This window comes from Siphateles boraxobius, unplaced genomic scaffold (genome assembly GCF_051911475.1).
Source record: "Siphateles boraxobius isolate OS27281-9 unplaced genomic scaffold, OSU_SipBor_1 84, whole genome shotgun sequence".
NCBI classification, from domain to species: domain Eukaryota; kingdom Metazoa; phylum Chordata; class Actinopteri; order Cypriniformes; family Leuciscidae; genus Siphateles; species Siphateles boraxobius.
Window position 1 is genome coordinate 1,432,829 of NW_027509213.1, and position 288,358 is coordinate 1,721,186.

Sequence of the window (288,358 nt, forward strand, 5' to 3'; positions counted from 1 at the left end):
CATTTGAGACCTTGCTACTTTCATCAACCCAAACCCTGACATAGCCTACATTTGTTACAATGGTTTATCTTTGTTAATGTTAGTTAATAAATATACAGTCGTTCGTGTTAGTTCACGGTGCATTAACTAATGTTATCACATACAACTTTTGATTATAAGATGTAAAGATTAATAAATGGTGTAGAAGTGTTGTTCACTCTTAGTTCATGTTAACTAAAGTAGTTTACTAATGTTAACTAATCAAATCTTATTGTAAAGTGTTACCAAACTTGTGAGATAAAAAGTCGCAATTACCTTTTTTATGTTTTTTTTCTAAGCTTCCATAGCATAGAGCTCGTCTCTACGAGCTGATATTCATATTTACCGTCTCTTTTCCGTCTCTCTAAGATTATCTAATCAGACTCGGCAGTCGTCCTCATCTCAGGAGGAAATCGAGCTCCCGAAAGATCTGATGGAAGACTGGAACACCATGGAGGTTTGTGTCGACTGCAAGAAGTTCATCTCCGACATTATCGCCTCCGGCAAGCACAGCCTCTCTCTGGCCAACAAGCGTGCGCGCTTGAAACGCAAGACTCAGTCCTTCAGCATGGCATCTGAGAAGGGCGCAGAATACCGGCCGTCGGAGAGAACGATCAATGAGGTTTAGCCGTGTGTCATCCTGTTGTAGTATTATAGATTAGAACTGGTCAAGCGAGAGATCAGTCTGTCAGCCTTGTTGTACAGAGACAATAAACTCTTATGGATGTGTAGCAGTTCTTCCACACGTGGGCCGTTTTCTATTCTGTGCTGTAATCAATGAACTTTATGACTCATTAGGCCTTTTCGCGATTGAAATAGACCCTGGATCGCAATCCTGGGTTATCTTATTTCCCGTTTCACGATGAATTTTCACGTATAGTGAATTTTTCTGGGCGAAATCCAGACATTTCAATCGGAATTCACGCGATTGTATGGAAGCTCATTTCCCCTACATAAGATTAAAAAAGTAATTCTTTGGTAAATCATAATTATGACTAAAAGTCATAATTTTTAGATTAAAAAGTCAAAATGATGATGTCATAATTATGAGAGAGAAAGTTGAAATTATGACATGTCCAAAATATGACATACTAAATCGGAATTGACATTTATTATGACATATTAAGTCAAAATTATGACATACCAAATTAAATTGACACTAAATCGAAATTATGACACATTTATGATGTAGCCTACTACGTTTATTTAATTATGACATAAAAAAGGTCGAAATAATGGCATAAAAGTAATAATAATGGCAGAAAGCAACGGCTGTTTCGCTACTAATTTTAAAGTTCTGTGCGACTGCCACGGGGACTAAATGCGACAATCGTATGCGAATATCAGAGATAGTGGAAAGGCGGTTATTACCGCATTTTTCACCTCCAAGAGTTTGGCCAAAGCTGCTTTAAGGCAAGCCTCAAAGGTTAGCAAACAAAGCATAAAGCTGCTGTACGCAGGGAAGGAGACCAGAGGCCTTTTTTCTACGTTGAATAAACTGCTTTTGTGGGAAAACAGCTTATCATTTAATGAAGTGACAGCCAATCGGCTAGTCTTCTACATGTTTACCATTAAACATTTGATTAAACAATCAAATTAAGCATTTTGGGCCATATTTACCAAACAGAGCAAAGTAGCATGAATGCACAATCCCATAAAAGCGATGGGAGTGTGAAGTTCAGCGCTTGATCTACTGACGACACACACATTAAAGAACACAGACACAGCCGGATCATTTCCATAATGACCAACACAATCTACCAAGAGCAGCGCAAATTAGAGTCTGGTTTAAGACGGACTTTTATGTGTGGTAAATAATGACGCAAAAGTTAATAGCAGGGGTTAGAATGGCGATAACGCCAGGTTAAGTATGGAAGCCCATTTCTATTACATAAAAAATGCCTTGGTAAATCGTAATTATGACATAAAGTCATAACTATGACATGCAAAGGGTAATTATGACAAAACATCAAAATTAAGAAAGAAAAAACTAGAATCAGGACATTATGCCCTGGTTTCACAGACCAGGCTTAAGTCTAGTCCCAGACTAAAATGAACGTTTGATCTGTTTTAACTGATATAAACTTCCACTTGCACTTAAAATATGTCAGTGTCATTGTTTTGTCTCAATATGCACACCAGTAATGTTTTTTCTAAGGCATGTTTACAAAAGATACTTAAATGTTGTAATCAAACTAAGGCTTAATCTAAACCCTGTCTGTGAAACCAGGCCAAAACGTCAAAATTATGACTTAAAAAAATCATATTTATGACTAAGTATGTTATAATTGTCTTTTTGTCTCACGAGTGTTGTAATTAAGATTTTTTTTGTGTGGCAGAAATGGGCTTCCATAGTTAATGCTGCCTTCTCCTCCTATCGGAATTATCGTAAATACGAGTTTCTTAATTAAAAATTGGACATGAACGGCCTCTCAAGTCGTATACCCAAGTTCCCGAGTTGGCCGTGCCATAAACTTTAAACATGGAGGAGGGGAGAACGATGGCCCCTGTGACTGCTATTCTTTATCAGTTTTTTCCACAACAGCTATATCACTTTGTTTTGTCGTTAAAAAGTAATGCATATTTATGCAAATGAATAATCATTTGAAGCGTGTGTTTTATAGGCTACACAGTGTGTGTAAATAGCCTGTGTTTGACAGAAATTCCTAATCTAGATAGTGCAGTGACTGTTATATGGCTGTCAATGAATGGGATGCCACATATCATTTTGAATTTATTTAGATTTTCCCAATAAATAGGCTGGAGTAAACCTGGTGTCCTTTGTATATTGTTCACAATATGACCAGGAACATCCATTAAGAAAGTGAAAAGAGTCAGTTTTGAGTTCATATTGACTGTAATGTATAAAGGTCTAAAATCTTTTGTGTGTGTCTCGTTTATGGACGTTTAAACCGATAAGCACAAATACGTCACTCAACACAAGCTGAAAATCAATTGGGATCCTATTAGAAACACCATGAGATATTGTTTTCTATTCGTGACTTTTGTATATGTTGGCGGTGTGTATATATTTGTACAGGTTATGTTACTCATATCCCGGTGATTTGACTGTAAATGATCCGTATGTTGATTGACTTTGAGTGTTTCAAGATAAATCTACTCCTGCAAGTCGTATGCGCCATTTTATTTATTGGCAGGCATGATGAGGTCAGTCTGGGTTTATAAACATTAAGAGTTGCATTTATTTTTACATAATTTATGCTTTATATGTCAGGTAATATTTTGGGGTGTACAGTACAGCTTTTAATCGTCATTTAGAGAGATATTTTGATTAGTTTATCATGATGATGATGATAAAGGTAGAAAAATCTCATTCCGAAACTGTAATGATTTAAATAGATTTCCCCAAGCATTCAGACAGAGAAATATTTCATTTCCTATGATCTGGGTCAAAGGTCAATGCAAGCTTAAATCATTCCCCATTTAAATCTGATCTGTCAATCACATGTGAGAAACACGTTTTGGGGTCAAATATTATTTACAGTCAGTTTCTTTTTGAGAACTATTTACCAAGACATCATCTTTAAAAGAGCTTTTTTTATCTCCTTTTTATTATCTGAGGATTTGTGTTTTTATATTTGGACCAGCTGATACATCGGATCTTACTTTTTTGATAAGTTTATTTCTTCCACTGTTGTGGTAAAATAAAGAATACAGAGTTGCAGAATGTTTTATAATATGCATTCATTTGATGTTTTCAATATAACCTTGTCCTCTTTGTTTTTTTGTTTTGTTTTTAAATCATCTGATAATGTAACAATCAGTGTTTAATTTTATAGAAAAATCTAACTTGTACCTGGTAAATCATTGAAGCAAGATCTTGTAAAGTTGCCTTTTTCCTTCAATAATCCAGTATGAAATGAGAGACTGATATGAGTGTGCATGAGTGCTGAGACAGCCGTGTGGGGATGGTGTTTGTTTTATTCATTCGCTGTGAAGTATCTCTTGATTCCCTCTTTAAAGCAATTCATTTGCCTTATAAACACTGCCTTTTTAAGCATTGCAATACCGTCAAGTCAATTTAATATACAGTCCAAAAACATGTGTCTGTTTGCAGTAAAACTGCTCATGCATTTTAACATCTGCACAAATGCTGTAGATTTTGGAGTGTCATTGAATTCATAAAAACTAGGAACATGTACAGTAAATAAATGTGTAAAAAAAAACAGATGCAATGTGCTTGCATGAGAAACAGTCCACATGGTACTTTGATCTATGACTGTCATTTTTTTCATTTTTTTCTCAGATGATCACCAGAATAAAAAGATACAATCATAATTGGGGTGTGAATTTTACTCATAAGAAATTATATGTGAAGCATCTGCTTTATACAAAATACATCACAACATTCTATTTAGTTTTATGTAGATTTTTCCCTTCATTAGATTCTCTTTTATGTCATAGTCATTTTTCCTGTATACAATTATTACTTACTTCGGTTGATTTGGATGTGAAATATGATCTGCACATGACACCTAAAATCATCATACTTTACAATATTTATACCAGTAGTACATGATGAGACAAAGAAACACTGTTGAAATATAAATGTAATTCATAAGATAAGAAGCTTTCAGTTTTAGAATGTTTATTATGCTTTTATTTTTTATCAATTGCTTAGTTTTTATAGTAAAATATTAAGTCAAAATATTCTTGTGCTGTTTTTACTCGGGGAATCCTTCCCAGCGTCCCTGTAAAAAATGTCATAATTATGATGAACAAATTGACCGATTCAAATCAAACATGTTGCTTCACTAAATCATAAACAAATCAGTCTACAGACTGGAAACCAAACCGTTTCTATTCCATTCAGAGGAGCAAGACAATGTTATGTTTGGATGTGTCTTCATTTCATACAATCACAACCTGAGACATCTGTATATCTGCATTATCAAACAGACTCATTAGGCACTAGAATATCACTAACCTGCACAATACTGATGGAAATCACACTGGCAAATACATAATACCAGGAAAATATTCAAAATGAACAACGGCTTGGAAATACATAACATTTGAGTACTTTGGAAACAGAGATGCAGCTCTATAAAGGCTTGATCCAGTTGAAAATGACACGTGTTGCAGCATGTTAGGGTCTTCATCTGCTCCAACGCTCGACGTTTACATGCAGACAAACAGACGGAACTAGATCAAGTCTGCCATTTGATTTAATGTGCATTTAATTACAATGAAAGTCCCTCGTTAGACTGTGGCACTGTGATTGTGTTCGACAGCAGCGACTCTCCCACAAACTCTCATGTCAAGGAATCACCTCAGCGTTTACCGCCGGACGGGCACTTTTAACCCCTTCAGGCTGGGGGATTTTCTTTGATTTACTTTTAACCTGCAAGAAAAGAATATCAGCCTATAAAGACGCACTTCATTCTGATATAAGATGCATGATAGATGAAGATAAAAGGTCCAGCTCATCTTTATATAACCCAACATCAAAAGAAAGAAATAAGAACTTTTGCATGAAGTAAAAGACAATTAAGTAAAACTAATCCATATGAATTGAGCGATTTAGTCAAAATTTTCTGAAAAGACACGATAGCTTTATATGATGAATAGATTGAATTTAGGCTTTTATTCACCTATAAACGTTCATTAACACACATTAGTTGTGGTAAACGGAAGCTCAAGCGTGTTCACTTGATGTGTGAGGTTCGTTCTCATGTTACTCAGCACGTTTGAACCAATGATTATGAACTTTTTGAAGCATCAAAGTGGTAGTTGCGTAACTGTCAATGGAGGCACTAAAATCTCTCAGATTTCATCAAAAAGATCTTCATTTATGTTCTTAAGATGAATGAAAGCCTTACGGGTTTTGAACGACATGAGGATGAGTAATTAATGACAGAATTTTCACTTTTTGTGTGAACTGTCCCTTTAAGAACTATATATTTTTTGATGATGACGGTGAATATAACGTGATGAGTGTTGAGCTCCTGACCTCGTCTCTGTGTGCCGGTCTCCTCTGGGTGCTGTCGGTGAGCGTGGCGCGTCTGCCACACTGTGTGCCGGTGTTCACCAGCTTCTTCTCTTTGGCAGAAGAGCCTCTGGTCCCCGTCATGGGCTTCTCTTCCCTTTGAGCTTTACAGCAACAACAGCACAGAAGTTCTTCATATGAATGTGCACCATTGGATCTCAAATTGTTTAACTCTAAAGGCTCCCAAGCCGTAGTATTGGTTTTCAATAGTAGTGGCCATAGGTGATATCTTTATTAAAAATGCATAGAAGAAGAAAAAAAGCTGGGACTTTTAAACAACCAAGGACTTTAGACTGTGTAACGTGTTCATAATTTATTTGTATGACAGCCTGGCCAAAAATTATGTTGGCACAATTTGGCATGTTTCATTGCATTATCATAAATATAATAATTAACTGTTTACCAAATATTTAACAAATGTAAAAATTGTCAATAATTTAATTTATGCTGTCAATTTTCCTAGGCGGGACATCCTTTTTGGAAACTTCTGTAGTTTCTGTAGCCTAGTTTAAAAAAATAATAATAACAATAATTTAAATAAAATTAAAAATACTTAAATTTCAGGATTCTAGAAGTTTACTCAGGGTTCCCAATCTATTTAACCAATAAATTTACATGGCTCTTTTTCCAGTAAATATATATATATATATATATATATGTACTCACAATTTCTACCCAATAAAATATTTTAGAGATTGTCATAACTAGTAAAATATGTATTCATGATAAACATGCCTATGAAGTTTTAAGATTTTATTCATTTACATGCCTTAAATTAATACATGAAAGTGGGAATTAAAAGGAAACAGTGACAACCAAAATAAGAAACACCATGATTTTTGTTGTTGTTGTTTTAATGCTTGTTTTGTCTTATATTTAAATCATTTGAGGTCTCGAGGCCCAGTGAGAACCACTGATGTACACAACCAGACACACGTTTGGACTGAATTGAACTTTTTTTTTTCTAAAAGCTTCAGTTTTGAATGCTTGAAATTATAACTAATAACAAATTACCACATACCACATGTTCATTAACTATTGGATTTGGACACTATTAGCCTACGGTAAATATTTGTTAGGTAGGCCTATATTCTATATTTATATTAGTTTTGTGTGTATTGTACATTATGGGCCTCCGTGAGGGTGTCAGATTACCATATACAGTAAGATTCAACGAATATGAATGATATTTTATATTTTCATGAAAGGCACAATATCACTAGTCGTTCCTATATTATCTATATTATATCTGTTTTTAATAAAGACGATCGTGACTGACCTGATCCGGCTGCTGCTGCTGCTGCTGCTGCTGTTGCTGTTTTCTCATTCTCGCTCGCGCTCTCACCGGTCCCGTTACCGGCAGCTGCCCGTTGCGTCTCCGTGTCCGTGCTCGTCGTGAGCCACGTCGACTCGGTGTCTCTGCTCTCGTAATACCGGGGTTCGATCGCGGCGGATCTGCTTCCCCCGCAGCCCATCGAGCCCGTGATCATCCTCACACACACGAGCACAGATCTGCAGCTGCAGGCATTCTCGCGCGGGGATCAGCACATCTGCGGACGGAGACGCACGCGGCGATGTTGCGCGTCATCTTGAACACGCATTCATACACGGGCGCGTGTGATTTCAGCACTTATTAACAGACAAGACTGAAAGCTACTAGTAATTGAATATTATTATATTATATATTTAGGCTATAACTGGATCTTTATTAAATGACGTGATGCGATTCAATGCGTATAAGTAAATCACCCATTCTTGTCAGCTATTGATTCTGGTTTTATTTAAGTTTTACTTTTAGCCTATATAGCCTATCGCAGATTTTATTAGGCTTTTTCGTTTTTAAAGTCCCCATGAAATCAAAATTGAATTTTTTGGGGGGGCTTTTAGTATGAATATGTTAGCCTACTGTTATAGGCTATATAGCCTGTGTGCTCCAGAAATCTAAAAATTCTCTTTTATCTAGAAGATATAAGCATTCAAACTTACAGTCTTTCACTTCCACCATATGGATCAATGATTTTAATGACATCACTTTAGCTTCTCATCAGATTTTCTGTCCAATCAAATACTACAATCTGAAAATCCGTTCTACATTATACTTAAAGCTACATTATGAACGCTGAAGCTGCGGCTAAATTCGGTCACTTGTTCAGATATTTACTATCTTCTGGAATGGTGCACGCAGTGCTCTATGGACCTGATTCACATCAGCGCCATCTTTGATTTTTAATGGGAATGAAAGCGACGCTGTTAGGGACAGACATGCATCTCTTCAATGGTAGGTAGGTAGCCCACTGTTACACTGAACAAAATTATAAACGCAACACTTTTGTTTTTGCCCCTTGTTTTTCTATGTACACAAAAGGCATATTTCTAGGTATATTGTTCACAAATCTGTCTAAATCTGTGTTAGTGAGCACTTCTCCTTTGCCGAGATAATCCATCCACCTCACAGGTGTGGCATATAAAGATGCTGATTAGACAGCATGATTATTGCACAGGTGTGCCTTAGGCTGGCCACAATAAAAGGCCACTCTAAAATGTGCACTGCTCTGAGTAAGGTCTATTGGGGATAGGGAACGATTCAGAAATTGTAATGCTTTCCATTGGGATGAATGAAGTCTGGTTTCACGTTATGCCGAGTTCACACTGCACGATTTTCAAAGTTGTCGGGTCACTGTTCTTTTCACACTGCACGACTATCTGAGGTAACATTCAGTTGCTGCTGTGTGCACACTGCACGATGGATCGGCAACAGGGGGTTTCACATGGCATGACTTTACAAAAGAAAGAATCGCTGACAACTTCTGTAGTTCGCAAACTACGTTTCACAACTAAACAAGCGAGAAGTGATAGAAAATAACCCAAATAACGGAAACAAGTTCTCGCGTGAGACTGAAATTGTTATTAAATATGATAGCCTGCAAGAAGATTTGTGATCCAAATTGTTTGTGGCTGCGCTGATTTGCAGCGAAAAGTAGAAGAAAAAAAAAACAGATTATGCAGGAGGAAATGGTTGGGGAGACGATGGGAGCAAGGATTGTGTGTTCTGCAAAGAGAGTTGGAGGTAAATAAATCATTTTGCAATGTGCTGCTGTTGCTGCTGGTCTAGCAATTTTTTTGTGCTTTGTTTCTGTTTGATATAATTGTAAATATATCCATTAAAATAGTGATATTCTGGTCTATAACTCCTCCTCGAACATCCCGCTGTCCTGTATCTTGCTTTCTCATTGGCTGTTGGTCATCGCGTATTTGACAATTCACACTGCGTGATTGTCACTCACGTGCACCAATTTGCCTATGATTTCGGGCATTTGTCGGCGATCTCACAAAAGCTGTCGGCAAGCGAAAATTGGGCCTAAAATCGTTCCGTGTGAATTCAGCATTAGTGTCACGTGAACCGCCACAGAACGCACACGGTCTGCTCCGGACCAGAGACAAGATAGTACAGAACTGATCATGCGCGAGTCGGCGCAGACCAGAGAACGTATTAGACCCATAGACTGTAAAAAAAGATGGACGACGCCCCTTCGCTCTCTTCCATTGGCGAGAAGTGAAGCCGCCATTGTCCCGATATGGCGCTGACATCTTGGGACTTGAGTCTGCGCAGTTGCTATTTCGGGACCAGACATGCGCAGTAGTAAGCAGGAAGTAAAGCCGCGAAATCAACGTCCCGCTCTGGTCCCGCCCTCACTCTCGCTGAATCAATCGCAAGCACGCGCCTCTGCTGCAGAACAACCCAGTATGTCGGGGTGAAATAATTAATTATAGAAATTTAGATATTAAATTTAAAGCTCCAATCTCCTCAGCCCTCCAAAGATCCCGAAAAAAAAGTCCGCTGTTGCTTCAGTGACTACTTTGCTCAGAGAACCTGTCAATCACAGCTGTCAATCATGACGCCTAAGCGCCGTTTTTATAGCATCAAATAACTAACTAAAAACAAACTTATTTTAAAAACAAACACTTGAAATTACATCAGCGTGATGAAAACTACAGTAACTGACAGAAACTATCTTTGGATAAAGATATGTGAAGTGAAATTTAATTGTTTAGTTGGTCTCACGTCCCATTGAATAACATGGGGAGGCGGGGTTTATGAGCTATATTAGGACCGGTCACCGGGGGGCAATCGAGACTTTTCAGGGCTTGTGCGGCACGCTTGATCAGACCCATTTAAATACTGCACATAAAATATAGACTGCTAAAATTTAAAGCGATAGGGCGATTAGAAGGAGAAAAGGTTAGAGATTATGAGGAAACTGTGGCGTTACCAAGCTCTACGGTTCTCTGGTCGAGCTGTGATTTTTTACAGTCTATGGCTGTGATATAAACTAAATGCTATTGCCTATTGGCTATTTAAAAAAGGGGAGGAGCTGTTCGGTCCCGCCCTGTTTTCCTGTTTCAGTGGAAATTATGTCAACACACTGAATAACTCTGCTTGTTTCAAGGCACTTCAGTGGGCCTCTAACAAATTTTCTTAATATTCATTTCACTTATTATTCAAATTTGCAGATATGCACAGTGTCTTCTGCTAACTTGTTGGTGTTGAGCGACGGTTGCTTGCGTAAAATACTTGCGTGCGTAAATCATAATGAAGGATTTCATTTACTACTGTGCGCGTAAATCACAAACCACATACTGGTGAGTAAATACTGACAGAACATTCATTTCTGGGTCATCGACTTTAAAATATTTCTCTTGCAAAGCATTATTTCTTTTTATTTATGGATATTTTTATTTTAAAGTCATTATTATCTTTAATTAAAGGAAGTTTTTTTCTAACTTTATTTTTCAAGTATACCTTTTATACTTTAAAAAAGAAGAAAGTCTCTCACCCCAACTTGCATTATTAAAATGTTCATTCAAAATCTAACTTACAAGAATCTAATTGAAGTGCAAATGGCCTTCTTTCCTGCATTTATTTGAGCATTTTACTGTATATATAAATTTACTAGGTAAATGTGCTTCAATAACAAAAACCAGTACACATTTTATGTACTTATATTAATTTTATATTTTGGTTCCATGACAATAATTTTGCACATATAACTCTTTAAAACACCAAATGTACATAACATCACATTTATATTGCATCTTTGTAACATTTTTTCACTCATTTTGTTTGTTTAAATGGACCACTGGTACATTTGAAAGAATAAAGGTTAAAAACACAGTTGTCCACACACAATCTATCACTAACATTAGATGTAACTACTACAGCTCACAAAAAATTAGTGGAATGACTTAAAATCCATAATTTCATTCACCAGCACATATGATAACAAAATGACATTCTTTAAAAAAAAATGTAAACAACGTACTAGGGGCGGCAGATATAGATACTCTCCTGCCGTCGTTGATGAACAGCAATGAGAAGTATCTCTGAATATGAATGAGCATGCATGACAGGGTGACTAGAACGAGAGTTCAGCAATATACAGTTTCTTTAACTTAGATTTATTCACAGAGACAAAAAGAGGGGCACATGATTGAGTATGATTCTTCTATTTGAAGTCCAGCAGGTTGCAGTCGATTTTGTAGTACACGTAGGGATAATATTCTTGCTGGCTGAGGTTCAAGCCAGGGATGTCCATGGCAGATTGCTGGAACAGGAAAAAGACAACTTATTTAAAGTTACCATGAAATGTTTTTTATGGAACATTGCAGTATTTGCTGTAAGTCATTTATCTGTTCATCATTATTTTTTTTTCTATTCGCGTGCCTTCAAAATCTTTAATTTAATTAACTTCCTCTCCCTCTTGCAGCAACATCTCTTCTCTGATGACGTGTTTAATGGCGTGAGGGCGGGACAACCAGTCACATGAGATTGAATAATAGCAAACCACAATTCTCCATGATAAAAATAAAGTCCCGCCCTACATTTTTTCTTGTTCCAGAAACTGTTTTACTCAGATATACGTCACAATAGGGAACAAAATACTAATCGCAAATATAACCGACTTTAAACAGGCCACACACACTTTTTCAGTGTCTTTATGTTACAGTGTCCTATTAATTACCTAAACTATGTCAGCCTGCCTGCCTAATTTATGCCACCAGAGTTTGATAATGAACCGAAAATATCTTAAAACTTCTCATAACAACATAAATGATATCTAACATTGTTTTGCGCCTTTGCTTTGGCAAAGTATCTGTCAAACGAACTAAAATCAAAAGCGTGATATGCTCATGCTCATGCGATAAGTTCATGATCTGGTGTTTTCTGCATCTCAGAAAGGCTCAGTTCACAATGAATGGATGCAGGGGTGCAAAACTCAGTTCCTGATGGGCCACAGCCCTGCAGAGTTTAGTTCAACCCCACTCCAACACACAGAACTGTAGTTTTCAAATTAGCCTGAAGGACTTGATTGGCTGGATCAGGTGCTTTTAATTAGGGTAGCTTTAAGCAGAGCTGTGGCCCTCCAGGAACTGAGTTTTGCACCCCTGCCCTAGAGGGAACGAGGTCTCACAAAATCCTGTGGAAACTACTGATGTTATCAATATGGAAATAACCTATGCATTTTTTTTACTTTTGAAATGCTACTGTTGTGCAAAAATGCTGTAAATGCCACAAAACCTAAAATCATTTCTTATATTATTTAAACCACACATCACAAAAACACAGCCTAGGGCCAACAGTAAACTTACGTCAATAATAGCAGCTGCGCTGCTGTCCAAGTGCTTATAAAGATCGTACAGAACTTCCCTCAGTTTCTTCATGTTCTTCTTGTTGGGCTGTAGCAGCATTGCTTGGAAGTTCACTGGCAATCCATATCTGTTTATTTAGAATAAATAATAATAAAATGTAGTTTTAAGTCTAGCTTTCACTGTCCCATTCTTTAAAAACAGCCTCTTTGTAATGCTATATTGTGAGAGATTTACAAAAATAAAAACCTGATGTGAAAAATGCTCTTTTTGGACTGGATAGGAGGTTGTACATTTTGAAAGTTAAAGTTGGCTTAATACAATGAACTCTTATTTCAAAAGAAAATTTGAGAATAATTTGATTCCTCCAGGTATGTGCTCTATAAGGCTGCGTGTCCACCAAAGCGTTTTTAGCCAGCTGAAAACGCTAGGCGCTCTGCTGAAAACGCTTGAGAGCGTTTTGGCGGCGCAGCATTTTTATTTCATTTGAGACACTTTGCTTGTTATGATACGGAACATATTTTGTTTCTGTGTTGATTCTATATTAAAATGTCGATACAATGTAACGTATTTTCTCTGGCTCTTGTTTTAAAAATTATTTTGTTCCGTTATTATGCTTCTCGTTGTCATCTGTTGAAATTGAACAAGCAGAAAGTGGCAGTTGGTCGGGTGTGATATTTGTCCCGCCCCTCCTCCACTGTGATTGGACGGTTGGGTAAAAAGTGACAGTGATGAGCGCTGCGTTTTACCCAAAGTTGAACATTCTTCAACTCTCGGCGACCAGTAAAAAAACGCCGAACGCTCAGCGCTTGAGCGTTAAATACACGCTCAGCACCTCGTTATGGTCATGGTGTTTAAAAAACGCGGCGCTCCCATTGAAAACAACTGGAAAAATACGCCAGCCACGTAAAAAAACGCTTTGGTGGACACACGGCCTAAGAACCCGATGAGATATTTGGTTGTCTCTACCTCAACACTGATTCCACAAAGACCCTCAGAGCCTTAATATGGATCCAAGCAATAAAAGCCTCACTGAAGTTCACCTTCAGCCATCGAACAAGTGGACCCTGCAGAGGACAAATGTATGAAAGTTCAAAAAATAACCAAAACTGATGTAGTTCCATGCCAGTTGCTTTGAGGATCCATCTAGCCGATACATACAAACTGCTTTTTCTTGTCAGTTGAGAGTCTGGTCATCTCCTCTTTATCAGCTTTCATTTCTTCCTCGTTGTACTGGAAGTCACGAACCGTGAACCTGCAAAGCAGACACTGGGATGACTAAGGCATTAAGATCCCTAAACTGGACATTTTCTCCGACATCTAAACGGTGTGATTCATGACCGCACGGTGGAGCTAAAATTGCCTGTTTACTTGTTTTCTCTGGCCTTGTGTCTGAAGTCGTCGATGGCCTTTCTGAAGAGTGTGACGGAAAACAGGCCGCTGTCATGATCCTCAAAAAGCAAACTGCCAGAAAGAAAATAACACTAATATTTAGTGTTGTGTAGCAAGGAGAACTTTAAATTTCCTAGTCATATTTCACTCAAAATCACAAAAGAATAAAATTTTGCATGAAGAAAATTCACAAAAATTTTAATTGATACATTATGGTAGTAACTGTTAGCCTGTTATTCATTTATACTCATTTTAATACAAAATTACATCAGTAATAGTAAAACAATTGCTTTAATCACAAAAATGACAATTACCAGTGAGACACCCATAATATTTTTTTTTATTTTACACTACAGACAGATGGAAAATTATATCTGTTTGTTCTGCTGCATTAATAATTATTAATTTTAAGTATATAAGTATTAGGATAATTTGTCTAGTTAAGTCCTAAACATGTTTTCCTCAAGCCTCAGACACATATTGATTATGTATAATCAAATATATATAATATTTTAGTCATATGAAATTCAAAAAACCTTTTGTATATAAGGTTTTCCAAAATCCCAATATAATATCTGTAGTTGTTCAAAGAAACACCTTTTTAAAAATGCACCATATTAAAACTATTAAAATAAATAATTTGATTATCTAAAGTCAAAACACAACATGGTCTTATTACTTGATACATTTTCCTTCATTTCTATTTTGTGACTAGGTGCATGATCCCTTTGACACACAAGACACTTCCCGGGAAATAAAAGTAAGTTACTGACAGAATTGTTGCAAGTTGCTTACTTTGTAGACCGTGGCACCACCATTTCCGAAAGAGTTTCGTAAGTGCGCTGCCAGTCGGTATAATTTGTTCTGAAGGGTTAGAAAATAAGCTGTCAGCATGAGAAAAATTCAACAAAATAGGTTTGTTTGCATCCACAAAGAGGCTATTTGATTTGTAATATGTCACTTACTTTGGTACCACCACCAGCATAGTAATGAGGTACTCGGAGTCCAGTACAAAATCATCTTTCTTGACAATATCAGCCAAACTCCTGGTCAGCAAGCTTCCTCTGGTGAGAACACAAATATCACACTGGTTCATTAGAAAATGCTTTCCAAAAAGCATGACTTTATATGTCTTTCCTTAAATATGTGCTTTTCTTAAAGGAATAGTTCACCCTAACATACAAATTATGACTTCTTTGACTACTTTCTTGAAGTCTGTCAGTATAAACTGTTGTCTGGAGATATTCATAAAAAACAAAGTTTTTTTCAGGCAATCATTTTCAATTTATTTATTGTAAGTTGCATTGTATATTTTGAAATACAGTTAATATCAATGCATCTAAACAAATAAAAGGTTTCTAAATGTCTAATAAAATAAAACCAAAATAATGCTTGTGAAATAAACCCCCTAAAAATAAGAGTTAATCTGAAACGTCTGAATTTACTCACGCGTTTTTCCTCTCTAGATTCTGCAAGTTTCCCTTTAGGTTGTTGTAGGCTGATGCTCGAGCCTTCAGGTCATTGTCAATCTGTGAGACTTGCTGTTGAACAGCAGGGGGAAAGAGGTTCATTTAAAACAGCATCTGAGGTGTCATTCAAGCACCAGAAGCCCCAATCATAACAGAAAGACTCCATATCAATAATATATGTTAAATGGATAGTTCACCCAAAAATGAAAATTCTGTCAATATTTACTCTCCCTCATGTTGTTCCAACCTCGTAAGACCTTCGTTCATCTTCGGAACACGAATTAAGATATTTTTGATTAAATCTGAGAGCTGGATCACTCCTCCATAGGCTTCTAAGGGATTGACACTTGCCAGCCCCGAAAAGTTATTAAAGACATTGTTAAAATAGTCCAAGTGTCTACAGTGGCTCAATCTTAAGTTTATCAAGCGACGAGAATACTTTTTGTGCGCAAAAACAAACAAAAATAATGACTTTATTTCAACTATTCATTTCCTTCTCTGTGGGCCTCGAGTGAGTTCACTAGTGTAATAGCGTAAGCTACTGTGTACACGACCAGCGTCGGCCAATAGTGAGCCTACGTGTGACGTACAACAACAGAAGCTTTCGCTATTACACTATTGAACTGACTCGAGGCCCACAGAAAAGGAAATGAATAGTTGAAATAAAGTCATTATTTTTGTTTGTTTTTGCGCACAAAAAGTATTCTCGTCGCTTGATAAACTTAAGATTGAGCCACTGTAGTCACTTGGACTATTTTAATGATGTCTTTAATAACTTTTCGGGGAACAAGTGTCAATCCCTTAGAAGCCTATGGAGGAGTGATCCAGCTCTCAGATTTAATCAAAAATATCTTAATTCGTGTTCCGAAGATGAACGAAGGTCTTACGAGGTTGGAATAACATGAGGTAGAGTAAATACTGACATAATTTTCATTATTGGGTGAACTATCCCTTTAAATAGGGCTGAGAGGTATCAAATATTCAAAATAGATTCCCAGCAAATTATAAAAAATTAAGCAACATCGTAATGAAATGTTGCAGTGACTTTAATTTCACTGTAAGCAATCAGTGGTCAACGAAGGGTCATTCTGGATTTTAGTCCTATAATTCACATAGAAATTATTGGATCAGATCACTTGCCTTGGATACAATCTCAGAAATGTTCTTCAAGGATTGTTTGATAGGGTACTTGGCCATGTCCCACTGGAATCTTGTGACGTAGGTGATCAGATCGACTAAAACACAGCATGGAAAACAAGAATAAATTCAACAAAACCAGCAACAGTGTAAGATCCCATTTCATGCCACAGATACCAGTGATTCTTACCTCCGTTTGCCAGGAGGTTCTCCTGGACTTTATCTCGACTGTCCTCCAACACATCGGCCATGTACTGAGCCACCTTCTTCACCACACTGTGAACGGCATCAAAAGACATCACAGCTCTCTGAAAACTCTCTCCAATTCTCCAAGATTGGAGATGGTCCAGGTCAGGAACCAGAATTCATCAAAACATCACATTTATCACATGATTCAGAAACACTGAGGTGTCCAAGAAGCACAGTTACATTTAGTAAAATGACTAGTTTCAGGTAGTAAAATTACTTTGGAAGACATCACATAAAAGGTCTTTTTGAAGAAGTGAGAACATTATGGCCTCTATAGATTTAAATAACTATTATAAATATTGTCTGGTGTGCAGTAGACATACTGCATAACAACAGTGCATAGTTTGTGCATAGAACACAAGCTCAAATCCCCCTGTTATGTGAAAATTATATTGATAAACAGGAGTAATATAAGGTTATATTTATAAAAATAGAATCTCACATCTACAGATAAGCCATAAATCATGTAATTTAAATATGATTTTGGAAAGAGAATGTAGCGCATCACCAAACTCTTAATAAATAATTTTAAGCAGATGCCACGATAACCTCACCTCTATATGAGATTCACCACACCAAAGTAAAGAAAGAAACACACGCTTTTACAGACACAAGGTGTTTTGACATTGAGCATTGATATATTATTACTAGAAAGAAAGAAAAAAACTTTACCTCTCAACAAAAGAGTCCAACTTGGCCAGCTCATCAGACAGCCCCACGAGGACATCTAATGTCCCGACCTGCAGCGTTTAGAGAAGAGAAACAGAGACACTTTGATCCCCATCCAGTATAATGAAGCAATACAAACAAAGCCATGCTGGATTTGATCAGAGACAGCAGGAGCTTAGAGTGGCGCCACCTCTGTTCTCATCCTGTCAGGCGGAAACTCACTGGTCAAGACGACACAGGGCAGCAGGGTCACTTGACACTGGGAAATAGGATTGAGACTTTTGAAATGCCTTTAAAAGGCTGATTTTTGTTATCAATCAGAGAAACCTTGCATGCAGATTGACATATGAAGATTTCTGTGAACATTTACACAGAAGTAAATGATGCAAAGTAAACAAATTGTTGTATTAATAGTTTTGAAATGTACAAATGAAAACAACAGCATAATATATATATATATATATATATATATATATATATATGTAACACGTATATATTAGGGCTGTCAAACGATTCAAATTTTTTAATCAAATTAATTACATAAAGTGGCGATTAATTACCGTAATCGCAAATTTGGCTGAATAAATTACCCCCAAAAGATCAAATCATTAAAATCATTATTGTGTTAAATGAGAAAAGCATCATATAGTCATTACAAAAAGTAGCTTTAGATAATATTGGACACTTATTACAGGAGGTGTAACTATGTATTAGTGTTTTATTTTTACTTATTTCTATTTTAATTTCTTTTTTTTTAATGTAGTGTCTTGCTGGAAATGTAACTTTTATGTGTAAAGTACAGTAATGTATATCTGGTTTCTGGGTACCTTGTAATGTCTGTTTTGCATTTAGATTGACTCTTGTCTGACACTTTTGTGTATTTCTGTATGGGAGAAGAGAGCGATGTGTTCTCTCGTTGGGGTGGGAAATAACTGTGACGAATTGGAAAAGTGGTGTTCTGTTAAATGTCTTGTATAATCAAAAATAATAAACACATTGTTTAAAAAAAAAGTAGCTTTAGGAATAAATATGTAATATTTCATAGATTTTTTATTACACACAACCTTTTAGGCTACAACGGCTTTTAGGCTATATAAATGTAAATATTTTAGAATCAATCAGCTGTGAAAAAGCTGATCAGCTGTGTAAAAAAAGAAATGAGTAATACCAGAGCTCAAAAGGCTACTTCACTCGGACTGTAAAAAGAGGAAGAGGAAAAGAATATGACCTTGAGATCAGGAATGTTGAACTTGTTGTTAGTGGACAGATTGTTGGTGCGAGTTGTGGCCGTCATTAGTTTGTCCCATGTCTGCTGGCAGGTTTTCTCTCCAGGAGCCGAAATCAACCAGAACTCTGTCATGGCTGCTGAGGAACAAGTAATGAAGAGTCTAAAGCAGAAAGACGTAGACAGGCATTAATAAACATCGAAATGTACAAACTTCACACTGCAGTACCAACTCTAACAAAGATATTTAAAGTAGTGCTTTACAAACATTCAAATAAATAAATCAAGAAAATGCAACAATACTTAGATTATTAATACCTTAACAATAGATACAATTTATTTTCAGAAACACTAGGATTTTATACATTTACATTTTTCATTTAATATTTGGTTTTCTATTAATAGGTTATTTTTTTATTTTTTTTTTGAAATTATTGTGTAGAGATTTCTGGCATGGATGTCAATTTGTATGAATTACTGAATTCATGTGAAATAAATAAAAATTACTTTGTGTGAATTAAAAGATTTAAATTAAACTTTTTGCTGATATCACTAAAAAGACCCAAACAGAAAACATTATTTACAATAACTTGGCAGACAATTTTTCAAGCAATATCTTCCTGACTAAATACATGAGTAGACCATACCTATATGTGTGTGTGTGTGTGTGTATATATATATATATATATATATATATATATATATATACACATATATCTTGATTATAGACATTTTCATTACTTTAAAAAAATGTGATTTACAAGCCTGAAAAACCAATCCTTATGTAAATCACGATTAAAAAATTCCATGATATTGCCAGATTTTCCATGACAGTGAGACCCTGACTTAGAGAACTTAAAATATACACTTCCACTTCACATTTATATAATTTTGAACCTGAAAATATCAATTTTGAATATAAAAAGTAATCATGGTATTTGATGGGGACTTTCAAATAATGGGAACAATGTATTTTGAGTGTCAGAACGAGAAAATAATAATTTTTGACATCATGGGCAGCCTGAAATTATTGACTCATTTCCTCAAAATGAATGAGGGACACTTGACAGTCACGAGTTGAAGCGGAGGCCCATCAGACCGACCTTGAATCTAATGAATGGACACTGTGATTAGAGTAATAATCTCATCTGATCTGTCTCACTAGAGTCACTATCAGGTGTCAGATAATCATAATCATAATCATCATCATCAGTAGCAGGCTGCCGATGGATCAAACCATCACAGTGTAAACACGCAGTATTTCATACACATATTATAAGAGAACTGAACAAATACACACAAATCGACACTGCGACACATTTGAGATGTATATAATATCAAGTGACAATCTGAAAACACATTACTAGTTAATTTTAAAGCATATATAAACACAAGATCAACCTCAGGCAGCTCTAATCCACACTAGCAAATACAGCTAAAGCTGCAGACGTTTCAACACGATCACACAAACAGCGGTCTTCTCGTTTCTTCAGCGGTCTTACCTGATTTCAACGTGAATGTGATGACACGACGATTATTTGGTAATTTTAACTAAATAATTTCCAAAGAATCAGTCTTAGGATTTGATATTCATAATGACACCACAGTGTTTCCAAAGGCTTCACTCACGGTCAGCTGATCTACTGCTGTTATCTGAGCATGCGCAGCCTCACGCAACAGCGACACCTGGAGTTCTGGAGTAATTATGACAGCTTCTTTTTCACCTAAATAAAAAACTTTATATACTTGAGTACACTATATTCTGGGCCACCGATTTACAGGAATATATTAAGCTAATTGAACAAGAAGATGAAACATAATACTGGTAGGTTAACGGTAAGTCGCTTAGTTAAATTAAAAGAAACGTCCTCACACTTTCAACTGCTTTTCCCCAGCTAATTTCTTAAGGTGTAGGCTAAATATTTGTGTGAAATATGTAAATATTTTGTCACATGTGGTTTGGCGCTGCAAATACGACCAGTGGTCCTTTTTTCTCTCGGTAGTGTCTCAGGTTCTTACATTACGGACATTGCCGTTTATTGCTCTGTTCACGACTGCAGTCTTCATGTCTCCTGCTGCAGGACTATGGCATGTTCACACAGATGATCAGGGACCTGGGCATCTTTCTCCTGGTTCTTGTCAGAGTTAGTAGAAAGGTCTCTTTAATGTTTAAAGGCCAGCTGAAGTGCTTTGAAACATGCAGCATTATTCAATGTATTGACATAATTTCCACTGAAACATTAAGGGCGGGACATATTGAACAGCTCCGCCCCTTTAAAAAAATAGATAATCGCGTTTTGTTTATATCACAGCTATAATGGCCTATACCATGAAGGCGGTTTACGTGCCTAGCCAGGTATGTTTCAGTTTAGTTTGCGTCAACCCTGGGTTTTAGGGACCATGAAAGTGATTTGGCTTTTAGTAGTGTTCATCGCCATAGTAACTTATGCTCCACGGCTAACCTGGTCCGGGGCAGGTTATGTTCCAGGTAAGAGGTTGCAAACTGAACTTGGACCAATCAGCTGTGAGCAAAGTGACACATGCCTGATGCGATAAAGTCACTTCAGTCCCCCTGTTTCTACTCCAAATTAAAGGTCACTACATAGCAAATGATTTTTAAAGACAAAATCGTCTGGTTTTTAGTGATGCTTATTTAGAATAATAAATGTGTATGATTTAGATATTATTTAATTACTATAACCTTAATCAATCACAGATGTACAATTTTAGTTCATCAATTATTATTACGCAGTTTAAATGAATAAATATATAAAGGTATTATAAATACACTTTAGCATCAATTAAATTAAATTAAAGCAGCTTAAATGTTCAATTCTCTCTATACCTTTATCAGCTGTATAAAATAACTTCACAACTTTTACTTGCACTGATATACAGTAGCGAGACTTTTTCTTTTAGTTGTCCTTTCTCATAGACAGCTGTTTTTTTCTTGCTGTGTAAATTTGTTTAAATTCTTACTATTTTAATACTTTTATTTAATCAGTTTGCGCTGCTTCTCTCACAAGAAATTAATCTCAGTTTCACTCTTTCTCAGCATGTGATTGGCTGTTCGCTACTGATGTCACACTGAAACTCCTAAACTCAGGATCAAAGCCTGAGTTGACAGAGAAAGTTGATGATCAGCATCATGGTACCAACAAAGCCTGGTTGGATTGGTTTGGATTTGTCAACTTGAAACTAATCCTGTTACCCTGAGTTTGTTCAACTACCATCATGGTACAGGCCCCAGAAACGTTAAGCTCATTAAAGCCGCAGTTGCGGCAGGTTCGTGAATGAATCAAAATGAACATGAATCCAGTTTTCAGGGGCACGGGAAGATGTTTTAGGTAAGGGGTGCTGTGTTTTTTTGGGGGTTTTTTGGGTCACCACTTTTGAAAAAGAAACATTATCAAGTCTATAAAACTCAAAACTCTGCGAATCACAACAAGCGTATCGGTGAGAACACTCATTAAAACAGCTTGCACACACCTGAACTTGACTGCACATCACATTTTTGACATTATTGATACTGCTTTCAATTCTTAATGCAACTGACCTGTCTACCGGACATAAAATAAGCCTTTAAATAAATGGGTTATTGGGCTGTTAACACTGTCATATACAATAAAAGAGCCTGCACAGCGACCGGAAATAGAAATCAATATCAATTAATTTCTATTCAAACTAGTGCTTACCTTACAACACTGACGGTGGAGTTGCGCTAAGGAGTAGAGCGGCTGCAAATTATTATATATATTTTTTGAACGTTTGCGGACGAATTCTTTCTACGCACACTCTATATGACGTCACACTATGCACGTATGTTTTAAAAAACATAATTTAACATATAAATAGTCCTATTTAAAGTGTTTATTACACATAAATTACTAAATACTTAAAATGAATAAATGTAAATGAACAAAATGTAATTTGCGTTACGTTTACAATCCTGTGAAAACAGGGGGGTGCTGCAGCACACACTGAACCCCCAATTCCCGTGCCCCTGTCCAGACTTCTTCGCCCCAATAGAAAGCATATTTACACTGTCTGAATCGTTCTCTGTCCCCTATATAGTGCGTTATGTGCCATTTGTCATGTAGAAGCTTAAGCCGCAGCTTCAGCATCTATTTATAATGTAGGGGGCGGGGCTTCATATTCTAGAGAGCATTTGATTGGACAGAAAATCTGATGAGAAGCTGAAGTGCAGAGTGATGTCATCAAAATCATTGATATATATTGGCACAAGTGATAGACTGTAAGTTTTGAATATATCTTCTAAATGCAAATTCTGTCATTGTTTTGGAGCAGACTAGCTTAGATAACAGTAATGCTAATATTCATACTAAAAGCAAAAAAAAAAAAAAAAATCAATTTTGATTTCATGGGGACATTAAAATCATTGGAACTGTGACTTTAATTGTCTACCGCCTCTAAGCTGTTAGTATTGTTCCAGAGGTGCATGTGCGAAAATTGTTTATGATTCATTGAACAAGCATGAAAAACATTGCTTAAACCCTTCAAATTAGGATATGTGAAGCTTATTTAAGATATACTTTTTTTAGGTTATACACCAGAATCCTCATCCAAATAATATTGCCCATTATCATTAATAATCTTGCACACCTTTATGATTCAATGGCCTCTGAATTTGCTGATTTTCCCTGGATGTTATTGGCAGGAATGCCCAGTCAGCAGGCCCAAAGAGGGAGGCACAGCATTCTTTTTTTGGATAGGAGTCCCTCTTCCTGGCAGCGGGTGTCCCCCACCCTGAGTTCGAGGAAAAGCCCACAAAGGGATATGTTTATGGAGTTCAGTAGGTCTGGGGTGCATTGTTTGGGATACAATGCCGGGACTGACTGGAGCCAAACCCCCAGATCAAACGCCAGGGTGGGCTGCCCACTGACTGGCCGGCGGCCAGGCGATAGGGACATGTCTGGGCACGTGTGCTCTAATCAGTCACCCGCCCGCCAGTCCGAGTGCTTGGGGAATAAGGAACATTGCTTGTTTAGTCTCTAGGGATGTCCAGCCCAGATATGGGTTCCAATTTGTCCCAAGCTTTTTGTTATAACCCTCGCATCCATTTCCTTAGTTTCCAACTTTCCAACATATGCACGAAACATGCAGATACACAATTTGGGGAACACAAAAGGATAGCGAGGTGATTGAGAAAGGATTTAAAAAAATATTAGGCCCTCTGGGGCTTCGATCAGAACATTTTGTCATTAAAAGCTCCAGAAAGTCCGATTCTGTCATTATTTACTAATTCACTAACCTTTATCTTTTGCATATAATCTGCTAGTCTGTCAATTTACAATATGACAACAAAAAACCCACCATGTACCTATATCAAAAATATGATGCATGCACAATAAGTCTTCTGAAGTCATGTTATATTTTTTGTGAGGAACATACCAAATTTAAGGTCGTTGTTTGTTGAAAATAGTCCCATTTTGCTGCAGTTTTCAAGTCTAATTCTTTGTATTTCAACTGAATGGAGTTTGATTATTTATAATTTAATTAAACTGAAGTTCTTTTTGTCAGCATAAAGTTGAATATTTATTGCACTTTTGAGGTCAAGGAAAAGTGAGTTCCTTTGGGTGCTGTATAGTGGGTGGAGAGATGAAAGGTGACAGATAGTGATGGAAAACAAAAGATAAGCTCTATTGTTTTTGTTATAAACTCGCTGTCTGGCTTTTTACCTCACTGGCAATGGCCTTCAAATGTTTTAACACATAAACATGGTGTTTAAACAAATGTAGCAAAGCAATAAAACAATTTCCACTGACTTGCAATCTTCAACAACTATAACTGATGTTGCAACTCTACAACTTTATATGTTTCATATTTTGGGCTTCATAATTACTGTTTGAATGTATCTTAACCCTGTAAAGCCTGACATATAAAAATAAAAAATAAAATGGAGAAGTTTATAGACCTTCTAAACTATTTTTTCTTATTCTTTTTGTTGTGCATACATTTTTTTGTATGAGCATCAAAAATATGCAGTTTGGGGCAGATGCTGATACTAATGATACTGATAGAAATTCTGATGGCTTGTAATAACAGACTACTTACATAAAATGCATATAAAAATCAGTCGCCACTCTATATCTCCCAATAATGTCTAATAGTAAGATGATAATTAAATGCTTAGTTTTATGATTAAAGCTCTGTAGTTTTAAAATATATAATGCATTGCAATGCAATGAGTGAGAGATGAACAAATAACCATTCCTCAAAAGCCTGATAGATTATGATACTCACATTTGAACATGATTTTTCAAAAAAAACAAAAAAAAAATGATGCATGGATAATCAAGTAAACCTAATTTGAATTTGTTTCAGTTCAGCAAGTGATCATCTATAAATATTACTATAAAAGTGAAGGATATTCCGTGGTTTAAAAAAGTGTGAAAACCAGCCCCGCTCTCTCGCATGATAGATTGTTGACATTTCAGTCACCTAATGGTGCAAATCGCTTTCACTGGAAAATTGCACAATTTTATTGTTACAAGAAGAAATCTTCTTTGTTTTCTCCTATCAGATGTAGTTTATTGGAGAGTTCCTTTATATTGTATTTGAGGCAGCATTATAAGCCCTTAAAGCTCAGGAGAATTCCAGTAGCTTGTTATTGCAGATGGCAGTCGAACCACATGTCCTTCCTTCAGCAAGCATACAGAGGCAAATTACTATTATACCAAGAACAATAGTTATCAAACACCGCCGTGTTCTCCAAGACTCTTTCGATGTTATGTTAGATTAGATGCCATGCGCTCATTTATAGTCTAGGGGGAGAAGGCACAAAACTCGGAACTGCTTTTCTGTGCTCCAAAAGAGAAACTTTCACTCACAAGTGTAGCAGTCCAAGCGACATTGACGTGAGAAAAACAAACAGAGCTATTGTGAAGCTCGATTGGCTCATTTGACATTCTGATGAAACTATTTTTGGTAAAGACTCAGCAATCGGAGAAAAGGGAACTATGCGCACAAATGAGGAATTTCTGTCTGTAACATATTGGCACATCAATCTTTAAGTTGTGGTTTAGAATGACAACCCAGACGTAAAATACTCTCAGGCTGCTAATGTTGGGTGTGTGTGTTGCAACTTGCAAATATTGATACAATTTATTTCTTTTCAACATCTTATTATGAAAATGCAAAGGGTGACTCTTTATGTTTCTAAATGAAGAAAAAAAATTATAATAATAATATAGTGCTGTCAAATCGATTAATCGCGATTAATCACATCTAACATAAAGTTTGTGTTTATATAATATATGTATATATATTATTATATTTTTACATGTATATTTGTGTGTGTCCTACATGTACACACATATAAAGTATTTATGCATACAATATATACAGTGTGTGTGTGTGTGTGTGTTTGTGTGTTTGTGTGTGTGTGTGTGTGTGTGTGTGTGTGTGTGTGTGTGTGTGTGTGTGTGTGTGTGTGTGTGTGTGTGTGTGTGTGTGTGTGTGTGTGTGTGTGTGTGTGTGTGTGTGTGTGTGTGTGTGTGTATGGTAACACTTTACAATAAGGTTCATTAGTTAACATTAGTTAACTACCTTAGTTAACATGAACTAAGAATGAACAATACTTCTACAGCATTTATTAATCTTAGTTAATATTAATTTCAACATTTACTAATACGTTTTTACAATCAAAGGTTGTATTTGTTAAAATTAGTAAATGCACTGTGAACTTACATGAACAAACACTGAACAGGTTTATTTTTATTAACTAATATTAACAAAGATTAATACATACTGTAACAAATGTATTGCTCATTGTTAGTTCATGTTAGTTAATACATTAACTTATGTTAACTAATGAACCTTATTGTAAAGTGTTATCATATATATATAAATATATATATATATACATACATAGCCCCTATTTTTTGCATAATGACACTAAATTGTACAACTGACTGTATAACTGATAGCTTCATCACAATGCAATAATTTCAAATAAAATCTATATTTTATGTCAATTTCTTAATTTGGAAAGTAATGTAAAGTATTTTTCACATTGATGTTAATACTTTAATGTTATTAAAGTAAAAAAGTTATTTACAGTGTTTCAAAGGTACTCTTTCAGAAGTCAACATCTTCATCAAGAAGTCATTAGGTTGAGCATTTACCCTGGAGAATGTGGTGAATCATAACTTAGAAAAGTCTGAATATTTGACCATGAAAACCTCGAGCCACAGAGAGAGAGAGAGAGAGAGAGAGAGAGAGAGAGAGAGAGAGAGAGAGAGAGAGAGAGAGAGAGAGAGAGAGAGAGGTAAACACGCCTCCCTCTATATACTGTGGATGAAAGTGTTGACACTTAATTTGATCAGAGACATGGACACTGAAGCAGCAGCTCATCAATAAAAAGCAAGATACTGTAGATAGAGGACATTCTATCAGTCTAGACATTAACACAGAGTACAATAAAGTTAGGATTATTTATTATGTTTTATCCGGAATCACGCTATAAAAGTGCAAAATGGACAATGTTCTGACAGGAATTTTGTAGCCAAGATGATGAAGGCACTTTGGGCATTCAGGTATGAGATGGCACATTTCTTATAGCCTCCTTTTCATCAGTATCAATACATTTAATAAAAATAGATATAATCGCACTGTTCATTTGGATAATTTTTTGTATAAATGCAAAGTTAAAAATAGTCAAACTGGTCAATATTGGAAGGCATATACTATTTGCTTTATATTATTGAATGCACTGTACTATAGAAAGTTATGAAAAATAGTACAAATATGAAAAGTTCATTATGCACATTCTATCATTTACAACTGTTCACCACAGATTCTGTTTGTTACTGTTTATGCTTGTATGCATACACTTAATGTGTAAAAAGCATCAACAAATTATCAATAATTTAAGTACAGTGTCAATATACTTCAATTGTTGCATGATTATTTATTTGTGTGGATTTTTTCTGTATATTCTGAACTGTTTAAATTGTGACTGGTTGCTTTTGCACTGTTGGCTCCCTTCATGTGATTTATGTAATAATTTAAACGTAAACAAAAAAAGAATTAGCTAAAACTAAGCGATTTCTTTAGGAAACTAGTTATATTTTAGTGTAGGTTCATTAGTCTAAGTGTACATATACGTTTGTTGTTTATTTGTGACTGGCTGTCTGCATATTATCCCTTAGGCTACACTTAGGCTATCAGCTGCACTTGCATATAGATGGTCTCAAAGCGAAAAGAAAAGCTACAAAACTCCTGTTTTGATTCCATGGAGTCTGTCAGAATCCCGCTCCGTTCACGCACTTCATCAAATTATTTAAACAAGAGCCCCGCCTCTTTCACAACTTTTCTTCCCCTTCACTCGCCTCATTATGTTATTCAAACAGAAGCTCCACCCCCTTTTCACGCAACGCAAACAATAGCCCTCCTCTTTCATGTGCTTCACCACCTAATTAACATAAGAGCCCCGCCTCCTCCCTGCCTTCACCACTTCATTTAAATTATAGCCCCGCCTCCTTCACGCGCTTCATTCCTCGGTCCGACATCATTCAACGGCTTTAGCTAACGTAAAACGTGCTCCACAGTCCACACGGTCCGCTACTCACTGTATTACACAGATATATGGCTCAAAACATTAGCGTTATCTCTCGTATCGGTGCTTTTGTTACTTTGTGAAAATTTCGCCCAAAAGGAAAAAACGGTTCACCTCAAATGCCCTCGAATTCTCCCAGGTAAGTAGCTCTGGGTTTCATAAGCTAACATGTGTCTGCTAGCCTCTTGTATGTAACGTTATTTGACTAAGGACAGGTGGAGTTGTTTATAAACACTTAACTGTTTTCAGTCTGAATTAACGTGTTATGTTATAACGTTTTTAAGATAAATAACGTACGACTTTAATACCAGTAGCTGCTATATGGCTAATTGACGGTTAGCAATAAAAAAGCCTTTAGTTTAAACCTGGTATCTTCTGGTGAATACTCAAAAGTAAACACTCATGGTATCATTATTTTTGTATTATTAATAAAACAAACATATTTTGCTAAAAGCTAGACAGCCATGTGATATGATAAGCGTTTTGTATTAAATCGGCGAAAAATACTTGTGGAATTGGCGCCTCATTCATTTCCGGATGTCTTATTTTGATGGTCATTGTATTCATGATTTATATTTATTTTATTGATTGCTTTTATATTCTTTGTGTTGATTGAACGTCAGCTAACCTTCTGGCATGAACAAACGTTATTCCAGTAATATTAATAGAATTTTCATTCAAAGTTGGTATTTATTAATGTTCTCAAAACTTTAGCACAAAAACGTAATTTATACGTTCTTCATGAAACGTTTTTTTTTCCTGAAGCATTTCGCTTGGACTTCTAATTTATATATTTTTTTATCTTTTTCCAAACTGGAGAACATTAAAAAGTAACATTCTCATAATGTTTAAAAAATGATACAAATGATTTGAACATTCAGAAATAACGTTTTCATAACTTAATGGGAATATATTTTTGTTAGCTGGGAATCGTCTTATTTTTGTTTTTTGATTCTCCACCCATACAGCTTATAAACGTTTCACTCCTGTCATAATCCTAATTAAATTGTTAGTTCACACAAAAATGAAAATTATCCCATAGTTTACTCGCCCTCAAGCCATCCTAGGTGTATATGACTTTCTTCTTTCAGCCAAACACAGTCAGTTATGTTAAAAAATATCCTGGCTCTTCCAAGCTTTATAATGGGAGTGAATGGTACCTTGTTTTTTGAAGCCCAAAAAATACGACTCCAGGGGGTTAAGTCCTTTTAAAGTGAAACCATGCGTTTTTGTTAAAAAAAATCCATATTTATAACTTGATTTTTTATTTATTTTTTATCAATTATTTTTGTAATTGTTTATTTTCTGCATGTGATTATCTTTAAATAAATAATTCAATATTAATTCCTACTTTATATGTACTATATAGCTCTATTTTGACACGTATATTCTTGCAGGTGTTCGTGAACTACGAGAATAACTTAGGGACTTCTGTCTACCGTGAGCAGTTTGATTTCAACGCGGAGCCTCCTTGGGATCCTAGCTGATACCTGGAGAGGTCGCCCTCTGACCTGTCCCTGTAGGTTCACATCGCTGTAACCTCACTTATGGTGTTTTATAGGGCTGCACGATATTAAAGAAAAATGCGATATTAAATAATCCGATATTCGATATGCAATGCAATAATGCTTAAAGTGTGTGAAATAAACTTAATTGTCTTTAAAATTATATAACCTACATATGCGTTTCACATTCTTTTTGTGACAAGAAAACATCCCTTTAACTTCTGAAAGTGAACAGCAGTGCTTTACTGTAGCATAAGAAGTGTTATTTTAATATCAGAGTAAACCACGGGGTTTCAGGTTATCCTACATTAGGTTTATTTAACAACAGAAACTGAATAATCAAATGTAAAAATAAAACACTGCTTAGTTTTTTACTGTATGAATTAAATGTGTATATATACTGATTCTAACCGTACGTTCACACCGCCGCCGACTTGAGCGGCAAAGACGCTTGTCAAAAAGTACGGGGAAGCTCTTTGACGCTTTGGTCGCTCTGACGTAGCAGGGAGAAGAGAAGTATCACAACATGAAATGTCACATGAGATTGGTGTTTTTGCATTCCACTTCACTGCTTTTCTATTTAACTATGTAAACGCGCTAGACTGTGTGCTCGAGCTTTGTGTCTTTTGCCGCGTCTCGCGCATGTCACAGCGTTTAAAAAAAACGCGTCATTCAAGTTAAAATAAGTTCAACTTTAAGAACAAAAATGTAAACTATCCCAGCTATTTGATCCCATGCCTCGTTCTTTTGTAACTGGTCCCTATAAGCAAACAACGTCATATCATAAATGATAGGAAACCCAGCAACGACGATTATTAGCTTCTCCTCCATTTCATCTGAACTAATGTTTTGGTAGGAACGAAAGTTTACATCGTGTGTTTCTCCGGAATCAGCCAGCGCGGAGGACGTCTATATTCCGATTGGTTGCTGGCTTTTGCCGCTGAACCGCGTCATAGCTCATTACCATAAAGTTGAGCTACTTTCAACTTTCTGATTGATGCTCAAAACGCGACGCCGATGGATTTGAGAGAAGCCAGCTTCCATTTGAAAATGAATGACTTCCGGTAGCTTTGGAAGCTCAAGTCGGAGGCGATGTGAACGTACAGTTAAAGCTACAAAAGTTATTCAACCAAGAACAACGAGTGATTTTCTCTTATTGAGTCTTTTGTTCATGCGATATGCATATTCCAATATATATATTTGCGATATTTCGATAAAATTTCTATATATTGTGCAGTCCTAGTGTTTTACCATAACTTGCATATGCTTCAAGTGCAACAGGAAGTTCTGATTTTGGTCATACTGCCCACCTATTCTTCAAAGCAGTTGCAATTTAGTCTTTAGCTGTTTTTAGACCTGCTTTGAGAATGGATTGCAAGGGTCAAGGGAAGTCAGTGACTTTTTCCGATCGATCTCCACTGTAGGAGTCTTTCTGCTTTGCCGTCAAACATGATATTGTGACATTGAATGTTTCAAAGCCAAGTTTATATAACAGAATAAAATGCTGCAATTCACAGTTGGGGTCCCTGAGCACCAACAGCACGTCAAGTCATTGTTCAACACATTGATGCTAGATGTTCTTTAAAGATTTTATTTTTTGTCCATCTTGTGTTGCAGTGGATATCGCTAGGACCCAAGAGCTCTGAGGGGTCTCATAAATAGGTGACCTGCTTTATGCCAGTCAGAACATCAGATTACGGATGAGTATGAAGGGAACTCTGAATGAACTCCACTATTCTGTTGAGCTGCTGGAAGAAAGCGCAGCTCTCAGAGATGTGATCGATAAACACATTCATGATCAAACACTTGTAAGTATACCATTCTGCTGTGTTGTTGTTTCAATTATTGTGCATTTTTTGTACTGAGCATTGATGTATGTTGGTCTTCTTTAGGCACTGAAGAGTGCATTTTTTGTTGCTGACCTTGGAGTGATTGTGCGGCAGCAAATTCGCTGGAGAACTAAAATGGACCAGATTCGGCCTTTCTACACGGTCAAGACCAACAGCTGCCCTGTGGTTGTTGAAATCCTGGCTGCTCTTGGAACAGGCTTTGTTTGTTCAAACAAGGTGAACATAAAGTATAAAATATGTCTCATCCCTCGCTAAAACTAGTGTCCTAAAATAAGGCTTACTTTTTTTGTGTCTGTTTGAAAGCTATTTTTAACATGTATTAATATTTTTTAAAATAATATTATAACCTTCATCTGTTTTGTCTTCTGTGCTTGTCTCTCAGCATGAGATGGACTTGGTGAAGGTCTTTGGCGTCCCGTCTCAGGACATCATTCTCGGCGGCACGTGTAAACAGCTTTCCCATATCAAATACTCAGCCAAACATAACATCCCCCTCCTGGTTTGCGATAATGAGGTGGAGTTGAGGAAGATCGCACGCTGCCATCCCAAAGCAAAGTGAGTGGACTAGGCTTGTCGCTATGCAAACATTTGCAGTAAATTGTCACAATTCTCAGACAATATCCATGCAGTAGGGTTGGGAATATTTAGGCACCTCACGATCCGATTCTGGTAATCATTATCTGATTCTAAAACAATTAATCTACATTTTTTTTCATGCACTGCTTAGTTGAGGGTTTGTTCTGTTTGGCTTTTCATAATGTCATTTCAGACTAGTGAAAAGAAAACATCCAAAATGCACTTTTAAATGTTTATTTTATTGCGCCTTATTTATTTGCATCTGTAGATTTCAATGACAATAAGTATCTTCAAAGCGGTAAGTTTGTTCTTGTGTCAGAAATCCCCACTTCAGCAGCTTTACATACACCAGGGTTTTACAGAGGGGTTTGTTCTTAATATAAAATTTGCCTGATTTATAGAACTTTTAATTCTGAAAAACAAATTTTAGGGGGGGGGGGGGGATTCTTGCTGTTGACAGTAATTTTTGATTTATGGAAGAGAGATCCAAAATTCCCTCTGAAAACATCCTTTTACTCTAATCTAATGTATCAACAAAATGAAACTATTTTTAATCTGGTTTTATCCAATGTTCAAGTTTCTGTTCTGGAAACAAATGCAAATGAATGCATATTTAATTAAACAATGCATCATTTTCATATTTAAACGACATTTTAGAAAAATTGTACAACAAGTTACTTTTTTACTCTTTTCATATGTGGTGCCTTGCCTACTGATTTTGCATATTTGTTTTGTGTTATGTAATTATAGTTACTTAATAAAATAATGTTAAGAATTATTAACAAGTTAGATATAGCTTTAAAACATAAAAGTTAAAAAGGGGAACAAAGAAAAATTACAAGCAATGAAGAAAAAGTGCATTCCAGATAAGGACTGTTAGGGATTTTTCTCAGCATTATTGCGGTTTACATATTACTGGTGATCTCATAGACAGCAGCAAGTCTAATAGGCTGCATTCACAGTAATGCGCAGGGTTTTTTAGCACTAACCTTCATCTTGAACTTGCTTTCTGCCACAGGGTGTTACTGCTGTTGACGTCAGAGAGCTGTTGTGAGAGAGCGGAGATGGCCATACCGTTCGGCTCCACGCTGAAGGACTGCAGACACCTGCTGGAGAGTGCCAGAGAGCTCAACCTGCACGTTACCGGAGTCAAGTGAGTCTGTCTTCAGTGTGGAGAGGATATTTACAGAGCCCCTAAAGGGACATGGTGATGGGAAAAAATATGGGCGGCATATCAAGTTTGTACAACATGTTGATATATTTTTTATAAACAATATAGAATGGCAATACCTGTCATATGGATATGCAATAATTTTTTTTTGAGCAAATCTGAAAAATTGCGCAGAAAGTGCATAATCCAATTTGTAATAAACATGAGACATGCTTTATATTAAGGGCTTCAAAATAACTTCTACGATATAATTAACACGTAGTTTAATGTAGCTTGCTCTGACAGATAGACTGCTTGTGCTGTTTAATGTGTTGGAGATGTGATGTTTTCCTCAGTGCATAACTTATATTTCACAGTTTGATTCTCCATCTGTAAAAGTCATGCAAATGTTTCAATTTTGCTGTCAGTAGTGGATGAGCCTATGATAAACAGACAGTGTGACTAAAATGTACATTTTGTTAAAATATATGTTTTTGGATATTAAAAGCACAGTATGTAACAGTAAATCACCACTAGAGGTCACTTATTCTTAAGGCGTAGCTTGATGTCTCTATTAGTGAGTGTGGCTTTGGACACAAAACATAGCATAACCTTTAGTATGAACAATGTTTATAGCACAACATTGGGCAGGATGTGAATTTTTATTAATTTATATTTAATAAATAGACAAAAATGTGAGTCTTTTTCAGCCAAAAAATATAAGATGCGATTTATTTATTTATTTATTTATTTCCTTATTGCCCAGTCCACTTTCATGCCATGTGACCATTAACTGGCTAATAAAAAAGTGGGAACTCCTGCATTAGATATTAAAGCAAGTGTGTAATCAAATGACGATAGAGTTTTTCTCAGAACTATTTTTCGGCTCTGAGCCATGCAGTTTTGCCAAGGGCATTTATAAAGGAAGGAAATGAGGTAGGTTTTGATTTCATGCTGTTGGTTCATGCTTTGCTCACAGATTCAACATTCCCAGTTGTTGTCAGGATGCACAAGCGTTCTCTCGTGCTGTGTCTGATGCCCGCTGTGTCTTTGATATGGGGGTGAGTCAACGCTCATGGATCAAATTTTGATTTGATTGTTCCTTTTGTGCCATGAGTTTCCCTCCTGAATCAAGAGGGAATGATCTTTATTAATCTAAATGTCACTCGCTGCAGACTGCATAAGTATTTATTTCCCGCATGATAATGTGTTATAAATGAATTTGATCTTAGGAGGAGCTAGGCTTTGAGATGAATATTCTGGACATTGGAGCGGGCTTTGATGGAAGTGAAGCACAGTTAGACAAGGTAATGTATTCTGCTTTAAATTTGTAAGAGATTTTTTTGCATTTATGAATGCTTTCCCCCTGAGCTTCTAATGTTTTTGTGTGCAGGTTCACCAGACGCTTAAACCCATGCTGGACATGTATTTTCCTCCCTCGACCAGCTTGTCGATCATCGCCGAACCCGGAGCTTATTATGTGTCATCTGCTTTCACGCTGGCCGTGAATATAATCGCTAAGGAAACAGTGGCTCGGGATTGCAGCGGTCAACCACACAGTGAGTACAATGTTCATGTCAGATATTCATGATATATTGTAGCTTTGTAGCTTTTAAATTGAGATAAATATTGGATCATCAAAAAGATATGTAAATGCTTGGTAACTGTTTACTGTTTATCTACGTCGGACACATAACTGTAATTAAAATTATTAGCCTTTGGCTTGACTACGTTATCAAACAGCTAATAATGTGTTGCTAATGTTATACAAACCATGTTCCCATTCGCCATTTCAGAGTCAGCTGCCTTCGAAAAATCAGCATCCTTGCAAACGTTTAGAAAAACTTAGAACGTCAGTGGAGAAAGGCATATAGTCCTCTTCATACATCATAACATTGTAAGAGACATCATATACATAATCTACCCGCTATATTGCTAAATGTACCTGTTTTTTCTCCGGGATCACCTGGCTTTCCTTAAGACCCCCCTGCTTCACAGCAGTTAATGATATGCTGAAGCCTGCCCGCACGTCAACGCTTGGTTACAGCATGTTTGTGACGCAGAGATCGGGCGATTTCAGACTGTTGTTTTGAGACTGTCTTTGGTCACTGCAGTTTTAAAGAGAAAATTCTCAGCAATGGTGTTGACTTATGAATTTGCACATGGTTTGTTTTAAAGCATATTAAAAACACCACATATAATAACACCACATATAAACAACATTGACAGGGGGACTTTAAATATGTCTAATAGGTGATACATTGATCATCGGGTGTTTATTAAACTCTTTCAGAACTACTGTCAGCAAACGATGAGCCAGAGTTTCTCTACTACATGAATGATGGCGTTTATGGGTCATTTGCCAGGAAGCTGCTGTGTGAAGATTTAATATCGATGCCTTCGGCACACAAGGTAAATATTTTTCAGTTTTTTCTAAAGAATGTGACATTGCATATGCCTAATGCATAAACATGTACGGATCAAGTTTTTATATATATATATATATATATATATATATATATATATATATATATATATATATATATATATAATTTTGTGTTTGTAACAGCATGGAAAAAACTACATTTCATACATGCAGTCAGTGACTTCAGTACACATTTTTTTTGTGGGGGAGAGACTTTAAAATCATTTCTTTGAACATCCTCTTTTGTCATTGACCCAATCACAAGCCATTGTTGTTTAAATCTATTGATGCGGTTAAAGCTGATATTGATAATATACTGTTTTCTCAGGAGATGAGCGCAGAAGAGCCACTGTTCTCCTGCAGTCTGTGGGGTCCGTCTGCTGATGATCTGGATCAGGTGGTGGAGCGATGTCTGCTGCCCGAGCTCAGTGTAGGAGACTGGCTGCTTTTCAGCAACGCAGGGGCCAACAGTCTGGGGGCCGCATTCACTAACAGAGATGAACACAAACCGCTCGTCTTCTACAGCATCTCCGAATACGACTGGTATGGAGTGAATGTTTGTGTCTTGGTTTCAAAGCTGGTGCATTTATGTTGATTTTTAAACTACTTGTTTTTCTTTGCAGGCAAGAGATTCGTAATTGTGGCGTCAGTTTGGACACAGGGATGAAGAACTTCTCTCTTGGACCATGTTGCCTACGATCATGCATGTCTGAGGCAGCCATTTCTACCCCAGCTTAACAATAAGCCACTTATTAATGTCATTGTTTTGTAAAGATTGACTTTAAGCGCTTAAGAACCTGAACTCTTCTCAAAAGCTTCAGATGCTTCTAGGACCAGAGCTGAAGAAGTGTTATTGACCAGAATAACTTCATAGCCATCAGAACTGATGGATATACAGCAAATAGTTAGGATTCGCTTTAACAAATGGGCCAGTTAGCGTTTACAGATTTACTTAATTAATTTTAAGTTTTATAAATATATACAAATTGATTGCATATATTTCTTCTAAGTGAATCAATCATGAACCCAAAAGGGGGGAAGTTATTTATTAAACCTCAAGTCTAGTTTCATGACATCATCAGATGCTTTTCAAGAAATGTGCACCTGTTTTTGTTATTTGTATTAAGAATGTGATGTTTTAAACTGGATCATCGTGATCTTCGTCCTATTTGAACTGTTGCAGTAATAGTGCAGCAGAGCAATGTGTTTTAAAAGTGTTTTTTGTGGACTTTGTAAATTGTTGTAATCTTACGCCCAGAATGCACCTTGTGCAAGTGTGCAAATGCCAAGCGTCTTGTACAGTTGTACATATTTGTATGTGTTGCATTGCGGTGACAAGCAAGTTACTGCATTTTAAGGAAAGAAGATGTGTGCAGTGCAGTAAGAAATTCATAGTGTTATGAACTGTAGATGCATTTTGTAATGTAATATTGCACAAAATTGAGATTTCATAGCTAGAAGGATCTTTCGGGTCCGAGTTGTCGCTTTTCTAAGCTATAGTATACGAGCATCAGATGCAGCTCGGATCTCAAGCATTGTCTCAGTATTACATGTGTTCTGTCCAGGACGTCTCTGCTTTTGTCTCGGAAAGTGTTGTAGATGGTTGGAGCAAGTGGTGCTGGTTGAAATGAGAGGAAGCTGTGTTGCTCTTTACTTGCAAGATCCAGGCGAGCGCTGTGGTTTCTTACCCTCTTTTGTCAACAGATGAAAAGGAATTTGATATGTGAAATGTGTTTGTTTAGTTTTCGGTGTCAGAGCATCAATTATAGACTGTTTGGCGTTTACAGCATTTACCATGTACAGATTTGCTGTCAATAAAATGGCATTAAGTGGCCTTGTTGAATCATTTTATGTTCCCTTTACTGTAAAAGTTCACTTTTGAACTTGAGTTTAGATAAACTTAGGTTAGTGATCATCTGCTTTTTTTACGCTTCTGAGTTACATTTGTTGCAATGTATATTACAAAATCCGGTTTCAGCACACAAATGAGATTTGCAAATTGGTATTTTCGTCATACTAATGAAAATACTGTTTAAAAAAGGCTTTCATTTATTTCTATTTTGCAAAAAAAAAACAATCCAATTTCATGGCAGTGCATTTAAATGCGGGCAAATAAAAGTAACACTTTATTGCAAAGTCCCATTAGTAAATGCATTAACTGAAAATACATTTGTTGCAGTGTTTAATCGTTAATATTAGTTAATAAAAATACAACTGTTCATGTTGGCTCAAGTGTGCAATGTAGTGAACAAATGTAACCTTTAAAGAGTTACTAAACAAACAAGCACGAGATTAAACTGCAAAAGTTGAGACAAAACCTTTAAAAGTTTTTAAAGAATATTAGAATGATTTCTGAAGGATCATGTAAGACTCAAGTAATTATGCTGAAAATTCAGCTTTCATCACAGGAATAATTTTGAAATATATTCACATAGAAAACACCGGTATTTTAAATTGTAGTATTACTGATTTTACTGTATTTTTGAACAAATAAATGCACCCTTGGTGGGCAGAAGAGACGACTTTCAAAAGCATAAAAGAATCCTAATTATTCCAACTTTTGAATGGTTGTGTGTGTGTGTGTGTGTGTATAATAAACGATTTAAAAAAAAAAAACTAGTACAGATACACAAGGACGTCTCCTTGTTTCGGTCTGTCAGCTCTCAGTCTTGGGCGCCAGCGGCTGCAGGGTTCGACAGAGCCCGCTGATGTTGTTAAGATGGCAAACCTCTTTCTGCCACACTGGTGTTCTCCTGGCTGTTAGATGGCGGCGTGTGTGTTTTGCCAGGTGGTCGCTGCGCACAAAGCGAATGTGGCATACGGGGCAGGCAAACCGCTTCTCTCCCGTGTGTGTGCGGCGATGACGTGAAAGTTCATCAGATCTGGCAAAACGCCTCAAGCAGCCGTCCCAGCAGCACCGGAACGGCTTCTCACCTGGAGGACAAGAAAAGTGCAGGAAACACAACTTTGACAATTGAGAAGCACTGATCTAAATCATGCAAGCCTATATATATATATATATATATATAGGCTTAAATTTTATATGCAACTCATATACACAAAAAATGTACATCTTATATTTATGTATGACTGACAGATGTGCATCTCATTAAGTTTGTTAAAACTCTGTATTCCAAACTTCTAGAAATAATACATACAATTTAAATACATACAGTATTGTCCAAAAGTGATGTCCGGAGAGGATATTTGTTTTTAAATGACCCTTAAAGTTCAATTAAACCATCAAAATATGAAAATATTTTTATTTTATTTTAAATATGAGTGAATAGCAAAACACTAAACTTGAAATCTGTCAAAGTGGAAGTTTTACTTTGCAAAAAAAAAAAAAAAAAAAGCATACATTGACTCGTCTCAAAAGCATCTCTGGCTGTGCATAAGAAACATTGGGTGTGCCACATTTATTGTCAAATTAATGTGCAAAAAAACTCGGACCCGGCTTATCACTAACTTTACACAATAGACTGGGCTGATGTGTAAAACTGGCTTGACACATAAACATAATACTAGGCCTACAGTATATAAAATATAACTCAGGGTTCAACATAAAGGCTTTACATGTGCTTGTCCTTCGAACAAGTAAATCAGCCATTCTCTTGTCCAAGTAAAAATCCAGAAATCGGTTTAAACGTATGCTTCATCTTTCATTTTAAATTGTTAGATTTGATCAATAAATTCAATTGAAATAATAAGACACTATGCTGTTACCAATCAAATTAATTAATTTACACTGAAAAATTACAACTGCATTAAATAATGTTACGAGATTGTTTTAAATATTTTTTGAAGATCAAAAAATATGATATTGGAAAGAATTATAGCCTACTTTTAAACACGAAACTAAACCACCAGTAGGGGGCGGCAGGTGACTATCTTAATGAGTGAGTTATTGAGTCATTTATTCAAATGATTCGTTCAAGGAATCGTTAAGGAATGAGGCAGTTGTCATTGAATTGGGTCATTGAATCTTTGACTCAATCGATTCATTCAAAGCGCTGAATCATTCATTAATGCAGTTGTGCTATGTTTGTTTGGAACTATTTTCGCTGCTCAAATAGAACAAAAACAGTCAATATTGTGTCTAAAATGTAAGTGACTTGATATTAATTACTTGTTTATTGAACTGTCATATGAAATCAGTGTCATATTTTCAATCGTGATGGTATTCAGCACTCGTGGTAACTGTGATGTTGCTTAACTGTATCATATCATATGTTATAAATATGAAAACTCCACATTAATTTTGTAACCGCTCTATGTTCATTAAGTTTCTTTGTGTGAACTGCGCTCATTGTTTCTATTTCTCCTCATGAGGCGCGAGCCTCAACAGCAGTCAGCGGTTGTTTGCGGATTGGTTGACAGTCCGAATGTCGGCAGAATTTTTTTAACGATAATAATTTAAAAATTAAAATACATTTTAAATGTACAAATATTTTAGCTAAACAACAATAGTCCAAGTTTAGGAAACGTTTTTATTAAAACTTTAAAAAAGAATTCTGCATCTATTTTAGGTGTGCCAGCTGCCACTGCCAGGCCAGATTGACTACAACTATCAATTATTAATATTTCATGGATCTCTCTTGTTTATGCATGCATTCATAGTTTCTTTGTATGACAGCTTGGCAAAAATTGATCGGCACAATTTGGCATGTTTCATTGCGTTATCACAAATAAAACAACCGACTCCAAGCACAGCTTTAATAATATTTGATTAAAAGGTGAAGGGTCATATTTTCTAGGCCGGACATCACTATTGGCCACTATTGAAATTGAATTTAGGCAAGTGCTGAAGAAGCGTAATTCTCTCTACCTGTGTGTGTCCTCAGGTGTGCTTTCAGGTGGGAGCTTTTGAAGTATGTTTTCCCACAGTGCGGGTGAGTGCAGACATAGTCGCGAGTCCGTGCCGGAGCGGATTCAGATGCGGGTCTGTTTGTGGATGAGTTGTGGACAGGCGCGGGAGCGATGGCGGGAAACTTCAGCCCACATGAAGGTGTTTGTTTAGGGGGCAGAATTACCACGACTGAACCTTTGGCCATCAGACCGGCCACAAAAACCACAGGCGCTTGACAAACGTTTGCCGAACCAGGAAAAGATTGAGAGAGTGGAAGCGTCTGGAAGACTGAAAATGATGGCATGCTTCCAGAAGAAGAATCGGACACCATTGCAGCAGGGGCTGATGGGGGATCAGATCTGAGAGGCTGGAGGTTTATTGCGGAGTCACTGGCGCTGTGACTCTGTGCATCTGACGTGTGGCGGATCACACTGATGGCTTGAGATCTGGTGACCCCTGACCCGTGGTGTTGGTCACAGTCAGGACTGTACGGTGGAGTCATGCACGACACCGCCTGAAATAAAATATTACTTTACTAATACAAATGATTGGCCAGATTACCGTCCTTACTCGTAAAAAATAAAGTTTCTTTATTGGCATTGAAGGTTTCATGAAGAACCTTTAACATTCATAAAAGTTTTCCATTCCACAAAAACTGCTTTATAGTGGAGGAAGTTTCTTTAGATGAAAACCCCCTGTGGTGAAAATCAAGTTTTTAATGTTGTTTATATGTCTGTATGGTGTTTTTAATATTCTTTAAGACAAACCATGTGCAAATTCATAAGTCAACTCACCATTGCTGAATATTTTCTCGTTAAAACTACAGTGAATAAAAGACAGTCTCAAAAACACGGTTTGAAATCGCTGGTGTTTCTGACGTCACAAACTACCTTGTAACCAATCAGATCAACGTGTGATCGTCATGAGTGGATCTCTGAGCTGCTGTGAGTGAGTGGAGGTGGGGCTCATTTGCATATTCATAGAACCACGTATACTAAATGAGGCAAGGGTGTAGAGTTACATTCAAGCTATTTTAAGGCATGAATAATTTTTTCCCAAGGACAAAATCGCTTAAATATGTAATTTTGCTGATCAAAGATGAGTTTAAAGGGATACAATTAGTGACTACTGGGGGACTTTAAATGTTCTTCACACTAAGAACTCTTCATTGAAAGGTTCTTTGTAGAACCCAAAATGGCTCTTCTCTACAAAAAAATAATATTTTTATTATTTAAATTTATTTATTATTTTATTTAAAATAAAATATTTTTAAGAATATATATTGACAGGCTGATTTTCCATTTAGCATGCAGTTTAACTTTTTGAGTAAATCTCACAAAAACACATTCAGGTCATATTGTGCCATTATTATATATAATCAATATATTATAATTTTCCATTATTTGTGCCATCAAGTACAACATGAATTACTGTAATCTTTTAAATGTTGTACTTTTGCTTTTGGTCATTTCAGTCAGAATCTCATTATTACTGACATGCAGTCCTTTTTTCTCCGGTCTGCCTTATAACTGTAATACAATCAGATATTAAATTATTTTACATTATTTTTATTTTATTATTCTGAATATTTTGTGTCTGAGTCTGTACATCACACGAGTATAAAGAAATAATTATACAGAAAAAAACGAACTAAGATCATTTCTTTTTTGCATGACTTCACAAAATAGAACTACCAAATTTAATACTTTATTACATATTACAATATTCTTTATATAATCATTTTTAAAGTTTTATTTTTTCTTAAAGTCCCCCAGTAGTCAATTCACGAGTTCACACTTGCATGTAATGAAGTGGAGTAAAGGTTATGCGTATTTGCGTGCTGTCCGGGGGAGGGGTACGAACCCAGAGTACTCCCCCGTTGTTGTAAGAGTAGTTAGGACTAGAAGTGAGGAGACGGGGTGTTGGAGGGATGCTGTTAAACTGTCAACGAATGGAGGTAAGTCTGCTGTATATATACACCTCTTGTTTTGGTAAGTGGTTGATTAACTGCCTGCGCTCCTCTTGTGTTAATTTAGGTTAATTATCTGAACGTGCTCCTCCCGAACTTTGTTAATAAAACATCTTTCATTTTATCTTTGATCACCAAAATGACCTTGAAAAATGTTCTTCATGCCTTAAAATAGCTTGAATGTAACTCGACACTCTTGAGCCCCGCCTCCACTCACTCACAGCAGCTCATTGATCTGATTGGTTACAAGGTAGTTTGTGATGTCAGAAACACCAGCGATTTCAAATGGTGTTTTTGAGACTGTCTTTGGTTCACTGCAGAATAATAAATACTCAGAAATGCTGTTGACTTGTGCATTTGCACATGTTTTTTCTTAAAGCATCCTAAAAACACCACATAGACATAAACAACATTAAAAGCTTGATTTTCACCCTTTAAAATCAATGTAATCAATTTTATTATCAATTTTAAAAAATATTATATGCAATACAAAAATATACATACATTACAGTTTAAATAATAATACAGTAATGATTTGGAGATTTGCATAAGATTTTTGTGTTGTAGTATTGATAATTGTGGGAGTTAAATATGCATTATTTTTTATTAAAATAAAATTTTTCTGTGTGATACTGGGTTGAAATATGACCTGGATCTGTCTGTGAGCTTCACCTCTGTCTCACTCACAAAGGACGACTGGTGTAAATCAGCAGTGACTGAACACACTGAATCCTCACAGGCATCAGAGGAAGGCGTCAAGGGCCGAAATTCCCTCTTCCGGACATTTCCGGACTCCCAGTCAATGTTCATGGATATCAGGGCCTCCACAGCTTCTGAATGTCTCCTGTCTGTGTCTGTACATGTCACATGCTGCTAGATGTGAAAGTGTATGGAAGAAAAGATCATGACTATAATTATATAAAAGAGATTATAATTCCTGCCTGCAATTGAGAATTTGCATAACTTCACAAAGTAGCTCAAATGTAATACTTAATACTTTATTAATAATAATGTTTTATTTTTAATATTTCTTTAAAAATCAAGGTATTTTTATAATCATCAATTGAATTGATTCAATTCCTTCCCTTCAATGTAGCCTACATCAACTATTAATATTTGCTAATGGCTTTTATTCTAAATTAGCATTTTATAAACATAAATAAACGAATTAAATAAATATAATACAAATCAAACAAAAAGAAAGCATTAGCCAATATCTGCATCTCGGGCAAGTATGAAGTTAAACAGATTATTGATAAACTGCAGAAAGAATTAAAATTCTTAAACATAGATAGTTTACTTACAATTTCAGATAGTGATGACATACTGATGCTGTATTATATCTCTCGTTTATTATTGTGACTGAACACTTATGTCTCATTATGATAAATACTGTCACCGTTTCTTGAGCTTAGATTCATTCACATATTTCAGAAAACCGAGTAGGGGCCATGTGGGCGTGGTTTCATCTCCAGCCAATCATCGACAAAGGTGCGCTGAGCGTTAGCCAATGAGGAGAGAGTGTCGGTGCGTGATCAGTGTGTGATCCGCGCAGTGTGTGCGGGTGATACACAGACAGACGGTCAGCTGTTCTTCCAGATATACAAACTGATATATCCCTGCTGTACCTGATTCATATTACTCTCATGTTTAATTCACGCTTAGGAAAGCGAGCCCTAAAAGGTGTTATTTTCTTCATTGAACTGTGTAATATCTTCCATTAAATCATCGTTATTTAACTAATGCTAAAGAAATTAGTGTTTCTCCATTAAAGGGATAGTTTACCCACAAATGAAAATTCTGTCATCATTTACTCACCCTTGTGTTGTTCCAAACCTGTATGAGTTTCTTTCTTCTGCTGAATACAAAAGAAGATATTTTGAAGAATGTTGGTAACCAAACATTTTCTGGTCCCCATCAACTTTTGGGTGAACTATCCCTTTAAAACCTTTGCATTTAGTCTCCCTGTTCTTGAATATTTGGTTAGCCAACGTCCTTGTTTTAGTAAGCTGTTATATAACAGTTACCCAACAGTCCAAAGCGTAACATATACCAACAATCTATCAGGGATGCTGGTTTATTCTCTCTGCTGAAGCACATTCTGCACAAAATATATTCCTGATAACATTTTATAATGGTGTTAAATGACACCGGCTTCCCTCTCCAGCATTAACGGTTCATCTGAGGCCTAAATTACTGGATTGAACCTTGCCCTAGATTTGTATGAGTTCTTGTAAATCTTCTGGAGCATTCGGACTGAGGCCAAATACGCTTTTGCTCATGTAGTTTACTCAACGGCATAAATGCTGATCTGTAGGGAATGCGTCACAGACAGAGTTATTTTGGTGACTTCTCAGTTGGTGATCATATTACTACACATGTGACCACACAAACAAGCTTAAGCAAAGTGTGCAGATATTAATAAGTATTAAAGTCATCATGAAATCAAAATGGACCATTCTTATTTTTTATGGAATACAGCAGGATTTATTATAAATGATTTATCTGTGCACATCTTTTTTTATTATTATTAATGTGACTTGTAATCTTGAAACAAAATAACGTCCCCTCCCTCTCTGTGATGATGTGTTTACTGGCGCGAGGGCGGAGCAACCTGTCACTTATGAGATCCACCAATAGCAAACCATCACAACCATCCAATCAATTCCCCATTGACAAAACCAGGTCCTGCTTTACATTTGTTCATGTTCAAGTAGCAGTGTCACTTAAGCCCTGTTTACACCTGGTATTAAGATGTGTTTTGGTCGATCGGATCACGAGGGAGACACATACCCGTTTACACCTGGTGTTTTAATCCGTCTCTTTTATCCACTTTCAACCACTTCTATCCTGATTTCTTCGAGTGGAGGGTCTATGGGCGGGTAAAATTATGGGTTTTTCAGATCTTTTGATCTAATGGGCAAAATAAGCTCGTGCAATTCACATAAAAATGCACTGAAGACCACAGAAAAACATTCGGCGCATCAGCTTTCCTTTCTGATCTGACAGTCACAAGACCAGCTGAAAGCTGTGAGTGTGTGTTAGAAATGGTTAGAGAACATTGTGCATCTTTCGTCTTCAAACCAAACTTGGATCTTCAGCCGACAAAGTTTTAATCCCGTCTGGCTAGAGCTCTTCTCATAATGTTTACTCATTAGGTCAATAGGTGAAGAGTCTTTTTGTGGCTGTTTGAACCGGTTTGAACACATTCGACCACATGAGCGTTTACACTACGACAGCAATCTGGTCTAATGCGTTTTCAACTACCTCTGGAAGTGATCAAAAGTGGACAAGCTCTAAACGTTTTAGACCCCATTTAGTGGATCAATCAAATATTAGACCGCAGATGGAGCGACTGACCAATCAGGATTGGAGGAGCATATTTCATCCTGAAGCTGCTCACTATTTTTAGCCCACTGAATTTTTCCTGTTAGCAGATTCTCATCCGAGCACAAAGTGCACTAAACTCAGGCAACGTGATTCCCAGTATAGCATGTGGCGTGTTTGCACAAAGTCACTTTTTAACTCACTAAACAAAGTTTTGGTTAAAAATAACATCAGACTGTACCTGTCTGCATTGATTGTCCTTGAGTGTTGATGTAATTGAAGATAAACTGACACAGATATTTAAAGTCATTATCCTAAATGAAACCAGATATCTTCATTATACCAATAACCAACAATGTGTTAATGAACAAGATAATAGTCCAGATAACAAATACAATATATTTGACAAAATGTATGTATCAGTCAGTGCCTGCTTGTATAATGAATGATACACTTTAGAATATATATTTTGCACAGAAAACAGACCTCTTTAAAAGACACTTTGTATATCTATATAACAAAAAACATAAAAATCATTATATTTGTTTTATAGAACGAGACCAAAGATTATTTTTTATTGGTCATAATTTCATTCTAAATAAATCAGAGATAAAACGCTGACTATATGGAGGGTGAGGGTAAGATGAGACAGCATTTTCTTTAGTTGTCCTGTATTTGAGGTGAAATAAAATAGAGAATTACAGTAATACTATGTAGGTGAAAGTGATTTAGAAGGAAAACGCTGGCACCTGCTGGACGTTACATGATATATTTACCCTTTACAGCTTTACAAATTATGTTTTGGTGCTTTGCTATTAAAATAATTATTCAGAGATTTTGAATTACTAGCTATGCATTTACCCGCTCAGTCTCACTTTGCAGAATATTTGTGACAAAAAGTCTAAGACACTAATGAAAATATAGATTGCCCTTTTTCCATTAAAAATAATAATAAAGCATTGCTCTTTTTTTAGCTTATACCATGTTCTGCTCTAGTTCCTATGTGATATTAATATTAGAACAGAAAGGTGTTACAGAAAGTCATAACATCTACATTAAGAAGGTTCAACTGACCTTTAATGTAGGCCATCACAATTTTCATTACCAGCTAAAATCTCTTTAGAGCCCATCTTATTATTTTAAGCATTAGGTGATTTATCAGTATGCCAAGATACATTACCAGCAGTAATAAAGTAAATTTCTAAGCCAATTTTTTTCGCCCGGCAGAATGTCAGTTTTATTTGACTTTTATTTTAGTTAACTTTTGACATTTAATTCAATGTAAATATGATTTATTTGCTTTGCACACCTCTGAAGTTACAGGTGAAAAAGTTGAGTGTGTTTGTAAGTGAGGTGGGCATGGCAGCTTTATTCCTATGGGTGCACACTGCACACACACGCACACACACACGCACACACACACACACACACACACACACACACACACACACACACACACACACACACACACACACACACACACACACACACACACACACACACACTTCTTTGGTTGTCCATCGAGATCCGATGATGACGTCCACGCCTTTAACGGTGAGATCTTTGATGACTAAACAGTCCTACAAGCCCTAAAGCTCTAGGACCCACAAGCTCTATTGCAGGTGGGGCATATGTATGTGATGGTGGTAGTGGTCACATTGGCAGCTATGGCTGCCTTTCACATGCCCCAACCACTGCAGTTGGCGCTGTGTAATAATGGCCTCAATACTTCTGCAGTTCGTCTTTTTAAGTATTTCAGTGTGAGGTACCTGATTACGCCAGGTAATTCCCAGAATGCGCTGAAGGCTGCTTATTTGGAATCGCTCTAAGGACTTGATGTGACGGCAGTAGGTTACCCATGCTTCACAGCTATAGAGGAGGGTGGTGACACAGACCGCTTGGTATACGGTGACCTTTGTGGAGGGATGAAGGTTCTTAGTATGAAAGACTCTGCATCGGAGTCTCCCAAAGGCAGCTGATGCCTGTTTACACACACACACACACACGCGCGCATGCACACACACACAGACTTACTTATCTAAATGGGCACATTTCTAGATGTAATGGTTTTTATACTGTAAAAACTGTAACCCTACCCATCACAGAAACATTTCTGCATTTTACATTTTCAAAAAACATCACTTAGTTTAATTTATAAGCTGTTTCCCTCATGGGGACCAAAAAATGTCCCCACAAGGACAAGGATTTCGGATATTACCATCTTTGTTGGGGGACATTTTGTCCCCATAATGTCAACAGGGTACAGGGTATACCTGAACCACTCACAAACACACACATTTTTTTTCACTATATTACTGAGGACATTGGATATACTTCCATTGACTTCCATATCAGCTTTATTATATTTTCTTTGGCCTAACCCAAACCTTAAACCTACCATCACAGAAACACGTGCAAAACACTAGATTTAAATAAAAACATGGCCGATTCATGAGCCTTTTAACAGGGGAGGACCAGTAAAATGTCCTCACAAGTCGGTTTTCATAATAGTTCACTATATAAGTGAGGACATTTGGCCCTCACATGTAACGTTATAGCAACAAACACACACACGCTGTCAAAAATGTCGACTTTTACAACATCGACTTTGCAACTCGTAAATATAACTCAGTATGCCATAACTCCGCAATTATGATTTACAAAAGAATGATTTTGTTTCGTATGACACGGAAACGAGCTTCCATAGATAACACGGCAATAAACGTGAAATTATTTACTACAATGACTCAGATCACTCGACGCCAACACAATGACAACACATGGGAAATAAACCCTTAACCCCGCCCCTGTTCCTTGTCTTTATCCCTCTCAGCCAATCTACTTCCCCAACACATGCTTACTCTCAACCAATCAGCGTCGCCGTTACACGCGCATCCTTTCCAACAGACCCAAAGAAGCTTAAACAGAGTTAAGATGGCGGCATGTGGATGAGGAGGTTGTATATTTCAGCTCTTCGGTTGCTTTTGGCGAAGAAAACACATTCTCAAACCTAACCCATAAAGAAAAGAAAAAATCCCCCCACATATTAATTTACCCGGGACCGTGTCCATGACGTCCATTCACTTCGTGGTTCACCCGTTACCCGGGACCGAAGACCAGCTAAATGACAGGTATTTATAAGAAAGAAGCGGTTAACAATCAGTATTTACCCTTGAATGAGGTGAAAGGGTTTTCAAAAAGTGTTAATAAAATATATAGAGTATTTTAGGGCTGTTGCAAACGCTCAAGGTTGGGCATTTGGGTCTAAAAATAACGAGGCCCGGCTGACTGGAGACACAATGCGGGTTGGGGGATGGGGAGGTGAAAAGAGAGGGAACTGCGATAAATTCATACTTTTACATCTCAAATAAAGACTTTTATTTCTAATTTACGGTTTATTTATTAGGTTTAACTTAAGTTTTGTATGATACGCCGAGAAAATGTGAACAGAATTGGCGAATAAAATCCTCTCAGATTAGCCGGTTAGCCTTTAGCACTCCGCGAGCTCATCTGTTTAATTAATTTATCCTCATAAATTTGTTGGAAATTATGTCACAATCACTGTTTTGACGTTTACCCGTATGGATTGTTTCATATCCAGGGTTGGATTGGTGAACAGTTCGTAATGACAGTTGCCTATAAACGCGAAGACACGATGTTTTCTGCTGAAGATGGTCTCTAGATAAAGATTTGCAATGTTTTGTGTTACGTTTTAATAGAGCTTGCAGAATTTATTTCTTTGTCATGAATCGTAAAATGTAAAAACCTTATTCCGAAAGCTTACGTGTAACGTCACTGATAGATACTGTTTGTTTTACACTTGAAATTATATAAAGGAACAAATTTTAGTCAACTTGACTAGTCTGAATTATTCCATGCAGTTGGTCATGGAGGTGATTGCTATGGCTGATGACAGCTACATGAGGAACCCATGTGTTCAGCGGATGGCCAGTGTAGCACTGAAGGCATCTTTGGACAAAATGGGTGTTGGGATTCTGCTGTTTAATGATGTTTTAAAGCTGTGTGTATTGGGGTTTTCCCTCTGCAAGTCTCCAAGCATTCCACTTTAGTAAACTACTAACATTACCCGAGCAAAGATCCCTTAAAATGCTTTTGTTCTCAGTTTTGGAAATGTATAGCCTAATTGGCAGTCTCCTATCAGGCGTCCCATCAAATATAGGGTTATATAGCTAAACGAGTACTGCAAGTGTTTAAATATAAATTATTCCCTTTTGAAACTATATTAAAAACATGAGACTTTACACACACATATTTGTGTGTGCATTATGAATATTTTATATATATAATTTGTATAGTAACATTACTATCACAACTAGTAATTACTTTAATGGGCTTATTGTTTGTTTACTTAAATTAATTCAGGATGTTAGCTAACTGCATGTTTTGTATTAACTTTGAACTGTACATTTCTGAAATATGGACATTACTTGGACACAATCTCCTCTGATGACAGATAACTCTAAATCAGTGTTTCCCAAACACTGTGTGTGCCATAACAAGTTGTCTGGTGAGCTGTAGAAAATGATACAATTCTTAAAAAATAAATGCTATAAATTAGAATATATCATCGCTGTTGGCTGAAACCGCTTATCTCTAAATCTTGTCATTTTTGTTTTATAAAATTAATGCTATTGGTTATCTTTATGTCTGTATATGGGTTTTACAAATGTTTAACCAATACAAAAGCATTTAAAAGGGGTTCGGACCAAACCTCATAACTCCTTTGGCGTCTCAAACTGTCAGTCAAACTTTATAACTCCCGCCGCTTTATTGTGAATGAAGCACAATTTGAAAACTATCTCTGCTTTTTTGCAATGCAAGTGTAAATAAAGAACTGATGCTTGAGTATGTAGAGTGTTTTCTTCACTTAAGAACCACTATGTCCATAAAGGCTAATGTCTTTTTGTACTTGAATACGGATAATAGACTTAGTCTGGTATTTGTCATCTAGTTGAAGCAAATATAGCCTACTGTTTTAAATATCCTTTGTGCATAGCGCTTCATCTTTTGTATAATGACATTTTGATTATAAGATTTCAACAACAAGAAAACCGAGCACCCATATAGCTACAATAAACTTTAGTCTATATCCTGTAAGTTGATTAAAATGCAATGCGATGCACTTACTGCTTCAGATGCGGCTGTTCCAGTGACAATGTATAGCCATTCTGTCATTCGCTGGTCAAAAACCTTGTGACTCCATTTGAGCTTAATTTTCATAAAATGTTAGGCTAATGATGACATGTTTAATATAATAATGTTTAATATAAAAAATATACTATGCGTTGCTGTGGCTTTTGAGTATACTAATTATTTTGGGGTGCTGTTTTTATATATATATATATATATATATATATATGTTCATTGGTGTCATTTTTAGGCAATTGATAGTCACGATATTAAAGAATAGTAAGCGTGTTTTTGTTAGTGCATGGAAATGTCACATTTAGAATTTAAAATGTTGTGAACACTTGTTTCATGCTGACTTTGTGGAACAAATGGTAATCATGTCCAACAAAGGGAAAACATGCATTTTATCAAGACTAAATGCAATTGAGCCATTTTGTTAGTAAACTTAGCACACTAGTACATATTATCATCTTGCTTTTCTCGTTACTGTGTGTAGATTGTGGTGTTCTTTACTATCTGTGATTCCTCCAGACCGGATGTAAACTTGCACTAGTCATTAACGTTTCAGCTTGTATGCGGACACTTTCATCCTTCATTCTTCACTGATATGTCCTGCAATAATGAGCTGTGACGTGAAGGCTTTTCTGCTGCACAGCACTGACAGGAAACGACGGACCTTTCTGCACACGTGTCCCCTTCAAGCTAGATTCAGCATGATCTCTGTAGCTGCTGCGAAGGAATATTCTGTTGCAGTATCTGTATTAGTCTATGTAGCTGATGTTGGGCTTTTAGTCTGTATCGGAAAGTACAATGCATTGCAAAGCTTGCAAGCCAGAGGCTGTGTATGCATGTGTTATTGTTGCTTTGGCAATATTATATGTAAAACAATCATGCCAATAAAGTGCTTTAAGACCCATTTTTTTCCAGAGTATTTCCCTTACAGCATAATAAAGGGCTCCAGACTAACATTTTAGAGCAGTAGCGTTGTTGCCCCTAAGTTCTACAGATGGTGATGTCATCTTTGTTTAATCATAAAGGTAATGTAAAAGAAGAACTCTTTACTTGTTTACTGTGTAATTCAGCAACAATTTGAAGAAAAGTCATTTATTTTCTTGACTTTGAGGATGTTGGAGGTGGAGATTTATAGCCTTTTCTCACAGCACTTGATATAATTAAACTCATCAATTTGATGACGGATCCAGAACGGTTCAAACTACAAACAGCAGAGACAACTGGAGAATCATTCGTTGTAAAATGCAAGAGACTTCATTCAGACTTCGGAGTGGCTACAGAAAAAGAGACTGCAACAAGGATAAATATCTGAAGGGCATTAAATGTAGTCACGCAACGCTGATGTTGTTAACATTAACAATTTGAGAACAAAGTATAATTTGGACTGCTTGACGTGATATAAGCGATCGTTATATTTAATCAGCGCAATTTACTGCAATGCTTTTTTCCCCTTAGTTGGTCAGAACAAAAGTGGATGTTACTTGTTCAGAGGACATTTTCCAGTGAAAACTCTCATGTTGGTCATACTTCCAAAAAGTAGAATCTTGGATTGCCAATGGGAGTATCCACACCGGCGCGGCGACTGACCGCCGCACATTCTCCTCAAAACATTGGATTCATCCGTGCCGTGCCGAAGCATAATTCCGCGAATAACTGCAATTGCAGATTTCGAACAGAGATAATGACAAAGAATAAAAGATACAGAATGCAGGTTTAAACTTAGTTTTACAAATCATCACAATAAAAATAACATTAAAATTTGATAATATTTATAGCTTTGAGGTGCTGGAAGCAGTTTTTTTTTTAACATTAGACTATTTCTGCCACAATACCATGGTTACAGTTAGCATTGCTACATTAAATCCATGGTGAATGTTGGTGACTTGTGGGCTGAAAAGCCTTCTATAACTTGCTCGTTCATGGCACACTGCTCACTGTTTCAATGTCAGTGCTGTTTGATCTGATATCTGTGGTTTATTACAGAATTCTGAGCCGAATATGAATGCTTTCCACTAAATCTGGCTGAGATGCTATTAATTCTACGGCAAATGAACGGTGCTGTGTAGTAACAGTGACGCGTGCTAGAGAACGGCCCACGAGTACCTGTTCCGAGCTCGTGTTACGCTGTCTAGTATTGCTCCAAACTGCTAAACGGTCTATGAAGCGCAGCTCAAACGAGTAGTGCGGTTTTGTTTCACTTTCGTTAGGTTGGATGTTTCTTATATGCAAAATAAAATGCAACGTTTATCGATTGGGCAACGTGATGGTGGCACCAGTGCAACCTCTAACAAAATTTGGTCTCACCGGCAGGAAAAAAGGTTGCAAAATGCAACCATTTGGTTGCAGTCTGGAGCCCTGTAAAATGATCTATGCATTGTGGGAAAATATTTGGCTAAAAACGTTTTTTGGCTTTTTTTTCTGAGAAAGTTTTTTTTTTTTTTTTTCAGGACGAGCTGTTTAATGTATTTCAGGACTACTTGTTTTCATATTGAATTGATTTACTGAGACCAAACATACAGAGGGATATGCTCAGTGGTTTGTAGTGATTGTATTGTAATTAGAGGATCTGAAGACCTCACCGATAGTTTTAGATGATTGTATGAAATAATTTGACTGTGCAATTTAGAAAACAACCATTAAGCTTTTTTCACCATTTTCAAAACATATCATTCTTTGAGTTTAATGGATGTTGTAAATGGGTTCAGTAGTTCCTCCATCACTTATCATTGTTTAGATGATGCTGTAGTCATGTTGCTGTACCAATGTTTTTGGTATGTACTGTAGCATTACAATTTTACTGCTGTTTTGATACGCTTTTTGTCCAAGAAGAGCTTGGAATGATAAAGTTGGCCAATATCTGAGAAAAATCTTTTTTCCTCAGCCAATTTGGACCAGGTTGCAAATCTGCTCTTTCTTCATTTGTCTCGGTCTGCTGCGCATCTGCATTTACTCATATGAAAGCTGCAGCACAACATGCGGCCTTACAAGTATGTTATGTCCACAGTGCACTTATACCAAAGGTTTCCTTGCTGAAATTGTTTGCATTTGTTTTTGTGTGATTGTTTGGAGTGGGCCTAAACATCTCTTTAGAGCCATTAATGAAATTAAATTCATTAATGCATTAATGAAACTTGAAACGTTTTTTTTTTGATGAAGAGAAGATTTCCAGTGGCGCCTTTGTTCATTGACTTTTTTCCCCTTTCACTATTGCGGCTTGATCGACTTATTGTCTTACATTTTATTATTATCAGTTTTATATTTGTTGTATCCTTATAAACTTCAGATTGGGCCTGCTTTCTCTTTTAAGGCATGATTATTTATAAAGGATGTATTGGCTGCTTGTATTTGCACAAATATGCTGTTTTTAAACCTGTTGAGCTTTAAAGGAGCATCTTAAAGAGTCAAATAATTTGTAATTTGCTGATAAATTTTAAGATCATATTATCTGAAAACATTACAAATATTTAGGCTACATGTTTATTACAAATTATGAGACGAGCTATGACTTAGGAGTAGGGTCAATCGGCCTGAGATCGGTATCGGCCGATAATCACATTTTATGACTCGATCGGTACTCATTAAACTTGGCCAATCTCTCAAACCGATCACAATTTGATGACGTCAACCAGGGCTCCAGACTAACTTTTTTCACCTCCGTCCTGGAACCGTCCTGAAAAACAATTTGAACCATCCTAAAGTGAATGTCAACCGTCCCAAAATAAAAATGTTGATCTACTGTATATTTAGTCAAAACAATTCAGATGACTAAAATATAATGGGTTTAGTTCAATTGTAATGCATTCATTTAGAATGTCTCTAAAATTCCGGAGAAAATATCTATTAACCTGTTAATATGAATGATTTTAAAGTTTGAACATGCAAGATACAGATTTAACTTCTGTTACTTAAAAAAATATCTTAAAATTAAATAAAACCACTTTTCCTAAAGTAGAACAGTCTTCTTTTCAATGAATGATTTATGCATTCTTTATAACTACTTGCATACATCATTCTTTATTATATCAAGCAGCAGACATATTTATTTGTATGAATTAAATATAGTGAATCCTTATTAAAGCTATTAACGAGCAGTGAATGCTTTTCTCTTTCCAATCCAATTGCACTGATGCACATCCGATAGACTCACAACTGTTTAAGACATAACCAACATAGTTTACGTGAATACTCTCCAAAACGGACATTTCGACATAATGTTGTGTGTATTTGTCCATTCAGACACAAAAGAGAGCTCAATTCAGTACTCGCGCGCTGTATAGGTGTCTATGTGCATGGCTGGACGCTTCGGGTCGGGTGTGTGCACACAGAAACCCGTACCGAATAGAGATCTTTATTTGCATCGTCACTCTTATTCAGATCTATATGTCTGCTCTACTCATTCTCCCAGACGTTTACATTTTTAACGTTTCATGAGACATGCAGCGCATGTACAAATGTGCGCATCTACCACACACGCAGGACATCAGTTCTGACTGGATCGCTTCCCAAATCGTCACTATCTAACATTTTTGTCTAGTTTTTATTAGAATTTTGTCATAGTTTTTGTCATTCAAAACTAGTTTTTATTTAGTTACTGTCTCGTTTTCGTCTGTGAAAAAATGTTGTTGATGAAAATAATGAAAATAAACGAAATTAACACTGCACCAATAACAGGGACTGTCCCCAGAAAACGTGAAAGTCTGGTCACCCTAAATGAGACTGACTAAGAAAAAAGACCACAAATATATTGAAATCTAAATGTATGCTTTAGCTAATATACGCACACATAGCCGGGGTAGCGCTAACTTACTAACGTTAGCTAGCTAACGTTAGTAAGTTAGTAGCAAGCAGTTAGCAGCAAGCAGTTAGCAGACTGTTTCTATCCAATGATGGAGATGAAGGGCCGTCTTGGTGCTCGATCTGTTTTACCTTACCGTTGTTTAACCAGCGCAACATATTTGCGATGTCATTAAGCCATTTGATAGATGTACCGCGGAACAAATCTCCGGGTGAGTAGCCGGCCAGTGATAGTAACTATAGTAACAGCATGAAGACGCGCTCCCTTGTAGTCAGCACTTGGTCAGTTTATTTTGGCATTTTCTAAGTAAGTTTGCCTAATAGGCTAGTAATAAATGAACACGCATACAAAAATGTCTTTCGTCCTGTAGGCGTCCTGGAGAATATTTCTGTTCGTCCTAAACACATTTTCTATCGTCCCCAGGACGATAGGACGCCGTTAGTCTCGAGCCCTGACGTCAACACATGAGGAGGTACATGATGCGTGGGGACTTAAATGATTTGGCACCGCAGTAATGTCATTGCCGGTGTGTAATTACTATGATGTTTTGAAAAATTTGCTATTTGCCGTGTGTGTTACAAAGAAATCTCACGTGGAGGAGCATTGTCCAAAACATTTAATACGACAATCTTGATTCGGCACTTAAGGACGAGCCACCACGAGACGCATGGCAAATACAATAAACGGGCAACTGCAAAAAAGGCAGTACGAGTCTACCTTAGTGCTCCATCGATGAGTGTTGATGGTGAGCGGCTATTTACAGCCGCACACGTTGGATGAAAAGAGGAATAGACTGTCTTCCCAAAATGCAAAAACTAAGAAAAACTAATATTTATAAAAAATAAGTTAATCCTCTGTCTTATTTATTAAATCCAGGAAATTGGTTGATGAAACCGTTGATTTAACTTAAGTTACAATTTATACAAAATGAAATTCACTTTAAGAATGGCTTTCTTCAAAACTTAATTAAGTGGTCAAAATCATGTCTGACTCACTCCAAATGTCTCTCGATATATTGGGCATCTTATGATTCTATCTTACCCATCTCATGCGGTTCCCTTTTCATATAATCAACATGATGAAATAAAAAAATAACATTATATTATTTAAACATAAATATGAAACGTACGTTTCATTTAAGTTATATTTAAGCGTCACACCGACCTGCTTTTCTCACGTGTGTGGCCTATACATGCACGTGTGCGTACATGTGGGGGAGGGGTGCGATTTTATTATTATTATTATTTTTTTAATCGAATAATACCCAGCAATCTTCGAATATTTTTTATGCTTAATGCCCATCCCTACTGATGAGTTGAATCAAACTACTCCAATTTGTTCTTTTAGGAGTTTAAATGTTTTTTTTTTTAATTAATTTTGTCCTGCTCCGACTTGTATTGGACAATGTTTTAGTTACATCAGACTTCTCCATTTTAGGAGATTAAATGTTTATTTTTTTGTCCTCAAGTTTACTATTGGACAATGTTTCAATAAAAATTGTGGGCTGCATCAGACTGCTCGATTTTCTCCATTTTGTTTGTATTTATCTTTGTCTTATATTAAGTATATTAAGCATCGGGATCGGTATCTGCGGATCACCATAACCAAAAATCCTGATCGGAGCATCCCTACTTAGGAGTCATTTGTTTTTGAACTTAAACTAGGCCTCCCGTTTTATTTGAATCTCCGGTATTCTGATGTATTCAGTGAACTATCCAGTTTTTGAAATTGCTTTTCCAAATGTATTATGCAAATATATTAAACATGACCGTGCAGAACAATGGTTTCCCTTTTCTAACATAATTTCTTGCTTTGTAAAGTGAAGGGTAAAATAAGGCCACTTAATTCCTCTGACCATAGCCATAATCTGTTTCTCAGTTTTTCTTCCATCTCGTTTGGTTTTCTTTTCAACCATAATATTCAATCCTCCAAAGGTTTTGGCCAGTTTCAGTTCAGAGCTTTTGGCTGTTGCTCATTTGGGGTGAAACATTATTATTTTAGCCATTTTCTGTGGACACTGAGTCTTTATCGCATGCCTTTGTGTCTTACAGGCTCCGTGAAGTGTCTGAAAAGCTCAATAAATACAACTGTAACAGGTATGTTTTGCCAAGTATTTACATTTTAAGCCCAGTGGTTTTACAATTCTTTCCACATCAATGAAGTATTGAGTTTTGTAAAAACACTTGGCTAACGTTTCTCTGTCCACACGGCAGTCATCCACACCTTATTCCGTTGGAGCAGGCCAAACTTAAGCAGTGTGTGGTTGGACCAAATCATGCTGGATTTCTCCTTGAGGTAACATTTACTATGCAGCACTGTTATTTATATCATTTATAGCTTTAGGCTTTTTCCTTATTTTAAAGGAACAATTTACTCCAAATATGAATATTATACCAATTGCTTGTACTCATGTTGCTCCAAATCAGTCTGCTTATTGTTTATTTTTTTTCATAAAACTCAAGTTCACACTAACCATGTTTGTCAAGCTTTACTGCTTTTTTTGCTTCATTCCATTGAAGGAAAATTGGAATGTTGGAACGAAACAAGGCTGAATAAATAATGACTATTTGTGTCTGATCAGCACAGAGCAATGTGGAAAATAATATACTTTTTTGTTTCAGGATGGACGTATCTGCAGGATAAGCTTTGCTGTCCAGCCCGACCGACTGGAGCTCGGGAAGCCTGATGGCAATGATGGGTGAGAAAAGAATACCTGTCAGACACATGGAAAATGCATGTTTGAGCTGGCATGCAAAATAACTAAATTAGATCTGTCCCTTCCGGTTATGATTGCTCTGGATTTATTTTGACCTATTAAGTTTGTTTTTATTCGGTTTTAAGTATGCTAACTTTTCAACCCACCTCATATGTTTAGATTAAAGGTTGTGTTGTAGGCTTTGGTTTGAAAATGTTTATTTTTTATGATGTTAGTGTAGCATGAATGCACTAACACTATATACGATGCAGTTATTATCCCAGACATTAAGTATTTTATAGTTGCATGGTGAAAATGCTTTTGTATTATTAGGGCTGTAGCGATAAACTAATCTCACGATTTGATACACGATATTCGGCTAACGATACGATTCGATATAATTCGATCCACTTACATCATTTTCTGAAAGATTTAAAGGGGACAGAGTGATTTTGGTAACATCGTGTGAGTGTTCCATTTACTTGGATTAAATTATTTGAACTGAAAACTAAATACTTGATTTACACAATATATGTCTCTGACTGGACAAGTTTAAGTTATTCATTCAAGAGCTGTGAGTGATTTTCTCTGCCTTTTGTTGTTTGATTCACATTAATGGCTCAATCGTCAGCAGGTTTATTAGACGCTGCCCCTTTAAGACCGAGTGCAGATCTAATAGGTGACTGATGCACCATCATTTTCTCCTAACTATTTAAGTCCATTTAAGACATAAACTGTTTAAATGAATAAACTGTGTTTCAGTGAATCTCAGAGCTGGTCATTTTTATATTATGTATATTTGATAGTTTAGATGCGCACATGAAGCCCAAAGTTAAGTAGCCTATACTTTTCTTGTCTCGTTGCAGTCCATTTCGGAGCGCGCGCCGCCTTGTGAACAGCGTCTCTTACGCAGATGTTTGTGCTTTTAATAGCTCTTTTAATGATTAAACGCGTCCGCAATTTAGCAACAGTAGTGACTGCATTTTACAACAATCACCGATCGTGCTGATTCTGACGGTACGTTTGGGTTTTAGGAAGAAATGACAGCGCATCGCTGTGAAGGGAAGGAATTTGCTCTAGACATAATGCAGTTAGTTTGGTTTCATCTCAAATATTTTCTTTTTATAATTTCTGAAAGCCGAAATCTAAAATAAAATTATAATATTATCCCAGATCTAAAGTGTAACCACGTTTGAATGTTTAGTTCTGTCCTCATTGTCAGTCATTAAGCAGGGCTGTCGTGTTGTTCGCACTGTGGCTCCGCGTGAGAGATCGCGCTCTCTCTTCTGGACTGCGAATAGCAAAATTGCATCACAGACAAATGGTTTAATATTATTATATATAGAACTGGCTGGCGAGATAAACATGTTCAAGATTACGTCTTTATATCAATAATAAATAGTAGCCTACGTGTATTTTCTATTTTCTCCAGTAGGCTACCGACAGTAGAACCGAAAACGACCGAGCTTTAAAGCGAATAGGGGTAAACACAGGGGGGATTCGAATGGGACTTATGTATCGATACTCGCGGCTTAAAAAATCGATACTTTCTTGGGAAAAAAAATATCGATTTATATCGCAGAATCGATAAAATTGCTCAGCCTTATGTATTATAATGAATAATATTCTTATTAATGACGGGGTGTGAAATTTAGGCTTTTGTGGTTTAGATGGAAGTAACATAGCATTTAAAACACTTTAGTGAAAAACTAAACAGCAAAACAGCTTGTTACGAACATTACGGCAGCTTTGCTGTCCGCTGCCCATTGCAGTGATGTTTTGTTTGAACTAAGCAGGTGGGCTAGTGTTTCTTTTCCTGTTGTTTTTTGTGATTGAAGCTATGTCGCACCAGTGCAAATCCCCTTTTGTGAACTGCAAGCAATCCACAGTGTTTGTATATGACAAATATTTAGCGGGCATGATGGCACATGATTTAGGGGAAATTTTTTAGCAGTTCCCTGCCAGCCTTTCCTACCGCTCTTGCCTGAGGAATGAGCTGCAGTCAGTTCTGATTCCCAAGGGTGTTGCCATGTTAGTCGCCCCACAGTAGAAAAGGGCTGATTGGCTCGTAGGCCTGGGGTCTCCAGGCTCTGTGATGGTCCCACATGTGGCACTATAGGTTTGTAACTGATCTCCCATCTTTTGTTTCCAGTTCAAAGTTGAGCAGTGTCTCAGGGGCAGGAAGGAGCTCCAGGCCAGGCAGGACTAGTGATCCGCCCTGGTTCCTGTCTGGTTCTGACACACTGGGCAGACTGGCAGGCAACACCCTTGGGTAAGTTGTGGCAGGGCTATCAGAAATGCAGCCATCAGGTAATGTTGGCAGCCTCACATGCGGTGGTGCCTTTGGTTATAAGAAATCTGTTTTAAGATGATTTTGCTTTGTTTTGTTTGCATGCAGTAAAAGTCTCCTGAAAATATTCACACTACAAGCCCATTTCCAGAAATATTTGTTTTTTATATGCGAGACTCTAAATTACTAAGGGAAAATTAAACTGCTTGTAGAGCTGGGCAATATAGCACAATTGTAATAAAATTAACAAAATTCAATCGGATATTTTTCAACTTTTTTACTATACATTTTATAATTTACATATACGTGTGTGTTTTTGTAATGAAACACAAAATGGTATAATTTTGTAATAGCAACATGTTGTTTTGCTAAAACATTTAAATTTGAAAAATTATCTTTTGAGTCCCCATTCGAATTAATTTTGAACTGATTCACATAATTAAGCTTCAACTATCCCTTTTTTTAATACAATGGTTTAATCAGAGATACTATTTAAAAACATCAGTCCTAATGCTCTCATATTCACGAGACAAGGAATGTAAAACTAGTCCCTAAACATGGTCCTTTGGAGTTCAATATCACTCAGGGAGTATCTTGTTGGCTGTATACTGATCCTGATTGTTGGTGTGCCTGACAGAAGCCGCTGGAGTTCAGGAGTAAATGGTGGCAGCAGTGGCGGCGGGGGCAGTGGTGGCGGAGGCTCAGGAGGAGGCAGTGGTGGCGGAGGGGGCGGTGGAGGAGGTGCTGGAGGAGGCGGATCTTCAGGCCGGTCCTCCACAGCAGCCCGAGATTCACGCAGACAGACCCGCGTGATCCGCACTGGCAGAGATCGAGGCTCCGGCCTGCTGGGCAGTCAGCCACAGCCGGTAATACCAGCCTCTGTCATCCCAGAGGAGCTCATCTCTCAGGTAAACTCTTGCTTCAGGAGGCCCGTTCATTAATTTTGACGACTTAAGCTGGATGTGCTTACCATGGGTCTATTTAGTAACTTAAATGTAATTTTTGCATAAATCCCTAAAACCCTTTTTTTTTTAAACACTAAACAGCCATTTATTTTCAACTGAGAAACAATAGACGTTTATTTTTAGTAAAACAACCAGGGCTGCAACCAAATATTATTATTCTACTTAATTGGATAATACAGCCTTTTTATTGGAAAATCATTTAACACATATAAATGCTTGCTAAACATTGTGTGTAAAGGTTTGAAATATAAATACTACAATATAAGTTTCATATAGCTTTTCACATTAATAAAATCTTAGAGAAGCATAAATTATAAAAATATATTTATTTCAAACCTTTACACAGTTTAGCATGCGTTTATATTTAATGTTACACACACACACACACACACACACACACACACACACACACACACACACACACACACACACACACACACACACACACACACACACACACACACACACACACACACACACACACACACACACACACACACATATAGGGGTTATGTGACCTGGGAAATTTCGTAATCGATTGCCTTCTCTAACCAGGCCCAAGTGGTTCTTCAGGGAAAGTCCAGAAGTGTCATTATTCGAGAGCTGCAGCGCACAAACCTTGATGTGAACTTGGCTGTAAACAACCTGCTGAGCAGAGATGATGAGGATGGAGATGATGGAGATGACACGGCCAGCGAGTCCTACTTACCTGGAGGTAAACAGGGACTGTATATGAGCCACATTTAAGACTGTGACATTTTCACCTCTTAACAAACAACAATACCTTTGACATTGACAATACTTTTCATACTTCTACAGAAGACTTGATGTCCCTTCTAGACGCGGATATTCACTCCGCCCATCCTAGCGTGATCATTGATGCAGACGCCATGTTCTCTGAGGATATCAGCTACTTTGGCTACCCCTCTTTCCGACGCTCTTCCTTGTCTCGTCTCGGCTCCTCACGAGGTAAAGGCCAAAACGCAGTCATGCTTGCATACACTCCGATGTCATTCAGCAATATTTGTGGAACTGCTTGTGCCACAACCATTTGTTATTTGTAAATGTTGTAGTTTAATATATAAAGTTACTACTCGCAACACATTCATGCAGATATGAAACCTAAGAGGAAGGTGCTATTGATTTTCTTTTTTACAACAAAAAATTATCCATATGCGAAAACAGCTTTACATTATGAGACACTTGAATCCCAAACAAAACACTAGAAATCATTATAAAACTGACATTGCAGACTTTAAATTTTGATGGGCATCAGATTGATTCTATTGTGACTAGTCAAGTTGTATTGATAAAACTTGAAGCTAAAATACTGAACTTAATAACACTGCTTAATAAGTTTAGGGCATGTCCCACTCTATTTTACATTACTCGAATCATGTCTAAAAAACACAGACCGCATATAACTTAACCAAATTATGTTAAAAAAATGTTTTCATAAACCAGCATTCATGGCTATCAAATACTTCAAGATGCCTTGCTGCATGTTTGTGTTGTGTGTGAGTGTCTGTGCTTTGAGAGAGTGTCCAATTGTCCTGCATGGTCATAGTCGTCGTTTCCCCTAATGAGCCCTCTGCGAAAGGCCCTGCAGTGCACACAGTCACCAATAAGACCCTGCAGTTTATACCCATACATCTCAGCAAATGCTGGACACCCGTCAGCAAGATTTTTCCGCTGCTAATGCAACCCAGCAGCTGACAAAGCCATTTATTACTCAGTATAGTGTCTATATGTAGCCCAATCATTTTTAAAATAGGGACCATCACCTAAATGGTCATGGATCCTTTTCACCAGCGGTGTCATTTACGGCACAATGGTCAGTTGTTTCTGGTGGTTGGTGTCACAGAAGTACAGCAGAATAAATTTTTATTACATATAATAGTCACTATCTAATTTGTTTGAATTCTCACTATTCCGAGGGTCTTTCCCAGAGAGTGGCTTACTGTTATCCCACTGGTGTGACCCTATTGCATACCAGTTCTCCTTCTCCCCTTAGAGAGAGACTCTGAACTGCTCCGCGAGCGGGAGTCGGTCCTGAGGCTGCGAGAGAGGAGGTGGCTTGATGGAGCCTCATTCGATGCGGAGCGTGGCTCCACCAGCCGCGAGGGAGAACCGAGCCTTGACAAGAAGAGCGTGCCGCTGCAGAGCCCTGTCACTCTGGGGGAAGAGCTCCAGTGGTGGCCTGATAAGGTGGGCCTTTAACCCTTTACTGTCCTAGATTGCCAGACGTTCCATAACTATGGTGCATTTCAAGTTGTGATGTATATAACAGAAAATTTCAACAAAAATGAAAGGTTTCATTAACTCAACCTCATGTAGTTTCAGACCTTTTTGACTTTATTCTGTAAAATATAAAAGCTATTTTGAAGTATGTTGGTAACCGAACAGTTGTAGGACCCATTGATTTCCATTAAGTAAGCAAAAGGTCAATGGAAACCAAAACTGTTACCAACTTTCTTTTGTGTTCAGCAGATGAAAGCACTGCATAAAGGTTTGGAACAACATAAGGCTAGTAAATGACGACAGCATTTTCATAATGTATGGTTGTACTATTCCTTTAAGGGTCAATTGTTCTGGTTCAATGGTTATTAACATGTTTTCAGTTTCTGCATTTAGTTTCTTTTATTTAGTTTATTTATTTTTGTGGAGCCTAAGTCTTATTAAAAGGCTGAAATATTTCTTTCTATTTTTCCAATTCTATTTATTTATTTTAAAAGAAATTAAGCAAACTGGTCAGCCTGTTCGAGTCGGTCACAGTGGGTTTTTTGTTCTTAAATATCATATTTGACCTTTTATGACATTTCAAGATTAGTTCAGATTCACATGTCAAATGATATAACTTGTTAAATTACTTTTAGTTGAAAGTGATTTCTTTTTTAATATTTTGAATTAGTTTTTATTTTAATTTAAAAGTTTTAGTAATTTTTTTAACTACGTCTGTGTAGTTCTTTTTAGTTATTTCAGTTTTAGTTATTTTAGTACTTCAAGTTAAACTAATTGAAAATGAGAAATGTTGCCTTAGCAACTTGCTAAAATAAAACATTTGAAAAAATATTTTATTTTAAGTAATGATGATTCTATTCAAGTAACAAATGGTTGTTATTTTTAGTTAACAACCTTAATCACAACTTTTTAGTGGTATAAGCATTTTTCAGAAACCAATTTAAGATTGCATTTTCTAAGAACTTGCAGGGATGCAAACAGCACGCTTTTCGGCGCCTCACGCTTTTTTCACGTCGGTTTGGGTGACTTGGGTCTGAGACTGAGAGGGTCTTATTATAATTTCACAAAGTCATCTGAAACCATTCCATAGCTTAATGTGAGGGACAGAAGTCTATTTACATCATTAAATGAAAGTTTACGGGAACTCGTTTTCCCTCTGCGGCTGTCAATTATTCTCCATTCAGTATTCAAACTGCGCGCGCGCCTCGTCCGGTAACAGCAGGATGCACGGTAGGCTTGGGCAGTATCCAAATTTTGATACCGTCAAACCTCCTCCCTATTTTACCGGGGTATACGGTATTACTGTGACTAATTAAAAATTATGACATAAGGCTCAGACAGCGTCACCAAACTGTTGGCTTGTGCCTACACCGTTCAGAAACTGAATACCAGATCGGGCAAAAAAAAACCAAAACAAAAATCAAGGCCAACCCGTGCACGTTGTGTCTGATCCCGGCTGATGGCATTAAATGTAATTATGAGCTGGAGCCCTATTTAGACTCGACTATTTTTAATACGTGGGCCGTTATAATATGGTGGCGCCAAATAATTTTTTAACCCAGGTGCTGAGGGGGTGGTAGATATAAATACTATTTATATATGAGCAAAAATGGGACACTTAATATTTAATTATTTTAATTATGACAATTAAAGTATTAATTTTTATTAATTAATTTAAATTAAATTAACAATCAACAAGTGCATTTGTAAATCCGGTGACCCGCGTCCATTGATTTTTATTAATACAACTTTTCTGTCAGTGCTGCAAAGATTAAAGCAGAACTAAGTAACTTTTTTACCTTAACCGAACAGCTTTGGAGATATTTTAATGTTTATATTACTGATTTCGTGTTGAACGGTGGTCGTCTCGCACCCCCCTGGTGCCTGTGAGCCACAAAACCACCCTTGCAACTTTAGGCCGCCGACCTCAGTGTTAGGAAGTATCGTGTGACATCAGGTCTCGCGAGGTAACAAATTGCTTTACGGCACTGCACGCGTACACGCACCCATCCAGGATACGGCTAGCTATAAGAACAACTATCGTCCCATGGCCAAGCTGGCATATAAGAAGCAGAAAGCTAGAAAAGCATTGTCGGAGGAACAGAGAAAGAGGAAATGGCAGACTGACCGAGCGAGGAATCAGACACGAGTAAACATCGAAACTGCGTTCGCAGAATGGCGAAAAAAAACAAAGTAAAGCGCGGTCGGAAGAGTCTAGAAAAAGGAAACGAGAATCTGACAGCACGAGGAACCGGACAAGAGTCCCACTCGCTCAGGCTTTCACTGTTAAAGTTGATTCCTGCGATTATCATGAGAACAGTTGTCAATATCTCACATAATTATCAGGACATAAATAAGCCTACATGTTGTAAATAGTATAAATCAGCGCATTTTGCAAACTATTATGATAAATTGCAATAATCATGTCTAACAACATCATAACGGACATTGTTATGAAATCAGGGCTCTCAAGTGTCACGCATTGAGCGTGACAGTCACTCATTTCGGTCTTTTGTCACGCTCTCTGCCACACATTGTATTTCTCACGCTGAAAAACTATTTGTAATATATTTAATATGCCAAAACTCTGGCCGCGCCGCTCTCACTGTGGAACCGGCAGAAATCAAGTGCGTCTCCTCTGGTGTTGTTCGTCGAGCTACACAATAGCCAATCAGAAAATAGCACTATTGTATCTGGGTAAGATTTAACGCAACAACCAATGACAAAAATGTAACTGTCGGCTGGATGTCACTCTTGCCTGTCTTCAAAACTTGAGAGCCCTGCGAAATAATGCGACGTACATGATACACTTTATTGGTGTCATCTGGCATTTAGGCTCAGGTAAGCTTAACGCAGTAGGCAACTTTATTATTATGAAGTGCAGTTGCCGTGAGTGCACATACGCTCTGCGTGAGTGGTGTTTACGACAGTAACGTTAAATACAAGTACTCTACAGCAACTCTAGGCATCGCTGTTTGACAAAAACAGAAATCCTGCATAGTGCCGCTTTAAGTTGACGCCATCTCCTAGTGAACGCGCATATATAGAGAGAAATGCAAATCATGGATTACATAATCAGAAGGTATAGATTAGCCTTTTTCTTTTTGTTTTGAATTGTTTCGTTTAAAGAAATTGACGATTGATATCTCCGTAGTGAACGCGCCTATAGAGAGAAATGCACATCCTGGATTAATCAGAGAGTATGCTGCCTATATTTCTTTTCCTTTTGAATTGTTTCGTTTAGAGAAATTGACGAATCGCCATCTCCATAGTGAACGATAGAGAGAAATGCACATCATGGATTACATAATCAGAGAGTAGGCTAGCCTATTTCTTTTAATTTTGAATAGTTTCGTTTAATGAATTTGATGATCGCCATTTCCGTATGAACGCGCATAGAGAGAAATGCACATCATGGATTAAATAATCAGCGAGTGGCCTATTTCTTTTCGTTTTGAATTGTTTCGTTTAATGAAATTTCAAGCTTTATTTAGATATAGGCCTATCTGTCATGTCTGTGAGACATACACTGAGTTTCGGTTAATTTATGATGAGATTTCAATTCAAGTGACCGCGGCGGGACAGCGCACGATCATGCCATGATTATGTTATCTGCTATATTTGATTCTTATTTATTAAATCCAGGCAATTGGTTGATAAAAAAATTATTAAAATTAAGATACAATTTATACAAAACGAAATTCACTTTAAAGAAAGGCCTTTTACAAAATGAAACTTAATTAAGTGGTCAATGTCTGACTCCCGATGCATCCCATCTTACTCGTGCTGTTCAGTTTTCATTATCAACGTAAAAAAAAATTACATTATAATATTTTAACAAATATAAACTAATGCGCTTATTTAATGAACTCGGGGCAAAATGCATCCTCGCAGCAGTGAGTGGGTGGTTGTTTCGGAGATGCGACATTAGGTTAGAGGTGTTTCCATCTCTCGTGGTCACCTTTTTTATTGCAACATTTACAAATTGCCTCGTCAGTATTTACCGACTCTCCCTTCTCTCTCTCTCTCTCTTTCTCCTCCACACTGTCACTTGATAACAAATACATAAGCATTTTAGGCATTGAATAAATTGTTTATATATTATATATAAGTGCCGGTAATGACGGTATTGAAACTGATACCGTTGCTATTTTAAGACCCCATGGTATACGATATTACCGTTATACCGCCCAACCCTAATGCACAGTAAAACTCTCTCCAATATGATATATTCACATTATAGTGCTTGATCTGTAGATAAAAGGCTGTGGATTTGCATAAAATTACTTTATTTTGTGTATTTGTATATTATGTTTGTTGCTGTTTTTAAACGACTCGCTACCGTGCCTGTTAGCACAAGGACTATGAATCGGCATCAAACGCACAATAACTGGAATTTAAATCTGTGAAGAAACAAATGATCAATAAGCTGTTGGACAGATAAACACTAGGATTTGTGCGCTCGACATTTCTTCGTTTTGTGCCGTGAACTTTTAAATGCGCACTTGTGCAGCGCAGTGCTGCACACTGTGACTCCATGTTGCTTTGAGCACATCATTCTGCACTCGCGATGCGCATACGCGCTTTGTGCACTCTGTTTTGAAGCGTTCATGGTTTTGCGCATTGAAAGATTATTAAAAGTCTATATTTTTTTTATACCTATCCTGCACAATACATTTAAAATAAGTATAATTTAATTGTATATTATTTCTGTGTAGTGTATTATAGGCTATATAAATATATACACTTCTGAATTCTTGACATTCATATATAAATATAAAATTGTGAAATGTATGATTGCATGATTACCAATAGTAATTTGTTTTTATTAACATGTTTAGTTTTTATAAAATTACTGTGCAGATTTTTTCAAGAATTACTTTTTGCTGCTGATTTATACACTCATTAAGTTTAATACAAATACCAGTGCTGTCAGTTAAACGCGTTATTCACAGCATTAACGCAAACCCGTTTTAACGGCGTCATTTTTTTATCGCGAGATTAACGCTCTTTTTGGCCTAGCAAACTTTGTAGTTTTTTTCACATGCTGTTGCATGCAACATCACACCGGATAGCTAGACCGTAAACAAAACAACAGGTACGCCGCACACACTTGTTTGGGCTTACGCGTCGGCCAAAGAGTAGTAGGACCATATTAGCCATTCTCTGAGTAGGCTAACGTTACGTTTTGAGAGGATTGCGCGAGACGCCGATCTAGAGACGTGCACTCTCAACGCCATAGAGTGCAGCGCGGGGCTAGATTTGATGGCAGAGTGCGAGCGCGGGCGGTAATGCACACACTCTGTGTGCGGGTACGGGAGAATAAAACGATTCGCGGGACTCCCGCAAACTAGAAATTAATATATTTTTATTCATATGTTGCAGAAAAGCAACAAGAACAACTAAAAAAATAGAAACGATTTACAGGCCAGAGTTTCTTTTTATAACATGTTTGCAGCGTTGAGTGATGTAGCCAATCACAGACATATGTGTTGATTTCTTGAACGCAATGGCCAATCAGATGCATTTAAAATAGACTCCCCCCACCGCTCAAAACTGACTTTTTGTTCAGTGCTGAATTCTGTATGCTGGCAAATCCTCTAATTATAACAAACAAAGTGTATATATTATGAAAGATTCAATGTGCAGTCAGCTTCATTGATAATAACACAGATGTGTGAGATTGCGATGAACTGATGTCAGCTTTTTAGGAATTTTTAAGGGAGGGCACTTTGCGCGCATTCAGTCATGCCAAACCATGCATGCAGTAGGCTGCTTGCTTTTGTGTTATAACAGTGGTTTGTGTGTTAATGCTTTAATAACAAATAATGTATCAGGAGCATTTATGCTGATGTGTATGGTAGCGACACGTAGGTGAAAGTATTTGGAGGTAGCCTACAAAAAAAAGTCTATTTGCCAGCGGGAGCGGGACAAAAATGTTGCGGGCGGGAGAAAGTAACATAGAAAGTAGTTAAGAACGTCAGTTATAACGACCCACGTATTAAAAAATGGTCGGGTTTAAATCTGGCTCGGGCTCATAATTACAGTTTATGTGTCGGGCTGGGCTGGGCTCGGACACAATGTGCACGGCCGCGGGTCGGGCTTGATTTTTTGGGCCCGATCGAAGCTCTACAATGGATGACTTCAGACAGAAGCACATGGATACCACAGCTAAGAACAAACTTACTGCTGATCCACTTTTCCATGTTGATAAGAGCATTAAAAGTAGAAAAAATAATGGGACAAATAGAAATCAAGGGATATTAAGAATAGATAAAAATGTGTGATTAATCGCGAGTTAACTATGGCATTAATGCGATTAATCGCGATTAAATATTTGAATCGTTTGACAGCACTAAAAAATACATAAAACATTTATGTAATATTTAAAGGTGTTAACTGTAATCTTACACTGCAAAATGATAACTTACAAAGGATTAAATTCATCACAATTATGGATGTTTGCTGCGGGGCGAGGGCTTCGATAACCTCTCTCTTTTTTGACCATACATGTGTTTGCATCCCTGAACTTGGCATGAGCATTTTAAACTAGATTTTTAAAAATTTTATTTTTTATAATCTTGCACATCCTTATTTGACTCTTCAATTTAATGGCCAGCCTGCTTGGATAACACTTTAGATTATTAGTCTCCAATTTCCTGGGATTCATTTAGTTATTAATAAATAATTTATTTGTATAGTTGCTGAGTTCTATATCCTTGGTTGTGTGATCCCTTAGGACTACGTAACAAAGTTTGTCAGCATTGGGGCTTTGTACTCGGAACTGATCGCCGTCAGTACCAAAGGAGAACTCTACCAGTGGAAGTGGAATGAGCCTGAACCTTACAGAAATGCACAAGTAAGATTCGCAATGCATATCAGACTAGATTGAACTGACCTCAGTTGATCAATGATGCTGTTGTGTTTTTAGACCTGCTTTAAGGCAGAATAGGGGTGTGGGATATTGACACAATTATATCTATTTTCTGGGAATTTATCTAACGATACTTAAATTATATTTTGCTGAGTGTTTTATTGTGTTGGTACTTTTGGCAGGTTTAGGACTGCTGTGGACAGCTGACTCCTAAAGTTTTTGGTTAGTTAACAGCAGTGAAAGAAATTACCTTTTTTAATAAGTTTAAATTTATTTTTACCTTTTAGAAAGCCATTTTTTATGACCTAATTAAAAGTATGCATCACATTTCAAAATTCTTACACTTAATAAATAAATTCAATTAGAATAATACACAAAATATGGGTGTTACCATTCAAATGAAATCACTACTACAAAATTCATCTTTGCAATGCAGAAGATACACAGAATCTGCATCTGAAGTGGCATTTAGATGCATTTACACATACGACACATATATATCTTAGACTATATATATTGCACACCCCTACAGCAGAATTCTGCTTGCATCATTGATTATTACTTTTCTGTTTATTACTGTAAAGCTGCTTTGAAACAATCTGGATCGTACAAAGCGCAGTGTTTCCGCTACACCAAAAATCATCCCGCCCCGGCTTCAGCTTCTCAGTGAGGTCCGATATTGTGCATACTATTGTGTTATTGTTAAGCCCCACTAAAGGCATAAAAAACATTGTAAAGCACCATAAGGTTTTCGTGCACTATATTCTAAGACTTCTAAAGTCATTCGATAGCATAATGCGAGGTAAAAATGAATATTTAAGTCATTAAGTTAAAGTTAATGGAAACTCATCTCTCCTCAATCATTCTCCATTCAGCATTCAAACAGCGCATCGCGTTCGGTTACGACAGTAACACGATGACACTCTCTTCAAGATCAATGTTCCCATTATTATACTTTATTTGTAGATAAAGGTCTATGGTTTTCATAAAATGGCTATTTTGCTGGAGTTTATGGTGCTTTCTAAATCATTTTCCTTTCTCCCGGGTGTCTGTTAGATTACAGCACTGGAGTAGAGAGCACTATGAATTGTTTTCATGTGCACTGTAGCTGAAATTTAGAACTGTTAATAGAAAAGGCTCAATAAACTGTTGCATATATATGATACACTAAGTCTTTTGTGCTCTCATAGAATCCTTCTATACATCACCCCCGTGTCCCTTTCCTTGGCTTGACCAATGAAAAGATCACCCACCTGTCTGCCAACAGTATCCGAGCCACTGTGGCCACCGAGAATAACAAGGTAAGACGACATTGTGATATCACTTTACAATAAGGTTCCCTTTGTTAACATTAGTTAACTACAATAGTTAACATGAACTAACAATGAAAATTCTTCTAAAGCATTTATTAATCTTAGTTAATGTTAATTTCATAATTTCCTAAAACTATTGAAATCTAAGTTTGTATCTGTTAATATTTAATGGACATGAAGTAACATATTAATAAATACTATAATTAATGTATTGCTCATTGTTTATGTTAAGTAATGCATTGACATTAACTAATGGACCTTATTGTAAAGTGTTACTGACATTTTATGAGAGTGGGTGAGAAGAAAATCATATGACAAAAGCTGGAAGATTACAGTAAGATTGGGTCACACTTTATTTTACTTTGTTTGTTACACTTGTAGTTACTATAGTAATAACTATAAATTATGCACAATTACATGCAAATACCCGTAAATCAAACTTAACTCTATAATAAGCTCAAGTAGTTAATTAATATTACTTGGTACTTAAATCTGTAATTGTAACAAGGATACATTAAAATAAAGTGTAACCTAAGATTGTGCTAGAGCCGGTTGCAAAAATCAATGACGCACAGTCTCGTACCAAAAATGTCCTCAGACCTCATATTTCCATTAACCAATCTGTATTGTGTAGGTGGCGACATGGGTGGATGAAACTCTGAGCACTGTTGCTGCTAAACTAGAACATGGAGCACAAACGTTCCCAGAGCTGCAGGGAGAGCGCATTGTCTCTCTGCACTGCTGTGCCCTGTATACCTGCGCTCAGCTGGAGAGCAGCCTTTACTGGTGGTGAGTTTACAGCAGGGGTGTCCAAACCTTTTTTTAAAGGGGGCCAGATTCGATGTTGTGGACACGCCTGGGGGCTGGATAATTATTTCTAAATAAAAAAATACTAAATAAAAATACAAGAAATATATATTTTTTATTTTTCACTATAAAATTAAAAAATGCGTTTAAGAAAAATAGCAAATATATTAGTTTAGTATAAATATATAGATAAAAAAACATTAATTTTTTACATTGCAACTGTAATATTTATTCATGGATGTCTTAATTTCTTTATTTTCAAACATTGCTTCTCATTTCAAGTTTGGGTAGGTGGTTGACACGTGTTCCCAAATGCATGTTAAAGTGACTCAAACTCAAGAGTAGATGCAGAGATGATGCAGAGCATTTAATCCGAAGTTAGCCACTTTGAGAGGCTGCAAACAACGGCGAATGAGCTGCTCGCGTGTGAAAACAGTGCCACACTTCACTCTGAAAAACACAGTGCATATATTTATTTCATATAAATGGCAGCCTTCGAGATTTGATAATTACACAAACCATATCGTGTAGCCCTGGTTTGAGCTACTGTGCTTGTTATCTGTGAATAAATTCTGAATTTCTTTTTCCTCCAGGGGTGTTGTGCCTTTTAGTCAGCGAAAAAAGATGCTAGAAAAGGCCAGAGCCAAGAACAAGAAGCCAAAGTCTAGTGCAGGCATCTCTTCTATACCCAACATCACAGTAGGAACTCAGGTGAGGAACATGTTTTGGGGGAGGGCAGAAATGTACTTTATTTGTAGAAATCAGTTTTTTATAATTGCCATATTAAATGTATCTGTATCATCTTTTGTTAAATCCTTGTATGTATTTATTTAAGCAATCAATCAATCAATCAAAATACTATAGGCTGTTACTAATGACTTTTGGTGTTGTTGATATCATTTTATCTTTACACTGCAAAGCTGGCACAGACCATGCATCTGAGATAGGGCTGAACTATTAATTACATTTGCGATAATATTGCAGTATGATAAAACAAGTTTGTTTTTTTTAACCGCAAATGCTACGATTTGCACTCTTTCTTCGCTTAGGTGTGTCTGAGGAATAACCCTCTATATCACGCTGGTGCCGTGGCCTTCTCCGTGAACGCGGGGATCCCTAAAGTGGGCGTCCTGCTGGAGTCCGTGTGGAACATGAACGACAGCTGCCGCTTCCAGCTCCGCTCACCCGAGAGCCTGAAAAACATGGAGAAGAACACCAAGACACAGGAGACTAAGTAAGATGGCTGTTTTTCTATGGCCATACACTTGCACCGAGGTATTTATGCTAAAAATAAGATGCTGATGAGTGTGCTTGTTCTTGTCGTCAGGACTGAGAGTAAGCCAGAGCTGGTGAAGACGGAAATGGGCCCTCCGCCCTCACCAGCGTCCACATGCAGTGACACTTCCTCCATCGCTAGCAGTGCTTCTCTGCCCTATAGTATGTACACTGAATCGCGGGCCCAAAAACTACCCTGTGCATTTCTACTACCATTTTGCTAATTTTTCTTTAATATAAGTGTTCTAGTCATAGCTTGACAATAATGATGGCCCGGAATTAGTAATTAATGAAATGGTCACCCTCCCAATTAGGCGTGTGCTGCATTTTTGGTGATTTGGTTTGTCTGCATGTATTATAACATGCATGTTTCGCTTTACTCTCGTGGCCTTTCTCACATCTTTTTTTTTTTTTTTTGTAGTTTAAGGACAATTTGGTTTTCATAATATTTATTCAGACTAGTAAAAAAACTTGCAGAATACATTTTTAAGTGTTTATTTTATTGCACTCCTTTTGCTCCTGTAGATTTCAATTGCAGTACGTATCTTTTACGTTTTCTTTTCCTGCACTGAGTCTCTGAAATCGCCACTTCAGCAGCTTTACATACAGCAAACTTTATGGTTTTATTCTTATCTGTATTCTCAAGGTTTTTTTTTTACTGCAGGGTGTTTATATATCCTTCACCTGCTTTTATACATTTTATTCCTAAAACATGGTGAAAATTTATTTTTCTGACAGTATTTTCTGGAGTGATTTAAAAAGTGATATCAAAAATCTCTTGTTATAAACGTTAACTCTAAAACAAAATGAAACGGGAGTTTTGAACTTCGCCTAATCCAGGCATTATTTTTGATTTCTGTTCAGTAAGACTAAAGTGTATGCAAATTACTGCATATTTCTTTGGATAATGTGTAATTTACATAATTAAACATGCCATTTCAGAAAACTTGTTATATATATATATATATATATATTGCAATTCTTAATGTAATCAATCCACTGGGAAAGCTTTGTGATATCTATTAGTTATTTTTTTTACCCTATTCACCAGTGGTGGCTTGCCGAAATAGAGTTTCAGCTTACAGCTGACTTTAACTAGAGCCGTTTAAACATTCATGGCTGATCTTTTGTGAGATGCCAAAAGATACTAAGATGCGGCTGCAGTGTTGTCTCTGCTGACTGATTACCCGCTGTGCTACAGAGCGAAGGCGCTCAACACCGGCTCCAAAAGAAGAGGAGAAGGTGAATGAGGAGCAGTGGCCTCTACGAGAGGTCGTTTTCGTGGAGGACGTTAAAAACGTCCCCGTGGGAAAGGTGGGTGCAGGCGTACACGTCGGCCAGCTTGATCCAGTGGAGACATAACTACAAGCGAATTATATTTCTCCACTGTGCTTAATTATCTTCATTTTTTGCAATGCATAACCTTTTCATGTAATAAGAATTTCCAATTATAATAGATGACTTTATATAAGCATACTGTGTTTTTCTTGACACTTGATGTTCCTGTCTGTTTTATCTCTGGTCTGTGCTTTGCTATTACACCTCATTTGCAACAGTTCTCTCTTTTGAACTCAAGGTGCTAAAAGTCGATGGTGCATATGTTGCTGTGAAATTTCCAGGGACGTCGAGCAGCGTGAGCAGCCAGAGCGCAGCTCCCACTGACTCTGACCCCTCCTCACTGCTGCAAGACTGTCGACTGCTCAGAATAGATGAGCTACAGGTAAACTCACACTTGCAGCTGTAAAAGTACACTCATTTGCAGTGCAAAAAGCATTGGTGGATAATTCAAAATGCCATTTTGATGGATGAATTGACAATTTTAGGCCTAAATTATTGTTGTCAAAATGCTCTCAGGCTGTGAATTGTCATTTTTAATGTTGCAAATGTTAAATTTGGCTATATCAAATTTTGAATGTCAAGGGACCCTAAATATTTCTAGGTGAGGGACCACCATCCTAAAATATAAAGGCATTTGTATGTTTTGTAGATTATTTTATATACAACATACTGTTTGAGATATTTAAATATACTTTTATACTATCATTGTACTAAAGCAAATTGTTAAAGTATTATCTGGAAAATATTTTGTTGACCGCGTATGTGAGATACTTGTTTTCTCTTTTCACAGAACTGTTTAATTGTTCATGTAATTTATTTTTTCTTAATGTACATTTTTGGTCAATAGTTTAAAATAATCACAATAAAAATCATGATGTCTTACTAGTCTTTAGAAAGCAGAATTAAATGGTTATATTGGTAAACGATAAAGAATTCATTGTGTTAAGCGTGTGTTATATGTATTTGAATATATTATATTATATTAAAATTATATATATTACAAAATATATTTTAAGTGCCTGGACCCCAGTTTGAAAACCTTTGGTCTGTATAGATATTGAAATATGATAACAAACTGAATTTTTAACTGGGAGACTTTTGTTCCCCTTTTGAACAGGTTGTTAAAACTGGTGGAACACCAAAAGTTCCAGACTGTTTTCAGCGCACACTTAAAAAACTTTGTATCCCAGAAAAAGCAGAAATTTTAGCTGTGAATGTTGACTCCAAAGGTGACTACTGTTTTCAGATTTATCAGACTTCATTTTGTTGTGAATTTGCCCTGTCATTGACGGCTCTAATGTCTTGGTTCCTGCAGGAGTTCATGCTGTGTTGAAAACAGGCAGCTGGGTACGGTACTGTGTCTTTGACTTAGCCACCGGCAAAGCCGAGCAGGAGAATCACTTCCCTACCAGTAACCTGGCCTTTCTCGGCCAGAGTGAGCGTAATGTGGCCATCTTCACTGCTGGCCAGGTGAGACCATTACACAGCCTGATATGTTTCATACACCTGAGGAGACTTTCCATTTCTCTTTGCCTGTTTTAACTTTCTCATGTTTCCATATCCTCAGGAGAGTCCCATCATTTTGAGGGATGGTAACGGCACCATTTATCCCATGGCTAAAGACTGTATGGGTGGAATACGTGACCCTGATTGGCTAGACTTGCCGCCTATTGCCAGTCTAGGCATGGGAGTTCACTCGCTTGCCAACCTTCCCACTAACTCCACAATCAAAAAGAAGGCAGCCATCATCATCATGGCTGTGGAGGTATACTACACCGGCCTGTTAAAGATTAGACATTACTCATTTATAAAAATTGAAACATTATTTAGAAACAAGTGCACAAAAAACTTCAGGGGTGCATCCAAAATGTATCAAATAATTGGTTCTCCTTGAGAAATTTACAAGCAAAATTAATTTTTTAACACAAAGTAAACGTAAATGATTTTTACATTTCTGTTTCAAACTGTATATATTGAATTATGAAATTATATGTATTTTAAATATTAAATTAAATGCCAGATACAGTTTTGAGTAACCAAAACACAAATAATAATCAGAATGAAAAGTTCTGCATAATGAAGGACTTTAAATTATGAGCAATCCCAAAATACACAAAGATGTTTTGAAATTTACTACTTCCAGCTGTTCTTTCAAAAAAGATGTGGGAGTTAAAAAAATCACTTTTACAACTTGCATTATATAATGTCCTTTTGAAGTTTAACAATATTAAGCCCTAATTAAAACTAAAGATATTTAAGACTTATGACCTTGGCTAATCAGAAAGATTTCCGGTTAATATATTGTTTGCTTTTTGCGTTTTAGAAGCAGACGCTGATGCAGCACGTGCTGCGCTGTGATTACGAGGCGTGCAGGCAATACCTGATCAGTCTGGAGCAAGCAATGCTGCTGGAGCAGAACCCACACGCTCTGGATGTTCTGCTGAGCCACCGCTGTGACGGCAACCGCAACGTCCTCCACGCCTGCGTCTCCGTCTGCTTCCCCGTCAGCAACAAGGAAACCAAGGAGGAGGAAGGTTAGCTTGCACTTTTATAGTGTTATTTTAGTATAATTTATATATTATATACTTTATTAATCGTTAAAGGATAACAGTCTCGATATGATATCTTATTCCTTAATGACATCGATTCGGCTGTGTCCATTGAACCTTTGACAAGTACGATCACACCGAACATTCAGAACTGCGTTCACTCTGCCACTGACCCACAGATATGAAACGGCTTCAAACAACCACACAGGATCATTATTTCTGTGTTACAGTAATTCAAATTATACCAGAAGTACTGGGATACGGTAACGACCAAAATAGAGAGAGAAAAAAATAGAAATACTTTCACCTTTTGAAAATAATTATTTATTGAATAAATCATTTGAGGTAATGAAACAAATGAAGTCTTTAGGAATGAGTCATTGAATCATTCATTAAAACCGATTAGTACCCCCCCCCCCTAATTTCTAAAATAACATTTTGTTTGAACCTTTGGTAAATTACATGTAATTCTTTAATATGTTGGTATTATTTCAAGTAAAGAAAATGTTTTTTTTTCTAGTTTAACAATTTTTACTTTTTTTTACTTTTTTTTATTAATAACTTAAAATCATTTTTTATTAATTATTTATTTTAATTGATGACAATCACTATAATTGGGAGCTTTATAGATAATTTGTAGTTTTCTGAGATGAGAAGCGAGGCTGCACATTAGGGTTTGGAACACAGCTGATGTTAGATGGTTATGAAACCCAGCCTGAGATGACTTCATTGATGTACGATGTGTTTCAGAAGCAGAGCGGTCTGAAAGGAACACGTTCGCTGAGAGGCTGTCTGCGGTTGAGGCCATTGCCAATGCCATTTCAGTGGTATCCAGCAACAGCTCCGGGAACCGCACAGGGTCATCCAGCAGCCGGGGGTCAGTATTCAGATTCACTGGGATACAGAAAAGCATTTCACCCCCCCCCCAAAAAACAAAAACAAAAATGCTCTTAAATTTTACACAAACTCAAAAGATTTTTGGTGAAAATTAAGAATGGAGCCGAACCACATGGAAATGCATAAATTACAGTTGTTACACAGGATCTATATTACTTAATTATATTACATTTACATTCATGCATTTGCCAGACACTTTTAACCATAGCCGCTTTTTAACATTTGTATTCAAGAAGGGTTTCAATGGGTCCTTAACCTTTAATTGAATTAAACTGAATTAAACAAATGTGAGGACAATAAATCATATCTTAAATGGTATAGCAAAAGTCATAATTATAATTTTAAGAGCTCTTAAATTTAAGGCATAAATCAATTGTATATCGAATGAAACATGTCTTGAGTATTTTAAACTTAGTTGTGAACATGTTCAATTAAATAGAATCTTGAGATATTTTGAGATTGAATGGGTTTTCTCTTTATGGATATACAGTATTCATTTTATTTGTGCCTTAAAGTAACACTATGCAGTTTTTCAACCTTCATAATATATTTCCAAGACCATTGTGATGGTACATCGACTTAAATGACACGTCTGCCATAGCCTGACGTGGTCTGTATCGCTTTTACTGGCACCATGTAACTTCGGGTTTCGGGTAGTAACCGGAGCAAAAAGAACTACAAAATTCGACTGCTTTACGGCATACATAGTTTTTCTTCGTTTGTGATGTCTTTCATAAAATCATGCCTCATACTCTACCTTGTCTCTGGCCATTGTTGATTCCAAAGCTGGATAAACAGCGAGCGTGCGCGTGCGACAGTAGGCTGCGGTAGGCTAAATTATTTACGACAGCGGTAATGGACAATTACGCATCCAACCTGTAGGGCGACCGCAGAGGAAAAGTTCCTTGGTGTTGCTTTAAAAAGATTTTAAAGTCTTATATTTATTTTAAAACTGCAGAAAGCCTGTCAAAGTATACACTTTATCAGTTAATGTATTCACAGGGAATCAAACCCATGAGCTTATTAGCATTGCAAGCGCAAGGCTATATTGTTTGTACAATATCGACTAGGGATGGGCATTCGATTAAATTTTCTTAGTCGATCGTCGGGAGAATTAACGATCGACTATCGTTAATCATTAATATTTTTATATTCAAATTCATTATTTATTTTTATATTATATACTTTTTATAAATTAAAAATGCAATGAAAATACAAAAATATAGCGCGTTTTTCCTCGATTGGATCTTTATTACAAGATGATCAACTTGTGGCAGTAAAACTGGACGTTCGGTTAGGCTAAACTTGAAGATATATGCGCTGCGGTGCTCGAAAGCAACGGAACCTGCAGCTGCGAGTTTGCGTTCTTAAACAGAGACCCTCGTTTGTTCCAAAATAATAAATAATAAAAAAAATCATGTTAAACAATAACTTAACCAAAAACATAATAATACTTAGATCTGACAGGTTTTGTCAAAATGTAACTCAGAACTATCCAAGAACGGAGTCGAGAAAGAGAGTGAGAAAGATTAGCCTACCTACTGTAACAATCAATTCGGCTAGGCTACTTAACAAAGCCTCATAAAAAATAACTAGTAACTCACATACAACTTCTACACCAGTCTACTGATTTTTGTTGAGAAAGATAAGCATGTTGATGACATGATCTGAGGTCAGACGCGACCGCAACCTGACCGTCAAGCCTCGTTTACACTTTCGCCTGGCTCTGCAGCGCGAGTCTCCACAGACTGCGCGCGCACCTCCCCAAACAGACGAGGCGTTTATACTCGACGCGCTCGCCTGTGAAACACCGAATACCGCAATGACGTCATTTTTGCCGCGCTCACCTTCGCGCTCGTGCGGACGCGTCGAGTGTAAACAAGGCTTCAGTCCAGCCGCTGAAAACACCCGCTCTGAGGGGGCTGACGTTGCCGGGATGCACAGGTACCTCCGCGCTAACTTGACCAGCCCGGGGAACACGTTCACTTTCCACTCACACTACGCAACGCAGCAGCATTAGTTTAATGATAATCGATAACAAATTAACGTGATCGACGAAATTCTTAATGATCAATAATCGATCGTCGATTAATCATGCCCATCCCTAATATCGACAACCAAATGTAAAAAACTCAAGTCTTTTCACTTTTGATTTTATTCTCGTTTCTCTAGCTTGCGCTTGAGAGAGATGATGAGGCGCTCCCTCCGCGCTGCAGGTTTAGGCCGCCATGAATCTGGCCCTTCCTCCAGCGACCACCAAGACCCGGTTTCACCCCCTATTGCGCCTCCCAGCTGGGTACCAGACCCTCCACCAATGGATCCTGGTAAGTTCAGCAGTTCTTGGGCCGTAACAGATATATTGCATGCATGCTATAGCCTGATGTCTTACAAAACCATTTTCTCCGCTAGATGGTGACATTGATTTCATCTTGGCCCCTGCAGTGGGCTCCCTTACCACTGCTTCCACAGGCACCAACCAGGGACCCAGCACTTCCACCATCCCAGGTACGTGAACCGCTTTCCATAGGACTCTCTACAGCAGTGGTTCTCAGCTGTTTTTGCTCCAGGACCTAGATTTTGCTTTGGACATCAAGTGGTGTCCCAATCAGACAGTGTTAAGGGCTGTTCACTCCAAGAGAGATAACTATATTAGCTTCCACACTAATGGATGGTGTTCTTCTGCTTCTCAGTGCGTTTGTTGTCTGCCACTTTGAATGCTTGAGGCTTTTAAAGCAGGATGGGTTCTGATTGGCTGTTAAAGTTTTTCATCTTTCAATAGCTGGGAAAAATCATTCCGAAAGTGATTTATATGTTGTAGTTGTGGTGTGAACTCTGAATATTTTTTTTACATTTAGATTAAACAAAAACAAAAAAATTATATATATATATATATATATATATATATATATATATATATATATATATATATATATATATATATATCTATCAGTTAATGTATATTTTATTTCATGTATCAAAATGGTTTTAGATAACATATTAATAACCCTGATACTGAGATTCAGAATAGACCTGCAAACCTTTTTTGGGTCAAGATCCATCCATTCGAGAACCACTGCTCTTTTTCAAGTTTTCAATCTCTCTTGTGTCTTCTGAAGGACCTTCATCTGAACCATCAGTAGTGGAGTCTAAAGACCGTAAGGCCAACGCTCACCTGATACTGAAGCTAATGTGTGACAGCGTCGTCCTGCGACCTCATTTAAGAGAGCTGCTCTCTGCCAAGTAAGTGGCCCTGCCGCAGCTCTAAATGATAGCCAATCTCTTTTTAGCTGTCTTTGAGTGTTTGTATTGCTGTTGTTTGGTAGGGATGCTCGTGGAATGACTCCATTCATGTTGGCGGTGAGTGGGAGAGCTTACCCAGCAGCCATTACTGTTTTAGAAGCAGCACAAAAAATAGCCAAAGGTAAGTACATCGATGCAGTTCAACTAAATTAGATGTGTGTTTCAAAACATTCAGAGACCTTTAGGATCTTGTGTTCTTGTGCAGGTGAACCGGGTCTTGGAGAGAAAGAAGATGCAGCCTCTGTGTTCATGGAGATGATCTGTCCTTCAGGCACCAATCCGGATGACTCTCCCCTCTACGTCCTGTGCTGTAACGACACCTGCAGCTTCACCTGGACTGGAGCAGAACACATCAACCAGGTACAAACGCCACAGCCTTTACGCAGACTGTGATTGTGTTTTCAGAGTTATCAACATATCAATATAGTTAATTCAATAATAATAAAAAAAAATCATATACATTTATAATGCTATACTTTGTGTTATAACTCATTGGCAATAAATGACAAACAACGAACACTGCTGCGTGACAGCAAATTTCACATCTTTCTCTCTTCTGACCAATGTAATCAATCTCCATTTTTTTGGGGTTGTGAAAGTTGTGAAAATGCTATTTTTCTTTTGATATTGGAGCAAATGGAAATACAAAAATATAATTTGTTGTAGTTTCCGTTCAGCGCTATATATATATATAATATATATATATGTTTGCCCAACAATGCCTGCTGCTTAGAGCCTTGGAAAAGTGAGAAGGGTCAATGAGCAATGCAAAGATCCTCCAAGCCACCAGTGTAATTAATCTAAATCAGTGGTTCTCAGCTAGTGGGTTGTGATGACGTTAAAATACAGGTTAATTTGCAGAAAGGATATATACATGGTTTGTTTACCATGATGAGTTATGAATTGCTGTCTGCTTAAATTTAACCATTGAAAATTAGGAAACGCTTAATGTATTTTATGTAAAAAAATGTAAAGTGTTTGGTATTATTCATAAATGTATGAATGCAAGGTTTTTTTTTTGCTACATTTTTAAAAGATATTTTCAAATGTATTTTTTACATTTAAGAAACAGTTGAGAAGCACTGATCTAAATTACTTCATAGAGTGGCACTGTGTGATTAACTGAACTTGTCTGTTTGCAGGATATCTTTGAGTGCAGAACATGTGGCCTGCTGGAGTCACTGTGCTGCTGCACTGAATGTGCCAGGGTTTGCCACAAGGGTCATGACTGCAAGTGAGTGCAAAATTGACACTTTAATTTTCACCACATGCATTCTCCTAGAAGTAGGAAATTCTTGAATGCATTGCAACCAGTGTTGTTATTGTTATCTTACATCTATAATAACAATAATTAGTTAAATTTATATAGTGCTTTTCTTGACACTCAAAAGTACTTTACATATGGAGTTATACTCTATTCAACCACCACCAATGTGCAGCATCCGCCTGGATGATGCGAGGGCAGCCATATTGCACCAAAAACTCCACCACACACCAGCTATCTATCAAAAATAGTTAACTTAAATAAAGCTGAGATAAATATTTGACAAAACTTAAATGTAAATTAGAAATATGGTCTTGGCAATTAACTGAAATAAAATAAGTTGAAGTACTAAAACTGAAATAAATAAAAAATTATATATATATATATATATATATATATATATTTTTTTTTCATATATTCATTACATTTCAGTTACTCTACCCTCTAGATTAGAAGATAGCAACATAGTTCGCTAGGCTTTAAAACAGTAATGCATGCTCCTTGTTTCTTCTCCAGACTGAAGAGAACGTCTCCCACCGCATACTGTGACTGCTGGGAGAAGTGTAAATGCAAGACTCTTATCGCGGGCCAGAAAGCAGCTCGTTTGGATCTGCTCTACAGACTGCTGACCACCACTAATCTGGTTACCACTCCCAACAGCAGGTATATTAACTAAAAAATATTGCAATATATGCTGTTTAAAAAGGAAAAAGACCTTTGATTACTGCCTCCAAATTTCTGTTGCCATACCATTTTATGGGGTCATTGGGGCAACATCCTAGGTTAATGTTGCCCCAATGACATGTTACCCATTCTGCGCCTTGAACTATTTTTTTCTTCTCTGTTTGTGTCTGATAGGGGGGAGCACATTTTGCTGTTTCTGGTGCAGACTGTTGCAAGGCAAAGTGTAGAACACTGTCAGTATCGACCACCTCGCATCCGAGAGGACAGGAACCGGAAGGCTGCCAGCGCTGAAGGTGTGTCTTTGAGTAGGGAAGTGACCTGGGGCTGGATTGACAAAAGTCGTTTTAAAGTCGTCAAGTCAAATTGATTTAGGCCTGTTTACACCTGGCCACTTAATGAATTTTTACTGATCGGATGGATATCTGATTTCTTAAAACGGTTCTATTTACACTTGGCCACATAAATATGTCTCCGCAAAACTGATATAAATCCGGTTTTCAATTCCCACACTATATGCAAATTTGACGGAGCTCACGTCAACGAAAGCAACAGATATGAGCTGCATTTTATTTATCATCAGCTAATTTCAAGATCAAAGACCGCAATAGGAGAAAGAGCGGCATCAGTACTGGTAAGATATAATTAAGTCTCACTACTTTTGATAAAGATGATTGTGTGTTGAGCGTCTGCGAGTTTGCATGTCGGCTTGCTGAAGAGATACTTAGCTACTCATCTGCGGCTATACGCGCTTCAGTAGCTCTGTCAAATCTGGCTATAACATCATATAGCCTATAACACGCTCACTCGTTAATTTAATTATTTTTTTGTACATTTTTGGAGGAGTAAAATCTACATATGTGGTTTCAACAACCAGATGCATTTACACATTTGGAATACGTATCAAACCAACTCCTGAAGTGGTTTTGAGTGATTGAGTTTAACGTCTCGAAAGCTTTTCGCAGGGCCTTTACACCTGGTCTTTTCACGATCGGATGGTTATCTGATCAAAGAAATCCATGAAAGAACTAGGTGTAAACAGGCCCTTTTATGGTACTTTTCACAATACACATGGTTTCAAAGCAGCTTTACAGGAAATCATGATGTTAATTTTTATAATGTGTTAATATCTTCATTCCTTAGTCACATTTAGCAGATTAGAGCTGGGTGATAATATAGTTTACATCATATAGTTTAGACTAAGGTACATTCTTACAGACTTTTTGGAACCAATCTTATGTGCATTTTTTGAAATTCTTAATGTCATAAATATTTTCTTTACAACATCTTATTTTTCTTAATAAAGAAAATTATAGGCTTTGGGTTTATCATAATTTTATGGCGGTTCTTGGCAAAGACAATGATCAACTCAATGGAAAAACACTTCAAAGGTCGTATTTTTGGGCTGCCTTCAGATTAATGCAGTCATAAGCACGCACACTATTTTTTCATGACTGACTTGATGGGTGTTTAGCTCTCAGCGTCATATTTTTAAATGCACCAATAATTTCACTTTTAAAGAGCCTGTCTCAAGATGGAGCGATCTGTTAATTTTCTTGTGTTCTTTCTAGTGTGAATGAGTATTTTGTCTGTGTGCACGCTTCTGGGGTGATTGCGTCATATGTATGAGCGCCTCATTTGTGCTGAATGTTGCTGAAAATTGTCATAATTATCAAATTAAAAGCTAGGTCTCCAGTTGTTAGTACTGAATTTTTAAGTCAGCAGTCATGCGTAATCATGACCAATCATTTTTTTACATTATAGATCACTGTTGTCACTTCAGAGTAAATATGTACAAGTGTTGGAGAATGAAACCGAAACACTGGCCAATGTATTGTTGGTTTCACTCACTCCTATATATGCGCGGCCTGGTGACCAATCTCCATTTGTTGGCGTGCGTTTCGCTGGCTTATCTGTGACCAGGACAGGAAGTCTTTGTTGCGTATCGAGAGCTCTGGTATCCAGGGTAATGTCGGCATACACCACAGAGGACGAACAACATCCAAAAGGAGTAACTGCCGATGCAAGAGGAAGCTGTCTGAAAGGGATGTCCAGGTACTAACCTGGATTGTATCCAAAAAGCATAAAACCACAGCTGCCCAACTCGCTGCAGAATTAAATGCACCTCGACTCTAGGGGTGGGGGAAAAAATCGATTCTTAGATGCATCGCGATTCGGACGTGGACGATTCTGAATCGATTCACAAATGTCAAAAATCGATTTTCCAAAAAAAAATTTTATAATGACGGAATATTGACGGGACACAAAAGACGGAACTCTGCAGCGCGGAAGTGCAGTGCCCGGACCGTCTGTCTGTGGCGTGTGCACATAACAGAGACGCGATGGCTGAGCGCGAAATCCAAACACCCTCCTCGTTAAAAGCTGACGTGTGGAAATATTTTGGTTTCTATGAAGTTGAAGGGGGAAAGGAGCTGGACAAGAGCCACACTAGTTGTAAGCTTTGTGGAATAAAACTAAAATATCTCGGCAACACGACAAATATGAGAAGCCATATGACACGTTTCCACCCAGAGGAGGAAAAACACTCGGCTGTACCAGAGCCGTTTCTCTATGGCTCTGGGCTGTACCGGTGTTCAGATGATTTCTGCTGCCTTGTCGAAAAATGCCACCCAAACGCGAATCGATCATAGATAATGTTGATTCATTCTCTATTGTTTCCATAATGGTATAAATCTCACAATATTATGACATCGTGATTTCATTTTAATCAGGGTAAGTGTATGGGGAGCATATTTTGATATTTTAAATTAACTAGCAATTATCACATTTGATATAACAAGTAAAAATGATATATGAAATAAAATTATAATAAAATTCGAAGTTAAGAGTATAGTATAATGTACTGTTTTTATTTTTAAAACGTGTGAAAAGTAAAAATTATCATCAAATATTCATCTTTGACCTGTCAAAGTTTCCTACAAGTCTCCACAGCAAGGATGCATAGATTTATGGGCGTGGTAAGCAGAAGAAAAATGAGTCTGCACATGCACCAGTAAATAGCACATCTCAATGGGTAGCATGAATCGTCAGAACACCTGTTGTTGTTATATTATTAATTTACTACAAGTATGCTGCTAGTTCAGGCACACATTTATTTTCCTGTTGGTTCTTTGCAATGTTAATAAAATATATTGTACGTTAATTCTTTATGGGTCATTACTTTGTACTTTTAAAGCAAAGTATTTATATTCACACACACACACACACACACACACACACACACACACACACACACACACACACACACACACACACACACACACACACACACACACACACACACACAAACAAATATTCAGATAATCGCTTTAGAATCGAATCGCAGGCCTCTGAATCTTAATCGAATCGAATCGTGAGGTGCCTAGAGATTCCCACCCCTACTCGACTCTCCTGTTTCCACCAAAACTTTGACAGGAGCTCCAGAGTCTATGCTCATGGTCGGGCTGCTATAGCCAAACCTTTGATCACTCGCGCCAATGCCAAATGCCGGTGTCATTGGTGCCAACAGTGCTAATCTTGGGCTGTGGAAAATGTGAGAAACGTATTCTCTGAATCCACCTTCACTGTCTTTCCCACATCCGTGTGAGTTACGGTGTGGAGAAACCCCAAAGAGACTGAACACCCAGACTTCACGACGGTGGATCAGTGATGGTATGGGCGGCAATATGGCATTCTCTACTGTGCTCGATGGACGCGTCACTGCTAAGGACAACCAAACCATTCTGGAGGACCATGTGCCGTGTATCAGCATGATAATACACCAATACACACAGCAAGACTTGTGACAGAATGGTTTGATGAAGTTGAACATCTCCCATGGCCTTCACAATCACCGGATCTAAATATTTTTGAGGGGCGAGTCAGTAATGGTGTAGGGCGTTTTCTGAAAACATTTTCTGATAAATTGTGTTCTAAAACCAGATGTTTCAGTTTCATTGTCCAACTCCTGCATATGTAGTGTCATGTTGTAATGCTAAATTACACAATTAATTAGAAACAACCCACTAAATTCATTAAACATCTTGCCTTTGAGGATTTAAGAACTAGATTTTATCCTAACTTTAATAAATTATTTACAATGATTTTTAAGAAGATTATTTTCAAGAATTTGAATTATTCTTAACTTTTCCCACGGTGCATGAAAATAAAGAAATGCTCTCAAGATACTTTCTAAACTTTTCAAGTATTTCTTAACATGTCTTTGGTTTTATGCACAATTCGTTGAGAAGGTTTTGTTGTCGTGTTTTTTTTTTTAATGTGTCTCTGTCTTTCAGACTCTGATATGCCAGATCATGACCTGGAGCCTCCACGCTTTGCCCAGCTGGCTCTAGAGCGTGTGTTGCAGGACTGGAATGCGCTGAAGTCCATGATAATGTTTGGCTCTCAGGAAAACAAAGACCCGTACGTAGAACATTTAACTATCACAGCAGCCAAATTTCATTGGACCCATTCAGCTTTCATGACTTTTCTTTTTTCTTTTTTTTTTTTTTTTCTGTTTTATCATTCTAGGCTAAGCGCCAGCAGCAGAATCGCTCACCTTTTACCGGAGGAGCAGATGTACCTGAACCAGCAGAGCGGCACCATCAGGCTGGACTGTTTTACACACTGCCTCATTGTCAAGTGTGCACCAGATATCACTGTGAGTTGAAGAAACAGTTGTTCTTTCCATACTTGGAAAAGTCTCTGTTGTATACTTTTGAAGTTATGCTCTGCTCTAGTCAAGTCACCTTTATTTATACAGCGCTTTTTACAATTTAGATTTTCAAAGCAGCTTTAACATAAAAATCAAAAAATAACAATAAATGATTTAAACTTCCTCAAATATGAGTCATTCTGCTGTAGAGAAACTCTGCAGAAGACAATAGTGTCATTCAGCTCAAGGTCAGTTCAGTGTTGAATCAGTTCAATAACTGTCAAAAAAAGTAAAATATTTATCTGCTTTTAAATATTTCATCAGCTAATATTACTATTATGTAGAGGAGTTTTACCGAAGTACCGGGTCTTTTGACAAGTTGGTACTAAAAAAATGAAACTGTTACGTAGGGGTGTGCCATATCATACCGTCCACGATAATACCGGTATACATTTTTACATGATAAAAAAGTGTCATATCGCGATATCAATGATATAGCGACGCGATGACGTATGGCGCATTTACGTTCCCTAGCACGCACAACAACACCTGTCTGAGCGCGAGAGCAGCCTGTTAGCCTCCGATGACGATTTAGCAATTTCACAAACAGCTTGAGTGTTCAGCGGGGCTGCCGACGCGCGTCTTCTCTCGCGCGGGTTTAGGAGTCGGGACATGACTGAATGGTCTCTTGCACAATCGGGCCATCAGTGCATCGTCACTAAAGTTTATAATTTTCAAGTCTTCTTAATTCTTATCAGTTTAAACATTCAAGCGGTTTTAAACTATCCAGTAAGCTAGTCGCGCACTCTCTGAGAGAGCTGCACTGCGTGCATACATAGAGTAGGCTACAGCTCGCGAGAAACTAAAGTAATTTTTCGCGGTTATATCGCTTAATGGGGGGAAAAACAAAATTGTGTAAAACTTCCGGTCTTGGTAAGTATACTCATAAACACAGTCGGTTATGTATAAAACGCATGTGACTGTGACAGACAGTATAATGAAAACAGCAATGGATCCGTGCACTAGCTGTAAAAGTGACAGCAGCCATAGGCAATGCGTCTGTCATTAATGTTGTCATCAAAACAACAAAAGATAGCTTTAATTGTAATGAATGAGAATTATTAGCCTATGTATTTAATTTAATCAGGAAACAGAACTAAACACTATGTGTTATTTTACATTTGATTACTGTATTATTTTTCTGTAGTATTTCTGAATACTGGTGTTAGACCTACACACATTTAACATTTTATTCAAAGATTGAAATCAAGCTTCCTTGTGTTGTGTAAACTCTTAACAACAAAATTACCACTTTGTAAAAACGCAATGAGTGAGCAAACATTTAGGCGACATAAACATAAGAAAATTTTCAACAACAAAAAAAATGTTTGTATCGTCATAAATATCATTATTGCAAATATTCTTGAAATATCGTGATAGAATTTTGAGGCTATATCGCCCACCCCTACCGTTGCGGTACCAGCTTTTAAGTACCGGTGGTACCGAAGTACCAGGGTTAATCCGGTTCATGATGCGCGGTCCGAAAGGTGCACATTTGCGGCCTCTTCATAAAAACACTCTTGCGACCGGCGGCGCTGCTAATGCTTTGGCTCTGAATCCACTTGTTGACAAAGGAGAGGAGAGCCACATATGTAAATATTTTGAATTACGCTAATGTCACGTTTGTGGCTCTCTTTGAGTTTTCACAAACTGATCCAATTTATTTGAGAAATGAAAAGGTCATGGAAAAATTGTGGGAACTTTGTAATGCATAAAGGTTTGTTAGCTTGCCTTTTCATTTTGTTGTACGTTTCTTGTACTATTCAACTCATTCAGTTGTGCTAACTTTCTTCCCTTGTTTTTGTTGTTCCACAGTTTATTGACACTCTGTTAGGGACCCTGGTGAAGGAGCTACAGAATAAATACACCCCCGGCCGCAGGGAGGAGGCCATCAATGTCACACGGAGGTTCTTGCGCTCTGTGGCCAGAGTGTTTGTCATCCTCAGTGTGGAGATGGCATCTTCCAAGAAGAAAAAGTATGACTTATTACTGAACTTTGCTTTGTACTGTAGTCAGTCACGATGATGAGAATAGAAAAGGGAGTTTATAAAATATTGACTTTAAAAGCAATATATGAAATCGAAAGCTTTATGCAACAAAAAAAGATGACCTTATCTTGAAAGTCAAAGTCGTTCATGCTTCATGTTGATTTTTTAACCCTATAAAATCTACTTTATTATATTTTATACGCAAATTTCTAAGGCCTCTAAATGATAACCTGATCTCAACTTTGCTGGTAAACCGCAGCAAGAATATTAGGTTTCTGTCCCTTTAAGAACTGCAAGGATCCAATATACTGGTACACAAGCCTTCTATTTCTCAGCTGTTTACATTCATTTAAGACATAACTGATTGTTTACAAGGATACTCACCAAGGATGCCATTTTTATATAATTTTGTGTAAATTTAAAGTTAAAAGACTACTCCAGGCAGTCCTTATTGTCGAGCCCAGATTTCAATATGCAACGGACATTATACAGCTCAGTGCATTCATGCAGTTAATGAATAAACCATTGGTTTGTTACATCAGACTTTTTCATGGTATAGCCTTTCTAAAGAATAATCACACTGTTCACGTTCTCTCTCCTGTGTATTTCCTTCAGCAACTTCATCCCTCAGCCCATCGGGAAGTGCAGGCGTGTTTTCCAGGCGCTGTTGCCGTATGCAGTGGAAGAGCTCTGTAATGTGGCAGAGTCCCTGATTGTGCCGGTGCGCATGGGTATCGCTCGTCCTACAGCGCCCTTCACTCTGGCCAGTACCAGCATTGATGCTGTGCAGGGCAGTGAAGAGCTCTTCTCTGTGGAGCCGCTGCCACCACGACCTTCCCCGGATCAGTCCAGCAGGTGAAGCTTTAGTCGGCCGCACACAGGTTTTTTTTTTTTTTTTTTTTTTTTTTTTAAACTGGTTTTCATTTACTGGATCTAAGAGTGTCCATGTATTAAAATAACTACATTTCAGAGCTATATGTTCTTTGGGGTTTCTCTTTTTTTTTTAACTAATGAATTTACATGATGTTTCCAGTCATTTGTGATTCACTAGATAAGAATTGGGGATCAGGATTTTAAAATATATTTTATAAGCTTTTCATTAAAAAATGTATATTTTATTTTAATAAGCTTGGCATAACTCTGAAAAATGTGTGTATGTGTGTATATATGTGTGTGTATATATATTTTTTATATATATAATAAAATATTCACACACACACAAGATTATCTATACATTTTAATATCTGAATATCAAATATGATACTACATGCTTTTTTGAGTAATGTTTGTTTGTACATCTCTCAATAATCATTGTAATCATCACCCCCCCAACAATTTTAACTTTTTTGGGTGGACTATTCAATTGAGTTTACACTGAAGCTATTGCAGTGAAATAAAAATTTTCATTTATTCACACATGTCATTTCCAAACCTGTATGACTTTCTTCTATGGAAAATATATTTTAGTTGGTTAGTAAACCGTATGGACAATGGGAACTGAAACTGTTTGGTTTCAGCATTCTTCAAAATATCTTTTGTTTTCAGCAGAAGAAAAAAATGCATACAGGTTTGGAATGAAATGCTTAAATGATGACAGAATTAAAATTTTTAGGTGGACTATTCCATTAAATTTACACTGACGCCTTTGCAAAGTATTCTAATGTATCTTAATCAAGTTGTCGTTAATGCTGATGGTTTCTTGTGCTACTCAGCTCCAGTCAATCAGCTTCTTCGTACATCATCAGGAACCCTCAGCCCCGCCGCAGCAGCCAGTCCCAGACGGCCCGCGGACGTGATGAGGAGCAGGATGATATTGTTTCTGCTGATGTAGAAGAGGTGCGGTGCCCAACACTTGCATGTAGCACAGCTATGCCAAATATCGGCCATTTTATTACCCTGGCCAATATGTTGGTTGGTTGGTTTGTTTGTTTGTTTACCTTAGTCGGCTTGGAACGGATGTTACAATCATCTTTTTTCCCTATTGTGATGTGTATCCAAGTAAAACTGCGTCTGAAACAAGAACAAATGTAAGGCGGGGCTTGATTTTATCCATGGGGAATTGATTGGATGGTTGTGGTTTGTTATTGGTCAGTCTCATGTGAGTGACAGATTGCCCCGCCCTTGCCCAAGTAAACATGTCATTAGAGAACAAATGTCACTGCAAAAGGGAGGGGGAAGTTATTTTGATTAAAGATTGAGGCACATGAATTTTAAGAAAAAAGGTGCACTAATAAATTATTCATAATAAATACTGCTATATTCCATAACAAAATAAGCAAAATTACAAAACAATAACAAAATTTCATGGTGACTTTAAGCTTGTTCTAAATGCTACCTGGCTGTTCACCTGTTCAGGTGGAGGTGGTGGAGGGAGTTGCAGGTGAGGAGGATCACCATGATGACCAGGAGGAGCAGGGGGAGGAGAACGCAGAGGCCGAAGGACAGCATGATGAGCATGATGAAGATGGTACACCCAAATCACTGAGATGTTTTAGTTCATACCATATCAAAGTTATGTTCATCATAAAATGTGGAATCCAGAAAAAATACAATTTCATGGAGCCCTAAATTAAAAGATTGTAAACAGAACACAGAAAGCTGTTTATATTCATTTTTGAGGTCTAACAAACATGTGGATTGCTTTTTCTTTTCTCAATAGTATAAAATGAATATTGTGATAAGGTTATTTTGCTACGGCAACAATGTGGACAGACATGGCTATTTGTATATAATAACAAAGTAAATAATTAGCCAATAAAGTATTTCAACTCAATATTTTGTGTATTTACAAATTCTCGGATAAGGGTCATTATACAGTGTCGCTGTTTCCAACGGATATTATAATTGACCTCAAATGTCGTGATAGACCAATCAGAGTTGAGCATTTTAGAGAGCCGTGTAATACTGATATCGAATATGAAAAAAATAAAATAATCAGGATAATATTTCCCCCAGACCCACATGTTGCTCTGCTTATATCTCAACTAAACCATGCGTTAGAAACACTGGCGCTGCTTGTTGTCTTTGTGACTTCAGCCTAATTTACAGAAGAAATTGTTGGGTTCTAGACAATCTTTTTCTTGCAGGCAGTGACATGGAGCTGGATTTGTTGGCTGCTGCTGAGACTGAGAGTGACAGTGAGAGTAACCATAGCAACCAGGACAACGCAAGTGGACGCAGAAGCGTTGTGACTGCCGCCACCGCTGGATCTGAAGCAGGTGCTTCAATTTGACTAAAAATGATTCCTCAAAATGGTTGCTTTTTCTGATTTCAACTAACCTTACACATAACCTTCTGAGTGTGCAGTAGGCTACAATGGCTTCAGATAAGATGCTATAAATGCATTTGTTTTAAATTTGTCCATGTGGCACCTTGTAGAATTATGTTTAGTGAGTTGAAAAGTCTATTTTTCTTTTTATATCACTTCAGATGCCGTTGCTTATCTACTTTAGGCAGTAATTACAGACCAACTAGTTAGTGGTATAGCACACTCTCATTAGTGCTTTTTTTTATAAATTTTTTTTTTTTTAACAAGGGACAATGCACATTAATATTTTATTTTTTATAAATGTACCCGAGTTAGCCTATCCCCATCTAGTGTCATCAAATGGAATTGCAAAAATTACTTTTCAAACACCTTTTCAATTATTCAAGCAAACATATTGGTTGAGAAAAATGTTAAATCAGGCCCAGATGGGCCACTCAAACCAATTTGCATTATTCTGTTTGATGCCACTCGGTGTGGAAAATAAATCCTTCACTTTTAAACCATAATGTAAAAAATTGGGCTAGAAAAAAGTGGCATACATTTCATAATATTGGTGATGCTGACTTAAGCATTACCTCCCACACTGAAAAATGTTCTGTCTTTGTCCTGAAGGTGCTAGCAGCGTTCCTGCTTTCTTCTCTGAGGACGACTCTCAGTCGAATGACTCCAGTGACTCGGACAGCAGCAGCAGTCAGAGTGACGATGTGGATCAGGAGACTTTCCTGTTGGATGAGCCTCTGGAAAGGACAACGGGCTCAGCACACGCCAACAGTGCGGCCCAGGCGCCACGGTCCATGCAGTGGGCTGTTCGCACTACACCCAGCCAGCGCTCCGCTGGCGGCGCCCCATCCAGCTCATCCGCACCGGCTGGTCAGTATCTCCTACCTCCTGTGGAAAAAAAAAAAAAAGCCTGTATAGTTTTTTCCAGAAGATAAGTTGCACCATATTAAAAGGAGAGGAAAAAGTTTACAGATGACAAGTCACATTTTATTATTAAATATAATGTAAAATATTTACTGACATTTAACAAGGTTTCATTTGGTAACATTAACTGCATTAGTTTAACTAACAATGAACAATAGTTCTACAGCATTTATTATTCTTAGTAATTTTTTTTTTTTCTGTTATTACTAATGTACTTTATATTTACTGATACATTATAATAAAAAGATTTATTTCTTAACATTAGTTGATGTACTAACATGATCAAACAATTAACTGTTGTTTTTGTTACTAAATAAAAATAAATGCTTTGAAAATAAATTGTTCATTATTAGTGCATGTCATCTAATGCATTAACTAATGTTAACAAATGAGACCATGTATGTTAGTTATCACAAATATTATAAACAATATAAATAAGTTGCACAATATACGTAGCATTTAACTAGTTTTTAACTGGAGATTAATAGAGATTATTACCAGGTTAATCTAATCTCGACATGGTCCAGGTTCCCATGTAAATTATCTGGTCATTGTACTAGTTACGGCAGAGCGTAGCTTGGCGAGTTTTGTGTTTCGTTCCCACTGCGTCTTAGTTACGTAGCGTTGTGTGAACCTATGAAAGAGAATGTCTCTGGTTACTGGTTTAACCTATGTTCTCTGAATAGGAATAATAAATTGCGTTCTCTGCCAAGCTCCTCGCGCTACTGACAAGCTTGCTTTTTCGGAAGAGAAATCTGAGGAGCAGATGATGCGCGCGCCAATATGACGACGTTAGAGTGTCGAGGCGGCGCCCGCGCCATCAGCCAATGCATTGGCGTGATTCTATATGGGCGTCAGGGCGTTCTGATGCGTAATTGTAAACGTGAAATGGAGCCAAACCTTGGAGCGTTTTGTCTTCGCATCTTAATTAATCCCCTCGCTATCAGCAGACGTTCCGGGAGTCTCCCGCATATTGATAACGGCTCCTTAATGCCCGCAAATTAGTTAAAATATCCCGGAATCTAAAGCGAGCGAGCACGAGCGTGCATGCGAGACAGAACAGACTGTGCTCCAAACCGTATAAGTTAGTGCGCGCACGGCGAAGAAGGAGAGGGAGAGAGCGAGAGACCTTGCGTGTGTGCCCCTTATGACACAGAGAGTCAGGCACCGAAATTTTTGTTCTTATTTGGTCTGGTTACTACCGTTTACGTCGGAACCGGTTCCCTATTGGCACCGCGTTTCGGTACCCAACCCTACACGTAATGTTAAAATCTCAGGAAATTTAGTTTAGGGTTTCATGACCCTTTATTTGCATTATTATTAGTCGCTTTGGAATGTCACAATGTTCAGATGATAAAAAAAGCTCTTTGTATTACAGAAAATATGGTAAGTAATTCAATGGTACTGACAATACTTCTAATGTATCTTCCAGCGAGCTCCACTGGCCTCATCTACATTGACCCTTCAAACCTGCGACGGAGCAGTGCCATCAGCACCAGCGCAGCAGCCGCCGCCGCAGCCCTAGAGGCCAGTAACTCCAGCAGTTACCTGACATCCGCCAGCAGCCTGGCTCGAGCTTACAGCATCGTCATCCGGCAGATCTCAGACCTCATGAGCCTCATACCCAAATACAACCACCTGGTCTACTCGCAGTACCCCGCGGCCGTCAAACTCACCTATCAGGATGCTGTCAATCTGCAGGTGAGTCATTCCATCTTTCCCCCAGCAAACTCGGACTGCAACAAAGGAAAAATATAACAGAACTTTGTTTTTCAGAACTTTGTGGAGGATAAGTTGATCCCCACCTGGAACTGGATGGTGTCGATCATGGATTCCACTGAAGCGCAGCTGCGGTACGGCTCAGCTTTGTCATCAGCTGGGGATCCTGGTCACCCCAGCCACCCGCTGCACGCTTCACAACACACAGGCCGCAGGGAGCGCATGACTGCACGAGAGGAGGCCAGTCTCCGAACACTTGAAGGTCGAAGGTAAGACCCTTGGGCAATTGAAATTGAATTATTTCTTTCAAGTCAGCATGAAGTGAAAATTCACCCATCTATTTTCTGGGGTTCGCTCATCAAAAACCCAGTAGGATTTTTCCATTTTGAAGATTAGAAGCTCTGTGATGAACAAAACATGTATGAATAATAAATGTTCATCAAGATCATCTTCACAAAGGAACCACTTATATGAATTTTGAAACCTAAATACAATCAGCAGAAGTAAAAAGCTAAACGTAGGCTTAGTCACGACTTCAACATCTTCAGTAAGCTTCTGACTCTTTCAGTCATTTAAAATCTCAAAGTTTGAGTCTGAATAGTTTGCAAGAGCATGATTTTTAAACACAACGAGGCTGTAAAAGCAACTGGTTGAGAGTAGATGAGCTTACCTGTTCCGCTTTGACGTTTAATGTCCCCAAAACGTCTGTAGCCCCATTTAGCCACTGTTTTCACCCCTCCTTTTTCAAGACCCGTAAAGGTTTAAAAAAAATCACAAGGGGTTGTCTCTGATGTATTTTATCTAGTAGAATAAAACATGAGTATATCTTGAGATTGTTTTATCAAATTTATCAGCCATTTATCAAAAAAGTAATTTCTGAGTTTTGGCCTGCAAAAATTTAATTCCTGAAGCACTCTATTGTCATCGAATAAATTCATACTTTGTGCTTAGGCGCGCCGCAACACTTTTGACTGCTCGTCAAGGGATGATGTCAGCACGAGGAGACTTCCTGAACTACGCCCTGTCTCTGATGCGTTCCCATAATGACGAGCATTCAGACGTTCTGCCTGTGCTGGACGTGTGTTCGCTCAAACACGTGGCCTACGTCTTCCAGGCCCTCATCTACTGGATTAAAGCCATGAATCTGCAGACGACACTCGACACCACTCAGATTGACAGGAAGAGGTCAACTCTCCATATCATTTTAGCAGTTATATTTAATTTGGATGATTATAGCTTAAAGGCATTTTTTCTTTTTGTTGTTGCTTTGAACTTGTTTAAAAGGGTTAACTATGGGTTGTGATTTTCGACTAGTGAAACTGACTATTTATCTGAAAAACATTTTATGCAAATTTTATTTTATTTTTTAAAATAAATGTTAGCACTAGTTGTTGATTAATGTTATATTTCCAAGTCATCAGTATTGGAGATCTTGCCCAGCCCTAGTGTGAGCTGTTGTTGTGAGATTTTTAAATACTACTTTCATCCTACTTCAGGAATCGTGAACTGCTTGAACTCGGCCTGGACAATGAGGACTCTGAACACGAGAATGATGAGGACACCAATCAGAGTGAGTTCAGCATGAAAATGTGTTAAAGCTGTTGACATGTTAATTAAATTCTGCACTGGATTCCTGCTGTCAAATCCAACCTCTTTGTTACTCTTGACTGCTCAGGCTCCACCCTGCAGGATAAGGATGAGGAGCCAGTACCTGCTGAGACCGGACAGCACCATCCGTTTTTCCGCCGCTCTGACTCCATGACCTTCCTAGGATGTATCCCTCCTAATCCTTTTGAAGTACCTCTCGCTGAGGCCATTCCTCTGGCTGACCAGCCACATCTCCTGCAGGTCAGTGATGTCCTGTTCCTGCATTTCACTTCTATTAGAGGTGATTTGTGATGTCAGTACAGATGGTTGAGTTTAGCACTGTTGTTTTTCCTCTTCATCTCACAGCCCAATGCCAGAAAGGAGGACTTGTTTGGACGACCAAGTCAGGGTCTCTATTCATCCTCCTACATGGCCAGTAAGGGCCTCACGGATCTGACTGTGGACATGAATTGCTTGCAGGTAAATATGGCCACATACTATCTCACAGTACTGAGAATTGGTGAGGGTTTTTTTTCAGTATGAAAAACTATTTCTGTAAATATAACATTTCTGTGAGGTTTTTAAACTCTGACAAATAATGGTCCTAAGTGATGATAAATTGCATTGTGCCATTTCAAGCTAAATTCACCATAAAACTCCCATATTTTTATTTTTTAATTTTGGTTTCAGCTTTAGTTTTTTATTTATTTACTTTTTTATTTTTACTTTGATTTTGTTTCAGTCATTTATTTGAAATAAATGCAATTATTTATTTTTATTTATAATAAATATATACATTTTATATAAACACATATTTATATATTAACCCGTGCTGTCAATTTAACGTGTTAATTTAATTAATTAGTTATGGAAAAATAACGCGTTAATTATTTAACTCACCCGTCCCAGACCTATGCAAGTCATCTTGCATATAGTTGATTGGTGACAAACATGATGCAGGGCAACGACTCTATAGAATGCAGTTATATGCCTGAAGCCAGGACAGAACTGTTGTGCATCGACGAGCTACACACAGCGGTGTTTCGTTTCTGAATGATTCCGCATTTTGAGCTAATCAGTCATTAAAAACCATTTACTTGATTCCGGAATTAATCAGTTGTTTGAACAAATTGGATGAATGAATAATGACTCCATTACCTACTCATTTAGACATTTACCGCAACCTACTGGCAGTTTTAGTTATTATGTAATTTTAAAGTTTGCCAAAAAAATAATTATTTTATTTACATTTACTCACCCTCATGTCATTTCAAACATGTATTACTTTCTTCTGTAGAACATTAAAGAAGATATTTTGAAGAATGTTGGTAACCAAACTGTTTTGGTCTGTAAATATATCTAAATACCAATTTGGAGGCAGCTTCTGAAGAAGAAAAAAAAGGCAAAAAAAAAGTTGAATTAAATAAAATATTTCTTTCTAAAGCTACTTTTTGTAATGTCTATTTGATGCTTTTCTCATTTAACACAATAATGACTTTAAATTATCTTTTGGGAGTAATTTCTCAACCAAATTTGATGTGCCAATTAATTAAACGCAAATTAATTGCACATGTAATTAAAATTAAATATTAAATGCTTGACAGTCCCAATTTAAACACAAACTAATGTTAAATAATTCCCTGTGCGGTCCAAAAAAAAACGATTCTCTGATCAGGTCTCAACAATGAGCAATAAAGCAATATTTTTACAATATTGTATTATGGGTAATTCTCATCCCAGATTCTACCCACAAAGATGTCGTATTCGGCGAACATGAAGAACGTGATGAGTATGGAGTCTCGGCAGAGGGGTGGCGAGGAGCAGTCGACTGCGGAGCAGGACATGGATGCATCGAAACCAGGCCCTTCACCCCATGATCTGGCAGCTCAGTTAAAGAGCAGCCTCCTTGCAGAAATTGGTTTGACAGAGAGTGATGGCCCGCCACTTCCCACTTTTATGTAAGTAAAGTGCTGCACGATTAATCATATCGCAATCGCGATGTCAAGCCTATGCGATTATATGACACAAAATGCTGCGATTTTATATGAAATAGCCTAAACAAATTAGGGCTATTAATGCATCATCTGTTCATTTTTTTCATCATTTGTCTAGTGTTTATTTGGCTACTCTTATTCATGCAAATGCTTTTAAACCGTTCATGTGCTACAAGACAAAAAAAAGCGCGCTGCCTGTGAATGTCCTAACGGTACGGATCCATTTTGCGACACAACTGAAGCGCGGAATGTTGTGTGTTTGACCCGCGAGAGACTTCCCCCATTCTCCATGTGCTCTACTTCTATTGGATAGTCACGTCGTGTTCAACTGACTCATTTGCATAAAGATGGGCATCAGCCAGCTTTTTGGCGCGCAGCCTTTTTTCAAAAGCATCGCCGCCTTCACGGGATGCATAGGAATAAAGTGGAGCGCGACGCGACAAGTGTCGCACGGACAAGTGGATCCGCACCGTGACTGACTCACAGAAAGACACGCGCAATTATCATGCGTGCTCACAAGACAGCACGCCAGAATACAGTTCTCTTTTGCGCTTGAACGAACAATAACACACACAATTATGCCAAAATGTCTTATGATGAACGTAAAGAGTTGTAACTCGTGAAAGAATAGCCGATATAGATACATGCACTATATTTATTTTTATTCAGACATCAATGGCTTATTGACTATTCTAGGTGTTATCTATCATTTAGTTGTTCTAGTTTGATTTGACAAATTCACATTTCAGAATTATCACTAATCTGTGTGTGCATTTTCCTTGAGAACCAAGGAAGTTGACTCATGAAACCATTTGTTTATTATATCCCAATCGCAATATTGACCTCAATAATCACTAGGGCTGCACGATTTGGGGTAAATGCCATATTGCAAGTAATATCATTTATAGATTCATTTAAGGGCTGTGAGTGATGTGATAATGATGTTTCTTGTTTGTTTCCTCCAGTCCACACTGTAGTTTTATGGGGATGGTGATCTCTCACGACATGCTGCTGGGCCGCTGGCGGCTTTCTTTGGAGCTGTTTGGCCGTGTCTTCATGGAGGACGTGGGAGCAGAACCGGGATCTGTAAGTACAGCTCATTTTTAACAGATTATTTTTTAAAGAAAGCCATTTTGAACAACTTTTTCCATAGACTTTGCATATGCACTCTGTGCATGGAAACCATCCGCAGGTCACGTCGCCTTATAGTATTGAATTACACATGTCCATTGACAAAATGCATATGGAAAATGGCAGAATATCCAGAGTGAGCTGCTGTGGGAAAGGTGCATGACCCATGTTTTCTGAAACCTTAGAAGGCTTTATATTATGCGCTTCAAACAAAAGGCACTCGATGGAGCATGCATGCGTGTCAAACAGATGAAGCACAGTAGAACAGGAGTGCAAAAAATCTGACAAAAATATGCATCTTGCTCAAATAATTCTTGTTACATATAGATTTTGTGCTTTTGGTTTTTTAATCATTTTTAATTTAGTTATTTTAGATTTTGCAAGCACAGTATTCAATAACATTAAGCAGTCTTAATTAAGCAGTTGTTTGTTGGCTTACAATTTAATGTTTATATTTTAACCCTTTTTTGCACATGATATATAGCATAGCCAATATAGATACATTCACTGTATTTATTTTCACATTGTTTGGAAGACAACATTGAGGAGGATGTGGAATAACTTTTTTAAATAATGGATTTTTTAAATTAAAAACACTTTTTTTTGTTTAATCTGATTAATCAACTAATTAGTCGACAGATTAATTGTTTATCAAAATAAATGTTAGTTACATCCCTAGAAAAGTTGGTCAATAAACATGAAAATCGAAAAGAGTTTTTCTATAAATATCTACTTTTCTCTGAACGTTGCAGATCCTGACTGAACTGGGTGGTTTTGAGGTAAAGGAGTCCAAGTTTCGGCGTGAGATGGAAAAGCTGAGGAACCTTCAGTCACGTGATCTGGCCCTGGAGGTGGACCGTGACCGAGAGCAGCTCATCCAGCAGACCATGCGGCAGCTCAATGCCCACTTCGGCCGCCGCTGCACCACTACGCCCATGGCTGTGCATCGTGTAAAAGTGACTTTCAAGGATGAACCAGGAGAGGGCAGTGGAGTGGCACGGAGCTTTTACACGGCTATCGCACAGGCTTTCTTGTCCAATGACAAGCTGCCCAATCTGGACTGTGTACAGAGCGTCAGCAAGGGAATGCAGGCCAGCAGTATGTATCAAATTTTGTGACAGGCCATTTTATGGGATGGTGAATGGTTTTCGTTATTACTTTGTTTTATTTCTTATTTAATTGATTTTTTGGCCCTTTTTTCCCTAAGATTGATTTTTTTATTTCTTATTTAATTGATTTATTGGCCCTTTTTTCCCTAAGATTGATTTTTTTTTTTCAAGGATAAATGTTTCAGCTGCAGTGTAAATGGGATGAAAGTTTGCTGATGTTTTTGAGAAGGTGATGCTCAGGTTTTCTGTGTGTGTTTGCAGATCTTATGCAGCGGTTGAGGAACCGAGACCGTGAGCGTGAGAGGAGGAGCGGAGGACTGAGAGCTGCATCCAGACGAGACCGTGACAGGTGACTTTACCTGAGCCTTATATATCAAATATTCATGTTCTGGAAAAATAAGCTTAAGTAATAATTTTTGTTTTTTAAATCCGATTTAAAAAACACAATCTTTAATGGTGTAATTTCTTGCAAATTAAGTTTAAGCAACAATCTTTTAATAGAGATTTAAAAAAAAAATTGTAATCCCATTATTTAAAATTAGTTGATTCTATTGAATATATATTTTTTTTATTATTAAAAATGTAACTAATTCAAATAAAAGATAATCTTTCGTGATATATTCATTAAATTTATGGGTGTTCTTTAAAAATGTCATTAAAAAAAAAATTCAATTATTATTATGCCCAATCTGCATAAATTGTTCATGATATATTTATTTTTGCCAGAAAATACATGAATATATCATGGAAGATTATCTTTTATTTTTAAATAATTAAATAAATGTTATGGGTAAAAAAACAACAACAAAAAACTGGCAAAATAAATGTGAGCAATATCATAATTTTAAATAGAGAATACGAGAATATAAGCATATACTGTACTTAATTTTGAGTTTCTTTTAAAATAATAGAGATTCACCGGTCGATCGGAACCGGATTGGATCATGTGTTTTTTTTGGGCTGATCTGTCGCACACAAACTGCATTGCTATCATTTCCCAAAATGTAATTTGTATGGAAATATTATGAAGTCCGTTAACAATATAATTAAAAATCTGTAAACAAAGAAAAATATAAATATTGAGTTGGGGTTGAGAGTTCCCTTCAGAGATACGTTCATATAAACGTATGTTTGGATAGCACATTTCCACAAAGCTAAAGTCAGACCACTCTGCTTTTGCTTCAGATTTTGAAATTGTACATTCTTATTTAAATTAAAAAAAACTGCTCATGCTGCATGTGTGTAGCATCTTTGTTTGGATCAGTGGTTGCCTCAAACAAAAACATATCTGTAGCCATTTGAAATTAAAGGCCAGTTTGGCCTGTAGTAGAGCAAATAACCAACAAATAAATGTAAACATTTTATTAACAAATAAAAAATATAGGCAATTGAAATTGGCCATGAAAAATCACGATCGGTGCATTCCAAGAAAAATATTATTTAATTAAATCAAAGATCTAAACCATATACATTTAAAAAAAAAAAAAAATTTATATTTATTTTAATTTTGTTTTGCAGGGACTCAAGGAGACAGCTGTCAATTGACACACGGCCGTTCAGACCCGCATCAGAAGGGAACCCCAGTGATGAACCGGAGCCGCTGCCGGCTCACAGACAGGCTCTAGGAGAGAGACTGTACCCACGAGTGCACGCCATGCAGCCGGTACAAACCAGTACAACGATCAGCAAATGTGGCTTTTGAAAAGATGATTTAGTGTGTGATGTGCATTTATGTGGTGTGCTTTTCTCTAAAGGCATTTGCCAGTAAAATCACAGGGATGCTGTTGGAGCTCTCTCCTGCTCAGCTGCTGCTGCTTCTGGCCAGTGAAGACTCACTCAGAGCTCGTGTGGAAGAGGCCATGGAGCTGCTCATAACTCACGGAAGGTGAATAATCTCATGCCCCCTGTCAAGAAAACAGGAATTTATGCCTTAAAGAGCAACATGCAGGTTGGACACCCCTATATAGGATAGTGTATGTTGATGATAGAACAACTAGATTTTCTTAACTGGAGTAATATATATTTAGCCATTAACGATATTTTGAGATAAATTGTGATAAAATAACTTCCACGTCTGTAAAGCACTAACCGGAAGTGACGGATCGGCGAGGGAGTCTGGTCAAGTGCAAGCTCAGATTACAATGGATGCGAATGAAGAAACCGAGTTCTCCGATGTGGACGAACATGCTTATGATGGCCCACAGGCCTATAATTATGAGCCTCCTAGGCGAGATAGTAATCAGGGGGAGGAACAATGGGCAGAGGAGAGAAGTAGAGTTGTGGTGTCAAGAAAACCAGTGGCGAATAGGGCAAGTGACTTGGTGAGTTCATGTAAGTTAGCACCGTGGCTAACGCTGGTACATTTACTGTATGGCTAGTACCTTGGTGTTTTGCAATAAATCTGCTTTAGCAAACATACGTTCGGCCTTGTTCTTGCTGACAGTGATTATGCAATCCATCCAAGCTGTTTAGCACTATCTACATTGACTAAATACCATGCCATAACAACAAATTAATAATGACAATACCTAAGCTACAATAGCAACAGTCTAATGGCGCTTTTCCACTGCATTGTACGGCTCAGTGCGGTTCTGCTCGCTTCGCTTTTCCACTGCGTGGTACGACTCAGCTTTAGCTCGGTTTGCTTTTCAACTGCAGTTATTTGACTCCATCAGATCTCCAGGTCGATAATTCTCCGGGGTGAAATGTGCGCCACAAACGACCGAGTGCGTGGTAACAGACGCGGCAGTGAAGTCTGCTCTCTTCACCTGCACAAAATGCACCCAAGACTGAAAAGCCTTGTTTTTCCTAGAAGGAAAATGATGGACACGATGTCCTGACAGGCTGGTATTCGTGCAACTAGCACAAACACAATAATTTACCATTATGGCTTCTCTAAAACTCGATCTAAAAACTTTCTGTCTCTCAATACTGCTCTAACTACACCAACACCCAACAATGAGAAAGTTGACCGCAAGCTCTTTTATTTACCTCGGCCTACGTCATATGACATATTGCTAGAGCGGGAAAGGCGTATTCCAGAGCCTAGTACATTTTCATCAATATCAAATGAGATTTCATTAGTAATTTCTACACATTTGGTTTTAAATTACCTCTGCAGACAATTTAAAGTATTAATTCAGAAATAAATTCAACCTGCATGTTGCTCTTTAAATGAACTGTTACACATACATTTTCTTTCTCAACTGTGTCAGTATATTGGATCTGTGCATGCGTACAGCAGCCTAAAACCTGCTGTTGTCTGTCATTAAATGTTAAATCAAATTACAAAAGAGAGAAAAAATCTCTCAATGCTCTTGACTGAATCACTTTTGTAACTTTTTGTAACACTGAAGACTATGCAGGTTTTTTTAATACATTTGTTTAATGTTTATGTAGTATTTCTTATTTTTAGTGCTTATTGCTTTTCAGATAGGTCTTTCATTAGTGTCTTGTTCTGTTGTTATTTGAGTTATTATAGTATTTAATAATCTTAAATACATAATTAATATTATACTATTTAAATACTATAATGTAAATATATAAAGTAATTATGTAAATTACATAATTTAATTATATAAATAACATAATTTATTTAATTATATACCAGACATTTAACATTATATTTATTAATTTAAAAATGTACAATAAAATTACATATTAAATACTATTAAATATATTTAATAAATACTGTAGTAATTGAAGTTGGGCATTGAATTTATTTGTTATAATGCTAATAAATAATTTATGCATTTTTTTTAAACCATTTTTTGCCATTTGATTTTGTGGTGTAATGCACCTAGACTTTTTTGCTGATAGTGGAGTATTTTATGAGCTTCTCTCTCTTGCACAGGGAAAATGGTGCTGACAGTATACTGGACCTCGGCCTCCTCGACACTCCTGAAAAAGCACAAGTATGTTGTGTCTAAAACTCTAAAAGCTCTTTTCTTGTTCTTTGCATCAGCTTAGGTTCAGGGTACAACTCATCATTTTGTGCTGTATAGTTTTTGCAAGCATATTGTGCATGAGTTGATCTATATAGTTCTTTGGAGATTAAAGAAGTTCTTTGTTGCACCCGTGATCTGTTTTTAATTGTAATTTTCATATTCCACTAGCAGGAGAATCGAAAGAGGCACGGTTCCACCCGCAGCGTGGTTGATATGGAGCTGGACGACCCTGATGACGGGGATGATAATGCACCTCTCTTTTACCAACCCGGCAAGAGGGGCTTTTACTCCCCCCGTCCAGGCAAGAACACTGAGGCCAGGCTCAACTGCTTCCGTAACATCGGCAGGTACGAGACGCATTCACTTGGACATCTGTGTGAGAATGAACCACCAGCTCCTACTAATATCCCTGATTCTTTTCTTCTGCCTACAGGATACTTGGGTTATGTCTGTTACAAAATGAACTTTGCCCCATCACACTCAACAGACACGTCATCAAGGTGTTGCTCGGCAGGAAGGTGAACATCTACATGTTAATAACTTTTGTAATAGTGACAGGTTTAACCTCAGATCAATGCAGGATATTGCTAAGTTAGGGCCCTGTAAAATGTTTTATTTTTTCCAAAATAACTATCACTATTACATACTGCAACTTTAATAATCAAATTTGAGTTTTTAAACCATGTGTACAGCTGTACAGCCTTTCTTTTGATTTACTTCTCTGCAATTTGCCAAAATTCTGTGACCTTTTATGACTGGATTTCACAATTCTGTCTCTTGTGCTGCAGGTGAACTGGCACGACTTCGCTTTCTTTGACCCGGTGATGTACGAGAGCTTGCGACAGCTGATTCGACACTCTCAAACCGAGGAGGCGGAGGCTGTGTTTGCGGCGATGGACCTCGCCTTCGCTATTGACCTCTGCAAGGAGGAAGGAGCAGGACAGGTAATGGCTACATTTTCCCTTTTGTGTTTGCATTAAGGTTCAGTGTTTGCACACGTCTAAATGTTTTTCTGTTGGATCTGCAGGTGGAGCTTCTGGCCGGTGGGGTCAACATGCCTGTGACTCCTCTGAATGTGTACGAGTACGTGAGGAGATACGCAGAACACAGGATGCTGGTGGTGGCAGAACAGCCTCTGCATGTGAGTGCACTTAACTTTTGAGTCACCTAATCTGGTGTTTAGGACTCAGAGCCAGACTTTGACTATCTGGTCCATATCATGGCTCATTCTTGACCTTATTTTGAAGCTATTTGCATCTTCTTAATTTTGGTCTAGGGTTAGCAAAGGTAACTTTGAGATTGTGACCAATATGTGCTTAAATGATGGTGGCAAGGGACAAAACGCTACACAAAAATACCAGTTAAGGTAGTTTATTTTACAATTAAGGTATTACCTGTCCTGTTTTCCCCTCGGGCAATGAGAAGGTTGTCATCAGCACAAAAGAATGATGAATGATGAGAAGCAAAAATGGCAAAAAACAAAACGAGATGACCACTCAAACTGTACAAAGAAAGAATGATACTGAGCGCAAAAAGGGCAGATTAAATAACACCGACATAAAGTAGGCGAACAGGAGAGCAAAGATGGTCTGCCTCGTTTTAATCCTGTCACTATTTTAAACGCTGACAGTAGACAGGATTGGCAGCGGAGACAAGTTTCGTCAGTCAGGTTAACACTGATAGGCAGCTTCCCGAACCAATAGCACTCCCGAGGGGTTGAGTCCAAGAAATTGACAGAAAGAGGGCAAAACGGAGACACAACTACCGGTTTTGAATTCACATTTACTTTTATGCATTTGGCAGATGCTTTTATCCAAAAAGCAACTTGCGTCGCATTCAAGCCGAACATTTTTTAAATTCACGCATTCCTTTGCGTTGCATGTTTTAAGAGCATGTTCTTTCAGCACTCACTGAAACAGGGATTTGATTTTTCCGGATTAATCTGGAATTCTAGATTTTCCGACCTGAAAATGTGACCTATGTGAATCATGCAGATCTGTAAAAGAAAATTTTAAATAAGGGAGGGGGCGGGGGGGAGGGGGACATGAGCTGTCGGAGTGAAAAGGAGAGGATATGAGGACATAAAAGGCTGACGTGGGTACAGATTTTTCCTTCATTTCCAAGTATCATCAAGGACGTATTTGCGTTCAGCTTGTTCACCTGCTCAATTTCGTACCTCAGTCGCTCTCGCGCTACAGTGGTATTGTTGTCAGTTGACAAGAACATCGCCGTTAGGCCACCAGTGGGGCTGGGCGATATATCAATATAAAAAATATATAGATATATTTTTAAATGTGATATGGAATTAGAACATATTGCATATATCGATATAGTTGAAATTTGCGCTATGATCCTTGCTCCAAGCAAGCTGCTGACTGCTTTTGTAGAAATATATATATCGTGCATTCTATCAGTTGCAGTTCTGAAGCCTCCGTCTCAACAGCATTAGTGTACAACGCGACAAATAGCCTACTTGCATCAAATATTAACGTAGAGGAACGGGACACAGCAGTTCAGTGAGTTCACAAAAGTTCATTATTTGCATGTGTTTTAAAGCCTTGCCGATTAAACATGTCATTCACTGCTGATGCGCTGTTCTAACATGCGCTTTACTGAGCGCGAACACCCGACGCGCACATGCACTAAAAGCATGTCCAACAGCGGCTGGCTACTGGACTAAGTTATCTTTCGAGTCTTATTTCGCTAATACACTCAAATACACAACAAGGTTTACATAAGGAAAGTTGTTTATGTCTAAACTGAAAGCAAACCGAAAAAATTTAGATAAATCTGCTTGTCAAATGTGTGTATAGACCATAGGGTATAGATCTATGGTATAGACGCGTCGCGTACAGGTCTTAAAGAGACAGTGCAGCCGCTTGTCCTTAAAGGGATAGTTCACCCAAAAATAAAAATTCTGTCATTATTTGTTCACTGTAATGTTGTTCCAAACCTGTATTAATTTATTTCTTGTGCTGAACACTAAAGAAGATAATTTGAAGAATGTGGGTAACCAGACAGTTGCTGGTCCCCATTGACTTCCATAGGGAAAAATATACTATGGAAATCACTGGGGTACATCAACTGTTTTGTTACACACATTCTTCCAAATAACTTCAACAGAAGAAAGAAACTTATTCAGGTTTAAAACAACTTGAGAGAGTAAATGATGACAATTAAAAATTTTGGGAGAACTATTTATTTAATGTTAATAAAACAACAAAACACAGAGGAAATCACTCACTGCTCTTGACTGAGAACTTTAATAGTAGCTTTAATAAGAATAAATGTTTGATTTATACAGTGAAGACTATATTTGGCTTTGACTGAACATTTGCTCTCACTTAGCGGAAAAAATATCGGGATATATATTGTATATACGATCGTATATCGTATATTTTCCTGCTTTTTTGTCCTTAGCCAATCACATGCCTGCTGAAAGATCTGTACTCTCTGCCAAAAATAAAGCCATGCGCAGATGTAAGTGAAGATGTTGTTTTGCAGGCCATGCGGAAGGGCCTTCTGGATGTGCTTCCAAAGAATGCTCTGGAAGACCTGACGGCGGAGGACTTCAGATTGCTGGTCAACGGCTGTGGAGAAGTCAACGTCCAGATGCTCATTAGTTTCACCTCTTTCAATGATGAATCAGGTACATTAAGCCTCGCTCAGGCTGTCAGCCCAAATCCGATTTTTGTGCATATCCGATTGGAATCCGATCAAGTGTGAATGTAAAAAAATCAAATGAAATGCAAATCCGTTTTGAACTACATTTCATATGTGGTTTGAAATCAAATTGCATTTCTGGAAATCTGTTTCAGTTCTAATCTGATTTTAGATTGTAGTTTGCCACTTTCTCATGCCACGTAAAATGTTAGATGTTGTTATAGGAAACATGCTGAAAGTCGCTGCAGAAACAAGGATGTGTTGTTGCAAAGTTCCGGTCGAGCAGAAAATTACAATACAATGGATACATAAAATTGTGACTGGTGGAGACGACGGCATGGAATAAAGCCGTGCAAACCAGCCTCCTCCGTTTCTGCCGCTGCCTCAGAAGATGTAGTAGTCAGCGCAACGGCTACACATTGTCATGTTGTAAATTAGACAAAACATCTACCTCTGCAAGCCTACCTCAAACATGGCTTGTCATTTGAAACATTAGTAGAACAAGCGGCCATGTAAAGTGGCTAACGTTAGCCTAACATTAACCTAGATAAATGTACTCTAATATTAGGGGCAAATCCAAGTGTTCGTGTGGAAGCTAAATTAGTACCGCGCTTTACTGCACGACTTGTTTAACTTAACGTTCATTTCTCTCTATAGGCACGTCCAGAGATGACGAGCCAGTGTCGTCAACTTCAACTTTGCAGCCGACACTTACTCAAAAAACACTAGTTTATTAAATTATTAAAATGTTCAGACAGTCTCCTTTGTTTTTTCCGATACATTAATAATCGTTACTTTTGCCAGTGCACTGTGGCAAGCTTTATTTGCGCTTTAGCACTTAATTTATATTTTAAGGCGCATTATTAAGGTTTAGCATTTCTCTGTAATGTAGAGCAATGTTACTAATGTTACATATAATATTCTTTCTCAGCCCTGAAACTCAAGTCATTTTGTTTGTACCTCCAAACATCAGGCATATGCTTCTGAATGCAAGATAACATGACAGTTTATTGCGTTTGATCTGTTCTCTGATGCGCAAGTCATTTTTTGTCTGAAGTAAATTTACAGACTTCCCTTTGCAGCAACTTTTAAAAAATAATGTATTACTGATATGTGCTGATGACCATGAAGTGATGATTTTTCTCTCTCTCTCTTGAAGACATTGGATGGAAATTATTTATTAAATATTCCAGTTTTGAAATGTAGGATGGAAACAGCTATTGACTAAAGCATATTTCAGTGCAACATCCTGTTTCTATTATATTAGGCAACAATTTGAATCAGAAAATTTGTTAATGGACATTTTGAAAGAACATTTTCCATCGAATATCAAACTGAAGGTTCTTATATAATTTCTATATTTTTATTGTTGTAAAAATTTTTTGGTTAAATTGTTTTATATAATTGTGTATAACTTTGTATGTAGTTTCATTAGGGGTCAAGCACCAAAAGTGCGTAGGCACCTATTGTAATCGTTGGCATTATTATTATTCTGCTGCTGCTTCCTTTTCTTTCTTTCTTTCTTCCTTCTTATGCTCTTGAGGTAATGGCAGCGCATAGGGAAAGTTAGAAAGTTGTGGGAAAGTTATGAAGTTTGGCACACAGAGGACAGTCTGGACATAAACCACAGCAATTTTGGAGTAACTCCATCCCTCTAACACCACTAACTGTTCAAAGTTTCACTTACGTTTATGCTAATAACTTTTGAACCTTAAGGCTAGAAGCAAAATTCTAATTTCCTCTTATTCCTCGTCTCAAGACGATTCGAGTGAACATTCGATTGAAAATGTAATTTTCCGTCATGAAATTTACTACCATCTCAAACTCCTCCTAGACCGTTCATCCAATTTTCACACAAATTTAACTAGATCTTTAGACCATGCCAAAAAAAAGTTACGAAATTTAAAACTGTTATTGAATAACGTGCGAACGAATTTGATGAAGAGCATGCCAAAATGGATGTGAGGCTATATCTCTTCAACGCTTTAACATATTCTGACCAAACTTGGTTTGTGTTATGACAACCATGACCTAAGGCCACCTGCACAGTTTCAGCGTAGTGCCACCTAGTGGTCTGGAGATATGAAAATTTTACATTTTGTTTACCTTCTGAACAGTTTGGACAAAACTTGTCTTTAGATTTGGTGCAGCGTGGCAAGTCGAACGATTCCCAATTTTCCCATGTCAGCCATTTTGGGTGTCGGCCATCTTGAATTTTGTTGTAGAATGCTTTATTGTACAAACATATTGGCGTATCATTTCGTGTCTTTGAAACTTTTTGAGAACCGTTAGGGCATGGTGCCAGTGCCTCGCCACCTTGAAAAATTATAATGATATTTCCAAAAATGCTAATAACTTTTGATTAAATTAGCTTACTGTAATTAACCTGGTCTTAATAGTTTCCTTGGGTCATGCTGAGAACATTTTGTCATAGTCGGTCAAACTTCCTGTCTGCCACTTATTTTCTTAAAAAAATAAATAAATAAAAATAAAACTCCCCGTAGACCGCAAGTCTACCAAAATCTAATTGTATAATCTTACAAATAAAAAAGTTACGGATTTTGTTTTGAAACCGTTTTCATATACCGCATCAACAAATTTGATGGCATGATGCTAAAACTCTGAGGCTGTATCTCTGCAATGCTTTGGCATATTGACACCAAACTTTGCATGTGTTGTTGTCACCTTAATGCAACCACACCACATCAATTTAGTGATAAGCCATTAAGTCACATTACAAGTGATTTGTATTTAATTTTTCAGGCATTTTGCGTTAAAATCATTTTAACTGCTCATTGTTGCAGTTGGTCTGATGACTTATCGTGCCGCCTTGGTGCTTGGCCCCTTAATTGCTGCTTGCAGCTATATTTACGATTATAAACAGAAAATGTTTTCATGGCAAACTACTCCGTTTATAACATATGACATGAAATAAATCAGATCCAATTAATCAAGTGCCTGTAAATACTTCAATCGTGTTGTTTTGTTTAAACCTCCAGGTGAGAATGCAGAGAAGCTGCTGCAGTTCAAGCGCTGGTTTTGGTCCATCGTTGAGAAGATGAGTATGACGGAGAGGCAGGACCTGGTAGGACGTTTCTGCATTTCTTTACTCTGTATTAATTCTCGTAAAGTATGCCAGATGTTAAGGCATTCGTGTGTGACTCCCGCAGGTATATTTCTGGACGTCCAGCCCGTCTCTGCCGGCCAGTGAAGAAGGTTTCCAGCCCATGCCCTCCATCACCATCCGCCCGCCAGACGACCAGCACCTGCCCACCGCCAACACCTGCATCTCTCGCCTTTACGTGCCACTTTACTCTTCCAAACAGATTCTCAAACAGAAACTTTTACTAGCCATCAAGACCAAGAATTTCGGTTTTGTGTAGTTAAACGAAACTCGTTTAATTGTTGTGTAATATTCTAGTTCCATTTTTGTAGATTTATTTTTTGTCTATACAATTTTATGAAATTTAAAAAGTGCTGTCGCATCCCCGGCAGTAATTTCTTTTTGGTCTGCGTTTCAAACGTGGACGGCTTGTTCTTATTTTGTTTTTTTATTTCCGTTATCGGAGTATAACGCAACATTCCTGCATTGGCTTTTGTAAAGTTGAAGCCTGCAGCTCCATTGGCTTGAACTGTAACTTCCCGTGACTTTGGCCTGACGGTAAACTGTCCGCCAAACCCCAGCCAAAGATGACAGCAGGAGTATTTAAAGAAAAAGGAAGATTACACTGTGATTTGATTTTTTTTTTTTTTTTCCTGCCCTAATCATAAATATTACTATCACTGAGAGTTCACTGCTGCCTTTGTGGAGAGTCATTTTTCTTGTATAGAGGGAGTAGGGAATTTCAAAAATAAACTTGGATGCAAACTAGTGTTGTGGTTCTTCTACATACACGTTTCTGTAACACAATCCTTTAGATGAAAGTTTTGAATGTCCCACTATGTCTTCAGAGACTTCAGTAGGATCATGTGGTAAGGTTCGAACAAGCACACTTTCAAAGTATTTACTGAATACTTGCATACCTTTATGTGAAACAGAATGCATTATGCAGTGATAAACTAGTAAGCTTTGCTCTCTCATCACTTTAGTAGTCAGTTTTCAATGTTGGAAATAAAATCAGGTAATTTGCATTCAATTTCTGCAGAAAACTCATACTCTGCATTTTTAACCCAATTTAGTTTATTGTAGGTATGTCCGAGATGATGGTTGTATCACACTCACTGAATTAAACATGCAACGTGACAATATTGTTTATTACTTTTTCAAACTTTTGTTGCACGCTTGAATACTGGTTTAAATGCTATTCTGCAGTATTTCACTCAGAATAAAGTCCCTGGCCTGATTTGGCAGGACAGACAGGATGTTGTGTAATTTAAACAGCAAGTAAATGACATCAAAGGCTAAAGAAAAGCGGAACGAGTTTTAAACTGCAGATATAATTCTGCAAGTAAGCCACTGGCCACATGATACGTATAACTGGCCACAGGGTTAGTGATTTTACAACAGGAGAGGAGTCTAAAACGAGGTCCCATTTGTTCATGTTCATTATGCAATAAATAAAATGAACGAAAGATTAGCACTATATTTGTTTTAGTAATATTGATTTGCTTAGTTAATAACGTTTTATTGTTATCAGATATAATTTTTGATCTCAAAAATGTTGAGTAACAGATTAATGCTTTAGTATTTTCATAGTTTGTTACCTAATGCCAATAACTAATCTTAACAAAAGGTTATCAAACTATCTAATAACAAATTCTTATCTGCTGTAAATATTTGCAATGGTTTACAATAAGGTCTTGTTGGTAACATTAGCAAATTATCTTATGAGCAGCATTTTCTTTAGTGTTAACGTCTGTTAATGTTACATCAAATAGTTCATGTTAGTTCAGAGCATTAATGTTATCAGATACAATCTTTTTTTTAATATGTAGAGTAAAATGTATATAGAAATGCTGGTGGTTCATGTTAACTAATGTAGTTAATGCAATAAGGTCCCATTCGTAAACATTAGTGAATGCATTAACATGAACTAGCACTGAGCAATTTATAAGTTTCGCTAATTATTGATTTTACAATATTAGTTGAAAATACTACTGTTCATTTTTTAAGATACAACTACATGTTGAAGTAAGGACTAAATTATAGTTATGAATTCAAACCTTATTGTAAGGTGTTACTGAATACTATACTAATACTATATACTAAATGAAAAGCAGGTATAAGAATAAAACACCCAGATGATGTTAAAATCATTGTTTATTTAGCAATGACAAAAATACTACGTCTTTAATATAAACAGATGCTACAATCAAGACTTAACTAAAATACCAATTTAGTTTCAAATACAGTACCCTTAAGAAAAACTTGAAAAAAAAAATAACACTGCGACCTTTCAGAGGCAACACCAAAGTCTTTCAAATGTTTTTTTTTTTTAACTGTGTGCATGCATCTTTTGAACAAAAAATAGCTGGTGTTCCTGATCGTCTCTGACTATAAAAATAAAGCCATCTTTATTACACTGGCATCAAAGCGATGGGCACATTTCTTACAAAAGAACGATCTGAAACTGCCTTTGACAACACTAACTTTCAAACAAGCTGCATCATTAGTTTGTGGATCTGATTCCACACGATGAAAAGCTGCACATGAGACTGTATTTATACTAACGGCCCCCGGACTTGCGGCCGGCCCAGGACCTGGAGCGCGAGCGCGAGCGAGACGGTGAACGGGAAGCCGAGCGGCCTCGGGGGTCGTCCTCACGGGAGCCGGTGGACGGGTGCAGGTCTTCCACCGGCGGGCTGGCCGATCTGGCCTGAGACCTGCGGCTCTTGGACTTGTACTTGGAGTCCTGGGAAGGAGAATGCGAGGCAGATCGATGGTGTCTGCGTCCGTGGTCACGTGACCTGTGTCTGAGCAGAAAACTGATTTACAGTCTATTTCCATAGTGGAAGTTAATGCATTATTTTCTTTGACAATGCATTTCAGTGTTTGAGGATAATAAACCTTCAAAAGGGAAACGCATGAAGCCAAGGCCTCAGATGCTGACTTGATTTTAATGCACTGGACGTACCTGTCATTCTCACGACTTCTGCTTCTCCGGTGTCTGCCGTGTGACCGAGAGCTGTCAAAAAAAACATTCAATGGATAAATGTAGAAAAAAACGTTTTTTGATAAAAAAAAAAAATGTATGTCCAGTTTCAGAGACAAGGCTAAAGTCTAGTCAGACTAAAATGCATTATTGAGCTGTTTTAACTGAAAGCAACTTACACTTACACATCTCAAAATATATCAGTGCAATTGTTTTGTCTCAAGATGCTCACTAGTAATGTTTTTTTCTGACGCATTTATATTAAAACGCTTCTTAAATTCCCTAATTGAAATAAGGCTTAATCCTGGCATGATCGAAGCCCTGTCTGTGAAACCGGGCCAAAGTGAAAAAAAAAAGTCTCAATTTGAAACATCACGATACGATATTATTGCACTACATGGTAAAAGGTAACAAAAAATGTATTGTTGATTAAAATGCTAAATTTGGTGTTACATTGTGGATGTAAATGAACAGGCTTGGACTTGGTGCTGGAAACACAAAGCACAGGACAATAGAGACACCAGAATAACAATATTCATGATTCTGAAGCTGAAAATACAGAATTATTTTAGACAAATATGCTTGCACTCTGACACTGACTAGATGTGTTTAAAATAATGTAGACCACTTTTACTGGTAACATCAGACATTTGGCATTATCAGGACCCACAAATATTCCCCCATAGCATCATTATATATTATATTCAACACTATATATAGTAGTTTTATATAGTACTGACACTAAAACTGTAAACTAGAATTTTTCTCACAGTAAGTTTCATTTTGGGTGAACTATTCACAATACAGATCGTCACTATCCACGATACATGTTGCATTTTTGTATTGCGATATATTGTGACACGATATATTGTTACACACCTATATATTATGTATACTAAATGAGATTTTTTTGTGTCATTTCTTACATGTAATTGTAAAGTTAAAAATGTAAAAAGTTTGTCTGTCTGTATGTTCTAGACTCTTAGTTCTTATTTCTTATATTTTAGTTCATGTTAGTTCAGAGCATTAATGATATAACTATTTTTTTTTAAATGTAGAGTAAATGTATATAGAAATACTGGTGGTTCATGTCAACTAATGTAGTTATTGACCGTAAAAAAAAATATCAGAATCACTTTGCAATAAGTGAAAAAAAACTAGTGAATGCATTAAAGGGTAACTAAACACTAAAACAACTTTTTTTAGTTAATTATCTGTAAGAATGGAGCTTCATAAATGCTGTTCATTGATTCGAGTACATTTTTTGACATTTGGGTATATATATTTCAAATATATGGTGTAAAAACGTCTGAGTGCTGCCCTCTTCAGGTTAAACGGAAAGCTCCTGGCAAGCTCACCACGCCCTTGGCAGCCCCTGGCATAAAAGCATCTGGTTACGTCAAAACTACTGCAGCGACTGCGAGTAAGGAATTGGAATGGATAGATACTGTATATATTAGCACTAGTTAGCATAGCATTAATATAGTTATTTAGATTATTTCGTGTAGCCTAGGTAGTTAATCTCGGCTATCGCTCCAGTGTGCAACCTGCATTTTACGTGGGATTGCTTCTCCAATGCAATGGAGGTGGAAATGGGCTTCTCCACACAGCTTGCGCTGCCAAACGCTGCTCTTCCTGCATGAACTCCACCACCGCAGCGGCGTCATGATGTGAGTGGGCATTTATTTTTAATCACAATTTATGTTCCTTCTTATTAGGCTAAAGTTAATCCTCTGGTGTCGACAAACGCGCCGGCGCGATTTGCTGATTATTTTTTTCACATAGCAGCAAAATATAATGAACGTAATAGTAATAATAATCCTGGAAAAAATTACCTCAAAATGACTGAATATAAGAATAATCGGATGCCGATCGCGATGGGGGAGTTAAGACCGCAGTTTGAGCTGGTGTCCATAGACAATTCACCCTCCTCCACTTCAGGTGAAGGTGGGGGAGAAAAGTTCTCGACTTCAAATGACCGCTCTGTTGCAAAGCTACTTGCGTCACTCCATTTTAGCTAGTTTGACAGCAGCTGTCACTGCGGGTCTCAGGGCCACGCCCCCCCGCTCAGCCCCGCCCTCGGTTCGTCGCCTCCATCTCCGCTGGGCTCTGCCCACTTTTCCAGCATTTTTCAAATATTGCCAGTGGGTGGAGTCAGGCTTTGACCAGGGGTTTAATTACCCTTTAACATGAACTAGCACTGAGCAATATATTCGTTTCAGTCATTTTTTTTGTTGTAATTTCTTACATGTAATTGTAAAGTTAACAATGTTAAAAGTTTGTCTGCCTGTATGTTCTAGACTCTTAGTTCTTATTTCAGACATGTTTAGTGTGTGTTTGTCCTCACTCTCTAGGGCTCCCTGATGGGCGAGCGTGGCGTTCGTAGGACTGACTGCGAGATCTGCTTCTGTAACTGCGGCTGCGGGACCGTCTGCGCCGCCCGTCCCGCTCGTAGTCGTCGTATCGCGAGTCGCTGCGAGGAGAGCGCTTCTCTTTGGATTTCATCTGACCGGGAGCTGCACAACACCACAAAACAGTTGCACGCCACTAAATAACATTTCATTGCTATTATAATATTATATTCAATGCATTCAAACTGGAGGATTCCAATTTTAGCAGTTCAACATGCAGAAAAACAGTGTTATACTCTTCCGGTCTCCTTGAGCGAACTGGATCTCGATCTGCCGTCCACAGATCCACTTTCTGTCCAGGTTATGCAGAGCATCCTCTGCGTCACGAACGTCCTCGAACATGCAGCTGCGGTTAAGGCTTTGCTTTTTTTATATAAGAGTCTGACACACACTGATGAACATTTATAATATAGACACTCAACTCTCCATCAATACGATATTAACATTCACCACAAAATATAAAAGATAATAAAGCAAAACACAAACAATCATCCGAATTAATTGTGATAAACGGCAAAAGGGGAATGTTTTGATGAAATCCCTCGGAAATTATGAAAAATTCACAATTTCCAAGCGTGTTCTCCAACTGCAGGCACTTTTACAGTACGTGACGTGTGTTATGGACGAGAACAAGAATATTTTTATGGTGTCATTTACAATCAAATGATGCAAAAAAGATGTGAAAATGTTATGTAATTGTGTGTGTTGTGTGGCATTTTATTCCTAACATGTTTTAACTTGTCATTTCCACCACAGAATGAAGGATCAGATGAGCTGGAAAAAACATTAGATATCATAAACGGGCAATTAAATGAAAAACTAGTGTGAATGTGATGTTTGAGTTAGTGCCCGTAGTTAAAGAAACACCAATAAATGCATCTGGAGGCGAATCAAAGGGAGAGAAATTATGGATAGGAAAACTTCCTTTGATTACGTTCAGAAATCATGTGCTCTGTAATGGTAGGATACAACATTAAAACGGGTTACCTTTAACATGCTTGACCTTTGACCTTCAGCTTGACCTTTTTTGTCTTTAAGCTCCTCCGAGAAGGACTTGGGGATGTCTTTGCCCAATAACCTTTAGTCTTTTCCTCTTTCTTTGGTCAGACCGAGGCCTTGACTTGATTTTGGTCCCCTTTGAATCTTCAAGCTTTAACTTTCTCTTTATTTTCTTTGTCTTGAATCTACTCTACATCGGCCCTTTTAAATACTCTGTGTAGGGAAGGTCTCCAGAACTGTATGTCTTTACATTTTCTGAGACAACAACAGAGGAAATATCAGTTAGGAGACAAACATCTGACAAGTTCACGGCCATTCACAGTCAAGCTTTTAAGGGATAGTACACACAAAAATGACAATTTTGTCATTATCCACTCTCCACATACAATAAAAAAAGTGAATGGGAACTGGAGCACACACACACTAGGGATTCACACACGCTATCAGAGCAATCGCACCAGGGTTCGTTTTAATCAAACCAAACCTGCCAATTGTCAACATACAAAAGTCACATGGACTAGCCTAACTTTTATGGCGTTTAGCAGCTCCAGTTCTATTCACTTTCGTTATACAGAACAGTGCAGCTTGGAAAGATAAGGTGAATAATTGATGACACATTGTTTCTTTTTGGATGAACCATCCCTTTAAAAGTTAGCAATATTTTCTTTCTTGTACACATTTGCCTACAAAGGATATTGTACGTATGCAAATCCTCTTGGTCGCCGTGAATAGAAGTCAACAGGAACGTAGACATCTACTATAGGTCCGTAACGACCAAACTCACGACGCAAATCCTCTGGCCTAAAGTACCATGAAATGACAGGACATTCATTTCTCTGACTGAGAGCCTCTCCCAGAGTGCTTTGAGGATAATAACGGGATATAAAGCGCTGATATTTGCTTTAGTAGAAGCCACAAGTCAGTGGCTATGCTTCCATCCAAAGTTGTGAACGCAAAATTGGACCCTGGATCACAAAACCAGTTAAATAGCACAGGTATATTTGTGGCAAAAGCAAAACAATACATTGTATGGGTCAAAATTATCGATTTTTCTTTATGCCAAAATTCATTAGGATATTAAGTAAAGGTCATGTTCCATGAAGATATTTTGTAAATTTCCTACCATAAATATATAAAACATTTATTTTTGTGAGTGAATGCAGTACAATCCAAACATCAATGGACAAGTTTAAAGGTGATTTTCTCCATGTTTCGATTTTTTGCACCCTCAGATTCCAGATTTTCAAATAGTTTCAAATATCATCCTATCCTAACAAACCATACATCAATGGAAAGCTTATTTATTCAGCTTTAATATGATGTTTAAATCTCAATTTAAAAAAATGTACCCATGTGACTGGTTTGGTGGTCCAGGGTCACATATCGTACAAAACATTTGTGAATAAAGCAATGTTTCCATCCCATGTGTTCAAGAGAACAAAATGGTCACTTCCTGGGAAATTGGCGCAAAATATCTAGATTAAAAACTGAAGTTGCTCCAACAGGTGAAGAAAGTGTGGCTCTTGAGTCTTTGACTTTGACTTAATGACTTGCGCCTCAAAGCGCGCACACGAAACGCAAAAAACGGATTCGGATGCTAGTGTGTAAACACAATCCTGTGAGACACTTCTGGGAGGGAATTAAACCAAATCATTCTGATGACAGACAGGCTCAGACATTTCATTCAACATTCAACATGTGATGCGATTGGTCCGCTGGTTAGTCCAGTTATCCAATCACATCCTCTGTTGAGGCATCATCATGCGAGTTTCTTTGTTGTGCATGAGGAATTTATTCGGTAAATGTGTTTCCTACATAGTTTATGCGCATGTCTTATCGGATAAAAAATGATCTGCCTCAAATGAGCGCATAAAAACTTTTAAGAATTTAAAAAAAAAATTTTTTTTGGTGTTTTCCATTCAGCTTTTTTTTTAATGCGATATTCCAAAATGCGCATTAAAAAATAGGTTATGGAAGCTTGTTTCCACCACAGAAAATAACGTCAGACATATGCAAGATATTATAAACATGCAATTCCGACTTAAGTTGCAATTAAACTAATTAATCGGAAAGTAATCGAAATCGAAATTCACAAACTCTAACTGGACATAATTTTCCCATGTTGGTTATTTCGGTTCTTAAAAAGTGTTCAATTAATCAAGATTTTGATTTTGGGTCATATCGTCCAGCCCTAGTTTAGCATATCTGGCAATTTTGAGGAAAAAAAAGACGCAATTAACTTTTTTTAATTCTGTGCTGGAAACAAGCTTCCATAACAGGTGGATGGAAACATAGTAGTGAAAAAATTCATGCTTATTTAGGGTTTATAAAACTATTAGAAACATATTTGTTACCTGAGATAAAGTTAAAATAAAAAATATATAAATAGTAATATAAAAAACGTAATAAAATTACAAAATCACATAATACAATTATAACCAAAACAAACTTAAAATAAAATCTAAAGATAAAACACTAATTAAAGATACATTGTAACAGAATATAATAATGCTGGGTGAGAAATCGAGTAGTTGAAACATTTCTAACTAATACTGGGTTAAAGATGCAATAGTTAGCAGCAGATGCAATCAGTGAAAATAACAGCATCTTATAACAGGCTTTCATATTTTGATTTTGATACGTGGAAGTGTTCCTCATTATTATTCATGCATCTAATAACAGCCATAGTTGAACGAAACCCAATCCTGTTTCAAATCCTGCTGCAAATATTAGACTAAAACATTCAACATGGGAGACAAACGGATCAATTATGTTTTCATTTAACTTAACGTTACCCCTTTTAACTGATTAGTAGGAAGTAGACAGCCTTTTGGCAAAATAGAGAAAACCCACTAACTAATAGGTCAGTTTTTAAATATTACTTTAGATGAGTGTCTAATCACGATGTATATTCATGCACATCATGACACATTTATTACAGTTAGTGAGATTTTAACGACGCAAACGCGGGCGTGAGCAGCTCTCGCGCAGCGTACAAACTGCAGCAGTAACTAATACTCATGCGCACTCATACTAACCTGCTGTCATCGGAGATGTTTCTGATGAACAGAGAAGTGTTTGGAGGTCGCATGTATCTCGCCATAATAATAAAAACGGCAAACTTCAGGTCCACAGACAAACGGGCTCACAGGCCACAGCTCGATGTGCACACGTACACGCGCATGCGCACCCAGCTCACTGTGACGTCACCGCTGAGTCACGCAAGAAAGAAGAAAGAAGAAAAAACATTTTATAAAAAATAATTAAAAAAATTATTCTTGCATATTATTTCAAATGTATGTTTACTGATATTAGAATCGTTGACAACAAATATTGTTTGAAAAATGTTTTGGCTTATAGCCTACATAATGAATATTTAATTGCAAAGTCAAAGAGGGGTCATTCAAAATGATATAGGGTTTACCCAGTGAAACATTACTTTTGTAAAATGTAAAGGTGATATTGATTTTAACTGCACTTTTTGTGACAGTTGCTCTGAAACTGTGGTTCATTTATTTTGGCACTGCAAAGACCATTTTGGCAAAATGTTTGTGATTTTATCACAAAGAATAAAGATGGCCAATTTGTGTTGTTGTGGAAATAATCGCAGTCAGGTTTATATCATAAATTGTATTCTTTTAATGGCAAAATTCCATGTTCAAAAATGTACATTTTCCTGTAAAAATTCCTGTTTTATATCATTCAATAAATAAATGGAGCTTTATATTGACTCAATGAAGCAAAAAACAGTTCAAATTTTAAAAAATTGTAAACGTTTCAATAGCTGTATGTAGATCTGCATCAAGACCTCCCTGTTTTATAACTGTTTATTAAATGATATATTTTGCCATATTATCTAGGGCTAGGCTAATATTTGTTAAAAAAGAGAAAGAAAAAAAAGAAAAAAGAAGCATTATTTCAAACGCAGTGCTGTTTTACTTAGTTTTCCAATAATATTAATCATTGAATAATAATAATTTAGCCTTTGTTTAGAAGGCAGCAGTTCAGATATCATTATCTAAAAACAACATTAGGTTTGAAAAATAAGAAAGCTGTAAAAAAAAATGAACATTTGAATGCTTTTATTTTTACATTTTAATGTTCATTTCTATATTTATTTAGGTATTTGTTTGTTTTTTTAACCTGCTGGCTGTTTTTGTAAAAAAAAAAAAAGAAGAATATATATATATATATGTGTGTGTGTAATGAATCAAATGTAGAAAGCTCCATAAAAATGTTTTTTTCTGTAACAGTTTACAATAAGGTCTCATTTGTTAACATTAGTTAATGCATTAACTAACATGAACAAACAAAGATTAATAAATACAGTAACAAATGGTTAATGTTAGTTAATAAAAATCCAGCTGTTCATTGTTTGTTCATATTAATTCACAGTGCATTAACTATTATGTTAACAAATACAACGTTTGCTTTTAATAATGCATTAGTAAATGTTGAAATTAACATTAACAAATATTAGTAAATGCTGTAGAAGTATCATTCATTAAAAGTACATGTTTACTAAAGTAGTTTACTAATGTTAACTAGGCTAAGTGTCACCATTTTTTCCTTTATTTTGTATTTTAAATTTGTGAATTGTATTACAGGACAAAAATGTTAAAATTTTAAATTAAATGTCAGAATGGGGCAGGCGGTCACATGTTTTATATGTTGTAATTTCATTTAATCTTTATTAAAGCTTGCTATTTCTGTTACGTTAAAATTTTTACTGTTTCATTAATTATTTTGAATGTTATAATTGTTGCATTGTTTAAACTTAGCTTAAACCATAGACAACATACCACAATACATTAATGCCAATGTGTGTGCAATTAATTATATCTTCTATTTCTGTGCAATAACAGTGGAAAAGAATATAGTTTTATATTTGATCAAGACTTAAAGGTTTGTTTCTACAAAAACTGATATTCAAAATTAAACCCACAATCAACAGAGTAAAAAAATCCCTTTCCTGGAATTGTCTGTTATTGAAAGCTAGTGTTATTAAAAATGTTTTTGTGAATGATGCAATGTACCAAAACCACAACAAACGCACACTATATATGATAAATCAGAGCTTTATTTAAATAGCCAGTGATTATCAATCTCTTCATATCTTTTTGCTCTTCCTGACCATGGTGGTTCCTCCTACTGTCAGGGTCTGGAAAATAAATACCCAGAGAAAATAAAAATATAACAAATGTTCATATTTTACAGATTTAGACAGGCCTGAGTGATTTAATATGCATTAGATCTCCAGTACAAACCTCAACCATCTCTCCTCCCTTGATCTCCTGGATGTGAGAGAATCGATCCGTGTGACAGACCAGCTTCCCTCCCTCCAGTTTGACAGTGCACTGGAAGAAAGAAACACACCAGAATATAAGAGTTCAGTTCATGGATAAAGAGCTTTCTTTTCTTCACGCCATCAGAGGTCAGAGTAAAATTAGTACAAATACACCAACTTAAAGGTGCAGTGTGTGATTTTAGCGGCATCTAGTGGTGAGGTTGTGAATTGCAACCAATAAAAGTTACGGTGGCCGACAGGAAAGTGTGTCACCGTCTGAGACAGCAGAGAGTAGCCAGTTCAGCAATGAGGTTTCTTTACAAGGATAAATCAAGAAATTATGTTTACTTAATTATTCAGTAAAACTGTTATTGTGAATATTATTGTTACTTGTTCATCATTGTGTCAGTGTTTTATTCGCTGAACTAAGTTTGCCTCCTTGCACGAAGAGCTACATAGTAACGAAACATGTTTGTCCGTTTAGGGCCACCGTAGAAACATGTCGGTGCATTTCAATGTAAGGGAACCCGCGGTGTGTGTAGATAGAAACTGCTCATTCTAAGGTAATACAAATATAACGGTTCATTAAGTAAGGTCTTTATACACCACGGAAAACTTATTTTTCAAGGTAGTGAGGAAACGCGCTCTGTAGCGCTGTGTGTTCGCTGTCGGCTACGTAGAAACATGACGACACAATATGTCGACCTCCATAGAAGGGGGCGCCCGCGGTTATGGAGATATAAAGGTCTCATTCTAAAGTAATAAAAACATAACGGCTCATTATGCAAGGTCTTTATACATCACTGAAAACATAGTTATGGATCTTATATTGCATTTCTGTCAATAGATCAATAGAAATATTACACAATGCACCTTTAAAGTCAACCGGAAATGACTATTGATTTACTTAAAGGAAAGGTATAGGTGATTTGTTCCAGAAACATGTTTTGTTATGCTGGTTGAAAGTCTCTACACATCTTGATAACAAACACTAAATTAAGCGGTTTAAATGTAGTTATACGTATATAGTGTCTGTCTAAGGCGTAGGACCATAAAATGTCCGTCCTATCATTGCATTCAGTCCCAATGCAATGATACGATGTCCTTCCTGCAGTCAACATATGTATTTCCATACCTCCGGTCACCTGTTGCGCAGACATCACAACTCATCAGCGCGTTTCATGCTATGCAGAGTTAGACAGACGTCAGTCACCGAGCGCCACAACCGAAACAGGAGTCACCGTTTACAGTTCCTCCTGAACCCAAACAATGAGCTTATGCTGCGTTCATGCCGTACTGTAATTTGTAAGAGATACTCGGAGCGGTTCGTGACTCGGATACATTTCATTGGCAACACTATCAACGCTGAAATTAATCTGCAGCAGTCAGGTGGTACAAGTTGTTTATGTTCACTATTATTGTGATTTTATGTGCTTTGAGACATGAGGTAGTTTAACACAGTCTCTCGTGACATTTTTGTTTGCTCCCTGCTGTGCGCGTTTCTGTGTTTTGAAGGAGGCGTGGCTTTAAAGCTAGCTTGCTATTGCTAGCCACTCTGTAAATCACGAATACATATCCCTGGTCTAATTAGCCTAAATGATTAACTGGTGCAGATTAATCTTTTTACTTTTTTCAGTTGAGAATTAAGAAAGACTTTGATATCTTGTGAAACTGAGCTCCTGCATACTATATCAACACCTTTATAAGAACTTTGACATCTTATAAAGGCGTAAATTATTATTCCACCTTGAGCTTCCTGCCGTCCATGGTGGTGATTTCAGCTTCCTTGCCGATGGTGAAGGAGTTTGTGACGGTTTTCCCGGGGGTCTTGGATGTGATGGTGAAGTCGTTGCCGTTTTGTTGGATTTCTGTCACTGGTTTAACATCCTTGGCCAGTTTAATAATATCTTCTGGCAGAGCTGAAGGAACAGAAACACACCGATACTGAGTGGCCTACAATCACGACAAAGACAAATTACCATTCCATCCCATATGGTTTCTATGGTAGCTTGTTTTCGACACGAAATAAAAAAAGTAACTTTTTTTCTCGCAATTGTGAGTTTATATCATACAATTTGTACTTCATAACTCGCAACTTTGAGGGAAAATGTCAGAATTTGCAAGAAAAAAAGTCTGTTTATCCAATATCTCTCAATTCCGGATTTATTTGTCATAATTCCAAGTATATATCTAGCAATTCTGACTTTATAACTTGCAATTCCGAGTTTATATCTCACTGATTTTATTATTACAATTCCGTGTATGTATGTATATATATACACGGAATTGTAACTCAAATGTTAGAAACAAAATCGGAATTGTGAGATATATACAGGTATATATATATATGCATCATGATATATATGAGTTTACAGACTTTATTTCTCACAATTGCGAGTTTATCTCACAATTCAGACTTTATAACTCGCTATTTCGAGTGTATATCCCACAGGCTTTATTTCTCGCAATTCTGACATTATAACTCACAATTCCGAGTTTCTCACAATTGTGAGGAATAAAGGCAGAATTGTAAGATAAAAAGTAGCAATTACCTGTTTTATTTTTTATTCGTGGCGGAAACAAACTTAATATATCCCAAAAGTTTTCCAAAAACGCTATTTCCCATCTCATTTTATTGTCATTGAATTTTAATACGAACAAAACATAGTCTATTGTACATACAGTAGGGTATTTGTCAGGATAGGTAAATAAATAAATGAGAAAAAAAGAAAGGAGAGAGAGAGAGAGAGAGAGAGAGAGAGAGAGAGAGAGAGAGAGAGAGAAAGAAAGAAAGAAAAGAAAAAATAAAGGCTATTAAACAGCTGCAGTGTTCATTGCTTCAAGTTTTTACTTTTGGATATTTTTTCAAATATATTTTAACATCAATTTCAAATTGTTCAAAATTTGGCATTTTTTTCATTCCATTTGACTTTATGAATATATAACAGGAAATTTCCCAACAGCATCGCGTGCATTATCTGCTTGTGGAAACCGCTGCTACCATGTGATGCTTTTGGGAAACGCAACCTTGATCATTTTGATTTTATAGGCGCTGGTAAATACGTAAAAACTCACGAATAGCTCTTAGAAACTCCTCGTAGTTCTCCTGAAGATACACCTGCCATGTTCCGTGGAAAGCCATGTCTGCTGATCGGATGTGATCGGGCAAGAGCCTTAGACCGCTTTGAGAAGCTCAACACAATGCGAAGAGGATCATTCCAGTCCAGTATTTATAATTCACATGTGAGTTTAATCATTGACGTTTTGGCATTTTTCCCTTTTGTTTGAACAACCCAGAGTTCGCTAACACCATTTGTGGAGTAATGCCCCCCTAAATATGGGTGCAACTGACCCAGTCTTTTTTTAAACCACAATTTAGGTTAATGGAATATTACAGAGTATTGACTTGCATCCATTATACTTAATAGATTTAGAAATATGGGATGTTTTCTGTGGGGATCCACGTGGGCCTGATTATTTAAAGCGTTTCTATTCATAAAAGAATCCTGAAAAAAGTATCCTAGTTTCCACAAAAATATGAACTATTTTTGGCCCTGAGAATAATAAATGTTTCTTGAGCAGCAAATCATCATATTAGAATGATTTCTGAAGGATCATGTGACACTGAAGACTGGAGTAATGATGCTGAAAACTCAGCTTTGATCACAGGAATAAATTACATTTTTAAAATATATTCACATAGAAATCAGTTATTTTACATTGTTATAATATTTCACAATATTCCTGTTTCACTGTATTTTGATCAAATAAATGCAGTCTTGGTGAGCATAAAATACCTTTTCCTTTTGAATGGCAGAGTATCTCTTGCAACAATCCTTCCTCATGGTCATGCAAGCTGGTTTTAATTTAGTATTATCTTTAGTTGATGGATTTAAACAGGTTAAATGAAAGCACAACTCTCTTGTTAATACTGTAGCTGAATGCATATAAGATTAACCAAAATATTTAATAAATGAGCACAATGCAATGGATAAATTAGCTGTATGAGAAGCCAAGTGGATGAACTGCACTGAACTAAATGAGAAATCACCACAAACTATTTTAAAATGAGCATCTCTGCAGAAAGAGATGAGTTTACAAGATTAATAACTCATTCAAACACGGTCACTCCATACGCTCAATAGAGAAGATGCACTCTGTTATCACCACATGGCAAACATGATAACACCGGTGCAAATAATATAATGCACGAGACACGATTTATTCCTGCTGTATGCATGCATGAGTCCAGCATTTTATATACAAGTAAATAAAAGCAAACAAATCTAACAAATCCTCTCAGTTTATCTGAAGACTGTTTTACAAAAGGAACCGGTTGAAATACTAGTCTGTTTAAACATATGAGGGGTGAATGACTCTGTGGACTGTGGAGTTTGCTTTCTATCTGTTCAAAAGATTCACCCCAGGATTGCATAATGATAGATCCAACAGGCCTCGATCTCTCTATTATGAAATATCAGCAGATGACACTTCCATCCATCCATGTACAGGCAAAAAAAATAAAAATAAAAATCGATGGTGACACTATTGTAATGCAGCTGGAAAGTGTGTTCACAGTCAATCTGATCAAAGTTCGCAGTCCACTTTTATTCCCTGATGATTTATTTAGTTAATGAAAAAAAGAGAGAGAAACAAGTTTAATTTGCACTTTATTTTGTAAGTGGCACAGGATAAATCAGAGGAAACAAACCACAAACTCAGTTCAGTCTTCAATGCCTTTAGGACACTGACATTGCTTTCTGAAGCACCATTAACAGTCAGTCACGGTCCAAAATGAACAAACAAATGCCATGTAAATAAGGCAAGCTTATTTTTGCCACAGAATAAAATTTAAAAAAAGGTAATTACGACTTTTTCTCTCACAATTCTGACTTTTTTCTTGCAAGTGTGAGTTTATCTCAGGAGAAAAAAAGTCTGAATTGTGAGATAGAGAGTCGCACTTGCAAGAAAAAGTCAAAATTGTGAGATAAAAAGTCGCAGTTACCTTTTTAATTTTTATTCCGTGGCAGAAACAAGCTTCCAGCTTAGAATTCACTGTTGACTTTAATGAAAATGATGAGTTTGTCCTGGTGTTACTGATTTACAGTTGCACTGCATCTGCTCGAGGCTTTTCACCTTGTTTATACACACTGACGGTCACGGGAACCGTCTGCGATCCGTGTTTATTGCGTACAAAGATGCTATAGTTGCCCGAGTCCTCCATGGTCACGTGGTTTATAGTGAGCGTGGAGGATTTATTCTCGTTTAAAATGTTATACTGGTCACTAGAGAGGATTTCTCTGTCGTTCTTTAGCCAGAACATTTCCGGCACTGGATCGCCATCGGCAAAACATGTCAGACAAAGAGACTGAAGAGAAAGACAGAATGATTGTGTGAGCTGAAGAAGAGAGTCAATGAAACACAGAAGTGATGGAGACGTACCTTCTCCTCCATTATGGCCACCACATCGGGAAGACCCTTTGTGACTTTGGCTCGATCTGTCAGAGATGGACAGTTATGATGAAGTGTGTAAATGCTTTACTAAAAGACTGCTAGAATCATGACAATTCAATACTTACTTTTCTCAGCAAACTCCACTTGCCTGTGAATGAAGACAAAACAATACAATTTTATAGAGAATGAGTTTGCAAACTCACCTAAACACCACTGAACGTTTATAAGCATAATATTTAAACTAGTGTTCCAACCTTTTAATAAATATAATGATTTTTTTTTTTTTAATAATCTTTGTATTTTTTTGTAAATAACTAGTAAAATTTTTTATTTAATTGTATGTATATATTAGAGGTGGGCATAGATACATTTTTTTAATCTAGATTAATCTCACTGTAATCTTGGAATTAATCTAGAATAAAATGGCTCATTTGAATTCTGCCGAAGGCATTCAGAATATGTGTGCTACCCAAATAATGACTAAAATTAAGTCTTTGAGAATAGTTCGCCTCGCGTAGGGGACAATAGAGGAGCAAAAGTCGAATATCGATCAAAAAAAACAAAACAAAAAAAAAACGCACACTCACAATGACAGAAAGGGAGGCCAATTTCATCTTTAGCGATTTGTCATCAAACAAACTGTTTATTAATTGACATGTAACATGTTTTCGTAGTTTCTTTTATTACATAGTAGGCTAATTGGAAGAAGAAGAAAACAATAAGCACGACGTATAGGCTACAGTCCGTTTTTGCATCGCCAAACCAGATGCTCGTTAGATCATAAAAAATGTCATATGTCATAATGATCTTATGTGAACCTGCCTTTACCGGCAATAGCCTCCTCCTTTTTAAACAAATTAGTTTTCAATCAATGTAAACTATTCGTGTGACTATGCCCCTGCGCAATACACGCACATTACCGCGGGATGGCGGGTGTTCATTTCATAAACTGTACACAATGGTAACGTTAGTTTATTTATTAACCTGTTAACCTTTGCCAGTGCGCCGACGCTCTGAAGCGTTTTTTTGTAGCCTATAAATTTATGTATATGTCCAAAAAACTGATAATGTCATACTTTTTAGTAGTGCTATCGTGACGTAATAATCTGTTTGGTTGTAAAATGTATTACCTGAATGAAATGAAATCGAATGTATCGTCCTGTGGTATCATTCATTCACAGACAGTTTACGAAGATGTTCAACTAATAAAGATCTTCATCGCTGGCAAAAATATGATGCATTTGCAGATTTGCTTTCACTAGACTAAACTGTAGATCCACGGCCACTTCATCCAAAGCTCTTGATGTTCTTGAATCTTCCTGTTACGAATCCGAGTCGGGTGTGATTGAACGCGCTTCAGACGATTCAGTGCGAGAGGAACTGAACAGATCATTCAAACTGATTCGCGAACCGATTTAGACAGATCTGCCAACTTGTTTGATGAAGTCTTTGAACAAAATCGACTTAAAAGAGTGATTTATTTGTAAATTGAGCATCGCTCATGCTCATACAAAGATACAGCGCGCTTGGAATAAACTCATTTAACAACATGTATTGCATTAAAATAAAGTAAGGAGAGGAACGTCGCCCAACATAACTAAGTAAAAGTACACCTTGTGTCCCTGACAGGAAAATACCCTGCTGTGCGATCTGTGACAGTAGGCGCGGCGTCAATTATGTCAAATATACTACACATTGGAATTGCGTGAAAATATAACGATATTCGAAAAAGCTATTGTATGATCCCAACCCAACTTTGAGAATAGATTAACGGCGATATTTTTTTTATCGCCCGATAAGAGTCTCACGTTAATGCAGCACGTTAACGCCGATAACGGCCCACCACTAGTATGTATATATATATATATATATATATATATATACACACTGAACAAAATTATAAACACAACACTTGTTTTTGCCCCCATTTTTCATGAGCTGAACTTAAAAGATCTAAGACTTTTTCTATGTACACAAAAGGCCTATTTCTCTCAAATATTGTTCACAAATCTGTCTAAATCTGTGTTAGTGAGCACTTCTCCTGCCGAGATAATCCATCCACCTCACAGGTGTGGCATATCAAGATGCTGATTAGACAGCATGATTATTGCACAGGTGTGCCTTAGGCTGGCCACAATAAAAGGACACACTAAAATGTGCAGTTTTACTGTATTGGGGGGTGGGGGTGGGGTGGTGGTCCAAATCAGTATCTGCTGTGACCACCATTTGCATATATACAGTGGCGCAAAAAGTGGGTATGCGCTATATGCGGCGCATAGGGGCGCCGTATCATGGGGGCGCCAAAGCGATGGTTAAAAAATAATATATATATAAGTTATATAAATTTATATAAAAGTTATATAAGTTAAATATAAAAAAAGTTATATAAATTTTAGAAGACTAACAGGCTAGAGTAGGCGCCGGCGCCCTCAAAACATTCCATCATAGAATTTATTTTGACATAGAAGGGTAATATCGCGAGCGGGCGGAGGCGCGCTGAGTGAGCAGCACAGGAGTGAGATGTCTTTGAAACTCGAAAAAGATGGATACAGCAAAAAAGCTGTCGGGGGCTAAAAATAGAAAATGAAAGAGGGAAAAGGAGATGGCATGTCAAGGGATGCGACAGCAGCTAAATAAGTTGATGGTGAAAGGCAACGGGTAGGATTTAAAGTGTGACGTCTGTGCTTGGAGGAGGCTTGCAAATATTAATGTTTAACAGACTGGCAAGTGTTTGCTAACTTAATGCAAAATAGATTTTGGTTAAACCCTATGGTACCAATCCCATGCATGACATATCTCAATTTTATTAAAGTAAAATAACAACTGGTAAATATAAGGTAGCATGCACAAAAATGACTAGAAGCTGGAAAACATTACTTATGCCATAAGGCTGGTTTATCATGGAAACAAATAGGTTTTGTTTTACCATTAGCTGTTCATGTTAGCTGTGCTGTCAGACATACAGGCTATAGTTACATCTGTGGGGTGACATGAAGCTGTAATTAGGGTCACATCTCTCTCTCTCTCTTTAAAGATCTGCTGTGCTATATATATGTATGTGTATATGTATATATATATATATATATATATATATATATATATATATATATATGTATGTAGCACAGACCTATAAAGAGAGAGAGAGATGTGACCCTGTAATTACATATCTATATATGTGCCATATTTCTACTTTTTAAAATCCAGAATGTTAATGTAATTTCAACAGCAGCACAACCTTACTGCATAATAGTTGTCTTATATTAAGCTATCAGCAGGCTGATTTAAGAATATAAATTGTATATATAAATTATATATATAAATTGCTATTAAGTGTATATAATATTGTTACTTACATTACACATTTCTTTAAAGAGAAAAAAATTAGATAAAGTTTCGCAATGTCACAATTTCTTTTTAATTCAATAAAATTGTTTTTAATAATTATTATATTATATACTATATTCACCTAAATACCACTGAAAGTTTTTTAGTGAGAGATGTAAAGTAATATTATAACCTTAAAATAAATATAAAGAAAAAGATTAATTTTCATTTTTTTAAATAAGTGAAACCACTTTCATTTTAAACTTTATACTTACATTACTAATAAAAAGGAGATAAAGTGTTTTGTAATGTCAATTAATTTTCAATCCAATTTTTTTTGTAAATAAGTGGTACATTTTATTTTTGAATAAAATTTAATTAAATAAATAAATAAAATATAATATAGGCCTAAATAAAATATAAATATATTACTTATATATATATATATATATATATATATCAAGTAATATATTTATATTTTATTTAGGCCTATATTATATTTTATTTATTTTTTGACAAAATTAAAACATTTTGAACACATTATATTTTATTATACATTTATATAATTTACCACTGATGTACTAGTTATTTTAGTACATCAAGTTAAGCTGAAATAAAAAAAGTTTTTGTTTTTTATATTTTATTTTAATCATTTATTTAATTCAAGTAACAAATATGTTTATTTTTATGGTTTTAGTTCTGGGTAACTATAATAACCCTGAACTGAGCTAACTGACAACTTTTTATATTTTTTCCTACAATTTTGGTAAAGAAATAAAAAAAAATCATAAAATAAATTATATATAGCTGGTAAAAGCTGATTGGATCTTATTACAAATATACATACATATACTGTATTAGGAATAAGATCCAATCAGTTCTTCCCACTTTATGAGCAAGAGAAAGATAAAATGATAAAATAGATAAAAGATAAAATGTTCACAGAAATCGCCATTCATTCTAATGGAATATTCTATAAAGTTCGTCTGAGTTAGCAACAGTAACCAAAGATGGTGGAGCTTAGCGAAGGGTCAAATTCAGTTATATGAATATTCAAAAACATCTTCACTTACTTTAGCCTCTGGTATTCCAGCAAAGCATCTGCAAAAGCTACAGAGAAGAAAGAGAGGTTTTAGGCTTTAGGCTTCATCTTCCCGCTCGACTCGCATGTTTTGTGCCTGTACCTTGTCCAGACAGATCCAGAGCGCGCTGGTGTGTTTCCTGGCCGTCGAACATCTCCAGGGTGTACTTCCCTTTATCGCTTTCACTGGGGCCAAATATCTCAATCCAAACCTTCTGCATGCTGCTGCCAGGCCGGCTCCGCTCCTCACAGTCAATTCTCTTGTCTCTGTCACGGGACAAAACCAAACCATCAAAGGAAAACAAGGCATTGAATGTGACCGTTAATCCCTCAAATAAAAAACACTGAGCCAGTGTTATTTTAGTATCATTGAGATATTATTATAGTTTTTTTATTGCTATTTTGAATTCGTTTTTTATCTTCATATTTTTCATTTTCATTTTATTTAAAGTTTTATTAATTTTGCTGTGTTTTTGTCATTTTTGGTATTTCTGTATAATTTTTATTTCAGTTTTAGTTCTTTTAGTATATCAAGTTAAACTAATTAAAATAAAAATGTTTTATTTTTTATAATTTATTTTATTTCAAGAAATAAAAATGTAAATTTTTATGTTTTTAGTACTTGGTAACTATAATAACCCTGAACTGAGCTAACTGACAACGTTTTATATTTTTTCCTACAATTTTGGTAGAGGACTAAAAAATATAAAGCCATAAAATGAATGTGTATAGCATGATTCCAATTTTCTGTTTGTTTCAAATAGTTTGTTTCAAATTGAGATCACGATTCTGAACAGACAACTAAACAAAATAACTTGTAATTGACTAGAGGTTCTGACAAAATGTTAATTGGCTATAGTCTATTAAAAAGATTATTTAATTTGAATTTTTTTTTGAATGATTCAATGACTCACTCATAAAGATTTCACTTGTTTACTGGATGAATCAGCATTTTTAAACAAATCTCTTGAATGAATGATTAAATGGTAAATAATGTTTTTTTTTATCAGTCTCTTGTCGCCACCTACTGGTGCAACAATGTAATTGACACCATCTTTATTTGAAGCGTCAAGTTACTTTCAAAGTTGGTTTACTCTTACACAAAAATAATGATCCTGTGTGGTTGGAAACCTGTGTGGTTGTGTTTATGAAGCTGTTTCATGACAACTGCTCTCTCTGACTCAGCATCTGCCCCAACACAGATCTGAATGTTCGCTGCGATGATCGTAGACTACTTGTCAAAGGTTTAAGCTGAATCAGTGTCATATAATATGATAAGATCGAATAAGATCGCGCGGGTTTTTGAATTGAGATTGCGATCTTTTAGCGATTAATCCTACGGTTTGTGTAGCTCCGCCCCTTTTCAGCACTGCGCTCGTTGTGTTCAGTTTTCCGGTTTGCATTTAAAATCTTACGGATTTATGAATGGACGGCTCCCGATCTACTGATATTTGTCATGACGCTTCAAACATTGTAATACTCATGATAACTTTCGTTAACTTTTCAGGTAAATCAACTTAACCAGCTAATTACTCTTCGAAAGCGATGCTACCACAAAAACGGAAGTTCAGACACAATATTCTAAAGATGGCTGTGTGCTTGTTTCTCTGGCGCACTTGTTAAGATCAGTTATTTGGCTTCATTTCAAGTACTAAAAGATTTGGTAATGTGAAATCTGAAGCAGAACTCTTCCATATACATCCATAACCGTATAAAAACTCACTTGAAGTGCCAGCTGGTCTTCATGCAGCTCATGTAGTATTTGAGGGAGCAGTAGAGCTTGAAGCCCTGAGCAGTGCACTGGACCCACACTGGACCAGCAGAGAGCGCTGTGGGTCACACACACACACGCACACACAGACGCGCGCGCGCACGGGATCGAGATTACATTAGTAACTATGACTTTACATGAGCATGAGCGTCTGAAACATCATCACATCAACCTACCGCACTGTTTATTGAGCTGCTGCACCAGCCGCTCAAATTCTGAGGAATACAAAAACAAAAGATCATATTAGTATCATTTTGGGTAACACTTTAAAACAAGGCCCCATCAGTAAATGCATTAACTAACAATGAGCAACACATATGTTACATTATTTATTAATCTTTGTTAACATTAGTTGATAAAAAATACAACTGTTCATTGTTCATGTCAGCACAGGTCCATAAAATATACAACTTTTGAATGTAATAATGTATTAGTAAATGTTGGAATTAATATTAACTAAGATAAATACAATTATTTTATTTTAATAATGTATTAGTACATTTTGAAATGAATATAATCTAAGATGAATAAATTACTTAGAAGTATTTTTCATTGTTAATTAATGTTAGCAAGGAACCTTATTGTAAAGCGTAGCTGAAATTTTACTTACAAAATATTTTGATATTAAATCACCTCCACATAGAAGTATTATTCTACATTAGAATAGTTAATTCATTACAGTGATTTTACTACAGGTATGGAATGAACCTAAAACCCCTTAAAAATCACTGTAAACACGTAAATAAAAAAATAAACCACTATATTATTAAATACATATATTTATATATTTTTCTAGACTGATTAAAATATATAAGATATATTTAAAATGTGTGTGTATATATATATATATATACATTAAAATTATAAGAAAATTATTATAATTAAAAATGACACACACAAACACAATAAATATATATTACAGATATTTTATGCACTCTAGAAAATTTAAAAAAATTAAAATTTTATGTTATAAAAACATAAAAAAAGAGTAGGAGAACATTTTTAATGAATATATCTTTAATCCTACTTTGAAATCTTGAAGTTTATATGATACTATGTTACACAATGGCGTGAGAATGAGGTAAAAATGACGTTCTTCTCACCGTCATCGATCAGCTCCAGGACACTGTCATCTTCTCCTCTGCTGTCGCTCACCACAGCCCTGTACACACCCAACTCTTTCCTCGTCACCTGAGCCATTATGACAAATAACACGGGTCAGTCTTACTCCAGGCTCAATTACGCACTAATAGCCCTTTAATCGGCAAGTGCCAGGAAGATTGGTGGAAGGAATTCTCCTCTATCAGGCAATTAGACGCAGAGTTATCGGAATGTTCCGGGTTCAGTATAGGTTAAGATTTATTGACAAAATTTGTGGCAGAACATTGATTTCCACAGAAAATTATTTTTTTATTTTTTGTGTAAAAGCCATAGCAACTTCATGAAGTTTTCAGTAAAAATCTGTTTCTTTTGCAGCTATAATTCTAAGCCACCCTTATAAAATTCTGACATTGTGCCACAAATTCTGTTGAACTTGTACTGAACCCTTAACATTTTCCCAGTGTTTTCCTTCATGTCCTGTCTTTGAGGCTGAATGTGATGGTACCTGCGGGACAGTGAAGGTGCTGACACCCGAGGGCTCGTACACGGCCTGAGAAAGCTCCACTCCATCCTTAAACCACTTCAGACGCGTGTCTTTGTTCACATTAGTGACCTGCAGCCGTACACAGACACAAGGGGTCGGCATATGGTTTAAATGGAGATGTATTGTCATCATTAGTGAATAAATACCATTACCTTGCACTTTATAATCATTTCACAATCAGAGGTTACTGTCCATGACAAAAACTCCTCGAAATGGGGACCTTGGAAAACAAAACAGAGAGAAACATTTGATTATCATAGTTTAAAAAAAAATACTATGCTATCCATTAGTTAACATGAACTAACAATGAAAAATACTTCTAAAGCATGTAATAACCTTGATTTATGTTAACTAACACTTACTAAAACATTTTTATCTGTAAAACATTAGTTAATGCACTGTGAACTAACATGATCAAACTTTAATAAATGCTTACAAATATTGTTTATTGTTATTTTAAGTTAGATAATGCATTGTTAACAAATGAGACCTTGCTGTAAAGTGTTAACTCTTGTAAAGTCCCTGTTGCATGTCTTTGTTCATACATTTGTGTATATCATTTGACATGGTTTATCTGTTATTGGTCTCTAGATCTGTTTTGTCGACTCACCCGACTTTCTCTTCCAGTTTCGTCTGTTGGCCTCAGATTTGGCCAGTGTGTCCTGAAACTCTGACAAACAAACAATAAAACAGAAGAATTAATGTTAAATCTGGAGAAATATTCAGTATGACCTTCAGCCTTGTCACAATATAGATAAAAAAAAAATTGACTCTTGAGTTTAAGTGGTTTAAATGAAGTTGTGTTGCATCATTAAGTGGTGACTGAAAAATTACAATGAACTTCATTCAAAAAAAGAAATGTACCTTTTTTGAATGAAAAATTAAACAATACCTGGTTCGGTCATGATACCTACTTTCAGTTCATGGTATAAAATCTTTCAGCAAAACTTTGTTATTCTCAATTGTAACATGTTTGGTGTCGGGAACAACAATTGTTTGTTCTAAACAAAATTACAAATTGTACAAAATAAATAAATAATTCTTAGGAAAAAGTGCAAACTAGATCTTGATTGATAATGTTTTTTATACATTTATTATAAAGAGATATCTGTGTGGTGGAAAAGCCCCAAATAAATACATTATGGACATTTTTTAAAAAGTGACAGTAAAGACATTTAAAATATTATAAAACATTTCAAAACATTTCTATTTCAAACAAATGCTGTTCTTTTGAACTTTATATTCATTAAAGAATTCTGAAAAAACTGTTTCCACAAAAATATGAATCAGCACAACTGTTTTCATCATTGATAATAATCAGAAATGTTTTTTGAGCAGCAAATCATCATATTAGAATGATTTCGGAAGAATCATGTGACACTGAAGACTGATAATGATGCTGGAAATTCTGTTTTGCATTATATTTTCAAAAATACAATAAAAACAGTAATACTCTAAAATATTACTACAATTAAATAAATAACTCTTACCTTTGTGAATATACTTTAAAATGTAAAATATTCCTGTGATAAAAGCTGGATTTTCAGCATCATTACTCTTACACATTCTTCAGTGTCACATGATCCTTCAGAAATCATTCTAATATGATGATTGGCCGCTCCAGAATTTTTTATCAGTGTTGAAAACATTTGTGCTGCTTCATATTTCTGGGGATTTAAAAAAAAATTCCACTGCTTTATATTTGTTTAATCAAATACCATTTCCCCTGTGGAACAGCTTTGTAGTTTAATGTTATAAAGTAACATTGCAAACATACTCTTATCCACTAAAACCAGTGTGAACTGGTTCTTGGCCCGTCCGTCTTTGAGCTGCGCGGTGTACGAGCCCTCGTCTTCTTTTGAGATTTGATCAAACAGGATCTCCAGCAGACCTTGTGCCTTGTCAAAGTTAATCTTACGGGCCTGCAGAACACACACACACACACACACACACACACACACACACACACACACACACACACACACACACACACACACACACACACACACACACACACACACACACACACACACACACACACACACACACACACACACACACACAGCTCTTTAGGAGTCACTGAGTAATGACATGCAGATGAGTGTTAAGGTGAGGCTGCAGCGGTTACTGGTGTGCTGGAGATCTCGGTGTCGTTGAGGATGAGCCGAAGCACCGCAGAACTGCTGAGATCTTCTGTCTGGATCCACAGACGAACTCTTCCCTGCTCCGACACCTCCACCTGCCAGCCTTCAGACCTCAGAGAGATCACTGACAAACCAAGAAGAGATTGCTTCATGTGCATATCAGATTTAAAACAATAGTTCACGCAAAAATGAGCTCGTTCATCCACAATTTCAGTCTGTCACACAAAGCCATCACACCCATTCACTTTAATATGGAAATGATCTCTTTAATGTGCCTATAAACTATAGATCTTTCTGATTGTAGTCTTCCTACACTCTCAAACTAAGGCCATGTTTACAGTATTAAGACGCATTTTGGTCGATCGGATCACAAGTAGATGGAGACACATTCCCCCGTTTGCACCTGGGGCCTCATGTACAAAGACTTGCGTTGAATTCATACTAAAACATTGCGTACGGACAAAGCTGTAAATGAAAAAAAAAAAAAAAAAATCAGATGTATGAATCTCTGCGTACGAAGGATCCCACGCATATTCTCTTTGTACATCCCAATTAACGTAAAAATGAGCGCACATGCACGAGCACAACGCCCCACCCAGTATCCTCCCTTAATTAAATACATTTAAATATGGTAATGAGTCCACTTTGGTAAAAGAAAGGAGTAAGAAAATGGCTAAAGCAAGCGGCAAGAAGTGAAACTTTACAGAAAGTGAATCGGAGGTGCTGCTATCGGAGGTAGAAACGAGAAAAAAAAAATATTTGGAACTTTAATTGTCCTCCGGAATTAATAACAAAAGGAAAAAATGTGAGTGGGAGAGTTTGGCTGATGCCGTCAATGCGGTGGGATCTGAAAGTCGCACTGTAAATGGACTTAAAAAGAAATGGTCTGATATAAAGGTGGACATTAAATGGAGAACTGCTGCGCACCGACAAAGTGTGGGCAGAACAGGCAGTGGTAAAGGGGTCGATGAACTTACACCCTTAGTTGCCTCAGTTATGAGTGACACCTTACTCTCTGGAGTAGTATCTGCTGCTGTGGGAGACTCGGATTTACTACAGGACTGCCACGAAGGTAACCAATATTATCTGCACATTTATTGAATGGAAATGTGTCCGATTCACATATGCAAATTCTTCTTCAGATGGCGCCTTTATAGCAATGTGTGTGCAGTCGATCGCTCCGATTACATTAGGAAAACCGGCTATCGCTGCAAATTGCGTTTTAATGTTTGGCTGGTCAACTGCATCATATGGGAACCTTATACCTGGTAGACATGCGGATGATCCCGACCCATACCGCTGGCATTGAGCGGCTCAAAGACGACTGGCTTATTCCTGAGCGGTCTGCCAGTTCCCTTTGGAAAGAACCAGTTGCCAGGAAAGCAAGTGTTGTCAGCACCTGCAAGGGAACGGGTATTGCGTGGCTCCTCGCTGTCTCTCTCTTTAGATTCGGACCCAACTCAGCACAGAGCTCCAAGAGGATAGCCCTTGGAAATCTGAAACGGCTGATAAGCAAGTCATCATCCTGGGCCAGAAAATCATTGTGGTCCCTAAAAACTCGTTCTCTTCGGATTCTGCCATTAGCAATGTCCTCTAATAAGGCCAAAGCTGCCATTGCCATAGACTAAGGGTTGTATCAATTTGCATATGCTTTTATATGTTCTTACTTAATTGCATAATTGATAGAATATTCCCATAAGGCTCGTGTGACAATATATGTAAATTATTTTATAAATTGCAAATTAATAGCAATGCTTCCCACAGGTGGTATAGTGCGATAGACTTGTAGAACAATTCGCTGTGTAATGTTTGCAACTTAACTTCATTGCCTATAAGAGTCGCCAACGGACAAAAACTATGAGAAATGTACGTACGCCAGACATGAAATTGGCGTGGAGGAACGCACATTCTCACGTTAATTTCACTGTTAGTACATCCGACCGTGAGCGTGAAAGCTGGCGTAAGCAAAGTTTTTGTGCGTACGGAAGATTGATACATGAGGCCCCTGGTGTTTTAATCCGTCTCTTTTGTCCACTTTCATCCACTTCTGTCCTGATTTCTTCTTGGACACGGTCTATGAGCGGGTTAATGTATGGGCTTTTCAGATCTTTCAATCTAATGGCAATTTTGTCCAAAATGATCCAATCGACCAAAATGCATCTTAATACCAGGTGTAGACAGGGCCTATATGTTTGTATATATATATATATACATATACTTATATATATACATATACTTATATATATATATATATATATATATATATATATATAAACATTTCTATATATGTAATCATTACGATCACAACTTGTAATAACTGCATATTGACATTACTTGGACACAGTCACCTCTGATAACAAAAGACTTAAATTGTAATGAAGAAACATTTTCTGTAAAGCTGCTTTGAAACGCTATGTATTGTGAAAAGCGCTTTACAAATAAATGTCAATTGAATTGAATAAATCATCACATTAGAATGATTTCTGAAGGAGTAATGATGCTGAAAATTCAGCTTTGATCACAGGAAAAAATTACACTTTAAAACATATTACAATAGAAAAGAGTTATTTAAAATTGTAATAATATTTTACAATTTTATGGTATCTTTGATCAAATAGACGAAGCCTTGGTGAGCAGAAGAGACTTTGTTCAAAACATTAAAACATCTTGTACACCCTAAACTTTGAATGTGTTTACTGTTTAGATTCTCTGAACATTTACGCAGTTTGTGAAGTGCATTTTATTCACTTACACGGGTTTCTGACATGCCAGCTGAGTTCTGTCAGTCGCTCCAGATCTGAGAGAGAAAACGCCACAATTGCAAAGTCAAATTCAATCACACTATCAAGACAAAGATACCGGCCGCTGTCAGAATGATCAGACATCTTGCAAATGAGATTTCAAGTTTAAAGATTATGTTTGTCATGCAGTTGATATCTAACACAAACAGTCACACTTTGTGTAGGGTTAAAATACACAGATCTTGTAAGGAATGGTTTAGGGCAAAGGGGCTTGAAAAAACATTAATCAGTGGCCGAATGATGATAAAATACCAGGGTCACACTAAGAAAAGACGAGTTATGCGTCAAGTTTTAATGCTGAACAGATGCACAAGGTCTTATGCCACCGTGTTCAGGTAATGCATTATGCCGAGACAGAAATGAATATCTACCCTGGGCAGTGAAGGTGAAGCTGGAGGAGACGTCAGGGTTTCTGCTCAGCTCCACTGTGTAAAGGCCCAAATCCTGCTCTGAGGCGTCCGTGAAGGTAAGAACAGACCTGGGAGATACATGACCAACATCTCAATCAGGTTTATAGACTATTTAAAGGTACAGTTTACCCAATCACCATCATTTCCCCAAACACAAAACTGTATGAATTTATTTCTTCAGTGACAGAAGATTGGAAGTAATCCTATGGCTTCAGAAGACTGGGAATATTCAGCACAACACATATGAACTACCTTTATGGGTATATATTATAAACATTTTTGGTCCACATTTACTTTTATTGTATGGTTAAGAATGACCAGGATGTTCTTTAAAGATTCAGATTTTCTTTTCCTTAGAAGAAAGAAACTTTCGTGAGGTTGAGTAAATGTGCGACAATTCTTATTTTTTGAGTGACAATTCCTTTAAGAATGTTTAAGGTGTAATACACTCACACTCACACACACACACACACACACACACACACACACACACACACACACACACACACACACACACACACACACACACACACACACACACACACACACACACACACACACACACACACACACACACACACACACACACACAGTCTCTTTTGCTCACAAAGGGTGCATTTATTTGATCAAAAATACAGTAAAAAAAACTGTAATATTGTGATTTATTATTACAATTTAAAATAACTGTTTTGTATTTGAATATATTTTAAGATGTAATTTATTCCTGTGATGGCAAAGCTGAATTTTCATCCTTCAGAAATCCTTCCAATATGCTAATGTTTCACAATATTACTTTTACTGTAGTTTTGGTCAAATAAATGAAGCCTTGGTGAGCATAAGAGGCGTCTTTCAAATAAACAAATATATATATATATATATATATATATATATATAACAGCATATATTTAGATAATATACATGTTAAATATCTTAATATTTACTGTTTTATATTTATACTAAGTTAATAGTTTAATATTGTGGCATCAGTTTTTGATTACTTTGTTGCAATGCTTCATGGGTTTAGTATAATTTGCTCATTAAATAATACAAATTTGGAGTCTGTCTTTTTTGTGTTTAATCATTGTTTATAGATATGTTGGTTGGTATGTGGGTAGAAACAAACTTCCAGAACCAAAGCTACTGAAAAAAGTGTCACTGTTGTGCTCATTTTACGATATATTGGCAAAAGACCTGTTGTTTTTGTTCTCCAGACGGGCTCGTCCAGCGTCAATAGCTTTTCCGTAGTTCTTATTCCACTTATAAACGTCTCCATCATCCACATCAGCAGCTTCAAAGCTCAGGAAGATGAAGCCGTCATTATCAACTCCCATCTCAATCTCTTTGGTTCCTGGTGGCAAACATGGGATAGAGTTAAATGCAACTCAGTTTAAAGTGAGAATGAAATCATTACGCAGATTTCCAGGGATCTGACCTGCTTTAGTCTGTGCTTTGACTGGCTCAGACGGCACAGAAGACATGCCGACTCCAGCGTCATTCACAGCAGACACACGGAGACGGTACATCTGACCTGCTTTCAGACCTGAAACCTGATCAACAACCAGCCCAAAACAGTCACTCCTCTTTCAAAGCTTTCTGGGACTAGATGCAAAAAAAATAACTATTCTGAGTTGCATTGAGATGCATTTTATTGCAAGACACTGCAGGCAAATATTTGTGCACCCACTGGTGAATTTTAAGATTGCTTCCATAATATGTTAGACTAGTAGAAAAACTAGTCTAAAATACACTTTTAAGTGTTTATTGCATTTTATCTATTTGCATCTGTAGATTTATGTTATAATACAAATCTTTTTGTATTCAGTTTGTCAGAAATCTCCACTTCAGTAGCTTTACATACACCAAACGTTACTGTTTTATTCCTATCTATATTCTGAAGGGTTTTACATAAGGATTTCTTCATATATCAATGATTTATATATCATTTTATTACTAAAAATATGGTGAAAAATGTATATTTTTTTCTGGCTGTTGACAGTATTTTCTGATTTATGGAGTGATAGACAGAGATATCCAACAATACAGGGTTATTATCATTAATTGAAACTAAAAAGATCAAACACATTTCTGTTAATTGAAATAAAGCTGAAATAAAATAAAATATAAATATAAATATTAGTTACAAGAATTTAACTACATGATAATGAGAAATGTTGCGGGAATAAGATGAAATAAGTTGAAGCACTACAAATATTAACTGGAAATAAATAAAAACTGATATAAAAATAAATTAAACCAGATTAGCAATATATATCTTTTTTTTTAAAGTAATAAAACGGCAAAAAGACATAAGAATATTAAAATTTAAAGCAAAATTTCCATTAAAAAAAGCTAATTCAAAATAAAACTGACAAAACTTTATTAACACTGATCCAAAATCCCCTCTGTAAAAACCTTTAATATCTTTAAACATAACATTTCAGAAAACTTTAAATAAAAACAATTGTTTTAATGATTAATGTAAGGAGTGATATCTATCAGTTATTTTTTAGTTATTAGTTATTTTTTAACCCTATTCACATGTAGTGTCTTGCCTTAAGTTGTTATTCCTGAGGCACAAATGTAATTTGAATATGAAATTAAGAATTAGATTGCAATTCAGTTCAAATTTCTAAATTCTGAATATTACCCAACCATGATAAAGTACTGCAAAAAGAGAGACTTAACAGACCTTTAAGTGAGTTTCTGTCACCGCCTCACTTGTCACAGCGGTCCAATCCTCAGACTCCGCCCCCTCACTGATGTCCACTATATACCCACTGATCTCTGATTGGCCCTTGTACAGAGGCTCCGCCCACAGCAGCACCAGAGAGTTGCACCTCACTTCTCGAAATTCCAGATCATATGGACAACCTGCGAGAAATGAAAGAAAAACATCAACATTCAGTTTTCTATCATCACTCTGTCACTCTGTCCATTCGCAACTCATTTTAATTGTGTTCAGGAAACCTGTTTGAATCCTGAAGAAATTACACACTTCAGCTTTAAATCTAGATTCCATGCATTAATATATCTTATATTCACACTACTTTATATGAGCTGTGTTTATCCTCTTGAACATATTAGACACAATAAAACAAAAGAAATAAATCATCTAGCTCACAACATGCCATGGCATACAACTGATAAACAAAGGAAACATATAGTGTGCCGTCTCCACTTTTTCTTGTTAAATGAATGTGCTGTAAGTGAAATAACCCTAAAAAATGGCAAACAAACCAGTACAATGGAAGAAAAACTACTTTTATAGATTGTTGAATTCTGTATCACTGTGCCAGAGAAACACACTCTAGTGAAACACACTATAAAAATGAAATCATTATGAAATATAAAGAACTGAAAGGCAAAGATATATGAACTGAAAAAAGCCATGTGCCAGATGTGATTTCTTCAGAGAAGCTTCTAAAACAAGATTAAAACTCAAATCACATTCACTGTTTCTTATGATTAAAAAGTGTAACAAACAAATTGTGCAATAAATAAATAAAAAATATAAATGTAAAATAAATGTAATTTGGTAATATAACCTTATTCCTTGCAAGAATCGCACAGTTTACGTTGATGAAATTAGAAAAGTTTCTAAAATACCCAACCCTTTCTTTCTTTATCAAAATTGCTCTAAGAACAGTGTTTAAAGTGCCCCAATATGCTTTTTCGGATTTTGCCTTTCATGCAGTGTGTAATAAAGCTGTTTGAGAATGTAAAAAGCAAAGTTATAAAGATCAAATGCATGACAAGTAAAGTTATTGACTCCTAAAAGGAATTGTCAATAATGGAATTGTCAATAATTCCAGTCTCTTTTCCTGTTACATACTGAAACAATGTATCAAATTAGCATAATGCCAGCCTAAGCTCTTCATTGGCTGCCCGTGAACAATGTCCACCTTGCCCCGCCCTCAAACACTGTAGTTGTAGCTGAGACTGGAAGGGTTTGCTTCATGTTTTCGACATGTTGAGAAGACCTTTTTCAGCGCAGCAAATCCACTTTGCTGCACTTCAAAAGGATGAGGATACAAAGGATGAGGACACTGGAATTGATACGGAAAAAACTTATGCCTTTGTTACTATATGTATATCACTGTGTATCAAGTGCTGAGAAAGATCTGGAGCTGAAATTCTGATGTGGAAACAGGCATTTGGTCTCAGACATGCGCTGTAAGTGGTCGACCAATCAAAGCAGACTGGGCCGTGCGACCAATCACAGCAGACTGAACCGTGCGACCAATCACAGCAGACTGAGCCGTGCGACCAATCACAGCAGAGCAAGATCTCAGGAAAGGAGGGGTTTAGAGAGACTGAATCTTCAAATTAACTTTTTTCAGACTCTGTGAAATAAGGTGATGTGAAATGTATATTATGAGTAGGGCTGGGAAAAGATTAAACGCGATTAATCACATCGAAAATAAAAGTTTGTGTTTACATAATATATGTGTGTGCACTGTGTATAATTATTTTGTATATATATAAATACACACACATGCATGTATATATTTAAGAAATATTTGCATGTATATACTGTATATATTTATTTATAATTTATATTATATATAAATATAAATTTTTTATATATAAATATATTTTTTTCTTATATGTATACATGCATGTCTGGTATTTATATATACAGCATAATTATACACAGTGCACACACATATATTATGTAAACACAAACTTTTATTTTGGATGCGATTAATCGTGATTAATCTTTTCCCACTGCCCTAATTATGAAAAAAAATTAAAGTGTTTTTTGACCTTGGATGCTTGTAAACCTGTTGTTGGAGACTCCAAAACAAAATTAGGAACATTTAAAGTAGCATAATAGGGACACTTAAACCAGATAACAGACATGAGAAACAGATCGACAGGAGAGTAACACAATTATAATCAACTAAAGTATTACATAAAACAGAGTGAAACATATAAATATGGAAGACAACAAGGACAGTGTAAAAATGTATAATACCATCTTCTTACTAAGCATAACAGCATTAATACAGAGTAAGATATATTTTGTTCACAAAAGATAAGTCAGGATTGGAAATTCGGAAACCACTAGTTAATGGCATCTGTATATGAATGAAAAAAAACAAAAAAACATGTAAAATCCCTTATATAATTCCCTTTCGTAACTGTGCATGATCTTACCAGCCTCAGACATTGTCCAGCGCTCACATAGAAACAGTTCGCTGGGTTCAGAAGGGTCGCCCAGGCCAATAATGTTGGCCGCGAAGGCACGAAACTGGTAAAAATTCCCTTCCTCAAGGCCTGTCACCTAAAATCAAAACAGACAAATAATGGAAAAACCCTAAAAGAGAAACCTAAAATAGAAGACAAAACAATCCCAAAGCACATCAAAAAATCTAAAACATCTGAGAGGACAACACTCTTATTGGTATAGCTGAAAGCATCTTTAAAATCTTTGCATCTTTGTACTAGATCATGCTAACAATGTTTTAAAACATACTAGCAGAAATCATGCTAATAGAATGGCACATCATATTTACAACATGCTAATTCATATTAGAAATGTGTTCAAAATACTAAATCATGCTATAAACTTGCTAAAGCATGCTATAAATACTAGCAAAGTGTTAAAATATGCCAGAAAAATGTTAAAACATGCTAGAAACATGTTAGCAATTGGTAAGGCATGCTAGCAGAATGATAAAAAATGCTTACAACATGTTAATTAATGCTAGTAATATACTAACAATGCTAAATGATGCTAGACACATTAAGATTTTCAACAAAATTTCAGACAAAACTTTGTCAAGCCAACATAAAAAATTTTGTCCCGACAAACTCTACTTTCTAGTGTTTATAATGTTTTATCTAGTGTTTATCTAGTGTTTTTTCAGTTTTCATAATTTTCATTATTTCATATTAAAACGTGATCACTTTCATAATTTTAGCTAATGTTTTAATCATTTTGTTGTATTTTTGTCATTTTTATTAGTTAAAAAAACATATCAGTATAGGTCTTGTTTCAATTTTAGTTATTTTACTTCAAATAAAAATGAAATATTTTATTTTCAAGTAATGAAAATGTTTCTTTATGGTTTTACTTTTACTTTCAGTTAACAATAACACCCCTGCCTAGTTTAGCCTTTATCTCCGGTGTATTGATCCGCCGGTTGATGTCTATATGGAGGACCATTAGTCCACAGAGGTGCTTATCCGATAAACATGGGTTTCTGTGATGAGAAGCAAAGATCACGACGAGTGGCCCACTAGCCACACATAATTGGGATCGGATTCAGGAACACAAGCCTTCTAGACTCGTGATTAACTGTTGCCTGAATCCTCTTATCAAATCAGAGGCTTATCTGAGAGCTCGTGGAGACCAGGCCACCCACTGCCTGCTGGGACACAGAAGGTCCACTAGATGGCAGTCGTCAGGAATGGTGAAAGTGTAGGGTGGTGTGTGTTTCTGATGGTGTGTAATGAGGCTGGGCAGGTGGTGTGTCTCCCTGACTGCTGAATGAGAGGCAGAAATCATTAACATGGGATTCACATGCTACGACCACGGAGCACACTCAAAGATCAATGTTTTCTAATTAACATAATGTACTTTGAGTCTTCCTGTGAGCAAATTGAGCGCAAAAAAATAAATAAATAAATCCTTCTTACCCCCCCCCCCCCCAAAAAAAGTGTTAAATGTTAATAGAAAGAGACATAAAACTGTTGTTGTGGCCATTTCAGGCCATCAGAGGGCGATGTGCATTCACGATACTTTCCACAAATACAGAAAAAGTGCTTAAAACTCATAATACATGTTCTGTTTCATCCAAAAAGGCACTAAACCTTCAGAAAATGTTGTTTGTTCATGTTCACCAAGAGGTCTAAATGAATATATGTTCTCTTTGCTATAGATTCAACACTATTACTTTTAGTCAGATTTAAGTGATTTTTGCATTAAGTTTGTGCTTCAGATATGAATAATTCCTCAAATCATGCATAATTAAGGTGAAGTGTGCTGTTATTTACATATATTACTGCATACAACAGCCAAAATCCAATGTGAAAATTATTAAAAGATGTTTTTCGTTAAATGAAATAAAGCTGAAATTAAATTAAGTACTAAAGTACTAAAATCAATAAGGCTAAAACAAATAAAGAATAAAACAAAGCTAAATAGAAATATTAAAAACATAAAAACTAGCAAAATTGACGCCACAAACTTAAATTAAATAAAACATTTAAATGGAAAATATCAAAATAATACCAATTCAAAATATTAATAAATACTACATACATAATCAATAGTATTAAAAATCACTAAAATAACACTGTCCACGACACCTTAGCATCATGTGGGAGTTTTTGACTAGATATTACTTTTTTGCCAATCTATTGATTAAACAATTAACTGAATATCATCTGAACATATTAGGTTTGGTTAGTAAAGTGTAAATTTTATACGTTGAATGCAGTCGACAAGGTCAAGACCTCTGATGTGGGACAGACTAAAGTCACTTTATTTTAAGGCATTTTATTTATTTTAAACAAACTAGTATTCATGCTAAGTCAGTTAGAAAATAGTTTATGTAAAAGAACATGTTGTCAAAGATGCCAACCCCAATTTGCACTGTATTTGGACAGTTTTGTTCATTATCACACTTAAAAGTCCTTTTTTAAACAACCAATAATTAACTCAGAATGCGGGCATAAAGGACACAACATAGAGTAAGTGTATAGTAATTAAATGGTGTGTTTGTTTACATGCATCTTCAGCAACTAACGACGAGACCGGCTTTAAAACTGTAAAGGCTGTGGTCTCTGTCCATATACTCCACAAATTAATCATCACTTGTTCTAACAATTGATTGGGAAACATTTTTTTTCCATTTTCATCAAACCACTATAATGTGATGTTCAGACTTGAACAGGGTCTAATTAAAGAGTGAAAACAAACATAAAATAAACATTGCTTTAAGTTTTAATTAAGTCTCCATGGACACCATAGTTGCTCGGTGACACTTTTAAAGTAAGAGAACCAAGTTAGACTAAGGCAGATGTGCCTGGCATGATTGTAAAAATTTTGAGCAGTAAAAATCATTTATGACTGATTTAAGCTGGTCTCGTCATTAGTCGTTGAAGCAGCATAAATGCATCAGTGAATAAACAAACTTGAAATTTATATATTATAATTAAACTTTTCCATTTTAGCCTTTTAAAAAGGCATCTGAAATACACTACAAGTGCAATGTAGTGTTGTCAAAAATATAGATTTTTCGATACATATCGATACTGAAATATCTGAAACGCTTCCAATACTCATTTTCCACAGATTAGATACAGGATACCAGCTGTGCTTTCTCTCTCTTTCTCATCTCTCTGACAGCGATACTCACAAACCCGCCTCCACTCGCTCACTCGTTTCCTATTGTTGATGTTACAGGGCTTGAGTTATGGCGTGGGATTGCGCATATTGCACATAATTCACTCAGATTTTGTTCTCACACCCAAAGTGCGGCACATAAAGCCACCACTTAGCACTAAATTGAGTTATTTTTCGCCGCTTATTGCCCTAAAACAATCAAATACACAAAATAATGTCAAAATGCCAGTCTTGGCGAGTATTCATGTAAACACAGTCAGTTATGTTTTAAGTGAACGTAAACAGTTAAGAAAGAAAATACATATGTAACAGAATAATGAATCAGTGCATCAGGTCTTAAAGTGACAGCAGCCTAATATACCTGCTGCCAAATTATTATATTATTATATCTATATGGCAGTTTTTCCCTATGGTATCGATGTCAAAATTGTGGCCAGTGAAAATTTTAGTGTCTAACTTCGGAAAACCTCTTGAGTATAAAAATGTAATGTCAAGCCCTGCTTCTAACGATTATGAAAACAAGATAATTGAGGCAAAATGATAATTGTGCCGCTGCCGCTCTCCATCCAGTGCACTTTCCTTTCCTTCACAGTGGTGACCTTTCCTTTTGCCCTAAAAGCCCAAACTGAACATCCAAATCAGCCAAATAACTGAGTGTTGTTAAATGCAGTCTACTGTTGCTAAACTGCGGGACGTGTTGATATTAAACAGTGTTATTAAAAGAGCATTAAGCCACAAAAGACACACGGTTCCCCAGGTGACTTTCTGTGCGCGCATTTGGAGAAGCAAATAGGCTTTGGATACACACAAAAATGTCAAAATGCCTTTTTGGAGAGTATTCACGTAAACACAGTGGGTTTTGTCTTAAGTAAACATACACAGTTGAGAGAGAAAATTAGTTTCTTAGTTCTAATTGCTGTCTTTTCTACTTGTCTCGTAATTATTTTGAGGACCTTTTTCTTACATTAGTTTCGATCATCGACATCAAGTATCGATAATTGTGAATTTTCACTGACATTTAAAATTACTCATATCGTGAAATAAGACTTTGATTATATCGCCCATCAATAATTGTGTCAAATAATCGTGATTTCAATTTTGACCAAAAATAATCGTGATTATGATTTTTGCCATAACTGAGCAGTCCTACCTTGTATAGTCTCTCTTTAATGGGCTTGGCGTTGACCTCCCGCCAGCTACTCTGGGATTTCTCCCTCTGGTCCAGGTAGTAGCCGGTCACAGGGTCTCCTCCGTGATTGGCCGGGGCTCTCCAGCCAATCAGCATCTCTCCTCCGGTGCAGTGCAGTACAGTGATGGCTGATGGACAGGATGGCACGCCTGCAGTGATGAGGGAAGGGAGGGTCAGAGGTCACACAGCTGGAGCTGCATTTTGTGTAAAATTACTGCTGAAGTGAACCACACCATGTTTGCTATTAATTGTTAATGAATCAAAGAAATTTGATTCACTCAGTGTGTTTTGCAGCTGAAAACACCTAAATTATTAATAGGTTGACTAAATGTCCCGGTTTCATGAGGTGTGTCCCAGTGTCCTGATAATGCGCTAATAATTTCACATGTAAAAATGTGTCCTGGTTTAAGCTGACTAAAAATTACTGTCCTTTCAGAAATTCCAGTAAATGCTTTTTATGCGGCGAATGTGTTTCAGTGTTGAATGATGCATAATGATGCAAATAGTGTTGATTTATATACTATTATATTTTTTATAATTTTTTTAAATTAGCTTATATTTTTACCTTTACATTTTTTTATTTTAGTTTCATTTTTAGTAATTTTGTTATGTGCTTCTGTTATTTTTATCAGTTTATTTTTTACTCTTTTTGTTTATTTTTTATTTCAATTTACTTTTGATATTTATTCTTTATTGTAAGTAAACTAAAATAACAATAAATTCTGTTTATGTTTTTTAAATATTACTATTTAGGTTTAGTTAATTATTATTATTTAGTTTTAGTTCAGTTTGAGCATTTATTTATTTACAGTTAGTATTTTAGTGCTTCAACTTAAACTTATTTCAGTTAGTTAACAAGGCAACATTTTTCTAGCTTCCTTTAGTTATTTTAATCTAAAAATGTTTATTTTATTTCATTTCAAGCTTTATTTGTAGTTTTAGTTTAAGATAATAAACCTGATGCAAATTAGGTGTGTAATATTAATTTCCGCCTATGACAAGCATATTATATGTGGAATTACATTAAATGATTTTAAGTTTTAATGCTGTAATTATTTTGTGTTAAAATCTATTAAACGAAATGTGTCGGCAAGTCTTTAACTCGAAATTCACATATAAATGCAAGTACAAAAACTACACAACACAATGTTAATGTTCCTAAAACATCCTGCTTTTAAACGTCTAAAACTTTTAAGCATTAAACTACTGCAATGAATTCAGTCCAGACCAATGAACATAAATGCAGACTCCATTCAAACATTGCAGATTTGGCATAACGACTCAAATGCGGCATTTCATTTACACAGAAACACTGACTAAAAGCTAAACTTGCCTAAAACTTTTTTTTTGCTGAATTGCAAGCAAGGCAACTTCTTTCAGGAGCTTCAATTCTAGTTTATTTATTTATAGGGGGTGGTGGTGGCGCATGGATAAGACACATGCCTTTGGTGTGAGAGACCCGGGTTCGAATCCACTGTGAGACACCAATGTGTCCCTGAGCAAGACACTTAACCCCTAGTTGCTCCAGAGGCGTGCGACCTCTGACATATATAGCAATTGTAAGTCGCTTTGGATAAAAGCGTCAGCTAAATGTAAATGTATTTCATGTCATTTTCATTTGTCGTTTTCATTTTCATTTCATTTCATTCAATTCAAAATGTAAGGAAACTGAAGAGAGGTGCCTCCAAAGAGGGCTGAAACATACCGGGCTTTAACTAAAGATATATCATAATACAATCCCTCCTATTTCAATGAAATTATCATCTCCAACTACTGTTAATTCAAATGGAATTTCAGTGAATGATGGGAACTTCTGGTCAACCTAATAATTAATGAAAGCACTTGATACGTTTTCTGTGAGGATAATGTGATCATTTATCTAAAAAGCGTCAGGTTTGATCTGCAGTAACATGTGGCTGAAGCGTCTCTGGTGTTCGATGATAACAGACGGAGCATCTGTCCTGATCTCAACACACATCAGTGCAGGAGTGCCACTCAGAATCAGACGTTATTACAAAGAGAAAAGCTGAACCGTCAGACAACAGCCTATTACTGTCAGGATTGAGCCAGACACAGAAGGACTCTACTTCAGCATCTCTTGAGTAACAAGCTCGTCTTTGGTCAGGACTGTGAGGCACAAGAGCATCACGTATGCGCACCTCTTCTGCTTTCATCCAAGTAATGAAGCTTGAAAGGGCATATGTTCTATAGCAGCAGAATACTACAGTAAAAAACATTTTTACATTTCCTAAAGACAATGTTAGAGTGTTGTGTGTGGTTTCTAGGGCATGAATATGAGGTCGCTAATGCCTTATGAGAAGTCACACATATGTACCATTTAGGTACTATTATGTACACTTTTGGTACCAATATGTACCTTTGAGGGACCAATATGCACTCTTTAGGTATGAAAGTGTACCTTTTGAAAAGGTACCGCCACAGTGACAGCTTTTGTACCTTTTTTTTCTGAGAGTGTATGGTGGATGTTCAGGGTGGTTGCTCACTAACCCAAACCAAAAGTCTTCACTCATTCAGAGAATTATAAATTCACATTGAGACCATAAACAGTTTTCTAGAGCTCAAGCAGACAGCCGGCAGCACTTTAGACGGGACGGCGTCCTATTTAAAGGCGTCTGACTGCATGGTCTCGACTGGTTCTCTGGCCGGTCAGACTTACTTATCGCTGATTTGACTCGAACGGCAGGAGACTCGTCCGAGTAGATGCTGTTTCCCGCCAGTCCCACAGACTTCACCCTGAATACATACTCTTTATTGGTCTTCAGGCCATGAACTGTAAACCTGAGTGAAGAAAAACAGTTTTTAGTAAAAATATTGGAGTCCGTAATCATAATTGCATCTTCAGATACAACAAGAAGAGACCTGGTTTTGGTGATGGGCTTATTGTTGATGGTCTGCCACAGTCCACTTCCAACCTCACTGCAGTACAGGTAGTATCCCACAATGCCCTCTGTTATTTTGGGCTCCTTCCACTGCAGTAGGACTGAGCTGTTAGTGTCTCGATTGGGCAGGACGCCGTTTGGTGGGGCAGGAACTCCTAAAACACATTAGAACAAAATCCACACTGAGCTGTACAAGTTAACATACACTACCCTTGTGAAAAAGAAGTGTGCTTAAAGGGATAGTTCACACAAAAATGAATATTCTGTCATCATTTACTCACCCTCAAGCTGTTCCAAACCTGTATGAGTTTCTGAACACAAAATAAGAAATGTAAATAATGTGAGTAATCAAACAGTTGATGGGTCCAATAACTGTTTTGATTACTGACATTCTTTAAAATATCTTCTTTTGTGTTCAGCAGATTAAAGAAACCCATACAGGTTTGGAACAACCAACGCTATCTCACGACCAATTCATACACATTCGTACGATTTGTCTAACTAAAGGTTTAGGGGCGGGGTCAGGGGTAGGTCATTCGTACGAATTCATACGAATTGGGCAACTCGTAAAATATGTACGATTTAGAAAAAATCTTCCAATTCGTAGGAGTGAGGTCATATGAATTCGTACAAATTAGCCACCTCGTAAAATTCGTACGAATCGTCGTGAGATCGGGTTGGAACAACTTGAGGGTGAGTAAATGATTTTCATCTGTGGGTGAACTGTCCTTTTAATTGTATTGAATGTGTACTTCAAATCTTACAAACTGTATTTGCAGATGATTTAATATTAATTAAATGAAAGTTTAAAAGTCACTTAAAGAGAGTACAGTTTCATGACTATATTTTAAAAAGTGCTCTTTGTAATAATGTCAAAACCAAAAGTACAAATTAAACCTTATTTTATCATGCTTTAAAGATATAAACATCTTGATGTGTTGTCTATTACAATTAATCGCATCTACGTTTGTAAATGTATCTAATATATACACATGTATATATACATATAATATATGTATACACACACACGTATATAAACACGTTACGTATATACACACACACATACAAACTTTTATGTTAGATGCGATTAATCGCAATTAATCTATCTAACAGCACTATTATTAATATATTTAAAAGCAAGGGAAACAAGTTCTAATAGAAATGACATTAAAGTACATTTTATTTTACCATAAATGTTCGTCAGTACATTCAGTAGTACACTTTAACCATATTTCCAAGACAATAGAAGTAATTATGAAATTACAAATAAAGATGTACTTAAATCATGCTTAAGTGGGTTAAAAAAGCACTCTCAAGTTTAAATAACTGCATTTATTATACATTTAAATTAAAATACATTTTAATTCAGTTAAGTGTCTGAAAAATTTACATTCTTTTAAAGTATATTATTTCTTAAGTATGATTTTTTACAAGGATATAGTCAAAGTAAATCTATTTTAAGGCATGCTTCCTATTGTTTTCTATAATTTGGACTGTTTCATTCTAAGCATAAGTGAGATTGCTTATAACTCCCCTTTAATGTTGCAATAAACAACATCAAATGGAATGACTCGAGTGTGAGTAAATAATGAATAATTTGTGTTTTTATGTGCACGAATCCTTCAAGAAAATGGTCACCTAGAGGTTGTCCCAGTGAGACGGGTCCGCTGGGAAGAGATGGCTCGCTGATACCGTACTTGTTGACAGAACGAACACGGTAAGAGTACGACTTCCCCTTCTGCTGGTCAAATGCAGCAAATCTAGTCGACAGCACCGTCATATCCAGACTAGCCAGGTGCCAGCTCTCCTTCCCTGCGATGGACTGAAATAACCAACAGTCAATGCATATTTACCTATTATGTAATATAAGTATTATGATTTATCATTTATCTGTAAATTCAAGGTAAACATTTTGCAAGTTTGTGTTTTCTCTGTGAATTAAAGCCATTTCTTTCTAATTTCTGTTCTGTATATATATATATATATATATATATATTTAATTTTACTCTAAATTACACTTGCATAAAGTAGGAAATATCTGTGAAAATAAAGTATTGCAATATTCCCTCTAATAAAACGATGCATTTTTACATTTATTTATTATGATTTATAATTTATCCGAAGCGACAGTGCATTCAAGGGAAACATTTAACAAGTATTTGTTTTCCCTGGGAATTAAACTAATTTCTGTTCTGTGTGTGTGTGTATATATATAATTATATTTTTTAACTATAAATTACAATTGCATTAAGTAGGAAGTTTCCATGATGATAAACTATTGCAATATTCTTTTAATAAAACATGCACAGTGGTAAATGGACATTTCAATCTTTTTCATTTATATGTATTTCTGCCCCCACAATTTCAGATGATCCCGATGAAATAGACAGTTTTATTATGGTGCTTCTTATAAAAAGTCCAATAAAGTCCATGTCCTGTGGCAGTGTGCGCTTTCTCCTGCTCATTACAGAGTCGGCAAGCGGCCGGAGCTCTTTCTTGTGTCTTATATTGGACGATTGTGCCTCCTCTGCTCTGAGAACGCATTACTGCGAGCACTTTTACACTGTGAGTCATGAAGAGATGATGTGAAACTTTAAAACTGCCCTCAAAAAGCCAGCAGGATTCTGACCTTTTGTAGTGCTGAAGGCCTTGAACATGTGAAACTGAGAAGCTTGCAAAACGCCTGTTGGGTCATTTTATCTGCTCTGCAACATGAACTTTCAACCAAGCTAATTTTTTATATGCCGGAGTTACTGGACTTGTACTAACACAGATGTGGATACACTCAGAGCTAGAGATGCAATGCAACTATACTAGAATGCTCCCATTTGCAAAATGGCAATAATAGAATAATTATTAGAATATGTTTTCATAGTGAACCCATGCAGTGTTGTTAACTAAACCCAAAACTAAAAACTATTAAAAAATAACTTTCAGTAGCATACTACAAACACATTTACTGACATATTGCGTGAGACTCACTGGTATAAATATTATAATTAAACTTTATTTGGAGTACTTCTTTATTGCACAATGCACATTTCTTAATATTAAGCCTAAAATGTGTTTTAATATCTCTGTATAATATCAGTCTTTAAATGCAAGATATTTAAAGTGTACCTAAAGTATACATGCAATAGTTCAATTTAGCACAATCAAATATACTATATAATAATTATAATAATAAGTATAACTAATTATAAGTAAATCTTTCAGCACTTCTTCTGGATAACTAAAGCGCATTAACAAAATTAGTAGTTCCAATTTAGCAGACTTAAAGTATATCAATTTAGTATACTAAAAGTACAATAGCTGGGTATTTACAGTATATCAAGTACATAAATATGTAAATGTATTTTTAGCAAACTTAGCATAAAATAAGTGCATTATAAATACGTTTTGGTATATCTATTTTTCACTAGGGAATAAAATATCTAAAGCACATAAATAACAAAAACTAAAACTAAAATCAAATTACCAATCTAATTAAAAATATGAATAAATACTAGTAAATAATACTAAAATAACACAGACACCATCAAGCTGAATAAGATTAACTTAACATTTACTTTTATTCATTAAGCAGTCACTTTTATTCATTGCATCTTAGAAATGAGGACTAGGGTCAGTTTTTAAATTGAGCACCCGAAAATTTTGTACATTAATTGCAATGAATCTATCAGTTCAGCCAACTCAAAGTCACATATTCAGACCGAAGCAAAGTCAGCAAGCAAGTGTTTTAAGGTCAAGAGGAAACACATTATGCATCCGTCACATAACACGGATGAGCAGCGCCAAGATCTCTATAGTTTAATGAAGCGTTCGCTTTGCACCTGCTGCCACCCAGGATTCAGCATTCACTGTCTCTAATTATCCGACTAGTCAAAGTGCAGTGTTAATTTGGCCCGCTGGCTCAGTGTGTAAAGCCAACGCAATTTTAAGGCCTGCAGTCGAGGATAAAACTACAAACGCAGAAGCGCAGGACCCCCGCAGGGCCAGTCTTAATGAGCCGAGCTGTGAGCAGTGTGTGGGACGAAGGTCAGCTCTCACCCGCTCCACGGCGTAGGTGAGGGACTCTCTGCCCCGCGGATCAGGTTCAGTCCAGCTCAGCACTGCGTAGGTGTCGCTCAGCTCACACACGCGCACATCAGTGGGGGGGGACGGCACTCGGATCCGACCTGCAGAAGGCAGAGGGGAAACACTGAGACCAGGAGAAGGAGAGCGAGGGCCTGATGGAGATAGGGTAAAGCTTTGGTCACGGCAATATATATTCACTAAATATAAATATTGGTTAGAACAACACTTTGAAACGTGTAATAGCAACACAATGTCTGTTTAAGGACATTCTGTAATTTATATTTTTCTCAGCGTTTAGTGAAAGAAAAAATGGCAATATTACTTTTTTCTTAAAGGGATAGTTCACCCAAAAATGTAAACTCTGTCAGTATTTACTCTCTCTCATGTTGTTCCAACCTCGTAAGACCTTCGTTCATCTTCGGAACACGAATTAAGATATTTTTGATGAAATCTGAGAGCTGGATCACTCCTCTATAGGCTTCTAAGGGATTGAAACTTGCCAGCCCCGAAAAGTCATTAAAGACATTGTTAAAATAGTCCAAGTGACTAGAGTGGCTCAATCTTAAATTTATCAAGCGACGAGAATCTTCGTGTTCCAAAGATGAACGAAAGTCTTACGAGGTTGGAACAACATGAGGGAGAGTAAATACTGACAGAATTTTCAATTTTGGGTGAACTAACCCTTTTACGTTGCACGCACGCACTCAAAAAATCAAACAAACAAACACACACACACACGCGCAGACGCACACGCGCAGACACACACGCGCAGACACACACGTGCAGACACAAACGCAGACACACGCAGACACACACGCAGACACGCACACGCACAGACACTCACACGCGCAGACACTCACGCACACGCACGCAGACACACACATGCAGACACACACATGCACGCACGCACACACACACACACACACACACACACACACACACACACACACACACACACACACACACACACACACACACACACACACACACACACACGGCAGTGCTCAGTAAAACCACTAATTCTTTAAAAAGAACAGCTTCATATGGGCTCTTAACGGCACATCATAATGGCCCATGAGTCCCTGGTGTTGCCATGGCAGTTAGCAGCTCAGCTTCAGAGACATATCATCATCGTTTTAATGCTGAATGCTTATAAAACTGCCCAAGTCTTTATGAGAATTGCCATACGGGGAGCGCAGACCACCTGCGAATGCTTTATATCAGATCTGCCCACTGAAACAGAGCAAATTCATCATCATAACTGTCTGAGCTATAAATTTTTTTAGGACGGTTAATTCATGAAAAAGAAATACGTCTCAAAAGAGACAGCGGGAGCAACAAATCAATAGTTTAAAAGGGTGAATCTCACGAATCCTTTCAAGATCATGACCAGATCATATTTTCCCTCAAAATAACCCAACACCTGATATATTAAATAAATAGTTTACATAAAGAAAATGAAGTGATGGATCCTGCAGGGTTAATATCGTTAGCTAAATCTAAAACCAAAACCGTAACCTCTTTGTTATTTGAGATAATACAAAATAAATGTATTTTTTTCAGCTGGTTGCCAAGGCAACTTTTCAAATTTTAGTTTAGTTTAACTTTATGTTCTAAAATAACTAAATAAAAAAACTGAAATAAAAATTATAGTTATAAAAAATATTAAATTACTAAACTAAAATGAAAATGAAAATAAACATAAATGCTATATTTTTAAAATATTAATAGTACAGCCATAGCGGCACATACATTTTTTTTTTTTAATTCTAACTCTTCTTAATGGTGAATCTTAGATTCTCAATACTGTAATACATTTATTTTTGTTATTTATATACTGCCATGATATATATATATATATATATATATATATATATACTGTATATATACTGTATATACTGAACTTGCAAAGTATTTATTATTACTTTTAAAATACATTCATGATATTTTGTTTAATTGTCATAAACAATGTCACTCCTTATGTTCCTAAAATATTGTCATGTAACACTTTATTTTAAGGGGATGTAGTTACACATTACTACATGTACTTACTATAGTAATAACTTAGTAATAATTTAGCATAATAACAAATAACTAACCCTAAACCAGAACCCTAACATTGCCTAACTCTATAGTAAGTACATAGTTAATTAATATAACTCAGTACCTATTTAAGTAAGTACAATGTGACTATGCCACCTTAAAATAAAGTAACCTTTTTTCTTTTGATTTTAGCATGAAATTTGCCCCAGAAGTGTCAACTCTACACTGTGCCTTTAGACTTCCCAGACTTGATGCAATGAAACGACACATGATAAAGGCTATCTCAGGATCCCTGTACAGTAAATCTGAGTTTTCTCCTGCTGTGAGTGTAGAAGTTTTTCTTGTTATCTCTTTAAGCGACTGCATCGGTTGAAATCATGAGCGTTGTGATCTACTCACCCTCCAGCTGGTCCTTAGTGATCACAATCTCTCTCCCGCGCTCCACCTTCACCACTGAAGAAGAGAGAGATGAGGAGGAGATCAGAGATAAAGTAAACACATGATCTGAAGGCTTAATTTAGATGTTCTTACCCGTAGTCCTGCTGGGCTCCAGGGGGTCAGAGGTCATGATGGGGTCAGTGGGTTTAGACGGGCGTCCCACTCCTGCCTGGTTGACTGCGCACACTCGGAACTGGTACATCGTGTTTTCCTTCAGTCCCATTACGGGATACTGACACGCCCTCTGGATGACGTCATTACAGCGTTCCCACTTCCCAACACCGATGTCACACCTGCATGAAAGAAATGTGGATGTGAGCATGTCAAAATATGAATGAATGAACTTTGCAGCTTTATTAGTAGTGGCTGTTGCCATGGAAATCAATCAGAACGTCTTAGCAATTAATTACCAACGCCATAGGAACAACCCGTGAAAACCTTAGAGCCTCAGAACACCTTAGTATCTGCGTAGCAAAACCCTTGCAACCACACAAAACACCCTAGCAACGGCATAGCAATGCATCAAAACCACTCAGAACTTTGCATCCATCTAGCAAGCACTCAGAACACCTTAGCAACAGCAATGCATAAAAAACACTCAGAACTGTGCAATCCGCAAGCAACACCCTCACCACAACCAGTCAGAGAATATAGACCTTATGCGCCAGAGAAACGAGGGCGTTCCATCTTTAGAATACTGTCTTTGAACTTCCGTTTTTGCGGTCGCTCTGTATATTTCTATGGCATTTTAAAACGAGCCGTTCATTCATAAATATGCAGATCGCTGTGAAAATACAGATCGGAAGACAAAAGACAACGAGCGCAGCGCTGAAAGGGGGCGAGGCTACATAAGCTCTATAGCTTTAAGCCCAATTTATACTTCTGCGTCGAACTTACGCCGTAGCTACGTCGTAGGCTGTGCGTAGCGCGCGTACCCTTCGGCGTACTCTGACGTGCGCCTCTCCAAAAATGTAACAACGCGTCAATTCTACGCGGACACAAGCACTGTGATTGGTCTGCTAGAACCCCTCTCTCGGGTTTCACAAGTTCCCTCTGCATGTGTAATTGCGCGTCAACGCGGACAACGACGCAGAAGTATAAATGAAAACCAATGCGTAGTGTATAGCGTAGAGGCTCCGGCGTAGGTCCAACGCAGAAGTATAAATCAGCCTTAAGGCTGCCACTGTTGGCTACGCGTCGGTTTTCATTTATACTTCTGCGTTGTCTGTGTTGATGTGCAATTACACATTCAGAGGGAGCATGTGAAACCGAGGGAGGAGGTTCTCCCCCGGACCAATCACAGTGCTTGCGGTAGAATTGACGCTTTGTTAAATTTTTGTAGAGGTGCACAAGGGTACGTGTGCTACACACAGCCTACGACATAGGTACGGCGAGAGTTTGCCCAAAGTCATTTTAGGCAAGTCATGCCACTTGGCCGCCATTTTGGCAACGCCTCCGGGCAGCTATTTCGGACCAGGCTCCTATCTAAATGAATGGGCAGAGAGTCAGAAACTGCACTTTCACTGGTCACAGGAACATAAAAACTGCATGTATAGAAACAGCAGTAAAATATGATAAATATAGCTGAAAAAGTTTGATGACTTTGCCCCAAAATAAGGTTTAAAACGCCTTTTCCCCCACAGGTTATACTTTTACTACGTATGCGCAAGGGTTCTCTCCCGGAACTTCTGGGAGACTTGGGATGTCTGATATTTACACAAGGCACACATACACTGCATTTCAAATCTGCCGCCTTTTCGAACAGTAACGTATTTTCCGCTGTCGCAAACCTCAACTGTGCGCATGCGTCAGTGGAACCAGATGATAGGCTTAAATGTTTCCCGGCTTGACTGTTAAAAGCAGACGATTGGCTTTCCAGTGGGAGGGGCGGGACATGTCCATACAACCGGCATCTTTGGCGTTACGGGTTTTCCCTATATAGTTGTATTGAGGATTGAGGAAGTAGCATGTCTCTCTATAAATTGTCTCTGGTTTGCCGCAGTATAAATTGGGCTTTAGTAACAGCATAGCAATGCTCTAAAGTCACTAAGAACTTTGCATCCCCCTAGCAACACATTAGCAACAACTCAGAACACCCTAGAAACAGAATATCAATGCATTAAAAATAACTCCGAACTTTCCATCCTCCCTGCGGTTCTGTGTGGTTCTAGCAACCACTCAGAACCGCAACAGCAATACATAAAAAACTCAGCACTTTGCAATCCCCCAGCAATGCCCTAGTAACCATTCAGAACCCCTAGTAACAGCAAATCACTCAGATCACCCTAGCAACAGCAATGCATAAAAAACAGAATCAGAATTTTGCAATCCTATAGCAACCCCCTAGTAACCACTCAGAACTCATTAGTAACAGCATAGCAATGCGTTAAAACCACCCAGAACTTTGCATCCCCTAACAACACCATAGTAACCACTCAGAACACCCTATGTGGAATTACAGAATTGTGCAATTTAGCATTGAAGTGTGTTAAAAAAACACTAAAAACGTTATATCCCCCTAATAACACCTTAGCAACCACTCAGAACACCCTCTAACTCAATAAAGCAATTAAACCAAATACTAAGACATTGTGAAATGCAGTAAAACAGAAACATTTTCATTGGTGGTCTCAGTCTTTTTAGACCCCATCAGCAGTCATAATAACATACAATTACCTGTAACAACTAAACAAAAACCGGCAGAACATTGTAGAGTAAAGCAGCATGTTGCTAGGAGACAGGAAAGTTAGGCAATTGTACTCTCTCCTATTTCAAGTTGTATCCCTAAAGAAACAGCTAGAAGCTGCTCTGATCTCTCTGAAGATGAGCAACCGTCAGAAGATCGTGGATCATGTTTCACCTCTCTATGAAGTAACCCTGAACAGCAGCAGCTCCGTCTGCACTGGGAGGCGTCCATGAGAGGAAGACATAATCTCGGTTCACATCAGAGCTCTCCAGCTGTAGAGGAGAACCTGGAGCACCGGCCACAACTGCGGATCCATCTACACACACACAGAGGAGGAGGAGAAATCATACATGACATCAGTTTAATAACTTCTCCTAGAGTGCATTAAGCTTGAGATAAGACGCTTTTCAGAAACAATGTCTCAAACTGCACTCGGATTTGTCAAGATACCAAAGATTTCTACCAATAGACTGAGATCTCAGTACGAACTCATCAGACTCTTCCAAGATCAATGCATCTCATTCATCAGTGTTATTTTGGTATTATTTATATTATTAGTGCTGTCAAATCGATTTATTGCGATTAATTGCATCTAACATAAAATATATATGAATATATTGTTTGTGAATATATATGTGTATACAGCACGCACGTGCGTGCACACACACACACTTTATTATTCAATGACCAAATATTTTTATATATTTTCAACAATAATACAACTGTCATTAGTGTTTATTTTCATTTCATTTCATTTTTTTTATCACAAAACCTTTGTATTTTATGTATATTTTCATTTTTTTCTAAAAAAATTTGGGAACTCCCAGAACTATCGAGTGCAACGGGTTCCACTCAAGTAAAAACTCATTAATTTTATCAATAGGAAAAAAAGATTTTTAACGATAACTTAAAAAATCTTTAAAGGGAGCCTTACTATGAGCTACGGGGTTGTTAATCGATGGTATTTGCTTCATTTGAAGCCGTCAGCCCGCATTATTTCAACTTAGGTTAAAAAAACAATTACATTACCCATTATGCTGAAGCATTGCGAATGACGTAATTCATTCTAAGCTCTCACAATAATTAAATATTTTAATGTATATACATATTTTTCATTAAATTTAAAATGTGTAGTTTTATATTTATCGATAATTTTTAATTCGATGCTGTTTGCAATGCTTCATGGGATTGTAGTTCTATTCCTCATTAAAGAAGTGAAGTTCACAGTCTTGTACCTTTGTAATTTTGTCTGATTTTCAAATACTTTATTGCTTCAAATCAAAGTTTGCTATGTTATGATTCCCCTTGTAGCTGATTGGCTTGGTTCATCTCTTATAATCCTTTGAATTAAGTTAAATTTACTTCAGTAAGTTTCTTAGAAGAGGACGGCTGCAGGGTTTCTCTCGCTCTTATTTGTTTAATCCGTTATAAACAAGGATGAAACCGACTCATAACAGTAACCTCCGGCACCTTCCTGTTACCTGGCAGATTTGTAATGCAAATTTTTCCTCTGAGATTAAGCGAGGATGTGGAGTAAAGCTCGCTTTCTAATTACTACACTGCAGGCTTACGGAGTGGCCCACTTCCTTTAATGAGACAGGAAATTTAATTCCCGTCCTCTTCTTGCTTTAAAGGACTTGCGCTGACAGGGGAACTCTGCTCTGGATTCACGAGAATTATGTCTCTCATGAGTTAAAGTTTTACATTTCTTAATTAGGACAGACAGGAGGCAATTCTAACACACTCATTTTTTTTAATCACAGATAATCTGGAGAGATGACACCAAAAAAAACACACAGTCGAGCTAGAGCTGCACGATTCTGGATAAACTGAGAATCACGATTTTTTTGTTTCAAATAGAGATCTCGATTCTCCGATTCTGAACAGACAACTAAATAAAATAGCATGTACATTACTAGAGGTTCTGTCTAAATATTAATTGCTGCAATTAATTTTATTGAATGTTAATTAATAGAATAATTTTTTTTGAATGAATGAATGATTTAATGACTCATTTAAATCAGCGCTTTGGCTTGCGTTGAATCATTATTTTTGAACAATTCTCTTGAATTAATGATTCAATGACTCACTCGTAAAGATTTCACTTGTTTCATTACTGGATGAATCAGCATTTTTGAACAATTCTCTTGAATGAATGACAATGACAAATTTACATTTTTAATGGTCACTTGCCGCCAGCTACTGGTGTAACGATGTAATAATACAATCGCTATTTGAAGGGTCAAGTTACTTTAAAGGAATTTTAGGAATAAGATCGCGTGGATGTTTGATTCTAGATCGCAAACTTAGCTCTAAGTCGAGCTCTTTCTCGCTCCGCCTGAGAGCAAAAGACAAACAAAACTGATTTTGTGATGTGAAAGTGATTTTTTTTTAGATGTCCAATACTCGATTACAACACTAGTTATGAAATAAAAATCGCAATACGCTTTAAGGTGACGGATACCGTTTTTACCAGCTTTCTAATTCTAATGATTTGCAGGATCTGACCTTTGACATAGACGAAGGCGCTGTGCTCGACGGACCCGTCCCAGGTGCGCAGGCGGACGGTGTACAGGCCCTCGTGTTCCTTGTGCACACGCTTCAGGCTGAGACTGGCAGATCGCAGGCCCGTCTGCAGCTCCACACGACTCGACTCACGCACGACCACCCCTGATCACACAGGAATCACTTTGAATAAAAGCATGTGCTAAAAGTACATTGTTCATTGGATAACAGGTTCAAATGCCTGAACGTCTTTTCATTAGATATGGAATACCACGTCAAGTGTCTCACCGTCTCTGTACCAGGTCACATCTTGTTGGAACGGCAGTAAAGCTGAGGTGAAGCTGCACTGCAGAAGCAAGCTTTCACCCTCTTTCACAAATGTTGGAGGAAAGGTTGAGTCCAGCTGAGCATCCGGCTCTGGAACTGGGCCTGGGACTATAGGACGAGAAAAAACAGGGAAAGAGGAAGTATATTGAGCGCGTGAACGATGGCCAATCAGAGGCGTTTAAGAATCCGTTCAACAGCGCTCAAAATGCTAGAGGGAAATGCAGGTATCTTAAATTTTTTTTAATTTCAGTACTGACTTGGTACCGAAGTCACTACTTTTGACAACACTATTTACAGCATCAGAAAATCAAACTATCGGTATCGGCTATCAGTGTCTGCGGAGAAGTTTAGTATCGTGCATTACTAGTATACATCGTTGAATCCTTTTCCTTGAATTTCCAACCCGATCTCACGGCAATTCGTACTTATTTTACGAGGTGGCTAATTCATACGAATTCATACGACCTCACTCGCACATATTTTACGAGTTATCCAATTCGTATGAATTCTTACGAATGACCTACCCCTGACCCCGCCCCTAAACCCAAACGTCACTGGGGTTTAGACAAATCATACGAATTAGTACTCACTCGTACGAATTTGTCGTTAGATAGCGTTGGTATTTCCAAGAAAAACCACCATTCCATTCCTCTGATATAAAACTACTTACACAGTAAAATTAGATTTCATCCACACTGTTCAATACACCTTCACTCAGAAGGGAAAAAAAAGTCTTGCTTGAGTAGTTTCTACAGGAATCAAGTCGTTAATGTTTCAATCCACTCACTTTTAATTACATTTGTGAAGTGACAGGCAGTAAGAAGCTTTTGTCCGTGTTCTTCTTGCCTTCAGTGGGCAGTGAAAATGAATGCAAGAAGGGACTCAATTAAGGCATATGTTGTACAAGCGGGGAGAAACCACAGAATTGTTAGTGGAAAAATTGTTTCATTTTCCTTCGAGATTCCATTCCTGGCAAATAGCACCAATAACCATCCCAAGGACGAGGACAAATATTAGTGTAATGAGACAAATGCCACAGCCCAGCGCAGGGGACGTCACAGAGGGCCGATGTGACAACGTTTGAGAAGACACTTTATTTGTTTAGCTAGGAATTGAAGTGAAATGGAATTGGAAGTGATGTGTGCCGCTGTAATTCGACAACACAATTCCAGACGCTTGCAAATGAATAGTGATGTTCTCTCATATCAGCAGAAAGGCTGTAATGTGCATTCAGATTTGTTTGAAAATGCTGTTGCTATTTTGGATGGACTGGAGTAATCGAGTCGTTCTTGCTCTAAATGTTCACTGCCCAAAGTGTGTCTACATGCAAAACTCAATGCCACAATGCTGGGGTATTATGGGTGCTTGCTAGGTTCAATATATCAATGTACAATATATATAATATATAAAATTCTCAAGCATGCATCTTATCATTTTTTAGTGATTGTGTCTCACCAAGGCTGCATTTATTTGATCAAAAATACAGTAAAAACAGTAATATTGAGAAATATTATTACACTTTAAATGAATTGTTTTCTGTTTGAATATGCTTTAAAATGTAATTTATTCCTGTGATCAAAGCTGAATTTTCAGCATCATTACTCCAGGCTTCAGTGTCACATGATCCTTCAGAAATCTTTCTAATATGATGATTTGCTGCTCAGGAAATTATTATTATAAATATTGATACTTGTGCTGCTTCATATTTTTGTGGAAACCATGATATTATTTTTTCAGGATTCTTTGATAAATAGAAAGTTCAAAAGAACAAAATTTATTTGAAAAATAAATAGTTTTTAATATTATAAATGTTTTTACTGTCCCATTTGATCAATTTAATAAACAGCAGTGTACATGAATACACAAAACTTAACGTTGAAAAATAGATTTCTATCTGTCAATAAAACATCAGAGGAAAACGTTTTTGTAGAATATTTATGAAGCTCTTTAGGATGAACTATTCCTTATTTGTCTTTCAAACGTTCTCTCATTCTTCTACCACATTGAAACACATAAACTGTAATCACCAATTCCTGCATATCAGTCATCATGTTTTATTCACATGTTGGTGATTTTACACTTGTGTGACTTTCTTCAAAGTACCCAACCTGACAGCATTACCAGTTAAAGTACACCAAACACCTCTCAGTTTATGCATTATGAAGAGCAAAGGCACTTACTGGGCGTCCACAAGCGCTTCAGTTTTGCTTCTGCTCCTTCGTGTGCTGCAAATGGAAGAATAAAAGGTAAAAAAATATTTGCTGTTGCTACACAAACTTTTCATTAATGCAGCCAATAAGGTTTCAACAGCTAAGACTGACTCTTAGACAGCTCTTGAGAATGACCAGAGATCATTGTGCTCCTAATATAACACTAATGACTGCACTGATAAATATGTATTGTCTGATAGCAATGGTAATAGTTTCGATTAGTTTGGGAAAATTGGCTTTCAGCATACTAATCAATTAAATGGCAGTTTTGTAGACCTTGAACAAGTGAAGCAACACCTAAATAACCCTCTGAACATCAACTCACAGTTCACGAGCAGTCTGGCGCAGGACGTTGCTTCTCCCAGGGAACTTTTCGCTATGGCCTTGTATTCTCCGGCATCTTCAGCAGAACATCTGAAAAGAAAGAAAAATAAATGGGCATGACTAATGCACAACTAAACATAAACCATGTATGTATTAAAAAAAAAAAATCTTATAATAATATAAAGATGTGTATCTTTCAGATAATATAACTGTTTTTTCCCTCTCTTACTTTATCATTTTTTTTGTTGGGATCTCAACATAACAAAAGTTGTAACAAATGAAATCCGAAAATATGTATGGACTTTAAAAAGCTTATGCATTTTATTTCAGCTTTTAAGTTTTCTTTTAGTTTAACTTAAAGTAAACTATGACTGAAATAAAATTACAAAAAAATATATATAAAAAAATAGCGCTGTCAAATCGATTCATCGCATCTAACATAAAAGTTTGCAAATATAATATATATGCGTGTGTATTTATATATATATATTTGTATATATATATACACATATACACAAACGTTTATGTAGTTGTGATTAATCGTGATTAATTGATTTGACAGCACAAAAAAAAAACTAAAATGACAAAACAACAAAAATTACTAAACTTTCAAGTACATAAAAATGGAAAATATAAAAATAAAAATGTGTTCAAAATATTAATAAAAACTGTAACACTTTACTATAAGGTTCCATTATTTAACAAACAATTAACAATACTTCAGAATTTATTAATCTTTGTAAATGTTATTCTCAGAATTTACCAATACATTTTTAAGATCAAAAGTTGTACCTGTAAACGTTAGTTAATGCATGTGAACATAAACATTTCTAATAACTAACATTAAGAAAGGTTAATAAATGCAGTAAACATATCGATCCTTGTTAGTTCACTTTAGTTAATGCAGTAGATAAACAAATGAGACCATATTATAAAGTGTTCCTATAAAAACTAGAATAATAATGACACTAAAATATCATTGTTTGAAGTCAATTGAATATTCCGGTTTTGAAGTTCACCTTCTGATCTCTAACACGTTGAGGCCGAACTTCTGCATCAGCTTGCAGTTCCAGGGCAGGGATCCTCGGAGAGGGACGTCATCCTTATACCTGTCGACAAGATTCACGCTCTATGATGGACGAGATCTTTGGAGATTTAGGCTCTTTTGTTTTCCAGACACAGGCTTTTTGAGACTCACCATGTGATGCTGGGAATCGGGCAGCCCTGAACCGTACAGGAGAATTTGACATCCATGCCGGCCCACACCGTGTGCGATCGCAGCGGGACGGGGAAGTCAGGAGCCTTCATGCTCAAATCCTCAATAAACTTCATGTGCACTGAAGCTTTTCTCTCGGCCTGTGCGTGAAAATGAGGAATGAAGAATAACAAACAGCTCTCAGCAATTTACTCACTCTGATGTCAAAATGACATACATTTATTTTTTATGTTTACACTTACATTTAAAACAACAGCAACATTTTAGTATCACTGAAATATTATTACAGTTCTTAGTAATATTTTGAATTAGTTTTTATTTTTAGATTTTCTAAATATTTTACTTTTAGTTAAAGTTTTATTACCTTTGTTGTGTTGTCATTTTTTAGTAGCTTTATTTTTTTTTTAAATATAGATTTTATTAACTTTTATTTCAGAGATTTATGGTTACATTTTCTCACACAAAGCATTTAGCATTATTTTTTATTTTTCTGTTATTCTAGTACATCAAGCTGCATTTTGCCTTGGCAACTAGCTGAAATAAAAAAAAATTACAGTTTTTTATATTAAATTTTATTTCAGTTATTATCGATTTTATTTTGATTAATGTTCATTTTTTTAAATATATTTTAATACTTTTTAAATTTATTTTTTAAACCATAAAAAAAGTTAACTATAATAATAACCCGGTTACATTTCAGTCTGTTCCTCATCCAAAGCTTTCTATTTTTTTAATTTTTTTTTTTACAATTTAATAATTTTAATAATAATTTAATTAATAATAATATATGTATTGTCTAAATATATTTGTATTAATTTTTATTTCAGTTTTAGTCTTAGTTATTTTAATAAATCACGTTTAAATAGATGCTTTTAGCTTTATCTGGAATAGAACGTTAGACAGAGAGAAAGATAGATAAAGAGAATGTTAGAAAGAGAGAATGATGGATAAAGAGAGAGATAGAGAGAGAGAAAGATAGATAGAGAGAGCGATAGCCAGATATCTATCAAATCATTTATTGAGATAACGTTTTTCTCTAAAATGGCAGTGTAAGAATGCATGTGTGTTGAGAGGTGCAGACACTCTGATTGTTGTATTTTTAACGCTCTTCGCTTAGTATATAGTCTTTGGTGTGTGTGTGTTTGTGTGTGTGTGTATCACTCACCTCCCGGCGCAGCGCGAATCGATCCACACGCTCACGGACAACATGCTGGTTTCTGATCACCCCGATCTCCAGTTTCTCAGCCTCGTTGCCGAACAGAGTCCACTGGTCTCTCTCGCGCAGCTCGTCGCTGGACATGGTCTCTCTCAGGGCCTCCCTGAGGTCAAAGGTCAGACATTTTCTTGTTTGCAAGAAGCTTATGGACCCACTGATATGAGTGGAGTGAACTAGTTATTTTAACATAATTGAGATACCATTTTTTTTATATTTAGAATTAGTTTTTAAAATGTTCTGCTTTCTTTTGAATTTTTTAAATAGCCTAATTGTGTTGTTTGTTTATTGTTTTTTTAACATGTCTCTACATATTTGTCATTTTTTCTTATTTCAGTTTTATTTTTAGTTATTTTATTTAAAAAAAACTAAACTAAATAAAACTGAGAAATGTTGCTTTGCCAACTAACGTTAGGTGAAATAAAATTGAAGTTTAAATGGTCTATGTAGAATTTAGAAACCCTTGTTATTAGCGACACCGGTGGCCGTTAAGAGAACTGCACCCAGTGTCTCACTGCTCAGACTCGTGCTCACGTAACACACAAGAGACTGAACGTGATTCAAGGCCCTGATATACTCACGGTGAAGTTCTCTTTCAGCCTTTGCCTAGAAGAAAAAAGTTGAAAATTGCTTTGCAGTGATATACTGTTAATGAACATCCCGACGCCGTCCACGCTGCTGAGAGCGACGTTTAGATGAATATGTAATTATTCGCTGCACGTAGGGTTGCCAGACCCATCCCGGTTTTATCGGGATTGTTGTTCTTTTTAATAACCTGTCCCGGGAAATTTATCCACTCTCCCGGGACACTGAATGTCCCGGTTTTCGAAAGGCTACGTGAATATGTATGTTCAAACCGTGTAGCGTGCGCACGGCAGAGAGAGAGAGAGAGAGCGAGAGACCTTGCTTGTGTGTGCTAGTGTTCGTGTGTGCCTCATGAAGCGCCTGGTTCAGATTACACGATTTTAGCCCGATTTTGGCACGATCCGTTTGACGTAGGGTGTCGTCGGGATTTTCGTAAACGACAATGGGCGTCGGGACGCAAGATTCGATCGTATCATCTCGTATAGTGTGTCTAAAGGCGGACATACACTGTGCGATTTCAGCAAGGTACTCACACTGAACGAGTAAATCGCATGCGATGTAAAGCCAAAGCTCGGGATTTACGTGCTCACACTATACGGTCCGAACGTCGAGCTGCGACTTCACTGCTCACACTATACGTGTGAAATATGTGCGATAAACCCCCGTTCTGGGTTGCGCCTAGACCATATCATCCAGAGAGATATTGTCAAAACAAGCATCAGCTATCAATATCAAGATGATTTAGCACTTCCAATTTATGTATTAAATTATTATTAGTATTATTGTATTAGAGAAGGCTAATTTTATTATTAAATGATCTGCTATAATTAATTTGGCACGCAATAATTTCACAGCACATCACCGCAATGCGCTGTGAGGAATAAGGATACTAAAATATTACATATAAGCTTACTCCACGAGGAATAATAAAATAATAATAATAATAATAGAATTATATGCCTATAATTCATTGTAATCGACCTAAATGTTTTAGACAATTTTCAATGAGGATCCTCATTGAAAATTGTCTAAAACATTTAGGTCGATTACAATGAATTATAGGCATATAATTATATTAATAGTCTATAATATGTCCGAACACTGCAATAATTAGTCATCAATGAAAATTAAAAACAGGTTTATTTCAAAAACATTGTTTAACAAATTAATAAAAGAGGCATGGTGCTACATCGCAGCTTGGAAGACGTGGGAAACTGGAGGTAAGCAACAGTAATTTGTAGCTAGATTGAACTACAGAACTTAAAGAGTTCCCTCTTTTCGTTTTTTTTTCTTTCTGCAGATTGAAATGGTTAAAATCTGTTTTCGCGCAGGCGCAGTGAGGGAAAAAACACTGAGTTTAGGGCAATCGGTTCGTAGCTCTGCTTCAACTGAAATTGAAATTCAGAAATTCATCTGACCATCCGATTGCCGATCGGGAGAGGTTAATCGCCTCTCGTTTCCCCTTGTATACTGCACGAACACTGCACGACAAACGACGCACGACAAAGCTGAAAATCGGCCCGACCCGAAAAAGAGTCGCACGTGTCAGATTTCGGCTCAAAATCGGACGAAATTCGCACAGTGTATGCCCGCCTTTAGTGGGCGACAACCTACGTCGCGTCTGCGATGCTTCACGACAAAAAGACTAGCATGTTTAATTTTTTTAACGGTCGTCCACAACGGGTTCCGTCACATGTATGAGGTTGACCAATAGGAGCACAGAAGCTTTTCCGTACACAACTTTCAAAAATGGCGAAACGAAAGAGAGATGATTGAGCTACTAGGTGGAGTTATGACATGGAGGAAAGGTTCGTAAGAAAACAATATTTTACCTCAAGTTCTCTTTGGAGAATTGACAGCCCATACTGTCCTCTTCGAGCAATCCAGGAACGTGTCCATTGTCGGGTTTTCTTTCTTTTTTTAAAAGTTTTTCTGAACACAGGACAGCCGATACAACACTCACCGCTTCATCCATTGTTTGTTTACGTTCGTTTCCGGAAGTCCCTTGCTACTAGTTTCGCCTTCTCAATGACATCACGCGCGTCATTAAAAACGGCACGCGATGACTGGTCAGGAAGCAACGTGTAGTCTGACATGTTTCTTGTCCACGACACAACAAGATTTTAGGAGTCAAAATCGCGTAATCTGACACAGTGACTATCGTAACAGACAAAAAAAAATCGTGTAATCTGAACCAGGCAGACAGAATGTAACAGCATGTGATATGTGCTCCCGTATAAGCACATATCACGATATGATATGATTCAGAATGATATGATCCAACGATCGATATGTCCCGGTATTTTATCAGACAAAGGTGGCTCCACGCTTTTCTTCTCAATAACAAAATAAACAACAAAAATGACAGCGGTGAGAAAACAGCCGTTCAGAAAGCATCTGATCGCAGTGATGTTTGCAGCAGCTCTGAGATTCACCGGCATCATGTCGACAGATGAGGTCATTAAAATTACACTCTTATGATAGTTGGATTATAAAGTGTAGATATATATAGATATGGCTATATGGGACTATAGTTTGAATTAATAGCAAGACACATTGACATTACAGTACAGAATGGCTCTTTTGGCATAATCACAATGTCACAGCCTTGTAAATGTAAATGTAAATGTCACAGCCTTAGGATTTTCACTCTACACTTCATAGACAACCTAGGAAATCAGGGAAGGTCTCCTTTAAGTTTCGTAAAGCGATTAATACATGAAAATTCTTACATATAACCCCTTTAAGTTTTTTATTTGATTTTATTTCAATTCATGTTTATTTATTTCAAGTAACGGAAATTTATTTGATGGTTTTAGTTAACTATAAACCTGGAGCGAACATAATTTTAAACCGTTTTGTCAAAAGCACTATTAAAACTTTTTATGAAAGGTTTCAAAGCAACTAAGGATGATTTGAACGGCGTGAACTTTCACTGGAGTCAGATCTCTTTTGAAGAGCTGCACGATGCTCATGACATTTAACTGGCTGTCATGTCAGCGCTTTAGAGGAGGTCAGCAGAAACACTGGCCGAGCATCATGCTATGAATCCAGATGGCAGACGAGACAAATAAAAATGCCAGTTATCCTCAGGGTCGATATCAGGTGATTTAAAATCTCTCAGTGCAATTAGAAGTTGCCATTCTTCGCTTTGGATGGGTTTAGTGCAGTGCCGCCAGACTGATGACTGACTCAAATGAATGCACTTATGTAGAGAGAGTCTAAAAGACTAAGCCTGAAAGAAAGAGGGACGTTTTTGATGTGAAAAACACCATAGTGGTCCAACTTATTTACACATGAATGTGAAAAGGATTAATCCAGATTTAGATGGAGAGAGGAAACTCAAGAAAGAGTTCAAGACAACGTTCCCTCTCATTTTTGCTCTTTTCTATTCAGCAGATCATTATGTAATCCTAATTAAACATGGAAATAAACTAAAAGGTTTGGGATTTTCTACTCAAATATTCAGTGTATTATTTTGTGACTAATCTAAAGTAAGTGAAAGAGTGTCATTGATCATGTTATTTTGATTTAAAAAAAGGTATTAAATTATGTAAAAATGCAAAATAGAAGCATTTTCAGTTGAGGTCCTTGACTTCTGTATATCAGTGTTGTTATTATTAACCAAAACTAAAACTATTAGAAATAATTTTAAATTAAAACAAATCTTAAATCAAATATAAGAATCAGATAAAAACTTAAACTTAAAAATTTTAAATAAAAATGAGAAATTTTGCCTTGGCAAGTAAGTGAAATAAAACTAGGTTGAAGCACTAAAATTACAAAAACTGAAAAAAATATGAATTAATGCTAGAAATATGAGAAAAAAGTACAACTTTAGGATGATAGTTAATACTGTAAATGTTGGTAATTTAGAGATTATGCATTACGTTTTCCAGTTTTGATTTGTTGTAACTTTTGTTATGTTGTGATCACGACAAAAATAAGAGAAAACAAAAAGAGAAAATAATTGTCTGAAAATAATATTAGAAGACATAAATGTAATACAATAATAAATGCATAAATATTAATAAAAAAAGAAAAGAGAAAACAAGAGAAATTAATTATATTGTCTGAAAGTTATGCATCTTTATATTAATATAAAAATAGATAATATATATATATTTTTGTTTTGTTTTTTGTTTATTTATAGATAAGATTTCTCAAGCTTCAGTACTATAGTTCAATCACCGGATGTGTTGATACCATCTGTTCATTTAAGTCAGACTAACCGCTTTTCCAGACTTGTTTTCTGTCTGTACTGGAGCAACATCAGACGCATCGGTCCCAGAGCCGTGACCTGACGTGAAGATTGTGACTTTCATCCTTCTGACAAGGTGATAAAAGATTCACTTTGATTAGATCCATGGTCTTACTTCATCTCAGTGCAGAGAGCATCAGTCTGAACTGACTTTCAGTCTCATCCAGAGAGCGTTCACATATCAGAAAACATAGCAATGTTCGGTGTCTCGTGGCTGTAAAGAATAAATTGGAGGCCAACAGCTGAACCTGACTGGTGTCGTGCTGCCAAACAGCGGGAACAGGATTAAACACTCAGACGAGGACTGACAACCATATTTAGCTGCCGTGTGTGTGAATATGAGATACAACAGAGAGAAAAGGCAATAGAGTGTTACACTATTTCATATGAGCAACAAATACAGCAGATATTATGAGATGAACACATCTATCCACTTGATCTGGATCTTGCCCTTCTCTCTCTCCTCACCTTCACTTAAAGGGATAGTTCACCCAAAAATGAAAATTCTGTCAGTATTTTCTCACCCTCATGTTGTTCCAACCCCGTAAGACCTTCGTTCATCTACAGAACACGAATTAAGATATTTTTGATTAAATCTGAGAGCTGGATCACTCCTCTATAGGCTTCTAAAGGATTGACACTTGTTCCGCGAAAAGTTATTAAAGACATCGTTAAAATAGTCCAAGTGACTACAGTGGCTCAATCTTAAGTTTATCAAGCGACGAGAATACTTTTTGTGCGCAAAAGAAAGGAAAAATAATGACTTTATTTCAACTATTCATTTCCTTCTCTGTTGGCCTCGAGTCAGTTCACTAGTGTAACAGCGCAGTGTTTCTGTGTTGTACGTCACATGTAGGCAGGGCTGGACTGGCCATCGGGCATACCGGGCAATTTTCCCGGTGGGCCGACGTGCTTTTTGGGCCGATACAGATCATTCTTAAAAAAAATAAACGGCCCATAATACTCGTACATCGGCAGCCCATTAGTTTAGTTTTGTTTAATTGGCGGCGCTGGGATCTTTGTGCCGGTGTAATGCATTGGACAAAAAAGTCAGCGTAGGTTTTTTTTTTTTAACAGACCGGCCCATGAAACACGTAGATTAGCGGCCAATTGGTTCTTTTCTTGATTGGCACTGGGCTGGTCCAATCACATCTTTAAACTCCTCCCCCTTTGGGCTCCGAGCGAGCGTGCAGTGTCAGTGTGTATCTGTCAAAATAGTCAGAGATGGAGAAGAAACGCAAGAGAAATAGCGTGAAAAAAAGAAGCGGACCCTTCTAGTGTCTGATGATGATATTGAGGAGGATCAGGAGAGAATGAGTGAGTGTAGAGAACTGTGCTAAGCAGAAATAGGCAACTTTCAGAAGAACACTGAGGCGATGAGTGTAGGAACCCATTACCCAGTTACGCATTATTTACACATCTGCATAGTTGACGATTACGCATTTTACTAGAATTGTAATGAGACGCGTTTGTAAACCATGTTTTCCACCAAAATAAAAGATCATGCGTTTATCTCTTTCAAGCATAGAAATTAGAACAAAACTAATTATGAAAGTTGCTTTTATTTTTCAGGCATTTGTTTTACAATATATGGCTATTACTGTCGTGTAATTAATATTATAACTATTATGTAGTGTAATGCAGACAGACACTATATCACAGCTAAAAGAGTTTTGAGTTTTTCTTCGTTCAGTTTGCACACTGATTATGGGTTGGAGCTCTTCATTTTTAACTCTCAAAGTGCACCAGATTGATGAATTTAACATTAAAAGGCACAATTTTTTCTTACGGGGGGCTCCCCCCAACTGTCACATGTTTGTCCTGTCTTTGTGTGCACATGAGTGTTTTGTTATGTTGGGTCATGTGCTCTTGTCATTGTCTGGTCCCTCCCCCTTGTTATCTGATCATTGGTTTATTTGTCCCACCTGTTATCCTCGTTACCCTCCTTATTTGCCTTCCTATTTAATCTACCTGTGTTTGCTGTCCTGTGCTCGTACGTTGTGTATGGTTTCGGTGTTAGTCGGGTGGAGTTCTGTACCGAGATTGTTCACGTCACGTCTGCCCAGTCAGAGACTGTTCACGTCCCGTCTGCCCAGTCAGAGACTGTTCACGTCCCGTCTGCCCAGTCAGAGACCGTTCACGTTCCGTCTGCCCGGTCAGAGACTGTTCACGTTCCGTCCGCCCAGTCAGAGATTGTTCACGTCACGTCTGCCCACCCAGAGACTGTTCACGTCACGTCTGCCCAACGAGAGACTGTTCACTTCACTTCTGCCCAGCGAGAGACTGTTCACGTCACGTCTGCCCAGCGAGAGACTGTTCACGTCACGTCTGCCCAGTCAGAGACTGCTCACGTCCCGTCTGTCCAGTCTGGGACAGAGCAAGAGATGCCCATTCGCGTGGCCGCCAAGGCTGTGCTGGACTATCTGGAGCGTCTGGCTCGGATCCTGGACATGCCGGTGGATGCTGCTCCAGAGCCGAAGGCAGAGCCAGTTTCTGCTGTTCCAGAGCCGGAGGCAGAGCCAGTTTCTGCTGTTCCAGAGCCGGAGGCAGAGCCAGTGCCTGTTCCAGAGCCGGAGGCAGAGCCAGTTTCTGCTGTTCCAGAGCCGGAGGCAGAGCCAGTGCCTGTTCCAGAGCCGAAGGCAGAGCCAGTTTCTGCTGTTCCAGAGCCGGAGGCAGAGCCAATGCCTGTTCCAGAGCCGGAGGCAGAGCCAATGCCTGTTCCAGAGCTGGAGGCAGTTCCAGTGCCAGACCCAGTGTTTGTTCCTGTGTTGGTGTCTGTTCTTGTGGATCTTACAGTTCTTATGTCTGTTCCTGAGCCGGTGTCTGTTCCTGAGCCGGTGTCTGGTCCCGAGCCGGTGTCTGGTCCTGAGAGGGCATCACCGCCCTGGCCGCCCGAGGGGTCTTCACCGCCCTGGCCGCCTGAGGGGTCTTCACCGCCCTGGCCGCCCGAGGGGTCTTCACCGCCCTGGCCGCCCGAGGGGTCTTCACCGCCCTGGCCGCCCGATGGACTCTGCGTTTCGCCTTGGCCGCCCGATGGACTCTGTGTTTTGCCCTGGTCTGTTCCTCCCGCCCCGCCCTGGTCGATCCCTCCCGCCCCGCCCTTGTCGATCCCTCCCGCCCCACCCTGGTCGATCCCTCTCGCCCCGCCCTGGTTGATCCCTCCCGTCCCGCCCTGGTGTTTCCTTCCGGTCCCGCCCTGGTCTTATGGAGCGTCTGGTAGCCGCTCCGTAGGGAGGGGGTAGTGTCACATGTCTGTCCTGTCTTTGTGTGCACATGAGTGTTTTGCTATGTTGGGTCATGTGCTCTTGTCATTGTCTGGTCCCTCCCCCTTGTTATCTGATCATTGGTTTATTTGTCCCACCTGTTATCCTCGTTACCCTCCTTATTTGCCTTCCTATTTAATCTACCTGTGTTTGCTGTCCTGTGCTCGTACGTTGTTTATGGTTTCGGTGTTAGTCGGGTGGAGTTCTGTACCGGTCATGTTTGGCCTTGTCTGTGTTGGATTTAGTTCGGAAATCATTGGATTCTTTTGTTGGTTTTTTATTTCATGTTTTCTTTATTAAAATCTCATCATTCACTCTGCGCTTGAATCCTCTCTTCCATTCTCCACAACCCACCGTGACACGAACCCCCCTAAAGGGACAGAGGTCCACCCACCACAGATTTACCAAAAATCCTTTGTCAAACACTGATATTGCTATGCCAATGCAGCTTATAGCTTGTTTTAGGATGCATCATTGTGGAGTAGTTCGATTCTATTTTACAATTAGTAGTTATTTCATCTATTAAGTCTTACTCTTGAGCGAGCTCTTAACGCATTATAGTCCTTCACGTCTATTGCGATCTCAAAACTCCGACCAGTTGATAATACCTAGAATATATAAATCGACTGCTGGCAGTAGATCCTTTTCCTATTTAGCACCAAAACTTTGGAACAATCTTCCTAACATTGTCCAGGAAGCAGACACAGTCTGTCAGTTCAAAGCTAGACTAAAAACACATTTCTTTGACCTAGCATTCACATAACACTCTATAGCCTTCTATAATTCAATATTAGGCTGCTTAGATTAGGTCAGCCGGAACTGGGAACACTTCCCTCAAATCCTGATGTACATGTTACATCATAAGAAGAATGGCATCTACGCTAATTTTAGTGTCTTTGTTTATCCCGAGGTTTTCCCGCAGCCTGCTGGATCCAGGCCGTTTCCAGATCTGACGAAGGACTTTCGCCTGGACCTGATTACAATGCAGTGCTGAAGTGCCAACTAGCCTCTCCCTATGGAGGATCCCTATACCACTCTACAGATAAAGCGTTGTGGAATTTTTAAATTTATAGACAAGTAGTTTGTTTAGGCATGGTTTGTAAGGAATTACAGCGCTACATTTGACCTCTTTGTTTACGGTGAGTATGGAGAATATGGCTGAGAATACAGTATGTGTGTGTGGTAACATATTAGTAATAGTGACCTGCGCACATATATTCAAACGCACATAACTATAGAATCAATTCTTAATGCGCATGTGAACGCCATCAGCGTCTATCACAGGTTCACGTTTAAAGTCTGTTTAGAGAGAACGGTGTCGTCTCAGCGGCCCCTAATTTAATAACAAATGATCATTTAGACGGAAGTGAATCAATCAAAACTAACTTTAGCTGGAAAAAACATTTTTCAAGAGCCACTATAAAACCAAACCAATCTCTGTTACTTTAAAGTATATGTTTATCTCTGTAAAGCTGCTTTGAAACAATCTACATTGTTATATAAATGAGGATGACTTGACTTGACTTGACTCATTTCTACTCACTCATTACATGGCATTGGTGGTTTTAATAAGAGTTAGTATACATATTCAGGGGCGTGAAAAGATCGGTTATGATGATATGTAGTGGGCCAGTCTGGGCCAAAATGCCCGGGCCGATTTTTAGTCCCAGTCCAGCCTTGCACGTAGGCTCCCTACTTGCCTACGCTGGTCATGTAGTGCTGCGCTGTTACACTAGTGAACTGACTCGAGGCCCACAGAGAAGCAAATGTATAGTTGAAATAAAGTCGTTCTTTTGGGGGTTTTTTTCGGACAAAAAGTATTCTCGTCGCTTGATAAACTTAAGATTGAGCCACTGTAGTCACTTGGACTATTTTATCGATGTCTTTAATAACTTTTCGGGGAACAAGTTTCAATCCCTTAGAAGCCTATGGAGGAGTGATCCAGCTCTCAGATTTAATAAAAAATATCTTCGGAATTCGTGTTCCGAAGATGAACAAAGGTCTTACGGGGTTGGAACAACATGAGGGAGAGTAAATACTGACAGAATTTTCATTTTTGGGTGAACTATCCCTTTAAAACACAAAACTACAGTGACTCTCCTTGCCTGACCTTCATTCGAACCATGTGCGAGAGGCCAAATCCAGTCCTTACGTGCTTTATCACTCATCCTCGAATCATCCATCCTGCATTTGAAGCTTGATTTACTGAAGCGACCTTTTTATCCTATAACTCAACCCTTTTTTTCTAGGCTCTTCCTCGAGCCGTAACCCTTCGGCGAAAGAGGCATGACGTGTTAATGTCTCCCTCTGAACAGGATTACCAGCCTGAAAACTAAAGCGGCTGCCGGCACGCTGTCAATTGCAGGTAAACCTGTTAAGTGTGAGAGGTGAATATAGGGGATGTGCCTTTCCCATCATGCTAAGCAGGGGGAAAGCAACAGTGCAGAAAGGACGAGAAAAACAGAAGTGTTGAAGAAAAAATGACAGAGGTGCTTTAGTTCGTTCAACACAAATGAATCTCATAAAACCTGTCAAGAACATGACCAGTTCAGACAGACAGACAGACAGATAGATGGATAGATAGATAGATAGATAGATAGATAGATAGATAGATAGATAGATAGATAGATAGATAGATAGATAGATAGATAGATAGATAGATAGATAGATAGATAGATAGATAGATAGATAGATGGACAGACGGACAGGTAGACAGATAGATAGACAGACAGACAGACAGACAGACAGACAGACAGACAGACAGACAGATAGATAGATACATAGACAGACAGACATACAGATAGATAGACAGACAGATAGATAGACAGATAGATAGATAGACAGATAGATAGATACATAGACAGACAGACATACAGATAGACAGACATACAGATAGATAGACAGACAGATAGATAGACAGATAGATAGATAGATAGATAGACAGATAGATAGATAGACAGATAGATAGACAGATAGATAGATAGATAGATAGATAGACAGATAGATAGATAGAGATAGATAGACAGACAGATAGATAGAGAGATATATAGATAGACAGACAGATAGATAGATAGACAGACAGATGGATAGACAGACAGATATATATAGATATATAGATAGATAGATAGATAGATAGATAGATAGATAGATAGATAGATAGATAGATAGACATTCTGCTTTTGATCAACATGTTTTTTGTGCATTGCAGAAACAAGAAGTTTTGGGGGTAAATGTGCTTAAAATTGTAAATATATAAACAAAAAAAGAAAAAAAATTCTTAAAGTCATTCCAAAAATTAAACGTAATTTTCTTTACGCAAAATGTAATGTCTACTTTCTCCCTTTTGATTGGGACCTAAACAAGTTTTTGAGATGTATTCATGTATTCCAGTACATCAGCTTCTTTCTTTTTGGACATTTTTTTGAAATATAATACCCACTGCCTATACTTACATAAAGTGCCTATAGTTTTAGGAGCCCATTGTGTTTTCCCCAAAGACTGAACTTGTGAAAAGTTTCCCCTCTTCCCAAAGTGTTTGCTGCTGTTCTTTTCCTGCATGATGTTTCTTGCTAGATGTATTTGCATGTGTCCTATTTTTCATGGAACGATACCCCATACTGTGTTTATGTTTCAGTGTTTATTTTTTATGTGCTACTGACAGTTTGAGAGAATCTGACTTGAGGAAAGACCAACGGCACCGCAGATAAAACGGTTTGACATGTAAATCATGCCTTGACCTGCCGTGTCCTGCCAGCATCCGTGACTCCATCATATTATTTTTAAACCTTTCACATTTCCCGCAGGACAGCTGTGGCCCTCACAAAGGTTTAAAAAAGCAAAGCTCCACAATGATAATGTCAGCATGTCAGCATGTTACTGAAAGGTGACCTAAAGACATCTTCACTTGATGTTAAAGCCATGCAGTGTGTGTGTGTGTGTGTTTGGTTCTGTATACCCTACGTTATGATAACAGTTTATCATACTAAATTATGGGTTTTTTTTTTAAAACTAAAACTGCAGAAAGTTTTCAGTGATGGGTACGTTTATTGGTAGGGGATAGAATATACAGTTTTTTACATTATGAAAATGATTACGCCTGTGAACGTCCCCATTAAACCTGAAAACCCAATGTGTCTGTGTGTGTGTGTGTGTTTCTGCTCTCACTGTACCATGTCCTGTGGCGTGGGAACTTGGGCTCGGTCAGGATCTCCTTGACAGACATGACGTCGCCAGGAATGATGGGATAGAATTCACTGAAGGAGGCTTTTTCATCACTGTTCAAACACAACGCAAAGATAAAAACATGTCATGGTCATGATTGAAGTTGTTCTGAGCATACACAATTGCATCATGGGTGGGTGAAATATTGAACATTCACAATATATTTGCATGCACAAATGTGTACATTATTTGTGACATACTCTTATAATTGAGCTATAGCTGCCATAATGTGTTTAAAGCTGCATCACTGAGACTATGAGGTGGAGAAGAGAGAAAAGCAAGAGACAGACGGAGTGGAAGAGTTTCTGACAGAAAGCCGTTTGCACTGATGTCAATCTGTCACTCGCATGGAAAGCTCTGCCTCTGTTACTTTACAAGACGTTTCTACTCCATTATACTCATCTATTTAGCAGCAGTGCTGCTTTTAAAAGTAATGCATTAATATTGTGTTACTCCCTAAAAAAAGTTACTAATTCTGTAACTTTATATGAAAAGTAATGTGTTATATTACTTTTGGGTTACTTTTTCTTGTCTGGGATGGGCTTGCTTGTTTTTTTAAATAACAACAACAAATAAAAGTTCTATTTTTGGCAAATGTAAAAGAACTTTCACACTAAAAGTGAAAAGAATGAGCCTCAGGCTGAAGGAAATGCACATTCATTGCAGGTCGATTTCTTCAACGCTGTAAAATCGGATTAGTTAACCTTACTTAAAAAAAGCATGCAAAACGATTGCGCTTAAGAAACTAAGTACAGTGGAATAGGTATTGCGTGTTGTATTAACAAATCCTTGTTTAGTATAGTAAACTTACTCTTGAGTTTAAGTTTAAGTTACTAAAAAAGTGTGTGCGGTGTCCTTGATAATTCACTTTAGATGTACTCCTGGCTTAGTATAGACTACTCAAAATTACTATTTCAAACAACTAGCGTCTTGGAGATGTTGCCGCCGTTTCTTCTGGTTTTGTCTGTATCACTTTTTTCTGTTTCTTCATGCAATCCCAGATGGACTCGATGATGGTGAGATCAGATCTCCGTGGAGCATACAATAAACCTAAAATATATATTGTTTCTGGAAATATAATCAACAACTTTAAATGAAGTTTTATATTTTTCCATTGCTTTTAAGTCTATTTGCAATGTGTCATTGTATTGTGGTGTTATTCCTCCCATTAAAGTTGATAAGTTCACAGTCTTGTATTTTTGAACACATTTTTGTCTCAATTCAAAGTTTGTAATGTTGTGATTCTCCTAATAGTGGGTTGGTTTGGTTCATGGCTTATTTAAGGAAGACTATGGGAAAAATGAATGGGAAAATACGCTGAAAAAGTAGACGGGAACTCTGGCAAATTCAAGCCCTGTTTTTCAACACCATTATCCAATGTCATAAATTTTACTCTATTTTCACTTTCTATACCCAAATGTAAATCCACAGGTGTGAATGCCAGCCATTCTCCATCTTGAACATCTTCATCTGCTGTTGAGCTCTCCGAGGCTTGTATCTCCCCACAGGAGCCTTTCCATCAGTTCAGATCAGCCCTCCTGTGTAACGTCTGGATTCATTCTCCACTGCATGTTCCTTTCTCAGATGATAGAGACAGACTGACTCTGATTATAAGACCAAATGAAATCTACATTGACGCGAAGGTTGAGTAACCTGCTGATTCACATGTGCATCGGCTCAGAGTTTCTTCAGACGGTTTAAAGGGGATTTTCACTTTGCCAGGAGCGAGCAGGTGTTTTGTGTAAGCCAGTCCATGTCCTTTAGAATTAGACTTTAATGAAGCAGTTTCATATCTTATGCATGCGTTTGTCATTGTACATTTACTCATTTTTGTACATTTAAGATTTTTTTTATGTTCATTCAGCAAAGAAGCAATTAAATTGATCAAAAGTGACAGTAATAATAATAAATTTTTCTTGAGCTGCAAATCAGCACTGAATGGAGTAATGATGCTGAAAATTCAGCTCTGCATCTCAAGGATAAAGTACATTTTAAAATATGTTTAAATAGAAAATAGTTATTTTAAGTTGTAATAATATTTCACAATTTTAAGGTTTTTACAGTATTTTTCATAAAAAAAATGCACCCTTGGTTAGCATAATAAACATAATTCTCATTTTTTTGTTTTTACAATTTACTTTATTACAATAGAAAAAACTTATTTGAATTGTAATATTATTTGACAATATTACTGTTTTTACTGTATTTTTATAAAGTCAGCCTTGGTGAGCATAAGAGACTCCTTTCAAAAGCATAAAAACATTAAAAAAGGTAAATGATTAAAACAAATAAATACAATTAAAACCTACTATACCAACAAGTAATGCAATAATGTTTTTGCACAAAAATTATAATTATTAGTTGCTTTTTTAATTTTCCTATTTTCTTTCTCAGTTGTAAAGTGCATAATATTTTTAGTGCCCAATATATTTGTTATTTTTACGAGTTTCTAACAAATCATATTTTGCTGATCGACCAGATCATGCTACATTTTAAAGATGTAAATGTGCTTGTTTCCAGAGGGCATCAATATCATTATGAGATGTGTATTCAATCAAAATAAAGCAAACCTGTTTAGCAAATTTTGTGTCTTATTTCATATTTCTCTAGATAAATGACAGAATAGTATTATTTTCTCTCAAATTTTATTGCTACACTTCATCAAGAGTATGAGTCAGTATTCATAAATTACAACAACATATTGGGCTTTGCTCATGATTCTTTAATTAACACGCTTCCATACGGACAGCTGGAGCTTAAAGACAATCTGGAGTTCCTCATTGGTATTTACAACACGCTCATGTGCGCTCATCTCGTAAAAATTATAATTCCAACAGGATTCAAGGCAGAAATAGTCAGTCAGTCAGTCAATCTAGTGGGACACAATGGAAAGTGGATCAGAGTCTATTTAAACCGCGACTCTCAGATTCAGATTCAGCTGCATCATAAAACGACCCTCCCGCTTACAGAGGAACACATGTAATTGATACAATGAAAAGCAGAAGTCCATCTGTACGTTTGCAGATCTAAAATGCCCTCTGACAGGCCAACAAAAGAAAAGAAGGAAGTTATTTAAAGTAATTTTGTAATATAAGCTTCAGTGAAGAATAGCCAATGGGCCAATGTAGCAGACCAACACTGTTAATGTTCGCTTTGACTGTCAAATAAGCCAGAAGAGAAGTTCAAGTAACTGAAGCAAACTTTTTGGGAACATTATTATACTATTGTGTGAAGTGTAAATAAGCTTTTTGTCAGTTAACACCTTTGCGATGCATCCAAATACGTACTTAACTTGATTTTAATAGTTATGTGGTATCATGTTGCTAAGATACTCTAATAAACATTATTACACTGTGTGCATTTGGCCATTGTATTCTCCAGAACAGAAACCCTTTGAATTTGGCTGGAAAACCTGGCCGGTGCTGTAAGTCACTCAAATGCATAAATATATATTTGGCCAAAACAAGGCATCTTCAGGAGTGAACATAAGATGCATTAAAAGGTGGGAATCTTATAAAATAACCAGCCAGGTCATATTTGACCCTAAAAAAAAGATTGCATGAAGAAAATGAGGTTCTCTTATGCTGTATTAACATGCATTTTTTAACACAATAAATTATAGTTCAAACTACAAACAAATGCAACCATGCTGCATAGGTACATATCCTTAACGGGTTTAACCCCAGGAGGTTTTGGGAAAGAACTTGTGTGTGTGTCTATTGTTATAAATGTGTGTGTGAACAACAGTAGTGTACACCTGGGAGTTTGCCATGGCTGCGATGCCTCAGTGAGCTCAGAATAACTCCAGCACATGTCAGGGTGAAACACAGTTGCCTTTCCCATCAGTAACTGTCATGTAATCTCCACAGACCATCACACACATGATCCCAAACAAGTGGCACAGTAATGAATCATTGTAATTAATTAAAGGGTTAGTTTATCCAAAAATTTAAATGATGTCATTGTTTATTCACCCTTATGTTGTCCTGTTGCTTTTGTTCATCATCATCAGAACACAAATGAAGATCTTTTTGATCCCTCCATTGACAGCTACGCAACTACCTCTTTGATGCTTCAAGAAGCTCATAAATAGATTGTAAAACTAATCCATATGAATCGAGCGGTTTAGTCCAAATTTTCTGAAGAGACTCGATGTATTTATATGATGAACGGATTGAATTTAGGCTTTTATTCACATACTTCTCATATACTACTTTTAGGGTAAATATGTTTGTCAATTTTTAAAGCTTGTCAACATAAGCTACACTCCAAAAATATTTAAACCTAAATTTTAGATTGATGTATTTGAATTTTATATACAATTTTCATCCATTTAGATCAAACAGTTTTAATAAACTTTAATGCAAGACATATTTGTCAGTTTTCTGCATCCAAAAAATGTATTATTAACTATTAGTTGCATCTATTTGATTTTCTTTAAACAATCATATTTTTTCCAATCAGCATAAACTTACATGTTTCATTCATGTATGACTGACAAATATGCATCACATTAAGTTATTAGTTTATGTTCAAACTGTAATCCAAATGGATGGAAATGTTATCTGCAATTCCAATATATAAATCTTAAATTTAGGTCTAAATATTTTCTTGAGTGCACTTTTACTACATGTAAAAAAGCAGCTCAGACATGCTGCATATTATCTTTTTCTGTATAATTATGCATTATTATAAAAATATAAATCTTTCGTGTTTCATGGAAGAAAGTAAATGTGAGTAAATGATGAAAACACATTTTTGTTTTGCTGATCCTTCCTTTCAAGACACCCGTCCCATTAGAAGAGCTGAACTGGAGCCGATAAGACCTCATATGTTTGGACAGCTGCTCTCTGAAAGGACAGCAAACCGAGCGAGTGTCAATGAGATTCACTAATTAATTCTGCTAATTCAGCTGGTGATTTACACTTGTTTCCTAAAGTTGGGAAGCGTGTGAATGTTCATGGCATCCAGTGGCGTGACGTAGGGGAATGTTCATGGCGTGCTTTGAGGGTCAGTGTGGCTCTACCTGGATTTGAACTTTCTCTTCTTGATCTGGGAGGACATCTCCATGCTGTGAGACATCTGGTCCATCTGCTCTTCCTGGCAACGCTGTGTTACTATTTTGGTTGCCATGGCGAAGCTCTCAGCAGCACCTGCATCAGAGCCGAACGACACAGCTGTCAAAAGGACAGAAGCACTTAGAGAAAGAGAATCACACCAGTCCGTTGCACACCGACAGATAGCGATCTGTCATATCCACAACACCAGACACGGCCCAGTGATGGTACACTGGAAGTCACGGCCCATTTACACCCCCCCCCCCCCCCCCCAGAAAAACAGCAACCTGCAGAACACCAGCAATATAAAGGACTTATGCAAAACATTACAGTCTCACTATTCAATCTACACGTGGGCTTGCCAACACAATAAAAGAGTGAAAATCGTGTCCAGTTTTTTTATTTAAAAATATTTTGCATAGAAGTGAAGCCTGTTTTTAGGCCATTCAGAGTTATTATTGTTAACAACTAAAACTAAAACCATAAAAAACACTATCATTTCTTGAAATAAAATAAACAATTACCATTTTAGTTCAATCCGAAGCATGAAAATAACTAAAACTAAATAAAAGCCATTTAGACATTAAAAAAATATGTAAAAAAATGGGAATTTATATAAAATACATATTTTTATATTCTTTTATATATACATTAATTTATGTTATTAATGTATTTAAAATATTTATAAATTGTTTTATATCTAATAATAAATGTATGTAATTTAAAAAATAAATTAATAATAAAAACAAAGGTATCACTTTATTTCAATGGTCCACAAGACATTGTATTATCTATAAGTAACTTTGCAACTAGCAGATTTGTGTGGACAAAGCCGCCTCTCAGTACTAAATTGACTTAGGCCTATTTTTCGCTGCTTACTGCGCTTAAATAGTTAAATACACACAAAATAAAGACAAAATGCCGGTCTTAGCGAGTATTTACGTAAACACAGTTATGTTTTAAGTGAACTGTTGAGAAAGAAAACGCACATGTAACAAAATAATGGATCCTTGAGTCAGGTCTTAAAGTGATAGCAGCCTAATGTATGAGATAATATTAAAAATATCTATAAAGTCAAACCAAAATTAATGTGATGTAACAATATTTGAAATTCAAAATAGAATTTCCTGGGTGAAATGTGACCTTTTTCATGAGTTTCACCTAATCTCCACATCAGGTAAGAGCTGAAAGGAGATGAGGGACATCCATTGTGTCAGGATCCTGGTAAAAGTCCCTTTGTGGGTTGTTGTGAGGATAATAATTCATTAGTTGTGTGGCTCAATGCAGCCCACGAGAGTCCCGCAGTCATAAATCAGCCCCGATGGCACACGCGCCCCTCGCCGAACCTAACAGAATCAGGTCGAGTTTGAAGGATGGCTTCATTTACCCGAAAGTTGCAACAACCACCTGCGTTACCATCATAGACGGAGAAATGCGTTTCCCCTCAGGTTTAACCAGATTAAATCTGAGGCAAAGGCTCTCCGAATGACAGTGGCTCCTGTCCCAGACGTTTCCTCTCAAACTAGATCCTAGTGTCAGGACTTTGTTTGAAGACCGAGTACAAAAGGTCACTTTGCAGCATATTAAAATTGATCTGTCATCAGCCGAACAGCAACCCGTCGCCCCTCCAGAGAGAGAGCGCATATAGGCCAATGAGAACAGACTGCTGGGGAGAAAAACTCTCTGGAGGCGATGGATGAACGGGCTTATGAGAAATAACTCCATAAACTCCAAACGGCAGGATTTTTCATCTTTGCTTTCCAGGCGCTCGGTTTACAATGCCAGCTGTTTTGAGAAACGGGAATGCAAAGAAGCACGACTAAATGTTAGTTAGGTTTCTACAATTTATGAACTCAAGCCAAGAGACAAATAGTTTGATAAAATAATTGTTGAACATTATTTCATATTTTATTTATTTTTTGCATCACAGTAATACAAATTTGGGAGTAAAATGAGCTTAACTTACATGAAAATAATGTCGCAAGCAAATTAAATAATGGCCTCGGTTCTTAATATAATATATTAGTTTGACTATTTTCTGTCTTATTTTAATTTTAGTTAAAGTTTAAGTATTTTTAAGTGTTTTTGTCATTTTATTCTTTTTTTTTCTCTAAAATTTCATTTCAGTTTTAGTTATAGTTATTTACTTTAACTTTAAGTATGAGCAATATAAATACTGATGCTTGCATTATCAAAATTCGCTAACAAGTGTGTTATTGGCATAAAATATCACGATTGAAAACCAAGACATTTAAGTAAAATGCCATCCATCGGCATTTTACCAAGACATTGAACAGGGGTTTAATATTAAATCATCATTAAAATCAGCGGTTCTTAACTTTGCTTCAGGATACAGGTTTTACATTGGACATCAATTGGTATTCCAACATAATATCATTGTAGAAAAGAAAAGAAAAATGCCCTGAAAGTTAAACGTGAAGTGTTTCAGACTCTTTTATTCAAAGCAACGTATCTGCAGCAAAATATGTTTCGACCCTGATAATTTGGCTGTGTTTTTCAGAACAGACGCCAGTTGAGAGCCACTGATTTAAAAGCTAATAATCATCTTCAAGCACACACTAGAGCAGAGTTTCTTGAAGAGCACAAGAAAATTGCAAACAGATTTTTTCCATTGTAAATCCACTCACGTTCTACAGGCCCTTCAGATGATCAGCAGGACGACGTGTCTCCGTCTCTCCTCCTCCTCGACCTTCACCTGTCTCACCCTCTTCCACTGGCGCTCTGTTAAACTCTCCTTATTGTTTCCTGCTGTCTCACCTTCTGTAATTCTCTCAGCGTCTCCTCTGGCCTCTCAGTCTCACGGTCTCTGCGGGTGAGGATGACCTCCAGCAGCACACACACACACACACACACACACACACACACTCACTCCTCCTCCTCAAGGTGGTAAATATAGACCCCCAGCAAGACCACTGATCAATTCAAAGCATCCAGATAGACTTACAGTGAGATCAAGAGACAGAAGACCTGGAATGACACTACGGGACAATGCATTGTGGGATAGAGGAGCTGTGGGAAAAGAGATCTATGGAAACAATGCATCAAAATCTCAGCGATATAAAATGCTCAGGTCTCCATTAAACCCTGTGAAGAACAATCCAGAAGAGAACAGATGACGCTCGCATTCTCTGCAGTCGCATCATCACTTGATTTAGAAATGACCACAAATAATGTGGTTACCACAAATCCATAGATCTCAATAATAACTCAAACTGTGCTCAAGATACAGTAAAACTGCAATCAAAGATCTCAACATCCTAAGACCAAAGGCTACTATTTCTACTTGGCAATTTTTGACTCATTTTTTATTCTTCTGATTGACTTCTAAGACAAAGTGGATGCTTGAATTAAACATCTCCAAATAAATGAAAGTGCAACATCTGCCTCATTGTAAAACATGATGTGGAATGCCTTAACCGTGTTAAAAATCACTATACAGCATTGAGTGGATTATTGCTTAAATATATACATGGTAAAACACTGTATGAACTCTAATTATTTAAATAAGTTTATTAAGTTCAAAAGTTCGGCTACTTTATTTTAAGGTGTCATTGTTACAGTGGAGTAATCTTAATTAAAATGTACTTACTATCTAATTAGGGTTAGGGTTTGGTTTAGGGTTGGTTGCATGTAATTATGCATAATTTACTGTCATTACTACAGTAAATACATGTAACATATAATAAGGACTGTAAAATAAAGTGTTACAAAAAGTTCATAAATGTGTAACTACAGACTGTCAAGCGACATAAAATTGGTGTTTTAATATACGTATGTGTCACAGTGTTGTTAGTTTAATCAAAACAAACACTTTTTAAATACATCTGAAATAACATTCAATATAAAAATAATTACTTTCAACTAACTGAAATAAAATATGTTTAAGTTGAAGTATTGAAATTAATAAAACTAAAACCAAAAAAAAAACTACTAAAAACTGACAAAAACATAACAAATTACAAATAAAAAAAACTAAATAAAAATACATTTTGTAAGAATACAAAAATGAAAGCTAATTCAAAATATTAATAAATACTGTAATTGTATATAAATAATACAAAAAGCACATTTACATTAAATAATTTAGCATACCCCCCCCCCCCCCCCCTATTTACTTTTAAATGAGGAACATTATATAACTTTATAGTTGTCATTTAACGAGGGTCACATGCATGACGGCGACCAGATGCTGCTAGGGAAAATTTGTTTTAAAAGTAATGCATTACAATATTGCATTACTCCCTAAATAAGTAACTTATTGTGTTACTACATTGTACAGAAAGTAATGTGTTACTTTACGTTTACGCTACTTCTCCCCCATCTGTAACTCAGATATTTTGATGTAAATTCAAAAGGAATGTGATACTTTACTAGTCACTTGAAAAAAGTAATCGAGTTACTCCTAATGTGTTACGCAACACTATCCACAGTTTTATGAGTGTGCGTGACTCAGGTAATGTTGAGGGAGGGAGAGCACCACTAGGCTTTGTGTGGCAAGGTTATTTATAAGCATTTATTGCCACACCTGCCGCTCAAATACCACAGTAAACAATGCGGTGAGAAGGTGCCTGGCCACTTCTTCTACTGTTTCATATGTGACATTGAGACTAAGAATAAACTGCATGAATAGAACAACAGCAGGCGAGCTTTGTCTGCTTCTATTGTGACAAATGCAAGCATTCCCACAGGCCTGTACAGGCCAAAACACATGCACTCAAATCTGTCCTTGTTGAGAGACGCATGATTTGAATGTCTGACTGTGTCTGATAATACGGCCTACCGCTGATACACAAAATCACACTGACATTTAAACAATTAGTTCACCAAAAAAATTAAAGCACTGACTTTATTTACTAATCCTTCTGTGGTTTCAAACATGCCATAAATGTCAAGGGCAAAAAAACCCCAGATAAAAACAAACATAAAAGCAGCATTAAAGTAATCATGAAACAAAATTCATGAGTTCACACTTATATTCAGAGTAAAGGTTATGTGTATTTAGCGTGCTGCCCAACTCCGAGGGAAGGGCTCAGATCTCGAAATTTGGCCCGAACCCAGAGTTCTCAGGCTGGGATAGCAATAGTTAGGAGTGAGGAGTTGGGATGGAGGAGGGATGCTGGGACAACTGTCGTGGAACACAGCTAAGACTGCTGTATATATACACCTCCTTTCGTGCTAAACTAGTTTACAATTGTGAACGTGCTCCTCCTGAACTTTGTTAATAAAACATCATGTTGTGATAGTCTTTTCTTCCCTATAGTGACGTATATTGAGTGAATCGGCTCATCGAACAAGAGCAAATTTAGGGCAGGACTTGATTTTGTCTGTGGGGAATTGATTGGAAGGTTGGAAGGTTGTGGCTTGCTATTGGTTGATCTCATGTGAGTGACAGGTTGCTCCGCCCTCGTGCCAGTAAACACATCATCAGAGAAGAGATTAGCTGCAAGAGGGAGGGGTTATTTTATTATTTATAGTTTTTTTGATTAATGATTATAAGCCACATGAATTTGAAAAAAATCATTATGTGCACAGATAAATCATTTATATTAAATAATCAATAAAAAAATTGTCCATTTTGATTTCATGTTGACTTAAAAATATAATAACAGTATATTACTATATTCAAGTTTTTGGAAGTCATATGATGATTTGTGGATTGATCAGACTAAAATGTATGTTATTTGCAGTGTTATTTTAGTATAATTGATAGTTTTTGTTTATATTTTGAATTAGATTTATTTTTCTATTTTAAATTTAATTAAAAAATTTTAGTATTGTTATTTTTCATTTTTATAAATTTTTAGATGAATTATTTTAATTTTTAGTTTTAATTTTTTTTATTACTTTAACTTAAAATGAAAACGAGTTGGAAACTATCTGAAATTATATGTTATTTTTTTAATATTTAATTTCAAGTAGCCTAAAGATTTTTTTTTGTGGTTTTAGTTTTAGTTAACAATAATAACCCTGGTTATTTGATAAAAATCTAGATATTTTTATAATTTGAAAGCTTTAGTTAAAGTAAAGATCTGTTTCTGATCTTTGATCGATGGTAACCCTCGTTCCCTGAAGGAGCCATCAAGTGTTAGACAGTATTCTAGGTTATTATGTGAGGAAGTTTTTTGTCCAATAATTAGAATCTCTGTTTATTCAGAGTTATGTAGTAGGAAATTACTAGTCATCCAGTTTTTTATATCAGCTATGCATTCTGTTAATTTTGTGAATTGGTAAGTTTCATCAGGGCATGAAGTAATATAGAGTTGAGTATCATCAGCATAACAGTGAAAACTAATGCCATGCTTCCTTATGATATCTCCTAAGGGTAGCATGTACAGAGTGAAAAGCAATGGTCCTATTACTGAGCCTTGTGGAACTCCATAATGAACTTGTGATCGATAAGACATCTCTTCATTTACTCCCACAAACTGATAACGGTCAGATAAGATTAAAACCATGCTAATGCAATTCCACTAATGCCAACATAATTACGAGTCTTTTTAAAAGAATGTTGTGGGCAATAGTATAAAATGTAGCTCTAAGATCGAGTAACACTAATAGAGAGTTACAACCACGGTCGGGTGATAAGAGCAAATCATTTGTGACTCTAATGAGAGCTGTCTCAGTACTATGGTAGACGGTTGTAGCTGGTTGCATAGTTATAATTTTCTCCCTGATATTATCAATCTTGTAAGTAAAGAAGTGCATAAAGCTGTGCTGCTTGGAAACGACTGGGGTTAAAGCTTTATTTTTCGTTTCAAATAAATAACTAGGGTTTTGTTTATTTTCTTCTAATAGGGTTGAAAAATAAGCAGATCTATCTGTTTTTAAGGCCTCTCTGTACACAATTCTGCTCTCTTTCCATGAAATGCGAAAAAACTCTAGTTTTGTTTTCTTCCAGTTTCGCTCCATTTTTCTGGCTGCTCTCTTTAGGGCCTGAGTGTGCTCATTGTACCACGGCGTTGGACTATTTTCTTTAATCTTCTTTAAGCACAAAGGAGCAACTGTGTCTAAAGTGCTGGAAAAGAGAGAGTCAAAAGTTTCTGTCGCAATATCGAGTTCTTCTAAGCTATCTGGGATGCTGAGGAGATGAAATTGATCAGGAATGTTATTAATAGAGCAATCTTTAGTGGTAGAAGTGATAGTAATAATAATAATAATTCGTTACATTTATATAGCGCTTTTTTCTGGCACCTCAAGGTGCTTTACATAGGAGGGGGAATCTCCTCAACCACCACCAATGTGAAGCTCCACCTAGATGATGCGACGGCAGCCATATTGCGCCAGAACGCCCACCACACACCAGCTTACTGGTGGAGAGGAGACACTGATGAAGCCAATCAGTATATGGGGATGATTAGGAGGCCATGATGGACAGAGGCCAAGGGGCAAATTTGACCAGGATGCCGGGGTTACACCCCTACTCTTTATCGAAGGACATCCTGGGATTTTTTGTGACCACAGAGAGTCAGGACATTGGTTTAACGTCTCATTCGAAGGACGGTGCTTTTTGACAGTATAGTGCCCCCGTCATTATACCGGGGCGTTAGGACCCACACAGACCACAGTGTGAGCACCCCCTGTTGGGCTCACTAACACCTCTTCCAGCAGCAACCTGGTTTTCCCAGGAGGTCTCCCATCCAGGTACTAACCAAGCTCAGCCCTGCTTAAGCCTAGTTCACACTACATGATTTTGAGCCCGATTTAAGCCCGATTTGCAAATCGTTGAGCTCACCGACAGGTCAGGGTGTTATCGCGTGCAAATCGCGGGGGATTAGCGGGCGATGAACGCTCGCCAACCTGTTAGTATGAAAGAGCCAACAACGCATCAAAGACGCTTGCAGACGCCTCGCAGACGCGTCGCCGAGCCTAGAAAAATATCTAGCATGCTAGATATCCAGAGCTGTCGCACGACTCAACCTCACTGATGTCATGAGCAACAGCCAATCAGAGCAAGGCATGGGTTGAGGTCACCGGGTAAATACGCGGGTAAATACACGATTTTTGCCGTCAGCCAAACATAAACATGCAGCTACATCTCCGATGACATAAACATGCTGTACTCACCTCCAACTCTCTCTATAGCACAGACAATCCCGGCTGTTCGCGTATGCGGATCCACTCTTTCGCCCATACTCTATTATTTTTTCTTTTTTTGCGTTTTTTTCTCAGAGCAAATCATCGCGCAAACAGTTTGCAGCACTAGTTTCTGTCTGACGTCCATATTCGCGGCCATGTTGTGTTCTTCTTCGCTGGGTATTGGCGAGCGTGCTGTTTCGCCTCATTTCCGGTTCGTTTTAACACGTGATTTTTCGTGACAAAACGTGGTTTGTAGACAAGATAGAATCGTTGGGTGACAGAGTTGTTGTCAACTCGTGTAGTGCCTTACCTCCTGTTACGGATCAATCACGTTGTGTCGTGTGGTGTGAACAGCTCAACAACTTGAACACTCCTGATTTCACAGAGAGCAAGTCATGTAGTGTGAACCCCACAGTTCAGCCCGACGTTTTAAAATCATGTAGTGTGAACTAGGCTTTAGCTTCAGTGGGCAACCAGTCTTGGGTTACAGGATGATATGGCTTCTGGCTGCATATCTAAATATGTTAGATAAATCTAACATATTTGTAACATGGAGTCGGCTTTAAAGCCTTGGCTAAATTAAATATACACGAGACTAGATAATGATCTGAGATGTCATTGCTCTGCTGCAGAATTTCAACGGGATCAACATTGATTCCATGTGATAATATTAGATCTAGAGTATGATTACGACAATGAGTAGGTCCTGACCCGTGTTGTCTAACTCCAATAGATTTTAAAATGTCTTTAAATGCCAATGCCATCTTTTTCGTTATCTACATGTATATTAAAATAACCAACAATTAGGACTTTAATTGCAGCCAGTACTAACTGTAATAGAAAATCAGAAAATTCTTTGATAAAATCTGTATGGTGCCCTGGTGGCCTGTATACAGTAGCCAGCAAAAATCTCAAAAGTGATTGATCATTTACACTAGATAGTGTTACATTAAGTACCAACACTTCAAAATAATTATATTTGAAAGAAGAATTCTCAGTAATTCTAAAGATATTACTATAAATTACAGCAACACCTCGCCCTTTGCCTTTCAGACGAGGCTCATGTTTATAACAATAATCTTGGGGGTTGACTCATTTAAAGTAATGTAATCGTCTGGTTTTAGCCAGGTTTCTGTCAAACACCGCACATCTAGGCTATAATCTGTGACCATATCATTCACAATAATTGCTTTTGAAGTAAGGGATCAAATATTCAGCAACCAGAGCTTTATCAGTTGTTCATCTGTATTATATCTGTTTTTAATTTGTTGAACATCAATTCAATTTTTACCCTTAAATGGGTTTGGGAGTTTTTTTATTTCGTAATTCGGGGAACAGACACAGTCTCTATATGATGATATCTAGTTGAAAGAGGCTCTATTTGATGGGATTTATCTGACCTCAGTGACGTATGACAGCTAATAGACAGTTTGTCTGCTTCCTGGCCTGAGCCCCAATTCATGTTTGAGCTCTAAGAATATGTGCCATAGAGAGAAGAACAGCACCATCCCAGGAGGGATGAATACCATCTTTTTTCAACAGGTCAGGTCTGCCCCAAAAACTTTTCCAATTTTCTGTGAATTCTATTTTATTTTGCGGACACCACTTAGACTACAATGAAGTAGGGACTGTAGTACCCTGATCTCATATTGGCTGGAGGGACGCCAGGCGAACTGAATCGCATAGCCGAGCCTGATGGTCCGAATGAGCCAGCAAGACGGATTGGGGAGCACTAGCCAGGCTCGCAGAGACCGTACAAGCGGGACCAAAGGGACTGTAGGGGTATCCGGAGTGGGGCAGTGAGGTGGAACACAGGGTTGCGGCTCGGGAGGCGGGAAGCGGCCCGTAGCGGGGTCTGAGTGTGCTGTGCAACACAGACCTGGTTCTCTCCCTGGGAGGCGGCCCGTAGCGGGTTCTGAGTGTGCTGTGCAACACTTACCTGGTTCCAGGGGCAGGAGGCGCAGGAGGAGGCTTGGTTGCGTTCTCGAACTGCACGCTCCTGCCTGCTGGCGATAGAAGAGACGGATGGTAGTGGTGAGGATTCTCTCCCCCCCCTGCTCTCCAGGTCCTCTTCGGACCCAGAGATGAAAGAAACTGCTCTTTTATTGAGAAAGTCGACCCCGCTGCCACGCTGTATCGCCCACACTAGAAACGAGAGATCCTCCTGAAGAGCTTGCTCGTTGTTTGATCACCTTATAGCAGATTAAACAGCATCGTAATGCTCGGCCTCGAAGCAAAACGCTGAAGTGCAATCCCACCTGCTGCTCGTTATATACGAGTTATATACGCTGTGTGGCAGAGCAGCTGTTGCAAATGATTGCACACCAATGAGCATTGGCTCGTTTAGTTTCACTCGAAGTAGATTGGCCTTTCTAGCGGTCCTAGATTGGCCTTTCCAATTCATCGGTCACGACATACGACGAGAGTGACCGACTGAAAGGGAACTGTTGTGTGTTGGAAGGTTGGCCTACAAAATTTCTCCTGTGTTCTACAGGGGGAAAACAGCATATACAAGTCTGGATCAACATGAGGTTGAGGAAATAATGACATTTTCATTTTTGTATGCAGCAGTTTTCTTTTTTCCATTTTAAATAGCAAGTCATAAAGATCACATTAATATGTAAAAATGGAGGGGTTGTGTGTGTGTGAGTGTGTGTGTGCATCCAATTAACTCGAACGCTGCATCTATCAAGCTGTTTGGCGATATAGCGAAAGAGTGCACGGGAGAGAGAAAAAGCAAATCTACCCACATGCTAATTAAATGTGTTTCACAGTGCAGGAGGAGACGGCATCTGTTACTCCTCGCTTATTCATGAGACGCAGACATTTTTCATGTGAGTACACTGGACAAAGAACATCACTCTTAGAGCTCGGAAATAATCAGTGTCATGGCCATTCTTACAGATCTCTATTAGATGAATAAAACATTAAAGTTTTCAATATCCACCACACTAAAGATTAGTACACTACAGAAGTTTATGCAGTACTTTTTTTGTATAGGTAACCATAGTGAAATCATCCTCTGACACACACACACACACACACACACACACACACACACACACACACTTTTGTTGTATAGGTACCATAGTGAAATCATCCTCCTCTGACACACACACACACACACACACACACACACACACACACACACACACACACACACACACACACACACACACACACACACACACACACACACACACACACACATATAAATAAATATATATGAAGAAAACGCTGTTTTCTTCAGCGTTTTGCGTTTTGCAGGCTAAAGGAAACAAACCTAGCAGGGCAACAAATTAGGTGTCCCTAAAGGACCCGCGTATCTAACAGTATAGTTCTGCATTACATTAATTACTTTGCACGCGAGTTTTATTTATTTTTATACCGTGTATTCTCCGTGTTAATTCATGCACCGAACCGTGACGCCCGCACCGATTCGGTTCAATACGAATACATGTACGGTTCCACCCCTAATATATATATAATATATATATATATATATTAGGGGTGTATATATATAATATATACATATTATATATACCCCTAATATATATATATATATGTATATATATGTATATATATATATATATATATATATAACATCAGTAGCCATAAAATAAACTATAGCACCATAAAACCCTCATGAGCTTTATATGTACAATACTTTCACCTCTCATTTACACACCTGTGAGGATTGAATGTTTTAATCAATGATCACACATTAATGCCCACAATGCACTGCTCTTTACAATGGACTGACGTTCTTTGGAAAGATCATTCTTCGGTCATATCAGATCTGTAGATAGGATCTGTGTAGTGTGTCCATCTCATATGTCTGATAATTAAAGCTCTGGATGACTCCCTGAAAACACGTCCAGGCCAACCAAGATCAAAAGTGATAGTGAAGTCTATTTTATAGAATCATTAAGAATGTTCTTTTTTCTTCAGTTTTTGCTTTTAAGATGAGATTCAACCAGATTGAAGAAAACTGAATTAATTATATTTACAGAGTTTGTCATAGTGTGTAATGTGGTGCTGCCTTAAAGTCACCATAAAATCAAACTTTTTAATGCAATATTGTAGAAATTATTTTCAAACGATTTATCCATGCACATGCTATTATTCATGTGCCTTGTAATCTTGAATAAAAATAACTTCCCCTCCCTCTTGCAGCTCATCTCTTCTCGTCTCTGATTACATGTCTACTGGCAACCTGTCAATCACATGAGATCAACCAATAGCAAACCATCACAACCATCCATTCAATTCCCCATGAACAAAAAATCAAGTCTTGTCCTACATTTGATCTTGTTCGAGGAGCCATTTCATTCAGATATACGTCACAATAGGGAAGAAAATTGATTGCAACTTCTATTTCATGCCGACTTTAAAAGTTACAAACCTACACAGACACAAAAAATGAATATCCCGAACTTCATTAACAGGGTTGTTAAGAAAAACAAACATTATAAACTCATGACCATGGGAGATACACCTGTTCTGTGATTTAATTATTGCTCATTAAAAACACATTAAGTTAATTACCTGTCTCAAGCAAGCACAGAATGAGTCAGAATGCAAAATACAACCCCCTTCACAATTAATCAACTGAACCGGATTAGGCACATTAACTAATTAACAAACACTAACTTCATTATAAGCTATGAAAATCCAAAAATATATCTAATGAGTGCATTTCGTTTGGAATAAAAAGGAGATCTATTGAACCAAATTATTTTCAGCACTGGAACAGATCTGAATTAATTATGCTTCATTATAAGAGACACTGAAGATAATTAACTGATGAGAGAACTTTAACATAATTTGACTTTACTATGACATGTGTCGATCTTGTTTACAAAAAAAGTGTATGGTTGAATCTCATGAAACCCATCAAAAACATATTATATTTTATCCCAGCTTCAAAAGAAAAAAGCATATTTTCTTTACCAAAAATACTTTTTGCATTGACAAACTGCATGTTTTTATTTTAATTAAACATGCATTACAAACATGCAAAATGACTGCATTACAATAATAAGAATCTAATGAGACTCAAAAATACAATATCTTAAGACATTATATATAGTAATAAAAATGTGCTTAATTGCTGTGAACAATGTCACAGTGCAACAGCTTTAGATGACCCAAAAATAATCCATTTTGTTAATAAAAATAAAACATACCATATATATGGTATATTAGGGCTGTCAACGTTGCAAACAAATATTACGTAAAAAGCAAATAATGCAAATTAATTCCTAAAGCACATGAGATTGCATCATGAACATATTTTACGTTACACAGTTAGATGAATTTGGGGATTAAGAGTTTTTCACACTGAGCATCTACAATGGCACAAGCCATTTCTATTTTGACCCTTTAACACAAATTTCACTTTTCTGTTTGCGATCAGATCATTTAAAGCCGCTGGACTCTTTTCAGTCCAATGACCCTGTAAGCAGATTAATTCAAACAATCAGGCCAAAACAGTGCTAATGTACAGAAAACATCCCATCGCTGTATGGTCAGATTATGCAAACTGCGTTGCTCAGCTGGATAAAGCAAACCAGCGTCTCACTAGTAAAATTTTGGTGGATGAGGATTTCAATGAAGGTAAAGATGATTGGTGTGACGTACAGAAATCGTATAGTAGCAGAACCTCATTTCATAAAGTACAACATGTTCCTGGATCAACATTCCAATCAACCAATCAGGTTTGAGGAACAAGTTTACAGTTTCTGTCAAGTTTAGGTTTACAATCAGGTTTGTGTACTTCACCAGTGTTAGTCACCAATCATGTCCCTCTTACTTATTGGTAGGGTGGGGTTTGGGTAAATATTTGGATAGGAATGTTGTTTCCGGATCAACAAAAAATGTTGACCCCGGAACATGTCAGACTTACTAACTCTGCAAAATCAGGACGTACCAGTAAGTCTGTTATTATTGATGCGCAAACAAACCGTGTGTGTATGCTCTCGATGCACTGATCACCAGTGTTGGGGGAAACGCATTACATGTAACTCAAGTTACGTAATCAGATTACTTTAAGTAACTAGTTAAGTAACGCATTACTTTTAAACTTACAACAAAATATCTGTTACTTTTTCAAATAAGCACTGAAGTTACTTTGTTTTCCATTTATTGACTGACAGCTCTCTTGTCCTCATGTTGAGAGACATCGTGAGTAAGTGCAGATGTGTTGTGTGTGAACATGATGGTTATTGTAGTTTCAGACTAAATGTGAGTGTGCATTTACTCATCTCAATTACACAAAAAAGATTCAGCATTCCTCAAAATGAATAAAATCAGGGAAATGCAAAATACAATGCAAACCTACAATAATTAAATAAAACAAATATTTTAATGCATTTAATCTTATTTTATTGACCAATGTATTTGCTGCTGACCTTCGATGATTCTATTAAACCATAACCAAAAATGACTTTAGATTTTTTCGTTTTTATTGGTGAAGTGTTAAACTTTCTTCTCCTGTGTCCTATTCTTCTGTGATCCAGAATGGCTGTAGAGTTGAAAGGTTTGTTTTTTACTGTGCCCTCTATGTACAGGAGTGAATTTGCATTTCCTTCAGCCTTTTTATTTCAATTTTGGTGTGAAAGGGCCTTCACATTTGCCCAAAAATAGAACTTGTAAAACAAAACAAAAACAATCCCAGCCCAGGTGAGAAAAAGTAACGCAAAAGTAACGCAACACATTACTTTAATTAGTAGCAATTAGTTACTTTTTCAGGGAGTAACACAATATTGTAATGCATTACTTTTCAAAGTAACTTTCCCCAACACCTCTGATCACAGAGACACGTTTCAGTACATTCACGTTGTTTCCACACACATTCAGGATAATGTTTTTATCTGTCATGTATATGTTGCTGTGTTTAGTATTTCTGAATGGATCCATATACTGTAGTAGATATGCAGTCAGGTCAAGGCAGTTAGTTTCCTACGTTACTACATGTAACATTATATTACTACACGTACTAACTATAGTAACAACAATAAATTATGCATAATTATATAATAAGTTAACTTATTATTATTATTAACAGCAAATAAGTTATTTCAGCCATTTTGCAACTAGCACCAATACATCAACGTCCAAAATGTTCTTCTATTGCTCTTTAAGAGATACGTCATTGTCCTACTGAGCCTGAAACACGTTGATTTTGCTTGTATTTTTAGGAGTCTGTTCACGGTTACAAAACCAGACCCGAACCACCTCTGGGTCGTATAATATGGAGTAATATGGACTCCTATATCATTTGGTCATTTGTTGTCATTTTGGAGTTTCCAAGTGTCCTTTTTTGGAAAGACACCTACATTTACCTTGAAAAACGCTTTCCTAAAATATAGTTTTGTGAGAATCACCCTTCAATCTGATCTGTGCTTAATTTCACAATAAGTTTGTGATTATTCATGATTAATCACATTAATCACATTAATCATTGTGATTAATCATGATTATATATATACTGTACATACTGTATATAATATGCATGTATTATATACGTCAAGCAAGAACTATGTCAAGCAAGAACAGAAAAAGCTTGGCACCTTTAGACAATCATCAACTCATGCATCATCACTGTAAACGGTTTATGACCATGGAAAGAAAAATGACTCTGACCTTTGCAATGTTTGCTCTCTGTACAGTCTTTAAATGTTTAAACTGCAAAACAGGTGGCGAGTTTCGTGCAAAAGCAGTCGACGTGCTCATAATTTACAATACCAGAACTTGCAGTTGAACATCAATATACTGTATTATTGATAATGAGTCAACAAAGATTAAAGTGACATGGTAGATATTTAGACAACTTTACTGAACCAATGAAATACACTATCGTCAAATGTTGGACATAAGATGGACAGTACATTATAGCCTATAGATAATATAACAGTGACATGTTTGATAGACAAACATCTGCAAAACTTGCTGTAGGATTAGCTGATATTGCGGAAGATTTTGACTATTAAGTCAAAAGATTTTCTTCTCCAAAACAAACCCAAATTGACTGAATTACTGCAGTGACATAATTTGTTTCCTCCATAACAAAGAGCTTTTGTCTCTGAACACACTTCCTCATAACTGAATGTGAAATCACCATGAAGCCTTTCACACAAACTCCAAGGAACATGAGACTTTTGTCTGGTATGCAAATATATAATTCACGACTGGAAATTTCCAGCATGATGTTTAAGAGGTGCTTTTACAGAAACACCTCACAGGTCTGTAATTGTTTGTATTGAGCAGCACATTAAAAGTAAAGTCAAATCCTTCAAAGTTATTGTTAAATGTTTTGGTTTGATGACTGAAAGCTGAAATGCATGACACAAGAGCTTTAAAGCAAATATTTAGTAAATATTCAGTCTCATCCAATGACCATTTCACAAGACATGAGATACACATTCATATGATGTAAAACATATGTTAACACAGGGTATTTTTTTAAATCATTTCATATTCAAGAGTTTACATGCTTAATTTTTTCCTGTTAATCGGATAATTTCAGGTCAACACCATTTTATTCTGATACATGAACATTTTTCAGTCTGATTGAGCCATAAACCCGATTGTAAACGGATATGTAAACGTAGCTATTAAAAATCCGGAAACGCTTCCTTTTACAGTACGTTAACTTACGTGTACTTACAGTGTACTTACCTAAGAAAGTACTGGGTAATATAAGGTAAGTTCATGGGTTAAGGTTAGGTTTAGGGGTAGGTTCAGGGTTAGTAGTTATTACCATGTTATTATAATAACTATAATAAGTACATAGTATATACATGGGGAACAGGACTGTAAAAGGAAGCGTTACCGAAAATCCTGTTCACCTCTTAAACAGGTTTTGAACAGAATTTAATGCTGACTTTTACATTATTCAGTTTAGCGCAACAAATACTGTTAAAACAGTCACCATGTACTTCAGGTTTGCCTACAGTTTTGACTCATGCATTATGCATTATGAATCATGCATCGGGCATTAATTTACTAAGTTAAAACATGGACTCGTGGAAAAATGAAACGGGATAACACTTGTGAACACGGCAATGCTACAAATAAGCTTAGTTTCAGTCAAAGTGCACAACCAGTTTGAAAACACTCATTGCTTTTGAAATTCCCTTCAGTGTTGCCGGTGAAACTTGCTTTAGACAGGACACGGTCCATCTGATGCAACGAGCTGGAGAAAACCAACAGAAGATGTTCTGTCACCTCTAGATGAGCATCAAACATCTCTTACTCAGATGAGCACTGGAAAGAGCAAGATGCTCCGCCGGTTAACTGCAAGACAAAGACAATCCCTTCCATCTGTCCAAAATAACCACACAACCTCTAGGTTCCTCTCCATCTCTGAAGTCCTCCTCAGGTTCAGTTACGTCCGTCAGGTGCTCTGTCCTCAGAATATAAGTCCTCTGGTCTTGTTTTTCCTCCAGAGGAATCCCCGGCAGCCAGTTCTTCCTGTAGTTTGACGTCACCACGTCAGAAACATGTACAGGGAGATAGGAGTGACACCTCTGAACTAGGTCAGTTAGTAAAGGCGCTTGTTCTCCAGTCAAACCTTCTGATTCCTGATCCGCATCTGGAGAACTTAGATCAGCATCAAACTGAAATAAGCCATGAAACTGCAGCACACCATTTTCAGCGGGCCTAACTGGTACCACCAGGGTCTCGCTGCTGCGTTCAGTGTCTGGAAGGCTGAAAACGGGCGCCGAACCAATCGAATCCGAGCTGGTCTCATGCGCTCTGCCATCGGATGATGGTTCGCTGAAGCTCTGGACAGGCAAACAGAGGCTGTAATGCACTGAAGACTCTGCGCTGTCAGGGACCGGGACGTCCTGATGACATCTGTAGGGCTCCTGGGATGCATAAGCTGTCACATTAACCACGATCTCTGACTTCTGCCAGGAAATGGGCTGTGGATCACAGTTCCCAACAAATCCAGACCACACTTTCACTTTAGATATGTCGTCCGGGGGATTTGAACAAAATGGACGACTGGCGTTCTTTGACAGGATCTGTTTTACAGAGAGAAGAGAAAAAGCATCAGAATTTAGTCTGCTGCGGGACTGCGGGTAGTTTCAAAAGAAGCTGTTTATTTTATTGAAATTGATAAGTTCTATACCGAAAGACATTTTTTTGAGTCATATATATATTTTTTCAGTTTTAACAGAATTGGATGCATGTTGTTTCTTGCATACAAAATTTAAAGTCATTAAGTTAACATTCGGTCACTTCATTCACTTATAAAATGTTTTCCCAAAATCATGAGTTGATGAAGAGCTAATAAATGAAATCATAAAAATCAAAATAAATAAATATTGAATCTATAAAATGTTTAATTAAAATAAGTGAATACAAATCAATTAAATAATGAAATGTTTTTATTTTAAAATTATTGATTTGTTTATTTGTTATTTGTTTATTTTACATTTTTATGATTTCATTGATTTTTAGTAAGGGTTCCCTTTGTTTACTTTGATTTATTTTAAAAGGACTATCAAAATATCAAAGTAAAACATTTACTAAAAATCAATTAAATCATAAAAATGTAAACCCTTACTAAAAAGTAGATAAATCATAAAAATGTACAATTAAATTAAAAATGGTAAACATTTTTTAAAAATTAAAAATCTATTAAATCCCAAAAATGTCAAATTGAAATAAACAGCTGTCAAATCAAAATAATGGAAAAACTTAATAAAAAAGATATATGAAATATTTGAATTGTTTACCTGCATGTCATATGACCATTAATCAACATCAGAGAACCGTAAACATGCAAATGTGTTGTTAAATTATTGATGTATTTACTCCAAAGATATTTCATATATATATTGTAGGTCAAAGGGATTCGGCTGGATCCCTGACTTATGAACGATCAGATTGATTCTAGACTCCATGTATTTGAATGGTTTCATCAAACGAGCAGCGGCCCACAAGAAAGTTTAAAAGTCAAAGATGTTTTGTCAATGAAGCCAAATATTGACTTGACTAATCAACATGAGGTTACACAAAAACCCAAGCTGAGCTAGTTTACTGAACAAACATCAAATATATGATTTATATTTTCATATCACGACTGAATAAGACTTTTTATAATATCTCAAATACCAAAACGGGGTAAATAATCCATGAAAGCTGCACTGAAGTGCTCTAAGGGAAATCTGTGGCTGCATGGTCTGGCAGCTGATGTTTGTGCTAACCGTAATCGACATGATAAACTCATTTTGTGCTGCCGAGAGCAATGCGCAGATAAGACACATTCCTTCAGGAGGCTTAAGAGAAACGCAACACTCTTGTCAAACAGGACTTGTCACTGCCAGTAAGATGGTAAAGAGTCGATTCCAAGTATGTTCACCAGGAAATTCCCAGTGTGAATATGACACAGTCGCTTACCAGCACTTTGGGTAAGGAACGCTTTGTCTTTATATACAGCTGGCAAAGCGTAATGGGTAGAATGATCAACAGCAGCAGAACCAGCAGACCGGGCCACATTAATATATGAAACCTGGAATTAGATGCTGAAAGACACAAAGATTGCAGATGAGTACAAATAGAAAAGAGTTTACTCTATAAATAGAGCACATATTAGGGTTTCATTTATTTTCAGCAATTTTGTGCATGTCTCATTTGATGTAATTTTTTTTGCATTATAAAATATAGTAGATCATTAAAAAATATAAATAAAATACAATTAATTAATTAATACATATATACATACATTAAAATAAACAAATAAAATAATTAAATTGCATGTTGAGTTTTTAAAGGGAATTTAAAGGGGTCCAATTATGCTGATTTATAGGCTCATATTTTTTTTGTATGTTTACATCATTTAATGGTTAAAATACCTAATTATTTTTCTTATAATTTCCATTGTTGCAGCACCTGTTTTCACCTCCAGTCTGAACGCTCAGTTTTCATTTCAGTTTCTTTAAAACCCCGCCTTCTGAAATGCTCAACCAACCACAGTCTGGCACAGTCTGCTCTGATTGGTCAGTCTGTTGTTATTGGTCTACCACTAAGAGCTTGTGTCAGAAACATAACGCCATAACCAGAAAGCATCAGCTCTGGAGGCTTCCTGAGGTACTGTAAACATTACTGTAACTACGCTGACTATGGCGTCAGTTTTGCCATATCAGCTTGAGCTACAGTCTGATAATCACAGTCAAGAAGAACAAGCTGATCAACCCGAAACATCTTCGCAAGTATACGCCTTGGGCGGGAGTTATTTCAATGAGGAATATTGTGACGTGTTCGTTCCCGGAAGAAAACTCAAGACTACAATGGAGGCGTTTCAGGGAGTTCAGAAACAGTGACACTGATATAGAGAATAGCTTTATGCTTTGCAACTTTGCAGAGCTTTTTCATGCTCAAACAGCAACATTACAGACTAAAGAAAGCTGATTAATAGCATTATTGGACCCCTTTAAAGTAATGAAATGAAATAATAAAACACTGAAAACTAAAGGCAGTTTTCTACACATCAATCAAAGCACAACTGTTCAATTACCCGAGACATCCACACAAAAGGAGGCGCTTTCACTGTGATTGGACCAGGCAGGGTGTGTGAGTGTATAAACCACATCACCACAGTACTGCACGTCTGTTTCCACAAGCCATATAAACACTGAGCGAGACTTGTCCTTAAATACCTTCAAAAACAAGACACATTTAAGACATGTAGTGAAACGACAAGGGACAATAAATTTAGACAATAGATTTAGTTTGAAGTAATTTAAAGTTGATAGGGTGTTTCTAGTGGGTTGCTAGGGTGTTCTGGGTGGTTGCTAAGGTATTTTAGGTGGTTGCTAGGGTGTTCTGGGTGGTTGCTAGGCAGTTGCTAGGGTGTTCTGGGTGGTTGCTATGGTGTTGCTAGGGGTTTCTAGGCTATTTTGGGTGGTTTTTATGGAGTTGCTAGGGTCTTTTAAGGTATTTTGGGTGGTTGCTAGGGTGTTCTGTGCAGTTGCTATGGTGTTGCTAGGGTGTTCTAGGCTATTTTGGGTGGTTGCTATGGTGTTGCTAGGGTGTTTTAAGGTATTTTGGGTGGTTGCTAGGGTGTTCTGGGTGGTTGCTAGGCAGTTGCTTGGGTGTTCTGGGTGGTGGCTATGGTGTTGCTAGGGTGTTTTAAGGTATTTTGGGTGGTTGCTAGTGTATTATGGGTGGTTGCTAGGCAGTTGCTAGGGTGTTCTGGGAGGTTGCTATGATGTTGCTAGGGTGTTCTAGGCTTTTTTGGGTGGTTGCTGTGGTGTTGCTAGGATGTTTTAAGGTATTTTCGGTGGTTGCTAGGGTGTTCTAGGTGGTTGCTATGGTGTTGCTAGGGTGTTCTAGTGTATTTTGGGTGGTTGCTATGGTGTTGCTAGGGTGATTTAAGGTGTTTTGGGTGGTTGCTAGGGTGTTCTGGGTGGTTACTAGGCAGTTGCTAGGGTGTTCTGGCGTTGCTATGCAGTTGCTAGGGTGTTCTTGCGTATTTTGGGTGGTTGCTATGGTGTTTTAATGTATTTTGGGTGGTTACTATGGTGTTGCTAGGGTGTTTTAAGGTATTTTGGGTGGTTGCTAGGCAGTTGCTAGGGTGTGCTGGGTGGTTGCTATGGTGTTGCTAGGGTGTTATGGGTGGTTGCTAGGCAGTTGCTAGGGTGTGCTGGGTGGTTGCTATGGTGTTCTAGGCTATTTTGGTTGGTTGCTATGGTGTTGCTAGGGTCTTTTAAGGTATTTTGGGTGGTTGCTAGGCAGTTGCTAGGGTGTTCTGGGTGGTTGCTATGGTGAACTATTTATGATTAAAAGTTCATAAGTGTATGAATTTATGAAAATTAATAAGTGTATGAATTCATGAGTTTATAAGTTTATGAGTTTGTGTACGAGTTTATGAGTTTAGAGTTTATAAGTTTAAATGAGTAAGTTCAGAGTTTATTAATTTATGAGTTTGAGTTCATAAGTGTGTGAATTCATGAGTTTATAAGTGTACGAGTTTATGATTTCATGAGTTCATAAGTGTATGAATTCATGAGTTCATAAGTGTATGAGTTTATGAGTTCATAAGTTTAATTGAGTAAGAGTTCAGAGTTTATTCATTCATGAGTTTGAGTTCATAAGTGTATGAATTCATGAGTTCATAAGTGTATGAGTTTATGAGTTCATAAGTTTAATTGAGTAAGAGTTCAGAGTTTATTCATTCATGAGTTTGAGTTCATAAGTTTATGAATTCATGAGTTTACAAGTGTACGAGTTTATGAGTTCATAAGTTTAATTGAGTAAGAGTTCAGAGTTTATTCATTCATGAGTTTGAGTTCATAAGTGTATGAATTCATGAGTTCAAAAGTGTATGAGTTTATGAGTTCATAAGTTTAATTGAGTAAGAGTTCAGAGTTTATTCATTCATGAGTTTGAGTTCATAAGTGTATGAATTCATGAGTTCAAAAGTGTATGAGTTTATACGTTTATGAATTCAGGAGTTCATAAGTGTATGAATTCATGAGTTTATAAGTGTACAAGTTTATGAGTTTAGAGTTTATAAGTTTAAATGTGTAGTGTCTGTGAGAGTGAGAGTTCAGAGTTTATTAATTTATGAGTTTGAGTTCATAAGAGTTTGAATTTATGAGTTTATAAGTATGAGTTTATAAGTGTACGAGTTTATGAGTTTAGAGTTTATAAGTTTAAATTAGTCTAAGAGTTCAAGTTTAGAGTTTATTAATTTATTATGAGTTTTTAGAGTTTAAGTATAGATAGAAAAGTGTCATGATAGATGAGTTTATTAGTTTAAATGAGTCTCAATGGCTCATATAGTATATAGAATGGCAGTTTGATTCAGTCTAGGGCTTCAAGGAGTTTAGATTTGAATTTTTGACAGTTGGGGAGTTTGAAAATCTGAACATTCCGCCATGTAAAGTCAATGGGATTTTTTCCGAGTTTGATCATCATTTTTAGGAAAACCGTAAGTCCGATCAGTTAGAAAAGATATAGCAAACCGAGTCAGAACAGTTTGAGTGTCTGAGCCGAGTTTGGAGTATGTGGAGTTAAAGCTCTAGGAGGAGATAGAGTTGTAAATTTTTGACAGAATAATAATAATAAGTTTAAATAGGATTTCAGTAAGTTGGCTCTCACAAGCCAACTTAACTATGCATAAATAATTTTTTTATTGGGAGTTTTAAAACATTTTAAAGTTTTTGCTGGATTGAACTGGATGCATATGACTGAAGGAGAATCAAGAATAATAACCTTTCCATCCACTGACTTGGGATGTGTCAGATGAACTGTGTACTCGACGCCTACCCTGGACATAACATTCTCAATGGAGCGATTCCAAGGGATCATTGGTGGGGAAACCGTCACATTCAGATGAGTTTGGTTTGACGCTACTGACAGCTGTGGTGCTGCCAATGTGGCTGAAATGAGTGAAACAGAACAGTGATGTTGTATAGATTTTGAGAAACCATCATGCAAATCAAGCAATTTTTCATTTTATTATGATTTTGATAAACAGATAAACAGTTTTACTGTCGGGTCAATCAGAGTCCTTCATTAAATCCATCAGAGAACCACTGATCTAAACAGATGATCACAAATATAATTCAAATGAAAGTCTAGGTTAGAATATCTCACTTTGCCGGAATGGAGCAAAAATCACGTCACCCATGCACAGTCCACCGACAGTGATTCTGACATGATATTTAACGCTCACAGAGGACAACACATCACTCATCACATCAGTCAGGTCACAAACAGGAGCGGAGATGTTCTGGCACCACGTCACTGGACGATATGGAGTCCCATATCTGCAACAGAACAGACATCAGTCAAAAGAACAACAACACTGTAAATGTGAAGAACATTAAATAAAGATGTGCTGCATGTAAAAGACAACACAAGTAAGGGTTCCACTTCATTTCGATAGTCCACTTTAGACATTCTACTAACTATAAGTAACTTTCCAACAACAAGTCAACTAACTCTCATTAGAGTATTACTAGACTGTAGTAGACTGTCAGGTTATTGTTAGTTGTTAGGGTTCGGGTTAGTAGAATAAGTTGCCTTTTAGTTGCAAAGTTACTTATATTCAGTAGAATATCTGTTGGGGAGCATCAAAATAAAGTGTAAGCAGATATTAAACAGATAATCTTCTAATACTCTAATGACAGTTAGTTGACATGTACAGTAGTTGCAAAGTTACTTATAGTTTGTAGAATGTCTAAAGTGGACTAACGAAATAAAGTGTTACCCAAGTAAGTGAATCAGCACTCATGTTATTATTTATTCACAGTCCCGGTAAATACATTTTAATTGACCAGACCAACCAGACTAACTATTCTACACATTATACACCCTGTATACTGTGTGCATGTGTCATATAATGTGTAATGAGTATCTGATATTGCATGTTTATTATCTTTGGAGCAACCCTTCATTTAAAAACTTAGTCAATAGACACTAATTCCAGTGCTTATTCTCAATGCAATTATTTTAATTACGCATTTCCAATGAGTAAAATCTGTTTTTGTTGAACTTTTGTTGAAAGAGTATTGAAAGCTCCTGTATGCAGCGATGGCGGGATGAGAGGAAGAATGAGAGGTTAAGAGGTTGGGCTGATGTGTGCCGGCGAGCAGCTCTGCATTACAGTCGTGGGATTATCTGGAGCTTCTGAAGCTTTCGTCTCTCATCCCGTCAGCCTCACTGACCCTCCCAGCATGCACTGCTGCTCCCTCCATTCCCATCAGATTTATATTTCGCCATCAGTTTCTCTGCCAAGCGTAACTGTGACTGGTGCAAAAGATTGGGTGCCAAGGCCAGAGACGGCCTGCAACGTTTCGCAGACGCAGCTTCTTCCTGCTCCGTTTCTAATTGAGGTTCACAAACTGGAGAAGAGATTCACAGCCGGGTGACCACAGCGTGTCCTTCACCAAAGCAAAGTCATGAGCCAGACACTTTGTGCTGTTATTCACAGAAAACAGAAGGACTAGTAGGAATTAATTACACCCATGGCCAACTAAACCATTATTTTCAGTTATATACACACTGCTGACAAAAAAAAAAACGCTGTTTGGATTTAAATAAGCTTAAGTCTTAAGGACAAAGGCTTAAGAGTCTATGATTGGATCATTATTGCAGTGATTATTATGTTTCTAGCCATGTTATATGTCGGGAAAGAGTTAACCCTATAATTGATGGAGTGTGTAGTTTTTCATAACCATGTAGGAAGACACATCATGGTGATATTCCAGGATGACAATGTCAAGATCCATCAGGCTCAGATTGTGAAAGAATGATTGATGAATCATTTTCATACATGAATTGGCTGCTCTGAGTCCAGATCTTAAATTCATCGAAAGACTTTGGGATGTGCTGGAGGAGACTTTACAGAGTGCTGGACTCTTGCATTGTCAATACAGGATCTTGAGCAAAAATTGATGCAGAGCTCTTGATGGAAATAACATCGCAACATTTATTTCCATCAAGAGGTGACGCAATTTTGGTCAATATCTTATATGTATAATATAATCATTAATATAATAATACATTCATACATACCGATACTAAGGGATGTGCCCAAAGCCTAAATCTGAATTCAGAATGGCATTGAAAATGAAAAATGCATTCGGAGCCCCTAAAGGGACATGATTAGACTTGCTGCCGTAGTCGGTTACATTACAGTAGATCATATTTCACTTATTACATAAGAGAGATGACTGACAGGATGGTGTTGAAGGATTTGGTGCGCATAGATATTGAGCGTCACTGACAATATCTTATCTTGTATAATGTGTGGTCAGTACCACCGCTCCATGTACACAAAGTAAATGAAAGTGAAAAGTGATTTCAATAACTCGCATATTGATAGTAGCTCACCGATGCTCCCAAGTTATATACAATATAATTACCCAACTATATAATTGTGAGAGAACGCAAAATGATTGAAATATATTTTCTCTGTAGAATGCGTAATTTCCTTTGGGAACATAGTATTTGGTTTCGGGCACTTCCCTAATAAATGCTGTAGTACAATCTGTACTGTAAAAAGATCTGTACTGGACACATTTGCAAGAAAAGACAAAGGAAAAGCAAAAGAAAAGGTCCAGGCGGTTTCTCCTGCATGACTCTGTCACTCACAGGTTGTACTGAACACTGTAGAGAACCGTTTGACCTGGAATGTCAACAGCTTCCCAATGGAGAACACTGAAGAAGTTCTTGGACTTGACATAAGCCTTCGTCAGATTACAGCACCAACAACCTACACACAAACAGGAGACGAGAAAAATAAAAGTGAGATGGTTTTACAGGTCTTGACTCCCAACTCTGAACATCTTCCATTGTGGTGTGATGATAGAATAAATCAGGTGATTATGCTCTAGACTTAATGTCTTTTGTCTAAAAGTAAAATGGACACTTTCTCCCTTGGGAAGGTTTTCCATTTAGACCCTACAGCTGCTATGGTTACAACACACATCATAACAAACACCAGCACCCACATACACACACATACAGCATAAACTCCCGTAATAATCATTCTACACACTAACAAGAGAGGAAACAACATCCTTTTGAGCTACATCCACAAATCTGCTCCAGTTCTTCAGGCTGTTTGAATCAATAAATCGTAGCATAATGCTATATAACCTTTAAACCTAAACTTTCCTTTTCTACTTTCAGCAATTTAAGGACAGAGTTTGATGAGTATCTGACAGCAAGATGATGATATAGAGTGTGCTCAGTTCTCCACCGATTATAAGCCTTGATGAATAAAATCTCTTCACGTTTTGGTTTCCCTCGAGGAAAACTGAACAGCTCCAAACATACCAGCAGGGCTTATGGCTTTTACAGAAAGCGTTGCCCTAAAGACAAAGCCCATGTAACTTCTAGAGACGGTGCAACACTCACAGAAATATGAATAAAAATAGGTTTTAATGGGTAGATAAAACTTGCCAAGTGGTCTGTAATTTGATTAGAAACCGAAATATATTTAATACTAATGAAGCTCAAGTATACAGATTTTAAATGACTTTTGTTCCTGCACAAATACTACTAATAAACATAAAAAAAAGAAAAAGAAGAAAAACCAACAACAACAAAAAGCATGATACTTAATGACCTTTAATTATAAGAAAAAATCTTAGAATATACTGATTTATGTATTTTTATATTAATCTTCTTTTGCACAGACAGGAAAAATCAGAATGCATTGCGCTTTTTGATAAAAAAAAGGGAAAAATATGGAAGCTTGTTTCCGCCACGGAATAAAGCATTCTGTGGCGGAAACAATAGAAACTTATAAAATTATACGTCCATAGAAAATTCTGAAAAAATACAATTAAATACAGACCTGTACAATTAATATATACCATTACCTATGTGGTGTAAAGTGAAGAATTTAAATATGCATCTCACATGCAGAATATTCCTCAAATTAAGCCAAAATAAAAATAAGCAAAATCAAAACTTGCACTAATTGTCACAAATGTACAACGAAAACCGCTAAATAATTATTAAATCATTAAATAAAATAACTAAAACATAATATATATATATATATATATATATATATATATATATATATATATATATATATATATATATATATATATATATATATATATATATATATATATATATATATATATTTTTATAAATAAATAAAGTGGAAAATACAGTTTTGTGGCCAGTAAAAATTTTTTATAAATATTTATTTATACATTTCTTTTTTTATATAGCAATATTTTTTGTTGTTTTATTTTACTCACCAGCAAAACAGAGCAAAAAAATGGCAGCTCTCAGAGGACACATATCCAGACGTGTGAGAATTTCTCCAATTGAGAAACATCAAAATAAAGATCCAGTGGTCAGAGACACAGTCCTCTCATTATTTCCTTGAGACGCTTCCAATAATTGTCATTTCCACAAACAAGAAAAATCACAGCGAGTCTTATGGTGGGACATTATTCGATCACTGCCATTTGCGCAAAACAATGACAGCTTTACACGCTCTGTTCCATCTCTAACCGGTCTGAAGAAAGATCTACCCATCCTCAGGTGTGCCTGTGAACTTTGGAGCGTCTTATCAGCACGTTCCTGTTTTCTGCTGTTGGCCTCCGCCCATTAAGGGGCGTCTATAGCAACATCTAGAATTTCAGGTTTTAACAGCTGAAAAACTGAAACTGTAAATGAAGAACTTCTCAGAAAGGCGTGTGAAAAAGGAAACACACCTTCGGGCCGGGATGTGAGAGGTTCAGTTAGCACGTGCTGCTCTATATTACCTGGAATGACACAAAACACAATCATTTTACAGCATGACATCATGTGTTACAGAACGTGTGACTGACAAACAAAAGTTTAACCTTAACCACAAAAAGGTGCACATGCTGTAATAAGGCTCTGATCATCTTGATCTTTGAGCTTTATAAGTACTTCTCTAGGATCAGATGTATTTGCATGCATATATACTGTACACACACACACACACACACACACACACACACACACACACACACACACACACACACACACACACACACACACACACACACACACACACACACACACACACACACACACACACACACACACACACACACAATAACGAGTGTGGACTAACACATTTCCTAATGCAAAGGAAACTGAGCTTGAAAAGCCAGAAACGTTGCTCACTTATATTTGTAGTATGTTTCAGGCTTTAAACCATCTCTGCTCTTTGAAAGACGTGTCATCCAGAATGTCTGGCAAAACAACAACGTCCTGTCGAGTTCTGTCACGGAGACAGATGTGATTCCTCACAACTCCTATTTCACAGAGATCTGTCAGACAGAAGGACGTTTTCGGCAAGCTATTCCATAAAATCACAAGCACCTTTAATCTCAAACAGACAGTGAGTGTATAATAATCTGACACTCTCGGTGACGAGACATAATTCGTATGGTGAAACATACAGAACAGGTAATATGATGCACTGCAGGAACAAACCCAGTTCCACTTTTCAGGATACTGTATCTTAAAGACAATTTAGTAAAATTCAAATAAGCTCTTTAATGGAATGTTTTTCATGCTTGTTTAGTGAACCATAAACAATTATTGCACATGCACCTGTGGAACAATCCTTTAGACACTAACAGTTACAGGCGGTACAAATTAACGTCACAGTTCCAATAACTTAGAGACTTTCCTACTAACTCTGACAAGAACCAGGAGAAAGATGCCCAGGTCTCTGATCATCTGTGTGAACATGCCTTAGTCCTGCAGCAGGAGACATGAAGACTGCAGATGTGAACAGAGCAATAAACTGCAACATCTGTAATGTAAGAACCTGAGAAACAGAGAGACAGAAAGAACAGCTGATCGACCTTGCAGTGTCCACTATAGCGCCCTTGTGGCAAGTTATGAGGACATACAGGTGTGCTTATTACACCATGAATAACATTAAAAGGAGACAAATGTAAAACTATTGCATGTTTGTAATTACACATTTAATTCAACTGCATTGGACACTTAGTGTATATATGATGTATTATTGCACAGCAATATATGTTCAACTTTATCCGCATGCATACAGTATGTATACTCATGTAGGGCGATGTATACAGTACCAAACATCCACTGATAGGCTCATTTCTGTTTTGACTTCAGACTGTTCTGAAGGTGCGTTTGAGCTTCATCTTCTGGCTGTGTGGACCGTCTTCCCACTCCCGTCACTGAGACGATTCAAAGCGAGTGTGTCCTGACTCAGATCTCAGCTTTGAAGTCAGTCATCGGTGGAGACGACAGATCTGAGGTCCTCAGCCTCAGGAAAGCCATCGCTGACTCTCCTCCGATGCACTGCTACAGTCACAGCCAAACACACCTCACGCCTCTCCAACACCACAAATTATTGTGTACCTTGATCTCGGTGGAGACGTTCATGTCAGGAATTAATGAGGCAGATCTACTTCAGGGTTACGTCTCATAATTGAGGCGCTGTATCATATGGAAATTATGTTTTTCAAAGCTGCAAAGCATCACGTCTTAAGGTCAAGTGTGTAACTCTGCACCACTAGCAGCACCAGAATTACAATGTTAGTTTGAGCGGCCCGACTGGACGTAACATAACATGTTACTGCATTTTTGCTGGGGTTTTATCAGCTTGTCTGAACAATGGAAGAATGGTGCATTATTTCTGCAATTCTGTTTAGAATTACAAAATAGAAGAAAAGAGAGATAAAGGGCCATATTTTATCTAAGCGCATGGTCTAAAGCGCACGTCGCAAGTGCAGTTAGGGAGGGTCTGAATCCACTTTTGCTAGTTTAACGATGTGAAAAATGGGTGGTGATGGCGCAGTGGATAAGACACATGCCTTTGGTGTGAGAGACCCGGGTTCGAGTCCACTGTGCGACACCAATGTGTCCCTGAGCAAGACACTTAACCCCAGTTGCTCCAGAGGCGTGCGACCTCTGAAATATAGCAATTGTAAGTCGCTTTGGATAAAAGCGTCAGCTAAATGAATAAATGTAATGTAAATGTAAAAATGCTCAGTGCGCCCGGGGCATAGTCTAAAAGGGTTGTCTCTATTCCCTTAACACACCCTTAGGGTGTGTTTTAGGCGTAAAGTGCAATAAACCAATCAGAGTCTCATCTCCCATTCCCTTTAAAAGCCAGTTGCGTTCGCGTCATGGCGGATGACTGAATTTGATAGTGGAAAGACCGAACGCGTCTACAGAGCGCAAACCGATATTTTCATGTGCGAGGTTAAAGCAGCAAGCAGACAATCTACGGGACAAGACGGATTCCACCATATCTTTATGTACACAATAATAATATTTTACATTGTAATCTCTTTTTTTATATTTGGCATGTTTTTGTGCTGCTGCGCGTCCCTGTGTGTGTTTAATAAGCAGAGTGTAAACACGCCGTGGACCCGCCTTTAGCCGCACATTACTAACGCGCTCTTTAAATAACAAAACAAATAGTGCGCCATTGACTTTAGACCAGGTTTTTGTTAGACAATGGCACAGTTTCAATTTCAGTTGCCTCAAAATAGCAACGCCTGAACACACCTCGTTTTCAGAACAGCAGCCCATGGGCGCACAGATGGGTGCAAATGCATTTGTATTTAAAAAACGTGGCGCAGGACGTGAAAATTATAACTGCGTCAGGATGCCGGGTGTATGATAGGGCCCAAAATGTTGTTATGCGACAAGATTTCCGGCAACAAGACGAGCCAAAATCAATCAAACATCACAGCCAATCAGAAGAGCATGTGGGCGGAGTCTCTGTTCAAGCGCACTGCAAATTAAATTGATAAGTACATCATAAATATATCACCATTTATTAAAAATGCATACTGAGTGAGTCTGAAACAGTCTTTGTCATTAAATATACTTGTTTGTTCACATTGAGTACTGAAGTGATGACGTATTTTTGTGGGACAAAAAAATTACCAAATTCCATTTAAAACATTGACTTTGGGACGATGGAACCAAAAGTATGTAATTCCTGCAGAACTCTATTGAGTCTACAGCTTAAACATTATTGTTTCCTTTAAAGGAAAATTATCCATTGTCGCTTTCAGTATGGATATAAAGGTCACACAAAATTATATTCAAACTCACGTTAAATTCTTTTAATGGTAAAACTTTATTTTAAGGTGACGTAGTTACATGTGACTACATGTACTTACTATAGTAATAACAGTAAATTATACATAATTACAAGTAACTAAACCCTAAGCCAAAACCCTAAGTAGTTAATTAATAATTACTTACTTACAGTAGTACTTAAGTACAATGTAACAACATCACCTTAAAATAAAGTGTAACCCTTTTAAATGTTGTTGTTCCAGCTGTGACGCCAGAAATAGAAACTGTTTCTAAAATAGAAATCATCATAACTGATATCGCCATCACAACTGGTTAGGACAAAAACTCAATATTTCTGCAATGCATTAAAAACAGCAACAACAAAAATACAAAAACACTAATTACTTTAATATACAATAATTTATTTCTTAGTTAAGTTTAAAAGCAAAAAGTTTAAAAGCAGAAAAACTACTTCACATCATTACAGCAATTGTATGTAATGCGAATCGACTGAGAATGAGAAAAAATATACAAACTTTTAATAAAAATAATGTTACAATGCAAAAAAAGAAAGAAAATTCCAAAAAAGCAAAACTAAATAAAAACAGAAGTAAAAACAGTAATATTGTGAAATTTTAGTATAATTTAAAATAACTGTTAAAATATAACTATGTGAATATATTTTAAAATGTAATTTATTCCTGTGATCAACATTTATTATTATTATCAATGTTGAAAACAGTTGTGCTGCTTCATATTTTTGTGCAAACCAGACATTTTTTGATGAACATAAAGTTTAAGTTTCCGTTTGATTTTGTAGTGAAATATGATCTGCACATGTTTTTGTGGGATTCACTCTGATAGTGTTTGAGGCAACTGTGCAATTAGAAATTGAAATTCCAGGTAAGGTACATAAATTACCTCAGGTTTGAAAATAAATCACAAAAAATAGCCACCTATGATGTCACGATCATAAATAACATCCAAGGTTCTACTACTCCACTAACAACCTTCTGGAAGGACCCTTTGTCAAGCGATTACACTCTTCACTTCCATTCAGACATCCCTACGGATAGCATCCCCGTTCCCACAATGTCCTTCAGGGATGCGGAAATGTCATTTGGAGTTCGCCTGTGTGTGAACCACTAAGAATGTGAGATGATTTTAATGAGAGAGAAGACGCAGCATTATCAAAATCACACCGCTATAAAATGCAAGGTGTTCTTTGTCTCCATGGAAGAAAAGAAAGTAATTACACAGCCCTGACAGCTGGATCGATAGCACCGTCGTATCCCTTGGAAACTGAGCTTACCTGCAGCGCTGGAGAAGAGATGAGCTCTCACACACTCACAAGAGCTCAGTGATAATTGGAGGACACGTCTAACCTCACACTGCTCTAGTCATACCCACTTATTTTAGTATCAGTGAGATACTATTATAGATTTTATTCATATTTTTAATTAGTTTTTTTTATAGCTCATTTATATATGTATCATTCATTTTAAGTTTCAGTTATTTCAGTACATTAAGTTAGGGTTACACTTTATTTTGATAGTACACTACACTCTTTAAAAAAATAAAGGGTTTTTTCAGCATCAATGTCATAGAAGAACCATTGTTGGTTCCCCAAAGAACCTTTCAGTCAACAGTTCTAAGAAGAACATCTGTGAAGAACATTCTAAAAATTCTTAAGAACCCTCTACCGCTATTAAGAACCTTTTGTGGAATGGAAAGCTTCCAAAGTTCTTCATGGACCCATCGATGCCAATAAAGAACCAAGAGTGTAGACATAGTCAACTAACTCTCATTGGAGTACTAGTAGGCTGTAGGCTCGGGTTAGTAGAATTAGTTGACATGTAGTTGCAAAGTTACTTATAGTCAGTAGAATATCTGTTGAGAGACTCAAAATATTAAATATTAAGTTAAACAGACAATCTACTAATACTCTAATGACAGTTAGTTGACATGTAGTTGCATACATAAGTAGACAACTGAAAGAAAACAAAGCGTTATCTAAGTTATAGTAAATGAAAATGAGAAATGTTTCCTTGGCATCTCACTGAAAAAAACGTTTAGTTTTAAAAATGTTTTTTAAATGTATTTTTTACACTTTAGTTTTAAATTTAGTAAACTATACTTATTATAACCCTGGTAGGGAAACCAGAGGGATTTTTTTTTCATTCATAAAAACAAAAAACAAAAGTCATCATTACACTTACCTTCATGTTGACTTTTCTGAGAATATTTTCTGACTTCCGTGAAGCACACAACAACATGTTTCTGAGTTTCTGTTTTTCCATACAATGAAAGATAAACATGGATGCATATTAGCTGGACCAGCCTGAAAAATGATAGAGATTTCAAAAACATTTACAAGTTTTTTGAGCTCCAGCAGAGACATTCTGAACACAGTTTGAAACATTGTTGATCTTATCCTAAACTCTACAGGAGATGAGCACGATTACTGGGGTCTTTTTAAGGAGAAACATCTGGATGACAGATGGAACGAGACGGACTCTCATTTTGTTCTGTATTCAATCTCACTGCTGTCTAAGAGAAACAATTGAGATATTACTGAGATGTCATTTGCGATTTTTCTTTTCTCATGGCACAATCCAGGCAGCTCGATTACACTTAGATTGATTTTGTCTCTGCCTGACGGATCAAACCACTGACCTCCAGATTTTTTTTTCTAAATTTCATTTGCAGTGACATTTTTCTTAACTATTGATTACGGTGACACGGAAAGCATGATGAATAGCAATGGCTCCTGTAAAATGCAAAAAAGCCAATTAGGCTTATCTGGGCACTAAAAGACTTTGATATTGAAATACCGCCGCTAGACAGAGAAAAGGCAAGATGCATGCATTAAATGCAAGACTGTGAAACCACTACCCTTTAGGGTATGTGAAATGATCAAAATATGCTGTGAAATGCTGCTTCAGATACAGTGCGCACCTCTCCGATCCGCTCAGAACCACACAGAGAGGATGATCGGCCTCTGGGAATTCTGCTCCTTTATGCTGGAGCGAGTAAAACTTCAGAACACAAAGAGAAGACAAGGTAAAAGCACTCGCAACTTTCAAGTCACTTAAGATCCTCTGTGGCAAAGCTTTTAAACAATGTCAAAATCCGAATGAACACCAAAGTCAGAGCCCAGAAGCTGCACAGCAGCACAATCAAACACGGCTCCCTCAGAAGTCTCTCTCGCTGATTTTGTACTTTCTGAAGAAATGACTGAATTCTCTTGTGTGTGGTGCTGTGGTGCTGTGGCATATGCGGTATGGAGCTGGGCCATACATCAGATATGCATGATATAGTTGCAATCATTTTGCTGGCAATAAAAAATTAAGCAATACTTTCAATATTGTTATTATTTTAATGTGTTTTCTTTTTTATTATTCCTATAAAGGCCAATTCACACTGCACAGACAAACACCAGCAAACAAGTTGGAAGTTGTATTTAGAAATTTATGAAAAATATCTGTCATGTTCACACTGTCCCAACAGACACTAACAAACACCGATTGAACATGGCCAGTCAGGTGAAAACAGACCCTGACCAACACCAACAGACGCCGACAGCGGTAGCACATTGATCAGACAAAAGTTTTTGTCTGTGTGTGTATAATTTGCCTATGGTGTCTGTGCACTGATATGGAACAAGCGGACCAGAGCGAGCGTTTTCATTTAATTCCTGTGAAAGTTGGGCTTCACTGTGAATTGTGTGATTGACAGCAGACCAGAGAAAGCATTGAGAGCATCCGAGAGCATCAAAATGTTGTCCAGTTCTCGATTTTATGCAAATAGCAAGCAAAAAACAGGATGACAGCCAATCGCTCTGAGGTTCAGGTTCTGACGTCTGTTTTGAGTGTTAAAAAATATGCAGGCTGTGCTGTAGTTTATGCAGGATTTAGTGATTTTTTTGCTTACGCATTGAACACTTTGTTACATATATATATTGCAGTTTGGATGCTTTCATTGGGATTATACTGGCTGGGTTTACAAATGTTTATAAAATGGACTTACTTAGGGCATTCAGAAACAATTAGCTTTCCTCTTTCCAACTGTATTGCACGTGTATTGAAAAAAGAAACCCAGATTAAACACTTTTAGGCATTTTAGCGTTTTGCCGCTGAAGAGGACATTCACTGTAAAATCCATGTCTAGACACTCATAAATGAGAGCATTAAAACACTAAAATTGTAAAGTACTCACCCACATGTCTTTCAACCCATAGCTTTTTCTGTGGAGCACGAAAAGAGAAATTTTGAATGACACTCCAGTCTAATATAACAACAGTTCATAGTGAACACAACCATAGACATAATAAATACATAGACGCCCTATTGGCCGCTTTGGAACGTTGCTGCGATACGTCAACGCGTCCGCCATTTTGCGGAGGGCAAGACTGCACTGTAAACAAATGCAAGTAAACGGTGAGCTGCGGTTTTCTGGATAAAAACAAAAAAGAAAATTACATTTATCTACTGAAATCAGTTGATAAATGTAATTTTTGATTTTAATTTGATAAACGTATACGTGGTGTACAAAAAGTTCCATCTCTATTTATTTAAAATCTCGATAGTTAGACAGATTTATAAAACATTTTTTTAAATAAGGAATTGTCAAAGCTCCGGCTTGTCATGTAGGCTATCTGGCTTTTTATTCTTGGATAAGAATTGTGAAGATATAATTAATTAGACTAGAGACATCAGAGCCAGCGGCAAACGTCAGAAGCACTAGCCGAGGAAAGGCTGTTCCAGGCGGGGTACATGAGAGCGCTGAGCGCGCGCTGATCCCTGGATCTCAACTCCGAGACCGTCAGATCAAATAAATAGGCGCTATCTTTATAAATAAACCACATGTTTGAGCTTTAAACAACTACATTGTCGACTGAAATACTATTAAAAGTACATTTCGTGACACAATAACAGTAGTATTTTTAAATTTCGCGGCTTTTCTCCTCTGGACGTTACTATTACTAATTATATCATGACCAAATACAACCAGAAACAAATGTTCAGTCTTGCTTGTGAAAGATAATTCCTCGAGACCTGTTTTCAATTGTACGGCGATTTGTCCAGGCCAAAGCAGTACACGAAACAGGCATTTTTATCAATTCTCTCTATGAGAAGTATGAGAAAGTTGCCCTCCGCAAAATGGCGGCGCCGTTGACGTACGCTCCAGCAGCCAATAGGGTGTCTATGTATTTATTATGTCTATGAACACAACTGTCAAGGCCCAAAGTGGAGTAACAACAAAAAAGTTAAATAAAAACACAGTACAAAGACAATATTTGAATCAATTTGTGGTGCTTTAATTTTATAGTCCCCCCCCCCAAACAAAAAAGATTATCTGCAGAAATATTAAATAAAATAAAATACAATGAAAAGAAACTGTGATGCTTTTATTTTATAGCCCCCCCCCCCCCCCCCCCAAAAAAAAAACTGTGCAAAAAAGCAATAAAATGCAAATCAAATCAAATAAAAACAACAAAAAGATTCCCAGATTCGCACTGGGCCTGCTCTTAGCTCATTTTAAGCTTTCAGTTATCAGTCATGAGTTTCAGTCACTACACAGTTCTACAGTATGGCATTCTGACTCAACTAACATTGCAATGCATTAAACGAATGCATGTGCAGTAGATGTTGCAGACCATGTATTAATCATTATCAGTGTCAGCATCTTCTGTCTTCAGAGAGTTCAGACAGTCTGTGACAACATCAACTCAGACAAATGGCTGCAGGACTTCATTTGTCAGCGAACATGAGGGAAGTCCAGCTAATCCATCTCCATAGAGAGAAAACCTCAGTTGAATGCTTTAAAACCAACTCAAGGTGAAGACACCCGAGAGCTGTTATAGCATGTTTTCCATCAGGGGACATGGGAGATCAATACCGCAGTGGAATTCTGGATCATCATAGCTGCTTAATTCAATAAGCAAAACACACCTTGAAGGCGTCCCAGAGGATTTTGCTGGGGCACTGTCAACCAAAGCCTTGCAAGTGTAGACGCTCTGCCCTGAAGCCAGGCTTGCACAGAGACTACAAATGATCCCGTCCTGAACTCTATCAGTGCAGACCAGATTTAAGATAATGAGAAAGCTGGACCTTACTAACGATAGACCGTGCAGTCATGTACATTTCTCCAACTGACAACTAAAACTTTTAAGACATATTTGTTAATGTCATGACATGATAAATCACATATGCCTTGATCTTTTGACATATAAGAGGTCTTTGCACCATTAAAACATGCTGGAAGTTTCAGAGCTTAAAACATCCTCTTCATTATAAACAAAGCATTTATTTAATCAAGCTCCAGAAACAGCACATTATGATGTTGGGTGAGATGTGACATCACACAGACAAATACGTTTGCATATGCCCGCCTCCAAATCAAGACATCGGCCAATAGTTTTACATCATTGCACCATAGGCGCCGCCCACTTATCAGCTGACATTTGCCTACACCAGATGTGAGCTTCGAGTCAAAAGCAAATAAAAGCCATTATAATCACTGACGCTGTCTACACTGGATACAGTATACAGATTCACTGTATACACACACTTGAATCTGCAAACAACAGGACAAATGAAAGAGTAAATAGAAGCGTTAATAGAAGGAAGGACCTGTTTAAACAGATTGTTTGCGTTTCTACACAGATTTATTTTTAATGGCGTCCTGAATCGCGTTGGAGGATTATATGTTTGTTCGGAGCATTTAACGCCAGATTGTTTTGTAAACAAGGCAGTTTAATGAAGAGTTCGCTGAGATACTTTTGTGACAGACGAAGCTACAATGTATTGGATCTGACAGCGGCTGCATCACAAAACATAAGGAAATGACTTCATAATGCTTTGTCTGTAAATTATGCTTTTATATGGATAATGTTTTTAAAAACATTATCCATACTTACTTACACAAGCAATAGCGAGTGGAGGTTGATATAGTTTCCAATTCCTATTTAACTAAAACTTAAACCATTAAAACATTTTGCTAACTGAAATAAAGCTGAAATAAATATTGCATTAGTTTTTACGTATTATTGTTAACTAAAACTATTAAGACATATTTGTTAATTGAAATAAAAACTGAAAATAGAAGTTGAACTGAAATAGAGTTTGCATTCTAGATTTTACTTACTATTGGAGTTAATGTCATCAACTTCAACTTAAACTATTAACATTTTTTTTTAACTGAAATAAAGCTGAAATAAACTGCATACTAGTTTTTACTATCAGGATTATTATCGTTACATTATAAAAATCTTGTTAACATTAATTAATGCACTGTGAACTAACAAAAAAAATGCATGACTGTATTTTTATTAACTAACAAAGATTGAAAATTACACTAACAAATGTATTGCTCATGTTAGTATATGTTAGTTAATACATTAACTAATGTTAACTAATGAACCTTATTGTAAAGCTTTACACAAAAATTAAGACATATTTGTTAATTGAAATAAAGCTTAAATAAATGTAGCATTTTTGTTTTTACTTACTGCAGGGTTATTATTGTTAACTAAAACTATTTAAAAATAGTTCGTTAAAATAAAGATGAAATAAATATTAGATGAAAAACATAATATTACAGTATATAAATCATATAAAATAAATAACAGTGATTTCTTCATGACTACTACAAAACTACGATTCCTGTGACCCTGAAGGGTTATAAGCTTGTTTACGCTGTGGTTACATCACTGACAAAGGCCACACACAGATTTCAGAGTGGTTTGTTGTTGGTATGTTCACTTCTCTAATAATACAAAGGAGAAGAGTTGACTTCTCTAATCCATGTACACTGAGTGCTTTGTGTGGTGAGAGACAATATCACAAGATAATTTAACACTCGACCCACTTAACACTGCAAAAACCAACATAGACTTTACAGTGGTACGCTTCAGTGAGCAAACAATGGTTGTTTCATGTTTAGCCTACAGCTAACAACGCACTAAAAAATCACATCACAGATATATTCAATGAAAGCAATGCATCCATCTTTATAAAACCAACATCTCATACAGTTACAGCCACACAATCGCTCCAGAATGTGCATGTGTATATACCTTGATAAATGTTTTGTTGTTGTCTGATTACACCTAAAAAAAGTTGCTATCTACTACATATATTAGATAGTTAGCAAGATATAGTGCAAACCTTGGTTTGCTACTCTGCTACTCTGGTTTTACTTGTGTCAAAAATGGAAATGAGAATGATGGTCCACTCCCATGAAGCATTGCAGATGAGGTTATTGAGTTTGGCAATAAGCTTTAAATATGCCATTTATACTTTTAGTCAATTGTTTGATTCAGTTGCATCATTTGCAATGCATCATGGGAGTAGTTCATTGAATTTATCCCACAGTCTAGTGTCTTTGTATGATTAAAAAAAAAAAAATGAAACTTTAAATCAAATTGTGACTCATCTCGGAGCTGGTTGGTTTGGTTCATGGCTTTGAACTCTGTATTTAAGCCCTTTCTGATGTGTATATGAAGAAAATGAAAGGGAGAAATCTTTCTGGAACCAAAGCTGTTGAAATAGTGGACTCACTGCTGCGCTCTACTTCTCTTCCCGAGAGTAAACACGTCATTCACATACGATCAACTCAATGGGAGGCCATCCAGAAATCGCTGCTATTGTGGACCTGATGCATATTTTTCACTCGTTATTATAACACATACAGCTATGAGTCTAAATTCTGTGCTACGTTCAAAGCCGTTGTCAAATATCTACAGGTTAACCTATAGCAAAATTGTTAAATTGCATTATAATTACAATTTACAATAACTGCATCTACTTTATATATAAAACGCATCTACTTGCATCTACTTATATATAGTGATAAATATATATCTATATATATATAAATATAAATAAATATATATATATATGTATGTATGTATATATATATATATATACACACACACACACATATATATATATATATATATATATATATATATATATATTTATATAGTGACAAAGCATGTATATAGTTTTTATAAATTTTTATTTCAGTTTAAGTTTTAGTTATTTTAGTTCATCAAGTTGTAAATTAAAATGAGAATGTTTCCTTGATAACTATCAGAAAAAATATACTTTTCCTATGCATGCTAATAAACGACTGGTTAACAGTGAGACATTTGTTCCTTGAAATAAACTTGAAATATCCATTAACTAAAATAAAATTATATATATCTTCACACTTTAGTTTATGGTCCAATTCTCACTATTAACTTAAAATTTGCCACAATATACTCCTAATTACTACTTATTAATAGTTAGTAAGGTAGTTGTTACTTTTAGGTCTATGGCAGGAATAGGATAAAGGGATGTAGAATATGGTTATGCAGAATAAGGCATTAATATGTGCTTTATGAGTACTAATAAACAGCCAATATCATAGTAACAGGCATGCTAATAAGCAAGACCATAGTGAGAATTGGACCATAAACTAAAACAATTTTTTTTTAAATGGTTTTAGTTTTAGTACACTAACTCCGATGACTAAGTAAACCCAAAGGGTTTTTGCTAAAAGATTAATGTGGTGCACAAATGTGTATTAGTATGCCAACAGTGTTTCTCGCTGAATATAATATCTTTAAGATTAATGGGGCGAAAAATGTCAGAGCATTGTACAAACACAATTAACCCCATGTGCAGTATATCATGCTAATAGAAACACCTACTGTAGAATTATGGGATATTCTGGGGTATTACGCTTTTAAATAGCTCAAGAAGATAGGAACAAATGATTACTGAAATCAGTGAGCCTGACCCATGTCAACAATGTGTGTGCTAATATCAACATCCTTGAAAGAAACAGCGGATTTCTATTCTATAATCTTCTATAATAAGTCCTGCTCGATTTAAGCCTAAATGACAAGACACATGTGGCAAGAATATGGGAGACTGAAGACATGCAGGCCGCATACGGGAAAACAGTGTGTGTTTGTAATGTACACACTCGCAGGTGAACATCCCTCTGCATGGTCCAAAACGCCTCTGGAGTACACAGCACAAACTGAGACATTTGCATTAATAAAACAATAAGCCACTCGAGGCTGTTACAGTAATCCGCTTCACATTGTGCATAACAACACACTTTAATTTGGGTAAAATCACTTTAACTCACAGCCTCGAGTGGCTTATTGTTTTAAAACAGCAATATGTTAAAAGACACCAATGTTCAATAAGTAATTTTTTTATTAAAGGAATTTGTTACTCTCCAAAATTATGTACTCACCGCCATGCCCATCCAAACCTGTATGACTTTCTTTCTTCAGTGGAAGATAAAAGAAAATGTGAATTTTCACACATTTCACTCATTAAATGAAATTGGATGGTGACCAGAGCATCATAATTTTGGGTAAAATCCCTTTAACATACGGCCTTGAGTGGCTTATTGTTTTTTTTTAAATGGAATATGTTAAAAGACATTTGTTCTGTGGAAGACAAAAGGAGATGATTAGAGGAATGTTCATGCTGCTCTTTCATTAAATAAATCTGGATGGTGACCAGAGTAGTCATCATATCAAATTGACCCTTCGCTAAGCCACGCCCGAAAACCGCCACTGGCCAATCGTGTCTTAGCAACTGTAAGTAGGCGCGGGAGGTCTGGCAAGCTTTCGAGCGAGGGAAAGATGCCGAAGCGTTGTGCGTATGGATTGTGCAAATCTGATACCCGGTATCCTAAAAGTTTGGACGGGGGAGTGGAATTTTTTTCCTTCCCAAAAATCTAAAAGCCAAGGTGAGAAATGATCCAGCAGTGTTGGAGACCCGATTCACAACTACATGTCCACAGGATTAACACAAACACCTATTGCTTGGAAGTTGGAAATAATGACGGTTCTTTGTTCATAATGCATATATTTTAACGTAAAATAAGACGATTAAAGACAAGACGGAGACTCACTGACATACTTTTAAATATATTTCAGCATTTTGTTAATAGACGGCCTACTACCCCTGACTGAGTAACTTTAACCCAATCTGAACACGGCTCTCCCGGTGTTAGTGTTATTCCACAAGATTTATGGATAAACTGTTTGATTTATAATTATTAGATTATTTTCACATTTCACTTACCCTATTGTGCACGAACACAGCTGTTCCTCAATTTGTGTGTTTCCACTTTGAATGGTCAGCGTATGAGGCGCTGCTAGGGACTATAGGCTTTAGCTTCAATTTTTATGAAATTATTCTCTAATCGGTTCCATATTATGTCGTGGATATATCCCTCGAATGCATACTGAAGTCCCTTTTGTCTTGCTCTCTCAGATATTTCACATGTTCGCCAAAAATTACTAATTATCTCATTGGGAATATCTGACACTGGTGCATACACACTGTAATAGACGTGCCAGGCGCGAAAGCTTGACAGGCGTAGCAACAGTAACTAGGGAGGGCGGGGCTTAACGAAGGGTCAATTCATGCAAAATTTATTAATTTTGTAAATTGGAAAATTTACTTTTTAACCAGTATGTGTGCCATATATAACACATATAGAAGTCTTGTATGAGAGATATTTCTACAGACTTGATGTCTACATAGTGATCAAAATTAATTTCCAATTCAGTTCCTTAGTAAGCAGATGTGTAGTAGACACGAGTGCACTAGGTTTTTGTACTCTTTTAAGAACACGGTCTTTTGTTGTCTTCCTAGAAACCTTTTATGTGTTCTTGGTACTGACTGTGGCTCAACTGTAACTTCATTCACTTCACTGATAGCTTCTCTCAGATTTGCTAACCTCAGCAGAGAGCAGCCTAGAATGGGCGCTAAGAAATGAGAGAACCGATTCACTGGAATCTATTCGGTAACCTTTACCGTCCTTGTTCTTTCACTTTTGTGCTAGGTGGAATGTCTTTGAAATTCATAGAGCTGAGCCGAAACTCAGAGGAAGAGAAGTGAGAGTTCATCTGAGGATGACAGATTGCTTTGGGGTTGCCATTTGTAAGAAAAGACTGCAGCTTTCTGAAACCTTCTTGTGGGGAAACAAAGAGATCTTGATCACTCACACATGCACTTTATCTTCTGTGTGCTGCAACTCGAATACACACATTTATAAATGAGAAAAGATACTCATAGTTCCCCTCAGCAAATGAATTAATCACAAACATATGCTGCGTTTCAGACACAGACACAACACACTGCATTCAAATGCAGGAGTGAATCCCCTCAAACTACTCGTCCATTTGTGCAGATATATTTGGTATATCTGAATATATGCAATAATCTAAAAGGAACAGTTCACATTTATAACATTTATGCATTTATCAGGCGCTTTTATCCAAAGCGGAACAAGAGCAATTAATCAAAAAGCCAACAATATTCATAATATATAAACATTTTGAAATACAAGCCCAAAATGTAAATTTAATTTACTCACCCTCACATCATTCCAAACCAATATGACTTACTTTCTTCTGTGCAAGATTAAAAAAAAAAAAAAACAATGTTTCTCATTTTAGAGTAAATGTCAAATATTTGGTGAACTGACTATTTATAATGTATTGTTTTCAGTGGTGGATGAAGTACGCAAATCAAGTACTTTAAGTACAGAAAATAAAATATTACTCCGGTAAAAGCACAAGAACGCGTTTTCAATATTACTTAAAAGTACAAAAGTTATTGATTTTTAATGTACTTAAGGATTAAAAGTAAAAAGTGCTGATCAATGAAGCTTGTTTATTATATTGTAGCCAGTAATCATTAGTCAGCAATAATAAGAAAGATTAGGGTAGACATTTAATAGGTGTTGATTTGCAAATAAGCAAATGTTATATTTTATTAACAAAACTTACCATACATTACACTTACTACTACTCATACACATTTACAGCAAATTTAGTTCTCAAAAAAGGTAGTGTCACGTTTTTCATTAACAATTAATCAATACTTAAATTCTCTATTAACTTACTTTTATCGCTACGATATTGTGTGAACCAATTTAAAAGGTTTGTTGGAAAGAATCGTCTCGTTCACAAATCGGACATCAGTATTGCTTCTCGGTTTGGGAATCAGATGGAAATTTCTTCATGATAGCTATGTTTTTATAAAATGAGGTGGAGCAAAAAAGTACAAAATGATGCTTTGGAATGTAGTGAAGTAAAACTTTCTCAAAATATACTATTTTTTAGCCTACAGTAAGTTGCAAACTAAGGCAAGGCAAACTAGAAAAACAATACATTTTAACAGTTACATCATACTGTCATTTTTGACAACAACAAGAAACATAAATGGCAACAGTTTAACCCCGCTGGTGTTTGCTGTTTTCGACCAAATAATAATAGTGACCACAAACTCAATATTTAGACAGAGACTCCATGTTTTGTCTATAGGACTTGTTAAGCTGCTGTATTTATGGTTCAGTGAAGGCACAGAGTTTAAATGAGAAACCATTGAGTTTCTACTGTGATTTTCTAGCACCGCATGTCAGACACTTTGTCCAGAAGAAGGTCACGTCACTGCAGCGTTGTGGAAACTGCCATAAAAACACTCATATCACAAAAAGATCAAGAAAAATAATAAACAAATCTGACAAAATTTTCCACACTATTTGCTGTCAATGCAATGATACAAATATGAAAAAGAATGACAGTACAGAATTTTTTTAATTTTGAGAAAGAGTTTTATGCTCGGTACCGACACTGCAATCACCTCATTTATCTATATTACTGCTAATGTTATAAGCCAGACTACGTCTATGAGATTTCTCGCGGTGAAAGTTAAGTATATATCACAGTCACATTATATTATGTGCGAATAGATTTGCATTTCCTGAAGGAAACAGCAGTGTTTGCAAGGCAGAAAAAAACGAATCGCACACATACATTATCGTTCAAAAGTTTGGGTTTGGTATGATTTTTTATGTGTTTAAGGAAATATTATTTAGTTTTATAATAACTGTTTTCCATGTGAATATACTTTAAATATGAATATATTTTAAAATTAAATTTACTCCTGTGATCAAAGCTGAATTTTCAGCATCATTACTCCAGTCTTCAGTGTCACATGATCCTTCAGAAATCATTCTAATATGATGATTTGCTGCTCAAGAAACATTTATGATTATTATCAATGTTAAAAAATTTTTTTTGCTGCTTCATATTTTTGAGGAAATTTTTATTTCAGGATTTTTTGATGAATAGAAAATTCAAAAGGACGGCCTTCATTTTAGATAGAAATCACACACACACACACACACACACACACACACACACACACACACACACACACACACACACACACACACACACACACACACACACACACACACACACACACACACACACACACACACACACACACACACACACACACACACACACACACACACACACACACACACACACACACTTTACTTTTGAAAGTCAATGAGAGATATATAGAGACTTAAATCTCAAATTTCTTTGATAAAATAATAATAATAAAAAAATCTGATGTTTGATTGCAGAAATTAGTGTTAGTGGACTGGAACAAACCCCATGCTGCAATGTTTGAATGTGAGACCCTGTACACTGTAAGGTCAGGCTTTGAAAAACAATCCTTCAGACCATGTTACATTTTTAACGCTCCACCCTGGTTATCAAGAATAGCAGGACTATGTCATTGTAGCGTTACTGAATTTCAGGTCATTCACACAATGAGTTTGTTTTCCATTTGCATTCATTCCAAAACGAGTCTCATGTTTCTCAGTCTGCTTATAGCAGAAGGTGCAACAAGTAACATAATTCCCCTGAGAAAAACTATTCTAACACCAATCAGAAGACCTGAAGTACACACCGACACACAACTAGAGATGTTCACAAAGCTTGTGAGAGCAGTTTTTCAGCATTCACATGAATTATGCATTGTGTCCAACGCATCTGCTGGAATATGGCAGGATATGAATGTTGCCTCCATAAATCAGCGTTATTTTGACAAGCTTTCAACTCAAAGGCTGAATAAATGGGAGACTGAAGCCATTTTCGAAACATGGCCAGATTTGTGTATGCCAATGACGATCACTAACATCACAGATTTTTTATCGCCAATGTCAATCATCAACTGTGCATCTTTTAAATGAGAGGCATGAGTATTTAAAATTAGGCAGCATTTAATTATTACACTGACTGGAGGTTTCATAGAATAACATGAATTTTAATTGAACAACGCCATCAATCTCGGTCTGTTTCTCACACAAAGCTATCGTATGTTAGCCTTGGACATTAATGCTCAAGTCCATCTTTGATTATGTTTTATTGATGTGTTCTCTTACGAGAGGTTCTCTCGTATTGCGTAAGTTAGCTTACGCTACGGGAAAGATTAATCTTTTCGAGATATTGAAACCAAAAAATTACCCTTAATTTTTGTATCCATTGTCAACGCAGTGCAGCAGCTAGCAGACCTAGAGCAGGCTGTCTAGCGTGCTCATAGGTTGCCCTGCGGGAACTGCAGCAGCCTACCACTGAGCCCGACGTGACGTCACGTCCAATGAAGGGCGCTCACGCCTTCACAGTGTCAAAGCCCGCCAGAATGGGCGTGGCTTAGCGTATATAAGCAGGGCTCGTAGGCTATATTCTGTGATTTTCATCTCTTCAGCAAAGCTCTCCGCATCGCTGGATCTAGAGAGAAGCCGCTGCTGTTGAGGAAGCGACAAGCCAGCTTAGGACAGCGCCTGAAGAAGCCGGCCGTCTTCGACACCTTCAGCCATCCGTGCGAGCTACGCTATCCGGCTACGTATCCTTTCTTGCAAAACTTACTGTCTAAAAGAGCAGCGAGCGTCTTTTTCAAGATGCCTCGCACTTCCTGCGGCTCGTGCAGAGCCCCGCTCAGCGACGGAGACCGCCATGTGATCTGCGCTCTCTGTCTGGGCCAGGAACACGCAGCTCTGCGCTCTCGGGGGTTTGTGAGCTCAGCGACGCACTTCCGATATCGACCCTGCGGGCTCGGCTCGAAGTGTTCAACCCTCAAGCTGTCACTCCGCCCTTTGCAGGACCGCGCAAAGAAGCGCCGTTCTCAAAGGCCGCCGGAGCCGGTGGGCATAGCGACGCGCTCGCCGGACTCCCTCCCTCGAGCCTCGCTCTCGCCTTTCCTGTCTCCCCTCACAGACGCGCAGCTGCCGCTCGCGAGCCGCACTCCCGTCGTTTCTGATGCAAACGCTCGCAGGAATGACTCCCTCGAGCGTCTATCTCTCCACCCCCTTCACGGACGCGCAGCCGCTGGCTCTTGCCCGCGCTGGCTCTTGCCCGCGCTGCCGCCGCCGGCTCCCGCCCGCGCTGCCGCCGCCTCAGGGTACGAGGCGCTTGATATGGATGAGGACGCGCCGCTGACAACTGTTCTAACCGCGGCTAGCTTTCTTTACGTAACAAGAAAGCTATCCCATCCCGCATGCGTCACCGGCGAAATGAGGGAAAAGTGTGTTAGTCTCGCAGAGGCCGGACTATGCCCCATTTCTCAAACATTTCTCAGGTCCTCTTAATTTGAGCGGCTGGTAATGTCAATATTGCAGCATGAGCCTGTTATATAACACGCACGCCTGCAAACAAACGCCGACACACAGGAACTGTGATGACGCTCTCTTTATATGCTCGCGCTAACTGAAACTGATGTGGTTTCCCCCTGTGGCTCAATGGCTACACCCACAGCTTTCGCGCCAGAGACCTGTGTTCAATCCCGGCTCTCGCAGCGGATACAAACTTTATGCAGTTCTGAGATCGCGGCCAGCTTTCTTACGTACAGTAAGCGAACGCGCCCTCCCGCGCACCCCGTGTGCATGCGTCACCGGCGAAATGAGGAAAGAATGTGTTTTTAGTCCCGCCGAGGCCGGACTATCCCCCATTTCTCAAACATTTCTCAGCTCCTCTTAATTTCGAGCGGCTGGTAAAGTCAATATTGTAGCATGAGCCTGTTATATAACACGCACGCCTGCAAACAAATGCCAACACACAGAAACTGTGATGACGCTCTCTTTATGTGCTCACGCTAACTGAAGCTGATGACATTCCCCCCTGTGGCTCAGTGACGAAATCCACAGCTTTCGCGCCAGAGACCCGTGTTCGATCCCGGCTCCCGCCGCAGCAGATAAAAATTACTCTCCACAGCGAGCTGCCGTATTCAGATCCGGCTCACGCCGATGGTGTTTTTAGTGTAGAAAAGGTGCCCACACCTCAGTGTTCACCCCTACACACAAGCACAACACTTCCCGTGTCACTCACAGAGCCCACTCCCATAAAGCGGTAAATAGCCGCTCGAGTGTTAAACATAGGAAATGTGTCCACGAGTCCGTGCCCACGCCTACTTTCTGCCCGCTCTTTCACACGGCCATTAAAACTCATATCAGTCAGAATATAAACGTAAGTCCTGTGCCCGCCCACGAGCGTTCACGCTTACTAACACACATCTCTCTCCAAGCGCTGCCCGCGCATTCCAGAGTTGTCACAAAACGCCGCCCATCACGGCACATATAACTGTAAGTCTTGTGCCTGATCACGTCTACTTATGAACACTCTGCTCAAAACGCAGCGTGCGTCACAGAGTTATCATAAAACGATCCCCATCCAAGCGATCAGGACGACAAATATGTATGTAAGTCTCGTGCCCGCTCACAAGCGTTCACGCTTACTAATAAACACTTTGCCCATAGCGTCTTGCGCGCGTCTCAGGGCTATCATAAAACGCTCCCCATCCAAAGCGGTCGGGACGTCAAAGTTATGTGTAAGTCTTGTGCCCGCACAAAAGTGCCCACGCTTACTAATAAACACTCTGTCCCAAGGCTCCGCTCGCGCATAACAAAGTGATAAAGGGCGCTTCCCATTCACGGAAATCGGGACGCCTCTTATGTATCAGCCTGTCACGGCTGTCAGCGAGCTGCAGCTTGCAAGCACCGGGGGCGCGTGCGCCGCGCCCACACATCCGGTTCAGTTTCTCGACCCCGCAGAGCGTGGCGATCAGAACCTGGAGACCATTCGCCCCCTAGCTACATATATAAAAGCATGGGAAGCCATTCCAAGGGTTTCAGAATGGGTGCTGAGCACAATAAGGCACAGCTATTAACTACAGTTCGCTTGCCGTCCTCCGCACTTTCAACGCGGACGCGACAACTGTGAATGCAGAAGTAACACATCTACTTTGCGCAGACATAGCGAAGCTGCTGTGCAAAGGGGCCATAGAATTGGTACCGCCTTCTCTGAGCGAGTCAGGCTTCTATAGCCTTTATTTTCTTGTACGCAAGAAGGACGGAGCCCTCAGACCCATCTTAGATATGAGATGTTTGAACGAGGTGCTTATGAAAAGTGCCCGAGGGACTGGTTTATTTCTCTCGATCTGAAAGATGCCTATTTCCAGATTCAGATAATACCCCGTCACAGGCCATTCTTGAGATTCGCCTTCGACGGTCAGGTTTATCAATACTCCGTCCTTCCGTTCAACCTGTCCCTGACACCCCGTACATTTACGGAGTGCATGGACGCAGCTCTCGCCCCTTTGAGAAATCAGGGTTTGTGAATTATGAACTATCTGGACGACTGGCTGATTTGGCACAGTCAGAGACAGAACTGCTATCTCACAGTACTGTGCTCCTCAGTCACATGGAGAACTTGGGTCTCACGGTCAACTGGACCAAGAGCTCATTACTGCCCAGTCAGTCAATTTCCTTTCTAGGAATAGAACTGGACTCTGTGGACATGACGGCTTGTTTATCGACACAGCGCGCGCCGTGTTCGACACCTAGCCGCATCTTTCCAGAAGGGCAGCATCATTCCTCTGAAGACATTCCAGAGGATGCTGGGCTTACTGCGCATGCGCCCGCTTCAACGCTGGCTCAATGCTCGTGCGTCTCGCCGAGCTTGGGCTGCTGGCTGCGAACGAATCAGAGTGACTCAGACCTGTATTACGGCTCTGCAGCCCTGGTTAACAGCTGGCTGGTATCAGCGGGGTGTGATGATGGGAGCGGTCTCGTACCGAAAGCTCATCTCGACGAACTCAGGTTGGGGTGCGCTCTTCGAGGGCAGACCGGTCTTCAGCCTGTGGTCAGACCAGGAGAAGCTCCTTCACATAAACTGTCTGGAAATGTTAGCGGTCGAGAACGCGCTGAAGCGCTTCCTCCCGCTCATACAGGACCACCATGTTCTAGTCTGATCGGACAACATGTCAGTGGTTTCCTACGTGAACCGTCAGGGCGGCGTCAGATCCAGGAACCTCTGCGATCTGACAGAGCGCTACCTCACGTGGTCTCAGCATCACCTGCACTCGCTGAGAGCTGCACATGTGCCAGGCCACCTGAATGACGGCCCAGACAAACTATCCAGGGACAACGTTCCCCCAGGGGAATGGTGGCTGCACCCCCAAACGGTCCAGAAATGATGGCGCCTGTTCGGCAAAGTGGAACTCGACCTATTTTGGTCAAGGTTCCAACGTAGGACGAGGACGAGGACGCGCTGGCCCATGTCTGGCCCAGCCGCCCTCTGTATGCCTTCCCTCCGATCTCTCTGCTACCGCAGGTAATCAAGAGGATCAGGGAAACGCGCCACTCGGTATTCCTCATAGCCCCGCTATGAGTTACTGACAGCCCCGTGGCCGATTCCGGTGAGAACGGATCTCCTCTCACAAGCTCGGCTCGATCTGGCATCCCCATCCAGAGCGCTGGTCTCTGCACGCATGGGTAATCAACGGGTACCCGTTGCCCTGCCAGAAGGAGTGATGAACACGATCACGCAGTCTAGAGCTCCCTCTACTAGAAAGCTTTACGCGTCTAAATGGTCAGTGTTCTCCAAATGGTGCACTGACAGAAACCTGGACCCACGGACGTGTGGGGTCTCGCAGCTGCTCAGTTTCCTACAAGAGCTGTTGGATAAGGGGAGGTCCCCATCCACACTCAAAGTCTATGTGGTGGCCATTGCAGCGTTCGCTGAGTCGACGCGCGGCTGGTCACTAGGGAAAAATGAGCTTGTCATCCGCTTCCTTAGAGGAGCCTGAATGATGAACCCTCCGCGCCCCCCGTCGGTTCCTATGTGGGATCTTTCATTGGTCCTCGAGGCCCTGAACGCTTTCCACTTTGAACCACTAGACTTCGTGGAATTAAAGTACCTATCACTCAAAACCGTTTTCCTGACAGCACTGTCATCAGTGAAACGTGTGGGGGACTTACACGCGCTGTCTGTCAGCGCCGCGTGTCTCGACTTCGGGCCAAATGACTCAAAAGTCATCCTCAAACCTAGACACGGTTATGTTCCTAAAGTGATTGGCACTCCATTCAGAGCGCAGGTCATTTCTCTATCGGCTCTGCCTTCATACGATAATGAGAGCGACGTTAATCTCCTTTGCCCACTCAGGGCGCTGAGGATTTACGCTGCGCGCTCCGCCCCTTTCAGGCGCTCTGACATCCACCTGTGAATGCATACACATGATGGCTGGATTGCGTTTACATTACACTGAGATCCGATCACAATACGTCCTCGACTCCCCCCGGACCTGGACACGCTGACCGGAAAACATTCCCATCAGAAGCGCGTTTACACTTGTCTTTTCAATGTGTATGTGGACAACATCCGGATACAGGTCGCATATCTTAATGCCAAGTGTAAACGCAACCTATGAAGCCCCTCCTTCTGTAAAGCACACTGTGCTCTGATTGGTTGTCTGGATGAGTGTGTTGTGATTAGTCAAGAGTTTCGAGAGTGTTTGGGAAATGTCCCCCGCCTACCATAACCACCAGTTTCAACACACTACTAACTAACTCAACCAGGCCCCGCCCCTTTATTCTGTGTATGAATTATTTATTTGAGGAATATTGTGACGTGTTTGTTCCTGGAAGAAAACTCAAGACTACAATGGAGGCGTTTCAGGGACTTCAGAAACAGTGACACTGATATAGAGAATAACTCCTGCTGGAGGGACTTTGTGACTTTTTTTCAGCCTCAAATGTAGGTTTATAATAACTGCAAATAAATGTTGCCAATAATCTGTTTAAATACAGTCGTGTCAAAAAACGGGCAAATGGGCATAAAGCAAAAAAACAACAAAAAGAAAGTCTATAAGGCCTTTCAGGTCTAGAATCTGAATTTATGAATCCTACTATGATAAAGGCATGGCTCATGAATACTAATTAGTTATATAACCATAATAACCAGCTCATCTGAGCCTCCACACATCCGATGCCCCACAATCCAACTCTCATGACCTGCATGAGATACGAGATGCTCTGACATAACTTTTCTGAGTGTAGAACTGCATGTCCTCAACAAGACAACATCAGTATGAATTGATGACTCATGAAATATGGCTCATTTTAAAGTATATTCCTCCTACAGCATGACCTTAAGGTCACAGCGCTCTTGGTTTGAGAAATTAGCATCCTCCTCAGAAAATGGATCTCGTACCAGATTGCAATCGCATTAACATTTCAAGTGACCTCTTTCACAAGCCTGGATTTGTATTGATCAGCGAATGCACTTCAGGTCACAATGTGGCAATGAAATAACAAGGACAGTGTTAGATCTTTACTTAACCAACTGCAACAATACAAATAGAGACATCGACAGCTCTTCGGCCCACCCAACGCCTCGGATGCGGGTGAGATCTCGGTGTCCTCAGCAATACATTTGTAAGTCAGGATACGAGTCATTTCTGTAATGCAGTAGATGCAACTTTAAAAAAATTATTTCTATATAACAACAGACCTTCAGATATCTAATCTGGTCAAGTTCAGACAATTCAACTTCATGGGTACGTACTCAAATGGACAGAAAAAAAAGAGTTAGACTAAAGTTAGTAATTGATAGCTAGCTAACATGAGGATGTTTTTTAAAACATGTTTTGATATTTTGACATCAGAGAACTAATTAAATCTATCCAACATTTTCTCTACTTCCGACAAATAAGATGGCAACTGTCCAGAACAGCATTGGAAATGTTGCTTGCGTCAATATTTACATGTTTTGTCTCAAAACCTGATATGCACAGAACAGCACTTGCATTTTTTGCAATTCAGTCAATAGGATTTATGCTGAAAATCACATGATTAAATAGGAAAACAGTCCTCATTGCATCCGCTTGTTGGAGAAAGTGTTAATGTGGCAGTATGAGCTGATGGAGATATCTATAGACTTTTAAGGTAATCAGAAAACCAAGCTAGTTCTTTTAATTGTTGCCTATTTATTCAATTGAAATATGTAATTGTTAGAGAGAAGAAAAAAATAAAAAACTTCAGATATCCACCTGCACATGTGACGGACATCAGTTATGCTTATTTTTGCTCACTCCTTTGAATGCATCTTGAATAAAACAGCTCTATACTTAACGAAGCACATACAAAAGACCAGAACCAGATGCGATTGCAATCTGTTTTACAGAATACAGAAGTTATATAAGTTGCATATGAGACCGAGCATCTTATATTTTACATTTTTAACCCCCAATTTTTTTATTTAAAAATCAAATGATGATATTAAAAAAATACAGCTTTTTTCTGTAAAAAAAATCTATAATCAATAAGTTATGACAACATGTGTTTTTACATAGCTCATCAAAATAAGTTAATCAATTTTCAACTTGTTTTAGTTGAAAAAAGTTTTTAAAGTCAGTTTTATGTAATTCGAAAAATTGAAATGATTTAAACAAGTTGATAGTACTTAATATAAGGCAGTAACTTTATTTATTTATTTTATTTTTTACAGTGTACGAAACTTCCATGCAATGGATTTTAAATACGTTTGCTCTATTTGTAACTTAAACATTGTATTAATTAAAATGTTCTTTTGTTTTATTGTATATGTTGGTGCATAATTTAGAGGTGAATATTGTCCAATACCATAAAATCCCTTAAAATTCTAAATATTAAAAATAAAAATGATTGAAACAAAAAATAGTACATTTATTTAATAATAAAAAAAGTGTGACCACCAGAAACACCAGAGGGTTGATGTGATCTACTGCAGAAATAGTAAAAGTATTATGTTAGTATGCTCATCTACGGCACAGCCTGAAAGTTTGATTGATTATTCAATGCCACAGCAGCCGCTTTACTTAACAACAGATCCGTGTACCACTCATCATCTGCATGATGCCATCTGTTAATATATCTCCAGATTGCCTGGTCTCATATATTTACTCACGATGTGTAAAGCATCCGCTGAGCTACATTTATTCAGGTATTCAGTTTATTTCTGTGGAACCATCATTAACTGCCATGTCATTATGTGAGATAAGATTTAAAAATATATCATCTACTGTAATTCAGTGACACATGCCACAAAATAACACACTTTATATATCAGTGAGACGATCTCTTCCTGTCGTTCTTCGGCAAAAAAAGCTGTGGATCTGACTTCAAGCCAAACGTCTGGTTACGCAAGACAAGTTACAAACTCCAATTTCTCGACCCCAATGGGAGAATAATCTGAGCCTCAGTGTGAGTCTTTCATATCGCCTTTATGCCGGAACATTTATATAGGCATAATAAAATTTGTGCCTCTTCTTCAGCGGGCTGTGATAAGATTTGGCAGACTGATAGGGGCTCATCGCAGCTGCTTCAGAGATTGTTTTCTGTTTGTGGGATGAGAAAACCTCTAGGCGAGAGGCAAGGCTTACAGATAGTGGATGAAACATGTCTGTAACTCCAGAGCCTGTGATTGGTTACAAGGTAGTTTGTGACGTCAGAAACACCAGACGATTTCAAACCTTGTTTTTCCATGACTCATGAATTTACACATGGTTTCTGTTAAAGCATATTAAAAACACCACATAGACATATAAACAACATTAAAAACTTGATTTTCACCACAGGGACCTATCTTCTGTGGAAGTCTCAGAACCAAGAAATGTTCGTCCAATCAGTCCAATTTGGTCCGAATGCAATGATATCTGCCTGTCAAAATATGTATTTCCATACCTCCGCGCACCTGCTCGCAAAGACATCAGCACGTCATCAGCGTGTTTCAAGCTATACAGAGTTAAGGCCATTGCACACTGAGTCCGAAATTTTAGTATGCGTTTTTCGTCAGCATAAAAATTTGTCACGCACAGAAACCTTGCACACTGAGTCCGAAGCGTATTTATTTAAACATTTGTGGAAAAAAAACGCAAAAAATACAAAATGGATTCGTCAAGCAAGTCCATCCAATCCTGAGTTTGCTCCGAGAGGAGGGAGAGTTTCAGCTATTGCAGAGATGCGAAATTATCCCGAGCGATTAAAAATTTACCTCAGAATGTCAGTGGAACAGTTTGATGCTTTGCTAGCGATACCACATATAAAAAAAAGACCACCACTTTCCATGAACCAATCGATCCTGAACATAGACTGGCAGTATGTCTAAGGTATGGACACACACACACACACACACACACGGCCGGCGGAAGCGCTGGGCAGACAGAACAGCTGTATACAGGTTATATTTTGTACCCAAATAATACATTAGTAATCGAACTGGCTGCTCAATCACACCTTAATCGATCCAAAATTTCGATCTGATTGAAAGGGGAGGTTTATTCCTTTTCTAATCCGATCGAGAGATCCGCATTTTGTTTTTCATGCAGTACTTTGTGCTGCGAGACGAAGTGTATCAACTTGTCAGACGCCATTCTGGATTTTGTCGTTTACCTGTACGGTGGCTCTGAATTGTCAAAAAATCTCTCAAAATGCTGGCTGTGGATGCGAAAAATGCAGAAAATCGAACCCGATCCAAAATTTTTATATTACGGACGAAAGTTTCGTAGACAGTGTTCAAGCGTGATTGACATAACATGAGGTCGAATTTTTTTTTAACGTGCCAAAATTTCCGATGCGAATTTCGGACTCAGTGTGCAATGGCTTTTAGACAGACTTCAGTCACCGAGCGCCACAAACAAACAGCAGTCGCCTTATACAGTTCCTCCAGAACCAAAACAATGAGCTTATGCTGCGTTCACGCCATGATGGAACCGTAATTACGAGATGGCAACCCGTGTTCCACCCGCAGCCGTTCTCGTCCTCAGACTCAGATTAATGCATTACAATGTCAACAACACTATCAACGCCAAAATGAACCTGCAGCAGTCAGATGGTACAAGAGCTCTGCAAGTTGTTTACGTTCATTATTATTGTGAGTGTACAGTATGTGCTTTGATACATGAGGTAATTTAACATTGTCTCTTGTGACGCCTCGCAGACTCTGCTGTTTTATAGGAGGATTTGGAGAGGCTCCGAAGGGAGGGTGGGATCTTATGCTTTCAAAGCTAGCTTGCTATTGCTAACCTCTTTGCAACCTTATCTTTAAGACAGAGCTAGATTTGCATTCACTGTTCATTCCTAATAGACCAAGCAATATAAAGTCTTATCAAGCATGTAGACTTTATATGAATTACATTCTACAGGAGTTTTACTTTATTGTTAGAGAACACAGACATTCAAAACATTGCACTTAGTGTGTATGATGAAATGCTTCTGGTATTAATAAAGCTTTTGGCATTAGTTCCTAACCTTTGTTCCATATTTGCGATTTTCATTCTTCTGTGGAGCAAAAAAGAGTTTTTTTTAGATATGAAAAAAAGCATTCAGCTGTGTTTTTATTGTATTGTTTACTTTTCTTCAATAATTGTTTGAGGACATTTTACCTATATTAGTTAGTCTAGTATTAGTTTCTGTTGTAGTATATAAATTGGTATTGAGAATTGTGAAATGTCACTGGTACGATAGCATGGTATGATGTCATGTTATTATCATAGCAAAGATATACCCGATATGTATAAATATCATGACATAAATTACTCATATACAAGATTGTGGTCATATCGCCCACACCTTTTGTTAAGTAATTGTTTTGCCACGCATAACAATTTTCTTTTTTGGATGAACTATCCCTTTAAAATGCACAGCACATAGTTGTGGATTCAGGCACTAAAAACAAGAGTTGAATTGTATCTGTAAGAATACCATTAACATTAGTGGGCATTATCTTGGCTATAAAGGCTGGAGAGCTGCTAAATATCTGATGGAAACGAGGATCTGAGGAGGAATGGAGAGATAAAAAATGAGCCAAGACAAAACTGCAGTGAGTGAGAGAGAGAAAGAAAGAGTGTCTGGAGGGTTGAAACTCTGAACAGTTGATCTCACTCTCTCTGTTTATTCACACTACACCGCTTAACCTCGGCAATCCAAAACACACACCACATTCACATAGTTAACTGGTTTATAAGCAGCCAAGTATTGCACAGCAATCAATTGCTCATGTCTCCCCGCAGACTTCTACAGTTCCACCTCCGCTGACTAATAATGCTCCAGATGAATTATTCAGCTGCTGGGGCGCCACACATTGTGTCCTACTTTGCATTTGCTTTGCTGACACCTGCTGGTATATCAATAACCGCCGCAATCAGTGCTCAGGCCTCTCTAGGACACCTTGGTAGTGCACTAAACACTTTTAATGTTCCTCTCACAGTTTAAAGCAACTTTGCTCTGAATCATCGCCCGTTTGTCGTTCCTTGATTAGCCGAAATCATTTTGCCAATGTCTCGTCTCGTTCACAGCTGAGCCGTTTGTCTATGCCCTGAATCTTAAAGGGTTAGTTCACCCAAAAATGAAAATTAAGTCATTAATTACTCACCCCCATGCTGTATCAACCCCGAGGTGGATCACTGCTACATAGGCTGCCAGAGGGAATGAAACTTGACGGCCCAGAAAGTCATTAAAGAACATGTTTAAATATTCCATGTGCCTACAGTGGCTCAACTATAAGTTTATCAAGCGACGAGACTACTTTTTTTCCGAAAAAAAAAACATAAATAACGACTTTATTCGACTATTCCTTTTCTTCCTTTGTGGGCCTGAGACGAGAGTTCAAGAGATTTCCACGACGCATGCGCGAGAACTGAGAAGAGGACGTTCTTCTTCTAATACTTCTTGTTCAGTTCTCGCGCATGCGTCGTGGAAATCTCTTGAACTCTCGTCTCAGGCCCACAAGGAAGAAAAGGAATAGTCGAATAAAGTCGTTATTTATGTTTGTTTTTTCGGAAAAAAAGTATTCTCGTCGCTTGATAAACTTATAGTTGAGCCACTGTAGGCACATGGAATATTTAAACATGTTCTTTAATGACTTTCTGGGCCGTCAAGTTTCATTCCCTCTGGCAGCCTATGTAGCAGTGATCCACCTCTCAGATTTAATCAAAAATATCTTCATTTGTGTTTCGAAGATGAACGAAGGTCTTACGGGGTTGGTACAGCATGGGGGTGAGTAATTAATGACTTAATTTTCATTTTTGGGTGAACTAACCCTTTAACATTCGTCTCCGTGATGTATTTGTTACATCATGTTTGTACTGCCAAAAAAAAAAGAAGAAGAAAAAAAGGAGTTTTGGCTTTGCCCCGAGTGTTTCATTTAACTCTCTGTTTTCTAAACAGTAATATAATACCCAGGACAGGCACAAGTGGAAAGACTGTTCACATACCTAAACAATGCTAAATTAACTATAAATCAGAAGCCGCTTAGAGCAATCTACTTGTAAAATGGACCTAATTTATGATACGAATCTGACCAGTCGAATGACCTCCATTAAGAATCTGCACCTTTGAATACATTTTAGCCATTTAGCCAAACGTAAGTACATGCTTTCTTTTTGAAACACCATTCTTTAAAGACATGTGGATGTCAAAGAGGTCCAAACATGGAGAATGGACTGCCATTCAGCTCAATGCCCATTTCACACCTTTAAGACTCCAGAAAAATGCAATGAAATATAAAAAGTAAATAAAACTATGAAAACAAAATAAATCCATATTATAATAAAATAAACAAAAACACATGGAAATAAGTTAATATAAAAACAAATAATTTAAATGAATAAGGAAATGATAAATATGACAATAAATTAATAAATCGATGAAAAAATCCATAATCAAATTGTATATTATATACAGTGTTCAATGCATGCTATCAAATTACTTTAAATATTTTTCAGAATATTTTCTGTATTTTCTACACAGTTGTTACGAACTGCTCTGATACACGAAGGTCGAGGATCCAAATGCAGTATATATTTAAAGGGTTATCCACAACCGTAATCCAAATCAAGGCAAGGGTCACACAAACAAACAAACAATCCAAACAATCACAACAAGGCAGGGAACAAGGGGGAAAGAGTAATCCACGGAACAGGCAAGAAATCCAACAACCAAGAGACATGAAACCAGGGAGAATGCTCGGAATTGCAGTGTAACACTAAACAAGACTTTGCAGGGAATTAATGAGTGTTCATGGTTTAAATAGGCTGAGACCGACAAGGTAATGAGACACAGGTGGATGCAATCAGGGATGATAAATCCAGGCAGTGAGTTATGGGAAATGTAATTTGTGAGGGAATGACACTAGACACTAGACACTAGATTCACTGCATTGAATACCTATGACTAGAGTTGTAGTAACCAAAATGCAACAGGCTCAATTTAACCTGTGTGTAATGAATTAAGTTCATCTCACCATTATCTTTAACATCAATTTCCTGACTTAATATTTGATTGGGCTGGCAGAAGTTAAAGTCGGCACGAAACAGACGTTACGATTGTCTTTTCTTCCTTATTGTGACATATATCAGATTGAAACGGCTTCTCAAAGAAGAACAAATGTAGGCCGGGACTTGATTATGTTCATGGGGAATTGATTGGATGGTTGTGATGGTTTGCTATTGGTGGATCTCATGTGAGTGACAGGTTGCCCCGCCCTCATCTTCAGAGAAGAGATGTCACTGCAAGAGGGAGCGGAAGTTATTTTGATTCAAGGATACCATTATCATTTATAGTAACTACCTAAATATAAGAAATGTCAATATTGATTTCATGGTCACTTTAAGACTCACTTAACTGAACGTGCAACAGGATGAGCGTTTTGCTGATTTTTTTTGCTGGACTGTGTAAAGTAAAAGCTATTGGTTTCATGTCTTCATAATTTGCTCAACCTCTGAACCAACTTTCCCCCTCCAATAAAGTCACAATTCCCTCTTTTTTTAACCCTTCCTCATCAACCCCATCTGTCCATGCTGAGTCCTGGTTCATCTCCTCCTGTCCTGGGAAAGAGGTGTGTATTTCCTCTACAGAATTAGCTTAAAAACAATTCCCAGCAGCGGGATCTAAACGGCTGTGCTGCGGGAAGCTTTTGATGAATTCTTCTGAGTTTTAGAAGACAGAGAATCAGTGTACGAGACAACCCAGGGGAAAGCCCGTTCACGGCTCTCGATGGAAAAACGCTCCACCCCACTCACACAAGCTCTCCAGAGACCAGTGACACGGCTAACAAAACCCAGTGGGCTTATTCAAAGATTAACACAATGTTTGGAGCGGCCGGGGCTTCTTACAGCTCAAAACCTGCTGTGTTTCCATTCAAAGTTGCAGATATAACTCAAAAATCACATAAAACATTTGTGAAAAAAGCAATGTTTCCATCCCATGTGTTCAAGAGGACAAAATCATCACTTCCTGGGAAATTGAAGGAAAATAAAAAGTTGCTGCAAGCCACCGTGGCTCTTTTTTCTGAAGGTGACAGAACATTTATTAGTCCTCCTCCAATCATATCAGTGCAGATCTTCAATGCCGCTTTTTATTCTCGGGCGGTCTGTCAATGCCTCAGGACAGAAGCAAAAATCACTTTCAACTAAACAACAACAAGGAAGCTTTGACTCCCAGCACGACTGCCTCCCTTAACAAGAACTGGCAGGTGCCATTTCAGGCCCCCCTGGTCGCCATTATTTAAAACATTAATTGCTTTTTGGTTTTAATGTGGTTTGCCATTTAAAATGTTAATTGCTTTTTCCTCTGAAAGGACTCTGTGACATTACACAAGGAGTCACTGGCTTGAGTGTCAGCTTTACTTCCATCAACAAAGGACAAACATTTACACTCCTGCGCGTGACAGCTAACCTTCCACAAATCTGACAAGATTCAAATATTGTGCTAAATGGATCCGTGCTATCAATAACATTAAAATCATATATTTAAAGTAAGCAAACAACAGATGGCTTTAATCTGATTAAGGGCTTGTGGATGCCCCCTTCTGAGTGACATTTGATGGAGATTTTCAAAAGAATCACGGCAGCCAATGACAGCCAAAGTCAGGAGCTGAATAATTGTAGTATATATTTAGACTGTTAAACCTATTATTATTATCAATAGACATATGTGGAAAAAAACTGAAAACTCCAATAATGCTGCAGCAGTCTCTTTGAACTTTCTGTCTATCTAAATGTAATAAGTACAGATTATTCCACATAAATAATTTGAAAAAAATTAGCTCCTGGATATTAAACCAAACTCAAGATTTGATTCCATAAAGCTCACAATCTTTGGCAAACCCAATGATTATTCCATCAACTTGCAATAAAAAACCCAATACGGCCTAGTGTGATTATTAAACCGCAAAAGCCTGCGATTTCGTTCAATAAATATGTAGACATAAATGCATGGAGCGGCTCTCTTATAAAGTGCATTGACATCGAAGTTCACAGTCTCATAACTTTTTTGACAGCTAGAAATTACAACAGAATAAATTTAATGTAATGACCTGGTCCATACGTGAAAACCCTTAGCATTGGCAAAACATGATCAAATCATTTGGAGACATTGCATTGCTGACTAGTTTTTTTGTTTCTGCTCAGCCTGTTGAACATGAGAACTGCTCTTTCAAAGAGATTTCCTGCAATTTTGTTCTTTTAGCTTCAGTAAATAAGCAGCAGCAATACATAATTGTAAATGTTTGTCATGTCTGTCAAAAGAATGAAAATATGATTCAAAATCAAATTCAAAATCATCCCGTACACTTTTAAAAACCTTTGGTATATGCTCAAAGACAAAAGGAAGCAACATGGAAGTAAGTTATTATCAGTAAAATACTGTTTAAATGGAGATGTCTTCTACCATTTCACAGAAAGTATGTTACACAAAACCAGAAGTTCCTTCACTTAGCAAAGGATTCCCAGTTTAGAAAGACACCTTACAGCTGAAGTGACACATTTTACTGAAAAATGTAGGAGCTTTATCAAATATACATTATATATTCCTGTAATGGATGCTGAATATGTCATGTGATGTGATAAAGAGGGAAGGATGATTAAATAGAGAAACTGCATTAATCACATGTGCAGTAGACAGTGAAGGCCCTATGTAGGTCTCAAATATGCAAATGTATCATGCTGAGCAGATTTAATACAAACAGCACCATTTTGTCTGTAATTAATATTTCATGGCCCTCTAGGCAAACATGGATTTGGGACTTACTGTAAAAATCACATGAAGAAACTGTGTGCATCGTCTTAAGAGCTACATGACGAAATTCTCAAGTCAAGTTAACCGGTTATGATCACTTCATCATCAACATGCTAAAATCAAAGCGGTGACATTCAAGAACATTGGATTTTAACATGCTAAAATGTGTTAAATGGCTGAAAACAGCATTCATGCATATACCGCGATAATAGCTAAAGAAATACTTGGTTTCACTTGGATCGTTTTGTCCAGACCAAAAAAAAAAACCCATACAAAACATTTAGCCCTGGTCTGCTTAGCGGACACATTGGCATTTTACACCGAACCTAAAGATACCAAACCTAAAGGCATAGGGATATGTACACAACCTGGCTTTTATGACGTATTTAGTCAAAACTTACCGAACATCCAAAGCAATGCTGTGTTCTGGGCTAAATGTGCTCGCTGTATATGCGTAGCTACATATGATGGTATTTTGACCAGCTGAGAACTGGTGAAGAGCTTATAAAATGTGTAAAGGAGTCAAAACAGCATCAGGAATCCATCCATCACAGACACACACCAAAATTTGCTGCGAGGAGACGTGGATCTGACGCCTCTACTGAACTGTGATGGGCAACATCACGACTATGATGAGAAAAAACAGCTATGATTGAGAATTCTGTCCTTTTCAGGGCTTCCCCTTGAGACCTCATGTTCTGTTTTTGGTTAGTTTACATGTCTTTGGTGTGTGTTGCGTTCATATTCTTTACCGCACCAGAGTTCGTTTGGAAGCGGATCGAGACCCATCTTTTCAGCGTCTTGGTCCGATTGTTTGGTGGCACCAGGGTTCAGATGACATTGTTCACTCTTATTCAAATGAACCGCACTCAGAGTTCGTTTTAATCCAACCAAACATGCCAAGTGTGAACACTCGGGCGGCCAGGACGGTGAAGACCCCTCGGGCGGCCAGGGTGGAGACGACCCCTCGGGCGGCCAGGGCGGAGACGACCCCTCAGGCGGCCAGGGCGGAGACGACCCCTCGGGCGGCCAGGGCGGAGACGACCACTCGGGCGGCCAGGGCGGAGACGACCACTCGGGTGACCACGGCACAGGAACAGAAACCGGCTCAGGAGCAGCAACCGGCTCAGGAGCAGACACCGGCTCAGGAGCAGACACCGGCTCAGGAGCAGACACCGGCTCAGGAGCAGACCCCGGCTCAGGAGCAGACCCCGGCTCAGGAGCAGACACCGGCTCAGGAGCAGACACCGGCTCAGGAGCAGACACTGGCACTGGCTCCTGCTCTGGAGCAGACACTGGCACTGGCTCCGGCTCTGGAGCAGACACTGGCATTGGCTCCGGCTCTTGAGCAGACACTGGCACTGGCACCGGCTCAGGAACAGGCTCTGGCTCAGGAACAGCCACCAGAACAGCAACGGCCACTAGGACAGACACAAACACAGAAACAAACATTGGCTCCGGCTCAGGAACAGCAGACACTGGCTCCGGAACAGCAGACACTGGTTCCGGCTCAGGAACAGCAGACACTGGCTCCGGCTCAGGAACAGCAGACACTGGCTCAGTCTCCGGCTCTGGAACAGCGGACACTGGCTCAGTCTCTGGCTCTGGAACAGCGGACACTGGCTCTGCCTCCGGTTCTGGAACAGCGGACACTGGCATCTCCAAGATCCGAGCCAGACGCTCCAGATAGTCCATCACAACCTTGGCAGCCACGGCAAAGGGGATCTCTGGCTCTGTCCCAGACTGGACAGACGGAACGTGAACGGTCTCTCGCTGGGCAAACGGGACGTGAACAATCTCTCGCTGGACCGACGTGACGTGAACAGTCTCTCGCTGGGCAGACGGCACGTGAACAGTCTCTCGCTGGGCAAACGGGACGTGAACAGTCTCTCGCTGGGCAAACGGGACGTGAACAGTCTCTCGCTGGGCAGACGGGACGTGAACAGTCTCTCGCTGGGCAGACGGGACGTGAACAGTCTCTCGCTGGGCAGACGGGACGTGAACAGTCTCTCGCTGGGCAGACGGGACGTGAACAGTCTCTCGCTGGGCAGACGGGACGTGAACAGTCTCTCGCTGGACCGACGTGACGTGAACAGTCTCTCGCTGTGCAGATGGGGGTTTCCTCCTCCTTTTCCGTCCGTGACGGCGAGAAGTAGGCTCGGAGCTGTCCCTCACTGGCCCAGGATCGAAGGGGGGCCAGGATGGAGAGTGGTGTTGAGCCTCTTCTCGACCCTCTCCTCCTCCTCTACGACGTCCCCGAGAACCCGGCCAGACACTCCGACTCCTACCTTTGATGAACCATTAAAGCGAGGGCCTGAAAAATATTCATTCTGCCGGATTCGTTAGAGGACGGAGTCATTCCGTCATGAAAGATAGTGGAAAACTGGGTCGATCCAAATGTAGCGATTGTGTAGTCTGGACAATCCAAGTCATCGTCGTCCATGCAAGCGTCATCATTCATCCAGTCAAAATCATCGTCATCCATGCTGCTGAGTCCTCAAATGGTCGGATCGTTCTGTCACGTTACAGTTACAATAAGTGGAGAGGAGGACTCAAGTGCAGCAACGGATGATTTATTAACAAAAGAAAACAAAACACAAAGCAAAAACCCACGAGGGGGAAAACACAATAAATGAGACATTAAACAAAACTGAACTTGAAGAACAAACAGTGACTCTGAACACGAAGACCATCACACGGAAACTGGGAAAACATATGACAACGATCCGACAAAGACTGCAAACAAGAGGAGACTTAAAAAGGGAACAAATCAAGAGGGAACAGGTGGAAGAACTCAAACACTAATCAGGTAACAAGGGGGAGGGATCAAACAATAACGAGAGCACATGGCCCAACATAACAAAGACACCCAAGTGCAATACAAGACAGGACAGACACGTGACAATAATATGATGACCAAAACTATTCGGTCATCAGAGCGGGAAGGTCAGGCTCAGTCACCAGTCTGTGTTATAAAGAAAAAAGAAAATTAGACTTTGAATCATTTGTCAGGTTAAGAAAAATTATTTATATATGTGACATAAATTGTGTTATATATTCAGTGCCTTGCGAAAGTATTCATACCCCATTTTTTCACATTTTATGTTGCTGCCTTGTTAAACTGCCTTGTTTTTTCTGCATCGATCGACATTCCATACACCATGAAGACAAAAAACTACATTTTTAATTCGTAAAAACTGTGCAAATTTATTAAAAATAGAAAACTGAAATAATTAACTTGCATAAGTATTCATGCCCTTTTCTGGGACATTTGAAGTTTAGCTTCCAATTCACTTGTAGATGTTACTACACTTCGAGTGCAGCTAACCTGTGGCAAATTCAACTGAATGGGTATGATTTGGAAAGGCACTATACCTCTCAATAAAAGGTCTAACAGTTGAAAATGCATATAAGAGCAAAAACAAATCCACAAGATCAAAATAACTGCCTTTAGAGCTCAGAGACAGGATTGTGTCAAGACACAGATCTTGAAAAAAGGCAAAAAAAAAAATTGTCTGCATTGAAGGTTCACAGAAGCATAGCCTCCATTGTAAGAGCCAAGTGCTGCTTTGTATTCAGGTTGTAATTCCTTTTGTCTAACACTGGGTGACGCATGCCTGTAAATTGGCCTCAGGTATAGAGGTAGCAAATACAATATTTTGGTGGATGTTTTGACCCGGAAGGGAAAAGGGTTTTTGACCGCTTGCGCACGGCTCCTTGTATTGTTATGCTGATAGGAACTGCTGTGGACAAGGCTCTGTATGGTAATAAATGGACCATGTTGGATTTCAACATCAACATTTGTCTACATGCATTTGTTTAACACAGGGCAATCAAGTGAGCGTAGCACTCGTAACATCTAGCGTGTCAACCAGGCTTCTCCGGGTTCAGGCATCTCAGTAGTTCGGTGTTAAACCGAACTCCTTAATGTCCATAATCCTTAATGGAAGAAGCTTGGAACAATCAGGACCAAGAGCCAAACTGATCAATCGATGGAGAAGGGCCTTGGTTAGAGTGGAGATCAAGAAGCTGATGTTCACTCTGGTTGAGCTTCACAATCATATATGGAGATGGGAGAAATTTACAGAAGGAATAACATCACTGTAACACTCCACTTATCAGGGCTTTGTGGCAGAGTAACCAGACTTAAGCGTCTCCTCGGTGAAGACACCCACTTGGAATTAGCATAAAAGGACCTAAAGGACTCTCTCTCAGACTATGAGAAAGAAGATTCTCTGGTCTGATGAACCTCAGTTCCTCAGCATCATGTATGATGAACCTTAGCATCCCATATGGAGGAAACCAGGCACTGCTCATCTCCTGCACAATACCATCCCGACAGTAATGTGTGGCGGTGGGAGCATCGTGCCGTGGTGGTGTTTTTCAGCGGCAGGGACTGGAGGACTCGTCAGGGTAGAAGGAAAGCTCAACACAGCAAAATAGGATTAGCCTTAATGAAAACCTATAGTCCAAAGTGTTCAGAACCTCGGGCATAGCAGAAGGTTCACCTTTCAGCAGGACAATGACCCTAAGCACACAGCTAAGACGATGCAAGAGTGGTCCGCGGCCCCCTGGTGGTCCGCGGCGGCATTGCATGTGGTCCGTCACATGCATTCCAGGCTACGTAATTTCACTATTAAAATCACTTTTTTCCATCATTTATTTTCGCATTGGTGTGAATACTAAATATAATGAAATATCTCAAATAATATAGAGGAGTTGAGATTCCAACTGACACAGGATAGGCAAGCTTTGCACCTATCAGGTCTATCCTATGCTTTGTTAACGTTGTGTTTTGCTTCCCCAACATCATATACGTACACATTCATCTTAAGCGCGAAATAGACCAGCATCTCGGAGTTAAGGAAATACATTATTTAGGTTTCATTGAAAAGACGCTTAATATTGGTGAATTTAAATTTGGAGTGGAGTGTAGCTGTCAGCCAATGTTTCTAACTAAGGCGAAGTTTGATAGTCAGCACCAGCATGGATCGCTTTTTAGTGAGGAAAGTGACAGATGTCAGGACAGATGGACAGGCTTCTGCTGCATGCTCTTCAGACAAAGCTACAACTTCGGAGGAAACAGGGAATCGTAGTGGGAAACGAAAAAGATAATACAGTGAAGATGTTAAATATGGATTTACGACTGACAAAACAAGAGAGGAGGTACCCCTGTGTTTCGTATGTTCAACGTTGCTTTAAAAATTAAACCGTCGAAGCTTTCTCGTCACACACACACACACACACAATAGTGTGCCGCCGATTACTTGTTAGTCAGAATGGTGGCCCCTGGCACAGAACCAGTGGAAAACCCCTGGGCTTATGGACAACTCTGTTAATGTCCAGCCAGAACCCGAAACTTGAACCAATCAAACATCTTTGGAGAAACCTGAAAATATCTGCCCACCGACGGTCCCCATCCAACCTGACAGAACATGAGAGGATCTGAGGAGAAGAATGGCAGGAAATCTCCAAACGCAGATGAGCAAAGCTTGTCGCATCATACACAAAAAGACTTGAGGTTGTACTTGTAAAGCACTTGTTTGTGCTAAATAGAGTGTAATGACAACTTTGCTATTAATATGTTTATGAGCAACTGAAAAAAGCACAAATGTCAGGGGATGTCAAAACATCTCAAGGACCCCAAAAACACATTAGACACCAGAAGGTTAACTAAGTACTGAGTTAAATACAAATACTGCGATGTACTTTTTCAGTTCTCCCTTTTTAAAACATTTGCAATGTTGTCACAAATCAGTTTTTTTATTTTGGCACTATGGTGCATACTGTGTATATATTTGTGTGTGTGTGTAGTATATAGTGTATACAGTATAGTGACATAGTGAATATGACAAAACCACAAACTCACTTTTAGAAATAAGACCTGCTGTTTCTCCATCCAGACCCGCAGTCGATTCCCGCAGCCATATTCTCTGTTAAATTTCCCTGAGCTTCTCTTCAACACGGTTTTGTTTGACGATCAGGACAACGCAGACGAACAGTGAATCTGGCAGAACTCTCCTGTAATAAAGATAAAAACCAGCTTCAGGCTGAATCGTCTCTCTTTACATTCTATCTCAGGGTGACAGACACAGAAAACACATCAGCTCCACAGAACATGAATGCAGGACGTGTTTGGAAAGCCTGTTCTCTGCACTTTGTTCGTCCTTGAGAGCAGATCTCTTCACATCTTCACACTTCTAGTGAAGATAATCAAAAGACCAGCATGCTTGTGTCAACTAGAAGCGCAGAGCCCAAAAAGCTTATAAACCTCTAGAAATTATATTTGGCCCCGTATTTATCCGTTGGATCGCAGATGGCGGTGGCAGAATGTGAATAAGAAAATGACATGAAACCAGATTAGAGAGCATTCGTCAAGCTTAGAGAGAATGAACACGTGCTGTCACTCATTTTGTTTTATTAGCCGCCCTTGATGGAGATCTCGTCTCTGCCCTTCAGTTCATACATGCCTGGCCGACTATAATGAAGTTAAAATAGTTTTGAGGAGGGAAGTTTTATGGTCTGTCGATGTGCTGAAATGACTTTTTGACCACATAAATTTACAAAAATACATTTCAGCTTGGTCCAAGTTGATCATGTTTGAAAGTGACCTGAGTAACAAGAATAATTTAGAAATTAAAATTCAACAAAGTCTGAATGTTGACTTGACAGTTTAAAAGAAAGTTTAAAAGGGTTTGAAAGCTGTGTAAGCCTTGATGTATACCGTACACCGTGAAAAAATGTAGAAAATACACCATCAGGATTTTTTTGTAAGTTGAAGTCTGTGCCCTCAGCAAAAATAATATATGTTCTATGAACTCATTTTTTTAAACATTTTTTTTTACTTGTGGATACAAGTTTAACGTGTAGAAGTTCTGTTATTTTAGTTTGATTGATATAGTATTAGTTTTTGTTCATATTTAAAATCAGGTTTTATATTTTGACTTTAATTTTAGTTAAATCTTTAGTAATTTTGTTGTGTTTTTGTCAAATTCATTAGTTTTTAAAAATATTTCTTTATAGTATTTATTCATTTTTATTTATTATTTTTATTTTAATCACACAACGTTTAAAACAAAACATCATGAATAGAGCTAAACCATCTATAATTATGATTTGTCAAATATTTTTCACCATACTTGACCAAAAACAAAAAATGTTTAATAACAGCATCCTGCTACATTTTTTTGTACCATTAAAACATCCAGCAAGTTTTATAGTTTAATTATAACTCTATATAAACAAAGCATTTATTTCATCAAGCTCCAAAATGGCTGGCTTGGATATTGCGGGATCAGTGACATCACACAGGCAAATACATTTGCATATGCCCGCCCCCAGAGACATCAACCAATAATTATACATCATTGCACCATAGGTCCCGCCCACTGGCATTCAGTCACTTAACAGCTGACGTAATTCTAATCACTGATGCTGTCTACACTGATACAGTATACAGATGTGTTCAGCTTCTGACACTCCATGTGCTTCAAATGCAAAAGTGAAAGAACGTTTGCTTTGACACGTCCAGTTTAAACAGCTCTTTTAACATCTCTGTAAAGACTTAAGAAGGATCGCAGCGTCGAAAACACGTGGATGGTTTATTTTAATGTCGTCCCGGATCATGTTGAAGGATTATATGTTTGTTCGGAGCGTTTTGTTTTGTCAGCGAGGCGCAGTTTAATAAGTTCGAAAAGAAACTTTTGTGACAGATGAAGCTACAACTGTACTGGATCTGACAGCAGCTGCATCACAAAACATAAGTCAGTTATTTCATAATGCATTGTCTTTAAAGGACGATTTTATATGGGTAATGTTTTCAAAACACATCCAATAGCGAGTTTCCTATGCAATGATGTTAGCCAATCAAAACGGAGGCCCTTTACTGACAAGCCTTAAAGGAGCAAAGCTTTAAAAACGGAAATATCGCAGACAGAGAGTCAGAACGAAGGGTAAAAATAATTGTTTTTCTGCATGTTTTTTTTGTGCTATTTTTTTATTAACATTATAAGCGAACCCAAAGGAACATTAAAATAATACAAAAACAAACAAACGTCAGGACTTTTATGTAATGGCAACTTTTAAGTGATTTAGTATGCCAGTAAACCTTTAGGAACCACTCAGGATACTCTAGCATACAGAATATATACACAATTTGTCAGTCAAACTCTATTAACATGATGAAAAATAAAAACAAAATAGGCTATGGAAAACAAAGTATCCTTTAAAAATGCTTTTACTAAGTGTTTTCCTGCAGACATGGATTTCTCATGTTGGTAGTTTGTATAAGCATTCAAACACAATCATGCATATATCAATCTTTTTCACCAATCGCAATCTGGAGAATCAGTGAGTGGTTTGCAAGCTGCTCGAATTGAAGTTTTTTTTACAAAATAATGAGCCTCATGCTTCATTTTTAAGCCGACGCACACAAAAAGCGAACGTTTCATTATTTTAAAAGGCTGAACGATCATAATTCTTTATCATGGAGCTCGACTCAGACTGCTCTAGTCCACCTTGCGTGAAGCTGATGCATCAGCGGTTCGGTGCGAATGCTAAATGACGCCCGGAATGTCACATGACAGGATGTATTTTCTATAGGCTGAAGGGTCTTTCTAATGGTGCTCTCTGTCTGTCTTCAGTCTGTCTTCATTATTCAATACGTATTAAGTCTTGTGGACAGCATGTGTGCTTTCAGTGCTGAAATACAATTCTAGGTAAGTGAACGTGTTACCTTATGTGTTACCAAACTTTCCATTATGTGGAATTAGGTGTTTAGTCCATGAAAATAGTAGATGCAAACACACACACACACACACACACACACACACACACACACACACACACACACACACACACACACACACACACACACACACACACACACACACACACACACACACACACACACATAATTTTTACCAAATACAAATAGCAGATATATGTGTAATAAGAATTTGCGGATAAAATATATGTCAAATAATGTCATAGTGCAAAAAATGCAAACGGTCCTGGAAATAGATAAATATATTTGGGGATGAAATACGACTTGAATGACATGTCCCTCATCCACATATTAGTGCTATCAGCTGAGACATTCATTGAGTCAAAAGCATGTGTATGTGGTGACGTGATGCATGTCATTATGCAGAATTATTTGCTCAGACTCTTCTAAAGGTGAGATCTCATCATCTGTCTCATCACTATCACTGACACTCATGATCATTGCATTTACACCAGTGTTGATCACAGAAACGTTGCTATCTGACAGGAGTGAGCTGGGCGATAGATGCATCAAAGTAATGTCTCATTATGTCCAATTTCAACCTGCATCAATCACAGCAGTGGTTCATTCCAATGATGCGATTCCTTCCCATTAACGCTCGGTGAAAGATCATTGTTCCCCCACCTATATGGGTAACCTGTAATTCGGATTTCTGGATAAGCCTTGATAAGATAAACCGCCCTGGAAAACAAAACAAAACAAATATTAAGCAACAAGCAATCAGGTAAATGAAATGATGACACATTTTGCAGCAGATGTTACCAATCTGCTCTGATTAGATGACGCACTAATGATGTTTTTGAATACCTCAATACATTATTCCTTTACCTGATGGACATGACAGCCATCTCTCTATCTAACATATGATTGTGAAATTATTGCAATTTAAAATAACATGTGAATATATGTTAAAATGTAATCTATTCCTGTGATCAAAGCTGAATTTTCAGCATCATTACTCCAGTCTTCAGTGTCACATGATCCTTCAGACATCATTCTGATAGGATTATTTGCTGCTCAACAAACATTTCTGATTATTATCAATGTTGAAAACAGTTGTACTGCTTCATATTTTTTATGAAAACCATGACAGTTTTATACAGGATTCTTTGATTAATAGAAATGTCAAAAAACAGTATTTAGAAATCCTCTCTTCTTTTTTTCTTAGTAACAAGTAAAGAGCAAAAGTTCCTCCTCAAGGTGATTTGTGCTTACACGTTTCCTTTTAATATTCATGTATTTGAACATCTCAATTATGTTTCTGTCACCTACATAAAAAGCAAGCTGACTGCGTTGAGCACTTCATTATACATAATTATCATCCGTCTAACGAAGAAGAGCTGCGCTGTCAGGACTTCACTTTCCTCAGAGCGGCTGGACTGGAATTAACAACACCACACATTAGAAATGAATGACATGATGACTCTCTTGTGTTTGTGAGATTTCACCTTGGATGTCACATCATTAAATGCAACAAATGTGCTGTGCCGCGGCCTTCACAAGCACACGGGAAGACCAAGGACAAGCTTCATAAGACAAGAAAAATAAGCGTTTATACAGAAACACACAACAGAATCGTTTTGTCTGTATAAAGTCAGTTTCATCATAACAGCAATAATACTGATTACAGCTGCCTAAGACCAACTTATGATTTTTTATGTTGTGTCAAAGCCACAATGAAATTCAGTGCATGTTACTAAATGAATAAGAATGTGTTAGTTATATTTATTATAAAAATTGATACTTTTTCCACTTGAAATTCTGATTGAATGAGATGCATGAGGTCGTTGTAAAATGCAGATAAACATGCTTTAAATTTTAATATGCCATGCTATTACACTGCATATCACCTTTAAACTGCCTGAAGCTATTGTTTCATCCAGTTATTAATATTAATAAACTGAACTATTTCCTGAGCATAAGAGTCAGTAAATGTGCAAAAAAAAAATTCCATTATATTTGTGTGTTTGTGTAGTAAAATAAATGGTGAAAATAAAGACAAGATAAAAAAAAGTTGCTGATAATGCACTGTTCAGTACAAAATATCTACAATGCTTATACAAAAAAAGATATGCTTTTTTGAAAAATACTTCAAAATTAAGTGGCCTTTTAATTTGAAAAAAGAAAAAATTAAATTTTTTTTGGGGAAAAAAATCTTAAAATTTAACTTCAGTTGTACATCAAATTTCCATGCATTTGGATTACAGAGTTTTAAACACTAATAAACTTAACGTGATGTGTATTTGTCAATCATACATGAATGAAATGCGTATTAATTGCACAATAACCAGGTTTATATAAATTGCAGATTTAACCTAATTGAATGCAATTCAAATATAGCCTACAAATCTTCAAATCATATGTCAAGTGTAAACAATTGCTTTTTGACTGCAAAACCGCAACATCACCCCACCACAGTGGTGAAATCCAATGAAGAATGCACAAAACCTTTTTATTCTTGAATTTCAGGGGATTGTGAGCGCTGAGGCCCGAGCTGAGCTCATAATTGTTTAATTGAGTCTTCATAATGCCTCCTAATTGCAGAACACAAACCCAGATCCAGCAGACAAACGGCCGCTCGGCAAGTATAATGGGCCTTATTGCTCGTAGTATTTCTCTGGCGGCTTGTGTTTTGCTGAAAGGTTAGCGGCGCCGATTATACGGCTCGGCAATCGCTCCCATTAAACCGAACAAAGGCTGAATTGAGGCAGCGACGGTGTTGTGCTCCTGCTTGGCTGGACTGCAGCTGCGCTGGGGTGATATACAGTTTACACTGCATGGGGATCATTAGTGAGGGACAAAATTAATTCTGCTTCATTAGAGTATAGTCCAAGACAAAGACAATGTTCTTATGAAAACCTTTCTTCAGTTAATTGTTGTGCTCAAAAGGGCTTTTCTCACTTGAACTAGTTAACCATGGGTCATTCTAAACCCCTGTAATCTTGCTTCACGTTTCACACTGCTCATCATTTAACAAATAATCCTGGGTATTCATAAACTGACGTTTCACACTCTATATTCCTAAAACCTTAACGTCCTTATTTGCATATTTGTGGTGTTAGTGTCACTGATTGGACGAATGGAGCACGTGACCTGCACTAGCTTTGTGTTTCCTCATATTATATTAGGCTGCCGACGACCGTAGCATGTTTATCCTGAATGGGCTTTTCCACAAAGATTTGCAGCACAACTGTTTTCAACATTGAACATCAAATCATGATAGAATGATTTCTGAAGGATCATGTGACTCTGAAGACTGGGGTAATGATGCTGAAAATTCAACTTTGATCATAGATTACATTTTAATATTCACAAAGAAATCAGTTATTTTAAATTGTACTATTTCAAAATTTTACTGTTTTTACTGTATTTCAATGTACTTTTTTACAAAAACTTTAAAAAAAACATACAGACACCAAACTTTTAAACAGTAGGCCTAGCGCACACATTGATTTCTCCCAAAGGCTGTGCTTTTTGCCTGTTTTTCTCTGTCTGAAATGTAGTCATTCATCATGCATCATTCATATTTATATGTTAATTTGGCATCAAGCAAGATGATAATTTGGTATCAAGCAAGATGATAATTTGGCATCAAGCAAGATGATGACCAGATCACATGCAAAATTCAATACAAATACAAAAGAATAAATATTCAACCCCTCAAAAAACACTATGATATGATACATTTCTAACCTCAAATAATTATTTCTCTTAAATTACACCAGAAACATAACAGACCTCTTCCAAATGCGATTGCAGCCCGGCGTGAAGAGCTCTGAAGAACACAGAGGCCAATTTCTCTGTGTTTTTAGCCCACGTCATGTTTCACACTCATCTCTGCCATAACTGTGCCCCACAGGTCCGCCACATACCACTCATTAGATTAGAAAGAGCAGCTCACGCTAGGAAGCGAGATGTAATAACATTGTTACAGTCTGCATCAGTGCGCCCATCATAAAGACAGCTATTTACATGCAAATTACTAACACATATTTATCATTAGTGTCATTACCTGTACCCCGCTCCACACGCCATCCCATTACTACCAGTGCTGTATGGTGTAGCTATGCAAATTCATTTCACTTTTCTAATAAGAGACCAGAACTTTTGCCCTCAATAAGCCTCAAGCTGCCACATGACCTCACAGATATACTTTTACTCAGAATCAAACTAATATATTACGCTAAGTCGCTAACACAGATCATCCTCCAACTTGACTTTTAGTCAGACAATAAAAGTAAAAAAAAACAAAAAACAGCTCGATATTTTCCAGCATATTTTAACAATATTCAAATAATTTTTAAATGAATATAATTAATATATGTATATACACTACCGTTTAAACTGAGCCCGATCTCATGAGAGTGCGTATCTATACAGCGAATGTCATTTCTCGTGCCATTTCTATGCCAAAAATATTTTTTGCGTGCATATGCTACGCAGTTTTCGCGTGTATATTATACACACTTTATGGCGTGTAATAGCCTACGCACGCACTCCCCACCCTAATCCTACCCAAAAGGTTTTCAGTGCGTATAGCATATGCACGCTAAACCATTTTTGGCGTATAATTGGCACGAGAAATAACATTCGTGGTATAGATACGCACTTTCATGAGATTGTGTTGTTCAAACTCTCTATTTTGCTGTATATCATTAAACCGGCACGCTCCCTCAGAAGTCAGTTTCGTGAGGTGTGCAAACACTGCCTGCAAAGTCATTGCCTGATAGGCCAGCGTCAAGTCACTGCCTATTAAGTTTTCGGACGTATAGCCCATAACAGTTGTCAATGTGTACTATATTACAAGGCTTCTGAAGTCATATGACGCTTTGCGAGAAGAATGTTAAAACAATCATACAAAGTTATGATGAACTATATGCCTTTCTCTTTGTAAGGATGCTGACTGTTAGAAGGCAGCTGACTCTGAAATGGCGACACATGGTTTGTGTAACATTAGCAACACATTATTAGCTGTTTGATAATGTAGTCAAGCTAAATGCTAATCATATTAATTACCGTTATGTGTCCGACATAGAGAGCGATACAGGGACTTGTAGACGAGTTTGTATAATTCACTCTTCCACTTCTGAATAAGTTTCTGGTTCAAATATATATGGCTGAATTAAACCAGCATTTCCGCTTGCTATTGTGTAGCATTTACTGCAGTAAAGTTGAGCGAGTGGATCAGGTATTCTGAGCTCGTGTGATTGAATGCAAGCGGAGACTAATTCTCATATTCATGGTCCGAGTATAGGCTACTATACATGAAGTAATGGTGGAGTTACATTCCAGCTGTATTTTAAGGCATGAGGAAATTATTTTCACAGGAATTTTTTTTAAGCATGCCATTTTGGTGATCAAAGATGAGTTTCAAGGGACTACAGGGGGACTTTAAGTTATTAATCTTCCACTATAATAATAATAATACAATTTGTTTAGTTTATGTTCATATAAAAAAACGGCACTTTGATTTAATAAATAAAATAAACAAATAAAATAAAGTTTATAGTTTGTTTAAATTGTATTTCAAATGTATTTAAAATATTTGAATTGAAAAAAACAATAATAAAATATATGAATATACATTAATCTAAATTATTTAATTCTAAATAAAATGTAAACTTAAATTAAACTATAAAAAAACGAGACCAACATCACCAGTACAATGACCTTGGACTGGAGGCTGAGGGCTGGAGGCTGAGGGCTGGAGGCTGAGGGCTGGCTGGTTCTCAAACCCCACAGACATCCGTGCGGAGCCAAACATCGGCCCCTGGATCACTCAAGTGAACAAAACCATTAAGAGCCAAAGCATTTGGAGGAGCTCCTGAGCGCTTGACTGAGGAGAGGAAACACTGACTCATACAGTATATGAGAACGCTTTCCTTTCAGTGCAGCCAGTTTTCTCCAGACTGTTCTGTTCTCTCATTACAGTCCTGAAGCCTGCGGACACAAAGCCCACATCAGGTGCAGCTGGAGGGACGAGTCTGTTTGTGAGCGTCTCACTTCATTTTACGCTTCAAACTGAGCTGGAGAAGCATGTTTTCAGTTATTCAAACATAGGACACAAGCCTCTCGGGATACAAACAATACAAAATGCAAATGATAAAATACAAGATCATTTAATCATGTATAAGACGATTAATCATGATTTCAAAAAGTACAACATGGATCTAGATCAACGTCTTTGTTGATCCTGGAACATTCCAATCAACCAATCAGGTTTGATGAACACATTTACAGTTTCTGTCATGTTTAGGATTGAGGGTTACAGGGTTATGTGCTTCTACAACCACTTTATTTTACTGTCCTGTTCCCCATGCACTTACTACTGTACTTATTATAGTAGTTACAATAACTTGGTAATAACTATAGTAACTCTGAACCAAACTCTTAACCTAACCTTAACCCATATAGTTACCTTATATTACCCAATACTTTCTTCGGTAATTACATTTAAGTGCACGTACTGTACTATAAAATAAAGTGGAACAGGGATAACTTGGGTATAAGTTCAAGTTTAAGTTTAGGGGTATGGATAGGATTAGGAGGACTTCATTTTCAAACAGAAATGTTGTCCCGGGATCAAAAAAATATGTTATCAAAATATATACAGGAACATGTCTGACTTGGCAAAATCATGGTGACTGAACATTAAAATAGACTTTACACTCTTGCCCTTAGTCTATTTAACATACTTTATGATAGAACAAAAAATGTTTTTTTAAGTTGAACACTTTTTATTGATGCTTTTCAACAAGACAAATATTTTTAATTAGATTGTTTTAATATTTTCTCTAGGTTCTTGTCAATGTTTTAGTTTTTAAAAAATATGTAGTTTTTCTTAAGTTTTAGTTATTTTCATACTTTATCTTGAAAACGAGAAATGTTGGCAATGAGCCAATTTAAAAAGTTTTTTAATATAAATTTTATTTCAGTTCATGCTTATTTTATTTCAACTGATAAAAAAATGTTTTTAACAGTCAAACTGTTATGGCTCAAAATTGAATCCCTTTTTATGCATGCTTTGCAAACATTATTATCTTAATTCCATTTAGTGGCACATGATGACACATTTGGGCCTCAATGAAGCACAAGCAGAATACATGTCTGTAAAATTGCCTGTAAAATGATTTTTACAGAAAGGGTTACCATCTCCTTCTGCCGTCTGTTCATGCATCTTGTTTGCATGCAGGTTTGATCAGTCCTGAGCGCATATAAAGCAGAAGTGACCCGGCAGACAATCTGTGCATCAGGACCGCCAGCGCTCGTGTTTGCATCGAAGCTTCCTGTCGATTTCTGAGCTTTCTGACTCTCGATGCTGGAACAAACTCCTCCTGACGCCCTGCAGTGCTGCGGTGCACCGGTACGACAGGTTGCATCAGTTACAGGGAAGTGATGAAATGAATGGAAATGGTTTAGTATTCAAAGGAGCGGCAAGTTATCTTGAGGAAACAAAATAACAGTAATGCATCGGATCGATATTGAAAATCCATCACCCTAACAATGTCAGCTGAAAATGTACAATAAAGGATTTTCACCGATTCTTGAGCACTGTAACAAAACTGTGAAAAAAAGAAAGATCATGTAGCGAAGAGTTCAGGAGTATTAATGTTATGTAATCTCATGCTTCTTCCATTTGTCATAAATGTGTCAGACACAAAATGAATGTGTCAAATATTGATTATAAACATCAACAAATCGAGTGTTCACCCAATTAGGAATGAATTAAATTATGGTTTCAAACTGAAAACTGACAAACATGTTACAAGATTGAAAAGAAAGACATTCGTATTCAGAACATAGTGATCATTTCTGATTAAATTCAAAATGGAAATGCTGTTTCCCCCCAAAAAACTAATGGCATGATCGTAGGTCATGTTTTGAACTAGTCTCAAGAATCAGTGAATCTTTAGGGCGATCTGCCCTAGGGAGTAAATTAAGAACGATTTGATGTGACATCACAATAATGGTGCATTGTGGTCTATGGATCTGCATGAAGTGTACATATTGAGTAAAGTTGCTCTCTCTGTCAAAATCGAGGGGTCGAGGGTCTCGCCTACTGGACGAAGTCGAATTCCCTGAGGGGAAAAGCTTAGAGAAGTTTGAGAATGTATGTCTAAAAATTGAGTTAAACGCAGCCCCTATCAAGACCCCCTTGTCTGTGAGAGATACAGTCCACATGATCCTGAAGAATTTCGCTCTCTTTTCGAATTAGGCTATATTTGTTCAGAAAAATGCTATTTGAGGCTTTGGAAAAGAGTTGTGTATTCTTCCTGTCTAACGGTCAATATTACAGATTGTACGATTGTTATATATTGTATAGTCTGATCTACACTACCATTAAAAATTTGTGGGCAGTAAAAAAAAAAAGAAGAAATTAATACTTTTATTCAGCAAGGATGGATTAAATTGTTCAAACGTGTCAGTAAAGCCATTTATAATGTTACAAAAGATTTCCATTTCAAATGAAAAAACTTTCTATTCATTAACAGTTTCCACAAAAAAAATTAAGCAGCAAAATCAGCATATTAGTATGATTTCTGAAGGATCATGTGACACTGAAGACTGGAGTTATGATGCTGAAAATTCAGCTTTGATCACAGGAATAAATTACATTAATTTAAATATATTTACATAGAACACAGTTATTAGTTTTCACAGTTACACAGTTATACTGTTTTTACTGTATTTTTAATCAGCCTTGGTGAGCAGAAGAGACATTAAAACATCATACTGAACCCAACGGTGCATTCACAGTGTATCATGAATATGACGGCCAAAAATTTCCAAAAAGTCAAATTTATCTTGTTGCTCAAATGTTGGTACTCAAATATATATGTGTACCAATTTGTATCTCTGTCAGAAATTCGGGAATTTCGGAAATACTTTATGATCCAAGTTTGTCAGTAGAAAAAATAGATCATAGAGAATAATCAAAGTGCATCATGAGGAAAGACCTCTGGAGAAACACGAGAGCACAAACAAACACAAATCATGATTAAAAAATGTTTCTCAACATTAAGTGCATACAAGTTCCTTCTTTAAAGTGGATTGAAGAAATAAATCACCTTGTATTTTTTTTTTTACTACAAACCTGCATGGTGTTATTTTCTATGTAAGCATCTTCAATTACTATAGTTCATACTAACCATGACTGTCTGGCTCCAAACATACCAGATCATAAAAGCACCATTACAGAAGTTCTTATGACTCGAGCTACACATGAGGGTGCTGCACTTTTTATTTTAGGTGAACAATTCCCTTACACAAACTACGAGAGTTGTTCTAAAAATGAAAAACTCTTTTACGTGACCCATTTTTTCAAACTAGCAACCCTGAGAGAAAATTGAGAGGCGATGCTCAACAACCCATGAAACCGAACAGACACAATGTGAGAAGAAAGAGTGGAATAAGAAGCCACAGAGCATGACGGCTCAGGAACACACGCAGGAGGAGACAGGAACAGTCCTGCATTATTCAGCTCATATTTCCCTGGTCACTGCCAGTGACAACAGCAACTGAAGGAGGTGTGTGTGTGTGTGTGTGTGTGTCCGCGGCACACTGAACAACTGCACACCAGCTTCACTTCCAGCATTTTATCATGCATTGCATGCATGCATTCAAAATTATATTATATAATGCATCTCAAAGATATTTTTTACTTTAAGAGTGTAATGCATTAAAGGATTAGGTCACTAAAGAATGAAAACTGGCATTATTTACAGACTCATGTAATCATCTAGAAACAGTGGTGAAACTGACTTTTTATTATTAATATTTTTGCTTATGTCTGTCCATATTGTTATTATTAACCGTGAATGACTTTCACAGACTTCAAAGTGGGAAAATGGAACGTTTGTGTCACAGACTGATATCCGGGAAAGAGCCACAAGAAACACTTTAACATGCAGCACAACAAATTAAAGGATTTATCTCTTTTTGCAGCTAAAATGTATTTTGTGCATATTTTAATTGTATTATTTTTCATGCATTGGTTTGACCTGCTGTATTATGCCTTTATGATGAAATGGTATGAATCAGGTTCACAGAAAGAGTTGAGTCATTTATTGGAGTATTGAAATGGTTTTACATGAAAACACTTTTTCAGTCTCTCTGCTTCAAAATTTCACATTTAATTCAATGTTTTTACTTGCTGTGATTTTTTTTTAACATTTTATTTGTCAGTCTTAGTGGTTTCTGAGTAAAAACCCACATCACACTGTGGATCACGCTCAGAACGAGTCTTGGTATCAATAAATGTCCTCTTTGGACATAGAAAGTATAATTCAGTAAACTCATTAAGTATGATCCATGCTCTCAGAGCGACCTTTCACATAAATGTAATGACAAACTAGGGACACCTAATTGATCAACTCCGAATGGAAATCACTGAGAATTAATATTCACAAATGTGTAATTATTATAACTGATATCAGCCGAGAGCTGAAGAAAATTTAATGACTGTACGCAGCAATACATTTACAGAACTTTATGAAAGGTAGCATAACAAAATCCCACAATTCATTTTGCCGTGCTGATTACTGGAAATACGTTTATCCTGCCGACAGACTCCATCAATTACAGGTGTAATCAACCTCCCGTCACACACCTCTCATCTCACACAGCCATCATTAACACTGACGATTATTACTTTAGATTTTATATGAAAAAAATTCATTTAATGCTGTTTTTTTATGACTTTAAAGTTCAAAATCAAGCCTTTTACTTTTTAAAATTCATGTTCCTCATCTTATTGTGAACAATTAATCAGTGCACGCTATTCCACAGAATAATAATTCTTATAATAATGTCATAATAAAATACAATAACTTTCAACTTGATGTCACAAATTCCTTATATTTCCATTTGAAATTAAAGTAGTTTTTTTTAACTAGGCTACTTCAAAATGTCATATTTAATTCAATGTTACTTGCTGTTTCTGTGTTATTATTTGTGAAATGTATTAGCAATTCCTGAGTGAAAACTCTTTCAACGTAAATCCTACACCATTTGTTTCAGCATACACTGTATTTTTGACTCATTCAGCCCTATTCGGACGAGACTAGTTTTCAGGGATGATGTTAGAGAGTTTCATGTTTCCCAGGCGCACTTTGTGATTGTAATCCTGTCCGAATCTGAAATGTTATTTGTGTTTTTCTCACACAACCTCAGTAAAAATCCCAGGGCAAATTACCTACTGTTTTGTTTTTCAGCAATCCCTTCCGAATTGGAATGCCTGATTACCAATATTGTATTATATTAATGCTGCTCCTCATGTGTCTTTTGACCCGAGCTACCGTTTGCGCACCAATCTTTGGGATGATTTCATTTCAATATGGATGCTATCCGGCAAAAAAAATGTAATTATAAAATTAATAAATAGAGCCAAATAGTGGAAACTGCCCATTTAAATATAAGTGTCAGTTAAGATACTTAGCACCACACATGACCTTCTGTAACGCCAATATCTAAAAATCACACACTCCCACTCCCAGTAATAAACTTGTCAGTCCATTTCAAAATAGTACATGAAATCACAGATGTTGGGTGATAAGAATTGTAACATTGTTTAGAAAACTAGTCCCATCCGAATAGGGCTTAAGTTTCACTAAGAAATGCATCAAATTGTTGAAGTGAAATGGTTTCCATTTCCATTTCAGGTTAATTTCAACAGGAAAGAGGAAGTTGTGCATTAAGGAGAGAAACATAGAATCATGTAAATACACTTGTGTTACTGTAACGGTAACAAACTTCAGTACTCAATGTGCTCATCAAATGGCTGAGATGGATCTGCATGCAGATTCCCTTTAAACTGCTGATGCACCATGACAAAAATTGTCCTGAAAGAGAATAAAAGCATAGAAGAGATCAGTTACAGAGCCCTTCGTGGCAAAACTGTGAATGCAATATCATTTGAAATGCAACGAGTAACAGAATTGACCTTGCCGAGCTGTCCTGGGCCCGAGAGGTCCGCTGTATTGAGCTGTTGGCTGCATCTGCAAGGCAGCGCTGATGATGCTTCAGTCCGAGCTGAAACTGATGTGCAGCTGCAGGTCCAGAGAGTCTCATAAAAGCTCATAAAAGCCCGCTGAAGTGCCTTGAATCGTGCAGCATTTTTCAGTTTGTTGATGTAATTTCCACTGAAACAGGAAGACAGGGCGGCACATATCGAACAGTTCCACCCCTTTTTTTAAATAGCCAATAGCGTTTAGTTTATATCACAGCTCGACCAGAGCCGTTGAGCTCTGTAAAGCCGCCGTTTCCTCCTAATCTCCTCTATATCACTTTAAAATACAGCATTCTGAGCAGAATTCAAATGGATCCGATACGTTTTGTGGTGTGCGCCGAAACGCGCAGATGATTCGTTCTGTGCTGTCGTGTCTCTGGACCGGAGCTGCGGCAGGTTCAAGTGAAACCAGACTTCATTCGCCCCAATGAAAAGCATATTTACACTGTCTGAATCATTGCCTATCCCCTATATAGTGCATAATGTCCCATTCATCATGTATAAAAATAGTAAATGTGTGAACAAGTGACTGATTTCAGCCGCAGCTTCAGCGTCTATTTATAATGTAGGGGGCGGAGCTCCTCAGATTCTCAGAGCATTTGATTGGACAGAAAATCTGATGAGAAGCTAAAGTGCAGAGTGATGTCATCAAAATCACTGATCCATATTGGCGGACGTGAAAGACTACGTTTTGAACGCTTAGATCTTCTAAATGTGAATTCTGTCATTGTTTTGGAGCACACTAGCTTATAGATAACAGTAAGGCTAACATATTTATACTAAAAGCCAAAAAACACTTACATTTTGATTTCATGGGGACTTTAAAGGTGAAGTGTGCAATTTTTAATGTTGCACATTCAATGTTAAAGTACACTCTCAATGCCCAGATTGATATGCAGACACTGTAAGCATTACCAATCATAGAAAAAGTGTAACGCTGTGACACTTTCAAAACACTGATGTGTTTCCTTGACTATGCAACACCGATTCAACCAATGATGTGAATTTGGGGCGGGACTACCACCTTGTCTGGCCAATAACAGCATGTTTAGGGAAACCTGATCGAAAACGGTCATTATTTGTGCAATTCAGTTTGGTGATGTAGAAATTGCAATGTGAAGCAACCAAAAGTCATACATTTTCAGTGAGAGCTAGTGATGAGTAACAGCAATAATTAGTAATGTGATGTGGGCATGTCTAGGATGTACTAAAGTAATAGATGTGATCGTTTATCAGGAATTTGTGGATCTAATACTTTAACCTAATGGGGGTCACCAAAGTACACACTATTCATGCCAAAACCTATGAATTGTGTGCAGTATTTTGAGGATGTAAGTGGCACTTAACGCAGGTCAAAGATTAATAACATGTTTTAAAAGCTAATGTGAGCTGGTGGAAATGCAGGGAAACAAAAAAAAGACACTTGGAGCATTTGTGCACTCGTTTTAAATGTATAAATCGCACAGATCTTTTACCAGTATTTGAAAATATTTAACAATGAGAGATGTTAAAATTAACAATGATCAGCACTACCGTAATGAATAGTGCAAATAACTGTAATCAAAACTTGTACAGAAACACCTGAGGAAAACGAAAAGAACGAGTCTTTCATAAATGTCCATAAAAATTAGAAAAGAGAAAGAGAGAGAAAATAGAAACAATTAATGACATGAATCACGCACATTCATCATGTTAAGACTTATTCCACCATTACTGTGTCTGACGGCGTTGCTTTGGGGACGAAAACCCCTGGAAAAAAACGTCACATTCACCATTGATGCTTTGAGCCGACTGTGGTCGATAGGGCTGGGCTATAGTGCTAAAATCACAGGCAATTTCACTTTTTTTTTGTGGGTTAAAATATGCAGGACTGATTTAATCAAGATACACGGTTAAACTGATGTTATTCAAAGCTTAATTATTTTCATTTACACACACCAATATAACAAATATTTCTACTAAAACAATATAAAAAAGCATCAAAAGGGGACTTTCAAAAACATTTCTGAGTGATAATCCAATGAATCTTTGTTTTCAGTGTTTTGATTCTATTAATTGAAATGGAACTGAATTTGAAGTGAAATAAATCAAACTTGAATGCTGTTTTTGATACAGAGGAATTATGAAACTAGTGTGACGACACAATCTTTAGGAAACTTAATGGACAAATTAAAAAAAGCGCATTAAAATAATTGTGCGGTTCACAATCTCAAGGAAAAATTATTGCAAAAATATAGTGAATATTCAATATTCCATATACACTGTATAATCGCCCAGCCCTAGTGGCCATACGGTGTCAGTGCAAGTGTGTATTTTTCCACTCTCGTGATGCTGGCCTTTGAAAAATGGCATGTTGTGCACAACACCGAGGCTCACGACGCAGTCAAAGCATTAAAACATACAAGTGTAAAGAATATGAACACTAGAATCACAGAAAACAATCCTGCCCTGCAAATGACATCATTCCTGTTTCAACAAAAGGATTTTGTACAATACAGTTTGCAAAGGAAGCTTTGTAAATACCCCTGTCTTTGCTTTGCCTTGAAAAAAAAAAGAAAAAAAATAATGCCACAAAATTGGACCCAAAATCCAAATATCACGGATGGTGAGAGAAAATGAAATAAAAAAGACCGCAAACGCTTTGGCAGAAGAGGTGAGAAAGGGAATACACAATGAAAGGATGAAAGAAAAGATAAATTACAGGTGAGACGTGAAGAAAAGTGGTTTTCTCGTTCGCTCAGCATGGCCCACCATCATACGGTGCTCCTCCCACAGATTCGGGGCTGCAAGTTATTCGTTTGTTCCTCACAGAGGAAAGAAGCAAAGAAAAAAGGTGCTCTTCTCATGAAAGTCACGTTTCACTGATTGTCCACGGAAAATTGCGCTGGCTTCTACCCACCGAGGAGAGCAGGAAGTCTCGGCTCAGAGATATACAATCACAGCATGTGTGTGTATATATATATATATATATATCTATATCTATATATATATATATATATATATAAAGAGATCCTTTACAGGAAAGGAGCTGAGAATCCAAGTCAAGACCGTGAGGTTGCGGCCCTGCCTTTGAATCCCTGTTTTATGTGTGTGTTTGTGTGTGTAATGGTGGATATTACTCCAGGGTCGTCTGTCCGCCGTCTGGCCTGGTGCTGTGCTCCTGCAGGCAGGTTTTGCGTATGACGGGCAGCGGGTGAGCCTCCGTGTTAAACACCCAGTCCTCAAGAGACAGCAGGTCGTCGTCCGAGAACAGCAGGTACAGGTATCTGTGATCGCATATGGACGGGGTTACCAAAACTCATGTTTTATTAACATAAAAATACAGCATTAAATTCTTTAAAGTGCCCCTATTATGCTTTTTTGTAGGGGTGTAAATTGAACAGTTCATCACGATACGATACGATATTGATTCTCTCAGCCAGCGATTCGATATTCGCTGATAACTCAAAGAATTCTGCGATGCGATTACGATTCGATTCAGGGCTATATCAATCGATTTATCGATATTTAGATATTATGTGCCAAGTGTACACAACTAGTTACGTTTATTAAACTCCCAAATGCATTTAAAAATATATATAACATGAGAGTTTAATTAAACTCTTTGAAAATTGCACACCCTCTCCCAATTGGGACATTTACAAGTTGTTTGTTACAAGTTGCCACGCCGCTTACGCTGAATTAAAGTGACAATGCATTGATCATGGCCAAAATACACAGCAGCTTTATCCAAAAATCGCATTGATGATATCTATTGTGTTTGAAACAGTCAATCATATGTCCTTCATCAATTTAAAAAGAAAACAAATGTCCAAAAACAAACTTGTTGCCCAAACTACAAAAACAAAGATGAACCAAACGTTATATAATATATTAATTAATAAAATAAGCTTCTTGACAAGTCTTTTTTTCTTAAATGTATTTGAATGTCCTGCTTCCGCTCACCGTACGCACTGCTCCTGTGCTGCTTACGCTCTGAAACCGGCGAGATGAGAGAGATATTAAATATATTATAAATAGTTTTTCTGCGTGAGATATACAATGTGTGGCGGGACTGCGTGACAAAAGACCGAAATGAGTGACTGTCACGCTCAATGTGTGACACCTGAGAGCCCTGATGAAGAACCTGTTGCTATCCACCGATCCATGTTGTGGTTCTAACGGCACTGAACTTGAACGTCACGGCCAAGCGCCACTAGCCTATTTTAGTAATCACACAATAACTTGACAATTGATTTAAAATTTTATATCAATATAGGCCTACATATTCTTTTTACTTTTTATTTTTTTATGCGAATTTCCTGGTAAAATGAAGGTAAAAAAATTATTTTATATTTTATTCTGCCTTTCCACGGACCACCTGCAGTACCCTCACAGACCACTAGTGGTCCGCGGACTACAGTTTGGGAATTGCTGGTTTAGAGAGACAGAATCCTTGATCGATTTAGACACTGTGAGAAAAGAGCTGATTTCTCTGAAATATATATTCTGAGAAAATGAAATAGTTTTTTGACCTTGGATGCTTGTAAACCTTTTTTTAGGAGACTCTAAAACAAAGTTATGATCCTTTAAAGTATCATAATAGGGGCACTTGAACACTACCATTAGGTTTGGTATGCTTCTATGAATCACAAAAGGACATTTGGCACTTCTGTTTTCTATACAACTAAAGTCAGCGTGGACGGATGTTGTCAAGCTCCAAAAATGTATATAAAAAGCATAAAAGTTGAATCGCTGTAATCGCTCAATCAGTGTTTCATACGTTAGTAAAACAGCTTGTGAACACGTAATTTAACGTTACATTTAACTCAGAAAGGTTATTATGTTCATATTTAATTAGTTAGTTATAACAATCACTACAGATGAGTATATTTACTGTTAATTATTTAGGAGAGTTTTTTCACCTTTAAGAAAAACAGACATGTAGGCCTACATGAAATTCTTACATATAAATCAACAATAGATCAAACTGAGAAATCTCATATACTGTGATATTTTTGAAGAGTTATCATACTGTCCATTCTGTAGTTTAACCATTTGATAGGGTAAGAAAATTCAAACCGTACAGCACAAAAGCTCGAAAAATTACCACCAATTTAACATATCAGCAGAGCAACGATATCAATCATCTTAAGTCTTTTTATATCATCCTGATTGTTGTGCATGGACGGCATTTAGCCACATATAGTGCAAAATACTCCACTCTCGTGATTCCACGATTCATTATTAAACCTATAGATGATCATGAACTTACTTGAGAGTCTCGGACAGGAAGAAGCTCTGCTGCATGTTGTCGTGACTGACGGTAGAGGCGTACACATCTCTGATTCCTGAGAAACCCGCGTCTACGCGACAATGCTTCTCTAACGCCTGTGAAGACAAACCACTTGAGCGTGATGATTTATTCACAATGTTTAGAATTACAATGTACCAAGAAACAATCAAGATCATGTGACACTTCCTTGTACAGTATCAGTAACCTTATATTAGCAGTTTACAACAGTAGGAAAAAAAGTTATTGGAAATATTAAAATGCAAATAACTATATAATCATGCATTTTTAGGATAATAGACTGTACATAGACTGTTAAATTCGAGAAGAGAAATCATTAATAAATTCATATTGTTTCAAAGATTTACTTTCTGTGTATGAAGCAACATTGCATTCACACTTTTATTCAGAAATGATGCATTATTTAATCATGAGGGACAGTAAAGACATTTATGATACAGTCGATTTCTATTTCAAATAAAAGTTCTACTATTCATCAAAGAATACTGAATAAAATTAAAATGAAATGAAAACTGTTTTCAACATTGATAATAATAAGAAATGTTTCTAAAGGTTTCTTAGTTGATTTCTGAATGATCCTTTAAAACTGAAGACTGGAGTAATGATGCTGAACATTCAGCTTTGATCACAGGAATAAATTACAAGAGATTTGTGAGTACATCTTTAAAAACAACAGAACTGCTATTTCCCTCAAAAGAGGAGAAGATTTACCGCTAAATTTGAGCTCTGAATATAAAAAGAGCTGACATGGCAAATTAACGATCTATTAACCTCAAACAAAGGTAGACATCTAGACTATAATTAGGATTGTCTCATGAGTTGGTTTTGAAGATGTACTTGACAAATGCATTTGCGTTCCCCTCCACCTCCTGCACCCAGTAATTAACATGTCAGTCTGTTGGAGGCAGTGCAGCACTTTAACATGAGCTATATTTAATATAACAGCCATAGCCAACCATTCATTTACCAAAGCTAATGCGAATAAGTCCCATGTAAGACCTTGAGATCCTCAACCTCTCGCTGCATTATCAAATATAGTGCAGTAGGTTGCGTATCTATCTATCTATCCATCCATCCATCCATATATGTATGTATTATGGAATCTATCGACCTATGAACCCATGAGTCTATCCATCCATTCATCCATCCATCCCTCCATCCATGCATATATGTATGTATTATTGAATCTATCGCTCTATAAATCCATGAATCCATCCATCCATATATGTATGTATGTATTATTGAATCTATCAGTCTATGAATCCATGAATCCATCTATCTATCCATCCATCCATCCATGATAGTTTGGTCCATCCATCCCTCCCTGATAGTTTGACCCATCCATCCTTCCATCCATCCATCCATCCATCCAAGTAACGCTAAAAAATATGTTCTGTAACCACATTTTTAATATCGGAGTAATACTTTCAGCTGTTGAAAACATATTTTTTGACCAATAGCCTATATAGTCCTAAATATTCCCATAACATTTTGAATATGTGTGTGTTTGATTTCACAGATGTCTCACACACCTCCACCGCCTCCCAGCCCCACTCCCTGTACTTGGGGTCATGGGTCAAACGCCACATGTACATGTAGCTCTCGATGACCTCTGGCCTCAGGATGTAGTAGCGGTCACTCAGTCGGGTCGCTGTGGCCTCCGCTCCTCCATCAAAACGGAAAGCCTCTGGACCAAGTTTGGTGGCTGTTGACAGAAAAACATTTAAATACTGACTCTAAACACTGTTCTTGGTCTTATTGTGAAAGATTAATCAACACACATTATTCTTAAAGGAAATAATTCATTGCATTGTAAAAACATCTGAAACTCCAATAACCTGATTCTGTTCTGATACACTGTAACAATCCAATCACAATACGATTTGTTTTACACTGTCACACTACAATAAAACGGGTTGTGAATCATATTTCACATTGCCAAAACGATAACAGTATTTTAGTTTGCGTTTGCTTTCTATTTAAGGTGGTTTTCATGTGTGACTCTACATTCACATTGACAACATTTCAATCGCTGGACGGCAAGTCACTACGGCTGATTGACTTTTTGCTATTGATCGGTGATTTAAAAAAAAAAATCACATTCATAGCATGAAGCAAGAAGAAATAAACGGTTATATTGTGATATTCACATGCTACAAATTTCTTACACACAAGATTAACCTATGCTAGATTAACGTGCACAGACTAGATGAAGATAACAAACCGCTTAGTAAATGTTGAGACCTTCAGATTAACATCAAATAAGATTAATAAATTCTGTAGATGTAATGTTCATTGTTAGTTCATGTTAACTAATGTAGTTAAGTACTGTTAACAAATGAAACCTTTGTAGGGTATGGACCAATCAGACACATACTAATTATTCATTATATACAAAGGTTTATGAAACTCCTCACACAGCCCAAATGAACAAACACAAGGGCAGAAACAGTGTCATGTTACAGGGCATGATAAGGAGATTTTACGACCTCCGAGGAATGTGGCCACATACTCAAGAGAGAGACTATGAAACAGAAACCCTCATTAAAACAGACTTTGCTGCGTTAATCATAGACTAACTGATCTATAAATGAACATGCATAAAACTGTGAAAGAAACAGTGTAAATGGTTTACTGTCTCGTGTACTATTAGGTATATATTATCGTATGTATCCTGGTATACAACCAACTAACGATCAATGTAACCTCACCTGTATCATGCCTCCTACCTAAATAATCCTCATTTAATGACTCACACTTTGATGTACATCACCTTCTTCTAGAATGCAGTGTGGATGTGTTATAGCTATTTTAGCATTAATGAAGGTATAATCATATTATGGGACAAAGATCCGTAAATCAACTAAGAGCCACTTTCCCTCTCAGACATGTCCCCTTTCTGATTGGTCGAGTTCAACCCTTAGGGGAGGATCTTCTCCAGGCCTTATTAGAGACAGTCCACATGTGACCTCCCTCTCTTAGTTTTTCATCCATCCGCAACACTGTTCTGGTGAGACTGGGGAGCCCCCTCCCCCTCCACGGGGGCCCCAGGGCCCAGCAGGCCTTGATTCCAACCAGATCCGGCCTCATGGAAAAGAGAGAAGACTCTCTCACAAAGAACCAAGGACAATCTCAGGAGTTTTGGAACAAAGACTCCAACCAACAAAGACTCCAACCAACAACGACTCCAATCACCCATCCTTTTGACTTCCTCACTTCTCCTGGGTGCTCGGCGTGGCCTCAACAGAGTCCCAGGCCTTGACCAAACCAATCATGCGTTCCTGGAGAAAGAGAACGCTCAACCAACTTCCACTTGACACTGCCGGAACCATCAACGACTTCAATTTTCAACAACTTCAAGAATTGTTCCCATTACAAATGCAAGTATTCAATTCAATGAAATGTGAAAATGAAATTCTGATGGTTCTTCTCATAGACCCTCTTCCGGTTTCCAATTTCATCCTATCACTAACCTATTTATGTATTCATGTGTGTATGTTGTTTAGTTTATTTATATTCATATAAATATCTATATTTAGTTAATAAAACTTGTACATAATATGTATTTGGTTCTGTTTTGTTTGCAATACAAGTCACTTTACGATCACGGTTTTTGCTACTGGCTCAAAGTACAAGTACAGGCGAAGAAATAATTATTCTTCGGTGGCCATGGAAGATACCCTTTTCTTAGAATAAATTAATAATCAGTTCGTTGGAAGAACTGATTAATTGATTGTAATATTAATTCAGCCACATCAAGTTAATCCAATTAACTGACCCAAATATTTATAATTAATAATAACAAGATATTATTGATTATTAATATTTCCAAAAAGCTGAGTTCCTTACACCTTATTGTAAAGTGTTGCAGAGAAAACAGAAAGCATGTTTATTGTTCTCACTAAAAGTGGGTTATATGCACTAAAACAGAGATGCAAGTTACAGTAGTCTTCAATATCCCTCATACTGATTCCTCAGATGGTGTAAACTCTAGCAGATGCGATGAGCTTTGTGTTTTTACAGCATAGAGAAACCTGAGGTAGTAAACACAAAGAGTGTGTGTGTGTGGTTTGTGCAAACTATGATCACCAGCCGGTCTGTGAGGACGTCTTTATGAAAACACAATGCAGAACATAACGTAACAAACCCAAATGTATCCCATTATGCCCTTAAATCTAAAATTACAAGCAGCTCCAGTCTGAGAGAACACTCTCTTCTGAATAAACATTTTCATTTGCATATACTGATTACGGTTTGTTTTGTCTCAATTCCTCATCTCTTTAGCAATATTACACCACTTCCGTATATAAATATTTGCCACGGCATATTTAGCATGGCGTGGCGGTTGTATTTAAGTGTAGTATGGCAGTGATTATAGTGAATGACACTGTAGCCGCTCTGTTACGGTGATGCGGCTTCTCCCATGGGATAGCATTTATCGTCAACATTAATATGACACTTCTCGATATATATGGCTCGGCGTTTCTCCAAACCTGTTTAATATAACAGCTTCTTTGAGCATCACAGCACACTGGGGAATATTATAATGAAGAGAACATGTTAATAAAAGTAAAACATAAGACAGTATTTCCCGTACTGATCGTCAGGTCTTGTAATTTATGGCTGTTTATTTGCTGTCTCAGTTCTGCTCCTTGTGTTGTTTGCGGTTTTTGTTATTATTTGTATTATTTGTAATGACTCTTATTTTCATTAAATCTTATTTGCATCTCTCATTTCTCATTTTCCCCACGTTATAGCATCTTTTTATTTTTATTTTTTTTAAAAGTGATTCTCATTAGATTCACATTTTAATATGGTAGTTTTGTTTGACTGTAGTACAGTAATAAAATGATGAATTATTTAAAGGCAATGCAAGAAATACTACAATGGTGTTAAAATACTTCAAAATTAATGTTTTCACAATAATGATTTTGGGGAATGAGAATATTTGTGAAAATATCTTTGTCATTAAAATAATAAACTCAATCCAAATAAATCTTGTGTCTTTAAATGTTCTCAACAGGTTTGGTGAGATTGATTCATATGTTGTTCAGTCGTGTTATATTTTAGAGATGTGAGGTCATAAATTGTGTGCAGAGACGAGATCAAACGTGTAATTTCACTCCTGCTATATCTCTTGATGAGAGCGCTGTGAAGACCAGCACAATTTGTGCTACTTTTGATCTGAACCAGGTTCGACTTCATCTCATTTGTCTGCTTCTGATGTCTGAGAAACCAACACAGTCTGAGGAAAGAGGTTGTGATTATCCAGGAGAGTAATGGCCTTCCTCTATCTGAGCGGCAACAGATTGGATTTTCAGTAACACAGACAAGCTGGAAGCATGAAGAGAAAGATAAGACAAAGGGATATTTCTGGGGAAGCTGCCTTTCAACGTTTCTCACAGATCAGTAGGAGCTTTTTCAGGAGTCAAATCCCTTACTAACTAAACTGCAACACTCCAGCTTTATTTTAGAAGCGTTTACATACTATTCATTCATATTTTAAATCAGCTTTTATTATATTTTCAGCATTCGTTTTTTGGTAACACTTTACAACAAAATTTGATTAGTTAATATTAGTTAACTACTTTACTTAATATAAACTAATAATGAACAGCACTTCTATAGCTTTTTTTATGTTAATTTCAACATTTACTAATACATTATTAACATCAAATGTTTTATTTGCTAACATTAGTTAACGCACTGTGAACTAACATGTGTTACCAGTTTTTTACATTTCTGTATAGCGTACATTTACTTTTATTTCAGTTTTAGTATAATTTTTATGGAAGCTTGTTTCCACCACAGAATAAAAAGTCACAATTGTGAGTTATAAAGTCAGAATTGTGTGATATAAAGTCGCAATTGTGAGATAAAAAGTTTAAAATGTTTTAAAATGTTTTATTCTGAGGTGGAAACAAGCTTCCATACATTTTACTACTTCTACTTATTTATTTCAGTTAGTTAGTTTTTCATCTTATATTTAGATATAATTATTAAGAACCTTATTTCAGTTAACTAAAACTATCTTTAATAGATCTAGGTTTTCATTTAAGCACTTAAATCACTCAAATTAAAATAAAGATAAATACAAATAAATAAAATGATGTACAAAAATGGAAACAAATGACAAACAAAAACAAAATTACTTAAACTTAAATTAAATTAAAACAAAATATTAAAAAAACTAATTAAAATGATTAATAAATGTACTATAATAGTATAATACTTTAAAGTTAATTTACTTCATGTGACTGTAATGACTTTCTGCATTTTAAAGAGTCGATTTAGGAGTGCTGCCGTTCAGTTCCTGCTGCTTTAAATGATGCGTTTTTTCACCAACTCCAACTAACATTGTGAGACCATTCGGATATAAACCCGTCTCTTTGAGGGACCGACCTGAGCGGCTGTAGGACTCGTGGCAGGTGTGAGTGATTTCAGCTGCCAGATCCAGGTAGTGCTGCTTCTGTCCCACCGGCCCGTCATCAGCACCGATGCCAATCATCCCGCCGGAGAAACAGGCCAGATGCCCCATCTTATGGTCCAGGATGCCCCCTCGCCACTCGGCCACGTACGTTAATCCACCCGGAGACTTCTGCACCAGGTTCGTCTCGATGGCCTGGACAAAGACAGGGAAATGATAAATACAAAGCAAAGGCAACATTTCAACCACCAGCACTTTTCTGAGTGGTGGAGCGTCAGATTTTTCAAAACACTACATGCATGCTGAAGATAACGCAGCTATTAATCGCAGTCGGACACGCTTCCTATGAAAAAAAGATGGATGGACGTGTTTTGTGTACGAGTGGATGAAACATCCGTTAGATTTGTAAAGTGCTTTGAAATCAAGGCGACGCTGGATTTCAATAAAGCTTGAATCTATGCACATAAAAAACTGGGACACGTGCATATATTGCCTAAGGTGCCAACATTTATGCATGAAATGTTTTATGTATAGTATAAGACAGAATGCTGCGTGGTGAATTGAAGTCAAGCCTCATTGAGATTCTATCGGGACTTTGACACTTGAAGGTGTATAAATCTGCCAAAGACTATATGGGAAAAGATCTCAGTGCTGTTTATTTCAGAGAGTCTGCTGAAATCTGTCTTTTCTCTCTGCGTTTTTATGTTTTCGCCTCTTAAGACGAGCACAAAACAGCACAAGCCATCATGGACGATCAATAGCGAATGACTCATCGTTTTGTTTTGTTCTGCTCTTTCTTTGCGTCCTCCTCTCCAAGTCCCAAACAAAACTTCTTCAGAAGGCTTTTCTCCACGGTTGTGTCATCGGTTTTCTCCATTTTGCATCATCAAATGTATACAACCCTCTTACAGTGAACATGAAATCAAAACTCATGATCAAGAGACAGAGTTAAACATCAAATATCATCAAGTGTATGGCTAGCAAATATTTCACATCAATTTTAAAAACAATTTCACCAACAAAACCTCTGAAACTAATCAAAAGCATTGTACACATGAAAACATGTTATACATTTTTAACATTAGGCTGATGAAAGTGCCCTCTTTCTGATTATAAATGTAATTAATATCTTGGCAGACCACATTTTTCAAGGGAAACATTATCTAATGAAAACGCTAATTTGCAAATGAAGTGATAATGAGTGAGGATGTGTTCGCTATCTCCGTATCACGGTTAGATTTGTGCTCTTGGATCAGGATGAGCGCGAGTCGAGAGGCCAATCTAATCTTAAAACTAATCTAGGCTATTTTACACACTTATCCGACTGTGCAAACATTTTTTTATTTTTTTACTGAACATACTGAAGACCAGAAATAGTACATGCAACCAAATTGCAAGAAAAATAAATAATAGCATAAAAAAATAATGCTTTGTAAATGCCATTGGTAAGTTTTGAACAATCAAAGTGGTGAGTGTTATGAATGATATCTCCGTACCTCCATAGCGCTGTAGTACATCTTCTTGGCCTCCTCATCAGTCTTATCTGACATCAGGAAGGATTTGATCAGGTACTCATAGAAACTGTCCCCGAGACCTCCAATCGAGACATGATCTGAGGAAAAGACAACACGACAAAAACTCTGAACTCTAATACCACAAAATTATGATACAAAATATTTTGAATTAAGAAAACGAAGCCTATTTTTAGGGGCAATACGATTTTTTTTTACATTATGCATTGCAGTTTGATACGTTCAGCTTCAACTTCCTGTTTCAACAGGAAATATGTCAACACAGTAAAGATTACTGCACTCAAAGAAATTTGTAATGGTCCCTATACAAACACACACACGAATTTGTAATGGTCCTAAAATGGGCCAATACAAACACACACACGCACGTGCACAGTCTGCACACACACACACACACACACACACACACACACACACACACACACACACACACACACACACACACACACACACACACACACGTAGTGTTTCCATATTTTATGGGGACTTTCCATAGACATAATGATTTTTATACTGTACAAACTGTATATTCTATTCGCTTACACTAACCCTACCCCTAAACCTACCCATCACAGGAGACTTTCTGCATTTTTACATTTTCAAAAAACATCACTTAGTATGATTTA

At 37.4% G+C, this 288,358-nt stretch overlaps 11 protein-coding genes across 31 annotated transcripts in view; 3 read left to right on the forward strand and 8 right to left on the reverse strand.

Annotated features, from left to right (window-relative positions):
• spire1b (spire-type actin nucleation factor 1b) overlaps window positions 1-4,317 on the forward strand; it is a 32,215-nt gene extending 27,898 nt beyond the window's left edge. For both annotated transcript variants that reach the window (XM_077221475.1, XM_077221476.1), the window contains one exon: window positions 388-4,317. In XM_077221475.1, the coding sequence (XP_077077590.1) occupies window positions 388-646 (259 nt within the window). In that variant the 3' untranslated portion in view covers window positions 647-4,317. The remainder of the gene's footprint in view (window positions 1-387) is intronic.
• Window positions 3,943-7,637, reverse strand: baalca (BAALC binder of MAP3K1 and KLF4 a). The gene is made up of 3 exons (XM_077221477.1): window positions 7,308-7,637; window positions 5,993-6,132; window positions 3,943-5,383 (listed from the first exon to the last, which is right to left on the reverse strand). The coding sequence occupies exons 1-3, from the start codon at window positions 7,516-7,518 to the stop codon at window positions 5,300-5,302; spliced, it is 435 nt and encodes a 144-aa protein (XP_077077592.1). The 5' UTR covers window positions 7,519-7,637; the 3' UTR covers window positions 3,943-5,299.
• Window positions 7,638-11,017: 3,380 nt separating this feature from the next.
• Window positions 11,018-20,495, reverse strand: atp6v1c1a (ATPase H+ transporting V1 subunit C1a). 2 transcript variants are annotated; one of them, XM_077221547.1, is made up of 13 exons: window positions 20,317-20,495; window positions 18,818-18,977; window positions 17,593-17,660; window positions 16,862-16,947; window positions 16,675-16,769; window positions 15,515-15,606; window positions 15,031-15,129; window positions 14,861-14,929; window positions 14,045-14,137; window positions 13,835-13,928; window positions 13,643-13,740; window positions 12,677-12,803; window positions 11,018-11,631 (listed from the first exon to the last, which is right to left on the reverse strand). In XM_077221547.1, exons 2-13 carry the CDS (start codon window positions 18,947-18,949, stop codon window positions 11,533-11,535), a joined length of 1,152 nt encoding a protein of 383 aa, XP_077077662.1. In that variant the 5' UTR covers window positions 18,950-18,977; window positions 20,317-20,495; the 3' UTR covers window positions 11,018-11,532. The 2 variants fall into 2 exon arrangements, with proteins under 2 accessions (XP_077077662.1, XP_077077663.1); XM_077221548.1 differs by having other exon boundaries at window positions 15,515-15,602; window positions 16,671-16,769; window positions 20,317-20,469.
• Window positions 20,496-27,151: 6,656 nt separating this feature from the next.
• azin1a (antizyme inhibitor 1a) lies at window positions 27,152-37,734 on the forward strand. Of its 2 annotated transcripts, none has more exons than XM_077221550.1 (12): window positions 27,152-27,372; window positions 29,792-29,913; window positions 31,517-31,707; window positions 31,792-31,965; window positions 32,132-32,304; window positions 33,344-33,478; window positions 34,455-34,536; window positions 34,708-34,782; window positions 34,869-35,034; window positions 35,769-35,887; window positions 36,229-36,443; window positions 36,524-37,734. In XM_077221550.1, the coding sequence occupies exons 3-12, from the start codon at window positions 31,600-31,602 to the stop codon at window positions 36,636-36,638; spliced, it is 1,362 nt and encodes a 453-aa protein (XP_077077665.1). In that variant the 5' UTR covers window positions 27,152-27,372; window positions 29,792-29,913; window positions 31,517-31,599; the 3' UTR covers window positions 36,639-37,734. The 2 variants fall into 2 exon arrangements, with proteins under 2 accessions (XP_077077665.1, XP_077077664.1); XM_077221549.1 differs by lacking the exon at window positions 27,152-27,372 and adding an exon at window positions 28,313-28,533.
• Window positions 37,735-37,931: 197 nt separating this feature from the next.
• On the reverse strand, window positions 37,932-44,140 carry klf10 (Kruppel like factor 10). Of its 4 annotated transcripts, none has more exons than XM_077221553.1 (4): window positions 44,023-44,140; window positions 43,406-43,591; window positions 40,729-41,263; window positions 37,932-38,834 (listed from the first exon to the last, which is right to left on the reverse strand). In XM_077221553.1, exons 1-4 carry the CDS (start codon window positions 44,041-44,043, stop codon window positions 38,557-38,559), a joined length of 1,020 nt encoding a protein of 339 aa, XP_077077668.1. In that variant the 5' UTR covers window positions 44,044-44,140; the 3' UTR covers window positions 37,932-38,556. The 4 variants fall into 4 exon arrangements, with proteins under 4 accessions (XP_077077668.1, XP_077077666.1, XP_077077667.1 ...); XM_077221551.1 differs by having other exon boundaries at window positions 43,391-43,591; XM_077221552.1 differs by having other exon boundaries at window positions 43,391-43,588; window positions 44,023-44,131.
• Window positions 44,141-48,914: 4,774 nt separating this feature from the next.
• ubr5 (ubiquitin protein ligase E3 component n-recognin 5) lies at window positions 48,915-114,404 on the forward strand. 12 transcript variants are annotated; one of them, XM_077221514.1, is made up of 58 exons: window positions 48,915-49,176; window positions 58,055-58,099; window positions 58,217-58,298; window positions 58,625-58,701; window positions 60,851-60,970; window positions 61,626-61,896; window positions 62,509-62,668; window positions 62,773-62,922; window positions 63,968-64,161; window positions 70,934-71,053; window positions 72,259-72,369; window positions 73,016-73,170; window positions 73,782-73,899; window positions 74,238-74,422; window positions 74,516-74,625; window positions 75,665-75,777; window positions 76,040-76,183; window positions 76,919-77,030; window positions 77,117-77,271; window positions 77,369-77,566; window positions 78,125-78,335; window positions 79,101-79,227; window positions 81,420-81,571; window positions 81,657-81,752; window positions 82,364-82,487; window positions 82,571-82,668; window positions 82,753-82,907; window positions 83,690-83,781; window positions 84,328-84,474; window positions 84,670-84,788; window positions 88,788-88,914; window positions 89,023-89,152; window positions 91,022-91,182; window positions 91,810-92,049; window positions 92,907-93,030; window positions 93,550-93,661; window positions 94,281-94,412; window positions 95,075-95,332; window positions 96,819-97,087; window positions 97,163-97,374; window positions 98,057-98,290; window positions 98,602-98,675; window positions 98,781-98,953; window positions 99,059-99,172; window positions 100,433-100,650; window positions 101,652-101,772; window positions 102,570-102,915; window positions 103,188-103,275; window positions 104,445-104,589; window positions 104,681-104,811; window positions 106,780-106,840; window positions 107,042-107,220; window positions 107,307-107,391; window positions 107,662-107,817; window positions 107,901-108,014; window positions 110,378-110,522; window positions 113,536-113,621; window positions 113,707-114,404. In XM_077221514.1, exons 1-58 carry the CDS (start codon window positions 49,115-49,117, stop codon window positions 113,917-113,919), a joined length of 8,451 nt encoding a protein of 2,816 aa, XP_077077629.1. In that variant the 5' UTR covers window positions 48,915-49,114; the 3' UTR covers window positions 113,920-114,404. The 12 variants fall into 12 exon arrangements, with proteins under 12 accessions (XP_077077629.1, XP_077077626.1, XP_077077630.1 ...); XM_077221511.1 differs by having other exon boundaries at window positions 48,931-49,176; window positions 63,950-64,161; window positions 79,104-79,227; XM_077221515.1 differs by having other exon boundaries at window positions 48,931-49,176; window positions 63,950-64,161; window positions 79,104-79,227; window positions 100,448-100,650.
• A 1,374-nt stretch (window positions 114,405-115,778) lies between these two features.
• srsf10a (serine and arginine rich splicing factor 10a) lies at window positions 115,779-123,242 on the reverse strand. 2 transcript variants are annotated; one of them, XM_077221519.1, is made up of 6 exons: window positions 123,077-123,242; window positions 120,726-120,839; window positions 119,276-119,385; window positions 118,976-119,144; window positions 116,611-116,661; window positions 115,779-116,449 (listed from the first exon to the last, which is right to left on the reverse strand). In XM_077221519.1, exons 1-6 carry the CDS (start codon window positions 123,139-123,141, stop codon window positions 116,203-116,205), a joined length of 756 nt encoding a protein of 251 aa, XP_077077634.1. In that variant the 5' UTR covers window positions 123,142-123,242; the 3' UTR covers window positions 115,779-116,202. The 2 variants fall into 2 exon arrangements, with proteins under 2 accessions (XP_077077634.1, XP_077077633.1); XM_077221518.1 differs by having other exon boundaries at window positions 120,740-120,839; window positions 123,077-123,235.
• A 1,858-nt stretch (window positions 123,243-125,100) lies between these two features.
• fabp10a (fatty acid binding protein 10a, liver basic) lies at window positions 125,101-128,556 on the reverse strand. The gene is made up of 4 exons (XM_077221524.1): window positions 128,401-128,556; window positions 127,072-127,244; window positions 125,306-125,395; window positions 125,101-125,199 (listed from the first exon to the last, which is right to left on the reverse strand). Exons 1-4 carry the CDS (start codon window positions 128,465-128,467, stop codon window positions 125,149-125,151), a joined length of 381 nt encoding a protein of 126 aa, XP_077077639.1. The 5' UTR covers window positions 128,468-128,556; the 3' UTR covers window positions 125,101-125,148.
• Window positions 128,557-129,978: 1,422 nt separating this feature from the next.
• myom3 (myomesin 3) lies at window positions 129,979-193,838 on the reverse strand. 2 transcript variants are annotated; one of them, XM_077221521.1, is made up of 37 exons: window positions 193,475-193,838; window positions 190,796-190,922; window positions 185,718-185,822; window positions 173,392-173,545; window positions 172,209-172,366; window positions 172,030-172,119; window positions 171,012-171,100; window positions 170,657-170,701; window positions 168,438-168,584; window positions 168,153-168,314; window positions 165,819-165,960; window positions 163,052-163,251; window positions 162,920-162,973; window positions 160,451-160,578; window positions 158,039-158,222; window positions 156,381-156,555; window positions 156,178-156,299; window positions 153,462-153,649; window positions 149,116-149,242; window positions 146,645-146,826; window positions 145,388-145,502; window positions 145,147-145,303; window positions 143,917-144,023; window positions 143,497-143,541; window positions 140,729-140,868; window positions 140,378-140,522; window positions 139,211-139,270; window positions 138,753-138,820; window positions 138,562-138,669; window positions 138,059-138,146; window positions 137,132-137,170; window positions 136,908-137,013; window positions 135,288-135,451; window positions 135,177-135,213; window positions 130,905-130,927; window positions 130,768-130,823; window positions 129,979-130,693 (listed from the first exon to the last, which is right to left on the reverse strand). In XM_077221521.1, the coding sequence occupies exons 2-37, from the start codon at window positions 190,900-190,902 to the stop codon at window positions 130,427-130,429; spliced, it is 4,284 nt and encodes a 1,427-aa protein (XP_077077636.1). In that variant the 5' UTR covers window positions 190,903-190,922; window positions 193,475-193,838; the 3' UTR covers window positions 129,979-130,426. The 2 variants fall into 2 exon arrangements, with proteins under 2 accessions (XP_077077636.1, XP_077077637.1); XM_077221522.1 differs by having other exon boundaries at window positions 190,796-190,946; window positions 193,475-193,714.
• Window positions 193,839-206,744: 12,906 nt separating this feature from the next.
• On the reverse strand, window positions 206,745-219,028 carry ifnlr1 (interferon lambda receptor 1). The gene is made up of 7 exons (XM_077221523.1): window positions 218,672-219,028; window positions 217,044-217,164; window positions 214,542-214,714; window positions 214,158-214,324; window positions 211,456-211,597; window positions 210,339-210,463; window positions 206,745-208,957 (listed from the first exon to the last, which is right to left on the reverse strand). The coding sequence occupies exons 1-7, from the start codon at window positions 218,712-218,714 to the stop codon at window positions 208,220-208,222; spliced, it is 1,509 nt and encodes a 502-aa protein (XP_077077638.1). The 5' UTR covers window positions 218,715-219,028; the 3' UTR covers window positions 206,745-208,219.
• Window positions 219,029-275,908: 56,880 nt separating this feature from the next.
• Window positions 275,909-288,358, reverse strand: part of LOC143730981 (mannosyl-oligosaccharide 1,2-alpha-mannosidase IA) — a 207,551-nt gene continuing 195,101 nt past the window's right edge. For both annotated transcript variants that reach the window (XM_077221592.1, XM_077221591.1), the window contains exons 8-12: window positions 287,697-287,812; window positions 286,176-286,395; window positions 281,306-281,478; window positions 279,735-279,850; window positions 275,909-277,746 (exon numbers count right to left, since the gene is read on the reverse strand). In XM_077221592.1, the coding sequence (XP_077077707.1) occupies window positions 277,596-277,746; window positions 279,735-279,850; window positions 281,306-281,478; window positions 286,176-286,395; window positions 287,697-287,812 (776 nt within the window). In that variant the 3' untranslated portion in view covers window positions 275,909-277,595. The remainder of the gene's footprint in view (window positions 277,747-279,734; window positions 279,851-281,305; window positions 281,479-286,175; window positions 286,396-287,696; window positions 287,813-288,358) is intronic.

Bases quoted from the DNA above. Each gene is read 5' to 3' on its own strand.
- baalca (XM_077221477.1), bottom strand. From the start codon at position 7,518: ATGATCACGGGCTCGATGGGCTGCGGGGGAAGCAGATCCGCCGCGATC. The intron at 6,133-7,307 runs GTCAGTCACGAT...GTTGCTGTAAAG, and splicing joins AGCAGCAGCAGCCGGATCAG to CTCAAAGGGAAGAGAAGCCC. The intron at 5,384-5,992 runs GTCAGGAGCTCA...CTTTTCTTGCAG, and splicing joins GACCGGCACACAGAGACGAG to GTTAAAAGTAAATCAAAGAA.
- ubr5 (XM_077221506.1), top strand. From the start codon at position 49,115: ATGACGTCCATTCACTTCGTGGTTCACCCGTTACCCGGGACCGAAGAC. The intron at 61,897-62,508 runs GTAAACTCTTGC...TTCTCTAACCAG, and splicing joins CAGAGGAGCTCATCTCTCAG to GCCCAAGTGGTTCTTCAGGG. The intron at 82,669-82,752 runs GTAAGTACATCG...GTTCTTGTGCAG, and splicing joins AGCACAAAAAATAGCCAAAG to GTGAACCGGGTCTTGGAGAG.
- ifnlr1 (XM_077221523.1), bottom strand. From the start codon at position 218,714: ATGTGTCCTCTGAGAGCTGCCATTTTTTTGCTCTGTTTTGCTG. The intron at 217,165-218,671 runs GTGAGTAAAATA...GTTTGTGTGTAG, and splicing joins TTTTTTGCTCTGTTTTGCTG to GTTGTTGGTGCTGTAATCTG. The intron at 214,715-217,043 runs GTGAGTGACAGA...GTTCTGTTGCAG, and splicing joins TACAGTGTTCAGTACAACCT to ATATGGGACTCCATATCGTC.
- klf10 (XM_077221551.1), bottom strand. From the start codon at position 44,043: ATGTCATCACTATCTGAAATT. The intron at 43,592-44,022 runs GTAAGTAAACTA...TTTCACATCTAG, and splicing joins TGTCATCACTATCTGAAATT to CAGCATGTGACATGTACAGA. The intron at 41,264-43,390 runs GTGAAGCTCACA...ATTTTATTTCAG, and splicing joins CCTTTGTGAGTGAGACAGAG to GCGGTGTCGTGCATGACTCC.
- azin1a (XM_077221550.1), top strand. From the start codon at position 31,600: ATGAGTATGAAGGGAACTCTGAATGAACTCCACTATTCTGTTGAGCTG. The intron at 34,537-34,707 runs GTGAGTCAACGC...ATTTGATCTTAG, and splicing joins GCTGTGTCTTTGATATGGGG to GAGGAGCTAGGCTTTGAGAT. The intron at 35,035-35,768 runs GTGAGTACAATG...AAACTCTTTCAG, and splicing joins TTGCAGCGGTCAACCACACA to AACTACTGTCAGCAAACGAT.
- fabp10a (XM_077221524.1), bottom strand. From the start codon at position 128,467: ATGGCTTTCCACGGAACATGGCAGGTGTATCTTCAGGAGAACTACGAG. The intron at 125,396-127,071 runs GTGGAATAATAA...TCTTTCTTCCAG, and splicing joins TGGACGGCAGGAAGCTCAAG to TGCACTGTCAAACTGGAGGG. The intron at 125,200-125,305 runs GTTTGTACTGGA...TTTATTTTCCAG, and splicing joins AGGGAGGAGAGATGGTTGAG to ACCCTGACAGTAGGAGGAAC.
- atp6v1c1a (XM_077221547.1), bottom strand. From the start codon at position 18,949: ATGACAGAGTTCTGGTTGATTTCGGCTCCTGGAGAGAAAACCTGCCAG. The intron at 14,138-14,860 runs GTAAGCAACTTG...TCTTTCTGGCAG, and splicing joins GTGGTGCCACGGTCTACAAA to TTTGCTTTTTGAGGATCATG. The intron at 12,804-13,642 runs GTAGAGACAACC...CTAAATAAACAG, and splicing joins TTTGTGGAATCAGTGTTGAG to ATATGGATTGCCAGTGAACT.
- srsf10a (XM_077221519.1), bottom strand. From the start codon at position 123,141: ATGGCGAGATACATGCGACCTCCAAACACTTCTCTGTTCATCAGAAAC. The intron at 119,386-120,725 runs GTAGGCAAATGT...CCTTAACCGCAG, and splicing joins GCATACGTACAATATCCTTT to CTGCATGTTCGAGGACGTTC. The intron at 116,662-118,975 runs GTGAGGACAAAC...TTTTTTTGACAG, and splicing joins CCATCAGGGAGCCCTAGAGA to CTCTCGGTCACACGGCAGAC.
- myom3 (XM_077221521.1), bottom strand. From the start codon at position 190,902: ATGGCAACCAAAATAGTAACACAGCGTTGCCAGGAAGAGCAGATGGAC. The intron at 165,961-168,152 runs GTCAGATCCTGC...GTGTGTGTGTAG, and splicing joins CGCCTTCGTCTATGTCAAAG to ATGGATCCGCAGTTGTGGCC. The intron at 137,014-137,131 runs GTAGGTTGATGT...TGTGACCCACAG, and splicing joins GCAGCTCAATAAACAGTGCG to CGCTCTCTGCTGGTCCAGTG.